This window comes from Micropterus salmoides, unplaced genomic scaffold, assembly GCF_014851395.1.
Source record: "Micropterus salmoides isolate LMB-PRFRI ecotype aquatic unplaced genomic scaffold, ASM1485139v1 Ms_hic_scaffold_3, whole genome shotgun sequence".
Classification (NCBI taxonomy): domain Eukaryota; kingdom Metazoa; phylum Chordata; class Actinopteri; order Centrarchiformes; family Centrarchidae; genus Micropterus; species Micropterus salmoides.
In genome coordinates, this window is record NW_024042261.1 from 29,389,537 (window position 1) to 29,675,956 (window position 286,420).

The 286,420-nt window shown below is 39.2% G+C and overlaps 18 protein-coding genes, 1 long non-coding RNA gene and 1 pseudogene across 26 annotated transcripts in view; 7 read left to right on the plus strand and 13 right to left on the minus strand.

Annotated features, from left to right (window-relative positions):
* The window catches only part of tada2a (transcriptional adaptor 2A), a 13,820-nt gene extending 7,107 nt beyond the window's left edge, over positions 1–6,713 (minus strand). Inside the window, exons 1-9 of the mRNA XM_038693778.1 lie at positions 6,575–6,713; positions 5,972–6,078; positions 5,811–5,870; positions 5,630–5,721; positions 3,642–3,799; positions 2,759–2,847; positions 2,419–2,491; positions 2,252–2,315; positions 147–190 (exon numbers count right to left, since the gene is read on the minus strand). Of these exons, the coding sequence (XP_038549706.1) occupies positions 147–190; positions 2,252–2,315; positions 2,419–2,491; positions 2,759–2,847; positions 3,642–3,799; positions 5,630–5,721; positions 5,811–5,870; positions 5,972–6,078; positions 6,575–6,599 (712 nt within the window). The 5' untranslated portion in view covers positions 6,600–6,713. The remainder of the gene's footprint in view (positions 1–146; positions 191–2,251; positions 2,316–2,418; positions 2,492–2,758; positions 2,848–3,641; positions 3,800–5,629; positions 5,722–5,810; positions 5,871–5,971; positions 6,079–6,574) is intronic.
* Positions 6,714–45,037: 38,324 nt separating this feature from the next.
* Positions 45,038–84,221, minus strand: traf4a (tnf receptor-associated factor 4a). The gene is made up of 7 exons (XM_038692675.1): positions 83,682–84,221; positions 57,117–57,168; positions 52,529–52,633; positions 52,145–52,306; positions 50,531–50,692; positions 49,785–49,940; positions 45,038–48,553 (listed from the first exon to the last, which is right to left on the minus strand). The coding sequence occupies exons 1-7, from the start codon at positions 83,822–83,824 to the stop codon at positions 47,921–47,923; spliced, it is 1,413 nt and encodes a 470-aa protein (XP_038548603.1). The 5' UTR covers positions 83,825–84,221; the 3' UTR covers positions 45,038–47,920.
* A 173-nt stretch (positions 84,222–84,394) lies between these two features.
* Positions 84,395–99,349, minus strand: nek8 (NIMA-related kinase 8). Its single transcript, XM_038692674.1, is given in 17 exon segments — positions 84,395–86,820; positions 88,333–88,491; positions 89,753–89,905; positions 90,182–90,345; positions 90,896–91,046; positions 91,199–91,316; positions 92,216–92,292; positions 92,795–92,942; positions 93,581–93,765; positions 93,868–93,947; positions 94,080–94,288; positions 94,686–94,699; positions 94,702–94,816; positions 94,934–94,968; positions 94,971–95,165; positions 96,176–96,381; positions 99,267–99,349. Coding segments are annotated over 17 exon segments (2,085 nt in total). The 5' UTR covers positions 99,314–99,349; the 3' UTR covers positions 84,395–86,791.
* A 946-nt stretch (positions 99,350–100,295) lies between these two features.
* LOC119883321 lies at positions 100,296–105,763 on the minus strand. The gene is made up of 2 exons (XR_005440618.1): positions 103,528–105,763; positions 100,296–103,212 (listed from the first exon to the last, which is right to left on the minus strand). It is a non-coding gene; the product is annotated as an uncharacterized LOC119883321 (long non-coding RNA).
* A 66-nt stretch (positions 105,764–105,829) lies between these two features.
* On the plus strand, positions 105,830–116,955 carry tlcd1 (TLC domain containing 1). Its single transcript, XM_038693910.1, has 4 exons — positions 105,830–106,381; positions 107,467–107,549; positions 109,160–109,242; positions 114,498–116,955. The coding sequence occupies exons 1-4, from the start codon at positions 106,176–106,178 to the stop codon at positions 114,897–114,899; spliced, it is 774 nt and encodes a 257-aa protein (XP_038549838.1). The 5' UTR covers positions 105,830–106,175; the 3' UTR covers positions 114,900–116,955.
* A 1,795-nt stretch (positions 116,956–118,750) lies between these two features.
* Positions 118,751–125,146, plus strand: rab34a (RAB34, member RAS oncogene family a). Of its 5 annotated transcripts, none has more exons than XM_038693932.1 (14): positions 118,751–118,948; positions 119,189–119,227; positions 119,369–119,398; positions 119,890–119,960; positions 120,770–120,848; positions 120,929–121,020; positions 121,111–121,179; positions 121,583–121,684; positions 121,774–121,838; positions 122,040–122,091; positions 122,181–122,262; positions 122,960–123,050; positions 124,084–124,191; positions 124,280–125,146. In XM_038693932.1, exons 4-14 carry the CDS (start codon positions 119,947–119,949, stop codon positions 124,345–124,347), a joined length of 822 nt encoding a protein of 273 aa, XP_038549860.1. In that variant the 5' UTR covers positions 118,751–118,948; positions 119,189–119,227; positions 119,369–119,398; positions 119,890–119,946; the 3' UTR covers positions 124,348–125,146. The 5 variants fall into 5 exon arrangements, with proteins under 5 accessions (XP_038549860.1, XP_038549862.1, XP_038549863.1 ...); XM_038693933.1 differs by having other exon boundaries at positions 118,752–118,948; positions 121,114–121,179; positions 124,280–124,794; XM_038693934.1 differs by lacking the exon at positions 119,890–119,960.
* A 95-nt stretch (positions 125,147–125,241) lies between these two features.
* zgc:174895 (uncharacterized protein LOC100126024 homolog) lies at positions 125,242–128,040 on the minus strand. The gene is made up of 5 exons (XM_038693938.1): positions 127,831–128,040; positions 127,553–127,646; positions 127,107–127,253; positions 125,671–125,766; positions 125,242–125,600 (listed from the first exon to the last, which is right to left on the minus strand). Exons 1-5 carry the CDS (start codon positions 128,023–128,025, stop codon positions 125,458–125,460), a joined length of 675 nt encoding a protein of 224 aa, XP_038549866.1. The 5' UTR covers positions 128,026–128,040; the 3' UTR covers positions 125,242–125,457.
* Positions 128,041–133,286: 5,246 nt separating this feature from the next.
* On the plus strand, positions 133,287–139,255 carry proca1 (protein interacting with cyclin A1). The gene is made up of 4 exons (XM_038692243.1): positions 133,287–133,968; positions 134,064–134,196; positions 135,161–135,295; positions 135,409–139,255. The coding sequence occupies exons 1-4, from the start codon at positions 133,443–133,445 to the stop codon at positions 137,156–137,158; spliced, it is 2,544 nt and encodes an 847-aa protein (XP_038548171.1). The 5' UTR covers positions 133,287–133,442; the 3' UTR covers positions 137,159–139,255.
* Positions 139,256–147,051: 7,796 nt separating this feature from the next.
* LOC119882883 (dehydrogenase/reductase SDR family member 11-like) lies at positions 147,052–152,317 on the minus strand. Its single transcript, XM_038693208.1, has 7 exons — positions 152,034–152,317; positions 150,630–150,839; positions 149,648–149,742; positions 147,747–147,876; positions 147,531–147,623; positions 147,360–147,425; positions 147,052–147,229 (listed from the first exon to the last, which is right to left on the minus strand). The coding sequence occupies exons 1-7, from the start codon at positions 152,163–152,165 to the stop codon at positions 147,188–147,190; spliced, it is 768 nt and encodes a 255-aa protein (XP_038549136.1). The 5' UTR covers positions 152,166–152,317; the 3' UTR covers positions 147,052–147,187.
* A 5,109-nt stretch (positions 152,318–157,426) lies between these two features.
* ca4b (carbonic anhydrase IV b) lies at positions 157,427–163,659 on the plus strand. Its single transcript, XM_038693207.1, has 9 exons — positions 157,427–158,309; positions 158,545–158,589; positions 158,709–158,873; positions 159,891–160,036; positions 160,148–160,240; positions 161,140–161,206; positions 161,468–161,631; positions 163,064–163,242; positions 163,417–163,659. The coding sequence occupies exons 1-9, from the start codon at positions 158,249–158,251 to the stop codon at positions 163,427–163,429; spliced, it is 933 nt and encodes a 310-aa protein (XP_038549135.1). The 5' UTR covers positions 157,427–158,248; the 3' UTR covers positions 163,430–163,659.
* Positions 163,660–167,688: 4,029 nt separating this feature from the next.
* si:ch211-105f12.2 (RIMS-binding protein 2-like) lies at positions 167,689–169,974 on the minus strand. The gene is made up of 5 exons (XM_038693209.1): positions 169,388–169,974; positions 168,858–169,014; positions 168,381–168,502; positions 168,165–168,236; positions 167,689–168,075 (listed from the first exon to the last, which is right to left on the minus strand). Exons 1-5 carry the CDS (start codon positions 169,607–169,609, stop codon positions 168,010–168,012), a joined length of 639 nt encoding a protein of 212 aa, XP_038549137.1. The 5' UTR covers positions 169,610–169,974; the 3' UTR covers positions 167,689–168,009.
* A 4,065-nt stretch (positions 169,975–174,039) lies between these two features.
* On the plus strand, positions 174,040–180,536 carry ywhag2 (3-monooxygenase/tryptophan 5-monooxygenase activation protein, gamma polypeptide 2). The gene is made up of 2 exons (XM_038693629.1): positions 174,040–174,290; positions 177,254–180,536. Exons 1-2 carry the CDS (start codon positions 174,204–174,206, stop codon positions 177,908–177,910), a joined length of 744 nt encoding a protein of 247 aa, XP_038549557.1. The 5' UTR covers positions 174,040–174,203; the 3' UTR covers positions 177,911–180,536.
* Positions 180,537–192,169: 11,633 nt separating this feature from the next.
* On the minus strand, positions 192,170–200,875 carry camkk1b (calcium/calmodulin-dependent protein kinase kinase 1, alpha b). Its single transcript, XM_038693647.1, has 16 exons — positions 200,564–200,875; positions 200,412–200,459; positions 200,270–200,323; positions 200,132–200,183; positions 199,883–200,016; positions 199,320–199,356; positions 199,201–199,222; positions 198,980–199,068; positions 198,510–198,709; positions 198,268–198,321; positions 198,112–198,185; positions 197,524–197,611; positions 197,285–197,413; positions 196,730–196,833; positions 192,985–193,035; positions 192,170–192,619 (listed from the first exon to the last, which is right to left on the minus strand). The coding sequence occupies exons 1-16, from the start codon at positions 200,798–200,800 to the stop codon at positions 192,538–192,540; spliced, it is 1,455 nt and encodes a 484-aa protein (XP_038549575.1). The 5' UTR covers positions 200,801–200,875; the 3' UTR covers positions 192,170–192,537.
* A 3,097-nt stretch (positions 200,876–203,972) lies between these two features.
* On the plus strand, positions 203,973–205,239 carry LOC119883158. 3 transcript variants are annotated; one of them, XR_005440596.1, is made up of 3 exons: positions 203,973–204,134; positions 204,232–204,305; positions 204,706–205,239. XR_005440596.1 is itself a non-coding variant. In XM_038693702.1 (3 exons), the coding sequence occupies exons 1-3, from the start codon at positions 204,014–204,016 to the stop codon at positions 205,179–205,181; spliced, it is 651 nt and encodes a 216-aa protein (XP_038549630.1). In that variant the 5' UTR covers positions 203,973–204,013; the 3' UTR covers positions 205,182–205,239. The 3 variants fall into 3 exon arrangements, 2 of the variants coding, with proteins under 2 accessions (XP_038549630.1, XP_038549631.1); XM_038693702.1 differs by having other exon boundaries at positions 204,726–205,239; XM_038693703.1 differs by having other exon boundaries at positions 204,235–204,305; positions 204,726–205,239.
* Positions 205,240–207,574: 2,335 nt separating this feature from the next.
* LOC119883513 lies at positions 207,575–212,752 on the minus strand (annotated as a pseudogene).
* A 3,422-nt stretch (positions 212,753–216,174) lies between these two features.
* Positions 216,175–237,126, minus strand: c2cd3 (C2 domain containing 3 centriole elongation regulator). Its single transcript, XM_038693362.1, is given in 35 exon segments — positions 216,175–216,443; positions 218,429–218,537; positions 220,105–220,849; positions 221,828–222,012; positions 222,110–222,256; positions 222,382–222,500; positions 222,600–222,805; positions 222,893–222,957; positions 223,065–223,203; positions 223,293–223,637; positions 223,717–224,322; positions 224,410–224,433; positions 224,436–224,489; positions 224,907–225,175; positions 225,847–225,982; positions 226,291–226,463; positions 226,834–227,017; positions 227,111–227,294; positions 227,735–227,978; positions 228,551–228,702; positions 228,806–229,092; positions 229,095–229,257; positions 229,352–229,483; positions 230,801–230,919; positions 231,026–231,141; positions 231,242–231,445; positions 233,144–233,253; positions 233,395–233,542; positions 233,630–233,779; positions 233,868–234,000; positions 234,089–234,252; positions 234,344–234,522; positions 235,158–235,315; positions 235,405–235,674; positions 236,912–237,126. Coding segments are annotated over 35 exon segments (6,609 nt in total). The 5' UTR covers positions 236,964–237,126; the 3' UTR covers positions 216,175–216,305.
* A 2,488-nt stretch (positions 237,127–239,614) lies between these two features.
* p4ha3 (prolyl 4-hydroxylase, alpha polypeptide III) lies at positions 239,615–253,008 on the minus strand. Of its 2 annotated transcripts, none has more exons than XM_038693558.1 (13): positions 252,779–253,008; positions 251,525–251,679; positions 251,204–251,427; positions 248,434–248,583; positions 248,305–248,356; positions 247,943–248,106; positions 245,105–245,281; positions 242,766–242,830; positions 242,428–242,587; positions 242,262–242,324; positions 241,620–241,688; positions 240,857–240,953; positions 239,615–240,292 (listed from the first exon to the last, which is right to left on the minus strand). In XM_038693558.1, the coding sequence occupies exons 1-13, from the start codon at positions 252,967–252,969 to the stop codon at positions 240,222–240,224; spliced, it is 1,638 nt and encodes a 545-aa protein (XP_038549486.1). In that variant the 5' UTR covers positions 252,970–253,008; the 3' UTR covers positions 239,615–240,221. The 2 variants fall into 2 exon arrangements, with proteins under 2 accessions (XP_038549486.1, XP_038549485.1); XM_038693557.1 differs by having other exon boundaries at positions 245,105–245,284.
* A 1,578-nt stretch (positions 253,009–254,586) lies between these two features.
* On the minus strand, positions 254,587–259,432 carry or129-1 (odorant receptor, family H, subfamily 129, member 1). Its single transcript, XM_038693559.1, has one exon. It carries the CDS (start codon positions 255,690–255,692, stop codon positions 254,727–254,729), a length of 966 nt encoding a protein of 321 aa, XP_038549487.1. The 5' UTR covers positions 255,693–259,432; the 3' UTR covers positions 254,587–254,726.
* A 1,186-nt stretch (positions 259,433–260,618) lies between these two features.
* On the plus strand, positions 260,619–263,222 carry LOC119883067 (diablo homolog, mitochondrial-like). The gene is made up of 6 exons (XM_038693562.1): positions 260,619–260,957; positions 261,318–261,447; positions 261,632–261,757; positions 261,970–262,080; positions 262,251–262,347; positions 262,585–263,222. Exons 1-6 carry the CDS (start codon positions 260,821–260,823, stop codon positions 262,788–262,790), a joined length of 807 nt encoding a protein of 268 aa, XP_038549490.1. The 5' UTR covers positions 260,619–260,820; the 3' UTR covers positions 262,791–263,222.
* Positions 263,223–269,253: 6,031 nt separating this feature from the next.
* LOC119883066 (odorant receptor 131-2-like) lies at positions 269,254–270,272 on the minus strand. Its single transcript, XM_038693561.1, has one exon. It carries the CDS (start codon positions 270,270–270,272, stop codon positions 269,337–269,339), a length of 936 nt encoding a protein of 311 aa, XP_038549489.1. The 3' UTR covers positions 269,254–269,336.
* Positions 270,273–286,420: the final 16,148 nt, after the last annotated feature.

Here is a 286,420-nt window from a genome sequence, read left to right on the forward strand (position 1 = left end):
TTAACGGTGGTTATTATATCGGAGTTGTTTGCATGCATCCATAGAAACCCTCAGCCGTGATTTGGCTGGTAGATATCAGATGCCTCCCTGAGTTGCTATGAATACTGTCACAGCCAAGCCCGTGTGAGTTTCACAAGAGGACTTACTCTGGAATTTCCGCAGGTTGATGAGTCCATGGTCTCGGATAACCCTGATAGAAATGGAAATGTAGATTTATTACTATGCAAATGATTAATGCTATCTCTCTGCAAAATTAAAACTGGCATTTACTCATATGCAATTATCTTAGCTGTTACAGTCTATAAAGTCTTTATGGCATTTGAAAACTCAATATATACATGCCTTGTACACACCAGCAAGGTGAAATTTGTTTAGTAATTGGGTTTCACACTAAAGTCAAATAGCTAGAAAGGTCCGTAATGAGCTCCCTCAAAAGGTGCACTGTGGGGTTCAGGGGTCAGAGCTCAGGGTTTCGGATGGTGTCAAGAGCCTGGAAGCCTCTCTTTACAAGCTACAGTTCACAGAGATAAAATAAGGGTCATGGAAAGAGCAGGGAACTACAAAACACACAGCCAGCCCAACATGCCATTCCAGCGTGCTCAGGGAGCACAAACTCATTTAAGTTGATTTAATGATGCATGCATTACAGCAAGGATTGACTGTATGTCCAAGAAGGTCAGCAGACAGACTGAAGGTGGAGGAGTTTCTCTGGAAAGCGTAACAACACCTTCAAAAAGAGGTACAGTTACTAAATGTAAAGTCTATTGTAGATAAAATATGGCTGCCACTAAGCATTATTATTTTGATCATCAATTAATTAATCTGACAATTATTTCTCAATCCATGGATTAATCATTCAGTTCATTAAAGGTCAGAAAATACTGAAAAATACCCATCACAAAAGCCCAAGGTGGCATGTTCAAATTGCTTGTATGTTTGACCAATAGTCCAAAACCTACGCTAATTAAGTATACTCAGTTGCTCTGATGAAAATTTTGGTGAGCAAGTCAACTCTTATTTGGAGAACAAGGTCTCAGGAAGCTCAGGATGTCTTACGCAGCATTGTTTGTTGAAGCCCGGCCTGGGAGACTGGCAACAGCAATACAGAGTGTGAACACAGTGTAGTATGAAACCAAATCTGAAGGATAGATCCTGGCGGGGAGTATTTATCTTTAGTAGACCTACAAAGATTCATCTTTGTAGATGAATCTCGACCTTGGGTTGCCTAGCAAATGGATCACAGAGTTCATCCTTATCGAGGCAACTGAGTCAGGCAGTCAACCCAACAGTCAGAGAGGAGAGACAGAGTCTGACCTACTGTTTTGGGGAGTCACAGACTGTCACTTTGGTTTACTTTTAGCTCTCCAAATGACCCTAACATGACCTGGGGAAACCTGAGTTTTATTACCCTTACTGAAGGCAAGATTCCTTCAAATTTGCCATTTACACCTAACTAAACCATAGCAGTCTAATACCACAGTCCTGCAATAAATCATCTAAAACTCTAAAATGTTGACTTTTTGTTCAAACTCTTTTAGAGAGGTGTTGATTCAACTTTACGGTTATTTTGGAAGCTGCAGTTTGTGGTGCTGCTGAATTGTTCCATTTCATACTTATACAGGTGAGAACCTAGAACCAGGAGATATTTGGCATTTTTCTTTGCAAAATACCAAACAATTACTTGGTTATCAATTGATTACTAAATGTTTAGTAAAAAAAAAAGTGTCTCTGCCAGCATTAAACTGGACAAAATGTCAAACAGTTTGGCAAGCACAATATCAGGAGACAGACACATTTCCCCCATTTCCAAATATTCAAAGTCTGAATAGAGGTTCTGCAGCTTGTAAGTTGCACCTGAATGATTCCCTGCGGATTGTAATGACAGCCTGAAAAAAGGCTTGAATATGCAATTATAATCACACCGCTGACTCTCCAGTCTCCCAGGACTTTTAAAGCGCTTTTCACAAAACAATAATTAAAGTTTAGATTAGAAATTATAAATATATTAGCATTATGAATGTATTAATATTAAGAAGATACAGACAAGGGGTTTCAAATTGTTTGCCTTGTACATTTTAATTCAGTATGAAATTAATTTATTCAACATGAAAGCATTAAGAAGGAAAAGGTGGGGCTCCAAAAGGTCAATGTGGATGCTTATAATGCCACCTACTGGCAGACAGGGGTCATTACATGATGCAGAATAAATAAATACTGTAACCATCTTTTAGTGAATTAAAAAAGCACTTACTTTTTCCTCCGCTGTCTCTCCTTTAATCTTGAATGATATATATCAACAACCGAAAGCTTGAGTGCTGAAACAGAACAATACACATGATAAAAATAAAAGTGTATTGTAAAATGTAGTAATTCACACCATTATCTTCTATTTGTCAAGTCTATTGAGAATCTACCCACCCCGTAGGATTTCTGAGTCATCATCCACAAAGTCGATGTCTTTCAAATCCCATTCAGCATAGTTGTCAAACTCCTAGCATGACAATAAAAAATTATTTGTTTGGTCTAAGTTCACACATAGCCGATCAATGATCCCAGAAGTGTTCCAATTCGAAAACAATTTGAGTGAAAGCAAACAACGGGATGAGTCACTCACTGTGAGACAACAATAAGGCCATGAGCCACTGTTTCAATAACATTTCATACTGACACATCTAGTGGCCATTTCAATTGTTTATTCATGTTCACAGGCCATGTTAGCACACAGATTATCAAGTACAGGGCACATGCATCCCCTTACCTCCATAAAGTCTGCTCTGGCAGGCATGTATCCAGCCATATCTCGAGACAAGACAGAATCAAATGTGGGCCGAGGGGGATCATCAGTGGCTGTAATATCAGAGAAATACAGTAAACAGACACTAAAATTTGTGCATACAACACATTTCATTTGTATTGTGAATGAAAACATGAAATGCACCACCTGCAAACGTTTCCCAAGATTTAGTTCTCCAATACTTAATAGTCCTGTATATAAATATCAGAAATGTTTCTCTGTCAAGTGCTCAAGAACTGCGACAGATGGAATTCCTTAAGGCCACTAGGAGCTGAGACACGTTCCTGACTCACCAACTGCTTTTGTCCAACTGGCCTGCGGCTTCAGACTTCAGGAGACATGTCATATTTTTTTAAAGCAAATCTTTCATCTTGCTTCTTTAGTAACTCCATTTTCACCGGCCTCCGCAAAGCATCCCTGAATTGTTAACAAGGGGTCCAAAATGCTGTTGCCAAGCTTTTGACCAGGTCCTCCAAAATATCTCATGTGACACAGATTTCGATTTGTCTTTACTGGCTCCCCATCAAATTCAGAATCCAATTCAAGGTTCTTGTGATCACTTACAGAGAGCTCTGCATGTTACATTAGAGATCTACTGCAGCTATTTAATTAATTCTCTTTTATGGTGTTGTATTCTTCAGGAGTCTGTACTGATGTCGGTTGCCTTACTTATTTTGTGACATTCTGCTCTTGAAAGGTGCTACATAAATAAAGTTGCTTATTTATTTACTGCTCTGGAGGCCCACAATCAATGCTACTAGCATTTTAAAGTTTTGTTTGTCTTATTCTTCCTGTGACGTTAGTGAAGAAAAAGAAAATTAAGAAGGGAGATAATGCGGATACTGACGTTTAAAAGGAATAGCGCCTTCTGCAAAGCAAGAGTCTTTTGTTTTCCGGAGGCTGAGCAAGGTGGAGGCGAAGAGCGGGTTATTGATGAAATTCTTCATATAGTGGCTCTCGCATTCCTCTTTGGTTTTAGTGCGCATCTGATATGCCACATCCTGCCTGCAGGAGAAAAACAGAACAAATAAAAATTGTTAGTGTGCAACAATAGCTTAAAGAAAGTTTGCCATGGTTTATGAATGAATCCACTGGTCTGTAATAACTGGAAAGGCTTTTTACCCAGTTACCAATTTCATGATAAAAATAGCACAGAATTCATCATAAGTCATGATATTGCTTCTTTTTGGTATATCTTGTAATTTTTTGATATTGTCCTATATTTAGGGATCCAAGCAGCGAAGCTGCTGGAGCCCTATTGTTTTTGTTCTCATTCTTCTTCTTCTTTCTTTCTTCTTTTTCTCTGCTGCACGAAAATTGGCAGGTGGGTTGCAAATTCCACCCACTACTCAGGCAAAAAAAATGTCACTCATAGACCTCATAGTGGCGCTATAATAATCAACTTTACGTTTTGCAATCATCTCAAAAACTGCTTTGTTTAGAGTCAAACTTCTTTCATCATTTTAATCTCTGGATTCATCTGCATCTTTGCTCCAATGGTCCTCTGCTCTAAAAATGTCAAATTGTGCGACTTTTTATCACTTTTCTCTAAAACCTATTTTTTTTTAACTCGTCCCAGACGGTTTTGCCAATTGACCTGAAACTTTGGCAGGATAATCTTTTTTCAGCACATCCACAAGTGACTGATGTTTGCCTCACTGCAACCTATGGTCAATTCAGAAGTGAGTCACTCTATATTTTTCAGAATATGCTAATTCAATTAACATCTATATCTCCACAAGTCTTTCTTCAAACGCTACCAGAATCAACACAGACATTCTCCAGATGGCCGATATCAAGTGTTTCAAAGGGTTTTTAGATTGGTCAAACGGTGAGTCTGCAGTGATATTCAGTATCTTGCTATAACTTGTGTGCAACAATTTCTTTTTGACAGTTTGACAAAAAGATTGACAGTACACCCAATACCAGCAGAATGTCTGCATTTTATCAGAATTTTCTCACCAACATCTTGACTGTTGTAAGTGTTTTAAGTTTAAAGTGACAAAACTATCCGGGTCTGGCACATGTGATGTCACTACCTCAACTTGGGAGATGGTGTGTGGAAACAGCCTCTCACCAGTAGCTCAGTCAGTAAGTCACCTACTCTGGAGATCTGAAGTTCCAGGGTTCACAACCCCAGGTGACCGAGTCAGACTTGCTGACAATGGGGGGTTCATATCACAGTGAGTATAACTTCTCTACTTTATTTGGATCCTTAGGACTTTCTTCTTATTTTTCCTCAGCTTAAAAGAGTTTATGCAGCTTAAACTTTAAACCTTGAAAACACAAAATGTTGCAGGTGGGTTGAACATTTCACCCAGTAGTCAGGAACATATAATGACAGTCTCTGATCTCAAGGTGATGCTGTAAAAATCAACTTTGCATTTCCCCAATTATCTCAAAGACTAAATTCTTTCATCACTTTAATCTCTTATGTCATCTGCAACTGTTCTTCTCCTCTGAAAATGTCAAATGTAGCATTTTTCACGTCTTGCTTGGATCCCGATCATTGCCGCTTGCGGCTATATTTATATATGTTTATGTAAGCACCAATATATCAAGGCAAATTCGTTGTATGTGAAAATGTACCTGGCAATAAACCTGATTCTGAAAAAATGCAACCAGTTAGGCTAGGATTTATTAAACTTTGTCCCAAAATCCTCACGTCCCAAGTCATCATTATTAATTATTTTTCATCCAAGAGCAGCACACTAGAAAAGTCACATTTTGGTCTATAAGCCAAATATTTTAGATTTTTCTTGTGCCCAAACCGAGGTAGTTCAGGAGCACAGTGGTGCAGAGCAGAGACGATTTTCATTGGGTCAAAGCACTCACCAGTTTCCAAAGCCACAGTCCATGACTGCTTCCAACAGGGCCATCTCTTCCTGTGCCGTCCATCCAGGCTCCAGGACGGGGAAGTCTGATGTCTGTATTAAAAGTGAGGATAAATGGTGAGTGTGTGGTGGATGACTGTGTTTGAGACAACATACATGCAGACAATTTTAATTTTACTCACCATGATTTCATATCTGTGATCACTCTCGTGCTTCTTATATTCAAATCCTCTGGTGAAGCACTGAAATAAAAACATTTGTTTCATTCATTTCAGTCGGACTGAATGGCCTGCCAATAAATAAGAGCTCTAATAACATTTGTGTGTACTTGTCATGCACTAACCTGGAGACAGAGTAGAAAAGGTGAAGGTCCACATTCTGCACACTTGATGTATGGCTCAGTTAGATAAGATGAGCAACCTCTGCATGGTGGTTTATCAAAAGGATCATCTGAAATGGACAAACTCATGATTGGCGTTTACTCACTAATGACTTATAAGACATGTTAACGCTAAGCTAGTTGATTCAGTATGTAAACTGATCGCTTAACCTTACAAACTAGACCAACCATTCAAAGCAGACCGAAGTTAAAGCCAGCAAATGTTAATGTTCGGCTGTAAACAAACCCTCGCACATGACGATAGCCTGAATGCTTGCTATGCTAACGCTGCTCATAAAAGCTAAAGTAACGGAAGATTTAATTATAATAGCAACCATCTTTATAGCAAAACATCTGAAATTTATCCAACAAGAAAACAATACGACAGGTTGTTTTAGCAACACATGTATTCAAAGGCTAGATGTAACTATAGTTAGCGTTAGCGTTAGCAATGCTAGCTGGAGTGAAGGTAATGTGGCTAACCAACGATAACTTCAGAAAGGAGCTGGGTGTTTAGTGTAAAGCTGCAGCAGTTACACTTTACTAACTGATATTATCGACACTTACTTCCAAAAGATGCTAGACGGTCCATATGACAATGATTTAACAAAACTAATAGCAGAATAGACCTTTTCTTCTTCTTCTTGGATGTTTAACGGCAGTTAGCATCCTTAGTGTTGCATTACTGCCATCTTCTGGAGATAATTATTTTGTCCTGTGACCCAACAGTAGTGTCTCGTTGGAGCCCCTGGTCTCGGGCGGCTTCATTAAAATGTTTTTAGTCCAAATAGGTAAAATTATCCAATATTTATCAAAAAGCAAAGATTAGAGTCCAAATAAATGAATTTCTGGTACCTGACCATGTTCACAAAGACCGGTTGGATGCTTCCATGTAATGTTTAGATTACTGAGTCATATTCTTAATCTATTATTATTACTACCTCTTTCCTATTCTTTGCCCTAATCCTCACAATACCCACTCTATTTTAAATGTAAATGTATTCCTGTTATTTATCCCAGTGCTGTTTTCCACTATTGGCCTTTCTCTATGCTTTGTAACGTTTAATACAGACATAGGGTATGTGTTTCCCTTTTGCCTACTCATTCTTTTCCCAGAGTGCCCATATGAGCGGAAAGCCAAATTAATGCAACCTCATTGCATTATTTCGAATAGTAGGCCTAACTCCTGCCGATTAAAGAAAGAACCTGACTTAAGCTTAAGCTTAATGCTTGTTATTCCAAATCTACCAAACAGATTGTCTAGTAATCACACAGCAATAATAATAATAATAATAATAATAATAGCCTAATAATAATAATAATAATAATCTTTATTTATAGAGCACTTTTCAAGGACAAGTTACTGTGCTTCATAGATAGTATACCACCAAATCTCTTGCTGCTGAATCTCCTGTCCTGATTTTGGTGTTGTCTCCCTTTCCCAACAGACCTGTAGCTTTTTGATTAGGTGACAAGCTCCATGACCTCTAGCATTCATCCAGTAGTTGACTAGGAGCTGTTTTTGTGTCATTTCTCCTGCCCGACTTAAGGTGTTACCAATGTTTATACTGTTTCTATATATAATCCAAGCCTGGATCATCTAATCTAAATAGATATGTCGATCCATAAACTATTTTACCATAATACAGCCTTGTTCTAATTAGAGTTACATATCTACATTTCAAGAATGAAATATTGGCTCCCCAGTCCAACCCTACTGAAAACTTAAATCCCAGTTTGTTCCCCCACATGTCAAATTTATTTACGCTTCTAATCGTTTTAGTAAATGACTCATGTTTCTCCCTCTTTTCCACAAAGCTTGTTTATCTGCAAATAACCGTCTTCCCATATCTAATGATACATTTTCATAATGCCATTTATTGTAGTTGAGAACAAGACTTTCGCCCCTGACATGTCCCATTGATGATCCAACTTTCCCCTGGATACTTCTGTTATTCAAAAGGCCTGTTCTCCAAAAGGTAATCCATTTCAGTAGGACAAAGCTAGATGAGGCCAAATTGATTCATAGCTACCTCTTGGGCACTAGGCTTTCCTAAATGAAAACCATTTTCAACATATACAGCTTTTTTTGTGCTGTACGTGTAAAATATCACAAATTGCATATTGTTATGTATTGTATGTATGCTTTTCCTCTTTTCCATCAGTTAGGAGAAAGAAGTCAGCTGACATCAACTGAGGCTCCTTTATTAAAATAGGATTCAATAAAATCTGGACATTCCCAAATAACATTATAAGAAATGATGAGTGATTTAAAAAAAAAAGTCCTGTCCTTTGTTTTTTTTTAGAAAAAAAATACAAAAATCACTTGAAAAATTCAGTGAATTGTGTGAACATTATTGTTTCCATCATCATATTCATCAGTCGTCATTCTCCAGTCAACCACAGGGTGTTGATCTTGCACCATTTCTGTTAAGAAAACAGTGATGCCTTGCCAGTCTCTTTGTCTTTTTCTGAACACACACCACCACCTGAGCCTTGTATAGGTCAGTATGTGCTAGCTTGGATAATGGACAGGCAGATGGTGGATATGAGACTTCACCACATTGCACCTCAATGCTGTTTCCCCTCCATAAAATTCTTCCCCAATACAGAATAACTTCCAGGAATGCTTCTTGTCCTCAAAGTGGCTTAAAACCCTTCACTCGAATGCAATAAATATCTATGATTCCTGATATTTTCCAGTTCCTGTGTCCAGCTTTGGCCCCTGAGTCAAATACAACTCCTATCACTTTACAACAAAAAGGTGCAGCTTATGACATTTAGGGATGAATTGTATCTGTCTGACATGTAAATTTATATTATATTTGATGCCAAAAAGGTGTAATGTACCCTTTATTTTAGTGGTTAAAATGTACACAGCGCTAAATGGGATATAGTGTGGTCGCACATTGGGTTAAATCTGAGTGTTCTCCTTTGTTCTTGTTACCCTGAGCTATTTTCGGGAGGACGATCCACGGTGACAAGTGCGTTCAGTTGCAGCGTACCCTGCTTCCCATCTCCTTACCCTCCGGGGTTGCCTTACCTCTGGGGAGAGACTCAGTCAGCATGAGAGCCCTGAACAGCGCAGATCCATGAGTAATGACAAAGCGGCCTCCTGACAAACTGTGCACAATAAAGGGACAGTTGTACTTTCCCTCTCAGTGGAATTTCCAGCTTGTTTAACAATGATGTGAGAGAGTTAGGCCATTTCTTTATGGCCACAAAATTGGATGTTGTTGTCTAAATTGTACCTGTATTCTGTCACATTAGGACTTCCCTGAATTAGAACTAATTGGTTTTGTCTAAGTCATGAAAAGCCCCAAACCAAAAGTATATACAAGCATGTGAACAGTGGTGTCCCTTAGTGGACATAAGCTAATAAAATGACTGGGAACATGGTGTCCTGGTGTTCCAGTGGTCTAAGATGTATACTATGTGATCTTTATGATCTTTTATTCCCATGTTTCCCGCCACTCCCTACAGTCAACAATATAATAAAGGCAAAAATTGCACAAAAAAGAATCTGAAAACAATTCCAAGGAAGACTATTTGTATGAGGACAGTACTGCAGCCTCCATATGACTTTAATAAAACACAATTCTTGTGCAAGCCAATTTGAAATGCCAGGGTCAGCATATGTGGAACCATACTGTATAAAATCACATCTTGGCAGTGAATGCAGGCCGAATATATTATCCACATGGAGACTAACAAAGAAAATAATGTCAGCCTCACAGAGTGACAGGTGTGCGTCCCTGCCACGGACCCTGCTGCAGCATCATTGCCTATGGGCAGACAACCTGCTGTCTCTCCAGCCGCATGCCACCCCCGCCTACCCACAGTGCCTCTCTCTCTCCTCTCCGCTGCCTATTCCTTCACACCCACAGTAAAAGGCCTAAAAGACCAGACAAACACCCAGCCCACAGTCCTCACACTGCTCATGTGTATCAAACACAGGGAACCCTGGGGTTTCTCTGTTCTAGACGTGTGCCAGATTATACACAAGCCAAACAAATGCACACCCCCACCCCCATTACATCTTTAAAAACTCCCCCAGTCTCTGCCCACTCCTTTGCCTCTTACCAAGGCACTTCCCAGCTGCTGTGATTTGAATATGAGGGCCCCTCTGAAGAATAGAGGGCATCTGGCACACGCCTTAGAGGCTAAGAAAAAAGAGTTAAACTGCTCCTGTCATGGAAATGTTCTGAAACAAGATTAAGCCTTTTTAAAAAGCAAAGAGGTAAAATAGACACAATCCCTTAAATAAATTCAGACAAAAGACAACACAAGGAGACACCTGGACAATGCCGATATCCTGACAATGAATGGTTGCTTGGAGTGGACATACACCTTGAGATTTGCTTGTATAAATTGTTCTGTCTTCTTATTGTTCTGTGTGGTTGTTCTGGTCTGATCTGTCCTATTGATATTTCGGTGCCTGCCTTAGTTCTTGTTCAGTTCTGTTCCTCTCTGAGGTAATAGTTTCTGTACCATCATGCTTGGGTTCTGTCTGTTTGCTAGGTGTCAATTTTAGTTCTCTGTCAGTTTCATTAATAAATCTGATTTTGATCATTCTGCTTTAGTCTATTCTGTCCTTATTATTAACCGTATTATTCGGTTTGCCTGTTTGTCCTGTTCTAGTTGGCCTCTGTGTTTTTGTTGTTTGATTCTTGGCCTTTTTGCAAACTGTTATTCTCAGTCTGTTGTCCCTGGGTTTGTTTGTAGCCTATCTGTATTGTTGGTTTTTCAGTCTGTGTTTCCTGTCATGTATCTTAGGTTTAGTTCTGCATTTTAGTTCTGTGTCTTAGTTAATGTCTGTATTTAGTGTTCAGTAACCTGTACTCTGTATGTTACTCCAGAAGCCCTCTGCCTGCCTGTCTCTCTGTTCTCCCCTGCTGTCTCTCTGCCTGCCTGTCTCGTTAGTCCTTATCCCTCTCACCTGGGTTGCTCCCGTCTGCTCGTTAGTCCCTGGTGTATATGTTTGGTGTTTCTATTCAGTCCCCGTCCGGTCATTGTTGTGCGTATACGCTCTGTTGTGTCTTGTGTAGAGTGTCCTGCCTGTTCCGTTGCTGCTTAGTCTGTTGGATTGTGGATTCCTCAACTGCCTGTATGTCTGATATCCTGCTTTTGTTTGTATTAAAGTCCCTGAACTGCATCTCCGCTCCTGTGTCTTGCATTTGGGCTCTCACCTGCTTTGCACTCACCCTAATTCGTGACAGAAAAGTATCTTTCTGTAGTTAAAGGACATATCAGCAGTAATTGCATAATAACTCTCTAAACGATACTTTCAGCTTAGATTTATTAAGCTACCTGTCCCTATCTGGGCACTACCACTAATTAACATACAGTTGCTGTGTTAGCAGGAAAAGGTCCAGTTTTTCAATCTTAATGCTAATGAATTCGCAAAAACAAGTCTGTTTTGTTGTTACAGTACGTGTCCAGGGAATACATTTTACTGGGCCTATTGATTATATTTTTTGCATTTAAGGGATTCATTTCCTTGCATAAGGGCACTTTGGTCAAGAGTTTCCCTCCGTTTATCCACTTAATAATACTAAAGTAAGGTGTAACTGAATCACCAATCTACAAAAGACACTTCTGAGTTGCATTATGGGAATCGTAGGATCCGGAATTTTCAGAGCTCAACCCAAACTAGGGACTAAAGGTCAGGATAAAAGGCCTCTTCTGCATTAATATGGACCATTCCTTCTTTAATCTTTCTCTTCACAATCCCCCAACCTTATGGAAGTGTAAGACTAAATCGCTGGAGTAGCTCTTTAATATGTGGCATGTACCCTGGCTTAGTTCAGAAATGAAATTGAACCCGTGACTTTTCACTTCCTTTGATAAGCCTCATATCCGCCATCTTAAGTTGCATTTTATTACCACTCATTCAACCAAATGCTGATTACACAGGGTCTACAATCAGTTGAGATTCTGCTGTTACTCATAAACTAAACTTTGCCGTGTGAGAAGATTTTTATGATACCAAAGAACAACACAGAAGTTAACTTACTATCAGTGAACCTTATCCTTATGGCCATTGCTCAAAGGAGAACCTCACATGGTGCAACGTGACTCAGAAATATATGCGTTCAAACAGAGAGCTCATGTCCTAACGAAACTCAAGATAAGATTCCTGTGTTTTGTTGCAGCTGTTAAACTAAATTTTCCTGTTGTATGCGTTTGCTTTCATCTAGGCTTTGTTATAAGCAAAGAGTTTTGAATGGGATTCAAATGGCGTTTGACATGCAACACTCTACACAGTTTATTTATACGCAAACACAGACTGTGAGGTGTTAAAGAGATTAAGATTACTCTGTATTAAATCCCATATAAATGTCAGTAACGATCCAGAATGACCTGACTTCCTTCAGTTTCTACAACATCCTCACGCAGTGTTAGATGTGAATAAATTAATGAAAGCAGATGACTCCCACACAAATGTGTCATCAGTTTATTTCTGCTGGGTTCCCCCTACACATATTCCTCCTCTCTGTGAGCTTCAGTGGACATCCTCTAACCCACGGCCAAGGTAACACAGAGGAATCAGCACAGTAAGAGTTCAGATAGGTCAACAAGTGGGTGTGGAATGCAAGTGTTTCCCACGCGGAGTACCTTGACACACAAGCCCTGAGAAAACATGTGTCATGCCTCAGCACAACAAACTGGAATTCCTTGAAGTCTGCTTGGGTATGTGGCTGTGGCCCTTGGGTTTTATCCAAGGGCCACAGTGTCTGAGGACCAGAGGTGGAAAGTATATTTACTCTTCAACAGAATTTGTCTGTTTTTTCCTTTCCTCTTAGTTGTAAGTTAAAAAAGTCCAGTGTGTGTGTGTGTGTGTGTGTGTGTGAGCAAGCTAGGAAGTAATTGTTACAATTGCATTACTGAAGCAAGTACTCTACTTACCTATAATTTTGAGGTACTTGTATTTAAGTATTTCCATTTTCTGCTACTTTACATATCAACTCCACCACAGTTCAGAGGGAAATATTGTAATTTTCACTCCACTACATTTACATACACATACAAAATCTAATTAATGAATAAATGACAATGTTTTATTATAGATTAAGATAAGGCATTATTGATCCTTATGGGAAATAACACAAGCTAACCAACTGCATTTAAAGTAATTAAAATTAGCCTGACCTTTAGCATCTGCAACATTAAAATAATATTATATATGTAATAATGCATCAACTATTATATATAATAAAATATAATATAGTTAACATTTTTCTGAAATGGGCCATTCTACAATAATGATGAGTACCGATGAGTACTGTTGACACTTGACGTTGACACAAGCATGTTTTGATGCTAATACTACTTTCTACTTTTCTTCCACCACTGCTGAGGAGCCATCAGGTTGAATCAATCACTCTTCAGGAGCCAGACAACAGTGGTGGAAAAGGTACTCAGATCCATTATTTAAGGAAAAGTACAAATACAACATTGTATAAAAATGACTCCATTACAAGTGAAATATCTTGCATTCAAAATCCCACTTAAGTAAAAGTACAAAAGTATTTTAAGCTAAATGTACTTTAAGGATCAAAAGTAAAATTAGGTAGAAAAATGTCCCCTGTGACAGATACATTGTTATGTAATATATTATTAGATAATGCTGATGCATCTGTGTGTCAGTAGTTTTTACTTACCATTGCGCTACATATTTCTGACAGCTTTAGTTACTAGTCGCCGTTCAGATACAATTATTCATACCCTCCCTGTCCAGTGAAGACCTTGCATCTCCAAATTTGGTGACTTGAATGTTTCTGATAAACTGATTTCTGTGCCCTTGACTCCAACCTTCATTGGATAAACTGAAGTATGTATTTATTTTATGGATTGAGTAAATTACTTCTTAAGCTGAATCAGCAATTTTAAACATCCCCTTGGATTAGCTGGAAAATGCCTCGTCATATAACAGCACTGCTTTTCTGAGCTCATGAAAATTGACTTTTTAGCCATACATGGTTTTAACATAACAGCGCTGCTACAAACATAAGATGATCTGATGAAATATGATGCATTGCTGTAGATGAAACAACCCAACAGTATATAAAGTAGTTAAAATTAGCTTAATTACTACTAATTACCACTACAGCAGTAAAATGCAATGCAATATACACAATGCAGCAGTAAAAGCGTCTAATCGCCGAAGACTTTTTACATTTCTCCAATTCATCGTACACATGTCACTATATTATTATTGTTCACTCAAATCTCTCCTGATTTAAGTACTTTTACTTAAGTAAACGATCTGAATACTTTCTACACCATTATATAAAATTTAAAAGTAAATCACACGTCACTCAACAATTAATTTAAGTACAGTACTTGTACTTGGTGTAACTGAGTAAATATACTCAGTTACTGTCCACCACTGCAGAAGAAATTACAACAAGGCCAGAGTGGGATAATGAGAGCTGAGAGAAGAGATTTCTGTGGCTGAAATGCGGAAATTTTGCCTTATACACACACACACACACACACACACACACACACACACACACACACGCACACGCACACACACTCAGCTGATGTACACCACTGAGGCCGAGCTGTAAATGGAAAAAGAGCTCCCCATGTGAACCACACCGTGTTTCCTATGTACCTCTTACGGCAGAGCGGATCTACCACAACACTGTCAGAACACATCAGCCGCCGGAGCCCGGATGGTTTCCACGCTCGGGCTCTCCCAGTGGCGCACTGGAGAGACACCACAGGCTTGTTGCTTTAGTCCTGCTCCCAGCAGCCCATTCAGCCTGGTCGGGTCTCAGTGCATTTGAGAGAGGGCTCCCTAACACAATATCCCCCTCTCGATTTAATCTGGGGGAAGAATGATGATGTGCATTATGCATTATCTATGGTGGCGTTTGGGAGAATGGACAGAAATAACAGTGAGGGGTCACGCGGGACAATGTAAAAAGACTTTTTTTTATAAAAGGCTGATCTGTTGTAGCTGGAGCATAAATGGCCTTGACCCCTCTAGCTACAGCTTCGATTAGAAGAAAAATATCCTAATAGCGTAACTGAATGAACTCATTGGATACTAAAGTGAGCCCTAATGTTAATATATAAAGTCTTCTTTCTACTAGGTGGCTAAATATGTGTCATAGCATCACTATATTCTGTTCTCACAGTGGCATGTGTCCTGTCAACAGAGTGAAAGTATTCCTGGTTGTCACCTGCTCTTCAGAAGTGAACGTGTGTTGAAGTGAGCAATGAATGGCTGTCAGGGTCAGACCAGGAATGCAATGGTAACAGCATGAGTTAGACACACAGATATAAAGATGTATGTGTGTTGCTCAGACATCACCAGTCTTCCCACACAGCCACCAGTTCAGGGTTACGACCTGTCTGCTTTGCCACTTTCTACCACACAGCAGAAACGTATATCCCTAACCTTAGGGTGACCACTGTGGGTTTTCTGTGGGACTGCAGAGGATTAGCCAGCTGTTGGGTGGGGGAATTTGAAGGTTTTTTCCCCAGTGGGCAGTTCACGAGAGTCCAAAGTGTGCTATTAAAACAATCTGCTCATGGTCACTGGATGCAGGGTGACACATATGACATGCTGTTGCCAACTTGCAGACAACACAGCTCAGACAGAGGCAAATGGAGTAGTTTTACTACCACATCCCAATGGTGGCAGTTAGTGAGATCATTTGATTAGTCAGGCCAGACAAGAGACTGAAATCTAATAGGGGTGTTTTGAAAAAAACCTTCAATTAATTTTAGTGCCAAATCATAACATTGTTTAAATAACTTAAATAAGAACCAGATTTTTTTTGTGCTGATTATTAAAGAAAATATCCCAAATGCTGTGTTGCTGAGTTTTAGGGCTTTTGGTATTGATTAATTATTTAGATCATCTTTGATCTTTGATCATCACAAGTTCTCAATGCCCAGAGTCTTATTTAAATGAAAGACAATAGCAGATCTAAAAGGAAAACAATCTTTTCTTGAAATTTGAGGAGCTTGAAACAGACAAACATTAACTGCAGGTTCAAACAATGGTTGGCTGCTCAGCATGAATTTGTAATTACAGGCTCTCAGGTTGGACAGTGAGATGCAAGAAGTTAAACAATTAATGGATTAAATGTGTTTGAATGTGGTGTTGACATGCAGAATGAAGGTACAGTAAATAGGTGAGCAGTGATTTCATCATGTTTGTTGCATGAGGAGCAGAAGGTTGCAGAGCCAGATCAGTCAGATTTGGAATTAACGTGTCTGATCTCGCATTTCCCGCGTGAAAATACGAACACAGACAAACATAGTAAAGGCTTTCAGGATCATCTTAATAGCTTAATTGATCAAAGGTGTGGTGATGTTTGAGAAACATCCTGAAACTATGGCAGACAAATTTGAAAATTCTTTCACACCTATTCAGCACATCAGCCAACATAATCCAGTTTCAAAATAAAACAATGTTTGGGAGTAGCTCCACAGTCTCACAACAGCTTGAAAAAGTTGAATGAATACAGAGCCATTGTTTGCAGGCTTGGGAACAGGGCTCCCACGGGACAAGACGTGCCTGAAAACAGGGACTGGGATCGGGGCATTTGGGTTTGAACTGGCATGTGGTTCTCATTGCTGCAGTATAGTGAGTGATGGTTGTGTACTGGTGCTTTAACAGGCCTTTGCTTTGCACGTGAGCCGATCAAAACCACATGTTCCAGTATGATTGTGTCTGTGGGCTCGTAAAGACAGAGCTCTGGCTGAAGAGCTGCTCCTGGCTCCCACAGCCCTCTTTGCATGTTAAATGTTTTTTTTCTCCGTTCTTTTGGCTGATGCAACATAGTACAACTTCCACATGGAGTGTATTTTTCCTGACTAAGGGGTTTAGGAGCTGATTTATAGTACAGTACTGTTGTTGAAATGAATCTGGAGGAGTGAGGCTTTGTTTTTCTAGAAGCCATCCTTTAGATGATAGTTTAACAGCAATCAGAGAAAAATAGAAGTTATTAACAGTAAATTCAGGTCTAAGCTACGAGAAAAGGTAACTGTTCAGAGGAGTTACAAGATGGTTTGCAGAGCTATTAAAGATAACACAAACCTCTTCCTCACCTCCTATTTCAGGTCAACTGTTTTAGTATTTGGAGTAACACACAGTCTGCATCTGGTTTATTTTTCCATAAAGTTTCGCTGTGTGTAGTGAATTTTTTTGTGTAATGATTTTTTGCTTACTGTGTTTCTAAAATGTAAACGTCATGTTGTACAACCTAGCTGGAAATTAACTGCCCTAAATAATAAGACAAAGCTTTATAAGGTTACACAAGTCTTTGTTTTCTTCCTGAGGCCGTCAGGTGATTGACAGGGAGCTCAGCGTAACATAATGTGTGCACTGACCTGAAAACGCTGAAATAGTGCTGACGCAGAAATGGACAAAATCAAATTGAGCTTTCATGTCTGCTGTGATGGATTGTCTACTGTAGGTTAGGCAATTTTTGAAATGTGTGAAAGGTGTTACTTTAAAAGACAAGAAATTAAGGGGAACAGGGTAAACAAATCTTGACAGCTCCAGGTTTTACTGACTGTGTGCAGACGCAAACAGGAATAATTAAAAGGAGCGACCTAGATCAGATTCCCAACCTTTTTGTTAGCCTTACCCCCACAGCCCTATCACAAGTATTAATCCTTGTAATACAGTAATTCATATAGTTGGACTGTCAAAGTCACTTTAGGTCAATTTGGTAAGTTTTGCATTTGTACAAGTGGCAGATAAGCTGGAAGTTTTAACCATTTCTTAATTAGGCTACTTTCTATTTGAACTGTTTCTATAACTTTTAGCAAACTTTGCTGACAAATCACTGACCTATATGACTGATTCAAAACAAGTTTGTTTTTTACTTACTATATACAGCAAAGGTGTTAGGGTGGTATAATTTGTGTTGGATAATAATGGTGGAGTAGCAAAATAGTGGCCACATTGGTGTTGCTACTGTGAATGCTTTGCCCCGAAGGCCTGGCAGCAAGTCAGCCTGCAGCCTCACACTGTGCCACTGTGCCTTATCTCCTACAGCCAGGAGGCTGATTACAGGGAGACTACACAGGCATGCATATACATCCTGCTCTGTGTCAGAGACAGCATGGCTGTGCATCTGCCTCTGCAGCACAAGCAGATATGCTTAAAGACATTATAATGCCACTCACTGTAGTAGGATAGTCGGCAGAATTGCTGCAGTATTGTTATATACTGCTTCCTTGCACACTGATGGCAACAGGTCATGTGAAGAAAATGTGGTGATACTGACTCTCTTTTGTTGTTTATATTATCAGCAGAATCATTGTTGCTTTAGAATTTGAAGTCATTAGATATGAAACATCTCTATTAGTCTCACACATCTGAGCAGCAATGAGTGCATGTCAGGAGCAGTTTGATATCTTAAAGCAGAGGGATTTGAAAGATCCAAAGTGTCAGTGAGACAGTGATTTTCACTGTGTCAGTTGTGAATGGGATTGCTATTTCTGAACCTCTGCAGCCGTGGCAGAAAAGTGTCAAGAAAGTAAGTCCATCTTTTGTGTCAGCTATATCTATTTCAGGGGAACGTGACACCAGACACAGGCAAGTGAAAAGATGGATCTGACCTATGAACTCTCTGGCTGAGGGTAAAGAGTCATGCACTGCTCAAAGAGTTCATCAGCAACATGGACAAAAAGCTCACACAGGTGTCTGTCTGTAGGCTTAGGAAAATGTCAAATGACTTTGCATTAAATTCCTCTCTCTTCCAGACAGATTATGAGTGCAAAAGTCTAAATTCAAATACAATGCATTGCATGCATTTAACATTAAACAGGATGAAAGCTCTGGGGTTATCAAGCGCCTCCAGCCACCTCCAGGCTTTCTGTTTGTCTCATCAGTGGGTTTGGCTCAGTTGTTGATCCTCGGAAACAGAGCTCATGAAGCTGCATTTTTATTCCCTGACAGTAAAAAGTCTGCATCAGCCTTCTATTCAGCTCCCTGCTCTCTTTTCATGCTCGCGGAAACCAAATTTAATTGGATCCTGAATTAATCACGAACAATCAACTCCTTGAAATTGAGTGGAAGCTGTTTGGCACAAGAATTACATTGTTTGGTGTTCAATCTAATGATGAAGGTTTTGTTTGTTTAAACAGAAAAAAGAGCGGGGATGGATGAGAAAGAAGAGGGGAGTAGTTCATTTTAACCTAGCTGATGGTACTGATAAAACGAGCTAACACAATACGAGTTTAACCTAGTTAGGTTTAGTATTCTTTATGCTTTAAGTGTAAACCAGTTTGAATTCAATACAACTGAGATACTGAGGGAAATACTTAAATTACACATCTGATAATAAATGAAAATGCCTTGGTAATATCAGCGGTTGCTTGTTTATTTTACAAAATGTTTTCTTTGGTGGTGATATGGTGGACAAACTTGTGGTTAAGTCCTTTGTTGCATATCACTTCCCCTTTCTCTCCCTTCATTTCCTCTCTGCTGTCAGCCTTGGAGTACAATTTCTGTTTTTTTCCCCCCAAGATTTTGGCATAAGTGTATCTACAGTGTGGACCAATATTTTAAAATCTTACTTACTTACCGGCAAGTTTCTTAGTTGGACTACAGTATATAAGTAACGTGATACAACAATACATACAAATAAAACACTCATCTAGAAAGTTTTAATTTTGAGGCGAGAATGTGTAGAAACTTTATGTCACAGAAAAAGGCGGTTGTTTTAATTTGACGACGACTGTCTGCAGCAGATGCAGCGGGATGAGAAGTATGTGGCAGCACCTGTCTCTGCTGCAGTACAGGGGGGCCACAACCCCTAGACCACCAAGAACTGCAAACACTACTGTTGTAGAAGTACAGGAGTATTTCCTACAGGTGCATCATTTAACAAATATTGAGTACCTTTATTTCCTTATTCCAACCAAATGAAGGCCTAAAATGTCTTGCTAATACAACGCTTGATGAGGGTTTTTAAAATAAATTTCATGATTCAAATAATGTAAGAAAAACACACTTAAAGCACAAAGTCTAATCAGTACAAAAATGCATGATCTGACCCTGTGACCCCCTGAATCAACCACAGAAACAACTTAACAGCTATCTAACAACTCGACCATGTGCTGGAGCGATTGAGGAACTCTCGAGCATTTCTCTCCGCTGCAACAAAACCTGAAATCCATCACTCACTTCCTGTTTGCACTCCAGCTCAGTGTGCATGCTTCCTGTATATCCCAAAGGACTTCCCTCACAACCCCCTGGAAGCACTAAATCTCTTAACAGTCTGCTTATCTGCTCTGCACACAGTGACACAAATATGGGCTTAAGATTCATTGGTGTACACATCACAACACATGCACGTTCCAACTGTGAAGCTTCTTGTAAATCATTAACAAAACAAAACAATAAATTAGTAACTTTAAGCAGTCATATTCACCACTACTGAACTACAAAAGAGTCATGAGATTTGGTTTTAAGAATGTAATTTCCACTGGCGATGGGGAGGACACTTTTCAAATTCCTTTTTTTGTCCTTGTCACTTTTATCGTTTCAGTTTTGATTAATTCAATAAAAGACCACAAAACCTCATCTGGTTACTGCCCAGCACAAAAATCCAGATGAGAAAAGGTCTGAGTTGATCAAAACCTTCAGTTATTACTGTACAGTGTAGCCTACTATGCAGCATTTAAGCTTTACAAGCAGTTTTTTTGGTCCTGGATTTCCCTCTTTTTTATTTTTATGTTATACTTGTGTTTAAAATTAGTTTTTACACTTGAGATTTCTGTCTAATTTATTGAGTTTAAAAGTTTATTGGATTCATTGGCTTAGTGCATTATAATGCAACTTTTTATGTGGCTTTTTTGTATGCAAACATTATCATGGAAAGCATGATACACAGTTTTATCCTAATTTATTATTTGTTAGATAATATAGATTTATGTAAAGAAAAGAAAATTACTTGTAGTTGTGAAACTAAACCTAGATCCTTCTGTATTTTCTGGATATTGAAATTTTCCTCTTTGTGCTTGTAGATCTTCCCCACCATCTGAGTGCCTGTTCCTGTATCAGGTGACACTGACACACACCACTGTGCTCTCCCGGTTTGTGCTGCTGGGTCGTCTCTTGTTTACTTCTCCTCTTCAGCCTCTCAGCGATCATTTGCTATTATTGGGGTGACGTGGTTTTGGGCCATCAGGAAAGGCTGCAGGCCTACCAGGACCACCAGCAGCACCTCCACCTCAGCAAACTCTGCAAGAACAAAGAGAGACAGAAAGTGTGTCAAAAGTTAGTGTGTGGTATAAAAGTGCTGATCTTGTGTGTTAATCAGGGGGAAGAAGTGCTGAGGCAGCTCATAAAGCCTAATGTTTCAAATCAGCCTTAGGATCCACTACAGCAGGTTATAAATACTAAAGTCAGTGAGATGATGCAACTTAAAGTTTTGAGACTCTTTCACAGACAGACCCAGCTGGTCTTCCTCTGCTGCGAGTAGCAAAGTAACACTCCCTCTGGGCTTTGATGGCACAATGTTTAATTCATGAAGAGGCCACAACTCCCGCAGATGCTTTAAAGCTCAAGTTAAATGTATCAGAGGATGAAAAAGCATGCCAAAATGTGTCCAACTCAATTATTTAACACTGGAGGTCAGTAACATAAGTGCACAGCAAAAAAGCATTTTGAGTAAAAAACAATGCACGCTGACAGCTGCAAACATGAAGGTGGTGTTTTTTTTTGTGAAAGCTTGTCTTTAATACTTGTCCCCACCTTCTGCTGTTGTCGACGACCGGTGATGTTATTCAGCAAAGCCGCTGCACTTTGCCAGAGTTCATGTGAAGTGGTGCTTCACAGAGAGAGGTAATCATGCAGCTTCAGGTCCTCCTAAACCTCACAAAGAGATTACCAAAATATACATTCAGGTGGGACATGGTCAGTCTGTAAGTCACTGGATTAGCTGTCATTTAACCATATTTTTATTGTGCAATGTCATGTCATTTGTCATGTTGCTTGGCCTAAATTTGAGCAAAAATCTGATTAGTTTTATAATACAACATACAGTGTGAAGGTCTGCCAGAGCTGAAATAAAATGACAGACTTTCTTCAGTCTGCTGTTTACAGAGTGGCACTACTTAGACCAGTTCTCCTGCACAGCCCCAGCATCAATCAGTGATGTTAATTTATAATATTCATGATGACTGATCAGAATGTTTTGCTATTTGTGTTTCATTATGTGTTTATAACAGTATAACAGAATAAGTTATCTTGTTAATACAAGTCACAGTGGTGACTTATTTGTTAGTTACATTATTACACACAGTCCGGTTTTCCATGACATGGGCATATTATTGTGTAATATGTTTATTAATCTGATAAATCAGATTCCGGACCAACAAAGTAAAAATCATTTGGTTTTGTGATCGTTTGTGAGGAATGCAAATAATGTTAATAACTTCAGAATCTGCATCATGAAGTTAAGGTAAGCATCAGCATCATTTTACTTTTTAGATAGTTTTGAATAATCATACTTATATATTAAGTACTTAACTGGATATATTTTTTTGCATATGCCAGTTGTCTGAGCCTGTTAATCTTGCTTATGTTTATTGTTGTAACAATGTTTTAATGGTGTCCTCAACCAGGCCTTTGTTGAAAAGGAAACTATTACATGGTTAAATAAAAGAACGTTGACAAACTCACATGTAAATAAAAAATAATAAAGTGGAGCTTTAAATTAGAAGTCTGTTTATGCAGCATGATGTGACTTTCTGTGCTGGGAGAAATAGCGTTACACTGATTAAATGTATTGCTGATAGCAATGTTTTGATGTGCTTACATGAACCTGCAACTCCACATTTGAGCCAGGATTACTCAGAATCGAGTGGATTTCAAAATTGCAGGTGGGGATTACGGTATTATCTCCTCTATCCCAATCATGCTGAATATTTCTCCTGCAGATTACAGGGACACACAGCCTATGCGAATCTTTCTGTCAAATGTATTCGTCAGCAGAAGTCCGTGGCCACTGGACTGCCATTACGTAAATCTTATTCACATCTGACACATGATGTAAATCTCTTCAGAGAGAATCAATACTGCCCTCACTGGAGCAGATGAAGACGTAAGGTGTTCCCCGTTATGGGTGGGGGTTTAGAAGACGTATGGCTGTTTCCCCTGATGAAAGACTTTTTTCCTTATGCTGTCAAAACAGTAGCACACCAGCAGCAGGGAGGACCACTCTTACAAGAATAGGCATCCAGCTGGGGTCAAAGGTCAGTGCCCTCCCTGCCAGTCAGGAGGAGAAGAGTGTTAACAGAGGGCTCTGTCCATCTGCAAGCTGAACTCAAACCAACATCTTAGGTTTTGACTCTTCATCCTGCTTTGCATTGCTGCGGTGTGTTCTCCTCTGTCTGTTTTGCAGACTGTGACAGAAGATGGATTGAATCATGGGCAGAAGAGTGAGTCACCTCTTCTACCTATCATCTATCTTTATTTAATTTGTCACCACAAAGCTTATAAAGACAGTTCATGACCTTCCAAGCTCAGCTCCTTCATCCTCAGCTGTCTTGAAAGGCTTAGCGAACTCAGATTTATATCCACTCAAGGCTATTATAATGTTTTCCCCCTAATTTCTGACCACCTTTTGACATATTGCCTACTTGCTTGATTAGTTAGTTACTGAGCATGTGAGGGCAGCCGTCTCTCACCCATCTTCCACCATAAGTTTAGAGAGACTTACAGTAAATTCCTTGTTTGAGTTGGAGACGATGTCCTTTTCCCTTGTGGCTTTAAGACGTGTAATAAATCTGTAAGAGGAGGTATTTTTTTTCATTCCCAGAGGACTGTGAATGCATTGTGAAACGTTTCAGTCTGTGGTTGTCACAAGAGATTGAAACTACAGCTACAGTTTATGTTGATGCTGAGTCTGAACTTTGGGTAATGTTTTGACTATTCTAAACATTCACTGAACAAATTTAAGACTAAAAACAGTTATTTATTTGTCATTTAATTTAATTAATCATTGTTAGAGGCGGCACGGTGGTGCGGTGGTTAGCACTGTCGCCTCACAGCAAGAAGGTTGTGGGTTCCCCGGCCTTTCTGTGTGGAGTTTGCATGCTCTCCCCGTGTCTGTGTGGGTTCTCCCCGTGTACTCCAGCTTCCTCCCACCGTCCAAAGACATGCAGTCTAGGTTAATTGGCGACCCTAAATTGTCCTTAGGCTTGAGTTTGTTCGTCTATGTGTGGCCCTGCGATGGACTGGCAACCTGTCCAGGGTGTACCCGCCGTGCTCCCGATGACAGCTGGGTTTGGCTCCAGCCCCCCCCGCAACCCTGTATGCAGGATAAGCAGTTGATGATGGATGGATTGTTAGAGGGGCAATAAACTCAGTGTGGCTACTTTATTAGGTACACCTGTACAATCTAATGCAATCCAAGTCTACTTTTATGATGCATATGATGTTCAGTTTTTGTTGCAACTGTCATAGAGGTGTTAATTAAATAAAAAAAAAACATTGCACTGAGGTCATAGTTGGTGGTGTTGTACTGGACAGCAATCCCCTATGAGCTCAATAATAAACATATAATTGGCCATACACATTTCTGACAATGTCACCAAAAACTAAACATTATGAATTTCATAAAGGTAGAATTTCTGACAGTGCTATTGTATTGAATTGCAAAAGAGTCCACACATACCTAATAAAGTGGCCACTGGCAGTGGATGAACTGATGCTGTCGTTCTTCTTGGAAGGACAGTCTCCAATTTAAGGTTGATTTGTTGCAAAGATTTTCAGATCCTGTAGTAGTTCACCTTCTTGCATAGACCTTCTGCCTTTACAGGATTCATTCTTTATGCACGGGTTGATTCAGTTCAATATAACTTTATTTATTCCTATATGGGCAATTATATGCAGCAGCTTGCTGCCCAGACTAACAGATAGAATTAATTAAATAATGTAGAAGAAGAAAGAAAAAACACTGTTAAATGCAAAACTAAAAGCTAATAATCAAAATGGATAAGCTTAAATAACTACATGTGGAACAGATAATTGGAATCTCATATAAATATCTACAAAAAACTGTTGATTTTGAGGTATTCAGCCTTGAAATCTCTGCTTTCAACCAGTTTGTGGTGCTCAAAGGATTAAAAAAAGGCATTTAAAATACATCTCTTTTCTGTGGAATTTCCAGAACAGTCAGGACACAGTTTCTGGAAAGACAAGTTGCAGTTGAATTATAATGTTATCAGCTTATTTTAGTGCCACAAGCTCCACAAATGACAGGCTGTTCACTTCCCTGTTAGTGAAGCAGAAATCTCAGACACATATCTCAAAACCTGTGTGAATAAATCCAAAACTATTTGCATGGCTAGATACATTTGGTTAAACTGACCCTTCTTTTAAAGCCACAAGAGTCGCTGTTGCAGAAGAAAGAATCTGACATGTGAATGACCTCATCTTCATGTTTACTTTCCAGACTAAAGATAACCATCTCTGAGTCACTCACATAAGCATGTGTCAAAGATCCTACGCCAGCCAGTATTAACTGTGCCCTTCTTCGTATGTACAACCTGTCAGTGTGACACTGTTACAGACATACTGTATATAAGACTTGAAGAGACAGTGCTAATATTACCAGAGCAGAGCATAGCTCCTTCTAAAGGAACATGATGGGAACGTGAGCCATCCTCTGACATCTTCATGGGACTGGCAGTGATAGTGTATGGTCTCAGTGACTGAGATAACACATCATTATCTAAATTCAGTTGGCTTTGCTGAGTCTAGCCTCTTATTATGTATGCAGTGTGGAGAGAGAGGGGTTATAGACAGGAAAGTGACAGGCGGCACAATGTCTTGTTTTTACACTTCGGTTATTATCTGGATTAAAAAAACAAAATATAAAGTATTTATTTGTGAGCTTTGTAGGTGGTGGTTGGTTGATTTTGTTACCATTGGCCAGAGTCCTGTTTCCAGTCTTTGAATTAATAGAAATTAATAGTGATATATTACATAAAAACAATGATCCTGTTTCTCTGGTGGCAGAAATCTAAGGAAAGACCTTGGCAAAGAAAACCAAACAAAAACTGTCTGCATTATTACAAGAGGTAACTGAGAAAACATTTTTTTATTTTGTAATGTGGGTGAGCTGACCCATTAAAATGTTTGGAAACCAGTTTGTGCTGTTTTCCTTTGTGCAACAGCTCACTGGTTTTAACCCAAGCAGGCAAAGAGTTCATTGTGTTAAATGGCAATCTGAATGCAGCTTGAAACTGGACTCCAGGCATTACATTGTTGTCTCTTGACACATTCACCAGCTCTCAGAGCTTCATCAGCTCCCCCTTTCTTCACAGGAGTTTTGCAGGCTGAACCCTTGTTTTATCTAAATTGACATTCAAAAAATTAGCGATAAAGAGTGGGACAGCACCTTGCGGTTTCAGCTCCAGTGTTTCCAGGCTCTGGGACTGTAGCCCATGCTATGAAAAGGGAGCAGTTCACTCATGTTGCGTTATCAAACGGTTCCAGTGGATTATCATTGGTGGCCCATGATTCAGGCTGAAAGTTTCTGACTTGTTCGACAGTTGAACATGGTTTAATGTTTTACTCTTCCCCCAGCTATAAAAGTCTGCGTCTATATAAATGGAATGTGTGAATCATGCCGGGCAGCTTTGACAATTACACAAAGGACGCTGGAGTCACTACAGTATATATAAAAAAGCAGGAATGTTGAGTGCAGTCTAAACCATGAAGTCTGTGTGCAATGTACACACAAGCTAAATGAAGTCATGCAGGATTTCTGAAGTGTCCTTGTGCAAAACACACACAGACCTAGGCTGCTGCACTGAAGCTGACCCTGCATTTTAATCCCTATGATGTAATTCCCTTCAGATGGTCAATAGTTTCACACCTCACATGTGTAGCCTGTGTTTAGGATTTTTTGGGGAAACTTTACTATTTGCTCTGAAGCAAATTCAAGAAGAGGAATGATACTGAATAATAGTATGAAAAACAGAAACACTGGTGTGGATGATGGTTTTACAAAATTAAAAATTATTGTGGCTTTGAAGCTGCACTTTTCAATATTTTTAACATTTTTAACATTTAATAAAATGACTACGTGAAAGGTGTCAAACCCACAGAGAATTATCACCCAACTTTGCAGTTCTGCTCAGCTCAACGGAGCGTTTTAATGTTTTTCAGCTCATTGTTGTGGTTTTTATGGCCTACTTTAACGTTTTGGTCCACTTTCAACACTGTCATCGACCCCTTTTAGACCTCCAACAAAGAAAGCAGCTTTAACAAAAAAAACTCTGATAAGACAGCTGTATGCTACCAGCTAAACACCAAATGGCAAAAAGACACAGTTAGCAACCAGTTGGTGAACATTAGCAGAGCATTTAGCTGACTAAAGAGACTATTACTTAGTAGAGAGGTTGGTGGAGTTACATAATGGAGTGGAGAGCAAAAAACAGAACTAAAGAGAGTGAAAATTGGCAAGAAACACAACTCAAAATAAAAGCTAATGTTGCTACATCTTTGCTGGATGAATAAATAGGCAATTGTTTGCTAACACATTTGTTAAATATCAACTTTACATGTTGATAATATGTCAGTAGTGTATTTTCAGCTTGTTCTGCTCTCACAGGTAGCCAAAAATATTAATTAATTCCATTTTACGCTACTTAGCTACATCCCTCTCTTAACAGTGCCCTTGGATTAGCTGTATCAAAAAGAAACAAAACTACATTCATTTGAGAGAAGAAGAAAATGAAAACTTCAACATAGAAGCTATGGTTTACTCCAAATGAAATTACTTTTCTCCTCTCCAATAGGTGCCAAATTCCAGCAACATTCCTCAGACTGCTTTACAACAGTGGCCTTGGCTGCAGTAAATGGGCACCATCCTGCAACAACAAGTCTTAAATGTACATTGTGTTTACAGAGAAAACAAAGCGGGACCACCTAACAAACCAGTCACTGCTTGGTCTGGGCAGTGTGGTGGACGTTACCCTGGTAAAGTGGCACATATAGTTAATTCACTCCATGTGCTTGAAACCCGACACAGTGACCGAGAGTGGAGGAACAACAGGATGGACGGCCTTGTCAGTGATGGATGGTTCCCCGGTGACCCATCAATATAGAACAGCACTGTGTAATGATCATATTCTTTATCTTCCATCACCCACCTCCCCAAGACTTGCAGCCTTGTCAGCTCCAGTTAGGGTCCATAAAGCAGGCGACCACAGGGGCCACAGTGCATACATCATATATACATTGAATATTTAAAGCCCTAAAATCTGTGTCTTACTATGAGTGATTGGTTTCTAAACAAATACACAATTTTCTGCCAAAGTTAGAACTGGTATGACCAATTCCACATGACTATTCTGTTTTTGTCCTTGCTTATCTTTCCTGGTTTGAGGTGGACGGGGTTCATTTGGTATTTTGTACCTCATGTCTGAAGAAACTTTGCCGAAACATGGTGGTATATTAATAAAAGTTCATGGGAGCATTAACTAGTGTGCAGACTCTATTTTTCACATGAACTTCAGCCACATGAACTTCAAGTATTTATCACGTTTGGAAATGAGTGCTATTATAATCTTTTTCCACGTATTTCTGTGCACCAGTCAGAGTTTCTCTACATTTGAATAAAAAACTGATGACAGCTACCTCAAACAAAACACACCCACACAGTCCTGATTAAGCATACTACCTGAGTATTACGAGATTTTAAATAATAAATGAGCATAATAAATGAGCAGCTGATTCTCATTAGTTATTGTTAAATAAAAGTTTTCAGGGCTTTAAGTTAAAAAGAGAGGTTTAGATAAACTTGATAGTTGTATATTAAGCAGAGGATGGAAGGACTTTAATGTTTGATGATGAGACTTTTTCGGCTCAAATGTTATGTCCTTTGTGTGACACAAAGATGTTAACCATGTTCAGAATCTCCTTTTAACATGTTTGCATAATAACAATTGGTAATTGGTAACACAATGTATAGCTGAGGATGGTGGGAACATCATTAGTTTTGCATGTATTTGGTCATAAATCAAAGCATTAGACACATAAAATTGTAAACCTACAGATGAAAGGCATCACCAAAGTTGCTGAAATTCATTCCAAGGTGGACATGGATGTCTGTACCAAAGTTGTTGAGATATTCAATATCCAGATAATCTGGATCAACAACAGTGGCACTCTAGTATGTATTAACCATCATGCCAGAGATTTTCTGCCCTTACTCTTTATAGTTTTACTCACAGAGTGACATACATTTAGACAGGCATTATCCCTGAACAATGGATTCCCATGAAAGTCTAGATGAAAGACTACAGTTTTTGGGTTTTAGGGTGGTGCAGGATAAAAATATTCTCCCCCAAAAAACGAGTAATCAACCAGTCCTAATCTGCATTCTCTGCTGCCTGAGTTTCCACAGATGTAATTACCCAGCTGTATTTGGTATGTATTTTTTTTCATTCAGCTCAGAAAATTAGCAATAATCACAACTCTGAGCATGACAGTGAAGTTTCAGTTGGCCAATCAAGACAATAGTTTTGGATCCCGCAAACCCGGAAAAATGTACCACGGATCCCTCTCTCAGCATCTCTCGTCCGACGTGTCTTAATCAGAAACAGGCAGACTGGATCAGGTCCTGCATGTGGAAGACTGGATTATAAAAGCTGTGAACAATTAACATGCATGAGGCTTTGCCCTGCCTCATTGAGAAAGGAATGGTATCTGCTTATGTTAATTTCTCAGGATTAATTTAAGAAGCTTTTAAGGGCTCTTCAGTGGGAGGAATTTTTAAAGTAGAGGGACTCTTGTCCTGCTTTGTCGAACCAAGTGAAAACTATTCCTTGCATTACTGAAACAACTATGTCTTGTACTTCAGAACTTCCGTATGCATAAATAATGATTGTGAGTAACAAAGTCTCTGGTGCCTCCACACACTTTGGGACACACAGGGATGAGAGTGTGTTTCTGTTTGTGTGTTTCTGTGGTGTTGGCTCAGAGCTGCGCTGGCGCCATGTTTGGCCCCATGGCTGCGGCTCCAGATGTGATCTGTCTCTCTCTGTGAAGGACTGCTCAACACACCCCAGAGGAGGAGGAGAAGGAGGAAAACACTGCAGCAGGATTGAGAGGGAGGAGGGGCCATTGAAAATGAAACGCGACCTCCTCCTCCACCCCGTCGCCCTCAACTCTCCCTGCACCACCCTATGTGACACATAACTCACTCTGAGAAGTCTGAGTTTTCAAGGGACGGAAGTTATTTGGGTAGGGTGGGTGGGTTTCACTTTTTAAAAAAGCAATGCCCTGCCAAGAGTTATTAATATTTTCTTCCCACCTTTCAGTTCTACCGGTTAGATTTGACAACCTTTGTGGTCATGTCATTGCTGGTAAACTTTGAAACCAGCTGTTGAAAAAGTCCTTTAACAATAATGAAAATATTTGTCAACAATCGTTTGACTTTTCGAAGTAGCCTTTGAAAATTTTATTTTACCTTTATTTTACCAGGAAAGAAATCCATTGAGATTTTTAATCTCTTTTACAAGGATGTCCTGGGTGATGCCTCGGAAAATGAGAACTACGGTGGAAGGAAACATTTTTTGACAAAGAATATAAACTAAACAGTAATTTCAAAGATAGACGATCTTACTGTTTTAATGCATGCACCTGCTGGATCACACATTACGTTCCCCTGATGTGAAACAATCTCCTCCTCCCCATCTTTTAACCAAAAGAAAATGTACCATACCCTCACCCTTTTCTGACACCCTTTCCCGCCCTTATAATTTTCATACAGTTCTAAAACAAAGCCAATGAAATCATCTCATCATTCTCTGATTAATACAATGATGTGTGCATGTGTGAACAGATCCCTGTGGTCTGTTTCAGCCTCCACCAGTGGACGCCTGCCAGTGCTGTAAATCAAAGGCAGTGGACGAATTCCTTTATCACATTAACTCTCCCCTCTTGTTAGGAGCCAAATATGACTGATTTACATATGCAATTAGCAGTGCTGAAGGGGCACATTTCAGCTTAACAATAGTTGTCATGGTCCAAAAGAGTAATGCAATTAGAGCCAATTGTTTAAGCATGCCCGCCCAATTCAATTACTCGTGTGCAGCTGACAATTACTGTCTGGCTGTTTGAGATGCACGCCTAATGAATGACATCAGGACATGCTTCCACCTTGCATTTCTGCACGCATGAGTTTCCACAGACACGATCGTTAAAATATCACTAGATTTCTTTTAAGTAAGTAAAATGTTTTCACATCAACAAAACATTTTTAGTGATTAATGATGAGTTAAATTAGAAGATTCACTCATTCTTTGATGTTTTTAAGAGGACTTTCCCCTCTTGAATGTGTAACATGATCTAGTAATGAGTTCAATTTAATTCAATGTTACACCCAGAGGACTTTTCATTAGCATTAGCTTTTTTTACATTGTAAGAAGGAAATAAAAATCTGCAAAAGAAGTTTTCTTGATCAGATAAAGTTATAAAAACTTTAAATACTAGTCAGAAGCCTCCATGGAGCACACTGAGCTCATTGTTTTTCAAGTTCAGAAAGTTCATGTCCCACAGCTTTAAACAGCCTGAAATCACAGAGGGATGTGATTTTATTAAAAGCAGGGAGGATCTGTTTGTATGATGTTCAAATTTAATAAAGTATGTAAATAATTCCTGTGTATTACTTATTACAAGCCCGAAGCGTACAGTATGCCTTGTTTGACCTATTCAGCTGACTTTCAAGGTAATCTGTCAGATACGAGAATAGACAAGATCAGCATCTTAAACCTGCAACAGTGCACACTTTATAATGATATTAATACTTCATGCAAGCATTAGCTGCTCATCTCAGGGGTTTTGATGCTACACATGCTCCATATACATGAACACCATGTAGCCTAGAAGTTAGATTTTTTTATTTGGCTGCCGGCCGTCAGTAATCAATACCCAGGGGAACCCCACCCATTTTACACATCAAAGTCTGTTTACAGGTCTTGAGGAGTACAACTGTATTATGTGAAAATGTTGTATGATGTCTGTGGCTCCAGTGGGAGCTGCACAAGTCTGATAAATTGCATCAAGTGATGTTACTTGAAACTTCATCGGATGGGGCTTAAGACTACACATTTGTGTAAGAAAAAAACGGTGTGGAGTTGGAAATAAGTGAGCTTACCAGACCTTCGCAACTCTACTTGAGTCTAGTGGCTCAATGCTACATTAGCTGTTACTAGCATAACTCACCTGAATCTCATACTCAACCGTCAGTGGTCAAGTTGCATTGTGGGTAATGTAGGCACCAATTTTCTTTACTTTTGCAAAACTGTCCATTATTAGATTAATGCAATGGTAAAATTGTTACTGTGCTGCACTAGAGTCTAGAGATGTAAATTACAGGTTATCCACACATGATAAATGTTGTTGTTGCCAAGACACAGTAGCTGAAATTTGCATGCTTCTCTTCACGTGGGGGGAAATATTAGATGGTAAGAGTTCATATTTACTGGGAATTATTTGAACATTTTATTTACATTGAATTATGTACAGCATATCTGTGAAACATCATAAAAACATTTGATGTAAAATGGGCTGGATTTGGTCCATGGGTCTTTATTATTCATCCCCCACTTATTAAAATGTTGTTTACACATTAAGCAAACAATAAAATAAAATAATAATATATCCTATATAATAATATATGAAATGGGACATTCTGAACAGGGGAGTAATAAGTCCCCGATGCAAGATCATAGGTCATAGTGGGCCATCACAATCAAAGTAGTACTCAAAGCGCTGTTACACTACATCCCATTCACACATTGAGCATTGTGCTCAAACAGAAACAAACATTCATACACCGATCAGGGGCAATTTGGGGTTTAGTATTTTGCTCAAGGACATTTCAACATGGAGGAGCTGGGGATTGATAGTGGGCAACCCACTCTATCTCTTGAGCCACAGCTTCCCTCCACCTTGTCCCTCATCCTTGCAGAGCTGCTCTGTTCCAGGTCGGACCACCAGGTGATATACATATGAAAACATGACTGGTGACAGCACACCATCACACATATGAAAACCTTTGAAAACATGACTGCTGAGAGCCCACCTTCACACATATGAAAACATGATCCTATTAGTGCAGCAATAGGGGCAGGTAGGGGTATTCTCAGTGTGTGACAGTGTGTCAAGTCCAGATTAATGGGTCTGTCCCAGTGAGCTCTTCAGGTAAGATTTGATAAGTTCTAGTTTGGAAAAAGATTGTTCTGCAGAGGCCAAACTCACTGGAAAAGCAGTAAAACGGTGCAGATTATGCCAAAGCTTGCATAGCTGCAGTTGTTGTCAACACCTTTGTAAGTTCTTAATTTTCGCTTTTCAGATGCTGTCTATTAAACACCCGCTGAATGACAGGAGTTGCGAATGTCGAGGTTAAGTCATATTTGTAAATATGGCATTACTCGCTTTCTCAAAAAAGTCCATCTGTTGCAGTGTTTAAGGCTGTAGAAGTTTGAATGTCTTTGTGGGCATGTGATGTTATACATCCTCATCATCACCACGGTGGATGGCGCAATGCTGTTGCTATAGCAGCAGGTGTTCCCTTTGGCTCTTCTTGCTCACAACTCATGTTTGCTGCTATCCCGTCTTTCTGTTTACGGAAAATTTATATCTTTGGTTGCATTTTCTTGTTCTTTCTCAGCTGCTTCTTTAAAGTTTTGCTTCTGAAACCCACTTTTGTGTTTGTATGTATTAATTTCCCAGTTGCTGTCACTTCACCAGCCAGCTACTCATCTGTGTGGTTTTGCTACACAGCAGTGCACAAGTCAATGAAAATGACCCAGAATTCTGTGCAGGCGCACAATATCTTTAACATAAAATCCCATGAATTGATCCTTATTTAAACTTCATTTAGATGTACTTACTGTAGAGTTATGTGGCAGTGAGTGTTTGTATGTCAAAGTAGTTCACGTTATTGTATTGTTATTTAATTTGATTCAATTGATCAAGTGGGAGAAAGAAAAGGCTTAACTCACTGACTACTATAAAAAAGGTCAAAAGGTTGAATACGATATCAGTGACATTGTCATTTTACTTCACTTAAATTAAAATTAAACTAACGAGGTAAGTTACTGGCCCTGCAACGAATGCGGGCCCCTATACAAAGTTACATTGCTGATTCTGAATAATATATATACATAGCTGTTATGAACTTTTACTTGGGAAAAATTCTGAATGCAAGAATTTTATCACTTTTACATTGTAGTATTTTTACTTTTTCTTAAGTAAAACATTTGAATAATTCTTCCACCAAAAAATGTCCCAACAGCAGCACAAATGGCTATATTTGTGAGCCCATTTTTTTAAGTGTCACCTTTTCAAACCTGAGGAGCAATCTTGTTGCCAATAAATGTCAGCTTTGTGTCAGGACAGCTTGGCCCGGCAACAAAACACCAATTGTTTCCAATTGGCAGAATTTCCTTCCCTCAGCTGTGGCTCTGGCCAATCAGAGGCCAGCTTGGTGGAACAGAGTGCGCTCACCGTGGCAACCACTCCACTCTACCTCTGCTAGCTGACACTCCTCACACCGTCCTCTCTGTCTTCGTCAGATGGCCAAAATAACACCCACCGGTGAACTGAAACTGGCCTTTCCTGCAGCTCAGGATGAAGTAAATCCAGAACTAGCAGAGGTGGGGGACTGTGAGTGTTTCACATACTATATCCTGCTTTGTGAAAGACCTTTTTCCCAATAAGCTGGTGCTTAGGAGTCAATATTTCACATTAGGAGGTGAGGTTATCTCAGGGTTGAGGGTGGTGACTACAAATGAGTAAGACATGAGACAATCTGAAAGCAGAGGCTTGTGCAAGGCGGTGTTCTCTGCCTATAGCAGATGCTTGTGGGGGAAGCAGTGATATTTGAGCCACAGCACAGATGTGGGAATACAGCTCAAGACAAGTGTGGGTGGTGCTGTGTGCTTCAATGCAGCTGGGTCAAAAGACAAACCACACTTATTTGAGTAACCCTTCCCTGACTGCACGTTAGCAAACACACATCTGTGCGCAGGAACAAATATACACAGAGATACTAAACATGCAGACCCCCAGTGGAGAGACTTGCTTGACACAGAGCTGAATGTGTTTACTCCCCTACTACTTTGAAACGACAGTGTTGCCACTGGGGGCTCATAGAGACTGGGAAGCCATGTTTATAGGATAATCTTGGCCGGACCATCTGGTCAAGATTTTCTCTCTTTTTTTCTGGATTTTCTCTTTTTCCCATGAAAAGATGAAAAAAAATATTTTTGTAGTCTGGAAATTTAACTGAAAAGTCACATGGATTTGTTTACTTCTTCAAATGGATAATTCAACAGCATTTGTTGCAGAAAGGGCAGCTTGTACAGCATCCCGAGCCAGCAGTGAACTATATAATCTATACTTACACTATTACTGATCACTTCCAGTTGCTTCTGCCCATCTGGATGCTTCAGCAATCCCATTTACCTCCCAGTATAATCGCTGTTGACATAGGAAATTTAATCTAGATATCTTGGTGATGATGAAAGTGGTTGTAATAGGATTAAACTGGGCTTGACAGGAGTGTGACATCGCTACTGCAGGGCATTACTCCATGAGTACAACACTGAATTATACTTTGGGTAGGATGCAATGTGTAGTGTATCCACCACAATGTCCAGGACTGAAGAAAAATATCTATTCAACTTAAATTAAAAAAGGAATGACATATTGTATATTTTCCCAAATAAAACCAAAAAAGCTGCCATTATAAAATAAGTACCAGAGTGTTGGCAGGTTTTAATTACTTAACTACAAATCATTGATCATTTTTAAGTGCAGGCTGTAGACTTTTTATCCTATTTTTCCTGGCAGCCATTGCTTTACATTCACCTCTGTACTGTTTAAAAATCAACTAGCACTCTTGAAACTTGCTGATCTACAGTGATTCAAGTTTGCATTACATTCTGTCATTGTTGTGTGATGATGCAGTTTAAGGACAGATGATTTGAGAAGTTTGCAACACATTACTATAATAATGTATTTTGTGTAATTTTGATGTAATTATCTCCTCTCTTGATTTGTGAGTATTTTTTGTCTCAATACGCTTAATAGTCGCTATTTATGTTTGAATATAATAAAAACATTAACACATGAGAATAGAGGCAAAACTATGGGTATATCGATAGGGATTTTGGGCCTTTTGGGTCATATTTGGAAAATGTTCAGGTTTGAGGACTTAGTCTGTATGCACCAATTTAATGTATAAATTGCATGGATTAAAAGAAAAAAACAAAATAAGAAACTTATTTACTGTTTTGGCAGTATATCATCAATGCCAAGTTATATCTAGTTCTTAAAATTCTCTATCTGTATATAAATTATATTGTATGACACATCAAGTCTTTCTCTCACAGCAAACATCACTGTTATTGATCAATTATTATTAAAAGTCAATGCACAGTACAAATACACATTTATAAAAAATCAACCACATGCAGAATACAGACTGAGAGTTATTCCATTATTATACATGAGTTTAAATGCTTAATCAGACTAATGCCTCATCTGTGGGGTAAGAGGTCAAGCATGAATTAACGTGTAAAACAACAGCTTCATCATGTGCAAAAATAACTTCATGTGCCACTTTTAGCTGCCAATACCTGCTGGTTATCTTACAAAAATGTCCAGTACAACTCCAGAAAATGGGAGATAAAAATAAGCCAAAAGACAATAAAATGTCTATTTCGTCTGGACTCGACAATCTTAAAGTTTTGTGGTCTGCTCATGTGTCTGCCATGTGGCCTTTTACCATACGGCAAGATTATGGGTTGCATGGTTGGAGCCACAGAAAGCCATTACTTAGGGGCTAAAGGCAGGAGTTAAGATTATCAGCAGGACTTCAAGTGAAAGAGATTTGTTTCCACAAGTACAACACAAACCTGTGTTTAGTAGTGAGAGGATTCTGGGGTGGCAATAGTTAAATCCAAGATTAAGCTAATTTAATTCTTGTTGTTGAACATTTTGGTTGAATTTCTGGGGAAACTGTACTGTTTTTCCTATCATCCCTGTTTGAGCGTGAATGTCATACGTCACTAACAATGGGAATGAAAACTGATACCTAAGTGAAGCCTTACTCAGTATCAGTTAGAAGAACAAGAAACCCATAGAAATATATGACTTGAAAATAAAGACATTAACACAGAAATTACCAATTATGGAGCTCCCCTCAGAAAAAAGGAAATAGAAACCCAACCCTATTCCGAGTAAGCTCAATGGCTCGTGCTTATGAGCAATGGCTATGCTATGTAAACCACATCAGTGCTGTATATTGGTGGCTGTCTAAACTAGTTAATATATTAACTTAATTATAATATATTAACTTTGTTTGACTTTGTCTGTTGTTTGGCACCAAAAAGGCAGTGTACAGCTGCTTGCTGCAGACAAAAACGAGGCTGAGAGCTTTGAGAGTGAACCAGAATAGTAAAGCTGTGGCTCTGTAAAGCTGAGTGGAGCTGCAGACTCAAGTGATAATTGTCGGTAGGTTTATCACTACTGACGACACCTTTCACAGTGCCATTTGTTACATTACGATTATAGCCTCTTTAAGAAAAACTCCACTGCTATCTTGACAAGACTGGCCACTTTCACTTTTAACAACTTAATCGGTTGATGGGTTGGTGGGGAGATAGCCACATGCCTAATCCTAAGTGAAGACATCAAACTTACGTACTCTAGTGGGATCTGTGCTCAAAGCCCAGCACCATGCACCTTTGTTGGCTACTGTTGGCGCCACATTCTTTCACTGATGAGAGCAGGTTCACAATGAGCACATGTGGCAGACATGAAAGAGCCTGTAGACGCCGTGGTGAACTTTATACTGCCTACAACATCATCCAGCATGACTGGTTTGGCAGTGGCTCAGGGATGGTCTGGGGAGTATCCTTGAATGGTTGCACAGACCTTCATGTGCTAGCCAATGGTACCCTGGCTGCTCTTAGGTACTGGGATGAAATCCTCAGTCACTGTCAGACCTTTGCTGGATCAGTGGCCCCTGGGTTTCTCCTGGTGCAGGACAATGCCCGGCCTTATGGCTGGAGTATGCAGGCAGTTCCTGGATGACAAAGGCATTGATGCTATTTACTGGCCCTCCCAGACCTGAATCCAATTGAGAATGTTATGTTTGTATATTCACTGCCGCCAAGTAGCGCCACAGACTGTCCAGGAGCTCAAGATGCCCTGATCCAAGTCTGGGAGGAGATTCCCCAGGACACCATCCGCCCTCTCATCAGGACATGCCCAGATGTTGTCAGGAGTGCATACAGACTACATACTACAGGGTCACATTATGAGTTGCTGTGATGAAAGTCACGAAAGTTGGATCAGCCTGTAATTTCAAGTTTTTCGCTTAGATTTTTTGTGTGATTTTGAATCCAACCCTCAGTCAGTTGATGATTTTGGTTTCCACTGACTGTTGTTAAGTCATTTTGTTCTCAATAAATTATAGGCTCAAGTGTACAGTAAGTTTCGAATTTGAATTTTTCTTAGATAAATTTCATTTATCTAGATCTGAAGTGTTCCCTTAACTTTTTGAGCATTATACAATACAAGAGTCACATCACTGTAACTGTGAAAAAGATAACTTAAACTTTTCACTTTGAATATAACTGAAATCGAAGATCCTCCTGGGTAGCAGGATAATTTGGAAGATAATGTAGGGGATACTAAGCCACAGTGACACACATTACAGTCAGATTGACATTCTTCAACAGAGCAGAGCAGAACAGAGCAGGTAGCCTCCAGACATTCGCACGCTGCTTGGATGATTTGTCAACATGAACGGTCACTGAAGAACCCACTGTACCCATGACCATGAAAGTTAAACATGCACTGTTTTATCTGGGAAGATGCTTAATAAAATGTTTAACCTTGAGAGTGAGTTTCATTATCATATGGACACAGAAAATAACTTGAAAAATAAGAAATTCACACATGCTTGAAGGCAATAGGTGACACTGAATATTTGAAGTAAATGTTTGACATCTGTCCTGCTTTTTTCTCACAAATAACAATTTCTGCACTATGCATGACTGTGCCATACTAAACATTTAGCTTTGTTTGATGTTATAGTATAGTGCTGTTATAGCCATTTTAGTTTTTACACAATGCAGTGATTAAAACATCAGGCTTATCAAAAGATGCAAAACGTTCTAATTCAAGATCAGTATTATTTTTAACAGCAGAGAATCAACTCTGCAGAATCTTTTGCTATTTTGGCCTACACCACTTTGCAAACGGTGCACATGTTTAGAAACGTACATTTAAAAAACATGAAACTTCACTCATTTCATAGGCAGCATAGTGCTGTGCACGCACACTGTCAAACACAAGTATGTTTGTGCAGTCAGCAAGATCATAATTATCTTGAATCATTACAGTTTATTGAGTCTATTGAGCTGTGTAGTGTTCAAGAAGTAATGAATTTCAAGACACCACATCTCAAAAACTCACTTTTCTCTCTCACAGTATACCAACAGCGGTTGACAGACTCTCACACCTCTCCGGATGTTTGCATCAGAGCTGTCGGAGAATCCTCACAGGTGTCAAATACTGACTCTTTTTATGGCGTCGCATTTGCTTAAAATATCAATGAGCAGATTTGAGTCTGAATTGCTTTTACAGGCCATTTTGTGCTTCTGTGCAATATGTCTTTCTTCAAAGGTGTTCCTGTTAAGGTGAGAACAAAGATAAGCCCAAATCTAATAGAAATTGAATATCATATAACATGAGAACCGCACACACTAGAACAGGCAACACTTGGAAGCAGTAGAAACAGTGACACTGACGTATCACCTTTTAAGTTTACAGTCATTTATTTACACATGTGGCAGGTATGGAGCAGCATTAACATTAGTGTTTCCTAGTCCAATATTAACTCTCTTTTAACTCTGTTTTTGCTCTTTACCAACTCCTGAGGAAAGTATCTGGCTCTTGAGCTGCTCAATGCTACACTATGTTCACCATTTAGTTGCTAACTGTCTGTTTGCTGCTTGGTGCTGAGCAGGTATAGTGGGCAGTAGGTTTTTAGAGCTTTTTCGCTAAAAGCAGCTGTCTGCTGCCACCAGACATTACACTATGAGAGCAGTGAGACTGAACCAAAAAAAACAGTAAAGTTGCAGCTGAAAAACTAAAACAATAAGCTAGAAGATGCTAAAATGCTCACAGAGTCAAGGGTGGGTTGCTGTGTTTCTATCTGTGTGTTTCTATCTAGCTGTGAAAACAATGCTCCCTCTGGAGCAATAAAGTCTAAATCTAATCTACAGTGTAATTTCTTTAATCAAAATCCTTTGGGTTACTGAAACTAGTGATATGTTAGATGACTAAAAATGTTGACATTTGGGAAAATAATAAAACAGCAGCTGGAGTTGTCTGTTTGCTTGCAACAATGGCTTTCAGCAAGTAATCTCAATACTAACAGAACCTCATTTCATATATGTTCTGTTATGTTTTTGGTTTTTACTTTTGATGCTGGATTTACTCTGCCCCTTCGAACTGTAATTATTATGATCAGTGATTTCATCAATGTGTATGGGTAAGTGTATGGCCTGTGAACACCTCCCCAGGGCTAGTGTGTTAGTGTGTAGTGTGTTATTCCAGTAATCCAGGCCAGTGATTGATCCGGGCCTGGCAGGATCGTGCTGCTGGCAGGTAGCCATGGTGGGTCTGACTGACCTTTGGCCTCAGTTGACTGCTTCTGGTCTTACTCGACTGGCTTTAAAAAGAGATGAAAACAATCAATCATTCGCTAGATGGATGCACATCAGAGGGAATGCATAAATCAATCAGTGGGAGAGGCTGTCTTTTTCTTTGCAAATAATATATCATCTGTGTTTTGTTGGTTGTTCTGGACTCTGCACAGTCCAGCTGTTGCCAGCTGGGTCGTTGAGGTGAGTGTGGTCAGACAAGCTTATCATAAATAGTTGTGGTCTACAACTCTCTGTCATCAAGTCTGTGATTCAAGAGAAAGATGCTAGGGAATACTTTGATGATAGAGAATTAAGACAAATCAGAGCTCCAGCATCTGTTATATCTGTAGTCTACAAGCTTTTAATTGATCCAAACATGGAAGACACAGACACATAGAAAAGAATAAAATGTTGCACAGTGAAAGCATCAAACAGGGCTCTAATTGAATTACAAGACTCATATGTGGTTAGGGTCTCAGCTGAGTATATCAGATATTTATTATGATTTATGTATTAGATGTGTGTTAGTTACATACTCAGTGCACATCACGATATACACAAATTATGTACAATAAATGTACACCTTTGTAGCTGTCCCAGTTTGTTGTAGAATTATATTAGTGACTCACAGTTAATGCCTTTTGGTTTGGAGGGAGAGGTGGGGTGGAGCTGGTGACTAATAGAAGATTAGATATTGTATAATCCAAGACAGAACGTGCAAGAAGGTCAGATTACTCAATGAGGTTATTCTGATCCTCAACACCTTTCAGGTAGACTCAATCAATGTTGAAAATTTGTTTAACATTTTACCCCACATTCACAGTGTACATACATATGTGGTATCAATAACATACTTAATACCAGGACAAACATATACTGTAAGTGCAAGGGAATAAGACAAGAGGTTAGGAAAAGATGGGGTAAAAGCTTTGTCTATGTTAAAAATAAATTGTACTTAAAGTATTAATAACTAAAGGGTACCTTGATATTGTTATCGGGTAACAATAGGTAACAGTTTCTATATTGCATTGTAACGAAATAAATGATTGTTTCATATATTTAAAACATGTATACTAATTTACAAAGTATTAATTTAGTTTTTATTTATTTCTAGGTCCCTCCTGAATGAAAATACCTTTACAAGCTTTTTCCAGAGCTTTCAACCAGATCTCACAGTCTGCCCGAGTGCATTTTATTGCTTTTGTCAAACTGATGTGTCCAAGGTCAAGAATGAACCTTTGTCCTCAACCAAAGAGTTTCTTGTCAGATGATTTGTCCAGCTTGTGAGTGAACTCCTGCTGTGCATCTCAGATATTTATCACTCCTGGGAGGTTTTTCTTTGCTGTAGGACACCAATTCACCAACTCACTCACACACACCCCCTGCTCAGTTCCTGCGCTGTGAGGCAGAATTGTTTAACTTCAGTATGAGGGACGACAGCATGGCACCACTTCATAAACCACAGCTACTCTTTGATGTGTTATTTTTTTATGGGCGAGGAAAGCCTCATGGGTTGGGCCTTTCTCCGCCTTCACAACCACCACCACCACGTCTCCTCCTCATCCTCTTTTAACCCAGCTGGCATCTAGCTTTCAGCATACATTGACCAAACATTGGGTGAGCTTACCAAGCAGGAATGACAATGACTGTGTGCACTGTGACTATGAGAACAGGACTGTACCTGAAAATCATTTACCAAGTGGGCGAGGGTGTGATTTGAAAGAGAGCAAAGCCAAAGGACAGCACTGTACACCGAGCTGCATATGACTCCCGCTCTGCATGGGAAACATGGAGCTTGCTAACATGTAATTAGCTGTTGCTATTTTCACTCTGCATTGCCCTGAAGCAGCACAGGGCTGTTGGTTGTACACCGTGTGCCAGGAAAGTTTGAGGCTGTCAGTATGGCTTTTGAGTCTCTTCACTTTAGCTATTAACTTTCTGTATTGGTCTAAGGAGAGACAGAGGGGACTGCCCTGACCAGAGGACCCCTCCCTGAAATTAATGAATGATCCCTCTCACTGTGGGGAAACTTAAAAACAGCTACCCTGAATGAAAAACAAGTTCACTCAAGAAGTTTTTTTTTCAAGCATATTGGCTATATTCTAAAAAGGAAGACATTGTAAAGAAGCAAATAAAAGTCATGCAGTATTCCTAAAGCAGATGTTGTTTTCATTTTAAAGGGGGAAAAAGTAGACTCAGAGAGTTGAGATTATATGTTCTAGGACGACTTTGGCCAGCTATTGCACAGTAAGTGGAAAAGAGGACTGTCCTCCTGAGGGACCTCTCAGTGACTTTGACGTTAAAGCTCATTTTCCTCTTTCCTAAATCCTGCTGCACTGAACATCATCCAAACTGCAAGCTAATGCAAACTCCTGGCTTCGCATCAAAGCAGGGCTGGTGTCTGCCTTACTTCCTCTGCCCCCTTTCCTCTGCTCCTTCGCTCCTTTCCATCTTGAGCAGTGTTGGTGCAAAGACTACAAAAAAAGGCAGGACAGAAACTTCTTTCACCTCTAACCTAGATCATTGAGTAGGTGAGGAAATGAAAATAAAACAAATTTTCTACTGTGGATAGTTCAGAATAGAAGTAGTGCCTCTCTTGGACTGGAGTACTATTATGGCTTGCTGTAATAAAAGTTTTATTTTGTTTTTTTTTTTAAGACAAACAACCACTTGGCTGCTCTTCGCCACTGAGCTAAATGTGAATGCTGAAACGAGCTTTATAGCCTTTCAGTATCATTAAGTATTAATATTCATAATACAATTCATTAATAATTCAATGGTGTCCATGTGTTTTAAATGCATTCAGTACTTAGTGATCAGAACTGTAGTTAATTCAGAGAATCAGTATCTAGCTTCTTCAGTCCAAATATATCAAACAAAACTGAGGATATACTGAGGAAGTAAATGTTTTAGTTGGTAAATCATCAGCAAATATTTCCTCATCAACACATTTTTCCATGAAAACCTTTTTTTTCCTTATTAAAGGAAAAATCCATAAATGATACTTTAGGTCTTCATAGGGTCCTAGTGACAAAGGGTAGGGTTAGGCTGAAAATTACATATAGTCTAACCAGGTTGGGAAAGGTCTTGTTTGTATTGATTCAAGTCTTTGTTGTTTGTGTGTCAATATATTTAATACCTGAGTGGATCCGAGTGGGCGCGCAATCTGCTTTGATGTGTTTTTTAAGGTAAGATAAGGAGTGTGGTACTGTGAAGTGCAGGAAAATGACATGGCTGTTCTTTCCGATTGCTGTTACTAGTTGCTTGGTAAGTGCTGCTGCTGCCAGTGTTGGCGTTCTCTCCACATTAAGGTCTAATTCACCACATTTTGGGTCTTGGCTATATTCAGATCCGGTCTGACTCCCTTTTGGAATTCAAAATGAATTTAACTACGTTTATGTTTTCTACGGGTGAATTTCAGAAGTCAATTTACTTGTCATGGACTACAGATGTTTAACGAAAAGCTGGTGTTACAAATTTGGGTTGTGGAATTTGAAAGACGATCAAAGAAAAGACTACCAAACTGAATTATGGGAAGTGTAGGATGCAGGTTTTTTGGAGCTTGACACATACTTGACTTAAAGCCAAGATGTCTTGGCCTGTGCCGCTTTGATTTTGACCACTTTCTAATATCTGACCTGAGTACCCCTTAAATACACACGTTTTTTCTGCAAAGGCGTTATTAAAACCAGTGAAACATAAAGTTATTGTCAAGTATTATTCTTGACTTTTTATGTTCACAAAGTGTTTATACAATATGTGCCATGGCATATGGTACATTATATATGGAAGTATGACGGGACATAAAAACATAAAGTCGTACCAGACATAACAATTACAAGGAAGTTCTTGTACACCATAAATTCTAGGTGTGTAGGATCAATTGTTTCACCTAGGATTCAAGTGCTCATTTCAGGAAAGTCACATTAAAAGCATCATCCAGTTGGAAGGATGCAGTAGCATAACTGTGAAACTGGCACTATGAGAGAACATTTACCTTTAGTATGATTTGTACTTATTTTATCCATCCTTGGATAATGATTTTTTTATTGGAGGTTGGTTTATTCTTTGAAATTGGAAAACATGTTTGCAAATATGTTTCAAGTTGGTAAGGATGCTGGCAAGTGCTGCTGGCATCCTGTGATTGGTATTTTTTTCCCAGGTCAGATTTACAAATATGGTGTGGGAGCTGTTTGACAATTTGAATTTTACCTGAAATAAAAAAAAACTGAGTATAAGTTATCAACAGTGTGCGAAGTCTGCACTGTTCAAAATACTAATAGGTAAAGCAACTATAATATATGGTATTTTATTTCAGTTAAGAAACTGACAAGCACTCACCAATCAACATTTTAAAACATTTGTGCCATCTGTGCAAACTCACATGACGGCTCCTTAAAATAAATACTTTTAAGAGGAAATAATACAGACAGAATATGTGAGGCTCAAACCACAAGTACAAACAAATTATCCAAATGTCCAAGAGACAAAAGGGTCTGAAAATTCCCAAAGTCAACCCCGACTCTCCAAAGGAAAAGTGTTTGTATAAAACAGCTAAGTATTTTTAAAAATACAGAATCTTACAAAAAAGTTTCATCTTCTCACTTCTTTAAATCACTGTAAAATATCAGCTGGTATTATGACAAGAAATCATGATTTTTTTCCCCATGTATAATAAAAGACAGAATGTGCTTCTGCATTTTTACATTAGTATTCACATACATCATGAGTGCAGTGTATCATTAAAGTCCTCCAGCCCTCTAATGGTGCCGTGATGGAGACAGGTGTATCGCACAGGGCTGCATCCCTCAAAGCGCTCCTCGTTGCCACATTGTGTGCCTAGCTGAAGATAGACACCAGTGACCATGGTAACAAAACAGGAGTAGTCAGTCCCACGACACATATTTGCAGAGATCAAGTCATTAACCATCTTTTCAGACAGCACACCATCCATGCCCAGGCTATTCACAGCCAAGTGTTCATTGTCTTTATAGGTTATATTTCCAAAAGTGTTCACATTTTCTGTATATAAAACAAAAACAAACAACATTAAAAACAAATATTTTTGACAATGTGTCAACTCTCAAACAGTCCAAAAAAAAGAGACAAGATAGCCATCAACGGGAGAGGATTTCAAGAATACAGGTTTCAGTACAAAAATGTGGTCCAGGTGGTAGCACATGAAGCATGCATGTGTTTATGTTGCCCTGCTCAACCCTAAAACCCTCATGCGAAGACATACTGTATAAAAAGGCCACATGGCTTTTCCTTCACTATTAAATGCGCATGTACTCCCCCGACAACTGGCCTCTTTGTCTGCTCTCCTCATCCGAAGACTGACGAAAGGTGCTTCCCCCCCACCCCCATTGGTGGAATCCACAAGACACAAAGTCACTATGAATCGTGTGTTTGGTTCATCTGCAGGCTCCTGAAGCTATTACGACTGGGTTAACTACTGACAAGTTACAGACAGATCTGTAATTTCAATGTTGTCGGGTAAAAAACTTGCAAACTTTTAAAATAAAAGAGGCCTGGTTGAGCTTGACAGAAATGCAACCTTTCTTTTTGGTGCAGTTTTGAAAGCCCAAAAGATGAATGATTATTAGTTTATAGTGATAGTTAAAAGGAATAGTTTGACATTTTCACATCACATATCTTTCCATTTAACACAAGGCTACAGCTAGTAGCCAAGTATCTTATCTTAGCATAAAAACTGTAAACAGCTGGCCTGGCTCTGTCTAAAGATCTTTGTATGTATTAAAAACAAGATATAAAATATAATGGATTAATTATTGAGCTTTAGAGGTGCTCGTAAGCAGATTTTGTTATCTTTGGAGAAGCAAGCTGTTTCCAGTCTTTATGCTAAGCTAATTTAACCACCTGCTGGTTGTAGCTTAAGGTTTACCATACAGACATGTGAGTGGTATTAATCTTCTCATCTAACTCATGGTAAGAAAGCGAAAAAAGTGTGTTTCCCAAAATATCAAACAATTATTTTAAATATGAAGTTATAGCCAGAAGAGAGTTAGCTTAGCTTAGCATTGAGACTGGATAAAGGGTGCTGGCTTTGTCCAAAGCCATCAAAATAACCTACCAGCACTTCTAAAGCTCCCTAATTTACACATTGTATTTTGTTTGTTTAATCTGTACAAAAAAAACAAAGGGCAAAATTACAATCTACCATTTGCTGGAAGGCTATTTCTCAGGAGCAGTTGCCAGGCACCCAGTGTGAGTTAACTGCGCCCAGTAGAAAACAATTGTTTTTTTTACTAGTATGCACATATTGAGTATGTAGTGCATAGTATGCGATTTCAGATGCAACCATTAGATATAACATTTTAATTAGTGCATGTCTGAGGTGGTGATTTTGTTTCCCCATTTTCTGAAGATTGCTAAGCTAACTGGCTGCTGGCTGTAACCTTGTATTGGACAGATATGATAGTGACGGTGATCTTGTCATTCAACTCAACCAAAGTGTCAGGCTATTCCCTTAAAACACAAAAATTGCCTACATTTAAGCTGCAAGTTTCTCACTTGAAAACATCCACTTGATGTTTGTGTGTACACAAACCTCATGAGTAGTCTCTTACCAAGGGCTCTGTGTTTGTTAAGGGATCATTGGAAGTATACTGTATGAGTGTGTAAACAAAAGGCAGTTGGGCTTGAGCTTGAGTCTGCTGAGCTTCCTCTTCTTTAGATCTCCCTAATGGGCGTCTCTAACCAGCTTCTAACGTTCTCTTTACTCTAAGTACAGAGGCTTAGTGAAGCCCTTCACACTTATTTTTATATCTTTTCCATAATCTTTAACATCTGTACTGCAGTAATAACAACAAAAATATAACTTAAGATAAACTCTCTAGGCACTGTTTGATTTCCAAGGCTTTTTGTTGTAGACTGTGATAAAAGGTCAGCAAACAGATAAAAAAATTAATAAAAAGAAACACCAGAGAGTGATGGTTCTGCAGACCAAACACTTTCTCCTCCGCGATATATCAAGGTCCTCCGAGTCAGCTCACACAGCCAAACAGACTCGCTTCAAGCTCTGTGGTGGAGAGGCTGTAAGGGCAGAAAGTATCTAAAGGGTAAGTGTGTAGAAGTTTTCAAGGTTAAGTGTCAGTTTTTGCCAGCCTTTAGTTCATCTTTCTCCTTCATAAAAAGAAAAGAAAAGATCAGATCTTAAGCCATTATCTTCTGGGGAATCTCTATAGAAGCCTTGATGAAGATGCAGTTGTCTCGGATGTAGTTCCTCTTCTTAATCTCCTCGTGAGAGATGAACTTGGGGTAGCCGAAGCCCAGGGTGCTCTCGTCCAGCGAGTTGCGGCTGCTGCTGGGCTTTTGGAAGTTCTTCCAGTTGGGGTCAGGGTTGAAGGTCTCGGTAATGTGCTGGGGTTTGGAAAGCGACGGGTCGCTCTGGTCCATAATGGAGAAAGTCACCTTGTAGGAGAAGGGCCACTCCAGCAGGCTATCGTACTCTCCGGGCAACACGCGGATGTAGACGGAGAGATGCGAGCCCTCGCCGCTGCCGTTACCATTCAGGAAGGCCGACACCTGCAGCTTGTAGCCATAGCGGTGAGTGTAGAAGGGTGGGCTGAAGAACTCGTGGTTGCTTCGGAGTTTGGCCTCCTGGAGTTTGCGAGTGTAGTCGTTGAGCTTCCAGATGAGAACACCGTCATGACTGACAGACAGCTCCTCCATCTCTCTTCGCAGCTCCAGAATCTCCTGCCGCTGACGCCCCACCAGGTTACACATCATAGTCAGGTGAGACTTAGTTGTGTCTTCCAGGTGACGCCCGATAGCCAGTTTTGGGCACTGCCAGAGAGACAGCAAAGCAAAGAGATTAATTATGTAGAAGCTGCTGCACAGTGAGTAAGTGAGGAGATGTGTAATACAAACAGATTCTATGCATACAAAGCTACATCATAATATAAATGTCCATATTTGGATCTAGATTGCTTGATTTGTTTTTGTTTTCTACGCCCATTTATATTTCTCACATGTTTAAGTCATAAGTTTAGCTGCCCACAAAATACAAAAAGCAACACAAAATGTTAACCGTGTACCTAAATTAATCTAATAATAAAGCTTGATTTGCATGTGAAACCCACCTTCAAAAAAAGAAAAAAAACTGTCTAAACTGGGTCTAAAAAACTATGTAACAGTTAATAGTCCGGATGGAAATGAATGAAAATAAATTAGGAATCGCATGAGGACATATTTCATGTTTTGATTTGAAAAACATGAGTTTTGTTTATAATGACCGTCACTAACTACATCTTGTCAACTACTACTAAGTCACGCATATTGCCAGGCTTCAATATCGGACAATGAGAGAAACATAACACCTGTGCAACATCACTTTCAGTTATTGAGGATGAACCTCGCCAAAGGTCTGAATATTGAACTTTAAAGTATCTATCTATCTAGTATCTGTAGCCCGTTACCTAAAAATAATGCGAAAATGTGTCTGTTTATCTGATGTTCTTGTATTTGTTTACATCCCCAATATACCATTTACAACTGAACACTACATCCATAGGTGTGGACACTTGGATTATTATATTTAATGATCCCTCTGCTGTTGTTGAGACGTGTTTTTGTGTTCCATAAGGCCATCTGTTAATGTTATACATCATGCTTTCCAGATGCTTTGTAATTCTTAACAGATCGAGGAGCCGACAACAAAGAGTATGATGCTCATCTGCCGCTCTTCCTCGAGCATGTCCACATTTTCTCAAATTGATAACAGTTTCAAAAATAGACTGAAATGCGCTGTCAGAAAACAGAAGCGTTGCTCTCATTAAAACAGACCCTACAGACACTGTGTTGTATGTCAAAAGGAGAAAAATCTTCATTTTGAACCCGATGAGCAAGGGCAGTGAAATAAAATTATAGTAAAAACAAGCTTATAAACAACAACAAACAAGCTTGGCAGTTAGATAAGAATATATCAACAGTAGTGTTGATATTAGCTTATAAATGTTCCTCCACAGGCAGAAATAATCTTTTATAATAATCGTTCAATGATGCAGGTCAGTCTTACCCGGTGTTTGCAGCCGGCATCTTTGAAGGGGCAGAGAACGAGTGCGCTGCCACAGTTGTCCTTCACATGGTTAGCCAGATCCTCTCGGGCAATGTTAGGAGTGCCACACTGGTTTGGGCACTGAACAGGAAACCGAGGGCAGTGGTACTGGTGGTTCTGTAGAGGAGTCAGGAACAGTGTTTAATATGCAAAAATATAACAGAAAATAAAGAAAACAACTCATCATTCAGCCTGAAGCCACAGAAAATACTGCGGTCACTCTGCCAATAGCATATGCAAATATGCAATTTACTCCATTTTATAGACTAAACTATCAATTGAATAATCAAGAAAAGATTAATCAATAATGACAGTCAGGGAAACAAAACATCATAAATGCATTATAAAACACTGAATCCAAGATTTTGGTAATAACATCTTGGGAGAGGAGAGTGACTGCTCAGCCTCTGGCCAGATGTGTACTGAGGCAGGTGCTTCCACATAAAAGCCCAAACAGCAAAACAGCCAGCTGCCACAGGACAGAGACACCATGAAAGGCAGCATCCTACAGCTGCAGCTGCTCTACTGAGGCTGGAAACCCTGTATGAAGCCACATGCAGGACAGATGACAGGTACTAATAATCTGGCAGGAGTCGCTTTTCACAGTTTTAGCACTTAACTGTCTTAAAGATCAAGTTATTTCACTAATATAAGCAGTCATTTGGGGAGAACTGACAGATTCTGATAGTAAACTTTGTGTGACAGACCTGGATTGTGTCGAAGACAAACTCCTTGCCGCAGTACTTGCAGGGCTGCGTGCGTTTGGGACACTCGGCCATGCCGTGTTGGGACAGCAGACGACGCATCATCCTCGCCCCACACTTGTTCTCACAGTAAACGCTCTCCTGAGGACACACACCCTGGTGGTTCTGGGATAGATAGGAAACACGTGATTACAATTAAGAACAAGTAGATACAGTAGGTGTTACTGTTTACTCAAATGCATTTTATACACTGCAGTTTGCACTGTTCAAAATCAGACCATACACGACCATCAGTAAAACCAAGTGTTCTAGTACAGACTATTAGAAGTTAACAATTAGCTGCTGGAAGGGTTAAAATAGGGAGTTTTTTTATTGTTTAATCAAATGTTGCCGATTTTTTGTTGCCGATTTGAATACAATTTTACTTTAGGCTATTTGTGGGGATAGCTGACAATCAAATTTAAGAAACGTTTATAAAGCTACATTTACTCTGCTGGCTTTTTAATACATGATATGCATTCCTTATAATCGGTCTAAAAGTTCAGAAAATGTCTGAATCAATCCAGACAAATGTAAAAAAGTAAGCCAGTGTGACAAAGTACATGACACATACCAATATTATAAAAATACTAATCATATCATATATTTATTGTTGTTAAAGATTATTTTAACATAGGTGTGTGCCTTCGTTTAATGCTATAATTTTGTTGTTAACAAACAGAGAAGTGTGTCTAATTTTCTTTAATTAAAAAATACTTTTGTAGAAGTTGTATTTATGTCAAGAGTAGGCTTTTTTCTTTAGTATTGGTATTGAAACTCAAGCAGTGGCGGAGAAAGTACTCAAATCTTTTATATGTAAAAGTAGCAATACCACAGTATATGATAGTATACAAAAGTAATACACATCAAAATATACATGTATAAAAGTACTCATTATACAGAATGGCACATTTCAGAATATTGATATTGATATAAGGTGGGGCTAATTCCAACTACTCTGTATACTAGTCGGCAGATTAATCCAAATTAATATGTTGTAATTTATTTGTTGATTTATATGCTGTATTAATATTATAAATCTATAAAGTATCTACTACCTAAAGTTATCACATAAATGTAGTGGAGTAAAAAGTATTGTAAAATTGTGACTGGAAGTGAGTTACTCGGGTATCATTTGTCAAAATGTTTTGAATGACATCTGGTGATAAACATGACATGCATAGTGTAATTTCTATGCCAGACCCAAAAGCTGGATGAAGGCCCCTGTAACTGTGTGCACATGGGGGACCATGTGGGCCAGAGTAAACAGATGATGGGGGGGCAGCGTAGTAGAAATGACAGAGGTGTTAGTGAAGTACAGACCGCTCATTGAGGAAAACACATTCAATATGAAAGACCCAGTCAAACCTTCTTTCCATCTGCCAACACACGTGTTATTTCAAAATAGTCCAAGACTCTCCAAAGGCAGTGACACACGTGCTTTAGTCTCTCCTGCTGCTTTTCACAAAGATGTCTTTCATATAGGGATGGAAATTATATGGCGTCACTTGGGGGTAGTTTATGAAAAGTTCCTGCTGTATTGTAACAGGGAAAGAAAGGTTATGAGTTGGTGTTTACCTCGTAGGCTTCACCCGTGAACTCGCTGCCACAGAACTCGCACTTGACCTTGCGTTTGGGGCAGTCGTGCTGCAGGTGGTCGGGCAAATCACGGCGCGTCAGCTTGACAGAGCAGCGATTGGGGCAGGGTATCACATTGAAGGCGCAGGTGGAGAAGTGGCCCTGAGGGAGACACAACGTCAGAGAAGCAATGTGTCATAAGACTCTCACACATACACCCGCATGTTGGGCATTCAGCCAGACCGTTGCCAGAAAACAACACAAGGTGAGGGCAGGGAGGGCGGATAACAGGTATCAGAATCCACAAGGCAGAGTGTTTGAAAAGGCAGCAGAGATAAAAGAAAAGATTGAGGGAATGTGAGAGAGGATATCGAAGCTTCTCACCTGCAGCTGCTTCATCTGGCCAGTCCAGCGGCATCCCTCCTCACTGTGGATGCAGCGGATGGGCAGCGCCAAGATCTGCTGCTCCAGTTCTGGATCAGGGTAGATCTGAAGAAGAAAAGCAGGACAAAGTCACAAGGCGTTACAGTTGGAGCTGGTCATGCTGGAAGTCTGTTATATACCACCCTCATACAACAAATGTGTGCATAACATTTTCTCCCCAGTCATCGCTGTCCAATGCAAACCATGTACCTCCCACTTTTCCTTCCTAAAGTTTTCCATCTTGTCAGTATTCATCAGTTCTTTCATATTCTTCACCGCTAAACAACAAAACATATAGTAAGCCTCTCTCGGAAGAATCACACTATATAAATACCAAATAAAGTCAAGTTTAAAGGATACGTTTTCCAATTAACTAGTTGACCTATTAGCAAGTGTTGTTTGTGAAGCTAAAGCCAAAACGTATTAAACTATTAAAAGCACATCAGTGAGCCACACTGTTGCAATGGGTGACATTTTCCTTCATTACCATGAACATTTGGACTGTTGTTTATTTTGTGTCAATCCTACATACAATGTCCTGCTGCTGGAAACACTCACTAGAGCACCAAATGTGTATTAGTCTGCAAGAGAAGATAGTCCCTTACAAATACACTATTTACTACTCATTGAGTAATGTTTGCTTACAGTGTCAAGTAGGAAATAAAATACTTACTTAAATAAAATTAAAGTCTGTATTCGTGATTTAAGATTCAGTCTTCAAAAGGAACAAATAGTCAGTGGGGAAGTCTGATCGACTAATGGATTGCTGTTTTTTGTATTTTCATGGGATTTGTTGACAATAACAAAAATATCTTATCAAGTGTTCAAATCTTTTAGGTTTTCTCTGCATGGTTGCTTTGTCACACTTATTGTCACAATATACTTGCTCTCTTGCTTTCTCTCCTGCCATCTTTTCTCACCTCTGTCTTTTTGGGGGAAGTGCTTTAATATTTTTGCTTGATGAAAGAAAATTAGTATAATAAAGTTATTTTTAAATTCAGTTCTGTCTCTTACCCTTCAGAGAGTTGATTAAAATATGTTTGAATGTCAATATCAATATATTAATATAAAAAAAGAGATAAAAATACTGGGTGCTCAGGGTTGTAAAGCAGTAAACTCTATGTGAATTCAAAGTGCTCTAGCTACCAGATTAGTAAACTACAGAAAAAGGAGGCCTCTTGGCTAGTTTCAGGTACACTTTCACTGAGCAAAGGATGTAGTTTATCTGTTGAGGGCATATCAGAGTAAAAAAAATCACAAAAGGAGACGCTGACTGGTTGCGACCCACACTGGGTCTTCATCAGGGAATGGCTGGAAAGAGAAGTAAATGTAGATTTATCTGGGTAATCTCCAACATGTAACTTCTGCTAGACCAGAAATTGACGATTTAATCTGTTTAATTAAACAAACGGGATATACTGTGTAAGCAAGTCAGCTTTAGTGACACTGATATCCCAGTCCCCCTCCAGTTTTTATGCATAGCTAGCCTAAACACGTCCTTCTTTACTGCAGCTCTGAGTTAAGATTGGTATGACCGGTGTCTCCCAGAAAGAAAGCAAAAAAGTGTTTTTTGCCAAAATGGTGCGATTTCCTTTAAATAATTTTTATTTTACATGTTCATTTCGATATCATATCAGTCAAGGTTGATGTTACATTACAGGAAGATTCTTTCATCCAGACACACATGTACACTGGAAAGTCACTATGTTGGAAACTGTAGAAATCGTGTTATAAAACTGCAGCAGTGAGTCAAGCCAGCCACTGCAGGGATAATGAGTTAGTTTGTGGGTTTATAGGACCTTTGAGAGTGAGAGAGAGAGATAGAGAGATTTTATTTTTTTATTTTAACACACACACACACACTTTTACTGTTTTATTTACTTTATTTATGAACTGTATGAAATTAATTGTTCTTTTGCATTATATTTTAAGCTTTGGCAATATTGTTTTTTAATAAAGCTGAACTGAATTGAAATTGAGAGAGAGAGAGAGAGAGGGAGGAAAGATTTATTTTTCCTTGGTCACTGAGCAATGGGGATGAGTCAGTTTTCTGCCCAAACACCCCAAATCCTCCCCTACAGTTTGCTGTCCTGCGGATTTACAGCTCTGCTCTGCATCTCCATCCCCCCATGTTGTCACACAAGCAGAGCACTGGTCAAACAAGAAAAGCCACTTCCTCAAAATGTCACAACAGCCCTCTAATCAAATAACAGCTCAGTAACAGCCCGACTGCGCTTATGTGTCTCTGTACTGAAAAACATGGGAGCCAATGGCGTTCAAATTGGAAGTTGATTTGGAAAATAATCTACAATCAAACATTTCTATTTATCTCACTCATTGTTTCTAACTGCTGTGTTTGGAGATGCCTCTGGCAGACTAAATAAGTGTATTGAAGTATGATATTAACCTGTTAAATATGCTCTAGAAATACACAGATACATCTAACATTAAAACACATGCTTGACTTGCTGCACTCTACTTATACAGCAGAAGCAGACAGGTTTTTTTGCTGCCATAATCACATTCTTTCAGGGGAGGAAAAGGGGGAAAAATCCTCTAAAGCAAACTGAAACACTCTCATTGTTCCAGACTTGGAATCTGTGGGGAGAAGGCAATAATGACCTTTTAATAACTTAGTCCCAGGCAGATCAGGGGGGTTAAGCTCTTTGGTGCTCCTACTTGAGGGTTTATTCTGTCTGCTTTAGCCATTGTTAGTCCCACACTACTACTATCACTTCAGCTACACAATCCTTTAATGACTGCAACACTCTTCTTCTGTTGGATCGAGGTTGTGTTTATGCATGTTTTCGAAGGATAGTGTGCAGAGAGCAGTACAATAACCCTGACAGCAGACCACCAGGACGGGGTAATTTGTAGGTGACTGGGAGCCTGTGAGGGTAAATAACAATGTCTGACAGGTGTGCCATGAGCACATCCTTCCTGTTGGGAGTCCCTGCTATTACAGGCGCCTGCATCGCTCTCAGCACAGCATGCAGACCTGCACTGCTGCCCCGCTGATCCCAATGCAGCTCCAGGCTAATTGCTCAATGGCTAATTCAGGCTAATGCTAACTAAGTGCATGGAAGAATTACATACAACAGTCTACTCTCAATTGATGGCAAAAACTGCTCAGAAACAGGGATGATAATGTACTGTTCATTTGTCTCTCGTGCATAGTTAAGCCCTTATCCTTGTGCTGCACTCTCTCACTTTACAACGGGGATATCACGTGGGAGATAGACATCCTCTGACTCTGAATACAGTTAGCCACTATCTGTTTCCCCCTCCGGGCACAATCTGATTAACCGCCTTTAAATAACAGAGAAAAGGACTTCAGTTGAAATGTAGATCAGTTTCCTTGTCTGAGCTGACACATAGTAGACTTAGTGGTTCAGATCAACTGAATGCTCTGCTTTCCCACTGTAATGAAATAAAATGCAACCTCTGACTCTGGGTTAAGGGTTATTGCTTACGTGTTACAGAGATTCACTAGTACAGTTTTTCACTTTTACATTTTAATGTCACCATTCTAAAATAGTTTACCTCTTAAAGGCTGACAATTTGCATCTCATGTGTCAAATACTGCATATTTAGATGTGATATAGAAGGATTATATTTATGTCCCTATCTGAGCTGCTCGTATCCTCTCTGATTTGCATTTGTTCCTGGTTGGTGCACACAAGCTTATTTACATTCTTGCAGTACCTGTATGTTAACATTTTCTCTGTTAACAAACCGGTGTTTCTTATTTCTGCTAAATCTGTAACACATTATAAATCACTTTTAACTTTTTAAATATTCCCAATGTTAATAACTTGTTTTTGTTTTATTTTTTGCACGTTCATCAATGTTTTAATATTTTATTTTGTGTTTTACTTTTAAATTGGCTTTAGCATTATAATTATTTTTAGCTATACTAGCAGCATAATGTCAGTCTGTTGGTCAGACTGAACATCTCTAAAACTAGCGGATAGATTACTTTTGAAGATATTCACAGTCACCAGAGGATGAGCCCTACTGATTTTTTCTCTAGCGAGGTTAACATTTTGAGTAAAATATCTGAAAAACTATTGCATGAATTGCCATGAAATTTTGTAACCTTACACATGTTAATTTCCCCTGCAAGATTAATTGAAATAAACTTGGTGATCCACTGACATTTTATTTCTTGCCATAATCAGGTCAACATTTCAATTTGACCAATACATTTGTTTATGACCAAATACCTGCAAAACTAATGACATTCCCATCAACCTCAGCTGTGTTTAGTACTAACTGACAGTACAGCTTCATCAAGTCGATAACACAGCTGTAGAGTCGTAGTCTTGTTATTGTTTACGCTTTTGTTTTACTGTTACACACTTTGTAACTCTTAAAAAAAAAAAAAGTAGATATAAATATAAAGTTTTATAAAGTTTTATTATCATATTTGAGAAGACACTGAGTGGGCTTTAGCGGCACTCTTAAGCTACATATTCTCAATTCATTTTAGCCACAATTTGGGATGAGGAGTCGGTGAATGTGTGATGTGTGTGAGTGTTAATTGTACCTTGGCATAGTCCAACGGCAGCTGATCCTCTGGACACTTGAAGACGCCCTCACTGCAACAAAACAACAGAAAAGTTTTGTTATTTTTGCAATCACTCAGAATAAAAGACGACTGCAGACAAAAACAGGTTACAAGCATCTCAACAAGGACAATCAGCCATTTTTAAAATCACATTCAGCATCCAGTGAGAGGACTAACTGTGACCCTGACTGAGAACAACCAGAGCTAAAAGGCACTTCTTTGACAGTCTGTAAGAGCAGCGCTGCAGTGTCCTTAGTTTTATTCTGTCTCTTCAAACACAGTTAAAATGAGATCTCTCTGACTCATCACACTATATGACGTACAAACACACACTCACACACATACTGCACTTTAAAGTCAGATCTTTGAGACACTGGCTTTAATGACTTTGACTCTTTCATCTTCTCCCCCTCAGAGGATACATCTGCACAGATTTTTATTACAGCAGGGAACAAAATTACAAGTCTGAGCCTGATCGGTTTATTTATAATACATAAAGGGATGATTGATGATTCATTTCCCAGCTACTTTTACCATTTCTCTCACAGCTTAGAGTGAGTGGTTAATTTTTGCCCTTGTTTTGCAGTCTAGATAACAATGTGCTAGTTTCGACAGGCTTCTGTTTCTCTAAACCTCTCCATCCTCCTCGAGGCTTTTCCTCAGGAAAAAACAATGATTTGATGGTTTGCTTATGCAAGAGTGAGAAGAGTTTTTGTTCTTTTCCCCTTGCAGCAGTTCAACACGTTTTACTGCAGGCCCGTGCACAGTTTTTGTGGCGCCACAGAGGAGCCCTCACTGGCCTGTATTAGGGCCAGATGAGCGAGTGCCACAACTCATTAAGGCATCCATACCCTGATGTCATCATGAAATATTCACACTTGTAAATAATGGAGGCAGCAGCCACTATGGGTGAGCTTCTACACAGTGTCTAAGCTTGCAGCTGGACAGCAAACTCATCCAGACACACGGAGGTTACTTAAAAAAACAGAAAAGGCAATCAGTGGCTGATGTCTTGAGATGTCAGTGGTGTCGCAACTATCTCGAGCTCCCCTGCTGTTTCTGGATCAGAGATGCTTTAGACTGTCTTCATTTCCAGGTCTTCTCTTTTGATCATTTAACCAACGGCAAACATTACTGTGGTTCCAGCATTTTCATTGACAATGAAAATAATATTTAGCTGCAGCTCTGACTTCTTATATTACTATTTTTTTTGTTTTTCACATGAAATCTACTGAAACTACAGACAAAAGATATGTGTAGAAATGTGTTTTTGTTCAAAAGTCACATGCCCTGAAGCTTGATCTGACCTCCTGTGCAAAGAGGCCTCTCATAACTCCGACCATGCCTAAATTATGTTTAAACTAATTAAGGACAACAGTGGGCAAACAGTAAGTAGATGTCCCTCGGTGCTTTAATTTGGTTGGCTGCAGTGTCACCTGACCGCGTCTCCCAGAGGCCCAGGGACATGTGACAGGATGGGATTGCATGTGCACTTCGCCCCGTCTACCCAGCTGCTATGAATCCAGGGAGTGTGCTGCGGGGGGGATGGAAGCAGAGGTTAGGCCTGAGAGGGTGGGAGGGCTGATGAAATGGGGGTGGAGGAGGGAGGTTAATGCATGACGAGACAGCAGTAATTCTCCTCCATTAGGGTCACTGTGTCAGCAGGGAGCTGGAGACCAATTAACAAGCCACAATAGGCAGTAAAAGAGGGTCAATCGATTAGAGGCTAAGAGAGCCCAGTCAGCATCTCATGTGTAGTGTGAAGTAATTTACAGTGCTCATCGCCATCACCAAGGAATCATCTCACATTGTGGAGGGAGAAGTAAAGAGAGCACTGCCTGTCCCACAACCACACAGCAAGAGGAGATGGGAAGCGACAGGCTCTCAGCTCTGGACAGGGGATAGCCAGAGGCCCCGTCCAGCTCGGGCCCCGTATCTGATGCACAGAGAGGCAGACAGGCGAAAAGAGCCTAGTCACAGACTGTCAGGATAATTCCTCCCCTTGTTGCAGAGAAGCTCCCGCAGCCTCACATTCATGTGTTCGGCCCCGCTGCTGATAATACCGCTCGACTCTCTTGGTCGCTTGTGAGTCGGAATTGCTGCCACTTTGTGACAGCACATTAGCAGTGAAAGGTGGGGCCTATGTGTAACACAGCGCCAGTTCAATTCCATCCAGCTTGTCTCTGGATATTGAGAGGAGAATGGCAATAAATAATTGAATATCACAAATAGGTCTGTTGAATAATCTATTGCGTTATTTTTCAAATAAATTGTTCATTATTTTGTCCAAAATATGACATATGAAATATGAAAATAGCAACAACTTCTATTACAGCTTCCCAACCCAAACCGCAAACCCAAAGTTTCGCAACCCAAACCCAAAGATACTCAGTTCACTGTGATAGCAAATACTCAGAGAAGCTGCATGGGTCAAGTTAATGTTTTGCATTTTTAGCCATATGCCTACTAGCGGTGTCGCTGTAAATTAGCTAATCGTCGCATGCTAACACGCTAAACTAGGATGGTGAACGTGGTAAACATAACACCTGCTAGCTACACATCAGCAAGCTAAAACTGTCATTGTAAGCAGGTAACATGCTAAACTACAATGTTGTATAATGGTAAACACTGCGACACATCAGCATTTAGCATTTTCATTGTGAACTGCTTATTCTACACCCTCACAGAGCTACTGGCATGGTTGTAGACTAGCCTTTTGCTTGTCAGTTACTTGGTGAAAGGAGTAATTTAGAGGCCAAATGCCAGGTTTGCTCCCCCAGCTTATCAAATGTGAGTATTTGCTCTTTTTTATGATTAAAAACCAAAATACTTGGGGGGTTTGGGGCCGTTGGTTAGACAAAACACTAGGGCACTAGACTAATTGTACAAATAATGCAGAGGTTAATCGTTAGTTGCAGCCCTAATGCAGTCATTGAAGGATAAACATTGTTACACAAAGCCCAAAGGGGAAAATCCTTTGCATTCATCCTTGCAAGTGGGAACTTGCACCTCACGAACCGCCAGTTTCACACAAATGTTTGTCTACCACAGTTCTCTGACCACAGTTCACGCCCTTGTCAATGAACATCCAGGGTGAGAGGCTGATAAACAAGTGTTTCAGTGCAGTGTTGGGATGTCACAGGGGAGCAGCTTAAGACTGGACAGCATACAGTATAATACAATCACCTCATTAAAATTTCATTGCCTCCTTCTGTCCGCTGGTACTAGGAGAGCAGTAGAGGCTCTACAGCTGCTCTGCTGCGAAGACAATCATGTTTAAATCACCTCAAATTCACTGTCAGACAGGCGTACACACATTATCACATTTTGATACCGTGTAGAAAACACATTCACTCCTCTGCAGGTGAAATGCACCCACTAGTCAAACCCATCATCGCCTCGGACCTTAAATCCCTCTCCCCTCTTATTGCCCTCTCTCTTCCCTGGCCTCAAATCTTCTTTTCAGGCACAGATTAAACAGCCATCCATTCATGCAGCTGATACCACGAGGACAGCCATCACAACATGCTTCGTCACTGTGCGCACGGCTTCTGACAGGCAGACGGTGAGAAGTACAAATCCCTCAGGTTTAATCTCACCGGTGCAGAGCAGAGGAATGTTTTTCAAGCGACAGCGACCAGCCTGCAGGCCACACAGAGAGAGCATGTTGGTGACAGGCCCTCGCCTCACAAACCAGGACCACAGAGTAACCTTGAAACCTGCTCTATATTAACCAACAGAAAGACTACTAAACAAACCTTCCTTTGTTTGCCAATCTAGTGGGTAGGACTGTCCAGACACACTAAACAAACTAAATCAAAAGCATGAGGCCTTTGGAGAGTACAAGTCTACAGCACATTAACACTTTAAACAGACCCCTGTCACACTGGGTATTTTCTCAGATAGCATCGGGAGCCTTGACTGAACTTCCTGCTTATCTCCTGCTGGAGCTCACCGTCAGCATCCATATTTATCCTCCCGCTAAAACCTTTTTGTCTTTTCAAGCTATAACCAGGATTAACTTTTATATACACAAACAAAACCTTAAATTCCACCAGTGCCCTCAGTGCAGGCATCTGGTCTCACAGCTGAAGCCTGCATCTCCTCTCAGGAAGTTGGGAGAAAACAGGAATTTTGTTTTATCTCAGATAGAGTTCCTATAATCTCCCAAATCCATCTGGTTTTGAATTTGTGTACATAAGACTGTGTGCAGTCAAGACTTCTTTCTTCTGAGCCTCGTATAGTAAACAATAATGACTGCTGACAGCATAGAGTGTGTGGTTTTCTTCCATGTATCATCAGTCTGCAATATCAAGTGTTTTCCAGGAGTTTTTCTGATATGTCTGAAAGCTGATTTTTTTTGTTGTTGACACAAATGGCTGCTTTTCTTACATTACATTAAAATTTTATATTTTAGGGTTTTGCACTGTTACTTGGACAAAACGACATGTGAAATACTATATTTGATGACATCACCTTGAACTCTAGAGGATTTTTCACTGGCATTCACAGGACTTTTTTCCCCCACTATTTCCTGAGGAGATTAATTGATTGAAAAATCATTGCAGCCTTACATTTTCTTCTTAGGAATATGAAAACATGATGCCAGATAAAATATTAGTGAGCTTTAGAGGTGCTTATAGGAGGACTTTGTTACCTTTACCTTTTGTTACAGAGCCAGTAGTAAGCTGTTTCCCCCCGTCATTGTGCTAAGCTATGCTAACTGGCTGCTCATTGTGTGTGTCATATTTAGCGTACATACATGACAGGTTGTATCAATTTTCTCCTCTAACTTGCAGCAAGAAAGAAAATAAGATTAATTTGCAAAATGTTGAACCATTTCCATAATAATCTTCTGTTGGTGCCTTAAATTACACAGAACTAAAATATCACTGTCCTGCGGAGATGAAGTAGGCTACTGTAGCTCTACTGCATTAACTAAATGAAATATGATTAAGAAGAAAAGCTGATAAACAATGTCCGCCCGAATTCAACTTGTAAAAAAACTAAAACAAAACAGATCTTTGAGGCCAGCATAACTGATTCCACATTATACTAATATTATATAAAGTACTGTATAAAAAGTACACTACTTAACAAACTGGCTTTTAGTATAGAAGAAATCAGTGTACTTAGCAGTTTTGTACTGACAAATTATGTGTTATTTTGGACAGCTATTGCACTTTAATTATGGAAACTTCACAAAGAGAAAGCAAAATGTTTTTCCAAATATTTAATAGTTTTTTTTATGTTTTCCCAGCTGTCTCTGGGACTGTCTTACCACAACCCACAATTTATTTTAATTTCTTCCAAATGAAAATTGAGGAACATTTCTGTGGCTCAAGCTATTTGGAATAATAGTGTACATCCACCCCTACAGGCGCTGGCACTTCTCAAAGCAACTGACAATCCATCCTTGAAACATCTTGTTCTCACTTCCTGGACTATAAAGCAAAAGGTGTTTGGCCTGCAGAAATTCTTCCTCACGACTAGCTGGATTAACGCCCTCATGTAAGCAGTCGGCACTGAGTAAAGTAGCCCCTAAATGAGGTCGAGTGACAGGGGCTGAGGCTGGTTGGTGTTTCCACCAGTGAAACCTTATACACCGTGAGCACAGAGCACTCTTCGCCCACGGCGGAGTTGGCTTTGAGCCGAGCTCTCTGCAGCCCTCTTGTTTGTCTGAAAAGGGAGGAGCAGCTCTTACTTTCACAGAGTGTGATGACACACCGGCCCACAGGTGGATCGACTGCTCCTTCACAGCCTTTATGTGTGGGACATCCACACAGAATGATGCTGTGACAGCCTCTTGTGTGGGATTTAATACCTACAAGATAAGCTGTCCATACCTGTGGTTTGCCAGAGATTATATTGTGCATAAGCCCTCTGACGTTTGTGGTGACGTTCTCTTCTGCCACTTCTAATAGGAAGGCAATGCTAATGTCACCTGCTAACGCACTAAAGCAACGTACCTGATCTAATTAAATGAGTCCACAAGAATTTGTCTGACACTGGTTGGTCATGTCTTCCAATATCTAACACTAAAACCAACCAACTATCATCCAATCATCATGTGAAGAGGAGCTGAAATGATTAGTCGATTGACAACCTGCAGTGATCAAGTAATCACTTATCCGTTTTATAAGTAAATAATCCAAAAGTTCCCTTTGTTTAAGCTTCTCAAATGTGAAAATGTCTGCTTTTCCTTGTCATGACAGAAAACTCAACATTTCTGAGTTTTGGACACTTGGTTGGACTCTTGGTTGGACCTTGGTTGGCAACTGTTATGATGTCATGCAAATGATTGATTGATCGATGTGGAAGATAATCTGTAGTTAGTTAGATGCTGCCCTATACTGAATATCTTTCAGTTTTTGACTGTTAGTCGGAACAAAACAAGTAATTTAGAAATGTTGTCTTGGGAAATTATAATGAGCATATTTCACACATAATAATCTATCAATAGGGAAAACAATCGGCAGAGTGATCGACAATGCAGAGATCTAAACCTTTTAACATGTTGGACCTGGTTGCTATTGCTATCATCTGTTGATTCACACTACCTTTGGCAAGTTTCCCTGTAAACAAAGCAAGTTAGATACAAAGTCTTACAGGATAACATCTTCTTTATGTATCTTAGTATTGTCCTTCCAGCACCTTGCAAAGCCTTTCAGCCAGTTAAGCAGTGGATACTTTAATCCTTAGGAAGAGAGTCTGAAAATGATCATCCACTTTTCTGTTTTATGGGATTGGTACAACCTGTCATCCTCCTATAATTTTATAGAATTTGTTAAATTCTTAATCAAATAATTATGTCTGGTGCAAACAGGCAATATTTCTCTTAAAGTATGTGATAACTTTTTGAAGGATTTCAGGAACCTGTTTGTTGAGTTTAGCAGAAGCCTGTCTACAATATGACACCTGTAAAATCCCATCTGACTTCCACTGCTCGCCACTAACAGCCACTGGCAGCTGTTTCATAGGAAGTAACAATGGCTGACAGTGTGCAGGTCATGGTCATCAACAAGACAGAAATAAATTATATCTGACTCTGTGTCAGACAACCCTAAAAAGACAGGCGGAAAATTAAACTGCTTCCAATTGCGATTACACATATTCCAATAAATCAAGCAGAGCTAAACTTTTTTTTCCGGCATGTTTAAAATCTCTATTTTATGCTTACTTATCCAGACGAATGCTATTTTTTTATTGTGTTGCTTTGCCAAAGCAGGAAAAATGATGCAAGTGGAAGAAAGGCACTACTACGAGAGCGTAGAGTGTATGTGTGTAGGTGGATGTCTGGCCTCTTTCCCTGGCTTCATCTCCAGCACCCCATGTAACACGTTCACTGGGACCAAATGTGGACCAAGATAGAAAAACCATTAAAAGGATATGAGCTACACTGGCACTACCTAAAAAAAATGTGAAGAAAAGAAAGCAGGTTTTTGATGCTGCTGGGATTTTGCTTCCTATCTTTTGTAATATTCCTACGCAGAGATAATTTGTACAACCACACAACAAACACAGTGGATCCTGACTGTCAGAACGCTTGAGGCCATCCCCGCTCATGCCATCATCATCGCTTATGTAATGATATTCGTTTCTCCTTGCAGTTCACCTCACCATGCTGACATTTATGAGCACAAGCCATATGTGAGCGGGTTCACACAGCTATAAAGCATCCAAAGGTTAACAAATTCTCCGCTTGTTTTTCTTAAATGTCAGCTTTGCAGTAGCACTGGCAGCAGATTAAGAGTTATATTACTGTGTACTGTGTGTTGTTTAAGGATTCTGATGGAGCTTATTAATATTTCAACCTAACAACCCAAAATATTTGGTCTTTTTCATAATAGCAAAAAATTGTTAAATAGAAAATGAGTGTGGAACAGAAGTTGATTGCTTATTTGTTACTTTATACCTGGACAGAATCGCAGATAATCTTTTGGCACAGGATAAATATCTATTTAAAACCATTCTGGCTGCAGGCAAACCCTTACAACAAAGAAAGACAGGACTACAATATGAACAATGTATCATGTATACGTGCCTATAAGATGTAACCCATGTCATAGAAAGACCATGTTCCTGTACAAATATAGTAGTACCTATGTCAACCCACTCCTGTTACTTATAAAAATTATAAAATATAAAAAATAAAGGACAAAAAAAATGACAGGCCAGAAAATCTATTGAGAAGAGGTCTTCTCTCTTTTTTCTGCATTAATAATTGCAGTTAATGGTGTAATAATCCTGTTAACATAATGAATTTCCCAATGATGATACGGTTACTTTTATACATAAGGGCTTAGTAGAACAGAGATTAGACTTATTGTTGTTGGTTTATTATATTCTTTCCTGAAAGCAGACCTACATTTCCTGGATGGAAATATTTGCTTGTGTAATTACAAAAGAAGCTCTGAGAAGCTGCTGCGGCAAAATCAGTCGGTTTGAATTTGTGAGCAATTAGACGATGACTCATCAGATTGCCAGAGGTGCATCTTAGACACAATGTCATGATAGCAAACCGTAAAGGAAAGAGCCACCTGCCAGAGGACAAGCTGGCTACAAAAACAGAGTAAAAAGGAGGAGATGATAGGGAGGAAGGAAGGATGGATGAATAGATGGAGGGAGGGTCAGCGGGAAGAGGAGCAGCCATCTGCAGGCTGAGCGCAAGCCTGCGAGATGCCATAATCCATCCTTAAGTGTGTGAGGAGGGGAGACAGCCTTTGCAAGTATTCATAATCCCCTCAAACTGTCTCCTTCCATCAGTTTGATCGGGCTTTGACATTGAGTCTTTATCACAAAGGGGAGCATTGACATGAAATGCTAAACCAGCTCTTCTTAGTTTGTTTATGTTGACTTTATGAATTTATAGTCCTCATAAACTCAAGTTGTTTACTTCCTCCTAACTCATGATATTATGAATTTGGAAGAATTTGACATTTGGGGAAATACGGTTATTTGCTGTTTTGCAGGGCATTAGATGAGAAGATTTATACCACTTTAATGTGTGTCTGTTAAATATGAAGGTAGCACCAGCAGCTAGTAAACTTAACTTAGCATAAAGACTGAAAACAGGTAGTCTGGCTTTATTTGAAGTTTTTTGTATAGATTAAACTAACCAGATGTAACATTAGTGAGCTTTAGAGGTGGTGTTACCTTTAAATAGAGACACGCTTGCCATTTCCCCCTAATTCAAGTGTGCTAAGCTAAGCTAACCAGCTTCTGCCTGTAACTTTATTAGGGCTGGGTATGTTAATGCGTTTACACATTAATTAATTAACGCCGACAATTATTTTATCGCACGCTAATGCAGTTTTTATTATTATTATTCTCCTCCCATTACTTTCTGCTGGTGTTTCTGGCTCGACACCTTCTGCTACAATTAATGTTACTAGTACTATTGTTATTAGTATTATTATCTTTAACATTTTGATTATTATCATTAACACTACTATAAATATCTGTACCATTGTTCATTCAGTCTGTACCTACATTACCTTTACTATGTGTATATTGTGTAGCCTGCCTCCTTCCCCCTCTCTCTCTCTCCCTCCTTCCCTCTCTCTCTGTCTCTCTCTCTCTCACCCCCAACCGGTCGAGGCAGATGGCCGCCCACCCTGAGCCATGGTTCTCCTCGAGGTTTCTGCCTCTTAAAAGGGAGTTTTTCCTTGCCTCTGTCGCCTAGTGTTTGCTCTTGGTGGGAATTGTTGGGCTTCTGTAAATAACATCACAGAGTATAGTCTAGACCTGCTCTTTTATGAAAAGCGCTCTGTGATAACGGTTGTTGTGATTTGGCGCTATATAAAAATTGAATTTAATTATTTTGAAAGTCGCTGCTTACTGGCTCTGAATACATGTACAGTTGTACTGGCTCTAGACTCTGATGGTAACTTGTTTTAACAAGCTAGATAAAAGGTAATGCCCTGGTAGTGGCAAATAGCTTTGGTTTAATATTTGATTTGATTGCATTAATGTTTAAGTTGAGATTTACAAGAAATATTTTATTGCTACTGTGTAAAGGGAATACTGCTGGTAAAAATCACCTTCTTTGTTTGAAGTGTTTGCAAACCAGGTTAATGCACTTAAAGCAGTACATTTAAATTAAAAGTGCGCAATACACTACTTTCATTATTCAATTGCGCGTAACTGTGCGATTAAAATTTCTAATTGTTGCCCAGCACTAATCTTTATATTTGGCAGACAGATAAGTAAAAAGTATTGATCTTCTAATCTTACTCTTGACAAGAAAACATAATTCACAAAATGTGCACATGTGATGTTACGAGTTTAGCTGAATAGTTTGACATTTAAGGAAATATCCTACATTTATTCATTTTCTTGCCAAGAGTTAGGTAAGATTGATACAACTCTGTCTGTCTGCTAAATATGAAGCTAGTGCTAGCAGCTAATTACCTTAGCTAGGCACAAAAGCTTAATTAACAAAACGCCTCAAACAAACAATTCAGGAATTAACATGATATTATATTTAAGGTTTAGTTTGTTTAAGGGTGTCATCTGCCAGGTTTTTTCTTGGGGGATGGTGGTAGGCGAATTCTGTTACCTTTGGGCAGAGCCAGGCTAGTTGTTTCCCCCTGTTTTTTCAGACTTTGCGCTAAGCTAAGCTAACCGTCTGTTAAAGACATGAAAGTGGTATTAATCTTCTCATCGACCTATTTCTTCATCACCCTGTGGAAAGAACTGCTGGACATGGATTTCAGTTATGCAGTTCCTTACAGATTTGTTTTCAAATGCGCTTGACAGGCAATAAAATAAACAAAACTGCAAATGTAATAGAATGCTGCAGGATCTTTTGTTTTCCTGGTCGATTTCATTCCCCTAGATTATACGCTCTATGCAGCAGGTACAGGAAAATCAATCCACTTTCATGAACTGCTGCTGATCTGGGTGCAAGGTGGGGGGTTGAGAGACAGAGAAGTCTGTTCCATCGGTTGTAGCGGGAGCTGAGCTCATGCATGCATGAGTGCAGTCACCCTCACACACGCAGTACACAGCAAAAAAAAGAGACCACCATAACAGAGGCGTACACACACACACACACACACACACACACACACACACACACACACACAAACACACACGGGCCTGCACTGCGCACATGAAAAGAAAGGAGGGCTTGAAAGGAGATGCTTTACGTTTGATCTGGTTGAAGGAGGACTGCGCCCAGAGATCAATGAAAGTCCTGAGCTTTAACATATCGCACATGTGAGAAGGACCTACTGGTCTGTAAAAGAGTGCTAAAAGCTCCTGTCAAGGTTGCAGTAGGTGTGAAATACCCCACCCTCCATTTTACTACCTTCTGTCACACATTTGTGAAAATTCAAATGCTGCGAAAGAACAAGAGAGTGATTTGCCAACTTAGAAGCCCAAATGGAAGAACTTAACAAGCTATAAATTTCCGCAGGCATGTGTAAATTTTATCTATTTTAATCACAGATGATTGATCTAATTTTAGCTCAGATTCAGAGGGCAGATTTCTGCTCAAAAGGCCGATCTGCAGCGACGGTGGCTGGCTTCGAGGAGCTGCGGCACTGCCACACTAATCCTGTGGAATGCTTGCACTGGACGGAGGGGCTCTAGTATGCCAAGGCATTGCCTGGCCTATTAAAAGGAGAGCTGCCTGCCAAATGTATCCATATGGCATTGGAAAAGCAGTACTAGATACAGTCACTTCATTTTGCCTTCAAACAAGCATTAATGAATCAGCTATTGGGAGTCACTATCATCAAGAAGAACAAGCTGCCTATCAAAATAGGAGTAAATGGATTATATAATAAAGGTGTGTCATCCAGAAGACAGGAACTTGCTAACGTGCAGGTGTTTAGTTTGAGGTCATTTCTGTTCCAAATTATTTGCCACTGGTTTTCATAACCATATCTGTCCATGATGATGTTTATTATAGCAATAGCTTGACATTTTGGGAAACATGCTTATTCTAAATTCTATATTTTAAAGTCTACCTACAAGCACCTCTAAAACTCACTAATTAACCACTTTATATGTTCTTTGTTTAATCTGTCCAAAAACCTGTTTCCAGTCTTCATACTAAACTAAGCTAAGCTATAAGCTAGTTGATAGATATGGAAATTGGATCAGTGTTATCTAACTCTCTCCAATGTCCCAAAAGGTCATACTATTCCTTTAAGTTTCAGGAAGTGTTTAAACCTCTTTATAAACTTCTGACTGAGTGAACGTATTGCTGATGGCCAGAATATCGGACAGATGGTTGATAGGGAGGTTAGGGTAATGCCCTGTAAATCCATATTCTGTATCATATAGCATTTTACTTTTAACACACTTTCTCTGATTAGTTGGGATAGTAGCAGATAAATCTGTCCTAAACAGGAGATTCACAAAATATTTAAATGACATTTAAGCATCCAAAGGACAGGTGCAATCTTGAAATATGAAACCTCCATCAGTCAAAGACAGGATCGAGCTTTAATGGAGTCTTTCTACTATCCTCCCTCACAGTAATAAAGATTAAAAGAAAATCAATCCTGACACAAATCCCACAAGGCGTTTGTGTTAAAAAGCCATTAAAATTTTTAAAAAAGATTTTACATCCAGAGGTTTCATGCTCCTTTAACCAATTAAGACACAGTGTATGAGGTCATTCCATAGTAGGATAATTCACAAGCCTTAAGCTGTGTGGATTTCAGCAAAGCGTCAAAATGCCTTTTTTTGTCAAGACAGTCTTAACTCCATTGAAAGAATGAATAGGGAATATGCCAATGGCTTGTTAGCTGTTCCTAACGGCTCATTATTCCTGTGTAACGACCTCAGTTTGCTCACTGTAGGGTTTGTTTTACGAGTTTCAAAACCACCATGATCTGTTTCCCCCAAGCCCAGAGGCCAAGAGGGACAGTTCGTCTTTAAAGAGAATTTACTCTGCTCTTGGTCACCAGAGGCAGGACATCAATCAGAGGCCACTTATAGTAGAGGTAAAGTTTCACGATTTAGCAGCACCTATTATTACACAAGCTCATAGCACCAGAAGAGGAGGAACGACGCTCTACTGCTTTGCATGCCCTCATCATGAATCACATTTTATAGCAATTCGTAAGCAGAGTACTTCAGTTCACTCATTTATGGAGTCTTCTCTCTATGCCAAAGCCAATAGCAGACAAAGAAGACAGTTGTTTTTACTGCATGCATAGTATACCCCGGGGAAAGAGCCTCAGAGAAATGACAGCTTTCATCACCCTTTAATTAAAGCTATTCTTTTATTGCACAGTGACTGTCACTCCTAAATATGTGGAGCAAAAGTGAGTTGTAAACAAGCTGAGAGGGAAAACAACATAATATCTGCAACCAGACTAAAAATTAACAAAAACAGCTACCACAATACCTTCTTATATCAGACCGACAAGCAGATTTCCTCCAATGCGACCAACAGCACCAGGTGGGCCTTGCAGATAATCCCTCCAACCAGTAACATCTTAAGGACAATGGATCTTTTAATTAACCCACACCTGTTAACCCCGTGTACCAGAAACAGAAATACCTTCAATTTCAATCGGTTTTAAAATGTTTGCTTGTAAGATGTTGAACATTTTGATTAAATGAGCCTGTATCAAAAGACACATAATGTGCTTTGAGTTTCCATCTATTTGTTTTAGGCGCTTTATGCATTTCCAATTTGCGCATTAAAAACAAATCGCGACAAAGTGCAATGGAAACAAACTTAGGGAATAAATCATGATAAACATGAAGCATTTGTCTTAAACGTCCACTGAAGAGACAGAAACATCAGACCTGAGTGGAGCGACGAGGAGACTGAAACATTCCTCAAATTAATACATTAATGATATGTCATATTTTCATCATGTTTTTTTTTTTAAATCTAAGGTCTGCTTGGCACTCATCTCATTGTGCCCTCTTCTTCTGCAGTGTGCACCCAGCAGGAGAATTAGCACCCCCCAGTTGTATATCTTGATGAACCAACTTCTTATATTCGCATAAAACCAGTGGATGGAAATTCATTTGCATTTTCTTTTGTTGATTCTCTAGAAATTATGTTCAAATTTATGCTACATTTGAATGAAAACTTGGCTTGTGTCGGCTCTGCATGTAACTCAGGAGAAAAAGGATCGTCCACCATTGTTTCTTGTCAGTAGTTCACTGCGGACATGATGCCCTGCTTTGGTGCTTTGAACACAAACTCATCAAACCGCCACTAACACCAGAAAGAAACACTCTGCAGTCATTAACCAGCTGTCTTTTCTTTCCTGTCCTTCATAGATAAGTACTCAATTACACACACACACACACACACACACACACACACACACACACACACACACACACAATTCTCAAGCTGACCTGCTATGTGCGTGCGAGATAGCAGGTGTGGGTAAACCATTATCAGCTTTGCTATGTGAGGGAGTATTTTAGTCCGATCGCACAAGAACACCTTTGAGAAAATGTGCAATTAGCTAGGGGTGGAGGAGTCCCATCCTACAGAATCAGAGTACAGATTGAAAATGTTGTTTTACCTGTAGAGACAATGACTTAACCTCATTGATTATTTGTTTTAAATGTTGTGAAACTGAGGTCAGCGCCTGAGGTCACACTGAAGTAAAGACAGTGCAGATATAGGAGATAGAATAATGATTTGGATCTTCCCTTGTCAAAGTCTGTGACCTGCATCGCAGTGATTCACCGTTATCACTGCAGAATGCGGGAAGTACAGACACGAGTCTGATGTGTCATGAGTCACTTGTGTTCCGCTCAGGCTGGAAAACTAAAAACTTTTTTCATCTCAGCCTTGTACTAACTTTCTTCCTAGATGCTGCTTACCTTCAAAAAGTTGTCAAATTGATGCCTCACTTTTCTTCCAGACATCCAAAAAGAAAACAGCGTTATATAATGTGAATTTGCGCTTCTGGCTCATTTGCATTTCCATTGAACTGCGAGCGGAAAAGCTCCTTTTCCTGATTTGTCAGTCTATGAGGTGTGCACATCACTGGCAGTGACAATTTTAGGTCCTGTGCTTTTGTGTCCATGGTAACTGGGAGGGAAGGTGAGGGCTTTTGAGGTGGGTGTGGGTGTGTGTGTGTGTGTGTGTGTGTGTGTGTGTGTGTGTGTGTGTGTGTCAGGGAGCAGTTGGCAGACAGTGAGCACACACAGACACATGCACTAATTTACAAAAAAACAAACAATCACTGCTCACTGCTCCTAAGACATGCTCTGGCTGCTGTTTTTCCTTATCGGTCTGAATCTGGGAAGAGTACATAAAGATAATGTCCAAAAAAATACAGAAAAGCGCCCCAGGCCTGGACATGCCCTCCTGTGACTGACTGTGAGCCAGCTCTGAGCTGCGCCTCCCGCAGTTGTCTACTTCTCTGCTTTGTGGATGCAATTTCTTTGTTCAGCTAGGCGAGGTGCTGACGTCAAATCGCCTCCTTTGTTTCAAAACGCTTCAGCTGCATTGTTCGTCTAGCATGAATTCTTCAACCTGCCCCTGTTGCTGGGAGCAACAATGAGATAAATGACAAGATTTTTTCAATCAGCGCATAAAAGAGCAGCGGAGGAGCAAAGAAGAAAATGAAAAGAAGAATTAGCAACAAATAGAGACGTCAACCATTCCCCCCAAAAATTGTTGTTTTTTTTGGCAGCTAAATTATATGCTTCAGCTGCAGCATGAGAACTACTCAGTTGTTTATTTTTTTTTACCGTTACATTCTGCAACAAGTTGGTTTAATAAGCAGAGGTGTTCCTTAAGTCCTGCAATTGACCAGATGTTTATGCATTGTATTGTGTTTTGAATAATTTCAATTACTGTCCCAACTGAGAATAGTTTCTGCCTTTCTTTGTTTTCTATGAAAGTAATCTCAATTTGTTTTGATTGCGGACTGTTGGTCCAACAAAAAAAGCGATTTCAAGATGTCACTTTGGGCTTTGGGCATTTTTTTTTAATACTATTTAATGATTAACTGATTGATCGAGAAAGTCATCTTAAGATTAATCTCTACAGAAAATAATTATTAGTTGCCAAGTGCAATGTCCCACTTGTTAATCTACCACCATAATCAGCCAACCATTTCCATGATGGGTGAGTTGAGAAAGTCTAGAAAACAAGCGCTTCTTCATCCTGAATGATCCATCTGGACATGCACCTGACAGTGACTTCCTGTACGACCCTTTCATGGGATCAATAGTTGATTTGTGCTGAGGGAGGAAGGAGGAGGTTCAGAGCAGTAACGCTGTGTTGACATATATGTGAAAATTAGCTGCGAGTGAAAGCCTGAGACACAACACAAGGGAGTTAGTGTACTTGACAGAGTCATTGAGCTGTTTGGTTAAAGGGCCGCCGCAGTAAACACACCAGCTGATGAGAGGAAGATGGAAGAGTCTTGGCAGGAAGGAAGCCCTCATCGCTGGGAGAAAAAAAAAAGGGCGGAAAGGCTGAGGGGCAACTGGACAATGACCTTAACATTGATAGGGCCCCTGTGGATAAATGACTATAATTCAGACTGTGTGCGCTTCAAGTGAAGGGCTTAACTGCTCTGCCGACACCTGTTCAGCTCTACAGAGGAGCCTTTCACCGAGGACAGGTGCCTCGGCAGCGAGCCGCCAACTTCCCTTCGCTCTCTGCTCCGCTCCCAGCTGCTCTCCTTTCAAACCTCAGACAGATTCCTCACATGCCTGCCTGTCAGCTCAGCAACCACTGCAGCGGTCACTCAGCTGCCTGCTACTATATGGACAACTCCACAAAACTAACGAGGCATCAACCAGAGCATCACAGGATTATCTCACATTATGTGGACATTGGTGATTAAGTGGAAAACTGCAGGGTCAGTGTGTTAATGATAAATGTGTACATGCTGCATATTTGTACACTTACAAAACAAAAAAGATGTATTAAAGCACTTTTCTCAATCTATTCTTGATGGGAGACAAGTTCCCTAGAGTATGTACAAGCTTCACTTCCAATATGAATAACAACATGACATCCGTTACAATCATCTGTTCTTGTCAAAACCAAGACAAGAACTTGCTGTGTCAATCATTTCTTGACTTCATTTCCTAACTGGGAAATTGCAAGAGGGAATGATACTTGTGGGAAGGGCTGCTGCAACTAATAATTATTTTCATTACTCGTTTAATTGGATTAATGAGCAAAGTACTATTTAGATTAACCTGTTAATCATTTGATCTATAAAATGTCAGAAAACAGTTTTTAAAAATGCCTGTTCCGATTTCATAAAGCTCAAGGTGACATCTTCAGAAAGAAAGAAGAAAGCCTCACAATTCAGAGGCTGAAACTAGGGAATATTTTGAATATTTAAAAAAAAGACTTAAACTGTTCATTGATTATCAATCAGTCCTAATTGCAGTCTCATGGATATCTGACTCTGCATTCAGAGATTATTTAACACCCTGTTTTGGAAATTCAGTTATGCAGAAACGCTTGATGCAAATATGACTTTTTCTTTTTTAAAGCATCCTGCTGGAATAATATTTGTGGGAGTTTGAACATGTGTGTTGCTGTATGCCCACTAGGTCTGTCAGTTCCCTGCGTTGCTCAGTGACCTGTGCAAAAGACCAACAGATTGGGGGCCTGAAAATGAACAGGCATGGAGAATGTATGATAAACATACCTTTATCTAAGCTGTTTCACATAGCATGCATACCCGGGCACGTGTAATCATTAGCCATGCTTTTCAGATGTGGGCCAAGTGGCTGCAGTCCAGCAGCAGCAGGGCTGGGTTTGGCGGCTTGGTCTCAGCATGCTCGCTGTGTGAGTGGCAAGGTGCTTCGCTGCATAGCTGGAATGTTTTCCATCTTTGTCTGCCCCAAAAGGGTGGGAGACTCATTTTAAAGGGTTTCTTATGGAAGAGGGCAAGTTGAGGCATGTCTATAACTGGCTGCATACACATTGCTGCTGCTGCTGCTCCACTCAAATCATATGAGCTGTCATTTTGTAGTCATTGGATTTAGGGATAGTAATATTTTAGTTATCCAGCAGAGTTTACACACATAACCCTGTTTGAGTATAAGATTGAGAATAAGAATATAGAGACGTAATCACCGACACACAAACCTCATATCTTTACAGAAGAATTCCATTTTTAAAATTTATATTAACAACTTTCAATCAGTATTGTTAATAATAAAGAAAAGAAGCTTTATGGGGCCAGAAACACGAGCGGTCAAACGACCAGACAGGTGTTGAACAAATCACCTGGACAGTTCACTATATTTGGAAGAGAAAACAAATTATTACCCAAAACTGTCGGTTGTAAAATTGCCTGTTTTGTTGCACCAGCTGTCCAAAATCTTTGAAGACTGAAAAGAACAGCAAATATTCATATTAGAGAAGTCAGAGACAGTGAAGTTTTGGCACTTCATTTTAGAGAAGTCAGAGACAGTGAAGTTTTGGCACTTAAAAGATGACTTTTGAGAGAGAACATTAAAATGCTTTAAAATGCAATTTAGCATTTACTCAGCAGTTTTGTCGATAAAACCTTGGTTGGTCTGGTATGAACCGTAACTTGTAGGGGCTAATGTTAGCAAACTTTACATAGATACTGTTTTAATAAAGGACATTAGTGAGTAATTTTGCTGTCTTGTTAGCTCTTCTCTTCTTGCGAATGTCACACTACTGTCAACGGCAAAAGTTACATAGTATCATAGTAACAACTCATGTTTTTTGATCCGTTAAATGTGTTTTTAGCGATGCCTTAGCATAGCCTTGTTCCCACATCAGAAACTAACTTGGTCAGTATTTTGTCACCATAAGCAGCAGAAATGACCATGAATTTCCCCTTCCCCTCTATTCAACAACAACCAAACCCCCTGTGACAATGAGTTCAGCTCAGCTTCATGTAACATGAAGGCAAACAGTAATTGCAGCAATTTGAAGTTGTTCTCCGTGAGTGATTCACGTGTATGAAGTTGAGTCACGGCTTTAGGACTTTTACTAAACCACAAATTGCCTTTGTCTAAACGTTCATATTGTTCTCAACCACATAGCAGATAAAAGACACTGTGTGTGGTCACTGATTTCGACAAGCAGTCACGTACAAGTCAACCAGAGTTGAGTTAAAGTACTCAGAAATGAGCAAGTCGGAGCATTTAGGATGTATCCTTGTCTAAAGCTGCAGTTGGCTGAAATCTCAAGGCTGTTTTGCTTGTGAATGAAGAATCAAGTCTTTCAAAGCAATGAATTATGCTTGAACTGTCCCTCGCAGCAGACAGATGATGTGACACGTGGAGAGTTGCCCCGTCACAACAAGAGGCTAAAACATCTCAATGACAAGTCCCCCTCCATCTTCCGAGAGTTTCATCCCGACACAAGTGCCTTCTCTGGTTCTTTACATTCAGCTGTCACAATACTGAGTCTCATTATATCATCTTCTTTGTGTTGGGGGACCTCTGCAGCTGTGTGAAATGGTCAGGGTACTTTCTCTCAGCGATGTCATCATCACAGCTGCATCTCTAAAGCCTCTCGGTTTCCTCCCGTGAGATTCGCCACAATTACCTTATCCTGAAACAGGCCATCTTACATCTATCTGTCCGTCCGTCTCTGTGGTGATGGAGCTTTGTGAAGAGCAAACGCTCCAGAGCAAATTCACAAATGTCTTCCTCTGCTAATGTCTTTTTGGCCGTCAAAACCACAACTAGTTACTGGATAAGAACAAGCAAAATTCTGCAATTTCTTTGTTTTCTTTACTTCAAACCATAGTGGGAAAGTGTGCTTTTAGCTTACAGGCGAATCCGGGCATGTAAACAAAAGTCAAATGGGCTCACATGTCATCTGTCATGGTGTTTGTTAGAGAAACTGAATTATTTGACTGTCTGTAAAAATCTACCTTCTCTGGTGTTAGTCATAGTGCACTCCTTTTTTAACTGCAGATTGATTCATTTTTTTCATTCTAGCCTTTCTAAACAAACAACTACTGGCTATCGAATGTCAACATCCATTTCCTTACACCCATTAAACACTGTGATTTAGGGTTGTTTCCTGTTGTTTGTTTAGATTAGATTTGTTTTCATATTCAGCTTGGTGCTAGTCTCTCACATGTGTGAATTTGTTGCTTTATAACTGTAAAGTAAAAGATTTGGGGGTTTTATGTTGTTTTTGGTTAAAACAAGCTATGGAATATGCCACCTTTGTCATTTTAAACTATTTTCTGAAATCTTGCAGACAAAATGATTCACCAATTCATAAAGAAAGCACCGTCAGATTAATCAGTAGTGAAAATAACCGTTTGCTGCAAATTGAACCAAACTCCATGAGTCATAAGTCTCCATAAGTCCATATTTTGAATTAAACGCTTCAGACATGCCTTTGCTGCAGGAACTCTTTTTCGAATTCAGAGAGTAATATGTAAGTAGCAGTAGAAGTAGTAGTAAAAGTAAACAACCGTGTTAAACTTTAAAGATCAACGACTTCTCATGCAGTCATTAGTGTCAAAGTCCATGAGTGTGATGACGTGCAAAGTTCAGTAGCATTCAGCAGCCCTGCTAGAATAAGGCTAAAAGAGTGGGCGGCACTACTTCACAATAGCTGGTGTTTGTCCCTTGACTTTACAGGTACGTCACATCATGGAAGTGTAGGTACATTAAAGTAGAGTACGAGCACTGACTGTTCTTCTCCCAGACAAATGCTTTAGTTTCTCACAGCATTTCTTTTCTCTGCACTTGTCTCTCTTCTCCGAGTGAGCGTCTCCTTCTATGCATTGATGTGTTAAAATTTACTGAGCTGTAAAAAAGGGCGGAAAGGCTGAGGGCTCCGTCACCCCGAATACATCAGCTGACAGCAGCCTCAGTGGCCTCCACAGACCCCAAAGTGCAGAACGGAGGCCTGAAGGCTTTTCACTCAGCAAAACACAACATCCCTCTGTGTGCAGCGCACTGACCAGCGTTGTCGTGAGAGAAGGATGAGACAGCAGAGTCCCCTCGAACTCTCCGGATCTGGACCCAGGATGTCTGTGCAGCCTTCGGACACCTGCGGGGGACTTTGAATGTCTCTGTGATGGGACTGAGAGATGGGGATGGTAATGAACACACAGTCATTCATCAGCCATCCATGGCATTTCTCCCATTCAGATACAGATACCCACTGAGACACAAAGCCACAGCTGCCTCAAGTGGCAGACTTACACACAACATTGAACACCAATGCAACACAGCTCCATTTAGCCCTTTAAAAAACACCCTGTCACAGTGGCCAAAGTGCCTCACTTTACATCCCTCTGCACGGTTGTCCGCACAATGGACAGAAGTGGATTCATCATGTGTTTAAAGGAGAGAAATAACCTAGATTACTACATGTTGACAGAGCCAAAGGCATTTCAGATCTTCTGTTTGATTTTAAATCACTTTCTACAGCTTTACAGTCAGTTATCAGCCATTAATCAAAATAACTTTTGGGTTATCACATTGTGAATGATTCCTCTGGCAGGTGTTTCTGTTTCTGCTCCACCAGGACATTGTCTTTTCAGCTTCAAGAAACAGTTTGACATTTTGGGAAATCCACCTACCAGCACCTCTAAAGCGCACTATGGGGTTTATGTGCCAGATATATTTTTGTCAGAGAACAATGACTTTTGCAAATTGTTGTTTTTCCATTTTGGTTTTTGTACAGATTAAACAAATAATTAATTAAATTAATCAATGAGCATTAGAGGAACCAGGCTAGCTGTTTCCCGGTTCCTTTTTTCTCTTTATGCTAAGCTAAGCTATGCTAAACTAAGCTAAGAGGTTGCTAGCTGTAGCGTTTATGGCTTAATAGAAAGCATTTCTTGATCTATTCCCAATGTTTATAACTGCATCATCACCAAAAAGAAAGGATACATAAATAAATACCAGTCAGAGGGATTCTACACAACCTGGTAACCCAAAAGCTGCCAAAAGTTAGTTGATTGGTCAATCATCAGAAAATAGCTCAAAACTATTTTGATAATACATTAATCATTTAAGTTGTTTATCTTGCAGCAAAACATGATCCTGCCTTTTGCATTTGCTGCTTTTCTCTGTTTCATTTAACTGCAAATTGATTTTGGACAAGACTACACATTTGAAGAGGCTTTATGTGATAGTGATGGCATTTTTTACTATTTTCTGTTATTTTATCTACTAAACAGTTAACTGAATAATTGAAAATTACCCTAAAGATTTATTGACACATTATATTCCCTTAACTTATAAGAAACTAGTATTGATTTATCTCTGCCCACATACTCAAATGAGACAGACAGTTGAAGGTGGAAGAAGAGTAAATTACGGAAGAGGTGTTGGGCTGTAGAACTTATAATGCTGGTGATTGTGCATCAGGGCATTCAGACTATAAAAGCGTGGGAGAGCGCAGCAGAAAAAGTGAGTATCACCTACTTCAATGAGAAGAGAAAAAACTGCACTACACACAGAGGATGTGTCAAAGTTAAAATGAATCACGGCCCATTCCAAAAAACACTCCCCTGGCTTTTGGAAAGTGAATAATCGAGCAGTGAAAAATTCTCATATTAGCCCACTTTGGAGTTCCTCGTGACTCTGGGTAAGTCAGCAGTTGCAGCACTACACGACTGCATGGAGGCCTGTAGGAATAGGCTCCCGAGCCGAACAAACCAATTACACCCCTGTCAAGGTCTTGGCACAACACTGCATCATCCCCATAGAGACACCACTGTCACATTGCATGGCATTACACTGGCTTAGTACTCCCAGGACTGATGAGCCATAAGACCTGGCATGTGTGGTACGGCCATAAGCCCTACAATTAAGTGTTGATTCTCCTTTATTAAGGAGGCAGTGTTGCTAAAACAAAGGCCTGCCCCGGTCACCACGCACTCATTGTTAAAGCATGTGACTCATGTTTGATTGCTGTGAGTGTTAAGGCCGCAGGGCTGGGCTGCTTTTTACCCCATGACTCTCCCTCGGAGCTGGGTTAGACTTCAGGACTGCTTTAGAGTATTTACACATTCCTCCCAGGGCGGAAACACAGCCCATTAGCATCACATGCTAACATGCCTGTGGACATGGAAAAGTAAGAACAATTTATGTGTTTCCTCGAATGCATCTCAGGAAAGTTTTTTTGAAATCCTTTGAAGTGAAAATACAAGATTAACCCTTTTTGAAGTAACCCAGTGTGACTGAAGTAACTCTGACTGAGAACTGGAGAACACGTTAGCATGTAGTAGATAAACATCTAATAATGGTTTATGACCATTTAAGGTGGCGTTTAAGCAAAGTGATAAGGGACTATTTCTTGAGATAGGATGATTACTACTGAAGCAATGCCATGCAGTAGCATTCTTGGGTGGCTTGTTGCAACAGAGTAGCACGCTCTAGAGAAGGCTCTAGAGAAGCTGTCAGTGTAAAGTGGGCAGACTCGGCTGGCAAGCCCGGACTGGATGTTACACAGCCTTCAATAATTACAGAAAAAGGATCAACCTAGTTGCACAATGGGCAAAGCATTACCTAACTACTATCTGTCAGCCTCAATAAACTTGACTTGTAGTCTCCTCACAAAAGATGCATGTGCTTGACAGAACTGGGCGAAATTGGCACACTTTGTTAATTGAAGAGGTGAATATGCAGCCGGTCGCCTCAGCTGTGGTTTTGTTGGAGTTAGTGAGAAGAAGAGCAGCTGAAATATCATCTGCTGTTGATGTAAATGTTTATTTAAGTTTTATTCTACTTAAGAAGTGAACCAGGGACTCTTACGTAAAGCAGCAGCTGAAATGAGTTGAGTTCTCAGTGAGAAACAATGTGATCTCTCACACCGAGATGCCAACACATTGATTATGTGAAAAATCTGAACGACTGAAACAATTCCTTTGGACTATCTGATGTCAAATCTGATATACGATCATAAGGTTCCGCTTTTTAATAAGGCACCCTTTATGAAAAGTTAGAAAATTATTTATTAACAATTAATGAAGCCATTATAAATCCTTTTTGAAGGGAGCCTTCAAGAAGTATTTTCCTGCAGATTTGTGCACGCATTGTATAAAAGTTGTACAGATCTCACAGATATGGCACCACATCTTTAGGCCAGGTCAGACAGGGAGGAATCATATTCATATCTACACTCACATCCAGACCAGTTACTCAACAAAAACTTTTAGAAGTTGGGAAACTTTTCTGAATTCAGTCTGTGGGAGTAAATTAAAAAAAGAGCGTAAACTGGAGGACGAAGGTGGAGGCGGGCAGGATGAGGCAGACAAAGTGGCGGGCCAAACTCATTGATCAGCAGCGAACGCTGTTCCTCCCTCGCTCTCTTTGTTCATCTGAGTTTCTGCTTTTCAACCAGATGCAATTTGCTGCTGTTTAGTAAGCCAGAGGAGGTTTCCTGATGACTCAAGGTGCAAAGTAGGAACTCACGACAGAACTACTCTGTATTCAGAGCATTTACATCTCAACCTCCCTCCTGTCAACTAGTAGACTGTTTTTCTGACATAGGAAGGTAATGAAAAGTTGATATAAAGATGATACTTTATAATTACATTAGATATTCTTCATTCCTAATAGGAAGTGTTGCTTTCAAACAAGTTGTATTTGCTTGTGAGCTTCCCTCAGCCTGTCTTCAAGTTTCATGAAGTAAAACTGAAGATATTTTAAGATCTTTTTCATTGCTGGTAGCAGTTAAATAACAGTAAGACCATTGTGTAACTGAATAAAACTGCAAATCGGTCAGACTGAGTTGATTTCTCATTAGAAATACAGCACGCAAAGAAACCAGTGTTAAAACTGACTTTAACATTAAAATGCTCTTTAAGTACATTTGAGAGCCTTAAGGCTTTAACTTCTCAACAGAGAGTGACTCAAACAAAAATGAGCAAACAGCAAGTTTCTGTTTTGTCTTCCTCTCTTTATTTTTCCATCACTGAAACTCTGGTTTCATCACGCAACATATCAACATCCCAGGTGAGCAGCACAAAGGCTGCTCATATTCATCTAGAAAACACAACATTGCACTGTGTGTGAATTATGAATATCTACTTTCATTCACAAAATACAAATTAATTCCGTTTTTAATTTTGTGCCATGCATGGCATTGACTGACGTATTAATTAATCAACTAATTGTTGCAGCCATATTAACAACCATTTCAGAGATTTGTGGGCCATTTCATAGGGACAAAAGAAGACATGTGAAGGCGTCACCTTGGGTTCTGGGAAACTGTGATGAACATTTTGTGTTATTTTCTGACATTTTAGAGATAAAATAACTAATCAGGAGGAAGGAAGGAAAATAATAATAATCATTAGCTGCAGCCCTAGTTTGTGCTGTACAAAAGAACACCCAAAACAAATAAACTCTCATTTTTGAATCTGCCAGAAGAATACACCTTTGAACTATTATTATAATAACTTAAGATCTTTGTCTTCTAGATAAACGAGACGTAACATACAATTAACTTTTCTTCAAACATCAACAAAGGCACAAATTATTCATGTCCAGAATATCATCCTACTATCATCCTATGTTATCCATAACATCCCCAAAGACTGAACATGGTTCTTCTGCACATGGAGAACTGTGTGATTTTCTCCTCATAAACACCACACACAGAGACAAATCTCCAGCCACTCTGTCTCCATCTAATAGAAGTTTACTTAATGACAAGGCCACACTTGCAGTGTATCAGCCTGGCAAAAAAGTTCATGATTTGCAGGTAAGTTGTGGTTGGTATTAAAGTTGAGTGCATCATGTGAGTTTCTTCCTTCTGGTGTGTGTGATAATTAGTGACTGTTTTAGGACAGTGCAGTCTACCTAAAGATAAAACAAAGGCTTTCTGTCTACAAGTCTTAACACAGACTTCAATGTTCAGCAGATTAGGAGGTGAGGGGGGCAAACTACCCACACACACACACACACACACACACACACACACACACACACACACACACACACACACACACACACACATCATCCTCCAGTGGAGACCCATGTAGACTCCCACCCCGGGGCAAAAACACAGACAGGATGGGGAGACAGGGGCCCTCTGCAGGACACACCACAGAATGAAAGATGAAGCCTATTAACACTAAATCACTTTACCCTAAAATTGTTTTTGTATTTAACGAATAAAATCTGCAAAATCACAAACTAAATAATAATTTGTAATAATAATTGCAAGTGTAATTTTTTCACTCATGGATGATGAAGCCAAAACAAAACCCCTCAGCTTTGTTTGAACAATGACAACATTATAAACCTGTCCTGTATAATACCCCCATGACTGATCCAACGAAAATGATCCTCAGTCATGTTTTTATGTTGAAACAGCTCATTAAATCTTTATGTGGAGCAGAGAAACACACCTGCGACTAAAAGGACGGGGGTTCAACCCAGGCGCTGTTTACCAGGCCCTGTGCACTTGTGCAGCGACATGAAAGACTAAAATAAATCTAAAATCCTGCTGAGAAAAGGTGAGGACACACCTACACACCCTTTTATTTACTGTCGCTCGACCGAAACTAGACAAGGCTGTACTGTCGCCTCCAGTATCGCCTACAGAGAGGCGGCTCTCTGTCTCAGATTTCTCCTCTGGACAAACACACAACGTACCTGAGGAATTCTTGCAGACAGGTGTCACAGAACCGATGTCCACAGGTAGACACTTGGACGGGCTCCCGCATAGCCTTGCTGCAGAGCGGACACTGGAACCGTCTCTTTGGCTTTTCCAGAAACTTGTAATCAAACCCGGGCATTTCTACAGGTTCCGCCGATATTTCTCGGCCTTCTACTGCAGGTTAAATGTATTTAAGTGTTCTCTCTGATCCTCAGTTAACCCCCCACACCCCCTGAAAACGGAGCTATTTAAGCTGCACGGCCGTTTAAGCGGATGAGGGGTTCATATCACGTCCCTTCCTTCCGCCACCGACCGATCGGGCTTCAAGGAGGCGAGTCCTCCCCAGCTTTTTCTTCCTGCAGCCCGGCGACTGATGGCAACAAAAGAGCAGGACTGCACCGTCCAGGAAAAGGCTGCAGCAGCGCTCTCAGATATGTCCTCTGTGCAGGTTTACAGCTCAGAGTTAATGTGGCCGTGAGTGGCCCTGTCTCCTCTCTCTCCTCAGTGGATGCAGCACTGACACACTGAGCACAATGCATTCATTACCCCACCGTCTGTTTAGGTGCACTGAGTCCCGCCTCCTCCTCCACGCAGGAGGAGTCAAGAAGCCGAAACACTCTGTTCACACCATTTTATCCCTCTGATCTCTCTTTATGGAGCTTTAATTGAGCTTTTGTGCGGCTGCAGCATCCTCTAATGAAATACACTGTTTTCCATGCACATGTTTAAGATTTATTATTTATTTGGCAGATGTAAACCAATATACTTTAATACGTACACAAGACATAGTCATTACTTAATTAAATATTAAACAAATATAGGTCTAATTAGTAAAAAAAAAAAACAGAGGTGAGGAAGGTTTTGTTGTTATGGTATAAGTGGAATTAATATAAAAAGTGACCTAATACAGAGGCCTACAGTAGAGCCAGACATGGCAGGTGCCCTCTGGTGGTAGAGCAGGCAGACAAAGTGAAGAAATATAATATTTTCTCCCTGTATTTCATGTTGAAATATTGCCTTTGTTCATAAAATAAAGCCTGACTAAAATTGTTACACTCACACACTAAACGAAACGTAAACTGGATATCATTTTTCTGACAGTGAAAAATAAAGAGTACATCCACATATTCAGATCATTTTTCACCTGCTGGATTGCCACCAGATTACATCATCATTGCATCATCACACAAGACAACAATGGTAAACGATCCATGTCCTCAGAAAAGGTGTGAACCCATCTTAAATACGAAATAATTACTCCAAAATTTCTTATTAGATTATTGATATATTGATGAAAAAAGCATATTAATCTACAGTATAACTGAAAAAAAAATATTAGACAATATTGATAACAGCTCTGTGAAAACTACAGATTAGTAACATTTCCTGGTCACGATATGGATGTTTAATATTTTATTTCCAGACATTTTATGTTTAGGTTTATTCATTTAGCTGACGCTTTTATCCAAAGCGACTTACAATTGCTATACATGTCAGAGGTCACATGCCTCTGGAGCAACGATCGGTTAAGTGTCTTGCTAGGGGCCACAATGGTGGATGGTTCACAGTGGGAATTGAACCTGGGTCTCTCACACCAAAGTCATGTGTCTTACCCACTGCTACATCACCCCCCCACATCCATTAGCAGCCATTTTTTTCTCTGAAAAAGATGTGTCTGATGACTTTTCACTGTGAAAACTCATACAACATATGGTTTATCACAGGAGTTGTACATCTTATTGCACATTTAAGTTCAGATTTCAATTTCAGATACTTGTGACAATAATTCTTGTCTTTTTTGCCTTGTCTTGTTTTTTCATCATGACAATAATCATGACAATCATAATCATAACATTTGATAACATTCAAGAAATGTAAATATAAAAATACATATGTACTACAAAGATTTCCCTCCACCAATGGTGGAGAGTAACTAAGTACATTTACTCAAAAATGTACCCAAGTACAGTATCTCCATGATACGATACTTCACTACATTTATTTGGCATCTTAAGTTAATAATTACTATGCAGATTCAGATTATTAATACAAATTATAATCAACTAATAATTGATAATGTATTATTATAGATTAACCTACCTGTAAGTATATACACTAATTCAATTTTATTAAGCAATTAGTACTTTTTTGACTTTTGCTTACACCGAGTATTTCTAAACTGTGGTATTGCTAGTACTTCTTCCTTCACTTTGGCAGTTTTCAATTCTCACTTCACTTTGGTAGACCAATGAATACAGTTTACACAATACACAATATACAATGATTAAGCAAACTGTAGATGATTCATACGTGTGAAATCTCAATTTACTGCTCGCTACAATGTAAACTACTGAGTGTCTACTGTGTAAGGAGCAGTGAACAAGTGAACGAGTGAACAACGGAGTGATTTCGGACACAGCCACATTCTCTAAGTCATAAAGACGTTGTTCAGTTGAACCCTACACAACACATCATTATCTGATTTGAACGCTTCTGTTGAGTTACAAATGTATTGGCGGGCTAATCCAATAAAGCACAATGTGGCCACTGACGACGTCATCAAGATTACTGTGTTTGGTTCATTTGACTGATGAGTTACTAAACACTCAAGTGGCATTTATTCTTTGCGTTTCTTTGAATTGTATCATCTCATTCAATAGTGGCTTAAGAGAGCTCAAACCAGTTTGGCTTTTACTGGTCTTTATCATGCTAACCCTGCACGTGAGAGAGGACAAAAGCTCACTGCGTGAAAGCTGCCTAATGACTTCCTGTAATCCAGCTAACAGTGTTGCAACATTCCTTTAACTCACCTGTTGTGAGATACACCTGCCGCAACACACAGGTTTTGACCTTTTATGTGCTTTGCTGCCTGATATCAAACCACCAAATGAAACAAACATTCATTCCAGGAGGAAGGGGTGAAAAAACTAGATGGAGAGGAAGACCAAGTGAAAGTCTGAGGCCACAGCTGCAGTATGAAAGGGAATCTTTCAACTGCAGCACAGATGGGCCTCTGGGAGGAGTTATTCCGAGGAAGCTGTCTTTCACCTCATGCCACCGCCGGGCTTCATGACGAACGCTGAGTGGGTAGGTTTTTAGAACAAAATCATCTCGGGACAGGTTCCTCAAGCAAAGCTGAAACAAGGGGAAGAAAGGGACATGGGTAACAAATCAGTACAGCTGAAAGCACAAGTCAATTAATCAATGACTTGCTGATTTTCTTCATCATGGATACTAGTTATCTCTTGTTGTACACACTGTTTTATGCTCCCTTTAAAATGCATGTTGTTTTAATTCAATTTGTTCTGTTTTCCTAGATAAAAAAGAAGTGGGCGTGTCTTGCACACAGATTGTACAGTTACACCTGAAATACCTGTACATTGCTTGTTTGTTGCAAACTCACTTACAACACATGACTTGTTAATTCTCTGGCTCTGAATAGGTGGGGTAAAGAGTTTTAGTGTCCGATACCAGTCCAAATTACATTTTAAATGCTCATGTCATAAAAAATTACTAAGAAATACCTGGTATAAAAGTAGTCCGATTTCAAGATATTAAATATCTGCAGAATATTTGGAGACTTAAAAAAACCCCATCAATATTGGTTTCATGTCTCATCATGACAAAAGTCAGCTGTTGTCACAAAACCTCTGTTCTGGAAAAAGACCTCACAGACACACTGGAGAAAGGTTTCTGACTCAAATCCACACCACCACCTAACTATGATTTTGTTGGTTTGTTAGTTTACTTTAAATAAGCCCCCCTAAAGACATGACTTTCGCTTCCTGTCCATTCATGATAGAATATGCATTTAATTTTTTTATAAAATCACAGTGTTTGTGTGTTTAAGATTAAGTGTTCAAATACTTATTTTTGATCCTGTAAAAAGTATATACTGTACACAAAAACATACATCATTACTGTTCAGCTTCCGGTACTGTCCGATCAGTATTATGTAGACCCTGCTAATGACATCTGTGAGTGTTAGTCCATGTTGGTCTCCATGTCCTTGTCACACCTTGCAGGTCAAAGAAACATTTAAACATCAGCCTTGTGGCCTGTAGCGAGGATTACCAACGTCTCTGTTACTTATGAAATTGTGATGCAGTTTAATCTTCTCTAAATCTGCAGCTATTTTTAATTTAGAGTGTAGAGGGATGATTTAATCCCACCTTCACTGTTTTTCAGTTTCTATTAGAATCTGTGGCTTTTGCACCGTCACTGTTGGGAAAAAGGTACAACTTGCTCTTGTGTGTTCCTCTAGGTAGGAGGTCTATGGCCATTTCATTCAGTTCAGTCTAAAATCTATCTAATGTAACATTGGACTGAATTATTACTTTTGGCATGCAGATGGAAAGATTCTGATCCAGTTTGCAAAGTATAGCTGAAAGTGAGTAGTTTGTTGAGACTGGAAATTCTTTATAGATGTATTAAAGCTAGTGTCATGTCTTTAGCCAGTGAGCTTTCAAACTTACAAATGACTCCTCCACAATTCTGCATGGTAAACCATGCGTCTGTGTTGACGTTATCAGAAAAAGTTTATCTCAAGTTCTTTCATCTGGGGATTAGCACTCTCTGAGATAGATTTCACCGCATCCCGACATCTCCCAGTGCTTGTTAACAAAGGAGTAATAAGCAAAATATTACGTTTCACTGCCAGCAGAGTGTTGCCATGACAACAGGCCACTGATGTCACTGCGAACGAGTGACTCTCGTCAAGCTGCACCGCCTTCGGTATCCCAGAATCCTCCTCTTTTCTTCCGAGGCGGCCTCGGGCGCCCTTTCCCCAGGTGTACACCTCCCCTTCTGTAGAAAGATGGGAGGAGAGCTGGTCACCGTTTCTCCAAATTCACAGCACAAACCACAGGATGCATTAATCCACACAAATCTTTAACTGACAGCTCTGTCTCTCCTGCAGTGGCAGCATAATGGCTCAATCTGAAGCAAGTGAAAGCTGAACAAAGACTTTCCTCAACAAAAAACCTACAGGCAAGGCTGGCACTGCTGGCTTTCTCCCCAGGGAGCCAATCGCTGGCACAATATGACATTTTACCCTCCGGTGTAAGAAAAAAAACATACACTTACAGACACGTAAGCACAAACACACACACATATGTTACCGATCTGTTAACCCACATGTTTAAAGAACCATACTAAGGGTTTTGTATGTTTAGCCCACTAGCTAAAAACCTCGTAGAGTCACATGACTGCTAACCATTTGCATGTACTACAACCATTAGTTTTAAACTTTCAATTTGTTTCAGTTTGACATGAAAATAAACTTCCAGATACTTAAAATCCCTCACAATGAACATTTAATCTGTTTTGTTTGAGTTACACTGCTGTTGCGTGGTCACATAGGGCCATTTGAAACAGGATGATTCTCATTAAAATGCAGACTCCTCCCCTTTTCTTCCAAACCTCAGATATCAGTGGTGTTGTCTCAACTCAGAGCTGAGATGAACCCTATTGTATTTACTCCTTCTCAAACATATCTCTAAACAACTTCTTTAAAGCGAGTGATTAACAGTAAGGTAAAATAAAGAGAGGCTTTTAAAATATCTTTGCTTTGTGCTCAAAAGCTTGTTGGAAAATCAGCAATCTCAAGTCAGCTGTAAAACCACCACCTTTTGCGAGACTCTTCAAAGTCCAGTTGGTTTGGATTGACCTCTCATTCATGAAATGTAGTTTGTTTATTTTCTTGTTTTATACCTGCACAGTGAAGTAATATAAGCCCCTGCTTTTGGCCACAGCATACAAGGAAATTTCACCTGGCTGGTCTGTCTGCAGCTTAAGGCCTACGTGTTTTGTGTGTGTGTGTGTGTGTGTGTGTGTGTGTGTGTGTGTGTGTGTGTGTGTGTGTATAGTGTGTTTTATCAATATCTCCATGACTCTCCTGTTAGCCTTGTTACACCTGTAACAATGGGACAAATTAATCACTCTTATTAGTTCACATATGCCCCAGCCCATCTTCAACATGAGCAGAGGTCTCATTAGCCAAAATAAGTGAAAACGCCTGTGAAGGTGTGCAGGGCCTTTAAAAACAGACACAGTCCTCTCTACTCACCAGATCCAATAGCTAGGGTGAAAGCATCTCCACAGGCAGCCATGGTGATGCCCTGCAGCCCAGGCACCGGGTAGGGCACACGGCTGTTTCGACGGGAACTGCAGCCCATCTGGCCATGCTGATTGCTGCCAAAGGTAAAACACTGACCCCTTTCTGTAGAAGGACAATGTGGACGAAAGTGGTGATGCTTAATTTAAAAATCAATATCAGTGTTAAGGCTTTTAACACAATAAATGAAACCATGCTTGATTATTAGGTGCTACAACTTTGCTGAAGAAGTTGAACAAGTTGGAAGTGATTTTCCCAAGCAGCCTTCATGTAATCTGGTTTTTAAAAAGATTATGGAGGCAATCACACAAAAATGCATATAAGCAAAACAAGTCTGCTGAAAAAATGTTATTTTACTGGTTAATAATTATAATATTTTACCTGTAACAGCCACAGAATGGGCAGTCCCAATGTCAATGTAAACAATCGTCTCACTGCTGAGTGGGGCTGACTGGACAGGAGTGTAAGAATGAACTTCTTCCACCTGATTCGAGGGATTTGGTTCTTCTCCAGCTGTTATTCTATCCAGCCCAAGCTTGTTGAACCTGACCACAACAACATCAATGTACTTATAATAGAGAAAAAGATATTCATTTTAAATCACTTCTTCAATATACAATGTATGTTTATCACAATAATATTGTATGTATGTTTCCTTGTCTACAGGTAGATACTGAGTTAAAGGTATTTGAACAATGCTGCTCCTACTCCAGAAATGAGTGAAATGTTATTTACTGTTGCTTCTCTGACTCATACACAGCTATACATCTAGTCCAAAACCTCTCTGAGAGAGAGAGAGGGATTAACAATTGACAAAACAAGAGTTTGTCATTTTAGGAGAATGCTGTCTCATACGTTGTGTATGAGGAAAGTACCTCTGTGCACCATAGGAACTCCTTTCATCTATCACCACCCCACGCACATGAGGTTTATAGCATACCTACACCTACAAATCGCTTACAGAAAATTTACAGTGGCAAATGGAAAACAGTGAAATTAGATGTTTCACTGCTGATCACTGGCTCAGGTCAGTCAGTGACATGTTTACAGAGACTACTGGCCATAGTTTTGGGTGGAAAAATATAGAGTAACTACCTGTTGCTTCCACAAGCCACAATGCTGTATTGGGTGCTGATAATCATGGAGCAGTCAACTCCACACACCACCTTCTGGGCCTCAAATTCCACAGGTAAACACACCTGCTGTGGAGAGTTATGTGTGTCCTGGGTGCCTAGCCCGAGGCGACCTACCAGAAAGAGGAACAGGGACAGAAACCCAACAATTCAGCTGTGTACTGAGTTGCTGCTGTCAAAAACCAGTCACATGCAAACAAACACCAAAAGATAAATACTAAGATAGATTGAGTGAGTTCAAAAATAACTGGATCGATTATTATACCATTGTCTCCTCTTCCCCAGGCAAATACTTCTCTTTCATTGGTCACAGCGAGTACGTGGGAAGCACCACATGACACCTGAACCAGCTCGTAGCCGAGGAGTGCCTCAACTATCTTGGGCTGAGTAGAAAAACAGAGAGAGAAAAAAGAAATGTGATCATTGTAATGTTTATATTACAGCTTTTTATCAAACATCTGAAGGGAAGCGGTGCCCTGGTAACCCAGTCATTAACAGATATACAATATAACTTTCACATCCCTGGTTCGATTCAAGACAGGGACCTTGTGTCACACCACTCTTTATCTCTTCCCTTGTTTCCTGTCTGCTCTCTACTATCAAATTTCCGCTAAAGGTTAAAAGACCAAAAGAAATTCTTTGGCAAGTTGCTATAATTATGGACATTTCCTAACATATAAAACACATGTAAAAGAACTTAGGACTGTGTGGAATTCACAGTATATGTTTCATAAGCACATACAGTATGAAGCAAAAATCTACAGTAAGTAAAAACAAAACTTTGGAAGACACATGGATGTATTAATGCACACTGTATTAGATTAATAAAGATGTTGCTGTTAAAATGAATGGGATCCAGATGGTGTTGTGACTTAAAATTGCATACTTTAAATCAAAAGTTAACAAAATCTGTTTACTGTACATAGTGGAGAAATACTAGAAATACTATAATAATAAAATGAAGTCTTGCAATAAATCTGGCGTCCATGAAAGTTCAAATTTTAGAAAGGTGTTGATGCAACTTTATGATCACTGTGGAATATAGAGTTGGTGGTTCTGTTTAACCATATTGTATTGTACTGAGAGTTGCATTTCTAATATTTAGCCACAATGATACAAATAATATGAACAAAATATTAGAAACACCAATAGACCTTATAACAGGACTGTTTTATTAGACTGCATCAGTTTTAGTTAGGTGTAGCTCACAAACTGCCAACTGAGTGTGCATTTAATATGAGTGCAACATTCAAATATTTGCCTTTAAATGGTGGATATGTACCTGTGTTACATCATTGAAGTTACCGTGTCCTAGACAGCCATTGCTCCCACTCCCAAACGTCATGATAATACCCCTGTCTGCAAATTGAAAATAAAAAGAAGGGATTAAAGACCCTATTAGTTGAGTGTTTAGTGTAGGTGTATTCTTACGTAGACCAACAGAATGCTTCTAATCCACATCTAGGAAACGCTAATCTGCGTCACTATAGTGAAAAGCGATGAAATAGAGGCCACTGAGCTGAGAGGAAGGGTCTTTAATCCTGTGTTATCTGCTTTGCAATGCTGGATGGACTGACAACAGCCTCCTAAAGCACACTGACTAACAGAGCACCAAGAGAAACTACTTCCAAACTGCTAGGTAAGCATGGTGAGGTTTATTTTATCCACACTATCTGTTAAAATCTGGAAAAGAGCTGACTGTATCCACACTTTCATATGTACGTTCAAATGCTGTCTCAGTGCTGCACAGCCATGTGGTGCAGTGTGAATAAACATTGATTTCTTTTAGCAGAGCTCCCTGCTAAGCTGACTAGGCACGGATGTGATGTCTTACTTATACAAAGCGTTGTGGCCCACCAACCTGTCATGCAGGTGGTAAAAAGATCGCCGCAGGACACAGACTTGATGGTGACTCCAGACTGACCCTCAAGGAAACGTGAAATGAACTGAGGCTGCATTTGCTCCACCACACCAGGCAGATTGGCCTCACCAGACCCCACTGATGGCGCCTGTGATAATAAATTATTATGAGTGTGATTAGCAGAGATTTGATTAGTCTTAATGGGGGCAAAAGAGTGATAATGTAATTCTTTCCTGGAAAACATAAGTAACTAAAAATGTTAAAGAAAAATCCACCATCTGATACACCATTAGGAACCATCAATCTGTGATGTTCAATGCCTTCCAGCAGATATTTTATTATTAAGTACCCATATTCCCCAGCCAGCCTCATTTAAGTCTACATATCCTAGAGTTTCCTAGAATCCAGGAAATCCAATGCAATACATGTTGCTTTTAGAAAATTGGTGGTGGCTGTTTGCACTGATGGTAACTGCTGGTGTAGAAGCCAGAAGGGGCTGATGCCAAAACCGGATTCTTATTGATATTTTTGATAGCTGAAAAAAATGAACTACATTATAGCTGCAGTAAAAATATATCAGCGTAACAATCGCTAAACTGTATTTGACTAGTTATCAGTGAGAATAGGAAAACATACATCCTCGTACATCAACAAGTTGACCCAGGAGTGCAGAGTAGATCACAGCTGTTCCGTCCTATAGGGAGGTTTTTTCCTTTATAATGCATCACTTTGTAAAGTCAAAACATGTAAAAACTAAAATAAAAATAATTAAGGGTTTACACAGACCTCCCATGTAATCAGCCGGCCTGACTTGGTCACCCCCATCTTCTGAGTGCGGCCCAGAGACACCTGAAGTACCTCTGTGTTGAGCATCGGCAGACGGAGAGGCGCTGATATACCACTTCCCCACGTATACACAGAGGACAGCGGCAGGGAATGTAGCTTCCCTGATCCCAAACTGACTGATCCATCTGTTTATGCCCAAGAAATAAAAAACAAATTGGTAATTAAAGTACTATGATCAACCTGGTCCAGCTACTTCTCTTGTCAGATAACGGTATATTGTTCCTAACCTCTCGACCTGTTGGTAGGAACTCTCCCTCCTGGTCTACCTTGACAACCAGTTTGCACAGCAGACAGTGGTTTCTCAATCCTAGAAAAAGCCACAGGAGGATTTGTTTCATAGAATAGAGAAGAAAGAACTCATTACACAAAATATAGGAAATCTTAATCTCAAATCATGTATTAAAACATCTATCTAGGAATTAGTCATGCATTCAGACACCTGCGCATTTTGACATTGCCTATGTCTGTGTAGAGGTTAAGCAGGGGCCTGATGCATATGGGCAGAGCCATTATTTCATTTAGTTGAGGCCGTTTGGATGGATCCAGATTGAGCATGTTGAGGATGAGCTGTCGAAGCTCAGGGCTGTACCGGTCTGAAATTGGAGCAAATGTTCCGCTCATGATCTTCAGAACGAGGGCGGGTAGATTCTGAGAGCAAAAATAAAGAGCATTATAGAGTAAAATTACAAAATGCATTATAAATATGATGAATCCCCTCCAAAAATCTCTACTAAAAGATTTTCACATGTTCAATTGTGAATTATCGATCTGTGTTAGAATCAAAAGCCCAGGCAATCTGCTTTAGAGTTAAACATGGGGACAACTTCATATTAAATATTATGAGCAATTGTAAGAATCCACTCCTATGGTGTACATTGAGTGTAGCTCTGATGGTTTCCTTGCCTTTTTTCACAGCAATATTTTATGCATTACACTTTAAATTAGATGGAAAATACTGCGAAAGTTAACACAAACATTGTTGCATTACTTGAATCACTACATCCAAGTAAGCGAGGGATTTTTGTAAAGAAAATGTTTTAAGTACAGCAGCCTCGAATGCCTCTTAAGGCTCGCTAGCTCATAGAGCACACAGCCCAAAGCCCAGATGTCACTCTTCTGGTTATATGGCTTTCCCTCACACAGCTCTGGGGAGATGTAGCATGGGGTCCCGACCACCTGCAGAGTGAAAAACAGAGGCATCGATTTGTGCTTGCACATGTTAGGATTCAACACATAGGGAAATGTATGTTACTGAAGTCATTACAATTTGAAAACAAAGGCAAATCAACTCACCGTGTAAGCTTTGCTCTTGCTGACAAGGATTTTGAGATGCCAAAATCACCAATTTTGACAATCATCTGGTGCTTGTCCAGAAGAATATTCTGTGTCTTAAGGTCTCTGTGTAAAATAAGTTTGTTGTGGACGTGGTACAGGGCAAGTAAGATCTGTACAAAGAAGTGAAGGATGGTGTCCTCGTCCAGCAGAGAGTTACAGCGCTTCTGTATGTAATCAGCCAAGGTTCCACCTGACAAAAACAAAACATTGTTTGTTAAACCCATAATAAGTTAGAAATCAATCAAGTTACTGGGCTGAGCAGTGAGATGATGATACCAAAGCCAATAAGAAAAGGATTTAACAGCTGTTCAGAACACAGCAGGGGCTCTTGTTGCTCAAGTGAAATGTTAATGTCAACAAAAAACAATAATCTAGTGTAAATATCTTTTTATCTGCTACAATGAAGCAGTGTGCTTTAGATTTTTTTTGTATACCAAGCTAATAAACAATTCTTGCTTCAAGAAATGTTTCAAAAAAACTAAACTTTACACCCTCCTTCAGTGATTTGCCTTGATGTCAGGAAACATGACCCAATCAACGATCAAACCATTTTGTAGCAAAGCAGGGCATTTAACACAAAATGTTATTTTGTACCATTTGTCATTTTCCTACTAAACTTTAATTTAGATTAGTTGAGAGTCTGAGGTAACAAAGAGGACATTAAATCACAGCCCTGAGCCAACTACAAAAATGTGAAGCATGACAAAATAAAACTTACCTAAACCAAACTGAACTACTAAAGCAATAGTAGGATAATGACAACAACATGGCATGATAATGACAAATAATTAAAACAATAAGAGAGAAGACTTAAAAAGACTGAACTATGTCAAGTTGCTATGGGAGTTTAAATATGGGATAGCTTTGAATTTCACTTTTATATCTAACAAATATAAATATATCAGTTTTAGTAATATATGGTGGTTCCACCTGCAAATCAAGAAACCCAGGCTGAATACTGGCACTGGGTCTTGCTGCAGAAATTTGGACTAACCTTTTTCACATTATGCTTTGTAATATAACAGAATGATACCTGTCCCTAAAAACAGCACCACACAGATTAGATGTTCTCGTTTGGCCTTTCCAGGCTGACATGGGAATGAGTTAAGGTATGGAGCCCTACAGCACTAAACCATGGGAAAAGTGAACCGCTAGACAATGAACAAAAGGCCATCATGTAATAAGATACAGTAAGCTTACCTGGTGCATATTCCATAGCTATCATGAGGGCCTTGTCTTCAAGGAAGTTCTCATAGTACTCTATGATGTTTGGATGGTTGAGCAGTTTCAGGACCTGACACTCGTTTTGAGCTGCCAGACGTTCATCTCGTGACATCTGCTCCACTGGGATCTCCTTCAGGATGACAAAAGCCCCGTCGTTGCGCCTGCGGCACAGGTGAACAATCCTGACAAGGTAGGAAAATGAAGAAAAATTAGATGTATATTTTATTCCATACACAATATAGTAGGATGATCTTTTGTAGTTTAGGTCTGGTGTTCCAGTGTTACTGAGCAATGGCAATCATCAATCTGAAAGCAATATATATATATATGTATATATGTATATATATATACACACACACAAAAGTGAGTACACCCCTCACATTTTGTAAATATTTGATTATATCTTTTCACATGACAACACTGAAGAGACACTTTGCTACAATGTAAAGTAGTACCCTCAAAATAACACATCACACACCCATTAACGTCTAAACCACTGGCAACAAAAGTGAGTACATCCCTAAGTGAAAATGTCCAAATTAAGCCCAAAGTGTCAATATTGTGTGTGGCCACCATTATTTTCTAGAACTGCCTTAATCATTTTGGCCATGAAGTTCTTCAGAGCTTCACATGTTGCCACAGGAGTCCTCTTCCACTTCTCCATGACAACATCACAGAGCTGGTGGATGTTAGAGGCCTTGCGCTCCTCCACCTTCCATTTGATTTGCCCCACAGATGCTCAATAAGGTTTAGGTCTGGAGACATGCATGGCCAGTCCATCGCCTTTACCCTCAGCTTCTTTAGCAAGGCAGTCGTCGTCTTGGAGGTGTGTTTCAATACTGCCCTGGGGCCCAGTCTCTGAAGGGACGCTCTGCTTCCGTATGTCACAATACATGGTGGCATTCATGGTTCCCTCAATGAACTGTAGCTCCCCAGTGCCGGCAGCACTCATCGAGCCCCAGACCGTGACACTCCAACCGCCATGCTTGACTGTATGCAAGACACACTTGTCTTTGTACTCCTCACCTGTTTGCTGCCACACACGCTTGACACTATCTGAATCAAAAAAGTTTATTTTGGTCTCATCAGACCACAGGACATGGTTCCAGTAGTCAGTTTCAGTGTTGTCACATGAAAAGATATCATCAAATATTTACAAAAATGTGAGGGGTTTACTCACTTTTGTGAGATACTGTAGGTGTATTTGCACTAAAATGCAATATAGTATCAAAAGACAAAAACACTCTTTGGATCACACAAGAATATTTCCTATCACACTGCTTAATTACAGTTGTTATTTTTTAAGAACTACTGTACTGTATATTTTAATGTTGTATGTAACCCAACAATTCCACACACTGCTGGTTATGTGTTAAAAAGGGTAAATAATGACAAAGAACCCACCAACATGGTCCTTCCAATTGCTTATTATGTGTGAAGAAGGGAAATGTGTGTTTCCTTCTGTAAAGTCCAAGGCCAGTCAGACAATGATTTCCAAAAACAATCACTACATATTTAACACAGATAAAGATGTAATGCACAAAAATACAGATTTACATTATTTTCTGCAATTGACAGTAAGTTAATAACGCTCTTATATAAAAAAATATTATTATAAATATATTATTATAAACACATTTCTGTCACTCTGGCTCATTAAAACTCATTAAATAATAATAATAATAATCATCTTTATTTATAGAGCACTTTTCAAAACCATGTAACGAAGTGCTTTCACAATAGCGAAGACAATAAAACACATCAAATAAAGGTAAAAACAGAAAGAAATTTAAGAAATTAAAATACAGTTAACAGAAAAATAGATACATAAATAAAATCAACTAAAATCAGAAAAGACTCTCCTTCAAACGTATGATTTAAGAAGGATTGAAAAGAGTTCACTGACTCAGCTGCCCTGCTTTTCTCGGACATGCTGTTCCAGAGCCTTGGGGCCCTGACTGCAAACGCTTTGTACACTTTATTTTTAGGTCGACACTCTGAAACAGACAAAATACCTCTGCCCAAGGATCTCAAGGTACATGCTGGTTCGTATGGGACTAAAAGGTCAGAGATATAACAGGGACTGAGACCATGAAGAGTTTAAAAGTAATCGATATAATTTTAAAGTATTTCTAAAATATGGCAGCCAGTGTACTGAAAATATAACAGGAGTGATGTGATCATATTTCTATGTTCTGGTCAAAAGCTTGGCAGCTGAGTTCTGGACAGTCTAGAGTCGATCAATGGATTTTTTTGGGGTCATGTATAAAGGCTGTTGCAGTAATCCAGGCATGATGATATAAGAACTTTGCATGTAAAAATAAACTTATGAGTGTACCTGGAGAGCATTTAGTTTCACATTTTAATCTATAAAAAGTAACTGGTACATAGTGTATAAAGTACACAAGTACCCTCTGAAATGTTGTAGTAATATTTAAATTTTTATTACAGTTGTACTGTACAGGTCCTGAGTGAACATGCCTCTGCTGAATATTTAATTTTTAAATAACGTTTCAATTTCACACAAAATGAGTAAGGTTACGGATAACTCCAGTTCTGGTATATTATTTGATGTAATCTCATGTCTCACTTTGGAGAGATATTCCAGCAACTTCTTACCTATCTTTAAATATCAACTTTGTCTTTCAGATGTGAAGTACCGTCAAAAGTAATTCAAAGTGATGTGAATACAACAGATCAGATGACTGGCTGAATGTGCGAGTGTGAATGATAACAGTAACTAATGTTACGTAATAACTAGCCTAGCTAAAACGTCAAAACAAAATCTGAAAAGAAAATCCACACAAACTGTAACTGACAAAGCCTACATAGTTTATTGTAGAAGCCCAGAGTGGCTTTGGCATTAAGATTTAACGTTAGCACAAAGATAGGCTCGACATGCTTTTCAAGTAAAGTTAACCTTTTTTTGTTAAACAATGCCCCGTTATTTCTAGGAAAATTGAGGACTTTCGGACTTCTAGCTTACTTAGTTAACACTTGACATATATTTGTAGATAAGACAGAATGACAGATGTGTCTAACACAAAGTAAAGTAAGTTTAGTTTACCCAAAAGCTCCTCTTCCGACAACTTTAATTTTCTCATACTTCTCCATCGATGCTTCCAAACGTTTCCGCCGTCTCCTGGCAACCTGTCCGCAGCACTACAGGACGCAACGAGGGACAAAAAGAAAAGCAAAGAAAAAAACTATCCTGCCAAACATAAAATGGAGGTTTACAGAAGTTTCAGTAATGATTAGTGACTCACATTTAATACATGTTTTCACAGAGGAAGAGTTTGTGAGCCTGCATTCAAGACCAGGACCCTGAAACTGAAGCAGCAAACATCAATATCTTTAATATATAACATCATTAATATGGTGTCTGCTTTGAAAAAGGCCTTGGAAAATATTGTCCTTAATTTCTGTCCCCGTCTTTTATTCACTAGGTTTTAATCACCTGACATTGCTGAATTATAAGGTTTTTAGCAAAAATGTTCTCTATATTGGGAAAGTTTTTGTAATTCTATCTTGTGATCTCATTCTTGTCTTACATTTAATAAATTAATCTAACATAAGATAATTTCTGAATCCCTTAAGATGTTGAGGAATGTCAAAGATGCTTTCTTTATGTGAAAAAAATTGATGATGATGATTGATGTTTTGACAAAGCATGATTCACCATTTTTTGTTGTAGTTGACACAAAATGCATTTTCACTGTTGTTCAATGTTTTGTAATTTGGGACACAGTTTTTTAGTGTATGCATTTGCTTTTAATGCCAGTGACATAGGCCTTTTCAAAAAGTAGGCTATTTTAAACAGGGTAGACTATTGATAATGCTGTTAAAATGATTAAAGACTTAGAAAATATATACATTTTATTTGTTATCTATTTCTTGGATGCCATTCTATTCTGCAACGGACCTTAAATTCATCATAGGTCTGAATAAAACCATAGATTAAACAAAGTGAGTAGACTAGATATTATATTAAAATCAAGCTGAAGCACATGTCATTTTTCTCAACTCCTGCTTTTTGGGATCAACTTCCTTGTTTGATGCAGACCAAGGAACACAGCAAATAATAAGAGGCAAAGAATAATAGTGAGTGATCTGGCTTTATTTTGCTATACTTAATTTCCACTTTTTCCACAAACAGCAATCTGGTTTGAAGTCTATCATCTGAAAAGTCTGAAAACTGAAACGGAGACAGTGAGGCAGCGAGAGAAACACAGAGACAGATATGATTAGTGTAGCTTCTTGAGCATGGACTTCAGATACTGTAGTCTTATACATCCAGACGCCTGGTGATTATAAAGCGCCTTCCCCTTGTCTGAGATAAGCAGGAAGGAGGCTGCATGAGCACTGTTTCCCCTCTCTGCCACGATGGGGATAATAAATGCTTTGTGCTGTGACAAAGCCTGCTCTGTGTTGTACTGAAGTACATACCTCCACTATTATCATCAATCTGAAATAATGATATATCACCACAAACAGTGATCTTCCTGTAATTGAACCTTTTCTCTACAATTTGCAGTTTTAGAATGAAGTTAGTTCGAGGGAAGATATGTGAGTAGGCGGTTTAACAAACAATAGTTAGTTCTCTTTCTCACTGATATAATATGTCAACAAAGGTGCACCTAAAGGCGCCCTGGAGTGTATACGTCATTGCTCAGACCAGCTTAGTGACATATTTGGCCTGTCTTCTGACAGCAGATCTGTCTCCAGATGCAACAGTCAATGTCCAGGAATGCAGTGTAGGATTGTGTAGCCTAAAATATTCAAAACCCCATGAACCTGTAAAGAGGAGCGTTTCATCTTTAGAGATGTATCAAGGCAAGACAGGAAGTTGTGGATGAAGTTGTTTCATCACAGCGATGCTTCATCTCTTTTTCTCAGCCTTTTCATACAATACATTACGACATTACACAAGAGTAAAAGCACATGTGTAAATAATACAGTTAATTAGGGCTGAATTGTTAATGTTATAATAACACCTGAGTTTATGACAAGTCAAAATGTCTAATGCGAAACAGGCCTATTGACATGCTTCTTCCACCTTCACCCTTCCTCTTTACATCCATTCATCCATTAAACCTTTAACTGACATATTGTTGTGGTGTGGTTCTTGTTAGTGAAAGCAACTGTTTAGTTAAAACATGATGAATGCAGTATGGGCAATCAATGTCAATAAATGATTATTTCCACAATTCTCTAGAACGGAAAAGTGCCATTTTACTGTCAGAGAATGAAACTGGATCTTCCTGACCAAGACAGACCTGTATTTTGTTTTGTTATTTATGATGCACTCAATGGAAATGATTAACCCCCAGTTTTTTTCTCTCTATTGGCTGCTTGCAGGGTCTCAACAGTAGCTGTTTCTCAACATCCCCCAGGGGGAAGAAAAATCACCCCAAAATCAATGTGGGTCAAAGCTGAGCCAGGCACAAAGAACCACCTCTCAAACACATCACATGATATTGGGAGACTTTCTCAGCAGACAGTTTGTTGTGGCCTGGCTGCAACAATAACAACTACAGCTGTATGGAACTTTTTGTGCGCTGTCAGAAATCCTGAGCTGTTTCTTTGGAAACCTGAAGCTGTGAGGAATTACATTCTTCTATGATCAAACTATGAAAGCCAGGCTCTCGTCCTCTCAATCTACAGCAAAACTACCCACAGTGAAACACAATAAATGGAATTAAATTACATTTCTCTCTCTAACCATAGGGGGTTGTGTTACAGATAGGCCTATACTACTTTGTTTCATGCTTGAAGTTTCATATTTTAGCATATTTTTAAGAAAATGGAACCTTGGACCTGTTACCAACACTGATAACACATATTTAGTCATCTCTTTCTATTTTGTTTGTCTCTTTCATACACATTTTATTTCAGTTAATTTAAATAATTACTGGAGAACAGTGTAACTTGACTGTTTTGAATTTTTAACGAAAGGAAGCACAGTTTTAAAAATCACAGGGAATTTTCTATCACATCTCAAAAATCACTACCCCAGAGAGGTGGGTGTTCCTGGAGGTTTTTGGAGAGAGACGCCCCCATGTGGTTTGATGAAGAACTGGGAGCCACTGAACTGAAAAATAGAGATGTCACACAAGGCTTTGCAGCCATCTAGTGGTGTCTTTTTATATTGTAGCCGAAGCCCCGTATGATGTCTTTCTGAATAAAGGGAGCAGACTCATTTTCTACAGTAGGCTATGACATCAATTTTCACTGCTTTGACACAAAATGCATGCAGTGACCACAGCTTTCAAAATTCATGAACTGTTTTCTCACTCAAACCAAACACAACAACAAAACTCAATTTTGCACATGTTTACATGCTATTGTAAATATACATATACAGAAAATATCACACATTACTGTAAATTTGTGAGCAATTTGCAACATTCTGCTAAAGAGAAACTAAAATAAATAAAAATATATAAACTCCTAATTGGGGCGGCACGGTGGTGTGGTGGTTAGCACTGTTGCCTCACAGCAAGAAGGGCGTGGGTTCAAACCCCAGTTGCCCCAGCCTTTCCGTGTGGAGTTTCTGTTTGCATGTTCTCCCCATGTCTGCGTGGGTTCTCTCCAGGTGCTCCAGCTTCCTCCCACCTTCCAAAGCCATGCAGGCTAGGTTGATTGGTTACCCTAAATTGTCCTTAGGTGTGTGAGTGGTTGTTCGTCTATGTGTGGCCCTGCGATGGACCTCCCTATGAAAGGGGGCAATTGAGGCAGAATCCAGAACATTTTGTAATTGTATGGGATGATGTGGTATTTCACTGTCCTCTTCAGTCACAGAGTTGTTTACAGCCCATCCCAGGATGGTGTCACTTTTACTTCCACCTTACTCTCCATTCCTCAACCCCACAGAGGAATCCTTGTCTTCATGGAGGTGAAACGTTTGACCACCAGCCACATGATCAGATGTTCCTCTTTGGAACAATGATTGCTGGCTGTCTGGACATATCTGCAGAAGATCTCCAGGGACTGATCAGACATGCAGAAAGAGTCTATCCCATGTATTGCAAGAGAAGAGATAAGGTGTGATGTGGATGAAAACTTCTTGCCAAATGCAAAAGGCATAGTTAGCACTATAACTCTTCTGTAACTGTATCTTTCCTGGACATGTCTGTATAGTAACTATGTATAATTTGTATAGCATTTCAGAGATTAGTTTCATTTTGTACACTTGGAATCACTCATCCATGTTACACATTACTAAGTCATGCAATAAAGATGTGACCTTATTTTTGTTGCAATGGAGTCTTGTTAAATAAATAAATAATACTTCAAATACAATAATGATACATATTGCAATGCTCTACCTGTTGTTGGTGCTTTTTGGGTCACTGTGTAGCGAGGAAGACAAATCTTTTTAGTGTTCTGGTACAAAAGTTGATCCTGAGTGTTTTAGTTGCGTTAGTGCATTTTAGGTGCTGTTGTGCTGAGCTGCATGTTGGTAAAGATAGCTGTTTTTAAAAAGGGTATAATGAAATGTGTGTTACCAATTATAAAAAACTAGACTATGTTGGACTTTAGATCATAGTAGAGGTTGAGAAAAGAGTTAAGAGGTAATAGGAAATAATGGTGACAGGCAACAAAGGTCCCTGGCCAGAAACACACTATTAATTACTTCTAAACCACAGGGATAAAAACACATTAGTATTTATATATAATTAATAAAAATACATAAATAATGAATAATAAATAAAAAATAAAACAAAAGTTGCTGCTAAAATAGATGAAGTATGTGACCTACACAAATGTACACATAGGATTAAAGAAGTTGTGAATAAACTTAAAAACTTTTAGCAGGTAAGAAAAGTAAACTCCTTGTGTGTGGGTTTATATTTCACGCAGACCGCTGTGGTGCAGGCGGTAATGTGTGTAAATGGAAGCCTCTTAGCTGTTCCTCGTGTGCTTTAGTCAGCTAGCTTCCTTTTCCCCCCCACCGGGCTGCAGAGAGGCCAGCTGTGGGGAATGAGGGCCCACTTTGTTTATGGAAAGAGTTATGGCCAGGGAAGGACACTGTTGGGCAGCCTGTTTAACATACCAGATTTACATTGTTAGGTTGCAAACATAACAAAGATGCATTTGGTTATATTATTAATCAAATCTATACTTACAGTAACAGCATTTACTGTTGACATTGCCACCAGTTTACCTAAATAATTCTGTATTTGATCATTAAATACATGCAATGTATTGAAGCTACTATCTTTATGCAAGTATGAACTTCTCTAAAATATTACAAGGCCCAAGAGAACTTTTAAGAATAAAGAAACAAAAAAGATTAGGCCTACAGAAATTTAGTTGTGTGAATAAGAAAATATCTACATTAAAGTAACCTATATACAGTAATGAATCATATTAATATGATAATTATCAGATTGATCCTGTATAGTTCAAATCCAAGTAATAGCAATTTGGGCAGAATGTTTATGATTTGCAGTAGTCCATGTCAGAGGATATAAAAGCATCAACTACTTTCTCAACATCTCAGCTATTAAAAATTATTGAATTTAGCTGTTGTTCTCAAGGTACCACACTGGGTGCTTGTCAAATAAAAAGATCAGAAAGTCAGCTGACTACACTGACAGAACTGGTTTAAGGGGAACAAACAGTGGTGTATCATCAGCATAAACACGTTTGTTAAATATTTGCCCCATTTGCAGCATGCAAATCTAAAAATGAAAGAGGACCTAAGATTCACCTTTGGTGTTCACCACTGGCCCTCACCTCTCAACATCAGCAATGAACCAAACCATTAGGCTATTTTTATCCCCAGTGTTGACAAAATTTATCCCCCCTCAGAGTGATCACTGCTACTTCAGTAATGCAACAGATCACAAAACTTTGGCGCTTATAGCTCTGATCCAGCTGCCTCTCTCTGTTTGTAGTCACTGCTCCCGCCCACGGAAATATCTGATTGGCTACAAGTCACAAATTTAACAGTTATGAGAGCAGAGGACTAAAGCTGATCTGACAATCTGATAATCTGTTTATATGGTGACAAGCAGCCCAGTGTTCCTGTTACACCAGTGAACATACCGGAACAAACAGCTACAGGGTTTCACTAAATGACACTCTTGAAAGTGACGGCTTTTTAATCAGTTACTTTAATTATAAGCAGCGGGAGAATTTGTTTTTGCTGCTTTTTTTTTTTACAGATCGCACCCTGCTAACAGGTCTCTAACTAAAAAAAATTAAATAAAATACTTTTATTTGTAATAACATTGTGGTACTGCTACTGTCAGCCTACTTTTAAGATAGATTATCCCCCTATGGCATATTTTCCTGCTCCAAACATCAAAACACAAAAATGTGGACAATGGCTTATAAATTAGGCTAGTAAAGGAAGCACAACCTGCGTTGGAGATCATTATTAAATCTTTAGTGTTGTTGTTGTTAATAGGCTAAATTAAATGCAGGCGGAGATTTCACAGCGGCCATAAAAAATATTACAATGCCGCTGAAAATACGTGCACAGCTCGGCTCTGTGTTTTCGTTTCTTGCGTAACATGATCGCAGGCTCTGCCCCTCCTTGTTTCTCTGGTTCAAGGGTGCAGCAAAAGCACCACCCACTCCGCTCCCTCTCCACCACTCCCATCTTCATTCTGCAACAGACAGGCGGGCAGAGAGGTGGCACATGACGTTACAGGGCGCTGCGTGAAGACAAACACCGTCGCACTGAAGCCTTCCTCTCCATGATCGGGACGCTGAAAACGTGAGAAAATAAAAGGCTGCGGCATCACTGGGATTTCAGCTCTGCGGAGAGAATACGTGGAAAAAAGGCCCGTCTCCTACAGAATAATCTCATAACATACCGTGCATATCTGTCCATCACCGGGCCGAGCAGACGCTGACAGGAGCACGAAAAAGCCAACAGGAGGAAAAGGACGAAGGGACGTCTAGCTGTAGAGAATAAGAGCACGCACCCAGAGGCAGGGAGAGCAGGGGTGGGGAGGAGAGGATGGACGCCCTGCTTCCTGTGCTGAAGAGTCATCCAGGCCAGTCAGTGCTAGTGTGCTCTCTGCTTTTCAGGGTGGCCCACCGGTTGCTGCAGAGGCTGCCTGTGCCTAAGGTGGTGAAGGAGAATGACTTCCGCTCCTGGAAGTGGAGGAACCTCTCTGTCTCAATGGTGCACTCCCTGCTGACTGGGCCATGGGCTCTGACCTGGTAAGTTTCCATCCAAACATCTATCTGTCCACCCATCCACACTGGGACACCATTGTCTATTCACAGTCCACATGATGTGTTATGTGTGGGACTGTGTGTGCAGCAGTGACAGTCTGTGGCAGCTAAGAGAAGAAGGGCATGTTCAGACAGGGTGAGGGATGGGGGAGACAATGGCATTTTTAAGTGGGGAGGGAAATGCCACTGTACAGTATGAACCACACAGAGCTCTTATTGCTGTTTGCTTGTACTGGTGAATTTGTGTCAGACTATGAGGTTTTGTAAGGAGGTGAATCTTTTCAACCCCACATTCAGCCAATAATCAGGGCTGCTCAGGCAACAGCTCACAAATATACAAACTTGAAAAACCTGCTAGCCAAACGAATCTTATGAAAGCATCACGAGAAACTATTTTTTGGGGCGGGTACCATCTTTGTGACTCATCTTTTAACATTTATCAGTAGAAGCAAGGTGACATTTTTGAAAGCTTTCAGCACCCTGCTACAGCTATTGCTGCATTTAACATGTGAAAGTATGAATTGGCAATACCCCAGATGAGGGCTTCTGTGGAGGTGAAAGAAAGAAGTTTTCATAAGTATTCAAAAGTAGGTTTTTGGGCACTGAAAGTACTGCCAAGGAAACACATGAAACAGTACAGTGCCTTATATGTCACACAAGGCCTATAGGTCATTTATTAGCAATAATTATGTCATGGTATGTTTATACAGGGAGGGAACACACATAGAAACTGTTGAGGTGTGTCCCTTTTGCCAAACAGTAGCAAGAAGCGACAAAGAATATTGCAAAATCAGCGACTTTAGTGATAAATACTTGTAGAAAAATATATTTTTAGATATATAGACACCGATATAAACTAGATAAAACATAGTATCAAAATGAAATAAAACATTATAAGCAGTATTTTTACAACTGCTAAAAAGATGGATTTTTATTGGTCAGGTGGTTGAACAAGCACCTGATGTTAATGTCTCTGCATAGTCAGGTTTTTTTCTCCAGGAGTGAGTCCTTGTACTGTATGTCTGAGTTAGGCGAATGCGCATTTATCCACAATATGTGTCCCTCTCCAGTGCGGTGGTTTGGCCAGAGACGTTGAGCAACCTCCACTCTTACAGCACCCCTCTGTCCTACATGCTCGTCTGTGTCTCAACAGGTCAGTGAAAAAACAAGTAACACAAATGTAAATTTAGGTTTTGGTATCTAAATGAAGATGGACATTTTTGTTTTTGGTACAGAGAAGTTTGGATGTGTTTGTGAACTTTTCTTCAAATAGGGTTATTACCTAGATTCATCCATTGATGTTTTTGTCCATAAAATATTGAAAAGTGTTACAATTTCCCACAGCCCAAGGTAGTGCCTTAATATGTTTCCTATGACTCAAAAATATATAATGTGTGACAGAAAACGATCAAATCTATACAATAGAGAACAGGAAAGCAACATATATTTGGCAGTTTTTGCTTAAAAAATTACTACAGTGATTATTTGATAATCAAAACAGTTGCAGACTAATTTCCTCATTGTAGCTCTAGTTTCATGCATGAGACGGGAATGTGGGAGAGGTGTTGATTGATGGCATTTTCTCATCTACCTTTCAATTGAACTGAACCCTCTGGGGACGTAAAACTTCCACCTTTCCAGTTGCTTTTCAGAGAAACAACCAAAATAACCGCCCCTCTCACATGATTCTCATAACAGACAAATGTCTCCTCTAAATCACCATGGACACCAAAGGTAATTCAGGTCAAGGCTTATGTGCATCTTTGTGTTACCATGAAGAGACAAATCTTTGGAGATCTGCCTTAACAACCACAAACAGCTATTTGATCCACTGAGGCAAATCACGCCAGATACTGAAGGTCATGTTCTTTGACACAGGGGCTGGTTGTGTGTCTCACTATCCACAGTGTGTCAGTCACAGACCTTCAGTTAAATGATGCCTTCATGGTTTAATTAACCTTGCTTATGTTGTGAATTGTTTAGTTGGCATCGTCTAAAGATAATGATGAAGATAGACAATTAACTATGCTGTCAGATTGGTTAAGCAAACTTTGACTCCTAACGTGTCTTGATGACCCCCTGTAACAAAAAGTAAATGTTTGCACGTCTGTAAGACATCTGTGAATTCAAAGCTGCTGTTATTTTGGACAAAACATGTTCTCACACTGGGAACATGTCAAACAACAAAACAAAACCCACATTTTTATTATTAATTACTTGTTACTGTATCCATTTTTATGAAGTAGTGAGGTGAACAACAACACACTCACTGTGAACAGAAATCCAAGATTTGTCTGGTTTATCGAGTTACACCTGTCTGGTTGACAGTGCCAGCGCCATCTAGCGTCATCATTTCAGTCAATGTTACATTTACACTACTGCACAAACAAAGAAGTAGCTTCTCTGATTATCTGAGCCTTCCTGGTTAAGCTGTAGTTTGAACAGACATAAAGTTATGTACATGCAGATTTAATGCGAAAGATCGAAAAATAGAAAAATCACACCAAACTCCTTGCATGTGTATATTTACTGTAATCAACTCCATTTGTCATGACAGTAAAATAAAAAATGTTTTTTTTCTTCCTGTCCTTATCTTGGACTAGAGAATAGATGATGTTTCCCACCATTGTATCACCTGAATTTGTACACATCTTAGCATTTGACACTAGCTTCACTATCAGTACTGGACTTTCCAATTTTATAAACTGACCAAACTGTTATTTAGCTGATTAACCCTGAAAGACATTTTCTCTTCTCTGTTAGGATACTTTGTACAAGACGCAGGTGATATTATCCTGACAGGACACGGAAGAGGATCGTGGGAATTCTTACTCCATCATGCACTGGTAAGACGTTACTGATCTATCTGTAAGTCTGCATTTCTGGTTTCTGCAGCAACTCAGTAAAAGGAAATTAATGTCAAGGTGACCTGCACTGGAGAGAATGTATACAGGGAAATAACTAGAGGTGGAAAGTAACGAATTACAATTACTCATGTTACTGTAAATGAGTAGTTTTTTTGTGTACTTGTACTTTTTAAAGTAGTTAAATCTGTAATTTTACTTTTACTTCAGTATGTTTTGTTTAAAGTATTGGACTCGCTATATTTTCAATCACATACATTACTGAGTAAAAACAAAAGTGCAATAAAAACTTGCGACCACGTTGGCTTCAAGTGCAAGAGAACAAGAGCTTTATCATGCTGTGTAAGCTGTAACAAAATGCTGTATTAAGTTACTGCTAATGCTAGCTGAACAGTTCCTCCTGCTACAGCTTCACATTAAAACCAAAAGCAACCGTAGTGATGAAACGCGCTCTGTAGCACTGTCCGTTTTCAGCTACTGTAGAAACATGACGATGCAACGTGGCAACATCCATGGAATTAGTGCCTGCGGTTATGTAGATATAAATGGCTCAATCTAAGGTAATAAAAACATAATGGTTTATTTGTAAGGTCTTTATCCACTACTGAAAACATAGTTATGGATCCTATATTGCATTTCTGTCGATAGATCCTCAGAAATATTACACACTGAACCTTTAGGTAGGCCTATGTGGTAGCTTATGTAAATTTATCATTATGGATTTAAGTCTACCGTGTTTTTTAGGAGTCTGTTTACAGTGATATAAGCTAATAAAATTGTTCATTTTGGGAAAGTTGGAACTATTAAACAGTAAAATGGCAATTATTTTTGAAATTCCAGTCCCCGAAGTGTCTGCTTTTGTGCCCTTAACAAATGTAGTTTAGGACCCCTGATGTAGAGGTCAGTTAAATAATAGCCTAGGCCTACTTCCATTTGTTTCTTGTTATACTTCCAAATAAGTTTTCAGAGTTTGTTAAGATGCTTTGCTCCAAATAGCCAAAAAGAAATGGGTGGAAGTTGGTTGGCATTACCAACCTGCTGGTAACTAGTTATTTATTATACTAACGCTTATGATATCCCATTAAACTTACCACCTGTTTATATCTAAATAGGGATATGACTTCATACTGTCCTGTGTTTCCCGCCACAGTTTCTTAATGAAGCGAAAACTTTCTCAAACTTCTCATTATAACATAAAATGTCATTGTTTTTTGCCATTGATTTGGCGAAGTGAAGTATCAGTCATACAAACTAAAATTGAAAGGGCCACATGGATTTGATCCCTTATCAAATTGCAAAAGACTGTAATTTAATTAATCAAACATATTAAATCAAGATAATTAAGTTCTTTTAGGAGGTTAAAAAAGTAGCTAAGTAACTTTTACTCTGAGTAAAATTTAAATGAGCTACTTTTTACTTTTACTTGAGTAGATTTTCATACCGGTAATTTTACTTGTACTTAAGTAAAAGTTCATCAGAGTAATCGTACTTTTACTTAAGTAGAATACTTTTGTACTCTTTCCACCTTGGAAATAACACAGACTGTTTTTGTAGCCTGAGTTCAGCTGAGCGTAACTCATGAGATCAACTGGAAGACTTGTGTTATCTTATTTGCATAATAGTATCTTTTTGTTGGGTGTTTATTCCTAAAACATCCAGTTTCCCTTTAAGTTTCCCTTTAAGTTTGTAATGCAGTGAACGACACAAATTAAACTTTGTAACACTGAAGGAATGTGCATGAGATATGTGACAGTTTAATGTAATGTTGACACATAAAGCTAAATTGTTTCTTTAAGTTTGATAAGTAGGCCTGCAATGGCATGTTTATTGGTTAATGTCAAATTGTCATAAGACATCCCACACAATGTCAACTTTGCATTAAAAATGATGGTAATACTTTCTATGAAGGTCATCCCTATAATGACTTAAATATATTTATAACACGATATAATGCATCCATAAGACATTATAACAATTGATATAATCACTTACAAACATGCATTAGGCGCTGTAGCAAAGTTCATAATGTATTATGAACCTTTGATTTAATGTTTTATAACTAATAGTAATACCAGTTTATATCAATGTGCGGCAAGAATCTCCGACCATGTTCCATAACACATTATAACGATGTGATATAAGTGATATAAAATGGAATAATAGCTTATAGTAATGTTTAAAGTTATATAGCATGTCTTTGTTTGCTTTAAGTAAACTGATAAAATGTCTATCACTGTATAATATATTACAGGTGGACATAAAACCATATGAACTAATTATAAGACCTTATAAGACACACATTTTGCGCAGGGAAACAACTTTTATTTATGTTTCTTCATTTTATGAACAATCATGCATTTTGAACATTTTGCAGTTTAGCACAAAAACACAACATAATTACATCAAGAAAAATCATTGTCAGGGTGGTGAGATCTCGCTCAAGAGTTGCCGACCAACATCATGAAAGAAGAGGCTCAGATGTTGTCACAGATGAATGGCGAGCCTATGGACAGACCCTAACAGATACAGTGGACAATTAAAGACAACCACTTCACCAAACGTAGCCTAACACTGCACATGTTCTGCCAGACTGACAACTTACGAAGTAACTTAAATATTTTCCTCCGCTAACTTTCACCGTCACGTTCTGCTGCTCGCTCTCTCTCATTCATAATCAATTCAGAATCTTCCACGTCCGCATCGCAAAGAAGTAAACTATACTGTACTATACTATACTATACTATACTATACTGTACTGTACTAAACTATACTGTACTATACTATACTGTACTATACTATAATGTTCACGGAACGCAAATGGCGGAACTGCGGAAGTGCAGCGCCCGGACAGTCGCAGGTGTGCACATAACAGAGACCCGTGATCTCTGTTACTGGTCTGAGACCAGTGTTGTGTTCGAGGCATTTCGCTGCTGCTGAACGAATGACCACGTTACTAAAATTTCACAAGGTCATCAATATGACTGCGACATTGATTTTCACCTGCAGCAACACTCATCGCTGTTTTGGTTCCTGTGTGCAAAGAGTGTGTGTGCGAGAGCGAGCAGCAGAACGTGACGGTGAAAGTTAGTGGAGGAAAAAATTAGTAACGGAGTAATGTTAATTAGTTGCGTGTCATTACTACCTAACTTGTTGAGGAATGAGAACAGCAGGTTGAAGCTAAACTGGTGTCCTGTACACAAACTGTACATCCTGATAGTTAAGTTAAATTATATTTCAGTGTCCAGAGGAGTCAGACAACTGGTTGTTAAAGGAAGGATGCTGGTGACCACGGAGGAGCTGAGGCTACTAAAGTAAATCAGGGATGTAAACTAGTCCTTTTAAGCAATTGAGGAGATATTTCTTTTGGATTTTAATGTGCAAATGAAATGCTTAGTAATGATCCAGAAATTACACAGAAAAAAAAAATCTGAACTGTAATCAAATCGAATCTTAAGGTGCCAAGAGATTCTCATCCCTACTGCCCAAACAGTATTCCCATTCAATAACTTTAAAATGTCTTTTCATATGCTACGTTTTGTGAAGTGGTTGTCTTTAATTGTCCACTGTCCACAGGCTCGCCATTCATCTGTGACAACATCTGAGCCTCTTCTTACATGATGTTATATGGTTCTCTTGAGTGATCTTTCACCACTCTGAGAATGAGTGTCCTTGATGTAATTAAGTTGTGTTTTTGTGCTAAACTGCAAAATGTTGAAAATTCATACAGATTGTTCATAAAGTGAAGAAAAATAAATAAAAGTTGTTTTCCTGCGCAAAATGTGTCATTTTACTTAAAGCAAACAATTACGTGTTATAAGGTCTTATAATTAGTTCATATGGTATTATGTCCACCTGTAATATATTATACAGGGATAGATATTTTAACACTTTACTTAAAGCAAAGAAAGACCTGCTATATAACTTTAAACATTACTATAAGCTATTATTCCATTTTATATCACTAATTCTAAGTGATGACTAAAGTGTATTTATAACAAGGCAGAGTCGTTGGTTACAATGTGTTATGGAACATGGTCGGAGATTCTTAACCCACATTGATATAAACTGGTATTACTATTAGTTATAAAACATTAAATCAGAAGTTCATAATACATCATGAACTTTGCTATAGCGCCTAATGCATGTTTGTAAGTGATTATAACAACTGTTATAATGTCTTATGGACGCATTATATCGTGTTATAAATATATGTATAAGTCATTATAGCGATGACCTTCATAGAAAGTGTGACCGAAATGATATAATTAACAATTTCACGTTCATGACAGGTGTCATGTCATGGTTATGAAGGTGGCATGTCTTATGCACATCCCTTCAAATCAAGTGTTAACCTGAAATTCTTTTCACCCCACATTGTCAAGACCCGGGCCCAGATCTTCATACATGGATAAGGGAGTTAGCTTGATTTGTTTGTAGATGATTTAACACAAGTCGGGCTTCTTCAGTTCTTCAAAGTTGATTTTAAATGTATCTGCAGCTCATGACGGAACAAAATGGGCAGGCATATTTATAGTTAGCTGGATCATGACCAAGACATTTTAGAGTGAGCTTCCATGTATAAACTCAATTTCAGAAACAAACGACTACAAATACCTAAACAAAAAAATACACAACAAAAAAAAGGTTACGCTCGAAGAACCAATCCAAATATAGTTTTAGATTATAGCAATAAGATATAAACAGAATGTTTCTAACTCGTAAAAGACCAGTGGAGCGAGAAAACACGGCATTAAATTTGACACAATGATAGGAATTTGTTATTAGAAGACTTAAATGCATGACATGTATTATAAGCACCTAACTTGGATTGAAGCAATCAAGTAATTTTAATTTTTAAACACTGTAGATCAAGTATTTTCAGATGAGTGCGGGACTTTTACATACAAATGAACATCTGTTACATTCAATTAATACTGATTAAGCCTCTCACTGCCAGGTAAATCTCTCTGTACTTGCAGTAGAGTTTTTAAATCTGGTGTCTGTGGTGACGTTCCCATGGTGGTACACTAATGATGGTACATTTAATGAACTGTCAAACCAAATTATATATATAATATAGCTTTTTTTTTTAACTATGTTACAAAGTGCTTTACAGGGAACAGAAAAAGTCAAACAATAAAAGCAAGAAAAAACAAATGAAAACAATGAGACCATCAAACACACTGTTGTGTAACTGTACAAACACCTCTGTCTCTTTGTGTCTGTCTCCTTATAAGGTGATCTGGTGTTTCCTGTACGCCCTCTACACTCAGCTGTATGTAGCCGGCGCTGTGGTAGCTCTCTTCGTAGAGGTCAACAGTGTCACTCTGCACCTGAGACTGATGCTGAAGCTGGCGGGCGTTCAGTCCTCCTCCTTGTACCACATCAACAAATACGCCAACCTGTTCACCTACGTCGTGTTTCGTTTGATCACCCAGTTCTACCTCACCTGGTACATTGTCCACAATTACTCCTGGCTGGACCACGGTGGTTGCTTTCTCATCTCCATAATGGTGATGAACATTATGATCCTGATCTATTTCTACCGCCTGCTCCGTGCTGACTTCTTCTCCTGGAATAAGAAGTCTGTGGGACAAAACGGGACACATAACAACTCCAGAAAATTTCTCAGTGATTAACTGCGGAACGGAATAATACTACGTTGGTATTGATGGTGGGAGTGTACACATTTTGTTTTATTCAAAATGTAACTAACCATTCCTCGTGACGACAGGTTCCCTTGTTGTGTCTCACTGCCAAAGATCAACCCCCACCCCACACCCGCCCCCCACAAAACAACTTTTGGTGGAACAAGGTGCAGCCTTGTTCAGGTGCTGGTACTTGTGTTGGAAAGTCAGAAATGTGGCTTTTTATGGGGAAAAATACAATGCAACACTACTTTTATTGAAGCCAAAATTCCAGGTTAAGTGAGAATTTTATTAAAGTTTTTTGCAAATATTATTTTCAATGTAAAAGTTATCATGTAACTTAGAATAGGGAAATTAGTTGCTAATTGTAAGAATTTGATGAGAAGATTGACACTCACATGTTTGTATGGCAAAGCCTACATGAAGCTACAGTTAAAAGCCAGTTAGCTTAGATTAGCATACAGACTGGAAACAGGGGGAAGCACCTAGCCTGGCTCTGTCCAACAGTAAAAAGTCCTCTCATAAAACTAAACTTCTTTTTATACACACATTTTTGTATAAATTAAACTAACAATATATAACATTTATGCTAGCTACGCTAACAGACTGCTGGCTGTAGCCTTATATTTAGCGCACAGACATGAGAGTGGTATCCATCTTTTCATCTAACTCTCAGAAGTGTATTTGCCAAAATATCAAACTATTATTTTTATTAGATGAAATTTCAACATTATGTAACTTTAAGAGAATCATTTTATATTTGGGTAAATAAGCTATTTCACTTTCTTGATTGATGCTACTCATATCTGTTCACTAAATATGAAGCTACAGCCAGCCTTATCTTAGCATAAAGAAAGGTTCTGTCTTATAGCTGTTTTCTCTTTTTTCCAGTCCTTCGGCTAAGCTAGCCGGCTGCTGGATACAGCTTTAGTGTACAGATACAAGAGAAGTATTAATCTTCTCATCTAAATCTCTGCAAGAAAGCTAAAAAGGTCTGTCAAAAACCTGTGTCTATAAATAGTTTAACATACATTTGAAATGTGAAATTGCTTTTTGCAGTTGCTAATACTGTAACTATTGACAACCTAGCTATATGTTATCTTTAACATTTGCATGGGAAGCAGTGTTTTTATATAGACCCCTCCCAGGGTGTGTGAACAACCTGCCAGCTGTGATTTTTTGACACTGACTCACATTTTAATAACATGTGTATACAGTACGATCTCTCTCTATGATGCCATTTGTGGCTGAAGAGACTGACCATGTGGGGCCGAAGCTGGATCTTCCTGCCTTCTAACAGTCTGATAATTGAGCTCATCAGGAAATGGGCACCATAAGAAATCCTTCATAATGAGCAGGTAGCAGCACAATCAGTACTGATATTGCACCACCTGTAGTTAGACTTGTAGATGTAGTGTAATAGAAGAGTTTGGCTAATGTGTGTCCCTCGTGATCCCATATTTAAAAAATTGAAAGACGCCCTTTGGGTGAAGATATGTTTTCTGTTCCTCCTCTCTACTCATAAATGGACATGTACATAGAATTGTGTAAATAATGTCCTTAAATGTGGATTCCTTTTTCATACATCTTAAATGGTAATACAAATAAACACCATTAGTGGACTTCAAATGGTTATTTCCTAGTCATGCCATAAATTGTAAGTTCTGACAGTGCCATTTACAAGCCTAATAATCAGCACATTTCATTTTCTATCTATGGCCAAGAATGGCCAATGCCAAGAAAGTCCAAACAGACATGGACCGATGTGTCTGACCTGTGTTACAGTGCCTTTACCACAGTGCGTTTTCCAAAAATATAGAACAAAGCACATAAAAATATAATCTCCGAATAAGAAAGTGTAGATATGGTGCAGAATGACGTCTGTATGCTTTGTAAATGCTGGGCCAAGTAGAGAGAAACATACAGTAAATACATTTGGCCACAACCACAATAATGTATCTTCTATTAAAGAGACAACTGTTTTTTATGAGCGCTGTGTTTTTGGATGGTTGAGTGATATCATGAATTAAAAGAGTATTTAAAATCACAGGGTTGTTGAAGTATGTTTTTGCAATATGTACTCGATTGATGAGGGAAGGTATTGATTTATTTTTTACCTTCATGTAGTCACATTCACACCTGAGAGACTTATGGTAAAGCTATAGTCAGACAAGAATATTCTTAGGTGTCTTAATTGATGTCACAGGGAAAGGTAAGACAGCTTAGAGTAATTTAACTGATCCCATAAGTGTTTTCAGTGTTCTCTTACAAGGTTGTGTCTTACAAGAACTCACTGGCTCCACAGATTACAGTACAACTTATACCTGAGGTGATGTGGAAAACTGTCCTGTGGTATGATGAGTCAAAATTTGAAATTCTGTTTGGAAATCATCTGGCTTGTTATAAGTGCACAGTGTAAAAGCTAGCATTTGTGATGGTATGTGGGTGCAGTTGTGCACATAGCATGAGTAACCTGCACATTTGTGAAGGCACTAGTAATGCTGAAAAATATAAACAGGTTTTGGGGCAACATATGCTGCCAAGGAGATGACATCTTTTTCAGGGAAGGCCCTGCTAATTTCAGCGAGACAATGCCAAACCACATTCTCCACGTATTACAAGAGCTCAGGTGCTAAACTGGCCTGCCTGCAGTCCCGACTGTTTGGCGCTTTATGAAACGTATGACAAAGGTGACCCCAAACTGTTGAGCACCTGAAATCAAGCAAGAAATGGGAAACATTCCACTTTAAAGATTGCAGTATTCATCAGTTCCCAGACGAGTGTTGTTAAATGCAACACTATGACCCTGTCCCAAATTTTTTAAATCATGTTTCTGGCATCAAATTCAAAATGGGCATATCATTTTCAAAAAACAAAAACATTTTCAGTTTCACATTTGATAAGTTTTCTTTGTGCTATTTTCAATTAAATATGGTTTTGCACACCATCACATTTTATTCTTATTTACATTTTACACAGCATGCCAACCTTTTTGGAAACAGGATTGTAGCATAAAATACTCAAAGTTTTACTTAAGTACACTACTTACTACTACTACTACTACTACTTACAGTAGTAATTTGCTTAGTTTCCACCATGCTCAAGAGTAACCTGGCAGTAAAACATGTGCAGTCTGTACAAAATCAACTATTTGTCACCTCAAATATTAAATAATATTAATACATGTAAGTAATTATTATATATTAATGTAATAATAACACTAAAGACATCAATGATATTGTGTTAGTGATATTGGTATTTAATGTTATGCATCTTTTGTTCGTATCTTTTTATAAATATTTAATTATTTTACAGTAGGCCTCCATTTATCATACAAAAGAGGCTTAGAGCTCTCTATACAGTCGACCTTTTTAATTGACGGTCTGGAAACAATAAAAGTTATCTGTTTTTCTCCGGTGTGAAATTATTACTAGCATTAAATTAAGTTATATAGAAGTTATATAGTATCTTTGCAGACTCTCTACTGATATTTTCCTTAACATGACCTTATTTTCTTAGTCTTACCTTTACTGTTTTGCTTTAAAAAAAAGGACGGTAAAAAACAAAGGATGTAATAGAGAAGTAGAAAGAGGTATGCATAAATAAATAAGAATAAAATCAAAATAATATAATATACAAGATAAATGTTGAATTTGTTTTACAATTTCAGATAGACAGACAGACAGACAGACAGAGATAGATAGATAGATAGATAGATAGATAGATAGATAGATAGATTTTTCTGTCTTTCCCAGTTTCCGCTTATTCCTCATGTCCTCCAGCAGGGGACCAAAGAGAGAAAATGGGGGAGGGAAGAAGAAAACCCTCTAGGGAACTGAGTCAGCAGCGCGTCCAGTTGGCTGCTCCAGCTCAACTTCCGTGGATCTGCTTCAGCTCTGTTCACCGCAAAACACTTTAATACTTTACTAAGACCTTGAATGGGTTGATATTAGATTAAGAAGCATCTGTGGACGGAAAAAACAAGCCGCAACGCAGAAGAGAGAAGTGGAAACCTGTGCAGACCATCCCGTCTCGCTGAGGTAACATCTTTAGACTACTGAGTTTTTGCAACTTGAATATGCTGTTTAAAAAAGAAGTTTGATTTAGCCGTGAATGTGTAACTCGCAATGGTCTTCTTCGTAACGTGTACTTCACATGGAGCTTGGATGTAAGATTGAGCTTTAAGGGTGCCTGCTTTCAACTTTATGGGTGACCAAACCAAATCCAGTCAATTAACGTTAGTTCTTCTTCTTCTTCTTCTTTTTCTTCTTCCTCGCCAGGAGATTTGATGAACAATAGGATTAAAACAGATCTACACTGTAAGTGGATCAACACTGATTACATCTTGTCTGGTCTGGCGCTGTATGTGATCATGTATCTACACAACAAATGTTTTCTCTCATTAGAGTACCGCCGAATGTTTGACTTGGGTCTCTGCCTGGCTCTCTCTTTATTTCCAGGCAGCTTCTAGGCACTGTGACTGACAGGAGGTAGGTTTGTGTATTTTGAGGGTACAGTCTGTGATCTGGTTGCCTTGGAAAATTACAACACATATAACTTGAGACAAAGATAACAGAGCTGATATATCCCTGATTTAATAAAAACAAATAGTTTGTTTCACTGAAAAGTGGTGAGTCAGTTTCTTTGTGCTGTTTGGGACTAACATTTTAATTACAAGGCAGTGATTATTAATCTCTTTTATGGTATTTCTTTCTAATTATCTTTTAATATAAACATAGCTTTTTATACATGTCATGAATGTCCAGAGATTTACATCCACTTTAGTTCAGATGAGATATTTATTGTCCCACAAGAGACAAAACAAAACGATGAAAACCGAAAAGAGCTGTAACTAATGATCATTTTCATTATTGAGGTTGATTGTATCTGTAAAATTTGAGAAAATAGTGAAAAATGCTGATTGCAGTTTCCTAGAATCCAAGGTAATGTCATCAGATGATCTTTTCTGTTCAACCAACAGTTGAAAACCCAAAGATATTCAGTTTACTATGAAAGGAGACCAAGAAAACCAGGAAACATGCTGTGGCTGGGGTGGGTACTGTCCTTTAGTATCCTTTGGGCTCTGCTCAGGCACCTCAACCTCACCGATATCACTGATGCTCGGGAGATGGGTACCAATGGGTACCAAATCAGTCATACATCTTCTGTGGATCAATAAATAAATGATGTTTCAGCTTTAGTACCAACATTTTAAATAAAATGTATATGTTAAGTAAATTAAAAGTTGTAATTTGTTAATTAAAAGTCTTTGGGGTTTTGGAATGTTGGTTGGCCAAAACAAGTAATTTGACAACATCTTAATCGATAAATGATTTACTTACTAATTGTTTCAGCTCTAACATTAAGTACTATAGAATCTAAACCAGATCCCCGACTGTAACAAGAAAAAAACAAAGCACCAGTTCTAATGGCGGCATGGTGGTCCAGTGGATAGCACTGTGGCCTCGCAGCAAGAAGGTCCCGGCATTTCTATGTGGAGTTAGCATGTTTTCCCTGTGTCTGCTTGGGTTTCCTCCGGGCGCTCCGGTTTCCTCCACCTTCAGAAACATGTTAGGTTCTTCAGTGCCATTGACCAGACCTGTTATAGGTTGGTCCTGGGCTATGTTCAGCGGCTGTCCAATGCTCCCTTGAGGGATTGGTTAATACAGAGAGTGAATTTTGCAACATGTATGTGTATGTGACAGTAAAGTACCTTTACCTTTAATGATTGGGCCTAAAAATCCTTCACTGCAGTGTGGATGTTATGAAGAAACCGTATTAACTAGTTCAGATATCAGGTTGTTGATGCTGCTCTCTTTCTCTCACCACATGTCCCTTTTTTATAAACATTTACCTCGAAGATTCATGTCTGTCCGTGTCTCAGCCATGAGTGTTCTTCCTCCTGTTCGAAAGGACCGCATCATCGCTAAGCTCCCTCAGGTAAAATCACAATAGCCTTGTTGTCCATCATCACTCTAATACAATGTACACCCTCACAAATTTTTCTTCCTACCTTGTAGTATTTCAGGAAAGAGGCAGCTCTGCACACTAAGGAGGATTTCAACAATAAAGTGAAGACCGCCTGCCAGGAGCAGCGCACCGGCACTGTGGGGTGAGCACAGGAACCAGAAGCTGGATGAGACTGGCTGTGGGGCTTTTGTTGCACTTATTAACTTGTTGTTTCATCTTTTATTCTTCTCAGCAGATTTAAAATCGCTAAGGTCATTGTTGTGGGTGACCTGGCTGTGGGCAAAACCTGTCTGATTAATAGGTAAGCAGGGTGAGGTGCAGCTCTGGGAAATAAATAACCTAAACAAGAAGAACTGAGAAAACATGTGCCTCCAAGCACAAGTTATTTTATTGTTAAAACGTGTAGAAATGTTAAATCTGCATCTGGATCCAGGTTTTGCATTAAATACACACAGAAAATACTGTACTTAAAGGGTAACTTAAGTATTTTGGACCCCATTTTTTAGTTTGTGTTATTGTGTTGAACGGTTAAAAACACCAAAGTCACACAATAACACAAACAAACCAACTGATCAATGCAGCGGTAGACCAGAGAGGTAAAATTACTGTTTTCCTTAATGGTGTCCATTGACGTTATTACTGTCGAGCAGTTAGAATCCTGGACCTGTCTATTTCCTGACTGAAGATGAGTTTTATGTTTTCAGATTTTGCAAAGATGCTTTTGATAAAAACTACAAGGCAACAATAGGAGTTGACTTTGAGATGGAGCGCTTTGAGGTGCTGGGCGTTCCTTTCAGCCTACAGCTGTAAGTCTTCAGTATTATGCATAAAACAAAGTCAGTAAACGGAGTCTGTCTGATGTGATGTCGCTCACCTGTCTCTCTCTATGTCTCAGGTGGGACACTGCAGGCCAGGAGAGGTTCAAGTGCATTGCTTCGACATATTACAGAGGAGCTCAAAGTGAGAGATTTGTGTGCTTTACTGTGGCAAACTAAAAATAAACTAAAGACTCTCCTCTTTCCATGTACACATTGTTTAACATAATGTCAGGCAAGAAGCTGTGTTTGTATTACTGGTGTGTCACAGCTGCATTCAGTTGCTGACATGTTGAAGCAACACTCTGAAGTGTTTTCGTTGATGAAATATCTTCTTTTCTTCCAGTTGTGATTATCGTATTTGATGTAAATGATGTTGCTTCTTTGGGCCATGTGAGGTGAGCTTATTTGTTACATGTAGATTATTTGTACTCTTACAGTTTTGGTTCCAGCTGGAGGATTTAAACTTGCCTTTTTCTGTCTGTAGGCAGTGGCTCGAAGACGCCTTGAAAGAGAATGACCCCACCAGTGTTCAGCTGTTCCTCGTTGGCACAAAGAAAGACCTGAGCGTACGTCTTTAAACTGTTTGATGTGGACATGCCTGTGGACATTTCTGTGTCTTTTACTGGAGTCAATTGTTTGGATCGCTGCCAGCAGCACAAAGCGTTTGTGTGCTGGCTCAAGCCTCAGGAATGTAGTTTCTCCATCCTTCACTAGACTCCCAAAACATTTCTGATAGAGGTGGAAATAATAGGCATACCTTTCTATTTCATGAAGTTTGTTATGCTTCTTGAATTATCTGAAATGAATATCTCTTTTTTTACTTTGTTGTGCTTTTTCAATTTCATAATTTCCCAGAGCCCAAAGTGACATCATCATATGTCTTGTTTTGTCTGATCAGCAGTCCAAAGCCTAAAGATATTACATTTCCAGAGATATAAAACAGAGAAAAGCAGCAAATCCTCACATTGGAGAAGTTGGAACCAGGACATGTTTGGCATTTTTGCTTTAAAATGACTAAAAGATTAGCTTAGTTATCAAATTGATTAGTTGACTAATTATTCCAGTTTTAGTTACAATAGTCTGGTTACAGTCCTAGCTGCTGTGTTATACACTATTCTACCCTTTTATCGATTTATCAAATAAGCAAGAAAATAATTGTCAGATAATCGATAATGAAAACAATAGTTGCAGATTTAGTATAAAGATTCCTTTTGTGTTTAACTGAATTATATCTAACTTGGTCTCTCCTGGTTTCTCGGACAGTCTCCAGCTCAGTATTCTCTGATCGAACAAGATGCCCTCAAACTAGCACAAGAGATCAGAGCAGAGTATTGGGCTGTGTCGTCACTGACAGGTGAGTGTCTGGATTTAAATACAGTGAAATTAACAGTGGTGATAACCTCACCACAGACTTAGGGACTGTTTGCAAACTATTGGGGGAGGTAAATTCTTTTTGCTGAAGGGAGGGTAGTCTGATTTTTTTTTTTGTTGTTGTGAGATTTACTGTAAAAAAAACAAAACAACTGAATAGTTACATCAAAAAGATTCCTTTTATGTGCACCATTGATCATAAAGGTGCATTTTCCATATGCAGATGGTAACAATCCTGTCTCTGTAATAAGGCTTTATTTTTTATTTACTAGTAGAATCAATGTGTCAGTTATGGAGAACATGGATCTATATACTTAGTAGAGATTGAAAATTTTCCCTCAAAAGAGCATGCTATTTGTTTCACTAGCCAACAATTGCCCTCACTTTATTTTGCAGAAGAGAAACAGAACTATGTAAAGTTACATGTATCATACAGAGGTCCCCAGGTTCCTGAAAGTCCCGTTCGTTTGTACCACAGTTTGTACCACTCACAGTTGGAGATCAGCATGAAACTCTCCTGTTTAGATCATCGACCCAAAATAATAATAGTAACAACTGCGTTAAAAATATTTGGTTCTTTGATTAAAAGGTAGAAGGTTCGAGCTTGTGTACATCAAAACTTTGGGGGGAGAAGTTAACTAGCTGGGGTCGGAGCTAAAAATTGCAGTGTTTTCTTAACTGCAACAACAAAGCATCTGATGTACAGCTCGGACTAGATTCTTCTCCGCGGCTAAAATGATGGATAAAACATGTTTTCTCAGAAACGGTGGAAATCATTGAACGTAATATGTTCTGTTCTATGTTAAGCAACATTGAGGATTTTCAAAAAATTTAAGTGGGAATACAGAATGTAGAAAAAACACTTCTGCTCTTCATCCTTCGCAATCAGTTGAGACATTATGGAGGAGGGTTTGGCAGTAAAGGAGGTTCAAAACAAATCCAAGTTTCAGCCCTCCTCCCAATTCCAGTAATTTTCACACAGTTCCTTACTGGTCTACATCTTTTCCATGCTGTAGGGGAAAACGTGAACAACTTTTTCTTTCGAGTTGCATCATTGGCATTTGAGACCAACGTTCTCGCAGAGTTGGAGAAAAGTGGATCGAGGCAAATTGGGGACGTTGTCAGTGAGTATCCAAACCAAAGTCTCGCTGTAATCACGAAAACCATCACATTTGTCCCATAGTTTAACACCCAGCTGATCATTTGTTTCAGGAATTAACAGCACTTCAAACAATCTGTACGCTGCTTCAAAGAAGAAACAGCCGAACTGCTGTCAGTAAGAATGGAGGGAGGATTTTAAAGTCAAAGGAGCAGAATGAATGAAATGAGGAATTTTTTTTTCTCAGTGGAAAGACTGTGGCTGCTCTCCAGCTCATGGGAGGGATTTCTATGGTTGAAGTAGGAGGAGGGACGCTGGAGTTTTACTTCCTGACATATTTGAGTTCAGTTTTTCCTTTCCTCTGTGGGATGTGGATTCTTGTGGTGTTGCTCAGTTTAACTTGTCTGGAGTGAGAGTGACACAGCAATTACAAAAATAAACTGGTACTGCAGAGATGCCAAAGAATGGATGTTTTTAACATGGTGCATGGTGAATGCTTACTTTACTTAAGTCTTGAAATTAATATTCATTTTCTCTGCTGTAGTTTGTTTAACAATTAAGATTTTTCTTCACAATAATACTTGGGTTTATCTTTTAAGTCTGTATTAAAATTTTACTTGGTACTTGATCTCTTTTCATAATTTTGTAGATCAGAGGTTCCTAAACTTTCTGTAAGAAGTAAGATTATAAGAAAAAAAGCAAAGATTTGAGGAAAGTCTGAAAAAAATAAACAGAGTTTTGTGTAGCAGGAATGTTTATTTTTTTTCTGCTTTCCTATCTAGTTAATCTTCTCAAAACCCCTCAGATATACCTTGTGACCCCTTGTGGGGGTCCTGACCTCCATGTTGGGAACCATTGTTTTAGATGCAGTCTTGGATGTTTTTTATCTGCAGCGTATGCTTCATACTTTACATACATGCTTTTTGCTTTTTGTTTACAGTATAATGACTGAATTTGGATTAAACTGAAATTGTGAGTGTGAATATTTTATCATTTATTTTCTTGAGAATTTCTCATGGTATGTTTTTAAATATAATAAAATAAACATTAAAAAAGAGGACAAAAGACCTTTCAGTGATTTGAAAATAAGAAACATTTATTTTAAGAAAATTATTTAGTTGAACTCACAGTACAGCTTGTGTTAGTTGAAAAGATGTCATATTAAACAGAGATTTCACTCTCTTAAAAAATACAATGTCTATGCAGATCAGATTTCCTCACCATCTCCGTCTTAGAAAATATCACTATTCCCCTTTTCTTCTTTACAGAGGTAATAAAAATGTTTTGTTGTTCAGTTGATGAAGTTTTTGAAGGATTCAAGACACTTTCGATCAATTTGGCTCTGGAGCTCTTCGTGGATGCAGTGAGAGTATTTGTAATTTTCTTTAATCCACTTTCCTCCCTCAGTGTTCTCGATGGCCATGGCTGCCACACCTGCAGGAAACAAAGTGTGATATTTGCATTAAAATGATTAGGATCAATTACTCTGACCATCTTGACTGACCTACAACAGTGCCACCCAGCCTCTCCACCAGTTGGATTGCTGCCTTCATGGTGCCACCAGTCTCTATCCATTGGTCCACTAACAGCACCCTCACACCTGCAGGAAGGAGTCAAGTTACTTAGATCCACAGAATCTTAAAAACAATTCTTTATTGAAGTGTTCACATTGTAAACAAAGTCAAAAGACAATGAATACACTACATATTTTTTATAAAGAGGACACAAAGAGAGGGAGAATAGCAAAAATTCTTTCTCTCAGAATTAAGAAAAATATAATTACAATCTTTCTGAAAAGGAAAGTGTAATTTATTATACTCCATCTAGTACAATACAAAGCAAACAACACAAAAAATGTAGTGTTACATAACATAATATGGTGTATACATGTATAAATGTAAATATGCACAAAAAACCTGTAAATCTAAATTAAATCAACATCTGTTTCTGCTCCAAAAACAAAATATCAAATCCTGAAATCTGACCCGGTCATGAAAAATGAATAAATAAATCTCTAACAATAGTCTTTCGAAGTCCTAGCCAGTATTTTTTGGCAGGAAAAAAAAGACAGCAATGGAATATTTTTGTGTTTGTACAAGAGATGATCTTTGGTGTATTAAAGATGATTAAAAGAGAATCTAACTCCAAATTCCAAATGATGTCAAAGATATGTATCATAATCATAGAGCAAAATGTTCTGTATCTTTAATTCACACGTTAACACTAGAGGGTGCCACAGGAATGGACATGAAGTACATAAAGAAACCTGTGGTTTAAACTGTTTTATTGTGTTCAAGATTAGGACAATTTTAGAGCTGCAACAATTAGTCTATTAGTTGATTGTCAGAACTGGCAATAATTTCCATGGTTTCAGGTAGTAATCTTTGGGTTTTGGACTGTTGGTTGAATAAAATAGCAATTTGAATTGATCACTTTGGTGTGTGGAAAATTATTAAAGACGTTGTGAATTGACTTTTTTAGGCTATACGATTAATCGACCAAATAATGAACAGATTAATTAATTATGAAAAAACATTGATTAATTGTTATTTATGAATACATAAGAAATGAGTATGCTATAGTCTGGTCAAAGTCATCCTCAAATCTTCAATTTATGTTTAAATTATTTGAATTTTACATATAAAAACAGCTGTGCATTGAAGCTTTCAATATAGTGGTTTGGTGCCAGATGATGATCTAAATAATCACACAACCCATGTATAGCATTTTGCATTGAAATTATCCCAATAAAAGACTAAATACTTACAAAAACATAAATCTAAACCTATTGATATCATTGTCAGCACTCACAAAATGTGTTCTTTTTCATATTTGAGGCTGTAGCTCTCAAAACTCTGAGGTTGCCAGCTGGGAAAACATTCATCTTCTCAACAGAGATAAGTGACATGGTTAAAGGTTAAAAAACAAAGGAAGATTAACCTGGGTTTAGCACATCCAGCCTTACTTCCAAAGTCTTGTCTCTTCCCGTATAGTCAGTGTAGTTTTGGGTTTGGGTTGCGACACACAGGTGTCCTGCTTTGCGGACAGCCAGAAAACCTTTTCCGAGGGTGGTGGCAACAGAAGCCCCTGAAAAAACACATCATAAACATGCATCCACGCTGACAGAATCAAAAATGATTCCCTTTTGAGGCTAACCCTTAGTTTGAATCAGATGAAGTATGCTTCCACACGCTGTCATGCTATGAGGCAGGATTCAGAAGTGCCAAAATATCTAAATTTAGAATCTGTGCCTGGGGGGTCCTCCTGACTGTACGTAAGAGCACACAACTGTTTCTTAAAATAAAATGAGTGTGAGACACCAAGTGTGATTGCTCTTAACCTACCATTTACTTCACTTCATAAATTGATTTGGTTTGTTTTCTTACCAAGAATGAATCCCATTGCATCTATCCCGGCTACCAGGTCAATGGTGTCGTTGTGAAATGGAATGAGAAGGTCTTTGACACAATCTGCAAGAGCCTTAATTCAAGTGCAAAGACAGTAAATGCACAAAATGCAAAGTGTGCATGTAAAATACACACACAGCTTTATAGCTTTACAGTTTTAAATGAGTTTTTTTCAGTGATAGGGAAGACAGTAGACAGTATCAACAGCTCAACAAACTGCTGGGTAACTAGAAATCATTCCTTCTTTACCGTCATACCTTGGAGTTGCAGTAGAGTCTGGACGGGTCCAGCCAGGCAAACTTCGGTCCTTTTGTGTTGGGTGCCATCAGAGAAAGGTACCATCCTTTATGCCTGTCTGCAGGAATGGCCAACACATCCATTTGAAAAACACCACTTGTCTGCGCTGAGAAACTGGGGTGACTGGACTGTGAATGAGACAGAGAGTCGCCCATATCAGGTTCCAGTGGGGCGAATGGTGGGTGGGAGCGGGCTATTTACAACACTAAAGTTAGTTACTTATGTCCCTGCAGTCAGTGCAGTGTTTTTTCTTATTCAAAATCAAGTCGACTAATGATTTGATGACCAATCTCTGTCTCGCCAACTGTGCTCAATGACCTTTGTGACTGATAGCTCAGATAATAAATTTGCTGCAAATGAGATAAGTTTACAGATGTTTTATCGTTTTTTTCATTGCTGTTTCTTGCATCGACCTCCTTGCTTTGAGGTAGTTTTGCCATTAATTAATCATACCAATGTGTTGTTTGATCTTCTACAAATCCTGCACAATTTACATCACTGCAGACTATTGTCTAAGGCACACCAAAGTGTTTTAATTGCTTTAATGCATGTTTCTTGCATTTCAGGCAGCCATTACTTTCCGTTCATTTAACTACAGTGTACGAATATAATTTTACAGAGACTTAAAGAGTAGATAATTATCAAAACTGACATTATTGTTTTATGATAATACATGTCAAAGAGAACACTCAATGAAAAACTGTGTAATGGCCTAACTTGTTTTTGAACGTGGTTTTAACAGATAACATTGATTAGCAAGCTAAATGAGGATATATTTTTAGGCTATTACATTAAGACACAGCTACAGCTCATATGTGGAATGTCTTTTTACTGAAATCACAATTACCCTTTTAAACTAGTCCTCACATAGGAATCTGTTAGTTGTCAACATCTTGACCCTGATGTTCTGTTTGGGGTCACAAAGACCCTTTAGCATCTTAAAAAACACACACAGCATTGTTCTTACAGAAAGTTTGGGAACCTATGATCTACAATATTATGAAATATGCATAGAATGTGCCATTTCTATCTACATACACCGTGGGTCCTCTTACATGGAAGTCTCCATGGTACGCTGCCATGTTTCTACAGTAGCCCAAATGGACAAACTGCTCTACAGAGCACGTTTCCTCACTACATTGAATCAGAAGAGATTATTTGGACAAATGGAGGCCCACGCATATTATTTAGCACAAGAGCCGACAGAGTCAGCCACCGTAGCTTCTTCTGCACGCTTGAAATGGGAGGGGTGAGCAGTGACTGATATAATGAATAATCAGAATTAGGGCTGAACGATTAATTACATTTATAAGAGATTTTGTAATTGCAAAGGCTGCCATAACACTCTGGTCACATGACACCCAAGAGTCAACCAATCTGCAGATGAAGCATCAATTTAGCACATGACGCTGTAATTTTTGTACCTTGACTTGTTGTACAATGGGCTTAAGCTTGACAGAAGCTGACGACACTACAAAAACTTTAGTGTCACACAGAGAACGAAAATAGCACCCGTGGTTAACGTGGTGATGGTGGATGAAATCGTCTGGCCATCCGCCGCTTTTGGGGTCTGGAAAAATGCACAACAGAAAGACCCGTGAAGCCTATTGTGGCGATCGGCGCATGCGCCACACACACACACAATGTGTAATATGGTTGTAATGGTTAATTTGCTGCCCATGTAGAGTGAACTACATGTCTGCATGTTATTTATATGCTCTGATAATGCTAATGTAACACATCTTTGTAGTAGCATCCATGTTGATTCTACATTCCGACTTAAGAGTGCATGAACACATGAACTCAGGAAATGGGACCATCCGAGGAGCACATGAATGCACAGTAAGCTGCTGGTTGCAATTCGCAACACTCACCACTAGATGCCACTAAAACTTACACACTGAACCGTCATGACTTTTACTAATTTTATGAAAATTGGTTATAAAAATGAGACGAATAAAATAATAAAATAAAATAATAATAATAATAAATAAAATACGATTGATTTTCGTTGAAAGTATACTTTACATATTACTACCCTCCTAAAAAACTCTCAAGTGATGAAACACAGATATTAAAGAATTTGTTATTTTTTGTAGGTGGTCACTGGACTGGAGAAACTGTGGCTGATGATCCTTTAAAAATTATATTGCCTCAGGTTGTTATTCTAAATCCTGCTCAGAGCGGCGGTCTTCAGGTGTTTAGAATCGCCAGAGGACCTGTGTCTAAATAAGCTCAGGTGGAGATCTTGTTCCCTGTTCTCAGACTGGAAATGTTATTACAGTTATTAAATCAACAGATCTGAAATATCATCCTAGTTTTGTTCAACAGAGTTCAAGCTGAGTGTTCACCTTTCTGCTAACATAACTGTACTTTCCCACAGTTTTGTCTTAGGTGTATCTCAAACCAAATGAACTTACAGTGAATGTAACTGCTCAAATGCTTTTGTTTCCACGTTTGCATGTTTTTTGCACACTTACAAGATTCACAAGGTTATAAATCTGAGCAGATAGTGCTGTATTATCTCATGGTGATTTGAAGGTTTTAATGTGTATAGTCGTGGAAAATCTTATAGAGAAATGCTTAAACCTAAAATAACAAATGTTTTGGCCACTTGGGGGCAGGCTGTAAACACAACACTGACATAGATAATCATCACCTTTCAAGTGATATTGTTAACTTATTAGTAAACAGTTGCTCATTTACACATCCAGCAGATATAGAGCAACATTAGCATTCACTGGGAGTCATTTTTGTCCACCTGGGCAAACGCAAGTCCAATATTCATTCTCCTTTATCTCTGATTTAGGTGCTAAATGCTCCAGAATGTCCACACCAGCTAGCTGCTAACATTGTCTGTCTGCCGTTCGGTGCTGGGAAGGTTGGGTTCAAGTGGGTTTTTAGGAGCTTTTTTTTTGCCTACAAGCCACCCACTGATGCCAAAAAACAAACAGATAAGAGCAAAGAGATTAAATCAATTAAGTAAAGTTGTGGGACGTTAAACCAAAATAATGAGCTGAAGGATGCTATTAAGCTCTGAGTTGAACTGAAGAGTAAGGTAACAATTCTCTGTGGTTTCTTCACTAACTTACATGTCACACATTCATTCACCCAAAACACAAAAAAGATGAAGAAAGAGAGTTTTAAGATGCAGTTTTAGCAACAACATGCCGATTATGGCACTGGGACACTGTAGACGGATCACTGTTGAGTTTTTCAAAAGTTTAATGCAGTGATCACCACAAACGAAACCCCTTTCTTACCACCCCTATTATATTGGGTGGTTGCCAAAAGATGCAACCAACTATCTGCAGAAGTAGATCCAACTAAAGTGAGAGGAGAAGGAAAATATCCCTATAATGTGAGTAGACAGAACCTTTAACACACTCATTGGACTTCAATGAATTTGGGCGTGTTTCAATAAAGGAATGCATTTTAGTTCTTCATGCATGTTCAGTATACGTACTTGTAGCACTTTTCATACATATTACCATCATTTATACCGATGAGGTAACTGCACTCCCTATTAACGTTGCAAGAATCATCCTGCATCTGTAAACTCTGCAGGCTCATCAGCATGATGCACCGAACTCACAGAAAGGTGTCCTTGAGTCAGACACTGACTCCTCAAGTCATTCGGGGGACGCTGTTCTGCAGCTGGCCTCTCTGTGGATGAAATGCACAATGGAGCAAATGAAAGGAGCCTTACTCAGCAGGAATAAATACAATACATATTTCATTAAGTGTCACCTATCTGTTTCACTGTGCGGTGTTAGTCGACTCCAACTCTTTCCTGGTGAACAGCAGGATTATTTTCCTCATTTCGCCCTAAATCCTTCCTGCAGAGACCACTTTAATTCATGAGAAACTTTTCTTTTTTTTCTTTGCCCTCCCTCAAGATTTGGTCGGATGTTGCCTCTGGTGATTTTACATCATTTCTCTCCGCCTTCCAACAATCCGATTTCAGTGCCTTGAGTAGGCTGGATCTCCACCTCTAGAGCTCCCTGTAAGACCAACCATGTGACAAAACACTGGGCTGATTAGAGAACCCAACCTGACAAGAGGTTTTTCTTTTCTTTGGGAATGGCCACTTGTTCACAGATGCAGAGGACAATGCATTGCAATTGATCAGCAGCAACTCTGCAGTTTTGTAAACATTGAATTAATTAGTCAGCAAATAAAAAGAATAATTTCATGTCTACAAGTCACTAACGAAACAAGTGCTATATAAAGTGGAGACATCAGAAAAAATAATAATTAGTGAGTCTTAGTCTTAGTGAGTCACATATATACACACTATGAACAAAAACAGGCAGATTAAGACAATAGTGCAATGAGCAGAGTGAAAAGAATGTGGGAGAAAAATTATTATTACCATTATTGTTATTATTATGTACATATTGGAGGTAGATGTGATATACAGGTGCACATACACATACAAGCATACATGTACACAGTGTGATGAGTGCAAAGAGCGCTGGAATAAATAAGGACTATGTGTGGTGTTATGTACATGAGGAAGGTGGATTGGTTTCCAGTATATACAATATAGAATATGAACAGTATGAGCAGCTCTGAAATAGAGAATGATGAATATATAGTGGTAGGCAGTAAAAAGGTGGCAGAGTTACTGGGTGATTCAGTGTCATTTTTATTTAATATGAATAAATGTTTCTTCCCATTATAAGGTCAACATAATCATATTTGGAGATATTTGACTGACAGAGAATTTGGTTTTGACCACTTTGATAACAGAAGCAAATATTTAATGGCCAACACATTTTAACATGATGTAATCCAATAAAGAAATCGTAGTTTTGGAGGCAATATGAAGCACTAATTTTGGACTAATTCTGCTGATAGGTAGCCCTCCATGCCACACAGTCAATTGATCACTCCATTATTTTAAGGAGTTTTGTCTGAATACAACCATCAGTTCAGCCTCAGTCTTGTGGTCTGTCCTTCAGTCAGTGGGGTTTGCCTGTGACAGCACCAACCTTTCTCCACATTCCACAATGAAAGAGTTTTGTCCCTACATTGTGATTTAGGTCATCGCCAATTCAGTGCTTGTTTTGTAGCATTTGAAAGATGTCCAATCTCCTGGGTTGGCACAATCACCCCATGCTTGTTACCATGGGGAGTGGGGTGAGCTAGAACCTCCTCCTTGCGTGTTCCCAAAGTAAATCTCCACTTTTGGGGGGCTGGGCTGAGGGGGGTTGAGAGGTAACCTGCGGTCATCTCTCTCTGCAGCGAAAGATGCTGGAGGTTCGCGCTCCACACACCCACAGATTAACCCTCTCTCTCCGTCTACATGTTTTAATTCAGTGAAGTACTGGTGGGTAGCCTAATATCTACTCTCTGGTCTGTGATTATGTAGGACAAAGATACCCTACCCGGGCTGGAAATCTAAAGAGGTTAATTCGGCTGACTCCTCCCAGCGTTGCCATTTATCGTATTAATAATCACACCACTTGAGCTTCTCCTTAAAAGTGGGAGGGCTGCTCGAGAGCGCCTAAAAACGCTAGGAGCTGTCTCCGTTACGCGAGGTGCTGAAAGTGCCACTCGCCGCATCATGTGGTCGGTCTTCTTTGTCTTTCTGTCTTATCTGGACAGAAACTTCGTCAAGGGCGACTTCCTGAGCCGCGCTTTGGACGCAGAGAAGGAGAGCAAAGAAATGTTCTCCATGCTCAATGGCACCTTTTGCGCAAAAATGTCAACCGTCAGGGAGAATTTCCTCTACCAGGTGTCAGACGGAGCCGAGGCGGTGCGCTCCGTTGTCAGTCCCGCCGGGAAGCTTGTGACCTGCTCTGTCGTTGTGAACCAGATGCTGGTGAAATCGTTCATGCACGAGTGCAGGTTGGGACTGACAAGGCAGAGAGCCGGGCGGCAACTGGAGACGCGTTTTGCACGCATGGATGAAGCTAAACTGATGTGCCGGGATTTTAAAGAACGGTCGGAACGCAGAGGCAGGGTGAAGCGTCGCAGCGATGACCCCGCGATGAAAGAAAAGGTTTTAAAAAGATCCAAGAGAGGCTTTACTTATCCTGGGACCCTGTGGTGTGGAGCTGGAAACATGGCTGATCATTATGACCAGCTCGGTAGGTTAGATTCCAGTAAGCAAATTAAGTTAAATGTGCGCCTTGTGTGAGTGTGTGTCAAAGATCCACCGGTTTAATAATTCTGATTGTTGCAGGAGAGTTTGCACAGACCGACAGCTGCTGCCGTATTCATGACCACTGCCCTCATGTCATCCACGCCTTCTCCTCAAAGTATGGCCACACTAATTTCAAGTGGCACTCCATCTGCCATTGTGACTGTGATACTGCGTGAGTACCAAAAATACTTTTGTTGATTGTTGATGCATTTTCACTACAAGTCTTACGACAAAAATGGTTTCTGCTTGCATACAGTTTAATTAACTGTAAATTGGACCAGTTTTTCAAGCATATGCCCAATTACATCTGTGTTAAGGATACTGGTTGGTAATGCAAATGATGCATGAATGTGACAGCATGTGGAACAATGAAACTATATATGACATATTTTCATAAAAATTATGCATCTATTTGTGCATCTATCTTTTAAAGAATCATCCAATATGGTGTGTTAAAAGCACAATCAACACAAATAACTGTATGGGAATGAATTTCAGATATCAAAAGTTGTAAAAACTAATACATTAAACTTCAGACTTTAAGTTCAGTAAACCGCTGTTAAGTTCTGACAAACTTCCTGGAACTCTTAAAAGTTAGGTCATATTTTGCATCAACTTTTAAATTTTAAAACTATAATAAATGTATTACAATTAAAAAATGCATACAAAGACTACATAACTTGTTACAATAAATTTAGTGATTTGCAGCTGTTACAGCTTATTAGGTTTTAGCTTTTAAGTCATTTTGACAAATGTTACCAGTCACATTTGTTTTAATCTACAGGTTCTATGGCAGGAAACTTTAGCTTTTGAGAAAATTGAAGGCAGGTGGCTTTAGAGACAAAATAATGTCAGAAAGTTTCAGGAGGACCAACAAACAAATGAATTGCTGTTGATTAGACCGTGACACCAAAGAACACTAATAAAGTAAGAAGTGTACATGACACCTAAAAATTTAGTTTGTTGGTTAATGCAAACTTTTTTGATAACTTTACACAAAGTTTTGGAATTTAGAAAGCGGGGAATATCTGCAGGAGTTGAATCGAAGAAAAGAGTCAAATATGTATGTCCTTTTTGCATTTAAATAATTTCTGAAAGAGACGACTTGAAACAAATCTATTTGTCACTCTCTGCAGGTTGAAAGATTGTCTGAGGAAAGTCAATGACACATCTTCCAGGGTAGTTGGTCAGGCTTTCTTCAATGTCATCGGTGTGCCTTGCTTTGAGTTTGCCTATGAAGAACAATGTGCAGAGCGGCACTGGTATGGCATGTAAGTATCAGTGGATTCCGGTGTTAAGCTTTTAAGTAGATTTGCAACATACTGAGTTGTATTACTTTGTGAAATCACCTCACACAACACCTCCTTCGTTCACTCTCTCGTAGGTGTAAACGATATGAGAAGCTGCCCGTTGCTGTGCTGAAAGAGGCGGTCCCGTATGACTTTGGCGGTATTGATGTCATTGATGAGCTGACAGTGGCTCCTCCCAAGAAGGAGTCCAAGAAAAGCGAGGAAGAAAAAACAGAGAGTACAGCACAGTCTCCAATGTCAGGCCCTGAAGAGCCTTCCCTCAGAAACGTTGTCACTGCTGCTGAGGACTTCATCAAGGTCCTTGCTACTGTCTCCACCTCTCAAAGCTCCACCACCGACTCTGATAAAGGGGAGTCGCAAAGCTCAGAGAAGAAGAAGAGGAAGAACACAGGGAAGAAGAAGAAAACCACCAAAAAGCAGAAAGGAAAAGGAAAGGGAAAGGGGAGGAAGAGAAAGCAGAAAGCAGAGGCTGTTAAAATAGAGGAAGGAGCAGTTGTTTCAACATCTGGCTGCAAAGCAGAAGAAGCCATTGCTTTAAGTAACTTCATCTGTGAGGCACGCACACATGACCAGTCAAGTAGAAACGCAAACAGAGTCAGTGACAGTGAACATGTGCTCCGGGTAAAAGAAGAGTCCTCCAATGAAGTCATGAAAGATGAACCAGCGATGGATAAGGAGACTGTTTCCATTACATCATCTACGATAATCCAGAAGATACCGGCAGAGTCGGACAGAGATAAGATGACCACAGAAGAAATCACCCTTTCTACGCCATCAACAGTGGCAACTGTTCCACAGAAAGCAAACACCAGAAGGCTAAGAAAAGGGAGAAAGAAGAGCAAGAAAATTCCTCTTCCTTCTTCTGAAGGACTTTTAATGAGTACAACAGACAACTTAAGTGCCATTTCTGTCCCCACCATCATTACCACAACCCCAGTGGCAAAGCCAGAGCAACAAAGCTTTGGGAGCAACACTGAAAAGCGACCTGTCTTCATCTCTGCCAGGACCCCCATTGTAATCACCAAAGTCAAAAGGAACAGGTCAAAGGAGAGAGGAGACAGAAAGGAGAGGAAAAAAAGGAGGAAAGTCAGCTCAGATTCTCCCATTGTGACTGCTGCCCATGAAAATTCCTCAGTGGACAATCTGAAAGTGATCCCTCTCACTGGGGCTCCCACCGTACCATCGGTGCCCACCACACAGCAGCAGGTTTCACACAGGCTGGACATTTATGGAGGGAAGATGGCCGTCCAAGTTAAGGCTCAAAACTCCTCCTTTAGCGTTTTGAAAAGGCAAAAGTCAAAAGAGAGAGGACTGAGAAGCAGGAGGAGGAAGACAGTCTCGCCTCTTTCAAACGAAAATCCTCTTTTTCATTACAGCTCTGAAAATGTGCTTCCTGTTCTTCCAACTCCAGAGACGATTGATGCTTTAAGCAGCCCTGCATCCACGGCTGCAATTAGCAGGCCTACAGAAGAAACAGATACCCACAGTGAATGGAGGCTTTTGACCACTATCACAGCAGCCCCTTCTATCATTACGAAACAATACAGGCAGACAATCAGAAAACCAAGAAAGGAAGCCTTGCCTGCGGCTCTCAGTGTTGGAGTTTCTATCCCTAAGACCAAACAATCACCAATGACATTTATAACCACGCCATCCATAGTTGCCTCTACTGAAGAGCTCAATCTACAGAGGTCTGAGAAGCCCCGCATGACCACCTCAGCAATTGTCACCATGAGTCCAATTCAGTTATCTATTGAGAGAGCAAAAGCACAATACACCAGGAAGAAGAGAAGGAAAGCAGCACTGTCTATTAGACATAAGTGAGTCATGTGGTGCAAGCATGGCAGGATTGGCTAAAGCTGATGATACACGGTGCAATTTGAGCAGTGTTGCTGGGCAATGTTGCTGGTGGCAAGTCCGACTATGTTTTGAACAGATAGCGGCAGGGCGGGTGGCGGAGCGGGGGGGAAGGGGATTACAGTAGTAATCTTTACTCATTACCACTGACGCTAACATTGCCCAGCACCATTGCTCTAAAAGTTGCTCTGTGTATCATCAGCTAAGAACTTTAGCAACTTAGCTGGCTAGGCTAGCTCCTGTCAATCAGATACACTTGCTACACAATGTGTTAAATGCTATCAAAAGCATTTACAGTATAATCTTTTCTGGTTCAGCATTTAAATCAGATTGACAAAAATCATATTTGATTGTAATGTGAGAATCGTGTTTTGTAATACTCTATTGCATGCATATTAAAATTTCTGAATGATTATGAAAGTTTCTGACAGTGCCTATGTTTCTATCTAGTTATGAAATAAATATATTTTTTAAAATAATTTGACATTGGGAATTAAGATTTTTTTTTCTTGCTGAGAGTTAGATGAGAAGATTGGTACAACTCCTGTCTCAGTACGCTAAATATGAAGCTACTGCCAACTTTTGCATGTTGGTTTAACACTTTAACACATTTAAATTAAAGAAATTATATCTGACATGTTAATTACTTTAGAGATGCTGGTAGGTGGCTTTTGCTACTTTTGGACAGAGCCAGGCCAGCTGTTTCCCCCTGTTTCTAGTTTTTAAGCTTTATATTTACCTTCAGACATGAGTGGTAAAAATATTTTAATCTAAGTCGAAAGAAGAAAGTGAATTTGTGCACAATATCAAACATTCCTTTAAACTTTGTAGATAATCTGAAAACCCAAAAATTCTGCTAAATATGATAATATAATAAGCAGAGAGAAAGCTAGCTAGTTGTAGATAGACAAAACTCTAAAGGATCTTTTAAAAATAATTTTGTGCGTACATTTCCGTGTTATCTCAGCTGGAAATATTTAATCAACAGGAGAAAATTGAAAAATCTAAAGCTCAGAGGCTTAACACTGACCTGCTCAACCTGATATTAATCTTAAGTGAACTGTTCTTTCCATACAGTGTGCACAGAAACCACGCCAAGAATATTCTGCAAGTTTAGGCACATACTGTGTCCTTTTGTTCTGAGGGACTGGGGACATCGGCCTTATAGTTGCCACGCCCCTTAACACAAGGTCACATTCTCCACACAGATTAGGTGCTCACTTTACGCATTACTTTCACCTCTTCACCTCTCATGAGGGTTGAAATATCCAATGCGGAGGCTGAAATCCTCCAGGTCAGCTGATTCTCATATGCTTGCATACTAGGAATTCATCTGGATGAGTCTGAAAGGGTGTCCAAATAAGATCTGAATCACATCTGACACATTTAAAATCGTACAGCATCAGATTATCTTGTGTAAATCTTGCAAACCGTGGAAATTATGTAACAATGCTGACTTTCATGCTACAGCTCAGCATTTTTGGAAGACACCCAAGCATTCAAAGGAGCTTGGCATTCAGACACAAGCATAAGCTGAAATGGCAGAGCGACTAACACAGTTGGATCTGTGATAAGACCATTTCTCACATCGAGGGAAGAAAGAGTGGCTGGAATTTTCCATTTCATGTGCAAGTTTGTGACCTCTGGGAATATCTTTTGGGTTCATGTTCATGCTTTCATGTATGTTTAAGTTTATAAGCACAACATCTGCAAATGGATTTAAACTCTAGGTTGGGATTTTAAAACTCATATAATTGCAGAAATACACAGAATGCTCACACAACTTTCATTTACATAAGAAATTAAACACAGAAAACTTTAGTGTCTGTCCAAATGAGAATTATAAGGGGATAAAGAATGATTAACACAGAGGTCAACACACACACATAGACATACAGTATTCTCTCTCTCTCTCTCTCTCACACACACACACACACACACACACACACACACACACACACACAAAGGCTAATAGTTGTGGAAAACTTCTGAATGTCTACAGCATTTTTATGTCCATATGATGTTTCATTAAATGTATAATTGTAAAAATTAAAGAAAGTTTAATCTGACACATTAATTCTCTTGTGTATGTGTGTGTGAATAAATCTAGAGGACACTTAAGAGGTTAAAACCTGCAACAAATTATTATTGTCACTTAAGGGCAGTGAAAACAACATTGATATTGGGAACTTGTTAGCAAACATTTGCTAATTTACACATCCAGCAATTATTGAGCAACTTTATCATTCTTTAGAGTTGTTTTTCTGGCTACTTGGCAAATGTACTGTAAAACTTAGCCCGGGCATTTATTTGCTAAAATCACTGAATTGACCCTGCCTATATTTGGACAGGTGTCCATATGGGACAGACCTTTAATTCCTTTTGCACAAAACTGAAATAGGCTACTATGAAACAGTTTATTTATTTTGAACAGTATGAATATTACTCGTATAAAAATCATCAAATAATATCAAATACACGTCATTCATTTGATCTACCACTGACAGACGGCTAATGTACTTTTATTTTGTAGGCAGCAATGTAACGAAAACATGGTGCAGGATAAGAAAAGCATGGCAGAAGTTAGCAGACAGAGAGCAATGGACTTCACATGACAGGATTCACAACTTGGATTCATTTTTATGAAAAGCTGTTTTGATTCTTTTGATCGGTGAGTAAAGGAATTTAATAATCAAGGAACTATGCAATTGGACTTAACAAGTGCTTCAAAGGTAAATGTAACCGGCTACCATGCTGGTTACATAGGTAAATCCATATGAAGCTTGTTGTTTATGTTTAATGAACTGAACAATTGAACTGTGGAGAATCTAATGTTAACGATTTAAGATAGTCATGTCCATATTAACATATGTTCATATCATATGTTTTTATTTGTATTATTGATCTAAGCAACTTATAAGCAGCTAAAGCGGGCGGCGAGGTTTAGGAGGTTTTATACATCCAAAGAACTTCTATAGACACCAGACCAGGCGTTTAATCGAGTCGTTTATTTGTCAAAATCATCTGGCTCTGATCGTTGCTAAACGGTCCACTGTGTTCACCTATATACAGTCTATGGTGTTCACCAGCTAGATTTTAACTGGTGCTGATAGCAGGTAGCATACAGAGGGTTTTTAGAAGTTTTTCACTGGAAACAGCTGCCTGCTTCAGCATTAACGACGCTATGAGAGCGGTGAGAGTGAACCAAAACCATAAAGTTGTGGGCCAGACAGCTCAACAATGAGTTGAAACTGGCTATAAAGCCCCTTAAAGAAGACTATAGCTGCGTTAAAGATCTGAGATATATAAAGAGGCCAGCTTGTGTAGTGCCTTAATAATAGCCATTAAGATCTGAGGCACTAAAAGGCAGTGAAAAGATGCCAACACCAGGTGATGTGGACTTTTTGTCCTTGCAGCAGCATTTTGACAAGCAAGTTGCAAAGGGAGGTAGAGGCTGGCTATACAGAACTAAAAGCAGCAGGAAATGAATGTGTGAATAACTTCCTCCAGATCATGGAGTTAAAGGAAGGAGCGGATTTTGATATTGTCCTCACTGGAATCATTTAGGTACTATGACACATTTCCCTCGGTAATGATAGGGTCAATTGCTAGATAAAGTAAGCCAAAGTTGACAGCCAGGGACTCTCCAAATCTCTAGGTCAGATGCTGTGCCTTCTCTCTCCCTGCTTGTTGACTGACGCAGCTGACTTGATAATGATGCATGTTTATACATTTGTTATGTAACCAATGATCTAGATAATCTGTGTTTTGTTTCATTGCAGACAGACAGACTATCACAAAGTAGAAAGTGTTGCTAATGTTGCTTGAAGGACACACAACATATCTTGAAATGAACCAATAACCAAAAGACTCTTCGCACACGAAGGGGTGAACAATAACCTTATTTAGTCAGTGAATCTCTGTCAATCTAGGAAGGATAAATATCCCCAGACAGGAACTCCCATCTCGTCACATATGGACGAATGGTTAAGACCATAGACTGTATATGGTGACAAGACCCGTCAGCATCAGTTTTTAACTCACTGGGGATCCCCATAGCGTCATACTTCAACGCAGTCTCTGAGGGGTATTTCATATTTAACAGAAAATCATAGACTGTATAAAAAAAGCAGAAAAGACAGAGTAAGGAGGTGGATGGGGGCCAGAAACCAGACTTCCAACCAGGAGACCGTTGGTTGTTTCCCGCATGAAACAAAATTCGACTTCATTAAATGTTTTTATTTACGTTACGTAGTTTTAACCCATGATCTTTTCCTAACTCTAACCACTGTTGGTGCCTAAATCAGCATTTTATCGACAACCGTTTTATTTTGAAAGTCTAACAATACGCTGCATATTTATCGTTTCTATTTTTGCCGGATGTTGCATATTTATTGTTGCTATCCTTTGCTCACTTGACCGCAGAGGACTAAACGTTGAATAACAAAAAGCGAGTGGTCTTGACCAAGCATCAATATGTGAGGAGCAGGGAGTGAGAATGTGCTTGTCCTCGGCCAAGTCCCATTAAACCATGCTATGTTAAAACTTCATCTCGAAAACTTCTTCAGCTCACCTCAACCTCGCTCACAATAATTCTTCAACACTCTGCAGAAGGGAATCTTGCTTTAAAATGACAATAACAGCAGTTATTTATGTGCAGTACATACTTTCTGGAAGCTATGAAGTAAGCAGCAGGGCCTGCAGCAGTGGGGTTTTGAAGCTAAACATTATCTGAACCTGCAGCTGATGCCTCCTCCCCAGTGGATTGGCTGGAAGCCCATTGGGCAGGGGTTGTGTTAGGGGTTTGACCCCAGCCCATTACTGAAACATACCAGAGGTTGTGTTGGGGGGCAGGAAAAAAAACAAAAAAACACACAAAAGGACATACAATCTATGCAATAATGAGAGGACATCATGGTCTGTGGCATCCTATTAGGCGAAGAATCCAATAATCCATGTATTCAACAACACAGGAGAGAATTTATTGATTGAGAGAAACTAACCTAGTGGTTGAATTGGTGTCACACTGATAGATGAGCGAGAGGAATCATCTGAATGAGAGGCAAGACACCAAATACAGACAATCCTGGTACTCCAATTTGACTATGTAGGTTGTGTGGAACAGTGTCATTCTAGTAATTCAAATAAGTATGTGGTTCTTTTTTTTTTTTTTTTTTAAAGGCATACCAAGTAAAAAGCATTCGAATAAAGATTTTAGTCAAAATGATTAAGAACAAATCAGGACAAGTAAGCATAAATAAAATCCAAAACAGTTTCCTGATAATTGTAATGGCAGAAACTTGTTTCCTCTGACATTTAATCTTTTATACATGTTCGTTTCCCTTATTACTATTACTATTGTTTAAAGTTGTGTGTATAAATATATATATTGTTTCTCTCGTGGTTAACTTTTTATTTATTATACTCATATTAGTCTGTTCACACATGTACAGTTTATGTCAGAGCTGTGAGATTATTTAGTGTTTTCCTTTCTTGCTGTTCCTCTCTTCTCCTTGAATGTTCATTCAAGGCTGGGAGTGGATCTCTGTTCCCCAAAACATAGAACCCTAGACTGTGTAAATGATGATGCATTCCTTTTCTCTGGGCCACACGCCTGAAGCTGCCCTAGGCAGCAGGTCTCTGGACCAGCTTTATATGTCTTATAGTACTTCTCTGTTTATTCTCTTTTATTAATAAATTCTTCAAAGACAACGGTTTGTTGTAACTCAATTATTTGCTTAATTCCTCACCAGCAATATAAATTTCCATGACAGTATTTATCCTTAAAATAACTAAACCTCTCTTTTGACTTTGGGAAAAATCTCATCTCCTTATCTGAATACGTCACATGATGGTTAAAAATCCAAACCTGTCAAGCAATATTTGCCACTCCAGAGGTTTGCAGGGTATTTGAAAATTGATTTTTTTCTTAATCTAATTTTCTTTTATTGATGCAAAACAGTTCAACATTTCTGTGATGATTTTCAATAAAACTGCGGGAAACAATAATCCCTGTTGTTTTACATTGACTGGATCAGGTATGGTACACTAGTCAGCATATAATATTAGCTTAAAGTGTAAAATATTACATTGTGTCTATTGATGTGCTGCGTTGACAAAACATGTCCAATACAATACAGCAACATGCCCTTTTCTGCTTCTATACAAGCTCAGTAATCATGTTTTATTTCTGGCAGCAAGTGATGATGGCAAAGACTACCTACGTTTCTTTGACACACATTTTCTGTTTGGGTGCGAGGAGCTGTCACAGTGTGTTTGGCCAAAAACACTGAGCCAAGTGCTTTGCCAACATTTGTGTAGAAAAGTAGGCTCCGTATAAACGGATGTTCATTAACATCAGAAAGACGGTGGGTGGTGGTTGGCAGTCCCCAGCTGACTTTTCTCTGGACTGGAAACTGAGCAGCTCTCCAAAGGAAGAAACACATGAAGGGTTTCTCTTTCAGCAGGACCTCCTCCATGTTCTGTTAAACAGCAGCTGGTGAGTTTAAGGGAACAGTATGTTAATGTTATGTTAATGAACTCTACAGTCTTTGCACTCACCACCACCAATAAGTAGATCAAATTTTTCAAACCACATAAAAAGTATTGTTTTCATGCTGTTGCAAATAACCCATATTGTCAATATATTACTCCCTGTCTGTCACAGCCATTGCATTTTTGAAAATACTTGATGAGATAACATGAAATGCGATGAGAAACAACAGCCATGCTAGCAGACAGGTGCCTTGAGCTAAATGCTAACAGTGTTTTCAGCATGTTAACACAATATTGTTAACATGCTGATGTTTTTTAAGGTAACATGTTTAGCATCTTACTTTTTTGTGTTAGCATGTTAACATTTGCTATTTAGCACAAAACACAAGTACAGCTGGGGCTGATGTAATTGGTATGAACTGATGGTGGGACTAGATGAAAAGTCAGAGGATCACCACAGTTATTACAATTCATCCTGAGGGGGACATGAAAATCTGAATCAAATTTCATGGCAATCCATCGTCCTGAGATATTTACGCAACTAGCGTGGCAAATAACCTAAACAAAACACAAAAAAACATCCTGATTCTCTTTAAACAATTTCTTGCATCCTCTCCTCTCATCATCTGATACTTTTCTCTTTTGCTTCTTTGCCTCCTCCTAAGTGTGGTAACATTTGGTAACTGTGCCTGGAATACGGAAGACGGATATTACCAGTGTGTGTTCTTCATATCAGGCAAAAGAGAATGACCAGAGGATGTTTTTTTAATAGAGTCTCTTTATGAAACTGTCAGTTGTTTGTTTGTCTGAAGTCTGAAACCCAACAAGCTTCTCTATGTGAATCTTCCACATTTTGCTTGGCACCAAAAACTATGAGCACCCTCCGTGATAGCACGTGATTTAAATAACTCAATATATACTCTCTAGCTGTTATCTGGATTTTTATCATTTAGGTTAAACCAGCCCAGGTGGTTTCAGAAAAGTCAGATGGACTAACAGGTACAGCAAAAGATTTACCTCATCATTTATCATTTTGTCGTTCTGTAAAGGCAGAGATTTTAGCCCTGGAAATCTGTGTTTGATTAATTAGATAGTGATTAAATAACTAGTAGCTTTAAGATATCAACATCTGCCTCCTGTCTCCCATAATTGTATCATATCCTCACTCCTAACAAATGACTTCAGGAGTATCTTCAGGCTATTTTCTCATCCTCTCTGTTCCCCTCCAGCTCCTTTATCCAGTTCCAGGTCTTTGTGTCAATCCAACGTTTACAAGGTGGCTTTTTCCACTGGCTCCTCACACTTGGAACTAATGGACCATCCAGAGCCTCTGCGTAGGAGCCAGTGCTGTAATTTCAGACACACCACATACAGGCAATGACGCAAATAAATGAGATTTTGTTAAATCACACTAAAGGTGAGTTGTATCACAGTTAAAATGTGTGATATGATGTGTGAGTTAAGTGTGCTCTTGCTTTCATTCATTTGCAAATAAATAAAGATTCTGAAACAGCCGAATGCACGTCTCATACTAGGATTTATCAATGAGCTTTTTCAGTGACATCTAGTGGACATTAAAAGGACAGCCTCTTCATGATTTGACTTTTTCTCGTTACTTTCAGGGGTGGATTAAGTATTCAGTTCCTTTACTTAAAGTAAAAGTACTAATATCATATTGTAAAAAATCTGTTACAAGTAAAAGTCCTGGATTGAAAATGTTAGGCTACTTACGTAAAACTATGTGAGTAATATCTGGAAAATGTACTTAATTCTTTTAAGTACATGAAGTCCTCCTTCACAGTGCTTGTTTTGTCAACCAATAGTTCAAACTTGAAAATTAAAAACATTCATTGTTTCATCTGTATTTGCATATTTTGAAATGTTTTGTGTGCACAAATCTTAAATTTTAAAGTAACTAAAGCTATCAAATACTTGTAGTGGAGTAAAACGTACATGATTTTCCTCTAAAATATAGTGGAGTAGAGGTAGAAAGTGTTATAAGAAGAAAATACTCAAGTACTACATCTTTGTTAAAATATTGCTAATGATAGTTAAAACCGGTGTCTGTTCCTCACCTCACAAAAGTGAGTTTGTGTGGCCGCTGTCTACTTGTGCGTGTCCCAGGACAGGACGTGTTTCAGCATCTCCCCTCGTCCTCCACATCTTTGCTGGCCACATCATCTAAAGTCACGATGTCCAATATCTCCTGCAAAGCTCTGTGAGGAATGTGTGGATGTCTCTCACTGACATCTGTTACACTAAAAAAGATGACAATTTTTGAAATGAACGAAAACAGTCAGTCAGCTGAAAACCACCTGTATCTTTATCTCAAATGTCCTTTACCATCGACATCAGTGGACACATTATTAAAATCTCAGACTATATTCAGCCTCACATCAAGGTGTATTTATGTATTTATTTATGACCACCCAAACATATTTATCAACATCCTTATTCTGCACTGAAGCAAGTTTGAACTGTATAACTATTATTTTATATTCAGTCATTTGATTTATTGCATTATTTGTGAAGCCTTCTTAATTATGATGTTTAGTAGGTTACGTTTCCTGTTATGGACTTTTTTGTGACAATTTTCCCATGCTGTAAAAAGAACTGTAAAAAAGGCCGTCGGTCAAATTGGACAAAGTCTTGTAGACTTGTTTTTCATCCAGACAAGCTCCAGTATTTCTGCAAAAAGTTAATAAAAAAGATAAAAGATAAAAAACACTGTGGTAACACCCAACTAGATGCCTTTACTACTGGATGGAATACTAAAGGCATCAGGTTGGTTGTTACCACAGTGTTTTATCTTATCACTATCCATATAAATGGATCTGATAAACATTTATAGAGCTGTTACACGAGCATGACAGAGCTGCCGTTTGTGCATAAAAACTTTATTCAACTAAAATATTTAATTTTAACAGCTTCATTCTGAACACGAGAAATGTCTGAATTTTCCTGATATTTTTTCAGACATAAAAAAGAATTTACAAATACTTTACAAATTCTTTTCAGATTTTTTGGCCTTAAATTTTGGTAGTATTTTTCAGTTATTTTACAAATGTTGTTGGATATTTCATTATTTTCAGATATTAAAATTGTCCAAACATTTTAGTAATTGTGTTTCCAGATATTTTACATTAAATATTTTTCCAGGTATGACTGATTTTCTTCTTCAGTTTTTTATTTTAATACTTTTTCTGATGCCTTATTCATATTTTGGCGGTATTTTACAGATTTTCTTTGCAGAAGAATTTATTTTATTTAACTATAAGAAATTAGACTGACACAGAAAATATATATATAAAATATAGATATAAAATCAAATTTCCTTCTGTATCATAAAGTTTAAGTGCAACAAATTTCATCTTCAAATCAGACATTTTAATTCTGAAAGTGCAAAATTACAATACAATGATCAGATAATGTAATTTATTTCACACATGTAGTAAATCAATCCGATGAAGAAGGTGCAAAGACACGTCAGGTGGTGCAATACTAAGACACCTGCTCCACAGGTCGCATTTGAATGTCTCCAATCTGGAAGAAAATATATGTGAACGTTATGTCAATATGGTTAAACCACTGATCTGTCAACAGTCAAAGAGCAAAGTTTGAAAACAAGTGTGATAAGTCACTAAACATGTACATGACAAAAGTAACAACATACCTGCACATGGGGAGGAGCACTCAGGACGTATGTCACTGAATTTGCAACATCTATTGCATCCAAAGGCTGCAGGAGAAGTGAAAAGTGAAATTATTTGAATTTCTGGTTCAGATACTTTTTTATTCTAGTATTGAAATCAGCATTATAGGAATGTAGGAATACTATTTTTACTTTAAATTGAGTGTATGAAGCAGATGCTTTATCAGCATCGTCTCTGTAGAGACGTGGAGCAAATTCTGTCTCCACTACACCAGGAGAAATGCTCTGCAAAAAGAAGGGATACACTTAATGAAATACTGTGCATTTGTCGTATAACTAATAACAGTGTTAATGGTCCTCGTGGTTAAGGGTTGTGGTAGACTAGGTCCAGCAGTGACAAAGTTTTACTGTGGCTCTGATGTGGGAGTTTGCCTCACGCAGCTCCTGTCTTAGGCCCTCTGTCAGGGCCGTCACAGCGTACTTGCTGGCGCTGTAGAAATGTACGTCAGCCTTGTGAACGACACGATGTCCGCTCATGCTGCAACAGAAGAAGATGCAGGATTGTAGAACAGTTAACCAGTGGCCTGTACCACGATACGAGGTAACTGGCTTATCCAGGTAACTTCAGGAGTAACTTCCCGATTAACCCGTACTACAAAACGGTGGATAGGTGTTACCCGAGGTCTGTTGCCATGGTAATTTATGCTGCATCTCTAAACTGCTCCGAGCAGGTTTTGTTCATGGTTAACTCGAGGTTACCCTGTATACGTGGACTAGACACCACATCTGTACTCAGTGTTAATGATGAGAAGTAGGCTATTATTACACATCGGTTGATAAAATACCGTGGTTGCAGCTGAAATTAAGTTATTTACGTTCATACAGCGAGCCCTGCATCCTCTGTGATTTTAGAGAGGAGATCTTTAATTAATTAACGGGACAGTTTCTTAGATGTAGCCCATGTGTAGGCTATAACTGAATTCTCCTAAAGTGTTAAAACAAAGTGTTCACATATTTAGATTGAATATTTTAAGTGTCCAAAAAATATGGAGCCAGGATGAGAGTTAATAAACTGAGAAAAAAAAAATCTAAACTCTAGATGAAAGTGTCAAATTTACAAGAACAAAAATCGGAAATTCCCCGAAATTAAAGTCACAAAAAAGCACTCTGGTGTTTTCTTCTGAATACACCCAATCCACAGAAAAGTCTAAGGTGTATGATAGTTATTGTGGGCTAAACTCACGAGCATTTCCTCACCGCTAAATCCGATTGCAAAGTCTAATATAAAACTTTCCACTGCATGCCTAATACACGGCAGACGTGTGTGTGAGTGATGTTGCAGCCTTGCAAAGTTAAGTTTCTCTCATAAATGTGTGACTATAATGTCAGAGAATATTCAAGTTGTTTACTTGTAGATTAATCTTGGAAAATAACTTTTGTCTCGGATTATTACCCCTCTCCGCTGGCTCCTTTTTCCCCTATTAGAATGGACCTTCTGTGCAGTTGTACCTTTACACCTTAAATCATATTACACATAAAAGAAGAGCCCATAACACATAATACAGATTTAAACTACAACAAGAACACTTTGAAGATAATTACAAATTTACTCAATGCGATGCAAACAAGCCTCCCTGGCTTTGTCGGCCGCCACGATATTCGATTTAGCCGTTAACTTGTCTTCACATTCGTCATCTCCTGACACAATCAACGTGCATTCTTCTGGAGAAAAAGCTCTGCCTGCAGGGATGAACACACCCCTTTTACGCAAATATGCACCAACTCCAATTAAGTTAACACCGACTCAACTAACCAACATCTTATTCACCGTCGTAGTACCGTTTTACTCCAGTGTAGGCGGTCAGAGTTTGTCAACCTTGAGTTTGCCTGATAACCCCAAGTTAACTCTGAATAGGTTGAACTCCCTTCGTAGTACAGGCCACAGGTCAGCACCAGTATTTATCAATGTGTACTGATATGATCTCAGTCCAAACATTTTTGATTGTCAGTTGTTCTTTGAAAGACAAATTTGACTATGTGATGCAAAATTTGTGTCCCACAAAACACTATTAGGTCTAGGGCTGCAACAATGGTTAGTTGCAGCCCTAGTTAGCTCAATAAATGTGATGTATTATTTTGCTTCCCACATGTTGTAATCACAATTTGATCAAATCCCCAGCTGGTGAGGATGGACCAATGGACCAACATAGTTGACATTTGAGCGGTGATTATATTTGTAGACCAGCCCCTGAAATATTACATCAACAGAACTGTCCATCATTGTACGTCGCCAGTAAATAATACTGTACCTGTTAATGTTTATGATGTGCCCGTCATCAACATTTCTTTCTTTCATTGACTGATAAGCTTCACGTGTGCATATAGATAATGCAAGAACGTTCACCTGCAAGACACCGAGCAGAAAATTCAAAAGTTGAGAAACACTGACATTAATGATTTCCAGATAACGGCAGTTAGTTTGATGGTGGAAAACTGGCAACAGTGTTAACAGAATCTCTCTGATATTTTACTAATCATTGTTAATAATATGCTAATCATTTAATATATTTTTTTAATATTTTCAAGATTTTTCCTGATTTTTTTTTAAGTCTGATATTTAAGAATTATTTGGAACTATTTTTCTATTATTTCTCTGATCTTTTATTAATGTTTCTGAAATTTTAATATTTTCTGATACTATATTTCCCTATACATAAATATGATTATCTTTGAAACAAAATTCACACCTTTCACCCAGGAGCCCGGTGTCTGTTTCCTTTGTGAAACAAACAGTCAAAACTGATTCCTTTTAGTGATGTTATGCAAGTTACGTAATTTAAGTCACATAAGTAACATAGTAATTTAAACCCAAACCATGATCTTTTCCTAAAACTCCCGAAGTAGTTTTGTTGCCTTAAACTAACCAAACTGCACGTTTCACAACATTAACCAGTAGTTTTATTTTGAAAGTATAACCAGATGTTACATAATTCTTCTTGCTAACTTGACCGTGGAGCCCTATAGTACAAAAACTACGCTAAAGGAAACCCAGGGCATTAAAAACGACGCCAAGGGGTCTTGACAAAGCGTCCATATGTGTTACTCTGGTATGACAACAGGTTGTACCAGGACCCTGAAACTAAAGAAACTAAATGGAATTCAGCCATCATAAATCTTATGTTACTGATAATGTTTAACAAGACCACTGCCAAACTTGCAACCAAAGTATTGCAGTTTAAAAGATATATTTAATTATATTTAATGTCTAAAATAAAAACACTACGCTCTTACATCCAGCATGTTTTTCCAGCCACTGGTTTTGCCATTTAACAGTGACTCAGGATGAGCCAGGCCAGCGTTGTTGATGCACACATCCACACCTCTGTGCTGCGCTTTGATGGCAGAGAACATGGACAGAATCTCCTCCTCGTTACTCAGGTCACACTTGAAAGGCACCAAAACACCACTGTAACCTGCACTTTGACACTCAGCTGCCAGTTTCTGAAATCAAAACAGAAAAGATGTCAGCATTATCATCAACTTTCTGAAGCGGGTCTCATTTTCAATACGTTATAGAAGGGAATATAGAAGAGATCTTTTCTCAGTTGTTCACACAATCCACCCGACCTGCCATTCAGAGGTTTTATTTTGACATCGACAAAAATACTTTTACAGTAGAAAAATCTTGCACAACATCTAATGCAACTCCCAGAAAAGCCTGTGAATACAGTATTTAGTATTTACATTTGGTGAGGTGAGGGAGCCTACTTTGGGATACACACTTTTTCAAAATGAACATTTTAAGACAAATCTCCTGAAGCAACTTCAGGAGAACTTGAGTTAACTCTGGGTTTTTCCTGGTACATCTCTTGATTGACTCAGAAGAAGACAGCTTAAACAATAGCCACGCTGATTCAGTTTCATGGAAATTTCTGTGTGGGCAGAACATTATTTTTTTCCTTTTAAGAGTTAATGTTTTATTTCATAAAAGTGTTTTAACTTTTGCAATGTTAGTGGAGGTGCTCTTTGTTTCAGGCAAGGTGACCGCCTCCACAAAAAAAAACACAGCAGGAAAGCTTTTATTACTTGCCTATATTGATTGATGGATGATCTTATTAAGGTTTCTTACTAAAAAAACCAACATACAATCATTTTGAGCCAATAACAGCAAGGTTTGAGACAGAAAAGAGTTTACAGTTTGTTTTTCAGGAAACAGAAGGAGACAATTTCTTGTGTTTTGTGCCGTGTGACTTGGCCAGTGATCAGGAGAATCCCTGCAACAAAAAAAAAAATCAGTTGCACCTGGTTTACATAAGGCTTACACAACTGATTTATTATTGGTTTAACACAGCAACTTCAGAGATCAATAAATAACCTACGGTGTGTTTTTTGCAGCCTAAAAAGGTTTTATATGCTTTTAATGCAAGATATATGCTTTGTTAATGTAAGAAAGATATCTAAAACAAAGTGACTTTCCATTTATCTACGACCTGCCAAAACAGTTAACTTTAACAGTTACACTTTCACCTCAGCACGTTTGAAATGTTAGCTAACGTCAGCTCAGTAAAGGCTAGCTTCTGCTATAAGTTACTAACGTTATAGTGTCACAATGGTTTGTACTTCTTGCCTTAGGCTAACTCTTACTCATTAAATCCTCCTTAAAGTGCAGACATTAAGTTTTAATTCTGAGCAGACCTGTATTTTTTCGACGTTCCTGGCACAACCCATCACTTTCATACCGGACCGGACTAGCTCCTTAGCTATGGCCGCCCCAATCCCGACCGAGGCTCCGGTCACCAGAGCCACTCTGCCCTTCCAGCGGTCCATCACAACCGGTACACCTGTAACCTTATGGAAATTATAAACCCTCACAACAATGAGAGCGATACTGGAATCGAGCCCTAGTTCCTACAGTCAGCTACTCGTGAACGCAGCACGGTGAAAGTGATTCACAGCGCCGTCAACTCTGCTTACGTCGAAAACGTCACTGTGCTGCATTCACGACAGCGAACTGGAGAATTTCGAACAAGCTTGAGTGATCGAGGGCTAAACCACTCAGTTCTGTGTTAAACAGATTGTTGCAATGATGGAACCAAACATTGAGTTCACCATACACTAAAATACTATTCAGTGTCCATAATAAAACAAGCACTGTCTTTTTCTCTTAAACCTGCATAACAGATTTTTTGAGGCCAGCGGAACCAAGTTGTGAATACAACATTAACATATAATCACCTTTTAAAAACTGTTATTATGATGGTGCCTGGCCATTAAGGGTTTTGTGGGTCAGAGGAGAAGGATTTTAAATTATATGCTAGATTTTACAGGGAACCAATGCAGTGAAGCCAATATGGGAGAAATATGATCGCTTTTCCTAGTTCTTGACAGTACATTTGCAGCAGCATTCTGAATCAAGTGGAAAGTCTAAAAAGATACTTATTTGGGGAACTTGATAATAAGGAATTGCAATAATCCTGCCTAGAGGTCACAAACACATAGACTAGTATCTTGCATCATTTTGAGATAGGATGTTCCTGATTTTTGCAATATAAAATAGCAGGCCTTGAAGTTTGTTTTATGTGGGGTTTAAGGACATATCTCAAACAAAGATAACTTTGTGATTCTTTATGGTGGTGCTGGAAGCCAGGACAATGGAATCTAGAGTAAAGCCTTGGACATACTTAATTATAATTATGTAACTACGCGTTCACATATGCAAGATGCCACACCACGTGTATCCTGCGTTCCTTTGGAGCGTAGGTTGTGCATGTCTCCAGAAATGAACGCTACGTGTCTGCAAGATGCAATTCAGCACATGAACGTGGGGGCAGTATGTCGATCTGATAGGCAGGTCAGCAGCAAACTCCTGTTCCACACAGACTTAAAAAAAAGGAAATTTATGGCTGGATGTTTACAATAAAACTCCTGGAGCTAGTCCTCAATTACCAAGATCGTTAGGATGTCCCATTAAAATCATAACCTCCTCGAGGTTTCGCTATGTTTTGTTTGTTTACGTTGTGCAAATTCGCAGGTTGTCAAAGAAGATAATCCGGTGTCATCGAGGGAGGATTTGGCCCTGATCTGCCCCCTAGTGGATTCACATTTAATCCTCCAGGTTCACGCAAAGAACGCAGACAAGTATGTGAACAATGCCGTTTGCGTCGCAGCTGCCGGTCTACACCTACACATTGTTAAAAAGCAAGTATGTCGGGGGCTTTACGATATCTTTAGATAATGTGTTACGGAGGTGCAATAACTTTTTGTCTTGAGTTTAACCCCAGAAAATTACAAGGTACAAGGTACATTTGTCATTTTACAACACAGGGTTGTATAATGACATCAAGTGTGTCGTTCCTTTTATGCTACTTACTAGAGCTAGAGCAAACGTTTTATAGTAATGTGCAGTTTTAGGCAGGTGTGGAAAAAATGCTGTAAATAAAGAATGCTTTCAACGATAGTCATGTTAATGGATTATTTTTTTAGCAATTAACAAAATGCAAAGTGAGTAAAAACAGAAGAAAATATTTGATTTGACCACCCTTTGCCTTCACAGCAATTGTTCTAGGTACATTTTTGGCTCCGGTGTTGTGCACTAGCTGCCAATCCTAAGTATCCGAGGTCTGTTTGGAGGAAGTCCAATACACAGATGCAGAGGGCAATACTAAAGCCCAGAGTGCTAAGTTTGCCAATCAGTTTAATGGGGGAGGATGGTGTTGAATGCGGAGTTTAAAATCATTCTGATGTAGGGGTTGTTTTTCCTCAATGTGTGATGGCAGAGTGGAGGGCAGTGGAGAAGGCATCCTCTGTGGATCTGTTTGTTCTGAAAGCAAACTACTGAGGCTCCAGACTGACTGGGATGTTGTTCTTTATGTGCTGGCGAACCAGTTCAGAATGGGAGTGAGTGCCACAGGGCGGTAGTCGTTCATACTACGCTGCAGACTTTTTAGGTACAGGGATGATGGTGGCTGTCTTAAAAGTAGATGGGAACCCTCTCCTCTGACAGTGATATGTTTGAAATGTCAGTAATAACATCAACTAGCTGAATGGTACATGTTTTAGTACACGGCCAGGGATGTTATCAGGCCCAGCTGATTTGCTCATTACTACGACTCTTCTCACATCTGCAGTGGATCTCGACAGTAGCCTGTCCTCTGGAGGAGGAGTAGACTTTCCAGTTCTTTGATGAGGAATTTCATGGGAGCATAAAATGTGTTTAGCTCATCTGGTAAGGTGGCATCATGCTTTTGTAGCCTGTGATGTTTTTGATCGCATGCCACAAATCTGTGGTGATGTTGGTGTTGAGGTCTCTCTCCAATCTCTGCTGATGTCTCCACTTCGCCTTCTTGATGACAGCTTTCAGTTACGCTCTCGCGAGGTTTCTGATTGCAGGTCATCCAGGTTTTTATGTCCTTAAGGCATGCTTGAAGTTTCATCGGTTTCATCTGGTTGATCAATAATAATTGGGTATCATCGGCATAACAATGATAGTTTATGGAGTGTTTCTTAATAATATTGCCTAAAGGAGGTATTAGGTGAATAGAATAGGTCAGACGGTCCGTGACCAACTTTGGCGTGCAGTGAGGACTCATTGTTAACATGTACAAACTGAGAGCGATCTGATTAATAGAACTTAAACCAGCTTAGTGCGGTTCCTTTATGCCAATTAAATGTTCTCTATATTGGGATGTGATGGTCAATGGTATCAAATGCAGCACTAAGATCTAACAAGACCAGTACAGAGGCAAGTCTTTTTCAGATGTAATTAGAAGGTTAGTTGTAATTTGACCCATGATGATTATTGGCCAATACATCGATTTAGATTCCCTAGAGCCGTGCACTCTTGGATCTGTATGCAGAGTCCAGCATTAGACAGCCGTAATCCAACAGAACTGTACCATCCCAGAACAAATACTAGCCTACTATGGAGTTTCTGGCAGCTGGCTGTTAGTAGTGGGAATTTGCCGACAAGTGTATGTTTAATAGGTTTATTATGATCAACAATATGTGTTTACCTTTCTAAAATCGCTGCATTTTATTTTGTTTTCGAACACGCTGCATCAACAAAATACGTGCTCATAAGCGCCTCGATTTTCTGTTGTTGGTGCTGCCAGACACCAGACACCATCTGGCCCACACAGTGTGTCACCATCCTGCCTGAAAATCTGTGCAGACCACCTGGCCCCATCTTCACACAGATCTTCAACAGATCACTGGAGCTGTGTGAAGTTCCCTCCTGCTTTAAACGCTCCACAATCATCCTGGTCCCCAATAAACCCTCCATCTCTGGATTAAATGATTACAGGACTGTCGCCCTGAAATCTGTAGTCATGAAGTCCTTTGAAAGATTGATGTTGGCACACCTGAAAGACATTACAGGCCCCTTTGCTGGACCCCCTACAGTTTGCCTACAGGGCTAACAGGTCAGTGGATGATGCTGTCAACTTGGGACTGCATTACATCCTGCAATACCTCGACTATCCAGGGAGATATGCAAGGATCCTGTTTGTGAACAGCTCGGCGTTCAACACCATCATCCTGGACATCCTCAGCACCAAACTCACCCAGATCACTGTGCCAGCCTCCACCTGTCAGTGGATCTCAAACTTCCTGACTGACAGGAGTCAGCAGGTGAGGCTGGGGAACATCACATCCATCACCCGGACTATTAGCACTGGCTCCCCTCAGGGGTGTGTGCTCTCCCCACTGCTCTTCTCCCTCTACACAAACACTGCATCTCAGGAGACCCTTATGTCAAACTCCTGAAGTTTGCTGACAATACAACGGTCATCGGCCTCATCAGCCTACAGATGGGAGGTTGATCAGCTGGCTCTCTGGTGCGGCCAGAACAACCTGGAGCTTAACACGCTCAAAACTGTGGAGATGATCATGGATAGGACCCCACTCTGCCCCCCATCACCATTCTAAACAGCGAGTAACTCTTGTCTCTAATCAGCCACCTGTTTACTGGCTACCACTTATTATTTATTCATCATTCTCTATTTCAGTGCTGTTCATACGGTTCATATTGTTATATTGTCATACTGTATATACTGTATTCCAAATCCACCTATCTCAAGTACATAACACTTGCACATTATAACTTATTTATTCCAGCATCCTTTGCACTATGCTCCATCGCAATGTATAACTGTGTATGTATGTATGTGTACCTGTATAACATCCACCTCTGACATGTACATAATAATTATAATAATAATTTATTCCTGCATCCTTTGTACTCTGCTCATTGTACTATTTGTCAATCTGTATAGTTCTCTATACTGTAGCCTGTGTCTGATTGTATTATTGTATGAATAAGCACATCCTGAGCAATGTACAATCCCGAGTGAAATTCCTCATATGTAGGGCCACATACCTGGCAAATAAAGCTGATTCTGAGAATCACGGTAAGCAGACTCATTCACGTCAATATCGATGAGGTGCTTTGCATGACCATTTATGGCTGAATGTGGGCATGTAGAGGGCTGGATATGAAGCTGATCCACGTGCGCACATTTCCAGACGGAGTATGATTTATAAAGGGAAGGTTACCTGCGCCTACACCTTTAGTATGGGTTCTACCGCACTGTTTTATAAATGAGGTCACTGGTCTTCTTAACCAGCTCCCCTGGCAGAACCAAGATTTTGTTTTTCTCAGAGCATGTTGGACCCTAACGTTACTTGCCAGTGCCTGATTATTGTAGCTATTAACGTTAGCAAAGTCCTTCTGTGACGTCAGTCATGCATACCAGCAAACAACAGGTAACGTTAGCCTAGGCTAGTCTCTAATGCCTCTTACCTGCTGCACTGTGCGCTGCTTTGCCGCTGTCAGACCGATTGCACTCCTTTACTGGTACTTTTTGTGTGAGGCCAACTGGACAGAAATGTTCCAAAACTTTAATCTTGTTGAAGCCATCTAAAAAAAGTGATCTGGCTTTAAACTCTGCCTGCAAACGTTAGGCCACGCCCCCTCTTTTACTTACAATTTAAAAAGCGAAATGCATGCATCCCTGCTGACACTCCCATTTTCCCGGGTTTCTTCCATACTTACAATCCTTCGGCGTCCTCCCGTTTTGTTGGCTCTCCTGGGAAACTCCCATGATTTGTACAGCCCTCAAACTTTATTATAAGTGCCATACATTAATCCAGGTTTTGAACGTTAGTGACCAAAATTGCCAGATTGTCTAGGAAACCAACCGGTCACTGCAACCTGGCAACCCGATCCAATGGGCATGGGCGCAGCTGCTCTATGCGCAAGAAGACGGGACAGCGTTTTGCATTAAAAAAATCCATGTACACCTGCACATTTAAGTAGTTTGAGTAAAAGGAGTCAGAGGAATTATAGCTAAAAATGTGGCACACCGAACAAGAGAGAGAGGGAAAGCGAGAAGCCATCGCTAGCTCCAAAGCTAAAGCGACCGTGTAAACACCTGTAGGATTTAGCAAGAGTCGTTAAACGAGTCATAAAGCTGTGGGTGGTGAAGCAGAACTAATTAAGTTTAAATTAATAGCGGATAACTTGCAGTTGTACTAAAGAATCTTCACAAAATTTACTGTATTAAGATAGAGCATGCACTGAGCAGGAACACGCTCCGGGGTCCAGCAATGAGACAACACGTTTATAAAAGAGGGGGCCATGCTAATCTTCTCTTTACACGCTTACCACAGCACGCCTGGTCAAGAGTCCGCTCATTACCTTTTGAATATATCAGTCTTCAGGTATAAGTGTTGGCTATGTGTCAGTGGTAACAGAATTAAGACTCATAAAACCAATGCATGCGGCGTGGGAGGGATTGATTGATTGATTGATGGGTCTACCTGTCTTATAACTGGGTGTTTGAATTCTGTTTGTGGCATCATCTCCTGAAAAGTTCAGTGCAGGCAGATTGGGACTAGACTTACAATTTACAATGCTGCTTGCAGCTGTGTTATTTTTGTTTGCGTCTTCCGTGAAGGTTGTCTCAGGGGCAGGTAAGAAAGAAACTTATTGATTAAAATTCTGTCAAATTAGACACACTTGAAAAATCTACACAGGCATTTTTTTTTGCATTTGTGGTGTTTTGTTTGTCAATAAGTTGCATCACATTGAATGTTATTTAACTAATTCCCAAACTATTTGGGAATTGTTTCTCACCCGTGGGCTTGTATTTCTTCTTGTTGTTATTTATTTTCTGTTAAATTACTTATTTAAAACCTGTTCTTGTAGATTGGTGCTATCAGTCCCAAGTTACATGCAATGAAACCTGCAAAGGTAAACATCAAGACAAGTCACTGACATTAACAGTTTCAACAAAAATAAAAATATGTAGTAGTGCAGTTTTGTTTTGTTTTTTGGGGTTTTTTTTTTGTCCTATCCTCTTGTCTTCACAGGTCCAGACCTATGGGGAGTGGTTTCAAAACAGTGCAGCGGCAGAGCTCAGTCTCCAGTTAACATTGTTACAGGGAGAGTGCTACCAGATGAACGTCTCACTCCTTTTCAATTCATTGGCTATCAAGACACTTTTAATGGTCACCTCATAAACAATGGTCAAAGTGGTATGTGTTTGTGATTATTGCAGATTTATTTTGTAAAAAGACAATGTGCTTCTGAAAGACTTAAGTCAAAATTATGTAGTAATTTTATCTTAAAATAACAGTTTTAAAATAATTTTGATGGTACACTGACTTGAATGGCATCTGTCACTGTCCCACACTCCCTGCCATTGAAATCCCAGCCAGGAAATGTTTGACAACAATGGAGTAATGTTTTACGGCACCAACACAACTCTTCAGTAAAGATGCGGTGATTGCAATTTTCCTGGCTGATTCTGATTTACAGAGTTTTGTTAAAGGTCTAACCTGCCAATTCCAATTTTTGGCTGATTCCGATTTTCTTGCTTTCCAAGAACTATGATGTACAACATGCACAAACATTTGTGCAACATCTCTTTATTGGAAAACTTTTACTTAATTAGGATCCCCATTGTCATTTCTGACTGGGGTCCATTCAACTGTATGTTCAAAATAAAACACTGAATATTAAATAACTTTAACTACAAAACTGCAATATAACACAGCTGAGTGTCAACCACTGAATGACAATCTAACTATGCCGGGAGGGAATTATTTTTTTTTCATTTGAAAGAATGCATTAGCCTATTTCTAGTAGGTTAATTTTTTTTAGTTCTACCTAATTATCCATTTAACTTTAGAGTTTTAGTGTCGACTGAACTGGCTGTAATATTCTGATAAGGCACTTGCCTCCAGTTGTAATCCACTGAAATAATGATCACATGGTGTAAGATGTGGCAAAATGGCTATTTGCAAAGAAAAAAAATCTGCAGCCCTCATGTCCTCAGGTTTAATAAAAAAAACACACAAAAAAAACCACTCCCAAAATATTAAATGCGCAAAAGCTGAGATACTTAAACATGAAGAGGCTGCAGAACATTAATGTTTTAAAATGTCCACTGCATAAAAATTCCCAAATCCTTTTTTCAGTCATTCAGGCAAACATCATCTGGTGATGGTGTTTGCCAGAATTCTTAAATTATGACTTGACTGTTTTTCTAGTTCAACTGGATTTGCCCTCCAGTATGAGGCTCATGGGAGGAAATCTGGCTGTACCATACAAGGCATACCAACTTCACCTGCATTGGGGCCAAGATGCAGGGCCAGGGTCTGAACACACTGTTGATGGAGAACAATTTCCAATGGAGGTAAGAAATATGGAGATGGAGGTGTGTCAGAATCTGGACTACATGTGATGTAGCCATTTGTGCACACTATTCAGATAAATTATATAATGAATTATTTTATGCCATCCACAGATGCATATTGTCCACATAAAAGAAGAATATGTCTCTTTGTCCCAGGCTGTAAGAGACCGCACAGGCGTGGCTGTTCTTGGATTTTTCTTTCAGGTGATTTTATTTGTTCATTTGGCAATTTTAAAAAAAGTGGAGATCAGCTTAAAGTTGAAGCTAAAATATTAGTAAGATGAAAATGGGTATGGGGTAATATGAAAGGTCAAAAATTAACAGTATGCACGGAATCTGGACAACTGGCAATTTGTTGTTCTGGACTAGCATTCATCTTATGAAAATGTAGTCACGGTTAAATAATTGCAAAGATGTCTCAAATTCTGGGTTTGATCCCAAAGTATTCACGCAATCAGGGATTTTCAATGAGATCTGATCAACTGGCATCAGAATTTTGCACATTTTAAAGTAAACACATACTACAGTGATCTCCATTTAGCTAATATTTAAAAACATAAACAAATAAATGGCCAAGAATTGCGCATTAGGGTACATCCAACTAGTTAAACAAATTTGGTAAAACTAAGTATTCACCAGAATGTGCAATTAGTTAACGAGTAACTATACAAAGGGCAGTTTTAATGTGGTGATAACTGAGATTAAATTTTTTTTTTTTTGGAAATGGCATTGTCCGCAGCTTTGTAGATCAAAAGTAACAGAGAGCAATAAACCTTTTAACAAGGTTAGAGTTTAAAACTCTATTCTCTTCTATTGCGTAAAAGGTACAAAAGGTTCAGAATTGGAAATATAAATCCCTCCGTTAACTTTATGGTTCCAGTGCGTTTCAGAGAACTGCCTCTGTCATCAGGAAACCAATGCTTCAATCCACCATCTAGAGCCTTCTGTGCATCGTCATTTTCCAGGAAGTGATTGAATGCCCTTTTAAATTTAAGCACCCTCATCTATTTGAATCAAAAAATCTAATGTCTGTTGTCCCAACTTTGACAAAAATGTGATTTCAGCTTGCTAAGTAACTTGAACATTTTATTCTTTCATTTCAGGAGTCAGAGTCTGCAAATAAGAAATTTGATCCCTTTATTAATGCTCTAAAATATACCATACAACCCAGTAAGTCATATCTGCTTGCAAAATAAGATAAGTGTGCTTCATTATCTTCCAGCCACACTGTGTAAGGTCCTAAATGTGTTGATTGTTCCAGTGTTAAGATATGCTAGTAATGCGATAACACAATGTCATGAAAGACCTTTTCTTACACCACCATGAAGTATATCGATTAGAGCAGCATCACAATATTTTATATTACAATTTTATTGTTTAATGATATATTTCTTGCTAACTTTATTGTCTTTTTAATATTTTTAAAACCAGCAAACAGCACAACATTGAAGGGTGTCTCTCTGGAAATGTTAATTCCTCCTCAGAAGAATATGACCAAGTACTTTCGCTATGATGGCTCTCTCACTACACCTAGCTGTGCTGAAGTTGTTGTTTGGAGCCTGTTTGAGAACACCATTCCTCTCAGCAGGAAACAGGTAACTATTGTCATAATACTGCAAGGAGGTAGAATTTAGAAGGGATGGTAATAGGACATACCCCTACCAATTTCCAGCACTACTGAATTGTCCCTAGCAATAACCTTGATCAAAACATTTAAATATAACCACTGTTGTCTATCTGTCTACTCAATGTGTTTCCTACACTGAAAAGGCTGTTAGCTGTACTTTATTTGAGGTGAAGTTAACATTTGTGTGGAATTGTGGTGGGATTTCTGCCTGCTTTGATTAAGAGCAGCACACTTCTAGTTCATTCCCAAACAGGGTTCGGTGTCTGTCAGATGGTCTGAAGTGGATACTTCCGTATCAGCAGTGCAATAATGCCGGCTAATACACAGCAGAGTATAGGGCAGGTAGATTTAAAAAAAAAAAAAAAAAAAGTATTATGACTTTATTCTCCTTATATCACAACTTTATTCTCAATATGTCAGAACACAGATGTGGGATAGATTTTGAATGTGCACAAAGTTTTGAACATGAGCAGAAAACTTGATTAAATACAAAAGCTATTAAAGTTCTGGGCTTTATAAATAATTCAAAATGAATTCATGTATCATTGACGTAAATGGGTGCCACATTTAAAGAGATTACTTCCTTAAATAAAAGGCACACAAGACAAATCATGCCTGCATGTGTGTTGACTTGGCAGGGATGGTATTTAATGAGAAATGTTGATCTACAGGACAATACATATCTGAAAGCAATACAGAATAGACCTAAGAGCATTATATTCTGTTATCTTAAATTGTCACCTAAATTTTTCCACCTTTACATAAATAGGTTTCCAACATAAATTGGTACAAAATGTGTGGAGCACTAAATGTGTCCCCTTCAATGCTGAAACGAAACCTACACTGTTGTACTGTATCATCTACCCAGAGGAGGAAAGGAATTCCATTTACTTAAGTATCTACACTTAAGTATAACAGAGGCAGCAGTAGTACTTTATTATTTTCCTCTGCTAACAAAAGTATCAGACAGCTATACTTTACGATGCAGATTCAGATTTCACATTTAACGTGACAGAAACTGACTATATCCCAGACAGGTTTCTAAAATTCCGTGTGTGGGATTATTTATTTTTTATTTTTTTCCCCCCGAATGCATGACTTATGTGATGTGCTTTTGATTACTAAGGTAATTAATGTGATATTTATTCATTTCTATTCACTGAGCCTCCATTGAAAGTTGAGACCCACCTCCCACTTTGAAAACCTCTGCTCTGCGGGGTTGTAAATGTAGTAATATGGTCTATTGTTAATATAAAGATATTGAATAGGAAAGCTCATATGCAATATGAGCAGCCCACCCTTTTACCACTGCATCTACCTTGTGTATTTATCAGCTTTTCCATTTTATCATCCTGCTAAATCTTTTTCACCTGTCTGTTGGGATCTCATCTTTGTTATAGCTCGCCGCATTCTCCCAACTTCAGTTTGCAAGTGGGACGCAGATGGTCAAAAGCTACAGGCCAGTGCAGCCCTTGAATGGACGGCAGGTGTATTACTCAGGAGGCCATGTTGCTGTGCTTAGCAGTGGGTTACTCATGTCAGTGCTGGTATCCAGTGCCTTGTCCCTGCACACTACAGGGTGAAAGCTCTGTTTATTTACTAAACCTTTTTAATGAAGAATTATTGCTGTCTATGTCCATTGATTGTTAAATACATGAAATATAATGTACTTGATATTTAAAAGTAATCTACTGTATGCACTGTTTGCAAGTTTCTGTGCAGATTCAAAGAAAACCTCATGTATATTTTACAGCTCCCCTCCATAGCTTGGAATTTTCTACAAACTGCACTGAAGATGAAAGTTGCCATGTATGATGACCCAGAGTAATTTACAGACTAGGGTGCTAATAGTTGCTATTACACTCTTGTGCGATACTGAAGTGTTTCCTTCCTGTCCTGCAGATATAAGAACTCTGAACTTTCCCACAGTGCATACTGTATTGTCTCATCTGTTTGAAAAATATTGTGCAATTAATAAAGTATGTTTTATTCCTGCTTTGTAAAACTATTTTATTTCACCAGGGGCAGGGGGTTTGTGAGACTATAAATTTGTACATGCTGTTTTTGTCTTTTGTACTACTTGGTTTACTGTAATGTACTTGACACAGGTGTCAGAGCTCCTTCCATTGGCTCCAATTGCACAGGAAAAAATTTGTATTCTTCAGCATAAATAACAATTATTGGTAATGTGTGTCTTGTATCCACTAAAGGAAGTTCTGCTAACTTCATTTAAAAAAAAAAAAAAAAAAAGTTCTTTAGTAATGGGTAGCTTATTTGCATTCATCCAGTGCATTTGGGTTAAAATGTTCCAGAAATCCTTATTTTGATGGCTTTTTTGGGTCTCTCTGATCAAAATTAAAACCGTTCAAACCATTAAGAAGATGAACTTCAGACACATCGGGTGCCCCCAATTTGCAAGGCACTTGATATCATGGGGTGCTTTGTTTCTTGGTTTGTTGTGACTGCAGTACAGGAAAAGTAGTAATCAAGGATAAGCTTAAGGCTTAAAACAAATGGAATCTATGATTAGTTGAAAGCTAAGAATTTCTCATGATTACATCACATATTTGGGTTAATTTAAGTAAAATGTAACTATTCTGAGTTGGCTTGACTTGGAGTCCCTTTAATAGCATTTTCATTTTCTAATAAACTAAAATTCTATTGTCCACCTTTTCATATTTAGATATTTCACTTCTTCTCTGATCTTTATATTTGCCTCATTTCGCCTTTTCTTTTATTATTGATCAGTGTGATTTTAAATTGTTAAATGTAGATCCCAAGAAAACTAGTGACCTCTTTGTGAAAGCAAAAGGGGATCCAAATAAAGAACATTCACCTTTAAAATGACATCACTCCAGATTGTTATCTCCACTAACATCCACTGTGTGGCAGCACAGAGCAAATCTGAATGGCTGTTGGGATTCTGCTTGGATTCAACTCTGGGTAGCACATTTGCAAACTATATAACATACAGGATTTTTAAAAGGTGCATGAATATCCTTTTATCTTTAGGAGTCATGGGGAAGTTTCATTCCTCATTTGGTGACTTGCTAATGAACCCACTGCCATGATGTAATGAGAAAGTTAAGTTAGACTGAACAGAAACAGGAACCGTGGCTTTTAGTGTGTTGTGTTATTTTGATATATGCCTTTTCCAGCTGCTGTCCACAATTAGACCTGTTCAAACATGGTTCAGTCTAATACTCTGACATCTGACATGTTATGATTGACTTAACAATTGCAATACCCATTCTAATGAAAAGTTACATTCTCAGCCACTATTACACAGCACAAGTTAACTTCCCTCTCTGAGATCAATCACCATAGGTTAAGCATAATTCAATTTGTCCTAAGCATAATACTGGTGTCATTAGATGCTGCGCTTGTTTTTGGCACCCTGGTGCTATCTATATCACCCTAAGTACTCAAGGAGATCACTTTGGATATAATCCCAAATTGCACCGGAATAGATGTCTGAGGCAAACACATCCTCTAGCGCAACAGTGTTGAGATAATCTGCAGGATGCACAGTCATGTTTGCCTGCTGCAGAGTTACATTCTTTGTTTTCTTGGGACACATGTGGACTCAGTATTACAAACAATTACAACCTTTGTGTGTGTGTGTGTGTGTGTGTGTGTGTGTGGGGGGGTTTGGCTTGCAGTATCTGATTCCTTGCAGCAGATTCAACTTTTTGTTAGTTGCTGCATTTGCAACCAGTGTTTTGTCTACTACACAACACATTACTGTCTGCTAGTCTTTTTTTTCTCAAGGACATCTTTTCTCGGTTTGTGTGCGCCACCCATCCCCCACTTCCTCTTATTTTGCTTGGTGTGACTCTGAGGTTTGGGTTGTCGTGACAACAGAGGACACAAGCCCGTCTCTTTTCTATTTGCGAAGTTTCTGTTGTTGCAAGCATATTGCACATTTGCTGCTGGGACAGGGAAGAGCCTTGCACCACCAACCACCACCTACGCATTGTCACAAACATGCAAGCGTGAATGAGTTCTCAGAAATAAAAACGAGATATGAATCTCTTCCTGTCATCTACACAGAAGATTTCGGACTTGCACTTGCTGTGTGTATATGACATATTTGAGGATAGTGCTGAAGAGCGCAATAGTTCTTTGCAAACTAACATTTAACAGTTCCAACATCTCCAAAATGAGCTCACTCAGTGTAAAAGTCTGCTAAAAACCTTTCATTTAATTTGATCTTTCATCATTATGTTGTTATTTCAGTCAAAGCATAGGCCTATTCTCACACAACAGTTACTGAAATTTGAGTTAAGAGTATTTTGTCCTGAGATAACTGGTACACATCCATATTATGCTAAATATCGCTAGGATCAATATGTATCTTCTTTAGTGTCTGACTTCTTTTGTAAAGCGATGTCGCCTCATAGTCTATGTCCTTAAAAGGGATGAGCTCACACTTGGCAGCGACGGAGTCTGCCAGAAGTTTGTGGGTGTAGGCTTTGAATTTGCATGGGTGTGTGTGTGTACTTTTATTAAACATTTTTCCACTGTACTATATTTATCTGATGGCTACAGTTATTTTACTAAGATTGTACATAAAAAATAAAAAATACTGTTATAATAGACTAAACAAAACTATATGAAGTAGTTGGACCTATAATCACCTGCTCCAGATGATAGGTCATACATACAATGAATTAAAACATCTCCCGAAAGAGAGATGACTCAGAAACATGGACACATTTTAAACATGTAACAACAAATAATCCTTTACATATGTTGACATACTTACAAGTACATGTTTCAAGCAATATTCCCACCACTGTTGTGTGTGTGTGTGTGTGTGTGTGTGTGCACGCATGAGCATGTGCACATCTGCATACACTTCCATGCATGTATAGTGTGTGTGTGTGTGTGTGTGTGTGTGTGTGTGACTGTTAGAGCTTTTCCTGTGTTAACCACGTGGCTCAGACAGGGTTAATAAAAAGGTCACATTCACTTCTGGGTTTCCTTTCTTCTTCGGAGTCCAAACGCTGGTAAGACCCTGACAGCAAGTGACTGTATTTAAAAATCTCATTGTCGCGGCTTTTTATTTGTTGTACTTTTTCAAATAAATTGTACTTAAGTACACAGAAGTTGCTGCTTTATGTCTTATTTATGTCCTGTATCAGCATTATTTTTAGAAACATTACTGTCAAACAATGTGGATGTGACTGATAAGCTGTTTTCATATGTCTCAGATATAAAATAATGTTAGAGAATGTTCTTTGTGTCAAATTTAATTTGTGAAGACCTGCCTTTACTCAACCCGCCATGTCTTCAGTGTTTGCGGTGGAGCGACCAGAAGCTACTGATGTACAGTGTTGTCACCCATAAAGTAGAAAGCACTACTAAACTTAACTACACAGTGTAGTGTTTCCTACTTTATGGATGAGTATACTGTTGGCTGCAGAGAAATGTAAAGAAGAAACCAACGGATTGTGTGAAAGATTTTAAAACTAGTAGGCCTGTCATGAAAACCTGCTGAATTTCTCTGTTGTGTTTGTCGTTTAATCTTGTATTGTGTTCATTTAATGCAAATTGATAGAATAATGGTGAATGGAAAGCCTGTCAGAATAGATAAGAATTGAAATCAACATAGTAAAATCATAAACCAGTAGTTGAGATCTTTAGACAAAAGCACGCAGTTAAGCATTGTACAAATTCAAGTTTATTTTAAGTTTCTTGCATTTCCATTTCCATAAGAATTGCTGAAATTCTCAAAAACAAAAAAATATAATTTCTTATACTTTCTCCATATGAAAAAACTATGAATATATAAAGAGGATATAAGGCAAATATGGACATACTATGTAAATACACTGGTCTGCAAAAAACTGAGACTAGAAGCATATTATTAAGGCTAAAATAATGTATCCATTGCCATCAGGAATGATTGAAATGATTACAATTTGTTCATATTGTAATGCATTTATGTATCATTTTGGCTTGAGTTAAAGATCTTCCGTGCTGAGTTGTTTACGTTTTTTAAAATATACATGCTTTGTAATTTTTTTTCACCAAATGATTTGTCATTTTTGTTAATATTTTTCAATAAAGAATTATCTGAATTGAATGATGAGAACTCTTCACTTTGCTGCATCTTGATCAATACTGGTGAATTAGTTGCTTACAGTATTTGCATAGACAATCATTGTTTTGCAATCAAAAGCAAGTGCAGCGCAGTGCTTGTCTATAACATAAAAAATAAAAAAGATGTATTTTGACACATAAAAATGTCCATTTAAAAAAAATAAAAACTGCTAATTTCTCACTGTGTCTGAGACTTGGCATTTGTAGCAAACATCCTACTGGAGCGGGGACTTTTCTTCTAATCCCAGGGCAGTGGCTGCAGGAAGTTTGATGGAACCAAACCTCGTCGTCCACACAGATCCCCCTTAAAATTGAGATGACAGTTAAACTTCTGTGCAAAAGTCAGTGTAAGAACTAAGCACCGATCATTGTAATTGTAGAGATGAAACTCACATAGTAAAATCCGTCTTGATCCATCTCACCTAACACATATATAATGTCTCCTGAACGAAAACCAAGTTCAACCTTTGAGAGACAAAAATAGAATAAAAATATTGTTTTGAAAATATTACCACAAACCACATTGTTGTATTTGAAACAATAGATAAGAATGGACTTGTACAAAGTGGTTAAAACATAAAGTGGTTCATGTGTCATTATAGTGCGTACTTCACTGTCCATGTTGGGTGAACTCTCCCACGGATCATAGTCAAATAAGGCCACCATTCGTCGAACAATCACATCATCAGGGATGCTGGCTACGTCGCTCAAACTTGGCGTTAGAGACATATCTGTGGGCCAAAATAAAAAAATTTGAAATCAAACAACTTTAATGCTAGAAATCAATGTGCACAAACCTCAAAGAAATAACTGCTTAAAAGCTTACATACATGTGTAAACTACTGCATTGAATTGTATTCACTTTATTTAAAAGATAAATTTTTCTGGCAATGAACTCAAGATTTCTGTATTACTTTTACTTCCTCTTATTTGTTGTAGTATCTTTTTTTATCTTCAGTAACTTCCTACGGTTACAAACATTCTCCCCAGGGAGCAGCTCAGTGCAAAGAAGCCTTCCTGTAACCCCTACGTTACTGTTCTGCCAGCTTGTTAAAACACAATATCCTGCAGAGTCAGAGGTTATACCTGTGTGGTCCACAGGCAGGAATCCCTGCTGCATGAGTAGATGCTTCAGGTACTCGTCGTCCACTGGGATTTCAGCCACCATGTTACTTGGTACATAACCGGAGAGACCACCAGACTCACCATGAAAGAAACCATCATTGTCTTTGTCTCCAAACACCTAATGCATGGAGAGAGTTAGTTTTATGACTTTATTTTAAGTTTTGGAAGAAGAAGAAAATATGCATGTGTATATATGCATGTTGCAGCAGTTACAGAATAAGTAAAAAGGCAGCAAATTGCATCAATCAGATGGAAATGGTGACAGGAAATATAGAAGAAAAGCTCATATCTTTGTACACACAAACAGGAAACACCATGTTCTTTCAAAGAAGTTTTTCAACTGATGATGTGAGGAAATACAACTCAAGCATACAGTATGAGTCGTCCATGCCAATGCACTTGAAGAGAACAATAAAAAAAGTTGTACAGGATTTTTCATCCACAATTTTTACATTAAGTTGCTAAAGTAGAAGACAGCACAACATTTTTACCTTGATTATCTGGCCTGGTACAAAAGGCAGCTCCTCTGCAGCCGTGTCATGGTTGGGAGACATTGCAGCAGGATTATATGGGTAAAGTGCCACAAAGAGTCGGACGGTGGGTATGGACACCTGGCTCGCAGTCTCAAGTTCCCATTCTATGAGTTCCTCCGGAGTAACAATCCTTACTTCATCTGGGTATATCAAAACATCCAACTCCAGACTTGTCTCCATTTACAGCAGCGTGAGCGCTTGACTGTCCACAGACAGATGGCTGCTGTAGACTGCTCTCCTTACCCTTATCCTAATTTGAAGTAACTAAGCTAAGCAGAAGGCACAGTAATCCTCTTTGAAGCAAGTAGAGATACATTGGTTGAGCACTGCCTGTTGCACTGTAAGACTGTGCAATGCAAATAAATTTTCTTTAAAAAGAAACCACTAATATGTTATCTGTCTCGTTATTTTAGGCTGCTTCTAAATTGTGGCAGCTGAGAGATCTCCTAGTGTCTGTCATATGCTACTAAATTGTATATAATAAATACATATCTGAGAAAAGGTGTCATGGAAATAGAGGTTTTCCAAAAGTGCACTGAAAAATCATTAGTTTTTAAAGGTAGATTTTTGCGGTTTATTTTTCAGGAGAAATAAATTTATCCTCTTAGAAAACAATTAAGTTGAAGGATAAATGAGAGAATAAATAAAAATCTGACTTTTTTTGGATAGGCTCTGATCTTATGGGCCTGACCTCTGCATTTACTTGGCACAAGATAAGGTGGTGAAACTACACAATACAAAAAAAATAAACGTCTCAATGTCCTTCTACACTTCAAGCCATATCAGTGCAATATTCATGTCTTTGAAACATTAAGCTATGGTTAAGTGTGAAGAGACAGTGTTATTTTTTTGGCCTGACTCCTCCTCCTATCCTCTTGACCCAGTTTACACGTTACTGAAAGTCAAGAGTTCCTCTCTTGACCTCTGGTCAGGTCAGCAGGTGATAATCTCTTCCTGCAGAGGAAGAAAGGGTTCAACACCATGTGTTTGTGTGTGGGAGAGAGAAAGAGAGAGAGAAAGTATTGAGAGATGGACGGGAGAAAAACAAAGAAAGGTGGAAATTGGTGACCTCTCATAACACTACTACTAAAAAGAATGTAGGTGGTTTTATTCCCTCTCAAATGTATCAATTTATGTATTATTTTAATTTACACACACCCACCTCTTGGCCTTCACAATTTTTAGATTAACTATGTTATGGGAAATGTTCTGAGAAGCTCAAAATTTAGAATTATTCATGCTCCTCGTTCACTGTTACATTCATGTGTGCTCTCCCAAACAGGGCATCACACTACAACACATCTCCACAGTCTCATCTTTGACAAATAAGCTAATGGAATTTTATAAATTGTGAGCTGTTGATAAAAATTAACCATTTAATATTTGTTTTAACTTGCATGTGTTCCTCCATTAGTTGTTAATTAGATTTTAGTTAGTTTTTATTTAGGTTCAGTCATTTGCCTCATTTCCTAATGCTTTGGCACAACCTCATTACTTTGTGTACCTTTTATTTATATATTCAATAATGTATTTTGCATACATTCCACATATAGTTTTTAAGCCTAATAGCCTTTGCCTGTTTTTAGTTTTGTGATTAACAGTTTTTGTTCGTTCTTCTCCTATCTATTGTATTAGGATATATAGTACTATACATAAAAAAAATATATTGCTACTGAATATACAATTGTCCTTATAGGAATAAATAAAGTTGATGCCGATGAATGGTTGTTCTCGGTCAGTGTTCCTTTATAAACTGCTGACCAGAGAACAGTTTAATTCATGAATGTTTTAAAAGACAGTCCTGTGGTTTCAGATGCTTTTTCACAACAACAACAAAATCTTCAACTTTTAGAATCCCACTGCAGAACATGATGTCTTATCCTCAGACACGTTCATTTCCATTTTGACCAGAAGAGGGCTGTGTGACAGTAGTCTCTTCATCTGCTTGAGTAGCTCACATTGCTAGTTTGGTCAAATTAAATAGTGACTCTAAGTGTGGTGCTGAATATCAAGAAGCTGTGATATAAAACTGCTACCTTTGATAAGCATGTGCTGCACTCCCTATGCTTATAAAATAGCTGCACAAATCTAACCTCACCAGCAGAGTTTCCCCTTTGCTCACTAGCATTTTGGCCTTGAGGAGGGGAAATGCTGTGATCTCAGATTACAGTCCAGTGAAGCCCTGCCACCATGCAAAAATGATTATGTCATGATTCAATATGTCAAATCAAAATGTGGGATGTTGATAGAAATGCTGACAACAGTCTATTCAGGATATCAGAATCTGTGAGGCATTATGCTTACAGTAAACAATCATCCAGTCTTTAAACTCAATCTAGCCTTCTGACCAAATATTACTTTCCCTTAAAAAATATTATGAGAATGGAAGGAAAAAGTAAAACAATCTTAACCTTGTTGATCTGATTTATCACTACTCTACCCGTGATGAAAAGGACAAAACCCCTGCCAGGTATAGGCAGCATTTGAGAAAATAATGCAATACAAGGAACAGCACACGTTACCATCCAATCCCTCTGATAATCTAGAAGCTCCCAAAATACTAAAAAGTATCCCAAGGTTCCCCAGATACAATAAGTGCCCATTAGAACCTCTCCCACAAGGCAGCAGCTTCTTACAATGTATGCTCTTGAGGACTGAAGTTCACTCTAGTTATAAGCATGTACAGTGAAAAAACCCTGCACAGTACTGGCCCAAGGGTGTAATTTACACTTGTGTTAGGGGGACATGTCCCCCTCACTTTGATTGTTTCTGGTTGATTTTCTTACTTAATTATCTTTTAACTAATTCATCTTACTGTCCAGGCGCCATAGGCCAGATGAGAGTAGATCAGAGTTGCTAATAATTTTGTTAGTTGCCTTCAGTTATTACAGCGCGCTCAAAGCAATTATCTTAACGAGCAGCATCAAGTGCTTTTCAAATTTTATTTGTCCTGGGTTTGCCTCTCATGCTACATACAGGCTGCCCTACCTTAACAATAAAGGTTGTTGGGGGAGAGGAAGACTAGCAGACAGTACTCACGGCTCAACAGGCACTGCCAGCTTCATATATATATATATATATATATATATAAAAGTTCCCCCTCTCACCCCTGGGGGGGCGGTTTGAAGGTTCTGCTCCTTGGACATTCCTCTCGACAGAGACCTCTGATGTTTTACCTGGAATCTGCTGTAGCCACTCTCCCAGTTTGGGGGTCACAGTCCCCACTGCTCCGATTACCACTGGCACCACTGTTCCTCTTACTTTCCACATCTTTTCTAGCTCCTCTTTCAGCCCTTGGTATTTCCCAAGCTTCTCGTGTTCCTTCTGCTTGATGTTGCTGTCGCTTGGGATTGCAACATCTATCACTGCAGCCTTCTTCTGCTGTTTGTCGATCAACACGATGTTTGGTTGGTTAGCTATTACCAGTTTGTCAGTCTGGGTCTTGAAGTCCCACAGGATCTTAGCTCGGTCATTCTCAACTGTCTTAGGAGGTGTCTTCCATTTTGACCTTGGGACTTCCAGCCCATACTCATGGCAGATGTTCCTGTATACTATACCAGCTACCTGGTTATGGCGTTCCAAGTACGCCCTTCCTGCCTGCATCTTTACACCCTGCTGTTGTGTGCTGTACTGTCTCAGGGGCATCCTTGCACAGTCTGCACCTGGGGTCCTGTCTGGTGTGGTAGACCCCAGCCTCTATTGATCTTGTACTGAGTGCCTGTTCTATTGCCGCCATGATTAGTGCTTCTGTGCTGTCCTTCAGTCCGGCCTTTTCCAGCCACTGTTAGGATTTCTTGATATCAGCCATTTCTTCTATTTGTCTGTGGTATATGCCGTGCAGCGGCTTGTAAACTGCATACATATTAACACATCAATAATAATGATCCAATAACATATATATATATATATATTATAATATTATATATAATAATAATACAACACTGAAAGTAGTAAATCTGCATTACAAGTAGCCTACGTTGGGTACTTGAAGTACATTTTGTTGCTAATATTTTGTTCTTTTACTTAAGTGAAATTTTGAATGCAGAACTTTTACAGTGGTATGGTATTGCTACTAAAGTAAATTACCTGAATACTTCCTTTGCTACTGGATCTGGGTTGCATTGAAATTATGTCCATTGTCCAAATTTAATTGTGTATTCGGTCCAGATTGACTGAGATATGTGGACTTTAGACTATGTCAAACAGTGATTTTATGCCAACTCTGTTTAGGACTCGCTCACCTCAATATGGGCCCAGGGGCTATCAAAAAAGTTTCATTATGAGGTTGAAATCAAATGGTGACCATTGTGCTTTAACCCCCTGCTCCACCAGCAGCCTTCATAGTAAGATGCTGTGTCACACCTACACCCACTCATCATCATTCAGTTGGTAAAGGCCTCTGCCTCCAGTGGACTCCATTTCCCACAAGGCCTTTAGCCCAGCTGCTCCCATCTATCCGTTCCTATGGTGGCCCTCTGGTTCCCATGTATGGAGTGTTACATCACTGGCACAGACACCCACCTTTCTGAGTGATGACGCAGCCGAGGGAGAGAGAGTGTGTGAGGAGGAGGAGGAGGAGGAGGAGGAAGGGTAAGGGAGGGAGGGAGAGTGGAGAGGGTGTCCCGTCTGCACGGAGCACAGACAGACAGCAGGGAACAGCTGCAGCATTAGGTTCGCGTAGGATTTCACTGCATTGCGATTTAAAATATCAATCATTTCATCCCCAAAACCCAAGTAGAGCAGCTCGACACAGCAACCAAATATCATTTAAAACATGGTTGATCGCGAGCAGCTGGTGCAGAAAGCCAGGCTGGCTGAACAGGCGGAGAGGTATGATGATATGGCAGCTGCTATGAAATCGGTAAGTCCATTCAAAAAAAGAAAGATAATAATTATGACTATATGAATAGTGTGTTACCACTGCTCTGTTTGCGTAAAGGCGCGCCCCGCAATCTCGACTGTGTTGGCTGTAAATCTGTGGTTACACCGGCTTGATATTACAATTAAACACCATAGAAAAGTAATGCTTAATATCTGTATTGTCTTGTCGCCAGTTCATCGACAGCTCAGTGCCTTTTTTCCCCTTCTGAGTCGAGTCCAAATCGCCTGCTCCTTGGGCGGTGCCTTTCTGTCGGCCGTGCTCGTTCAATGAAGGGATATTGCAATGAAATGCACACAGGCCTGAGCTAAGTGAGAGGCTCGGATCATATAATGGCTCTGCTTTACTACATTTGCTACTTTTTCTCCCTTTTTACCTTCCCACCTCTCCTCCCTACATTATACCGAATGCATTAAAGCTACTGCTGCTGGGAACCATGTGTGGTTGGTTGCTCGGGAAAAAAGCCCATCGACTGCTCCTGCTGCTCCCTCCCCCCTCCTCCACTTCTTTTTCCTCTCTTTGTCACATTAATTAAAATAACATACATCCTCAAAATCTGCTCATTTTTCATACCTGTTTGTATGGCTTACATGCGTTTTTTGAGAATGCTTGCTTCATAGAAATGCTCCAAAAAGAGCCATTAAACTGCTCTTTTCTCTAAACAAACGTAGGAGGCAGCAGAATCTCTCTAGAATATTCTTTGTCATATTGCAGAGAGTCAATATGATGAGATTTGATTGGGCTTCGTTTTCTCCTGTCCTGTTCGCTGTAGTCCTCATACACACATACATGTGCTGTATGTGATTCCTCCCAACATCCAGCAGCAATTTGAAGTCATTTTGAGTTAATGACCTTGATTATATGGTGTAATATTTAATGCAAAGAGGATTACATGAGTGGCCTGCCTCACTGGATCTTTCTCAGCTCTTATTGGCCAGTGTTCAGGACAGAACCTTTGTCTGCTTTTCTATTTTTTTTTCTCTGCCCCCCTTAAGAAATTCTGAGAACTGGATTCATCAGTGGGTTAAAAAAAACTGCTGTGTCACACCAGCTCACACTGGAACCAATAGCATCCTGGCGTCCTGGGAGTTTTAGCAGGGCCTGTATGAGCTCACTTATAGATTAAAATCGCCATACCTGCTTTATAGTAGGGGAACATTTTGTCTAATGTTCCTCAGGGTAGATGGAGTGAACCCCCGTGGATCGTTTGTCATCAAGGGTTTCTGGTTACAGGAGGTGGGATGATGTGTGTTCAGGGAGGGCTTCCTTTCCCTTTAAACAATCTGCCATGTCAGTGCGGTTCAAACTGGGCCCTTTTGCAGGGGTGTGTACTCTCTAATCAAAGGGAATCCCTTGCCATTGCAGCCAGAAATGACATATGATAGCTGATCTTTGTCTCGTCTTCATGCTATTATTTTCATTACTGATCGATCTAGCGATTATTTTCTAATCGGTAGATCATAACATGTCTTGATTTCTTTGACCAATAGTTCAAAAACTAGATATATTTATAGCTTTCACAGAAGACTAAGAAAACAAGAAAATATTAACATTTGTGAAGCTCAAATGAGTGAAGTTTTTCGATTTTTGCCTAAAAAAAATATTCCGAACAGTTGGAGATAAATTGACTTAATCAACTAATTAATTAATCGACTAATTGATTCAGCTCTAGATATGCGTGTTTTTAGCTCTAAATGGGGATTTTGGTAGTTGTTATGTATTATAATTAATGTCAGGGAGCCCTTAAAAGTCAGTCTGATGCATTTTCAGCTAATTTTTATCAACATAACTGTAATCCAAGTGACACAGTAGTGAGCTTCCCAAACATCAGTGCATTATATTTAGAGTGTTGACCATTGTTTCTGTAAAAAAGCAACAGTTGAGTCACTTGATTAATAGAAATCTGCTTCATTTGATTGTAAATTGCACACGTTTGTTGTTTGCATGCAGTAGGTTTGTGTTACAGACAGAATGAAGGTGCCTCCATCTCTATAGGTTCAGCCTTGCTTTCCATCCACTCAGTGTGTGTGACGTAGGCAATCCTGCGCCATCTTTGTGCTCTTCTGGCTGAGCAGTGAATGTCAAAACTGAGGAATGATAAGTGTTAGTACATCAAGGAGGAGCTTTTCAGAAAAATAAGCTATATATATAATATTATGAGTCCCTGTGCACTTATGTCTCTGACACTCTGACAGAAATCATATTCCAACACAAGGTAGCTCTTCCAATCAAATAACCCTGAGAAATACGGTCTTTTTATAGTAACATAGCCTATTTGACAAGCACCCAACTATCAAACTGATCTGTCAAAATCTAAATTTAACAATCTAACTCAGAGTGATGTCACACGTGGTGATTTAGACAGGTAAAAAGGTCAGTATGAGCTGAAGAGAAGGTCACTGGGACACGTGAACTGCCTGTGCAGTGATGGTTTTCACTTACAGTGCAGCGGAGTGCTTGTGGGAACATTTTAGCCATCTCCAGCCTTCCTTTCACCTTGCTCCCCTTTCCTTTCCCAACCCCCCCACTGCCGCTGACTATCAAGAATATTTTTCTCAGTAACTGGCATTAGCTGTCCATGGGGCTGCGGTAGCTACTGGTGCACTAAATTAATGGATTGAAATGGAAACTGGAACTTGCACATGACATGAAATATTACTCCTTTTCTGTGCTGTGAACTGTACTGTTGGTCCAAATTCTTGTGGTTGGTGTATTAAGCTGATGCCACAGGGGTGCCCCTCCAATGTAGCATCTTAAAGTGCTTCTTTGTTTCCTATCAATAATGAATTTACAGTGAGATAAATCAAAGACAAGCAGAAAATCCTGAGCAGCTGGAACCATAAAATGATTGGCATTTTTGCCAAACTAGTATGTTAGTTTTTCTTGGATGATATTTTCTCATTCTTTTTTTGTATAATCAAGGATGGTGCTCTTCCTTCTTTTAGGTAACAGAGCTGAACGAGGCCCTGTCCAACGAGGAGAGGAACCTCCTGTCTGTGGCCTACAAGAACGTGGTTGGGGCCCGTCGCTCCTCCTGGAGGGTGATCTCCAGCATCGAGCAGAAGACCTCGGCTGATGGCAATGAAAAGAAGATTGAGATGGTCAGGGCCTACCGGGAGAAGATTGAGAAAGAGCTGGAGGCCGTGTGCCAGGATGTGCTGAACCTTCTGGACAACTTCCTGATCAAGAACTGCAGCGAGACGCAGCACGAGAGCAAGGTGTTCTACCTGAAGATGAAGGGCGACTACTACCGGTACCTGGCCGAGGTGGCCACAGGCGAAAAGAGGGCCACCGTGGTGGAATCGTCGGAAAAGGCCTACAACGAGGCCCACGAGATCAGCAAGGAGCACATGCAGCCCACCCACCCCATTCGCTTGGGCTTAGCTCTCAACTACTCAGTGTTTTACTACGAGATCCAGAACGCCCCGGAGCAGGCCTGTCATCTGGCCAAGACCGCCTTCGACGACGCCATCGCCGAGCTCGACACCCTCAACGAGGACTCCTACAAAGACTCCACTCTCATCATGCAGCTGCTCCGAGACAACTTGACACTGTGGACAAGTGACCAGCAGGATGACGAGGGAGGGGAGGGCAACAATTAAAGAGAAACCACACTTACCACAAAAAATATATGAAGGGCCGGTGGACTTTGGCAGCCGCTTTTGCCGATGATACTACCGCAGCAGCAGTTCTTTATTTTTCCATGTGTTAAAAGAAAAGAATCAAAAGAGAGGTGAGAGTGGAGGTTAAATCTTAGTTTAAATATATATAGAAATATATATACAGTTGAAAGGGGCCTCCGTCTTCTTGATTTTCTCTTTGACATTTGCCAAAACCACTGATATGTCAATCAGCCTGAAGTGGTTGTTGTTGGATTGAAATGGCAGCCTCACACTGGCATTGGAACTGATCTTGTTCTGTCAAGATAAGCTGCTTAGTTAGGGTTTTGCGTGATAGGGATGCATTTGAGTCACTTGAGAGAGAAAATGCTTGAATGGGAATGCCTCACAAAACTAGTTTGCATTGGTTCCAGTAGTAGTCTATATGAGAAAGGGCCCCGAAAGCCGTTGACATTAAACTGACACTAATATTGAGAAAAGAGAATAATTTTAACCAATTCATTCCCCCCAATTTTGAAAGGTTAAATTACATGGCAGTGAAAATGAGGTCTGGATAGGAAAAATTGATTCCCCTCTTTCTGCCCAAAGTGTATTTGGCATCTCACAGATTAGTCTGTTATGTCACGGGAACCATAGATTCTTTTGGAGGTGAAGATTAACTAAAGCAGAGACTTAACAATATAAAACCAAAAAAATGACAAAAAAAAAACAAATAAAAGCAGCTTCAGAGTTTGTGGTTTACTTCTGTGTTTGTTTTATTAAATGCACTTGCCTACTATACTGTTTCTTCAGTGTAAGATGATGACAACAATAATATCAATTATTCAATATTGTGCATGCTGGTGATGTATTTATATACAGTAGCTTGACTTTATTAACTTATACTGTGGGTGTTAAGTATTCATATGATTGAGAAAAACAGGCTTTGTCTGATGTTAATTTCTAATTTATTTTGTTATGTTATGGTTTTTGATTTGCTATACCAAAATGGTGATCGTAAAAATTGACCTGTAATGGGCGTTGCTATAGTGACATGCAATATGTGTATTTAATTTGTTAATGAAAGAAAAAAAAGGAAGATAAAAAAACTCACCAGTGATCGCTTAATCTTACCAGCTGGTGTTTGTCACAATTGAAGTATGGTTATGATATATTTTGTTCTTTGAACAATATTTAAGTACTTTTTTCTGTCATGCTATCCAGTTTAATAATGGTGAAGTTTTCAGACTCAGTGTTTTTGTTATGAATTCACAAACATGGACCATATTTTATTTCTGACAGTATACACTTTTTTTTGGTTTGTTTGTTTTTATACATTTTAGCTGTTCCTGAGTGACAAAATATCTTGAATGTGAGTCATTATGTAGCAGTTGCACAAGAACCGAAATAATAGCTATGATAATAAAAAAGAATATGACTAAATTATACATGCACCATTTCTGTGGTGGTCGAGTGTATTGCTGTATCGTCACCCATGAGAACACTTTTGTTTTTAAGGAAAACCATTTAATAGAAATGCTTTGTTTTGTGCCCTGAGTACAGTATGTGCTTTCTTTTTGTGCCTGTATCATTATTTAATATGCCTCATTTGCAAGTTAACCTTTACGGGAAAAAAGGATTTATCTGCCAGTATTTGAAGTTCCTGCAAGCATGTGTGCAAGATGTAATATTTTCCCTTCAACGGTTCCTCACTTTTACATGTGTCGAATGGTTCTGCTCTCTGTACAGCACATAGATATGAATATTAAACACCAATGCACCAGTAGTGTCACAGGGAAAGCATAGGCAATTCAATAGAATTGGTTATTGATCAGCAAATGTGAGAATTCATGTCTTCAGAACAAACTTAGACAGTAGGGAGATGCTTAAGAGCACAGAAAGCTGCTGAACAGATTTATCTTCATAATGCTGCTAGTTCTATAGATTATTACATTAATATATTCATACAGATGGCAGTTTTGGGGACTTTATTTTTTATCTCAGATGTGATGGCTTAAGAGAGAAACCAAAAGCCTTAAGGTCAGTAACACAACCTCGTTCATGTATGCCAATTATGTCACCATCATGAGTCAACCTCCATGAGCTCACACTGTATGTCACAGCTGCTTTGATTTATTTTTAACGTAGTATAAAGTTGATTGTTTTGAAAGCTCGCCAGACAAATAGCATGAAATCCTAATACCAATCTGCACAACTGCTTATACAGCTTATGAATTTTAGAAGGGAGTTGAGTCCTACACCAGTTTTGTCTGTTAAAACAAGTGAAAACTTGGAATTTTTCTCACACTTTTTTTGAAAAAATATGCCAGGAGACTTTCACTCATTGCCAAGAACACACGTTTGTGTTTTTTTCTCTTGTGGTTTGTGTTTTTATTTTTACGTTTTCATTATTTTGGATGTAGATCCTTGTTTCTGTGACATGAAAACATACAAATACAAGAATGAGGAGAAAAGTATTATATTTTAATCACAAATTAGTTTAAAGAAAAGCTGACCTACTGGAAATTATCAAGAGGAGGGGCGATAGTTGAAAATGGATACAAACTGTATGATCTGAGGAATTTTTGGTTGCCATCTGTTGCCCATTAAAGTTATTTGTTTATCAGTATTATTCTATATTTTCATTTTTCTCTGTAGCCATTTACAGTCATGCCAGAAACACCACAGCTCATCTACTTTTCATTCTGTAAGTTCATTACTGAACTGAGTTTTATAGCCAGTATGACATTATGTAACCCTTTGTGGGTCACATAACGGGTGTGTGTGGTTTGTGTGTATGCATACATATCTGGATTGGTATGTGTGTACTGTATGTGCCTGCACTACTGCATGTGTTGAGAGTCTGTGGGAGAACATATGAGATGGAGTCTATATCATCTTCAGTGCAGAGACGCTGCCAGCTCACACAACAGCTACAGTATGTCTTATATGAGGCTGTTTTTAAGGCCGCTTTGCTAATCATTAACTAAATAAGAGCATAGATCAAAGAATACTGCTTCACAAGACAACAGGTTTTATGATCACAGAGGAGCACTGCTATAAAATAAAATCCTGCATCTCATGGTGGACAATGGAAGGAGCTTCTGCTTTTCTGAGGCTTTTAAATTGACATGCAAGAAGCACTTTTACACCCAAAGCTCGAGTTTATCTGCGTAATTATACATATCTGTGTGTTTCAAACTGAGCCAAGCCCTCACACTGATTGATAAGCTGAAGTGGCAAACCGCTGGATCGCCCACCCTCAGACTGCAGCCTCTTGCTGCAGCCTGCTGCACTGAACCTTTCATGAGATGAAATTCTCTGCTTTGAGCGGTCCTCCTCGCCAGCCAATAGCTGACAAACTCACTCTCCGCAGCCACCAATCCCGTTCCTGTTGCTAGGGCTATAATAAGTATCCCACTATTAGCCCGGCTCCTTGCTGCACTGCTCAGACACCTATTGCATCCTGTAAAAAATGAAAGCTCAAAGCATACAGGAGGCATTAGGATTCAGCACCAACCTGTGTTTTAATGCACTGCTACATTTTCAGGGACATTGGTGTCTTCATTATTGGTAAATGTTAGTGATTATACATCCTAAAACACACTGGGGCCTGCTGATGGACATAGAGCCTAATTGAATCTCCAGCAGTGTAAATGTAATTTAGTAATTTTAACGACAAATTTAAACGAAATAAATATCCCTCATAGAATAACATATAATTCATGCTGTATATTCTAAGCATACATATGTATTCAAACTAGTTTATTTCATTTATTTTAATCTAAAACCCTGGAGAAGATTATGATTTAATGGTTACATCTACAGGATACTTACAAAACAATTGTTCTGCCGTGATTCATTTCCACTTGTACAATAACTGCTCTGTTGGATCACTTCCATTATGAAGCATTATGTCCCTGAGGTGAGGATGACAAGGCCCAAGTGATCTTCGAGCCATAATTATGTCACACAAAGGCGAACGTCCTCTAAATCACGGGATCAAATTCCTCGTTAGCATCAGCGGATGCTCACTATGATGCCACTTTCAACAGCGTCTTATTGAAAAGGTTCTGATGATATAAAAGAATCTACTGTATATCTAAGGGATAGTGGAGAGTATGTGCACAGAAATAGCTTATTTGATTTCTTAGATGAGAGGATAACACTCTTATGTCTATCCTGGTTAATAAGAAGCCAGCTCTAGTGATGTTCGAATCGATACTAAAGTATCGATATTTCTGATACCAACGTTTCCTTTTCTAGGATCGATACTCGTATAAAAGGATCAATATCTAAACTCAGTAATTTGGAGTGAGTGTGTGTTTTATCATAAGTATCTTACTGTCACCAGGATGGTCATATTATACTCGGCTGATAGGAACTACTTCTCCTTCCACCTGTCAAAGTCATGCTTGTGCTACAGCACTGTGACGGAGCTTCTTTGTCAGCCCTTGCAGCCCTTTACACTTCCCGCGATTGAATACTGACTATGGCTGACTGTGAAAGCAGTCACGTTTGGTGGTATTTTAGCTGTGAAGGTAATGACACCGTGTGTGATGTGTGTGCAAAGACAGTGAAATACTTTTCATTTAGCTAGTAATAAATGTGTAAAAAGTATTGGTATCGGCATCGGCATCGGCAATGCCAGCCTGAGTATTACATGGTATTGGATCGTATAGGAATTAAGTGGTATCGCGCATCACTAGCCACCACCAGCAGCCAGTTAGCTTAGTTTAGCTTAGCATAAAGACTGGAAATGGGGAAACAGCTAGCCTGGCTCTGTCCAACAGTAACAAAACCCGCCCACCAGAGCCTCTATTTTTGGCCATTTGCCTGATGAGGAATCAAAAGGGGTTTTTTTTGGACATCAGCATGTTTTTAGCCATGGGTCAGTCACCACTGGATCATCACTCCACCGTTTTTTTCAACACTGAAATATCTTGACAAATTTTGAATACTGAATTGAAAATTGGCCCTGAAATTCCATGCAGACATTCATAATCTTCAGATGACGAAACCTACTGACTTTCCTCTTGCGCCACCAGCTTGTAGTGGATATATTTGGTTTGGAGTAAAATACTATAGCAATAATTGGATGCATTGTGTTTAGCGCTAATTAGCTAATGTTAGCATGCTAATATGCAAAACTAAGATGGTGAACGTGGTAAACATTATAACTGCTTAACATGAGCATGTTAGTTATCACTGCTGTAAGCAGCCTCAGAGTTGCTAGCTTGGCTGTAAACATTCCAGTTAAGGCCATTAAAATTCCTTCTTTCCTCACACTCATTTATTTTAGATGTCTAAACATCAGATAACCTGTTTTGTTGTCTTTGGTTTGCTGATCTTTATTCAGAAGACATGAGGTCAGTGATTTTTGTCAAAAGGTCATTACAAGGTCTGAGCTTTGTTGCAGTATATTGATTTCATTTGGTGAGCCATTCATTATCAACCAAACCACATGGCTGTCATGGCATATTTTGGGGCTCTGGGGCAAACATGACAGCTCTATGGATTAGACACTTGTTGGCCGCAGAAGGGACCCGAATTCTGACTCACAAGAAAACTTGCGACATTCCCATAAAGAATACTTTTTCAAAACAGGATGGATAAAGATCGATGGCTTGAGGCCTGGAGGTGAAACAGCTAATGACCAATCAGATGTTAGAAATTAAAAGCCTTGGATTAATGCTTAATTCAATCACTATTCTTCAGCAAACACGAGAAGATTACATTTCTGAGCAGTACACCACACAGATACTGATAAGAACAGACAGACATGTCGGATTTTGAAAAGTTTATGATCTCACTCAACGTGATCTGCACCTCAAAGATGCACAGAAGATAATAGCTGTACAGTTCCAGAAATATCAACCCATTAAAGAGGGGTGGAGGAGGGAGAAAGGAGAGATGGCAAGAAAGAGGGGACTGATGTAGAAGCAGAGAACAGAGACAGATCTATAAATAGGCCTCCCTCCAGCCTGTGAGTAGACAGTGAGTAGACCAGAGACATCAATGTGACAGCCTCTCCTCTATAGAGACTATGTGCCTCTGTATGGATGGTGAGAGTTCATATCTTCGGTTAAGAGAGTCTGAATCATCAGTTTTACCCCGAGCTGTGCTAACACATGACATGACATGAAATTACACAGATAATACAAATAATCAACACCAATATCCACTATTTTCTTAAGTTCATTCCGCTGTGTTTTGTTTTTTCCCCCCACAGCATTAAGTTATGATAGGACAAAGAGCACTCTTCAGACTCTTTCAGGCTCAAAGACAGCTGTTATGCATGACTGCTGCAAGATGAATTATTCAAGCTAAAATTTAGACTTTGTATTATTTATCAAAAAAGTGCCATTATGTTCAGCTGAAGGTTTTAAGAGACTATTTTAGGGAGCACTTGTCCAAAAACATTGCAGAATACATTGCATCTGATAGGGAAGTTTAATCACATGATTAACCCCAATTACATTTTCTCCATCTGGCTGCAACATGCAACAATAATGCTATCATTTAAATAGCTTATTTAAATAGCTTATTTGCTGTTTGTCATTTTTGATAATCAAAACTGATTCCACTGGAGGTGATTATTCATAACTACAGAGGCTTGTGTGATGAAGAGAAGTTTGCAAAAGGTAAGTCTAAAATTAAGTGCTCCCCCCTCCTTCCCCTGTCTCAGTTACGTCACTCTGCATGTTCTTTCAAGGCCTCCCATTGCAGGAGAGTCACAGTCACACCACATTCCCTGACAAAATAACATCATCTAAATAAATAATACAAGTATTCTCACACTTCTTCATTTAAACTCTGACTTGACATGTGTATTTCATATTTTGGAATATACTAGCCAATTGTAAGTAATACTCTATTCTCAAATATACACATCAATTTCCTCTAAAACAGTTTAAGATTTCCTTTAAATGCCTGTAAGGTCCGTGCATGAAGTATAATTCATCTGCAGTTGTTCACATTGTATGATGAAAAATGCCAGTTTAGGGGGTATTTCCTAATTTCATTGTCCTACTTGCACTAATGCAAATATATGTTGACCCATGTGAGTCCATTTTTCCAGAGCCAATGCTGCCTAAACGATGTTAGCACTATGTTGTATTATTGTCGCAATGAACGAAGACGCGCAATGTAATCACCAAAGCGTCAGCTTGTTCTATATTATAATTGAACAAGGTCTAAAAACGTAAACAGAGACCACTTGCCTTCAAAATAAAATGTCTGCGTTTTTAACTGTCATTTTAAGGATAGCTAAACTTAATAAATAAACAATTAGCCTAGCCTAAAATTTGAACATAATTCATTATTCTCGTATTAGTTATAATTATTAGGCTATACCACAATAATTTAATTAAATTGTCAATTGGTTTGAAGACTGGAAATTAGGCTATTATAGAGTGCAGTGATTCATGCCAATGTAATCATTCATTTTTATTGCCTATTCATCAGTTTATTTATTTGATTAAGGCTACTTAATTTGTTACTTTGGGTGAACGTTAAAGGCTATAACATAGTATATAAATAGTAACTTGTGATGAGTCTGACTGGTAAAAAGAGTTCCAACTTTGACTTCATTGCTGTGGATCTATATCATGGCAATAACACTACTACTCTATCCTAGTAATTCAGGAACAACTGGTGTTGAAAACGCTACTTAAATTAAGGCTAGTCACATTAAATATAAATATAAACATATAGTTATTATATATATATATATTATGTTAAATATATAAGCATATAAGGTGTTAGGTCTGAGTGACCACTTCTGTAAATCTTGTTCCTGCATTATGAGGATAGAGTAGTAGTGTTATTGCCGAGTTGGAGATAAATCAACTCTTTTTACAAGTCAGACTCATCACAAGACGTAACGCTATGCAGGCCTATAGCCTTTAACGTTCACCCATAGCAACAATTTAAGTAGCCTTAATCAATTAAATAAATTGATAAATCATTAACGTTACATGGCACTCTATAATTCCAGTAGGCCTACCAATGACAATTTACTGAAAATAATGTAGACCTATGGTTAAGTGGCAGGAATACGACAATTATGAATTTTGTTCAATATTAAGGCTAAGCTATTTGTTTATTTATTAAGTTAAGCTATCCTTAAATTGACCTTTAAAAAAGATGGCCTTTTACTTTGAAGGCGGGTGGTCTCTGTTTCCGGTTTTAGAATTTCTTGTTCAATTTTCATTGTACAAGTTGGATAATGGAACAAGCCAACAAATGTCATGGCACATCTTCATTCAATGCGACAATAACACATCATAGTGCTAACATCGTTTAGGCAGCATCGGCTCAGGAAAAATTAACTCACATGGGTCAACATACATTTACATTAGCGCAAGTAGGACAATGAAATTAGGAAATACCCCCTAAACTGGCATTTTCATCATACAATGTTAACAACTGCAGATGAATTATACTTAAGTTATACTAACAGTGCTTTACTTATTTGCCTTTTAGGAATTTGATTTTAGATTATTTTCAAATTTTGCAAGCTCTTCCTAAAAGTCCATGGGGTTTGAGATATAGAGACATGACAATGACGACAACCTTTTTATTTAACATTCATGTCAATAATGATGTTCTTGGTGCACAAAATTAGATGAGCTTGTTGTGTTGTTCTATCATTAACACGAGTCATAGATGGCGGGTAAGTGACTTCCTGAAACCCTAAAGCATCCAAAGTCATACAGCGCTGACCATGGGTGGTAGAGGGGTCTGCAGCGGCCACAAACAGTTAATGCCTAATGTTCTAAATTAAGCTGCATCCGTATTTTAAAAAATTGGGTTTTCTTCTCAGGTTTTTGTTCATGGTCATGCTTGTCATAGATATTTCTACAGAGGGAAAATAATGAAAGTGAGAATGAAATGACATAATTGGTCTAGCAGGTTGTGGTGTGAACCTGCACATTATATCTGTTTTGGAAGTCTTAACTCTGACTCCAGACAGGCACGCTGCCAATGTGATAATTAACTGTTAATGACTAAAATGTAATGTGAAGACTTTTGGTTACATGGATTTGTGTGTTTTGCATTTTATAAAAGACATGCAGTCTGTTGCCTCCTGCATATGATTATGAAGCAGTGTTGAATATTTTTTTGCTGTGTATTTCCAGTGCATTCACTCCAGAAAGAGTCCTGTTTGTGCTGCTGTTCCTCAGTGCAAAGCGTCTGTGTACTCTTTTACCTTAACAGGATCTAGCCAGTCATGCTTTGTTTTACAATTAGCTCCACAGGTGCCAACTGGTTGACAAATTATACCTTCCAGGGTTTGTGGTTCTGCCTGCTGTCTGAGCTGGTGACTCATCGTGTATGTGGGCACAGGGTATTCCCAACAGTTCAGGGAAAAAGAAGAGAAGAAGAAAAAAGACAAACCTTCCCCCACTTTGCAGCCTTGAGGAGATGTACAGTTCAGCTGACAGTGGGCCAGAGGGGTCAGTGGTGGTGAATAACAGGCAGTGAGAGAAAGGGAAGGGGGGAGTGGGGGGGGGGGTGAAACACAGTGTGATGACAGCAATACAGGGTGACCAGTGAGAACCAAGGGTCAGTGTTAAGCTAAATATCTGAGGCTGAACTGCAGCTGGCTCTGGATGTGGAAACTGAAAGGAGACTGGGTGGGGGACCAGATGCTGAGGCAAAGTTTCCCCTGCGCACCCACGAAACAATGACACCACAGTTACAGCCCAAAATATAAAGACCTTATTATTTATTTACCAAACCAAATACAGTAGAATAGAATGGATTGTTGCATTACTACTAATGCAGTGAGCTCAGGAAAAAGAGCAGTCATACAGTGAAGTTACTACTCTGTATGAGCGCCGTATTGTGCTGTTGCATGGCAACTGTTTCTACAGAAATCTTTGCTCAGAAACGTCCTCTTTGGTCTTCACATGACTGCAACGGCAGAAAAATGGGCCGACTGCAGGAATACAAATGGTCTCATGAAGCATTTCAGTCTGCAGAGGCTTAATTGTTTTTTTAAATTTTATTTCAACATATTTCCAGAGCAGCAGACGCCAAAAATGTAACATGAGAGTTGATGTAGTTTATTCTATTCAATTTCATATTCTTTTTAGACTGTTTTGTCCTCTAGGCCACTCAAGGAAATAGGATGTTTATCTGTGATAGAAGTGGAAGTAGTAGTAGCACCCTACTACTTCCACACAATATGTCTCCAAATGATCAGATATTAGTAATAATTTAATGCCAATCCTGAATGATATATCAAACTTTGCACAATCTATAATGCACTTTGATAAAAATATATGATATGAAGCATTCATAAAGCGGGTTTGGCTTTTTGGCTTTGAAATTTTGGGAAATACATTTATTCGCTACTCACAGAGAGTGACAAGAGAAGATCAATACCCCTATGACTGTACAGTAAATATGAGACAGGAGCATGGAGACTGTTAGGGGGGAAACAGCTAGCCTCGCTCTGTTGAAATGTAACAAAATCTGCCTTCCACTCACCTCTAAAGTTTCATAATGATCTTATTTGTTTCACTTGTACAAAAACAGTTGTGAAAAAACAAAACGTGGTCTTAAGGAGGGAATTTTGTTTTACCTTCAGACAGAGCAAGGCTAGCTGCTTTCCCCTGATTCCAGTCCTTATGCTAAGCTAAGCTAACTGTAGCTTCATGTTAATCGTACAAACTTGAGAGTGGTATTACACTTCTCATCTAACTCCCTGCAAGAATGTAAAAATGTGAAAATTTTCCTTTAAAGTTGATTTTATGATCATTTTCCCATGTGATGGTCCATCTTTATGGAAATGTTGTTGCCAGTTAATTTTTTTTAGGAAGTAAACATTGGCCTGGATTGAATGTACACCTGTTTATATTATTTATTAGAGGGTTTTTTCCAGAGGTAGCCTAGTTATAAGTAAATTTAATTGTGTTTGATTTTTGGTATTCTCTTATTAGCAAAACCAATTTTGCTCTTCCTTTGTTCAACAACAAACATGTTCTTTACATGTTAATCTGTTTTCTCTTCATCTGCATCACACAGATTCACTCAGCCGTACCAGCTAAAAAAAAGATTTATTTATACATCTAAAGCTTCTTGTCTTTACTCAGTGTTTGTTGCCATTGTCTCTTTTCCACATTGCATTGTTCTGTCTCATATCATCAGAGATATTGCTCCACCTACTAAACACACCTCCAGAGAAACCTTCAGGCCCACTCTGCAGCATGCTGTCCTCTGTTTGGACCTGTAGGTTTACATTAATAAAGCCTGCCTCTACAAAATCAATAGTGTAGGCCTATCCACAGCTCTCTTTGATAAACCTGAAATTTGTGCTCATCAGTGGGACGGTGACTAGAAGTGGCACTAATTTCTTAGAGACTTTTGCCTCACAGCTGTTTTGGTATACAGTTTGTAAGGTCTGAATGCGGGAAAGTTTCATGGTTTTGGCCACCATCCTTCCATCCATCCATCCACCCATCGTCAACTGCTTATCCTGCATACAGGGTCGCGGGAGGCTGGAGCCAATCCCAGCTGACATCGGGCGAAAGGCGGGGTACACCCTGGACAGGTCGTGTGTTGGCCACCATACCCTGATAAATCTTAAAGCTTGTTGTTGGCCTGGTAGTTGCAAATTGTTTCAATCTATTATAAAGCTTAGAATATCAGGAAAATATAACACATTAAATATTATCCTTGTGAAAAAACAACATGAATAAATTAATCTTTCATATTCTCCTCGTATTTTCCAGGAGACATGAGAAATGGGAAGATGTTTGCATATATATATATACAGCACAGTATGTAGTTACATAATGTTATCATTATTCTGCCACCAGCAGTTGGTTTCAGTTTAACATGGTGCTGCTAGTAGCAACCAGTACAGGTATAGTTTATTACAGCTGTTTTGTTATTGTTGATTTGTGATTTAGCAGCTAGAATTGAGTTTTTCTTACTGCTAATCAAGCTAGCCACAATACTAGCTGCCTGCTAATGTGTTGCTGAAGCAACATTGGTAAGTGATCTGTATTGGTATTGGGCCTTTTTAGTCTTTTCAACCACTCAAAGTGCTTTACACTGCATCACATTACATTTGTCATCAGAAACATAAATTAACTCACACACTTTCACACACCGACAGCACAGCCACTGGGAGCAATTTGGGGTTCAGTGTCTTGGCCAAGGACATGTTGACATGCAGACCGGAACCAGCGAACCTCCGGTTAGTGGACGACCACAGCTGCCCCTTACATTTTAAGTAGAGTCATATTGAACCAAGTCATACTGAACCAAGAGTGTGAAAATAAGCTGCAAGATGATGTTTGACTGAAGTTTAATCAAATTTAATGGTGTAAAATGTTTTTGAACATAGTTTAATTGTTGTGAAGAAGAAATTTGTCAGAGCAGTGTGCCTGAAGCTGGAAATGGCCAAGTTTCTTGCTCAAGGGCACTTCAGAAGGGTAGGTTAACACCTTTAGTGTGAGATACCTCACACTAAAGGGTTTAATTCCTCATTGTGACACATCCACCAATGTGTCCCTAAGCAAGACACTTAACCCCCTAGTTGCTTCAGAAGCATGCAAACTCTGATGTATACAGTATAGCAATTGTAAGTGGCTTTATATAAAAGCCTCAGGTAATTTGTGATTATAACAAGGGCTCAAACTCCACCTGGTTTATGGTTTATCGCTTTACTTGCAAAACAATGCTGCCCTCTAATGGTCTGGAAAACAAAGTGCACTTGATACTGAAAGGGGTTTTAAAAATAAAAACAGGCTGATAGTTTGAGAGTGAGTTAAGGGATTTCAGATTGTCTGTGTGGCTGCAGAACATCTTTAAATATCTGACTACAATACATGGCAATGTGGAGTGTATTTATGCATGAATTAAAATATCAATAAAGACATTTCTTAAATGTTATTATGGCTAAACATTTAAAGGTTCAGTGTGTGATATTTCTGAGGATCTATCAACAGAAATGCAATATAAGATCCATAATTATGTTTTCAGTGGTGTATGAAGACCTTATATAATAAACCATTATGTTTTTATTACCTTAGAATGAGCCATTTATATCTACATAACGGCGGGTCTCCCCTTCCATGGACCCACGTTGCATCACCATGTTTCTACAGTAGCTGCGTTTCTATATACAGTCTATGGTTTCGTCACTAAGTTCTTCTTATTCTACTTCTGGTAGAATTCAGGCAGTGCAGACACTCATCACTACGTTGAATATACATTAGAAAAAGAAGAAGTAGTAATAATATACTGCAGGGGTCTGCAAATAGGTTTTTAATCAGAGCAATATGGATGAGAATATAAGCCATAATTTTACATCGCTGAGGTATGTTGTTTGGTTAGCTCAGTTGTTAAGGTGCAGGACTCTTTCAGAGGTGTATCAAGCGGACTCTTTTAATGTAGTTCAGAGTTTTTCACAGTAAAAGCTCAGTACAATTTAAAATAGATTGCAATAAACAAGCTTTCTCTTTTTCTTTTATTTTGTAGTCAAAACCACTAAAGAGGAAGTGATTATATGAGTAACTGTTGCTGTCATGACTGAGATCTATTTTTAAGCAGAGCTATCAAAGTATTTATTTATTTATATTTTTTTGCCGCTATTCAAGCAACATAATCTGGCAGTGGGCCAGATATTATTGTTGGCGGGCAGTTTTGGCGAGGGTCCATAATCACAGAGAGAATTAATGTTTCCCTTGTCAGTGTTTGTATAAACTTTATTTAATATGTGGTTTATAATGGACTGTGGTGCAGAAACAGTGACAGTGTTTCACACTATTGGCTTACATTTTCCATGTTGTCTGTCAGTGGCAAAGTCGCAATAATATCTGGTTTTACTGAATAATTAAGTAAATATAATTTCTTAATAAATATACCTAAAGAAACCTAACTTCTTGACTGGCCACCCTCTGCTGTCTCAGAAGAGACCCCTTTTGTGCTGTGTTAAACACTGTAGTTGTCCTACCTTCTTTGAAAGGTTAGGTGGCAGTGGTAGAGTGGACAGAATGTTGCAATTCACAACCCTCACCACTAGATGCCACTAAATCTTACACACTGAAGCTTTAAAGGCATACAAAAAAGAAAAGCATAAAGACTTTGTTGAATGTGGAATTAACACAGACGCAAACAAAGGATAGAACAAAGAGAAAACAAGTCACAAGGTTTCCATCTTATGTTTTACATTCACCACAACAAAACTGCTATGGTGGTTGGTATAATATTCACTCAAAGTCTTTGTTTAAAATTAGACCTTTTATTATCTTCAACAGCTGTAGGAAAATGTAAAAATATCTTCTTCATGGAGCATATTTACATTTACAACAATCCAAAGTTACATTCATGAACGAAGTATTAGTCATTAGTCATGTCATCTGTAATTTAAACATGAACAAAACAGAAAACAATCAAGTATTTAATGCACTATCCATAAGTTTATAATATTCAATATATCAGAGAATTATCAGTGTTATGGACTTGAGTGAGAAACATTTTTAAGCATGTAAGCCTGCAAGCAGGAAGCAAAAGCAAAAATTAGGAGAGAAATAGGAAAGAGACAAACAAAAGGTAGAAAAAAAAATTTCTTCACGCTCTTTGTTTTTAATCTTTATGCAGGTGTCAATTTAATCTGTACTCTCGGTAAATGTATCGTCTTCATACAAGTCCTCCAATTCTCCATCTCTGCTCCCCTCGTTGCTGACTTTCCTGCAGGTGACAAACACTCGATCATGTTGTTGAAGGTACTAAGTGAGATTGCATATGATGTGGAGGAAAAGTGATGGAGGGAGAGGGGTTGACACTAGACTAAAAATGTCAATGTAAGAGTACAAGTCCTCCACAGCACAGCTCATCACCTTTTACCCGCATCAACCTCAAGAGGACACAAGAGAAGGACACATACCAGCCAACAACAACTGGGTGTGTCCATTTATTTTAAGGTACAGCTTGTTGCTGAGAGCTTTGTGTTGTCTTGCCTCTCTTAAATCCTCTTAAAGGTTGAACAAACAACTGATGAGCTATGCTGTGAATGAAGCGCATGAGCTCAACCAAAATGCTTTTATAAAATTTACCTCAAGGAAGGATGAGGCTGAGGTGTTGACCCCAATGAGCCCCAACAACCACTGAAAGAAGGAGATGTAATGTAAGAGGCCAGAATTTATAATCTTATTAGTTTGCAACACAGTTAATGATAAACACAGATTTTATTGTAGCAGTACTGTAGCAGTTTAAAGGTCAGACATTTAGGGGAAAAAAGTATATTTGCTTTTTTTTGCAGAGAGCTAGATAAATATGAAGCCAGTAGCCGATTAGCTTAGCTTAGCATAAAAACCGTAAACAGGCTAGCCGTCCTCAATCAAAGCATAGCCACCAACCAGCACCTCTAAAGCTCACTATTAACACATTATAGTTCATGTGAGTGTAGAAGTTTTACGGGGGTTAAAAACTAAAAAACACATTATTGTTTTGACACTTTTACACTAACATGTTAGTGAGCTTTAGAGGTGCCAACAGGTAGGCTGACTTACCTTTGGACAGAGTCAGGCTAACGTTAGCTGTTTCCCTCAAGTATATCCAGCTGCAGCCGGCAGACCTGAAGTTGAACTTCCAAATATGGTTTGTCCCAGAAGACACCGCACACAAAACGTGATGACGTGTAAGGGTTAATCTCGGCTCACGTACAGTATAGATCCTAATGTTAACCGTTTTATTCTTTAGAGGCCAACAACAAACTTTAAATACACTTCTGAGAAGTTTTGAGGCGAGAAATCAACTGTGAAGATGTCGAATATCGGCAGTCTGACGAAAATTGACGGCGAATCGAAAATGTGTTCAAACGTTTTCGGAGTTGACAAGTGCCGACCATGGTGCCGGCGGGTGTCAATTTTTATATACAGTCTATGCTGTCAATATAGCTGCAGTAACATTGGCGGAGGCTGCACAGCAACACAATGGAGGTTAGCTCTATGTGCTGGCGGCCGATGTGCGCCACTGTAGGGTTAACGTTAACCAGTTGATGCATACAATCAATAACTTTGGGCACACACCCTGTGATGGTTAGGGTTAGAGTAAGAGACTTCGGGGGGCTGTCAGGAATAGTTAGCCAGCTAGCTCCGGTTAGCTCCCCCAGGTCCAGTCCGGTCCAGTCACACAGACCACTGCAGCCAACACAGCAGACATGTACAGCAACCGCTGAACGAGTGTCAATGTTCGTAACGCTATTCTATCATTGAATTCTCAGTAATGTTGTAAAGTTTTAACCTATATCAAGATACATCTGACTCGTGATGTACAGAATATTCTTGGTTTGTGAAACTCATCATTATGCTATTATAAATACATATTTACAGTATTAATATATTATAATAATATTTTATAATTATAGCATAATGTACACTGATTGGTACGTTGACACTTATTTATCGGCTCTTTTTTTTTAACGGCTCTGCGTGGGCCGAACGGCCGAGATAAACGTCATCACGTTTTGTGCGCGGTGGCTTGTGGGACGAACCATATATGGAAGTTCAACTTTGTTTGTGTGGTTTGTCTGCGGGCTGCAGCTGGACCCTTCTCGTTTATGCTAAACTAAGCTAAAAAAAAAATCTTCTTATCTAGCTCTCAGCAAGAAAGTGAATAAGGCAATTTCCCAATGTGTCAATTAGTTTAAGCTTCCATCAGGAAATATGTAATTTTTCCTGTAATCATTTTTATTATTGTGGCCCCATATGATGATGTTTATTGTGTTGCAACATGTAGACCCAAAGTGTTCAACATTAAATATAAATATATTATGAAATAAATAGACAAAATATTTAATATTTAAGTGTCCAATGAGAATATGCAATGAGTTTTTGAAATTTAAAACATTTCATCCATCTTGTTTTAAATTATGCCAGATTTTCTTTCCAATCCTCATTTTTACAACAAATATTTTTGATTTCACAATATTTTCAATTTTCCCAACGAAATGTTTTAAGTCATCAAACTTTGTTTTGTTACAAAGTTTGTGTCTGTTAATTAAGACAAACAGAGCAGAGCAAGTTATGTGATTAGCTGCTCTAAACCAATCACATTACTAAATCTGCTCTGCACCTGCTGTAATGGGAAAACAAATCAATCAAGTTTATTTAAAGTGCAAAATCACCAAAAGACATGGTCCCAATATACTTTAAAAAATGCATTGAAATTAAATAAAATGAAAATAAAATAAAATACAGAATGCATGTAAAAAAACACATGATAAAATACAATGAGAATAAAATCAGCAAAATAAAATGCTTTAAAAAACTTTAAAATCATTTAAAGTTTGTTCAATCCTGCCCTAACTAAAAGCTTTATTAAACAGAAAAGTCTTAAGTCTAGCCTTAAAAGTGGTGATGTTGTCCGATTCCCCAACCCAAATTGGGGCCTGGCTCCATAGTAGAGGCGCTTGATAACTAAATGCTCTGGCTCCCCCTCTAACCTTAGTTACATAAGGCACCATAAGCAGCCCTGTATTTTGAAAGCGGAGTGCTCTGTTGGGGCAGTAAGCTATAAGGAGTTCTTTAAGGTATGATGGTGCCAGGCCATTTAAGGCTTGGTAGATAAGTAGAAGAATTTTAAAATCTATTCTATATTTCACAGGGAGCCAGTGCAGGAAGCTACAACTGGAGAAATATGCTCTCTGATATTGACTCTTGACAAAAAACATGCTGCTGCATTCTGGATCAGCTGGAGAGGCTTAAGAAACTTAATTGTGCTGCCTGCTAGTAAAGAATTGCAATAGTCAAGCCTGGAAGTAATAAATGCGTGGACCAGTTTTTCTGCAGTGTTTTGGGACAGGATGTTCCTGCAATAAACTCTGTTACTGTATATAGAAGCTAGATGAATAATAATAATAATGAGCTTAGTTTTAAAAATGTATTAGATTATTTAGCCATTTCATGGTTATATCACATATTTTGTCTGTGTTCATTCATGATTAAGTATTTCATTCTTGTTTATTTAATATTGAACACTTTGGGTCTCCACACAGGACAGCCTCATAAAAATCAGATCAGAGATCAGATTTAAATATAAATTCTATCCCTAAATTGAACTGTCCTTATTACTGCAGGCAGAAAAGTGTAATATTTAATCTCTGGAACACAATGCCACATCATCCCTCCAAGAAGATCAAATTAAAACATTTTGATCTTCTTCTTTAAGACAACTATAGAGCCAAACTACACCTTTCAAATTGGGAAATATTTACTTTTAATTACAGCCGCTCTCTTTAAGCCACTCTTTAATATTTAAGTGTTTTTTAAGAATTCAACGTTTACATATCATATGTGTCATTTCACTGTTTGGGAGGGTGCAGCGCTGTAGTACTGACGGTGGTGCCTGGGCATGTGAGGAGGAGGATATAGCTGCAGCTCCACATCTCTTCACATGAAGGTGTATTTAGCTGTGCCAGAGGCCCCCAACTGACAGGACTGGCTTGTTAATGGAAAACAAAAGACGTGCAGCCATTACTGCTGCCACAGGGGCTTCCATTTAGTTTATCAGGAGAGGATAAATGCATTTATCGCCCAGAGTGTGCTGCTAATTTAAGGACCAAAACTAAACAAATACAGTTTAGAAGAGCTAGCCAGTATTCAAAGATTAATGGTCTAGATATGGTATATGGTATAGATATTCAAATGTGTGAGACACACTGCACATATAAAGTATGTAAGTGACTGATCTATTTTTATTCAAGCATCTGCTCGCTGCTTTGTTTTGTTAGAGGCCTAATCGCAGAGCTGGCAGTTCGGCAGAGCGGAGCATGAAGGATTTGCTGAGCAGGCTACTTACGTAAGAAGACCTCCAGGGGCAGACATGGACCTCTCCGCCCGTCGGCCCTGACACTCAAAGGGATTACTGAAAGACCGCTTCCTCAGCATAGACTTCACCAGAATCTGAAGTGGACATCAGAGAGAGTCTGAATGAAAATACAAACCTTTTCCATATTGCCATTAACACTAAAATATACACTTGTATTTTTCTATATGATATGCCATTAAAAATTCCATTAATGTCTCTTCCTGGTAAGTTGTAAACTGTTTACTCTTCATAGTGTCAAATACTATAATACTAGGATAGGTTGTTTAATCATCTCCCCTTCACCCATCCATCCTGTCAAAACTATGCTGATACATTGCATACCTTGAGATTTGTAGATACACTGCAAATTACATTGCACTTTACATCTTTAAGACTACAGCAGGAAATGAGATTTTAAGAAAATGCCTACAAGCAACCAGCTGAAGCAGGTAAATGTGTGAAATGCAAAAACAGCAGTAGGTATTGTAATTGTGAATGGTGGGTAGTGTAAAATAGTAACCAGAGAGGGAGCGATGTGCGTCTCACCACAGTGGAAAGGCTGGGGATGAGTTTGACGCTGTTCTGCACCTCCTCCTCAGTGACCTCGACTGCCGTGCAGTGCTCCTCCTCCAGAGGAAGAGGATTAGAGCCGTTCTCTGTCACCCACGGATGGAGCTGTAATAACACACATACATATAAAAACACCACAATTGTAGGTAACACAATGTGGTAGTAAAGACATGGTCTTTTATATATTAATTAGATGTAGTCACGTTTCCAGTCACCTTCATTTCAGGGACGGTGATTCTTGTTTCAGGGTTTTTATCCAGCATACTTTCAATAAGCTCCTTCAGTTCATTGCTTATCAGTGGCCTGTGAAAAAAGTCACAGTTTAACAGATCGACATTTTTCCAGATCAACATTGTTGTGACAAGTCGAAAATGTCTGCAGTGAAAAAAGGTATGTGAGTCTGATTCATTTGGGAACAATAATGAAACAAGACTCCTCTGATGCTCATATCGACAGGCATGATATTACAGTATAACTGTCTTCCACTAACATATGATCTTATTTAATCACTCTTTTCTCTCTGATGAAAAAAAAATTAGCTAGAAGCTAATCTTTTAAGAATACTGTAATATTCACATCTACTGTAACACCTTTACTTAATCCGATTGCTACTGTTCATTTGTATCAAAAGCAAAGTCACTTGCTGTCATCTGGAGAAATTCTTTCATTACCGAAATCTTCGAAGTGTAAGGCTTGAACTGATACTGATGTTATGTTGTAGCTGTATCCAGTTATATAAAAAGCCAGAATAAATAAATGTCATTGTTTTTATCAGCTATCTGCTTATCTAAATGTTTGCTCACGTCTCTGGAAACTCCACAGGTTTGCTCTTGATCTTGCTGTGCAGAGAGACGATGTAGTCGTCATAAAAAGGGCACTGGAACAGAACAGACAAAATTAATTCATTAAAATGTTGCTGGCTTATTATTCTACATGCATTTTGCTGTGAACTTTCTTACCTTCCCAAAGACAAAACAGTACAGTGTGACTCCCATCGCCCACACGTCTAACGCCTGGGAAACAAATTGAATTCCAATAGTTTTCAGGGCCAGTCATTACTGAGAAGCTCACAGCAGATGGTTGGAAAACATTTCTTACAATTAAGCACAGACATATAAGATAAGTCACACCTAAAACATAAGTACTTCAGTGATTACATTGTCTGTTTACCAGTTTACCACCAGAACATGTTTTGTCTCACCTTTCCGCTGAAGCTCTGCTCATGTTCAGTCATCATTTCGGGGGCCATGAAGGCCGGCGTCCCCGCCGTGCTCGACAGGAGGGCGTCTGTCCCCTCGAACTCGTTGCTCACACCAAAGTCTGCGATCTTGACGTGACCGTCCTCCCCAAGTAGCAGGTTGGAGGGTTTGATGTCCCTGTGGATGATCTTGTGGTAGTGCACTGGACAATGCAGAAAATGCAAAGAAGTCATGCTGATTGTCTGCTGACAGAAATACCAGCTACCATTGCAATGTAAAGGACAAACACAATTTTCTTTTTAAACAAATTAGGAGTCCTTACTTACTACTAAGTCATTACTTTCTGTATGTTTAAGGCACCAAAGTTGCACAGAAAAAGCCTCAATGTGTAATGGGAACTTTAAAAATCAAAGGTTATAAGTATATTAAATGCTATGATTCTCCATTAAATATTTATTAAATCCTAACATACAGTACTCTATCCCCAGGACGACGTCTCTGAAGTAAAAGCGAGCCTGCTCCTCTGTGAGAGGGTCGTCTGTAGGCACCTCCATCACCGGACTGACCGACACGAGAAGAGGAGAAAGGTAGGAAAAGGTAAAGTATATTATAATTACCTAATGGGCCAATTTAAATGTGCAAACTACCACAGTTTGGGAATGTGACACATTACATAAATTAACAAAAACATACCCTTTTTCCATCAATTCGAAGGCTTGAGGACAAATTTTGATTTTAATGACTCCTCCATTTTATAATGACACATAAGTAGCTAAATTCAGTCACTGCAAAAGGGATGAATGAATCCATACCCATATGAAGGCCATCTTCAGCAGGATCATCAAGCACCTGCAAGAGGCATTAAATTCAGTCTCATATTGTGCACTGTTTCACACAAATATAAAATAAGTCCAGTTATTTAATCTACAGGAATTATCATTATAGTACTTTGATGGGTTTTTAATAACTCTACATCACCCACACAGGTGACTTCACTTATTTTGGCTGATTAGCCCTCCCCTCATGACAGTTTGGGCATGTTCAGATTATGCTTGATTGGCGTCTGTCTCCTGTTGTCCACCTGTACCCTTCATTATTCTTATTGATATAATTTGGTGACAACTTGTAATTCCCAGTAAAGCTTCACCACCAGCAATCTGAGCAGAGGCATAATTAGCTACGCTAATAATAAAAAACAGCTGTGGGGGTGTGCAAGAGCTTTAATTCATTTTCTTTTAACATCTCTTTGGTTGTATTCTTTTGCTTTTGTGCTGCATACAGACTGACACTAAACTATCACAACAATCCCATCCCCACATCCTTACACAAACATGCCAAACTCCAGCTTTCACAGCAGGTGAGTCATCTGACTGACCTCCACCAGTTTAACAACATTTGGATGGTCCAGCTTCTTCAGGATGGCAATCTCCTTGTACACTCTCTCCAGAGGCAACATGGCTTTAGGGAACGCATCCTGCTGTGAGTTTGACCCTTGAGGAGGCAGGCGGCCTGGAATAATAACACACACAGACAAAAACATATCAGCACCAGCCCCAGATGAACATTGGAAAATGTGAAAACACTAGATATTTAGATGTTGTTTGAGATGGAGATCTTCACTCACGCGGGAATCCACACAGCCTCATCAGCCTCTTCTTGGAAACAACTTTCATTGCCTAAATGAATGAGATAAAGCAGTATACAGTAAACTGACATGTAAACACTTTAATAATAAATGCGCAATTTAGGAGCTTAAACTTACATAGTACTGTTCAGAATCTTCATTATAAGCTAGTTTTACCACTCCATAAGAACCCTAGGGTGTAAAAATAAAAAAGCTTTATAGATGCATCACTTCTGTTTCACCTTGCTCATTGGATGTAGGCTACTGTAATGGTAATCACCTTTCCAATCTCTTTATTCAATTTATACTGGTTGAGCTGGACACAGTCCTGTAGAAAATAAAAATAAAATGCAATCAGTAAAGGATCTCATTAATAACATGTTGAATTAAGTCAAAATATTCAACTAATTTCTGTAGCACAAGTCTCCTCACATCGGCGCCTGTAATGGACACACGTTTGGTTTCGATGGTGGGCTGTCGGGAAATGCGGCTCCCCCTCTCCTGCAGCGACATCTTCCTGTGAGAGTTTGTGGTCCTCGGAGTAACGGACCTGTAGCCATTAGGAGGGGTCATGCGGTTTGCGGCCACGTTCATGGCTGCCACCAAGTCTGCCAGCTCGCCGTTGTCCCCCGAGTCCGGCTCTGCCCTGCAGACCGTGTCGGAGCTCATGGTGGTTAGTTCTGGTTCACGCACAGCTGAGGAGGCTCGGCAGAAGCACCAGAGGATGCATCACTGCGCTGAAAGGTGTAGAGGTGCAGAAGTGGACAGACGTGAAATCACACACACTGCCAAATTACCAAGGGCATCACAGTATGGGTTTGCAAAGACTTGAAACGCCCTTGACTGAGCTGACTGTTTTTGGGTCAAACACACGTTATTGTCGTGTGGTAATGCAAGCACTTGACATGCTTGTGGGGAAACTCCAAAATACACACTCTCAAAACTGGGACTCACCCTGAGTATCAGGTTTATTGCCAAGTCACATACAAGTAATTTGGTATTTTGATGCACAACATTAGACATAGTAAATGAAAATAGCTGTACTGTGTTTAAAATACCTTTAAAATGCAGCTAACCACATTCAAATGTTCCTTTTCGGAAAGTCAGCTTATTGCATCATGTTGATGCAGAGCTTTTTAACAGCCTCTCAACATTGTAGATGTCTAGCTCCACTGAATGCATCCACACTGAACAGTTTTCGAAAACACTGCCTTCAATTGTATTACAGAAATGTAACAGACAAATCCAGTATTTTAAAGGAGTGTGGAAATTATTTAACTTAACATTCTCAGTTCGATGGGTTAAGTTTTAACTCTCTGCAAGTGATCTTCACAACATACTGGCATGAATGGAAAGAAATTATGCTTTGTAGAGAGTCGTTTGCAGAGCAGAGTATAATGAGTTTGTAGATAATTGGTAGAAACATATTAACCACAGCTGGTAAGGCAAACGTTCTCTTAAATTCTAGTATTGACTTTCTCCTTTTGAACTTAATACTTTAATTACAGTGCAATAAATGTGCCAGCAATATAGTATAAGCTTACTCACAGATGCATTTCAGAAGTGCTTTAATCGCTTTGCCTTGAATGAATATAATAATAATAATAATAATAATAATAATAAGCTTAAGCTCCAGTCTTAATTAGAACTGCTATGTAACCTTTCTTTTTAAATAGTGGTATTAGAAGTAGTCACTTGTTGCACCCTACACAATGATATTTGTGTGAATTGTTGTGTTTTCATCAACATGTGAGACTCTTAGTGCCCAAACTGCAGCTTGAAATCTAAAAAACAGGCTGCTGTCAAGCCAGACTACAGTTTTCTTGAATTTCAGCAGATGGCACAAACTGCAGAAAAGACTTAAAGGGGCAACATTAAAAATAAAAACACAGGAAATGAGAACTCTCAGTCTCTGACAACAGTGCAGCAGCAGATAAGAGTCAACTCCTTATTAGGGCGACTCATTGTTGCCTAAAATACAGTACGGAGAACTGAAAAGCTTCTTATGTAAGAAGGTAGAGGGCTTTAACAGGCATGTCAAATCACAATACTTACACACTTAACACACAAGACTGCTACAGTAGGTGCTCACATTTAAAAACAAATATATGCCTTTGCAACATGTAAAGTTAAATATGTTTATAAGAAATGATAAACAAAAGTTACTGTGTGTAGCAAATGGCTTATACACATCTAAATCCCATTTAACATATGACACAAATAAAATACTGTGTAAGATAGAAAATGAGGTAAATGGTTTACTTTACTCACACAGAGGAGGTGTCCTGTGTTGACGGCTGTTGTGCTTAATCTGCATGTCCTCCTGCTGCTCTCAGAAGGGAGAAGTCCTCTGTGTCTAAGTGCAGGCCTTTCACTGACTCTGAGCAGGGTGTGAGCTCTGTAGCGCTCGTCTTAAGGATTAACTGAGTTATTCTGAGGCAGTGGTCACCTGAAGAGTACGCCGTGGTGACATCAGGAGACACACATGGCGATACACATGGCCAGTATTCTTTCTTTTTAATTTAATGACTGTATTTCATGTATTATTCTGATATGATTAACCATATCCCATACCCAAAGTCTGGGTTAGTTTCAATGGGGTGAAATGTAACATTATGTAATAAGGAATATGAGAAAGAAAGAAAAAAGATATATATATAAGTTATTGAAAATTCAAAGAAACATAGCCTATAAATGCAACTAAACATTTTCTTGGAGTAGGTTGTAAGGTTCATTGCTGTTACACCTTACAGCTTACAGCTAATACATACATACACACTTGCATGAAAGATATCTTCATAGACACACACAAAGTAACAGTCTGTCTTACAGTCCCTGTTAGATTTTGGGGACTTCTGGAGGCCTAAGTTCTCCTCTGTCCTCAGTTGACTCAAATGTGTAAAAATGGCGCCTGTTGTTCTGACTTTATCTGAGAATGACACTTAAAATTAACCTGAGGGAATCAAAATCAAATAAAAAAATGAGTTTGTAGGTCAATATATTGACATTCATTGATCAATTCAAGAAGGAATTACACTCTGTTATAATTTATTTCTAGACTGTGCAGGTCCTCTTGTAGGCTACAGCAGACACTATTGTTCCCACAATCCTACCATTAAATGAGGGTTTCAATTTGCCTGGGATTTCTGAACATTTAAGTCTAGGTAACATGTGACCAAACTGTCATGGTCGTACGACTGCAGGCAATGGCACTGTGGTAATGCCATTAATTGATAGCCTACCTACTAATTAGCCCGTTAGGTATATTAGGCTATAAAAGCAAAAAACGTTCATATGAATTCATTTATCAATATAGCTGCAGAATATCGTCATCTTAATTTTCTTACCAGAAATACACTATAAACATGAAACCTAACAGTAGCCCAGTATTGCCATGCATAGCCTATAGTCGTGTAACTTTCCCGACAGTCCCTGAATGCAGCATTAACAGCTCACATTGCGCCCCAGCAGGAAGCACCGGGAACAAACAGGTACCAAACTTTTTTGTGAATGGCCGTCATGTCTCTGTCGGTGCAGTTTGGTGCTCTGAGAACCAGGGGAGCTGCGAAACCTGCTGCAAGATGAAGACAAAATAAATCATATCATCAGGTGTAGTGAGAAGGTGAGTATCTGACAGTGGGAATTAAAAAATAAATAGCCTATATAAGCTAAGTCAGATTGCTCACTAAGTGATGGTCCATTTAAATTCATTTTTGAAAGAGAAAAACAATGTTTGCATATATTACGTTGATGACATTACTTATTCTTCTTCTAGCAAACAAAACTCTCTATGGATTCACTGCTTCTTGAATGATATGTGGTAATTTGCAGTTCCAGGGGCTGCAAAGGGCTGCAGAGAAGAGGCTGCTTTCAAATCAAAAAATGGCAAAAGTCAGTCTTTCTCAAAAAACTCAATTTAGAGACGCTAAGTTGCTACTTGCAATGAAGTACAAGGAACTGGAAAAACTTAGAAGCATCATCCAGGCCAAACAAGAACAACTTGGTAAGTTTTGAAATGTATTCTGTATTTAATCTGGCTACCTTATGTATCTGCATTGCCATTTCCTACATTTGCTGATTTTTATTGTTATGTTTTGTAGTAGGAAAGCACAGTGTCCATTATTATCAGCAGTGCCTCCTGAAGAAGATAAATCGTGCAGAGGAGGAGTGTGAGGTAAGTATTCATTTCTTTTAGTTTGATTTCATATATCATATATCAGCCTTTGACATATTTCCTTTATAAAGAGTGTTAAAATAAAACACTATATTGTTAATAATTTGCTTTAATAAACATTAGATAATGAGATAGTGCTTAACAACTGATCTGGTTGTAATACATCTAAAAGATCTGAAGCAAATAACCCTGCAACTATTTTTTTTTCATACAGCCTTTGGCAAAACAGTATTTAAGTGGTGAACAAGAACAAATATCTGGAGAAAAGCAGATAGATAATACTTGTATTTGTAGTTTTTGAACATTTAAGAAAGCCAATTAAAATGCATGCTGTTGTAGAACAAAGGGGATGTCTAATCTGGTGTAACACAACATCCATTGTGTGTGTGTTTGCAAATAGTGGGATATTTCTCCCAACAGCTGCTGTTTCAGAGGTTTGCGGAGGGGAAAACACCGGTGGCAGATTTCTTGGATTCCTTTCTCTCCCTGCAAAAACTCCAACACATCAGGTTAGTCCTGGTGAAGAAACTCCAGGAAATTACAGAACTCAGATCAACACAAAGGATCAGTGAGATAAACCCCGAAACTCAGCATTTCTCAGCAGGTTTTCCTGAGCAGATCCGTAACATATGCCTCCCAGTCTGCGGCCTAACCACAGCTGTCATCTTACCTACCTGCTGCCACCCTACGTTCCTGCTGCCCTTTGGCACCCATGCCAACACTGTCCATTGTCTACAGCATTTGCCATTTCGTCATGATTACAATGAGTCCCTGCTTGCAAGAGTGCATGGACGAAGCCCCAAATGGCCAGGAAGACCCGTCCGTCTTCAGCCACTGAAGGTGCAACACAGCAGGCATCAACAAGCACCACAATGAAGTCTACTCCAGTCTCAGATACATGTTTTTCATTTAATGAAGGTTAACCCAGTGGGGGGGGGGGGGGGGGGGGGGAGTTTCCACTGCTTTAAATATTGAAAGCCTTAAGCTATGAGAAAGAACACACTGAGAGCTTTAGACATACACGTAATGATTTATATTAGATTTACATAAACCTGCCAACCTTTTTAGAATGTTTTGGCAAGTCAGGTAATATAGTCCTGAGGAGCAAGAACTCTGCAAAACCCCTGAAAAGACAAAAGTTTCAGAACACCCTTTAACTTTCATAATGTAATAATAATTTGAAGTTCAAACCACTCCAGCACCAATTCTGATGAAATACACAGAAAATCTATGGCCTATTTGCTTGTCTTGCCGACTTGGCATTGGTGATTTCCTTCATTTCCCAAATGAGACAGGTTCTGAATAAAGTAACATTTAGTATATTAAAGAAATATCTGTCATTTACTGTAACACTGAGAGTAGGACTGAACAATGTACATTTGGTCACTTAGCTGTAGTAGTATACTAGATAACATGGAATCAGCAATGCAAAGTGTATCATCAAGAGCTGCTAACAGAGATTTAGTTTTTTAAAAGGTCACAAACTTTGATCAGTTATTGCATACTCAATTAAACCCCACTTACTGGATATTCAAGAAACATACGCAAGTGGGAAAACTGCACCAATTTTAAACAGCTGAAAAGTGTCATCATGTCTGGTGAGAACATATTTGTGTTTCCTTGAGTCATAAAACAAATCAACAGAAGCAGTTCAGTGAACTTGAACTGCTCACCGACACTTGATATCGTCGATTGTTTCTGTGCAGAGACTCCTGCCAAGGTCAGCAAAGGACCACAAACAACACTTTATTTACTTTCAGCTCACAGTTACCCCTGTTCATCCTAATATTTACATCTTTTCATAAAAGGCATAAAAGGCAAGGGCTAATGTTGTAATCAACTTGCTTAAACACTCATGAGGGTTAGCCAGAGTATGATATGGCCCAGCAGAGCACGCCATACTAATTCAACCATGGGGAAACCTCACTGGCACTACAGGAGATGAGTAGCAAGGTGGAGCACGTTCAAAGGCTTTTGTTACACCACAGACTTCAGTTACATCTTTGTCAGCAGCCTCTTTTGTCCCACAAGACTCAAATTGGGCAATTTTCTTGTCTGTCAGCTGATTGTTTTGTGCTTTTCACCTCTGTGTCTCTGCATTGTTTGATGGAGAACCTAGTTATTTTGGCAAAGAAACATATGGAGACCATGAGCTTGTGGACATTATTTGGATTTCAAATGGCTTCCAAATGATAGTAATTATTAAAAATGCCACAATAAAGCCACTGTAGTATCTGATATGCTATGAGAAGCCACACTGGATCATATTCCAAAAATATGGAAGACATATTAAAACAATACTCTTATTGTAAACACAGCTGAGTCACGTCCAAACAGCATTTCATTGGCTTTCAGTATTGAGTTGTATCTCACAGCTAGGGGGTGTTATTTATCTTCACAATGTTCCTCTGAATGGTCTCATGTAAAGATGATTATATGGTATATATAACTGCATCTGGTAGTAGAGCAGGTATGGAGTGACTCTTGTGTTCGTTGTAATAAATGTGGGTTAATGTTGGTTGAACTTGTTTTTTGTTGTTTTGTTTTTAATTATGTCCTTTTAAACAGGCTTTAGACGAAAAAAATATTATTAGCGCATTCATACTGCAGTACTTTATGGATTATGTTTTGTGGATGTGGTTCCAGTTTCCTGCTTTTATTATCACAAATACACTTCTTATTACTATTATATAGACTTTCCAATATCTTAAAACTTTGGCAGCATAGTGTATATGACTTTGGTTCATTACTAGCTGAAAAGATAAGACCATAGACAGTATATTACTGGACGAAGCCACCCCGCTGATTTGAATGGAGAGCATTGAAGCCAGTTTTGGACCAATAAAATACTACTAGAGGGCCACTTCCTCTTGGCACCAGTGTCTACTGCGCATGATCGTGCAGCATAACCGTGGTTTAATGACGTAGAACAACTGCAGAAACACTGTAATTCTGGTAGCTGTATAAAAGCGCCAACAAAAAGTGTGTTTGTCTGACTCGGATCGTCACTGATTAATCAGCCCACCTACGAATATTATTTTTAGGTTGCCAAGAGTTTATAATCCAAGCAATATGGTTACATCTCTCATGTGCAACAGGGTGTCACAGGGTTTTGATGTCATTTTTGGGCCTACATGGATCCCTCCATGCAGGCTTTGGTTGGCTTCACTGTCCGATCTCTGGCTTACCCCCTTGGATAAGACTGACAGAAAGAAATAGTTCCCCAGTCATAGGAGTGTTAGTCAGACCAAACAAGAGATCTGATGAAATGGGGATAGACATTTTTCACAATTTATTCTGACATTTGAAAGTGACAGTTAATTGCAACCTAAAAATTCATGTGAAGGACTGCATTTTTTCACGATCAAAAAAGAGGAGATTCACCTGAAACCTGACATGAAATATAAAACCCAACCAAGACACTAAAAAATCTACAAAGCCAATAAGTTACTGTGCTTTACAACGGCCCTGTAAATAACTCACATCCCCATCCACACAAGATTTTACTTGGTAAATAGGCCTTTTTGAGACAGATATTTTGACATGTCATAGTAAGAAAAGCAATAATAAAATTAACAATGGCCCTGTTCAATACCAGGAGCCTGAAACTGCAGCAGCCAAATGGAATTCAGCCACCAATTTTACTGTTTACACCTGTGATTTTCTTACTGTGACATGTCAAAATGTCCTGAAAAAGGCCTTCTGTGCGTACATCAGCAAAAATTCTACATTAATCATCCCTACTGTTTTTCTTTTGAGTGACGCCTCTTTAATAAGATGCACATGCAGTTTAATCCCTGAGGAAGAAAAATCTGGCCCAGCAGCAGGTATAACCACACAGTTGACAGACAGTTGGCTTTGCCACACCAGTAACACCACTCCGGGACCAAACCAGCTGTTAAACAGGTCAGAGCGGAGACTCCCAGAACTGCTGACAACCTATCACAGCTCTCTTAATCTGCTCGTAGCTCACAAACATCACAATGTTCCAGGAAACCAGACGAAGAAACGAGGGGATAAATCTGTAGAAAGAATCAGAAATGTGATTTTCGTTTTAGTGATTCTGACATGCTTACTTATAAGCTAACTAGACTACATACCCTTTATAGAAAGATGTGGACCCCTCTTTAATCAGCATGGTTAAGGCACAGTTAGTAGCACCGCTGTACTGTCCAGGCACTGAATTCATGAAGCGCGTTTTTACCACATCCACTGGAGACGCTACGATGGTGGTGCAGAAACCTGCTGCGAAGGCTGCTGTGAAGTGACACGGCATGTTGTCTGTTGGAAATAAAACATTTGCTTTGGTTATTATACTGAACAAAATTATAAATGCAACACTTATTTTTGCCTCCATTCATCATGAGCTGAACTCAAAGATCTAAGACTTTCTCTATGTACACATAAGGCCTATTTCTGTCAGATACATCTGTGGCATTGTGTTGTGTGATGGAACTGCACATTTTAGGAGAAGTGCTCACTAACACAGATTTTGAAAGATTTGTGAACAATATTTTAGAGAAATAGGCCTTTTGTGTACATAGAGAAAGTCTTAGATCTTTGAGTTCAGCTCGTGATGAATGGAAGCAAGTGTTGTGTTTATAATTTTGTTCAGTGTATAAAGACCACAAAGAAGACAATGTTGACTTATATGTGAGGTGTTTGCACTTGCCTGTCATCAGGTCGTACTTCAGGATGAACTCTTTGATGATGTCATAGGTCACCAGCTCGGAGCAGTTTACGACGGCATTACGAGTTATATTTGGCAGTACACCTGAAAAGACAACAATAAAATTCAACCTGAAGAACTCCACTGATTTGGCACTGCACTCCTGAAACATAAGATAGACCATTGTGAGTCAATCAAAATTGATGCAGCAAAATCAGAGATATCATTTTTTTTATTCTATGTACTGATTTATGTACTTCTCTATTGTCAAAATCTAGTGCCTAAATTACCCACAATGCAGCTCTAACTACCCACAGTTAAAGCTAAGTTAAGCAATTGGAGAAACTAGTAAGAGACAGCTAGATTTTGAAAGCATCCAACTGAAAAATAATCCCGTCACCTCCAGTCAGGCCTCCCTCCTGTGTGGTAGAGATAGACAGGTAGGTAGACAGACAGGTAGGCTATGCTTATTAGGCTACAGTTCTGTGACAGCCAGAGTTACCAGATTTTTGTTCATTTTAGTGTCAGAGGATTTGATTTATTGAATGCTGTAGGGATATAAAGGGAATTTCAACTAATATGACAAAACATGCTTCTGAGACAAACTGCCTACTGCTTTAGGTCGGAGATTCAGCTGTTATGATAGTAGCAGCTAATGTACCCTCGAACCTCAGTCAGAAATGAGGAGCGGGATACTGAAATCTTGTAACCTCACTTCTCTCTGACTCCACACTCCTACTTGTAGTCTTCAGCCCCAACCATTGCTGATTCAAGTGACATCACTTGAGGCAATTTATCGCTTTTTAACAATTTAGTCACATAAAGAAGTAGTACTCTGCAAGACCGGCGATCAGACTTTGATGTGTAAGTTCCCCTTTAAGAATGGGTATTATTAACATATTTAAATTGTACATTTAATAAAAATAAGTAAAGCCAAGTAAGTCATGGCTTAATTTCTAAAATGTACTTACTTAAAAATCACTACACAGCTGCTTACCATTTAGAGATTATTACTGACTTTGGAATAGTAGCACCTGTCGTACAGTAAAATTAGATATGTCAGTATTTATTTTTCCATTTTTATTTACCTTTCCAGAGCCCTTTAACACCCTCATTCCTGGCAATGGTCTTGTAGGCATCAATTGTGCTGCTGTACCTCATCACAGAGCCGCTCTCAGGGAGGCGGACCTGAGCCTGGAACCTGACTTTTACCACATCAGTGGGCTGAGCGAGGGACACCGCCATCGCCCCTGTGGTGCAGCCTGCCAGCAGACGAGTCCCGATTCCTGCACCTGTGACACGCAATAACAGACACTTCTTTTCCTCTGATGCCACAGGCAAGTCAACACAGTAATTAGCAACTGAACAGGGGTCCAGTTTCATTGATAATGACAGTGATTAACAATTGGAATTAGGTAGACATAACAGTAGAAAAATGGCTGTGGAGTTGCCCAAATATCTGCCTGTCAATAAAATATTTTACTGTCAAGCAATTAACAAGCAATAACAACATGCTGCATCAGAGATTTCCCTCAAATCTGAAGCTTAGTTTTAAGCATTTTTTGCATTATATATCATATATATATATATATACACACACACACACACACACACACACACACACACACACACACAAACAGTGTGGATATACTGTGTAATGTTTTAATTTTTGCCATGTTAAACAACTCCAGCGTGAAAGGTGTAAGACTGCAGCAGGACGCAAGCACATTGTTATCTTTGTAGACACAAACCGCACTCAAAAGCAAACCAGTCTACTTGGTAAACTGGTTACACTAGCTAACTGCACTGGATGAAAACTGGTCTGCCGAAAGTCTCATGTGCTAAAATGTGTTCCCGGAAAGAGGAATCTGCCCTGTGCCAAACATCCTGGGGCTAGTTTTCTGTTAACCTTGACATTTGTATTTTGAGCACAAACGTCTGGGCACTGAAATTGTTTTGCAGTTTTATGATCCGGATTCTTTTATTTATCCAACGATATAAATATTTTCTGACAACAGTCTCATAACTCTCCCTCATTAACCTCACTATAATTAGACTTAAACTGGTTTATCTATTTTATGATTTATTCTTATTCAAATAGGTTTTACAATATTCAAGATATTATGATGACCCAGTGTGCCACAGACTATCCAGGCACTCAAACATTATTGTTTTATGTTTTCCACTGCAGGTCACAATAGCTAATGACTGGAGCTGCAACAATTACTTGATTAATCAACAGAAAATTAATCAACAACTATTATGATAATCAGTTAATTGTTAAAGTCACCTTTTCAAGCAAAAATGCCAAACATTCTCTGATTCCAGCTTCTCAAATGGGAAAATTAGCTTTAACTCCTTGTCTTACATCATAGAATTGAATATATTTATATGTTTTACAAAAAAATGTATTGATTTATTGAGAAAATAATCTGCAGATTCATCAATAATAAAAGAACTGTTATTTGAAGCCCTAGTAATTAAATATAATAGTAATATTTTTAAAAAATAATTTAAAATGTTCAATGACTTGCACAATATCTGCTGTTGGAAAAAAAGCTAGAATATGAACTGTACGGGAAGATGAATAAATTAAAGGTTTCAGTCCCTGCAGTGCTCAACTGTCTGCAGAAACACTTTGACACATACTGTCTGACCCGCTGGAGTAGAGCTGCTTCATGGTGTCATACAAGCCAATGCGGATTGAGGCAAAGCTCATCTGTCTCTGCAGCCCTGCCACCAGCCCACTGTACAGACTCCTTGGGCCCTCAGTCTTCACCATGGTAAAGAGGGTGCCAAACACACCACTGTATTTCATCCTCTGGCCTTCCAGTGAGGACTTGGATTCCCCTTGAATCTAAGAAACACAAAAAACAACAGGTCACTGATGATGTTGTGGCCATGAACTAAGATTCTCAATAGTCTAGTGGGAGAACATTGCTATAATAACCAAATCAGTCTCTTATAAAAAACATTACATGACTATGGTTTCATTTTCATTTGTTACAAGTGCTACATTTCTGGTTTGACATGTAGAAACATGCACTCGTCCAAGTTCAAGCAGGGGTGTGGGCTATATGATTGAGGACATTTAGGACATGGAATTTGGACCCGAGGAGACATTTACATTGTACAAAAATTACACATGGTGAGTTTTTAAAGGCTGATTCTGATCATTATTTTAACATTTGGTTGTTTTTAGGCCAAAAGTCGCTGTAAAATGTAATTATTAAATTATATTAAAATCTAAGCTGTCTACCAAAATTATATTGTGTAAAGTCCTTTCAACACCATTTAGACCAAAAGGAAATTACATCAGTGACATCAGCATCCTCACTGACTTTATGTACAGTAGATGATCCTCACCTGCAGTCTGACTTTGGCTGTGTCCAGGGGGAAAGTGACAGGTCGGCCACACAGCCAGCTGCTCCAGCTGAAAAGATCTTGACAGCGACTGTTGGGACAAGATCTGCAGGTTTATCACCAACCATGATCAATGATGGTCACAGGGTCCAACAAAGTCAAAACCCATAAATCAGAAACAGAAAAGGCAGCTGGTTCAGTATCCAAATTAAAGGATTATACCCTCGAATGTAAATATTTAAGCAGGCAACTCATTATGTCCCTTCATGCCAGAATCAGATCGAGGTGAGCGCCACTGCAGTCAATGTCAAGTTTCAAATTTTTTTCTTTTGAAAGGCAAGTCCTCTTGTTGTGCCATTAGCCACAAAAAAACTACTAAATATCATGCCACAAAAAATAGAAGAAGAAGAAAAACACTGACACTATAACAGCCGGGTTCCTCAAATAACCGCACAGCAACACAAACACCAGACCGGAATACAAAGCCACGTTGCTGCTAGACTGAAGCCGCGGTGCTCATTGAGTCCGGCCTCTCCTGCACAACTATTGGCTAATGAAACGGAACTGCAGCTGCACCGCCCTGCATGAAAACGAGACACAATAAGTTGCTCAACAGGAGTCTGTTTTGGTTCATGATTCACCTGCTTTTGTACCACTGGGTGTTTTTTGTCTCAGGTGCAGTGATGAGCCCCGGGTCGACACTTTGTGTTGAAAAGAGGTGGGGACATAAGGGCTCAGATTAGGGGTGTGATGATACACTTGAGTCACGAGATATGATGATGGATGAGAACAACACGGGGAGATTTTTAATACTATTTTGAAGAAACGGGAAATGCACAAATATATGAGAGGGGGTCTGGGGGTCCTCCTGCAGAAAAGTGGAGCATTCATTTGCTGCAACATAGAGACATTTTCTGCGCCAATTTACGGTCTGAAAGAAATGTCTTTATTTATATAAAGGGGAAAAAATCAGCTGGCAGGCAACCACTCATAACTATAAATATATAAGTAATCTGTAGCTTGTTTTTTCTTAAAGTTACTTTTTTGGACAATGCACATTTGTTTCTTCTATATTTAAATTGCATTTCATGTTTTCTTGTTGTGCTAATTAGCCTAACCTATGTCAAAGCATTTTAATTTAATTTCTTTGTGCAATCTTTTTTTCAGATTTTTGTTTTTCAGAAATGCTTACAAATTCATTAATTTCATCATCATTTCAAAATGTAGTGGGACATGTGTAAATAACACTATGAATGAGCCCACTAAAAAGAGACTGACCTGGACAATCCCCCCTAACTTTATGGAAGTCGTCTCTCAAAAATTATGTGCATATTGTAACAGCCGAAATTGTGCCTTTAAGATTTTAAGATACTGTGCTGCCTACATAAGAATGGCCTCCTGTGAATGGATGCTTGCTGCTGAGCTCCTGTTATTGTGGGACTTCTGTTTTACTCATGCATGATAAGACAGTAGCCGTACAGCCAGCTTGATAATGTTGATGTGTTCGTAGTACTATTGTGGAAATACCATTTCCAGCGTGGCTGTTTAAGTCGTCATTTCTCCACCTTCTCCAAGCTAACATAAGCTCAGCCAAGTCACAGTGGCCCCTAAACTTTGACTGATGTAATCATCATAACTTCCCTTATATTTGATCATGCTCAATCCTGTACAATGTAGCCGCTGACTAAATCAACCTTGGACCGGTTAATTATGGCATTGGTGCCCAGTTTGCTTTTGAATGAGCTCTTTGACTTGAGATCAAAGGAGTGTAAGATAACCAGAGGTGGAGGACCAGCCAAGGTCTAAAGAGAGAGAACAGCTTCCCATCGGTGTACATATTACAAACTAAGTTTGTCTTGTTGTGTACCTTGATTTGAACATTTAGGAGTGTGACACTACTGATTTTTCTCTCATTCCTTGGTGTCAAAATGGGATTACAAAATCGCCACGGCACATATCACAAGACACACAAAAACACAGCACACCATCCATGCAGACCTTTTGTTCTCTTCTATTAACCAAATTCATTTACATACAGTCAATGTATTTACATGTGCACAAATATCCTGGTTATGATTGGGTTTTTGGAGTATGCCTGTACACCACATCCTGGCTTCAGAAACCTGCATAAGGCCATATCCTGGATTTAGAAAATTAGATGACTCTGACAGAAACCAGGATACTGTTGAATGTAAACACCTTATCCTGGTTTCTGAGCATTCTCTGCAGGTACAGAATATATTGGCTGAGATTATGAGAATAATTCATAACTCAACTGCACACAGATAAGAAACCTGGAAAATGTTAGTTATGTAAACAGGGACATGTATAACCAGGTTTTTGATGTCCCATGTAAACATTGTATCTGGAATTTGATCCAAATCAGGATAGTAGAGCATGCAAACTCACACATAACCAGACAAACATAGAAAAGGATTAACATGCACTGATGTACAGTAGGCCTATCATTCTGCAGTGAGCCTGCAACACTCTAAATAGGCTATACTTACAAATTACTACATTAAAGTCAGCATTTTGAAACCTAATACATGTGCATCTGATAAAATTTGTAAAAATGATTCTCTAAATCATTTTATTCAAAAAGTAAAACTTTCATATTATTCCAGATTAATTAATTAATTAATTTTTTTAAATCTTGATTATTATAGCTTACAGCTCATGGAAACCTCTTTGTTGGGTTAAGTACACACAACAACAATCATCATGGGGAAGACTTCTGACTTGACAGTTATCTAGAAGACACTCACTGACACCCTCCACAAGGAGGGTAAGCCACAGATGGTCATTGCTGAAAGGGTTGGCTGTTTGCAGAGTACTGTATCAATTCATCAAAAGTTGACTGGAAGGTTTGTGTGGTAGGAAAAGGTGCACAAGCAACTGGGATGACTGCAGCCTTGAGCGATTGTCAAGAAAAGCCGATGCATGAACTTGCATCAACAGCCACCAGGCAAAGACATGTCCAGGAAATGAGCTACAAGTGTCACACTCCTAGCGTTATGCCACTCCTGAACCTGAGACGTCAGAAGCGTCTTACCTGGGCTAAGGAGAAAAATAATGCACCGTTGCGCAGTGGTCCAAGCTCTATGGAGATGCTGATTTCCTTTTCCAGCTCGACTTGGCACCTGCCCACACTGCCAAAATGACGAGACTGGTTTGCTGAACATGACATTGTGTGTGACCAGCCAACTTGCCTGACCTGAACCCCATAGATAATCTGTGGGGTATAAGAGGAAAATGAGACACCAGACCAACAATATAGACGAGCTGAAGGCCGCTATCAAAGCAACCTGGGCTTCCATAACACCTCAGCAGCGCTACAGGCTCCATGCCACTCCACACTGATGCGGCAATTCATGCAAAAGTAGCCCCGACCACGTGTCCCTCCAGAGGGATCTACTTCAATAATGATGCAACTTCTCACAAAACACACGGTTCGGATCGATCCGTAGTTTTGTGGGTTAAATTCATTTTAAAATGCGCTACTTTGGCTCTGATCCAGCTGCCCTCTCTGTCTGTAATCACCAGGCTGGAGTCGCTTAATGTCCCGCCCGCGGCACTGTATGATTAGTTACAAGTCGCGAAAAACAGCCTATGAAACATTTGCTCCGGTGAACGGCGGTTGTTGTTGTTGTTTAACACGTGTTGACTTCAGAAGCAAGTTTTCATGTATTTTTGAGTTATCTTGCAGACAGAAGTGTGCAGCACAGGTTCAAACAGTCAGGACATAAATCTTAACGCAGTCTGAGGCCTGTTCCAAGAAGCAGGTTCTGGTGTAACAAACAAAATCACATACATACACAAAATACAAAAAACACATCCAGTTAATATTTATTTATAAAAATACAAATGTTACATTTAATTTACATGATCTTTCCATGGTCTGAAAACATTGACTATTATAAATGTGATAATAACTGTTTAACACACAAAACCACCACGTAGGCTAACTACTGCTTGTCGTCAAAGTGAGCTGCAAATATTTTTGCTATTCTTTCAGTTTCTTTCTTCATGGATAATGGCGACATGTTGGGACGCTGTCGAGGACCTCTGAGATGTTGACTGCCGTGAACTGGAGAGCTTCTGCCCTGGAAAGATCAAAACAAAAACACACTTGCAGTGTGAGTCCTATAAAACTATGACCATAGGAATACTATTTTCTATTGAACTTAATAATTGGGACACACAAGGAGTGACTCATAACAAAAAACTAATTAGTCAGAAGACATTTTGTGTGTTTGAGGTGTGTGAACACACTCACCAATCAAACATAGCAAGCCTTTCTTTAACCTTCATGTTAATGCACAGACAGTTGTCTGTAGTACACAGTACAATCTGGAGATGAGCAACAAGTGACTAGTTTGAACCGGTTCTTTAACAGGTTCTTGCTGCAAACACAGACACATTACCTCCCACCTCAAAGTCCAGCACCTACATGTATGTGTGTTTTATCCACACCCTACTTGAAACTGGATCCATTAACACTGGTGTGACGCAGAAATACCTTTCCATCTCTACAGCTGACTGGGAGTCACGCTGCTCAGCTGATACCTATACCTACCAATGATACCTACTAATATATTATGACGTATAGGATCAACATGCGTAGATCCCAAAATTTTCTATGATGCAGCAACTTGACTAGAGCAGAGTGATGAGTGTTTCCAATGATGGCAACTACAAACCAAGACTAGTTGATAAAACAAATATTGAGGCACTCTGTACACACATGCTGCACACACACACATACTGCACGCACGCCTTACTAAATTATGGCCAATCGGACAAACAAAATATAACAAATACTTATGTTAATGAGGGATTTCAGTTTTTGATTTTTAATATAAATTGTTTTCGCTTTGTTATTATTTTTTATTGGGAGTAGAATGATTGACAAAAATATTATAAATAAATATAATCCTTTTGAATAAAATGTAACACGTGAAGGGGTCTGAATACTTTCCAAAGCCACTGTACGTTACATGAACATCCATGCTCATGTGGCGTACTGTATATTCGCTATACAGAATCAAAGGCGTGTACTATGACTTCCTCACTCACAAGAGCAGAGTCAAACTTGAGCATTTCTTAGATAATCTTAAGTACTTTTTATAGGAACAGAAAATAATCTTATTTACAGTATGTTGCATACTTGAAAATGTTGCTTTGCAATTTTATTTTTGAGTTGACAGAATGTTCTTTGGACCTAGTGTTTTTATTTGATCATGTCAAGTTATTTCATGTCTGTATTGTGTTATTTAATTCGACAAACTAACAAACCGACTTCCTTATACAATTTTTGGTCATCACAGATGCCTGAGCCCTTACTTATTAATGCTCAAGGCCGATTGTGATCTTGCAAAAAAAAAGCCACCGCAGACAGCAGTGTCCCTTAACAGAGTGTCCTGGAGGTGACAGATGAGATACAAACACACATTGTTCTTTTAATCTTAAGACTGTTCAAACTACTTTGTCAGCTCCTTTCCCAAAGCTAAACACTGCAGACACAATGTACTAAGAAAAAATGACAGAAGGAAAAAATAAGTTGCTACATTATCATTTCAAAAGAGACTGAATGAAGGCAGACAGATAACACGTTTTATATTACAGTGTAAAGAATGGAAGGAACAAAGAACACCAGATGTCCTCATGATGAACAGTATGTACAGCATCTACTTGAATTATGTGAACATACAACGTGTCAGATTACATAATAGTGGGTGGACATGTTAATGCTGCACAAATGAGTTAAATTACACTGAACTTAAGTTGGTACACAATGTTCCTGTCCTTGGCCGGACTTTGTTCAGCATTCATAAAGTGAAGCGTAAAGTGACCTTTTTATAACGCCCGGGTCCTGATGTTAACCGACTATAAATTCTACTTTGCTGTCTTATTTGTCAAAAAAATATATACATTCTTTCAAGAGGACTGTAGGTAATTAAAAAATGCTAAAACTAAGAGGTTATAATTAAGATATTGAGGAAGTCAGTGCGAGGGGAGTGAAAAGTAAAGGGGGAGAAAGGGCGTGTGAGTGTGAATGCCAGAAGCAGAGTTGGTAACAAATACTCACTGGGTCACTGGTTGACTTGGAGAATGAAGGAGCTAATCGTATGACTCTCATAGATGCCTCCAGTTGGTGAGAGGGGAGGAAGAAATTAGGGACCTCCACATGTACCGAGCTTAATGTAAAATGTTAAAAAAAACAAACAACAAAACAGTATGATAGTACAGTACTATAGTTCCTACAGGCCAGCTGAGACCAAAGATTCATGAGATGAAACTAGTAAATGCTGAAAAGGAAAATTTAAAACTCATCTAATAACATCGATGTGACAAACTGATAAATAGCAATAGATTAGAACAGAATTTGAATCCTGGGCCATTCGTGCAGTGTGTTTATATGCGCCAAACATCCTGTGAGGACGTTATCTGTAAATGGACTGCATGTAATGTTATGCAAGTGTGTATGTGTGTGGTTGTTCGCTAGAAACTTTCTTTCCGTCTTTTCCCTACAGTCTCTCTCTTTTTTCCTACAGTCTCTGATGCGACTTTCACGTCACTCTAGAGCAGCTGTTGTGACAGTTCTGCTGTAGACAGAGCTGCAGTGAAGGAAAAAGTTCCACAAAAAGCCATTATTAAACATGTGGCTCTCTTCCTCCTCAACCTCGCTTTCATCTGCTCACAAAATTCCTTTTTTTCCACCTGAAATCCAACAGACCACAAGCTCTCTATTGAATTATGTGCATACCACTTGCTTACTACTTACAGTGGGGGGACAGAGAGAGAGACTAACGTTAGTCAGTTGGGCATTTGCGTTGTCCAGCGTCAGAAACCGTAATGAAAAGGACACAAAGTTGTGAACACTTGTCATAATTTGGGAGGAATGTGACTCGTGAGAGGACAATGAAATACGGGAGTCTCCCGTGAAAATTGGGAGGGTTAGCAAGTAGGAGGTAAACTCTGTGGCTCCTTGATTACTTCTTTACGACAGAGTGCTGCTGCATGTGACATTGTGTTGTTCTTCTGCGCACGCGGGTCACTTTCAGGCCGTGGACAATTCACATCAGAGTCTGATATGGGCCATATTTAGGCAATAATGTGAACTGTCAAACAAAAAAATCGGATATGGGAAAAAAATCGGAATTGAGCATTAAGGCCTGCAGTCTGAAAATAGCCTAAGAATACATCATCATTTCACCTTGAACCTGACTTTCGCTCACTGAAGACGACAAAAGCCACCAGCTAAAAGTAAGCCAAGTAGATTTTTAAGGTTGATTCATATTTTACTTAAATACTGACATTAAAACACATATCTCACATACACTCACTTTATTAGGTCCACCTAGATAAAACTAATCCAGTCTTCAATAAATCCTCCCTTCACGAAGGTTGTAATGTTGAGGTTGTGTTGAAACTGTTTTAGAGGTGCTGATTCAAATGTAGTCTCCTTTTGGAGGATGTAGTTTGTGGTGCGGTTGAACTATATTGCGTAGAGAAAGGTGTTTGTGTTATTTTGATTTCATTTGGGTAGACAGAATATAAGAAACACCTGTCAGCATAAGGTAAAACAAACTACATTTTAAGTGACCCCACTTAGCATCATGGAACCAAGGGACACTCTTAAAGGATTATTCACTCACAGAACTAGTTTCGTCATTAATCTTTTATCTAAGTGGCCGTTTAAAGGAGATAATAGCAAAAACTAAAATGACAGCCAGAAAAACAACAAATACAGATCAAGGATACGGTTGCAGTGGAGTGTCTTGATTGTCCAGGGAGCATGAAGCATCATGGGTATCTGTGGGTGATGAAGCTGACCTCTCATTGGATTCTTTTGCTTGTCTCTCATCTGAAGCTTGTAGTGTCCTTTCATCCTCTCTGTCTGTGTCTGACGCGTCTCCTGCTGATCCATTAGAACTGTCCCTTTCCTCTCGTCTGGCACATCTGTGTTTCACACTACAGTAATAAGTTTGGAGATTTGTCATCTGCGGCTTCCCGTCCTCGTTCTGGCTCTGGTCCGGCTCCTCTGATGCCTCGAAGCTCTCCAGAGAAATCATGTCAGGGTCTGACAGAATGCTGGTCCAGGGACTGGTTTTGTCTGTTAAAGAAGTCACCTCATTCAGATGTCTCGGCTTCACCACGACCTCTTCGTAATCTTCTTCCTCTTCGTCGTCATCAGGTTCCTTGTCCTGTCTGCAACCTTTCCCATCTTCATCTTCACACGCACCTTCTTCGTTTTCATCCTCCGATGCAGCAACGTTGTAGTTTTGTCTGTGTTGTTCTTCCTCAGGCTCAGACTCTATATGGTCTTCAGACATCTTTACCAATGGAGAGAGCAGATGAGACACATCATCTTGGGAAGAATTTGAAGATCTGCGTCGACTGGAGATACTCTCAGGGATAGTTTGAGGATCGATGTCTGCAACAGGGGAAGTTGTTGAGCTGCTCTGTGTGTTTGAGGGAATTGTGTCTAGGTGTTGTCCTCGTAGACCTGGTTGGAGAGGACAGTGAAGGTTTTAGCAACTATACTGATTTGAATGTCAGTTATCATATAAGTGTTTTTTCTTCTTTTAGCGATCAAGGTAATACTTCTAAAGAACTGCTTTTTCCTGTTTTTAGTGTTGGTTATGGCTAAAACCACAACTTGACATTGTTTGTTGCTTGTGTTCTCATAAACCAATGATGTCTGTGTACAAAATTGACAGCAAAGATCTACTATACTAGTACAGTATGGCTGCAACAATTTGTTGATTAATTGATTGTCAATCAACAGAAAATAATCAGAAGCCATTTTGATAATAAATTAATCATATTAGTAATTTTCTGTTTGCAGCTTTTCAAATGTGAGTATTGGCTGCTGGTCAGATGACACAAGCAATTTGAATACATCACCTTGGAATATCATTAATAATTATTAATTATATAATAATAATAATATATATTATACTGGGCTTTTTTTATTTATTTACAATTTTACATTTTATAGACACAGCAATAAAATGATTAAGACAATAATCTGCATATTAACTGATAATAAAAAGAATTGTTAGTTGCAGCCCTGTAGTACAATATATAAACTGGATATAAATAGCATGGGCATTTGTAGAGTGACAGCAATGCAGTGTTGACATTATTCCATTAGTTGGTATTTCAGCACTGGTCCTTCTTTAGAGGAAGAAGTCAGACAGAAAAAGACAGTGATGCCTCCACTGATGGTTAAAGTGTGCAAGCTACACAGTGTACTGTGTCTGCAATGAACGCTGGGTCAACCGCCAGCGTGATCTTTAAATGGTAACTATGACTATTGACTATTGGGCTATATGACTATTGGGCATGTTCCATCAATTGTACCATTTTTAAATACTAAAATAATGTATTCATCAACCATATTATTTTTAAATGATATATTCACTAAAAACTACTGATGGAAAAGTACTGGAAGTAGAACCCCTTCTGCATGGAAGCTCACCACTGATGATATTGTTGACTTCTCCAACTAATTGGTTGGACTTGAGAAAAAGCTGACATGTATCTGTGTTCCTCTGTTCCTCAGGCTTGGTGTGACAGTCTTGCTTGGTCATGGACGGGAATATGGGAGTTGAAAGCTTGCGACTGAAGTATCTCTGGATGTTGTCGAGTTCACTTAGTTTATTCCTGTAAAAACAAAACAAAGATTTATAGTCAAAGCTCAGGTTTAAACCCCCCCCGCCCCAAAATAATGATGCCGGACTGTTTATCAGAGGAATTATACCTGAGTGCTGAAAACAGGAATGAGCTGGAGGGATCGATGTCGCCAACACTGCCACCGACAGAATTAGCTGCTGTTTGCTCCTGCAGACTCTGATGGTAAAGACGTACTTTGTCCATGTGTTCAAAATGGCGGTCACTCTCACTAGACCTGAACAGTTGTAACGATTTATAAATACAATGGTAGACAGACTTTGGAAGCTTTTCTTTTCAGCATGTGGAAATACATTGTACATAATGTGTATATAAAAATGTGTGAGTAATTGTTCGACAAACCTTTCAGAGAACAGCCTGTCTGTGTGGTCAGGTGACGAGATCTTCTGCTCAGGGTATCGGCTGATGTGAGAGGGGAAGCTGCTGTATGTGGCTGTGGTGTGGTAGCTGAGAGGGAGTGCCTTGAATAAAGACAGTTAATAAAACAAATCCACCATCAACTTTTATTTTGTTTTATAAATTATAAAAAACATAATCTATGTATGAATACTTTCTCTCACCGACGTGTTTTTGGAAGGTTCTTCATTCACAATTTTTCTCTGTCCTCGGAGGTCTTGGATCCCCTTTAGTGGAGTGATGGACACTTTGAGTTGACCGTGACACTGACCGCTGAAATCTGTGATGTTGTACCAACCACACACTGACTGGAACCCACAGAGTAAGGGAGACAGGTCTACAGAAGCAAATCCAATCACCCTCTCCATTTCTATGGAAGTAAAACAAACCAAGAGTGAATGAATATGTCAAACAGATCAATGCAATATACATCATGGAGTGAAACTGCTTCCTGTACCCCCTTTGTGCCAGACTTTGAACACCAGAGATTGTTGTGGATCAACCAGTAGCTGCTTTGAAAGCCTGTAAATTTGAAACAAATCATCAGCCTGATATTTGATAAGTGGTTTTATTAATGTGCTTTTGATATCCTCAAATACTTAAGTTAATGTCTTTGATATAACTCAGACCTGCACTCATGATGATGGTCCCACACAGGGCTGTCAGTGTTGGCTATGACAGCTGTGGACGCTGGTTCAGCTGAGTCGGCAGTGACGTATGAAACACAGCAGCATGGTGACCCTTCACTGCGCTCTGCTAGAGGACAGCCTGCCAGAAAAACACAACACACACATCAATATTTATGTACTGTGTCACAAAAGGAAGAAAGAAAACAACATTTCAGGTAACAAGCTCACCTTTCAGATTCAGGTGCATCGCCCGGTCAACTGCAACAGTCACAGGGAAAGATTCATCTGTGCTCATTGCTGTGTGCTGCACAGATGTAATGTCTGGTGTTGTTCTGGAGGATTTATTCTTGTGTCTGCTTTCCCTGTGTGATTGTTTGGGTGTAGTAGGCGAGGGGGATCTATCTGCTGCTTCTTCCTCTTCTGGTAAGAGTTCCCCCTGGCTGTCCGAGTCCACTTGTGTGTCAACTCCAGCAGAGGCCTCCAAAGGGACAAAACCTGCTGTCAGGGTGATGTGCACTCTGAGAGCAGCCCCTTGTAGATCCACTGCTGAGCGTCTGAACAGTGGATAGACTCCTGTAAAACCAAAAATCTGTGATTACACTCAAATACAAACAATAATAATCAGTGAAATTATAACACAATCATTTCTTACCACTGAGAGTAAGCTTCTGCTTGGGCGTCTTTGCAAGAGAGGATAGGTCGATAAACGCTGAACCCACCAGTCGGTCTGTGTCTCGGGGTCTTTGGGTTTTGTCTTTTTTAAAGGCAATCCACACCTGAACCTCTAGCCTCTCCTCTCGAAGATACCACATCAAGGGCTGAGTGCTCCTTAGCTCCACAGTTCTACTTCCCTGGAAAGTGGCAGTGGCCTCTCCTCCCTCCCCACCCTCAACAGTGGGGTGTTTCATCTGGGAGCAGAAGGCATCCTGGTCGTAGAACTTATACCTAAAGTAGCAGTAAGTCGAGCGCAAAATCGCCCTGTGTCCTGGCAGAAGCAAGCAGTGGACAGGTATCCACGCTCTAGGCATTGAAAAAGTCAAAGACATTTTTCTCATGCTGTCTTCCCAGGCTTCTTCATCATCTTGCATTTCATTCTGGGCTATTCCCCAGCCCACACCCTGAGCAGCTTTAATGACCCTTTCCCTGTCTGAGTGGTGGGCGAAGTTGACAGAGATCTCGAGGCCCCCGACCAAGATGTGGTGATGCTGAGAAGAACTTGTTTCCTGAGGTACATACACTCCAAACCAGCCGGAAATACCTTTATATTTGGGAAAATAAACACAATGGCTGTGTTCATCATTAAATATCTACTTGACCCAGAAGTCACTTATAGACTGCAGCATACCTGTTCTTTTATGGATGAGATCGCCAGTGGTATTTTCACTGTGCCCAACATCACATCCTTTGGCTTATGAGTGAGCACTGCTGCAACAAATAGCACAAAACAATATGTAACTTACAGGCAGATATTATGGACTAACATTAAAACTAAACGCTTATATATAAGAATGTTTTGAACAAACAAAAATATAAATTGTGGAACAACATGATGTCCAGCTGCCAGAAAGGTAAAACATATTCAGCATTGTTATGGACTACTTGGCCAAGCATCATTAACAAACTAATTATGTGGATTAAGTTAATGTTAATTTGAATGTATCCTGTACTTCATTTTATTAAAGGATGAGGTGGTTGGAACACTGCCTGTTAAAAATAAAAATATCACTTGCATTTTAAATGTTACTGTGAAACAAAATTACATACATTATATATGTATACATTTGTAAAATTATTATTAATATGTAATTGTGGTAAATAAAACAAATCAAGCTTTCTAAAAACCTTTGCGATTGTCTCTGTTCCATACAGTGAAGACAGCAGTCGCTTCCTCCAGCTGCTCAGCCAGGCTGCAGGTTTCTCCACTGCTCCTCTGAATCAGCAGGTCACAGGACACCTCCATGTGGTGGTCGAACTCCGGGCAGAAGGTCCTCGCGGCTATGCGGGTGCTCCTCCGCACACTCTCAGGCAGGAAGGAGAGCTGCACTGTGATGTATGTGTTCACTCCCACACTGGCAAAGTAGCTGAATCTTTCATCCTGTTCAGATACAACCCTGAAACAGAGAGGAAGAAGCACAATAGCAAACTGAAGCCATTTGGGCAGTATCTTAAATAAGTATTAGGAAGAAATTAGCAAATACTTTCAGTCTGAAAGATCTCTGCTGCTGAAACTCTTGCCATCAGAACAATTAATAGAGTTGAATGCCATTGTATATGTTGATCACAAAACACACAGTTGAAAAACTCAACAGAAATGTCTATGTCAATGTAAATAGGCTGGTGGCAGAAGTGTCAGCAGTAGAGCTCTAACTCTACATATTAAAACGGAAACTACATTGATGGCTAGATGGCATGACCTGATACCACTATCTCAAAGAGTGAGTGAATGCTGTATTTATATATTTAGCCTGGTCAACTCCCCATCACATATGAAAAAGATGCATTCAAACACAGTACCTCCCCACGTGCCATCCTGCAATTAGGAACAGTAAGTTTCACACATTTACCCAAAAGCAAAAACAGTTTCAAGACAAAGACAAAGTGCTGATATGCTTGACAACAACGACAAAGAGGAAATACTAAATCATCTATCTACATATCTAATATTCCAACAACCTTACAGTTTCATTTACATATATGTGAATTCCACTTTGATCACCTGATGGTGTAAAGTCTTTTTATGATCACATGAACAAAATAAAAACACAAAGGTTTAGTGGTGTACCTTGCTGCGGCCTGCAGACCTGATGCTCTGTGCACTTGAACCACGAGTGTCACAACGCGAGAGGCAGATCCTTTACCAGTCTGCCCTTCAGGTCTCACTGGTCGGTGCTTGTACCGAATGCACACATCCAGCAGGCCTGAAAAACACAACAGATCAGTCACAACATTTAAGGGTTGAAACAAACACTGGAGCGTTTATCCACTTACTTTACTGGTTCACTTTGTATGGCAAATGCAAACAAGTTGTGGTTTCATCTGTGATAAGACCGTCTGACATTCTGCATTATTAAATTATTAAATACCCGCCGTCTTACGAGACATTCATATGTGCGGCCATCTAAAGTAAAGCTGATATGCACTCCAAACCAACATGAACCTGATGGTGCACCATGATGTCTGATATCCAGGTAGATATTTAGAGGGGTTTGTTTGTGTGTCTGCGTACCTGAGGGTTGAGGCTGGTGTCCTGTGGGACTGTCTGTCCTGGGAATCAGGGGCAGGGAGAACATTTGAGCCTCGTTGGGATGCTGTCTCTGCATGGTGACCATGGCACACAGTTTGGACAATGGAAGCATTCCTTTGGCCACAAGCTGGTCTCGAACATTTGGATAATAATATCTGCAAAAACATAAAGATCCGTAATATGGAACCACAAAGTTTTATGTTAAGATTCTAAACTATGCAGCTGCAAAATAAAAACCACATCAAGCAGTTACATCATAGGCCTTGAGGTATATTCAGACACAAAATATTGGTGTTTTTATTCTTTCATTTACAGGAAGCAACCATTTCTGAGAAGAGAATGTTTGGTTCTCTTCTCAGAAATAGTCACAGTGGTCTTACGTAAGAAATGCAACACTTAGTTTTTAGATTTAGGCAGAAGAAGTCAAGCTTCAGAGTAATGACAGGGTGATGACAACGTTTTTGCTTTATTGAGTGTAGGTCAATTTCCATTTCTTCCCTCTTATTCGAAAAGACGACCACAAACCTGCACCACACTTCAAACTGGACACCCCCTCCACTGCTTAGGCCTTGACTTGAAAGAGAGCTGAGCAGCAGCCTCTGAACAGGCACTCCTTCAGGAGCCAGAAGCACATGAGTCTCAGTGTGGCCAAACATCGGGTCAGGGACACACAGAGTTGTGGTCGTACGAAACAGCTTCAGGTTCACGCCTGTTGTAGATGAGATACAGATCAGAGTGACGTAGAGGGAAGAAAAGCTTCATGAGAAATTCTAAAGGGTTTTACACACTGAAATGGCCTTACTGCTCTCTATGAGGTCTTGGTCCACTTTTGTAGCAGGGTCATCCTCCTGAGAGGGGAAACTGTACTGGATGTAGCAGTCAGCCTCACCCCACACTGTGGACTGCAGAGGTGTCAGCCCATTTAACTTCTCCACTCTTATCACAAACAGGTGCTCTCTCATAGTTTCTGCTTGCGCTGCAATCACCTGATGGACAAACACAATTGTGAAAGAAGGTTAAACGGACTTGACATCTTGTCAGCACAGTAAAACATGCTTCACACATACTCAAGTCCTTTCTAAATATCTAAATGAAAGCAGTGTCACACCTAGTTAATGCATTAGTGATATTTCTAATTGTTTTGAATGTTCTTCCTCAGATTTGTTGAGTGATCCACTGTTTGGCAAGTGTTTGTCATGTTCTGACCATAAAGAAAAGTTTAAAACCACAATTAAAAATCTGGTTTCTTCAAAAAGCAAAGGTCAGCCTTAAAACTTGAATGAAATAACGATTCGACATTTCTCGTAATAATTATCAATATTGAATGGTATGAAATTCTTTATGGTGACACAATTTTTGGCTGTATCGCCCAGCCCTACAAACACACAAATGCTTCAAGGTTTCTGTAGCCAACATTAACACTGACCTTTGTTTGTGAATGTGGCTGGTGTTCAAGTAGATGAAGTGGTCTCACATGATGAGATAAATTGTCATATTCTTCATTCCTCGTGCGCTGGAGGGCAACTATCTGCTCTGATCGGCCAAGAGCCAAAACAACCCTTAGGTTCCCTTTAGAGCTACCTGAGAACACATCAATGACTGGCATGTAGCAGTCCACACCTAAAACAGGGTACTGCGCCTGCAGAAGAAGGTGGGCAATCTTTGGATCCCTGGAGGGGAGGTGGAAAAAAAAGTTACAGAGTTACTCACAAGCAGCCTCACTATGATAGGTATATTTCAGTCCACATTACGAGTTGTGTGTGGTGAAAATTGTGTTTTAAAAAATCCTAGTATCATTCTGAGAATTCAAGGAGTTTATAGCACGTGGGATAAAATACCTTTACAACATATTCTCTTTGGAGAACAGGATAGCGCCTTCTAGAGGGCAGGTTAAATAAAAGAGATCTAAAAGCTCCCCATTAAGCTTCTTAGCCTTTTGCCAGCTCTCAACTCAAGATATCACAGTTGTGTTTAGTTTAATTTATCTTTTGATATTTTATGGAATTAATTCATTAATCATTTGGTCTATAAAAGTCAGAAAATTACGAAAAAAGTTACAATTTTCCAGAAGCCGAAGTCTACAACCCAAAAATATTAAATTTACTGTCACAGATGACTTAGAAAACCAACATATATTCACATTTGAGAGGTTGGTATCAGTGAAGTTTCTGTACTTTTGCATAAAAAACAACTTCAATGATGAATTGATTATTAAAAAATGTGTCATTCTTCCACGACTTGCCTAAATGACATGTAGAACTGGTGGAGAGGTAATTTAACCAGGCCAAGGAGTTGATCCTGTCGTGAGCCTCCTGTCCTCTGCCACACCTCGATTACCATCATATTATTCTTCATCCGCTCCAGCAGCTTAGCTGTCAAGGCCACAGGAGTCACCTGAGACAAAGGATTAAGAAAAAATCATGTAGGATTTTGCATTTATAACGTAGTGAAGGAGTATGTTGCAATGTTATAATTAGACTTGATCTCCTGGGCTAACCTGAACAAAGTTGAAAGTAGGATTTGCCTGACCCCAGCTGATGACAGATCGTGCTGTCTCATCGCACCAAAAAAGTTTACAATTCAAGTACACGTTTGGAGCCTGCATGGGCCCGCAGTTGAAGTTCTTTCCATCTGGCACCATGAGTAAAGTGTGCAGCAGGACCTCAGGGTACTCCTCCACCTGATGCTGTGATTTATGAGGGGACGTGTGGAGGCCAGGATGGGGAGAGGGTTCTTTCGAGGGTTTCTGAGGACTCCAAACGTTCAGTCTGGAGTCTTCAAAGAGCTAGCTAGTAGCTCCTTCCTGCCAAGGTCAACATGTTGAGATGTGAAGCTGGTCTCTCTCTGTGGACTTGGTGCAGTTTTTGAAGGGGATTTGCCTCTCCTAGCTAGTTTGCTTATACTCCTTTCAGAGAAATCTTTGTTGTCTGTAGCAAGTTCTAGCGACACCTGAAAAAAAGATTGACAGTCACTTGGGTTGTTAACATTATTCCTGGTTAAAATAAAATATACATAAAAAAAAAAATTATATTATATGTATTACCTTGAGAGGTCCAATTTCTTGTGTTTCATTATTTACTTCCACGCTCTGTACATGTAAGACGACAGACTGACTCAGCTGCTTGCTCTGCAGCAGAGAGCGCAGTGGGTGAACCGCCTTACCAATGGGAACAGGCTGCAACAAGAGAAGCCAAGGTCATCACCAGCACTTCATTATGGTGATTAATGCAACAGCCTCTTCACTTGCCTTAATCAAAAAACCCTAAATAGGTTACAGACTGTACAGAACTCAGATGCTCGGCTCCTAACTAAAATATGATCATATCACCCCTGTTTTAGCATCATTGCACTGGCTCCCTGTTTGTTTTAGGATTGATTTTAAGATTTTACTCATTACTTTTAAGGCTATTCATGGCTTGGCTCCTGATTATATTTTAGATATTTTAACTCCTTATGAGCTCTCCCGTGGTCTAAGATATTCTGGCAAGGGCCTCTTGTCTGTTCCTGGAGCCAGTCGTTATACTCTATTGTGATCCTTGTTCTTATATTCTGTATTTTATCCCCCTGTATCTTTTACCCACGTGGTTCATTAGGGGTCCAAGCCCGAGTGGGCTGGGAACCTGCGAATGCAAGGCATCGCGGTTCCCAGTACCAGCGAAGCGGCTGGGAACCCTATTGCTTTTGCTCAGATTTATATTATTTTTTAATTCTTCTATGCATATAACTGATACTGCGGCCTACACCGTAACTGCTGGGGACGTGAAACTCACAAGGTAGGTTCACAGCCCCAAGAGGCGCCAAAATCCGTACACTTCTATCTCTAGGGGGCGCTATAAGCAACGTCAACGTGTTTGGGCTTGGAACTCACGCCTACGAAGGCGCATATCAAAAACCTTATATCCACACGTTTGGGGGATCCAGCTGAATCTCGTGGTATAGGCCACGCCCATTTCCGCCTAAACTTTTTTCCCCTACATCGTGAAAACTGAAAAACCTATTCTAATTAACTCCTCCGAAGCCACAAGTCCGATCGACACCAAACTTGGCACGGATAATCTCTGGACAAAGCCGAAGAAAGTTTGTAGAAGGAATCTTGATGCGCCAAAAAATGTCCCAATTACTAGCTAACAAATGTTTACGCAAATGCTAAAAACAGGATGTCGTGATCTTACGTTTGCAATGTCTACACCAAACTTGGGGACCTTATCTGGCACGGCCTCCTGAGGGCCTGTGTGAAATTTGCCGTCAATCGGCCTCTAGGTAGCGCTATTAATTGGAAATCAAATAACACTCCCATAGACATACATTCATTCCAGATCTCCATAACCACAAGCCCCTTTCATTTATAACTCTGCTCACTACGGGTTAAGTATCTTGCTCTGGGACACATTGGTGGGTAGGTCGATACCCAGTCAGTCACTCACTCTTAAACCAACAAATATTACAAATGTTAACCAATCTAATGAGCAATGTTTAGTCCAAAGCTACTTACTTTCTTTTGGTCATTCTTTCGTGAGTAAATTGTGAAAATCAGATCGGTTTCCCACCATTGTTTAACTGCTGCTGTACTGAAGTGGACAGGAAACACAGAGTGCTGATGGAATTTCACCGCTAAAAAACACAGAAGAGTGTTCGTCAGATACACTGACAAACCTGACCAAAGACTGGCAGAGACACTCACTCAGGTGGGTTTAATATAAGCAAATATATATCATACCTCCTCCTGTTACTTTACTGGCTACAGCTCTGGTCACCTCCCCATCTCCTCCCTTACTGCGATCATGTCGACTGGAAGAGGAAGGGATCGGGAACACGTACTCGATAAAATAAGTGCTAATGAAGAAGAGAGTAGATGTCAATAAACGCCTTTCTTACTCATAATGACAATGTTATTTTAAAATGAGATTCAAATGGTGATACATATTTTGCCTACCACTTCTTGCTGGTTAGTGGTCGAGGAGGCCTCCCTTTTGTTGAAGTCTTTCTGGGTGTGGTGTTTGTACTGCCTGGTGGTACGACCAGGGAGTCGACAGTCACTCTTGCCAGCCGGATCAAACTCAGCGAAGTCAACCGCTCTGCACTCAGGCCAGGAGCAATGCCACAAGCATCTGTAGACCGCTGAGGCCCTGAATTTAGACTGGACACAATCAAAATAAGGTGAATTATAGTCTCACAAAAAAAGTGGTATGGTTACTATGAGTCTACTTTCATCATAGCGGCTAAATCTAAACTTGAAGCCACTGAGGACAGCATAGACAGGTATCTTATTGACACGCTCGCTGAACTGCCATAGCCAACTAGTGTCTAGTGAAATAACGAAGTCTACTCTTGTCTTTTTTGTTCAGAGATATTGTTCACCATTAATGGTCTTCAGGTAAATGTGAGAATCCAAATGACAGTCCATAAAGCTCCATTTAGTCAAACATTTCAACACAACATATAGTACAGGTTGCCCAGCATAGTGTGCCTGGCGAAGCGGTCAAAAAAATATTTGTGCTCCCCTTCTGACTAGGAACACCCATCACCTTAGTGAGGGTTCCTAACTAAATTGCGTTTTACGCAAAGCAGAAAGGTGACACCTACTGGACCCACTAGTGTTCTGCACACAAAAACATTGATGATTCTTGTCTATGAAGATTCTCAGTCATCCAGGTCATAGTTATCCAACGAAGGTTAAAATCAAGGGCAACTGGACTTGGTTGAAGATACTGGAAGACGTTTCGTCCCTCATCCAAAGGACTTCTTCAGTTCTGACTGACTGGCAGGGAAACTCAGCTATTTAACCTCAGTGGGGTCGTTGGCCTGGGTCATCGATACCGCTGGTTCGTTAGTGTTCCTTGTTGCTGTGACGAAAGTTGTTACAGTCGTTAGGACTACCTGTGGCCAAGACTGAACGACCATCGTTGGTATCTTCACCTGAGGCCAATAGGTTACGTTTGTTGAGTTTCCTGGGAAGTGATGAAAGGACAGCATTGTAAGTGGGGGATAAGTGGTGGCGTAGACCCCCTCCCCTGTTCAATGACGGCTTCTCAACCCTGGTGTAGATGGCTTCCTTGACACCTCTTTCAAACCATCCATCTTCTCTGTCTAAAATGTGCACCTGGTGGTCCTCAAACGAGTGTCCTCTGTCCTTCAGATGTAAGTAGACTGCAGAGTCTTGACCTGAGGAGTTGGCCCTTCTGTGTTGAGCCATGCGTTTGTGTAGTGGTTGTTTAGTCTCCCCAGGTCTCCCCACAGACCTGTACATTGGGGAGACTAAACAACGACTAACGACTGTAACGACTGTCGTCACAGCAACAAGGAACACTAACGAACCAGCGGTATCGATGACCCAAGGCCAACGACCCCACTGAGGTTAAATAGCTGAGTTTCCCTGCCAGTCAGTCAGAACTGAAGAAGTCCTTTGGATGAGGGACGAAACGTCTTCCAGTATCTTCAACCAAGTCCAGTTGCCCTTGATTTTAACCTTCGTTGGATACTGATGATTCTTACACTCATGCTGTATGTTTTGTCTGTGCTATATGCTCTCCTGGTACCTTGTCTGTATCCCATGTAATATGTGTAAGTGGTTTATTAATCTGGTCAATTTTCTTTTGCATTTGATTTAACTTGCTTATTTATAGACTTTCATCAATTAGAGTACCCCAAGGTGAAGATAACCTTAAGGATTAAGGTCACCTTACTTTTTTAGATTGGCAATCTTTGAAGGTGGAAGAATTAAAAAAATTGAATGACACCCAGTCACCTTCAACTCGATCCTCTAAAAGTAGTATATTTTTACTCTTTACTGTCCGAGCAGCATGGCTTAAAGAGCATGTAAAGTAAAGGCCCTTACCCTCCACTAGTCTTAGGTCCAGACTGTGTCAGCTGTTTAGGCTGATCTTTACATGAGGACACTGTTCCTTGACCCTCTGCCTCAGTATCATTTGGTCTGATATCGGACATCTGAAAGACAAGAAAGACTTATAAATAACCCTTTGCTAGAAAATCAAGTAAGCTGACACTGATATTGTCCATAAAACAAATTTTCCCTGACAATAACCAGTGCTGGTAATAAATGTGCTGTAAATAAATCTGTCTACTTACAGGAGGTTTGTAGAACAAATTTTCCAGTAGGCTCTGATCATATTGTGGATCACTGAGTTCACTATCGCCACACACACTGCTATGGCCAGACAGAGATTCAGGGTAGGAACCCTCTCCATCCCAGAGAGGCAAAGGAGATGTGTTTAAGCTAAAATAAAAATAAAAAATAAAAATATTGGGGAAAAAACTTCTTACATTTTCTGTCAACTTTGAAAGCAAATGTGCACACAGGTACCTGCCAAGGAGCAGATCCACAGCTCTGTTATCTATGTCAGCAGGACAGTCTAAGCTGCAGTCTGAGACCACTGCAACATCCTCAGAGTGCTTCAGAGTTGAATCAGCATGAAGAATATTTTGAAGAAATATCCCAGATGGAGAAGGGAACCTGCAGACACAGGAATAAAGTTTTATAGACGTGGTATCACAAGGTGATAGAGAAAACTGTGCTTTTTACAAACTTTTGAAGCACCAACTTGGACGGTGGGAGGATGTTATCCTTTGGAAGAGGCAGAGGGGTGTCTTTCAGAGCTGGGGCAGAATCCATGTCACATTTCAAAGCTGAAACCACCATAGCATTTCTTAGCTTATTTCCACGCTCTAGAATAACTGAGATGAAAGAAAATGTTTTAAGACACAGTCAAATTTGCGCTTTTGTGGTTAAGTACATCTAATGTGTAGTCATGCTGTAACCAACCTGAGAGGATATCATTGGTTGCTTGGCCACATGGCTCCCGGCTTGAATGGTTCACAGGTGTTTGACTGTTCTGAGATATGTTTGTTCTTGGCATCTGATTCTCCAGTGACTCTTCTTTGCCTTTGTCTTTCTGGGCATATTGGAAATACAAGTGGTCTTTCCCCCTGAAAATAGTACATCAATATTTACAGTAAGATTAGTACGTTTGTATATAAACTTATTATGAAAAGCAACAACATAACAACAACATCAAACCTTGGTGTGTTTCCACTGCTGCTCCCAGCTGATTCTTTCCCGCTGCCAGCTGAGAGAGATCTTTGCTGCGAGGGCACAGTCAGTGTGGTGACCTGTGGTCCTTCAATGCTGATATCGGTGATGGGGCCTGAGCTGCTGCTGTCATAGGCTTCTGTGAGAGGCTCCAAATTAAGGGAAACCTGAGGAGGTCAAAGAAAAATCTAAGATGTCGACTTAAAACACAACTGGTGGAGGCAAGTGTCTGTGTTATTTGCAACTGCAGGTACAAAATAATCCCACCTTGAACATTTTAAAGGGTGTTCAATTAAGATCAACCTAACTACCTACGGGGGTTTTCAAAGGTTTGTTTGTCAATGTCAATGTCACAATTTCAAATGATTATAAGGGCCAGAAGCGGTGGATGACAGATGTTGGCAAGTCCTAACGATTTAACACCCCTTTAACACAAATATAGACATATTGCAGATATAATCATGGATACAAAAATGTTAATAGCCTTAAGAGGTTCTGAAGGTGTAATAAATCCAATCCTTTAGGTTCTCGTGCCTTTAAATATTATGTGTGATACTCTTTTGCCCCTACACAGTAAGGTCAGAGTCAGACCCTGCAGTTTGTAGAGATTCATCGTCCTGCCAAAAAACACTTCAGCGGGTCACATACTTGCAATAAGGGCAAATGCAACGGTTTATGTGGAGTCTCCCTATTCACTACAGAGCTGGTATGCAGTGCTAAACTTCAGCATACCAAACATCACTTGCAGTGTTACTGCACAAATGCATTTGCCAGGTAAATGTGAATTCATGTTTCCACGCACCTGTAACTCTCCCAGCTTCTCAGATGTAGGAGATACAAGGGTGTAAAATCCACTGATGGGGTGTGACAGAGAGAGACGTGAGATGCCGGCAACCTGAGCCCGTGCGATCGGCAAATGATCCGGTTTTGTCAGGACTTCCAGTACCAGAGAGCCCATATCTGTTCGTCAATGACAGGTTAGTCAGGTTGATTTTAAATATATGTTTACAGCATAGCAAACACAAACATATCAAACACTTCTTAGTTACCTGTAAGATATGAGGTGAATTGCTTTGGCCCACAGCGGATGGGGAAGCGAGCTGTGGTCTTGAGGGTCATCTGTGATGCCTGAGATCCATCTCTCGGAAAGAAGTGTGTCCCATTGGATGACTCTCCCCACCAGCGCAGCCTGATGAATGTTGCAGACGGAGGCTTGTGAACTGTCCATAATACCCGGCTTATTGTCACCCGCAGGAAGCATCTTAGTTGGCCCTCGACCAGAGGAGGGAGGCTGGTGGATGGGGACACGTCGCTGGGGGCTGCAAAGAGATATTTTTGATTACAGCAAGGCCGAGACACAAAGAACGCAAACACTGTAAATACTAACGTCAAAGGTCACCATATAATGGGACAGGTAAGAGTGGTATCTGCTGCAGGTGTTAGCTCAATGTTGGCTGGTATAATATACCAAACTGCCAAAAACAATTTTTAACAATTATCAAAATAGTTGGTGATTTAATAGTTGACAACTAACCGATTAATCGTTGCAGCTCTTGTTGTTTTACACATATAAAGAGTTTTATGTAATGTAATGTATTAATGAAACAGTTTACTGGTTTGAAAATAAACTTGCTTGTGATTTTGCATGACATTTGCTAAACTGTTATATAACCCACTAATATCTCAAAATATTCTTATTAATAGAAAAGTATTGTAATAATTATTTCAGCCGTATGACCCAGTCCGACTGTCCAGAGCTGCAGGTGTACAGAAAGCTTACAAATGTATCACACTGTTTACTTAAAACATCCACAATAAATCTCTCTAAGCTACTGTACTTATCCCTGTTGGAATTTTTTATTTCAAAATCCATTAGTACAACATGTATGAAATTATTGACAATAATGTATTAACCCAGGAGTGTTTGAAACTCTGTGAAAGCTGCACTTATTGCTGTAAATGAACCAAAACAACTAAAACTCCAGCGGTTATAGTCGGGGTCTAAACACCCCAACGTATTAAATAGTTTGATACGTGTCTCAGAAGTTATTAATGTGAATCTTGCGGTGCAACAAGTCAACCAGCAAAATCATCTTATCTAGCAAACGTACATAGCAGCCCTTATCAACAACAAACACCGAGTAGTTTTAGACTTACTTAACGTTAACGTTACACAAATGCAAATAACGTTACAGGAAGACAACATTGTAAGAGACGCATTTCTACAAACTAACGAGTAAACTGTAAATTAATATAGATTCCAGGATTTTCTTTTAATCAAAACAAAATGTTAACGTAACGTTATACGTTACCTTTGTCAAACCCACTAACATTAACTCCTCCGTGAACTTAACGTTACAAGTTATTACACAAATGCTTAACCTATTGAGGCACATTAACAACACTGACAAGACATACAACACAAACCGAGAGAAAGCGAAAGAATATTAACTTAACATAATATATTAGCTAGTAAGCTAATAATACAGAGGCTACTGTAAGACTGACAGCTGACGCTAACAGCTACTTGGCTTTATTGCTAAGCTAAGAGTTCACCTTTTCTTTTACTGCTTCCTGCTTTGACGGACCTCTGTTTTCTGCTCTTCATCCCTCAGCTCAGTAAATACAGATGGTCAGCCTGGCCGAAGCAATGGCTGAACCACAAGCAGGCATGATTTTTTATTAAACTCCAGCTAACTCTTTTATAATCCGTTTAACAGAACTCCGTGAACTGCGCACACACCCACACAACGCCACACACAAGCGGCGGCGCGCAAAACTGTTTCCGAGCAACAAAGTCAAAACGTCCCGCTTCCGCTGCCGCTGCTTGGTACTGAGGCATTCTGGGAAATTGAGTTTAATTCGTTAAGGCGCTCAAAAATAATCTTTTTGCTCTTCTGCACATAATGTAATGAACTAGTTTCTCCACGTAATGAATGGCCGCTGGGATGGAAAGTAGACAGGTACTTAACTCAAGTAATGTTTGTAATTTTGAGGTACTTTAGCTTTACTTGAGTATTTATATTTTATGCAACTTTATAGCCTACTTCTACTCCACTTCAGAGCATGTAAGTATAGCAAACAAGTAAAACATCTGAGTACTTGTTTTATCACGAAGAACCACTATGTGCTGATAACAGTGTCACATTTAGACAGGTTTCTCTCAGATATAAATGATCAAATGTCCATATAAAGTATTATATTCTACTCTTAATTACTGAATGAGTGAATTGTATTCACTCTAATAATAATTAATTTACCTAAATCCTGTGAATCCTCGTCGATATGATACGGTAGGCCTTGTACTATATGTACATTTTACTTTTCAGTGAAACACAGGCACTTGTTTGCTCTTATTTTAATCCAAAAGTGCATTTAGCTCATAATTTAGACCATGTCTTTGTTCAGTGTATTTGTGTGGCACATTTGTTGGCAACGGGAAGAAATGAGTGATAAAAAGAAACAATACAGTAAAATACAGTTTATAAAAAGAAATTACTTTTTAATGGAGTGAAAAAAAAATCTTTTAATTCCATGCAGCCATCTCTTACATCACCAGCAGAGGGAAGCACTGATCTTTCCATCACTTACAAAACTGCTTTCTAACAGGCGTGTGCAGTGATTTTCTTTCTTTCCTGGAATTTTAAAAGGCCTGCTTAATTTATACTGTGCTTTTTTTCTGCTGTTGTTGGGCAGCTTCTCTGTCAGTCAGAATTGTTTTCAAGTCTATTTTCTATCAGCTATTCAAACTCGTTGACTCTGTAACAAGTAGCCTAGTAAGCTAACTGGGGAAGTGTTAACAGTGCTTTTTAGTGTCCAGAATTACTCTATGTACTTGACTACCCATGTTAAGGGTGACTGCTGGTCTAGTCATGTGTGCCGTAGGTAGTTTGGACTATGCTTTAGCATAGCAGCAAGTCCGTCTACATCCATGCTTGTTGTGGTGCTCACAGAAACAGTGTGTGAGGGTGTAGAATAAAGCCCTTTGAATTCTGGGAAAAGTTAGGCTTCAAGTTGTAAGATGAACCTGTGAAAAGATGACTTTAAACCTTTCTGCTTTCCTCGAATTCCTGGTTTGTAAAACTAAACTTGATGGGTATAGATCTCTGCTGTCTCAAGTAAAACTTGGATAATTAATTAAAACATAGACTTAAGATGTATCCTTGTAATTTATTTGAGGAGTAGCTACAATGTGTGTTTCTGTAAATATGGGCAAAATAGTTGCAAAACTATTAACAATATTGTGTCTATAGAATTAAAAATCCTTATGGACTCAGACAATGTAGCTATAACCATGTTTTTAACAGAATGAATCTCTAATACTAATATTTGCAAAGAAACAGAGAGCTTTAGAAAAGTGGGGTCTTCCTATCCATCAACTCCAAGGGAAAATAATCAAATCCTGCTGTTGGTGTGCACCCAGGAATGTGCAATATACATTCAGTATGACTGGCTCTTATATTTTCTTTGTGTTAGTGTGCGCTTGGAGCTCCAAGCGTGTCTGTGTACACTGTGGTGAGCTGAAAGGAGACAGAGGTATTATTCCTCTGTCACCCCCTTAATTTCATTTCTTATTTTCATATTTTCATTTAATCTGCCGGATGGCCCCCAGAAATGTCACATATATAGGCCCCTTAGTGCCCAAGCTCGTACAGTGAATTTTAATGTGGTGTTTGTCGCACCTCACTCTGTTTTAAGATGGGTTATGACCTGCTTAGACACACATACCCGAGATAAGTAAGTAGTATGTAGACAGCATTGGTTGCATGAGTTCAGACACAAAGTCTGCAGCAGACGGGTTCCCTATTATTTGGTCTGCAGAGTGTGATTAATGATGACCAGCCTCTGAAGTTCAGTAAAAGGCTGACAGATCTGGTTCATTTGTTCCATTAGACAGCCAATTACACCAAACTGAAAGAGTGTCCCACAGGCAGCGATGACCACATCGTTCATTCAGCTGGGGATAAACAGGCACATCACAATGACTGGTTCCTCTGACTCATAGCACCCGTCTGAACTGGAGTCCTGAGGTCTGAGATGACCCATTACAGAAGAATTTCAACCAAAATCTCTGTTAATAATCTGCATCTAGAGAAAGAAAACAGCACCTTTAATGTTTTGTCTTTTGTAATGATATTGCCCTTAAAGTCTAAAACAAGCCTAAAACATTTTTTCCACTGTACTAAAATGTCACACGCTCTGTAGCTGCTTGTTCGATCACTTCATAGAAGTGTTATCACACGTAAATTCACTTGAATATTCAAATCTAAAAACAACATTTATTTTTGGCAGCAACATAACATTAAACAGACATTTTAAGATACATTGTGCACCATTTCACAGTGATTCAGCCAGGCACATTAGGTATTTTTTGTAAACTTCTGCATCCACACATTAGAAATAAAGCTTGGAAGGTATGTACCAAGTTCAGCTGTGTTGATTTGCAATGGCAGTCCCTAGAGTTTGCCCAGTGTCGGAAGAGCGTTACATAAGAAGTCCGTTTTTAAGGAAGCACGAGGCAAACCGCCTTGAAACCAGCACAGTGTGCGAAGGCAGAGGCCTCTCTCCATCTGCAGCAGAAGACCATTTGGGCTCTGGGGAGTGATTGTCGACTGCCCCACTCCTCTTTTACCTCTCTTACTCTCAGCCTTCTGCTATCCATGTCCACTGCAGCACTGTACTGTGCTTAGGCTCCCTGGGGCCCGGAGGTCCAATCATAGAAGCAGGCTGCCCCATAACAGCTCTCACCTCCCCTGCCTGTATGTTCATTTTCTGGCTCCCTCCTTCTATCTGCCTGCAAGTGTGCCTCTCAATTGTAGAGGTTGGCTCTTGTACTCCAAGGGGCCCAGCTAGCGCTCCACCCCTCTCACTCTTCAGGGTTCAGGCTGCAGCGATGTTGGAACTCCTGGCCATGCTCATGGATCCATTTATTTGCCACTGACACATACAGAAAGATGCAAACTATGTTTTAGTTTCTTCGAGGGAGAATAGAAAAAAAACATGAATGAAAGTTTTCTTGCCCTTGCATCTTTTGTATAAGAAAAATACAGCCTTAATATTAATTCCTAAAGATGTATATGGTTGCTAAAAACAACACAGCCACCAAATACTTCTGCAGCTGCTTTGTGATGATTAATATCCGTCTGTTACTCTAACTGGGTCCCTAACACACGTTTCAGCATTAGGAGTTTGATGGTCTGGGCCAACCGGCAGCAGATGTTTAGCTTCCAATATGAGGGCTCAGTGTCTGAACTGCACTCTGTAACATCTCAAAATATGTAATGCAGCACAGATGTGGCCTAGCGTTTGTACATCAGCTCCTGTATAATATGAAAGCTGAAATGGATAACTGTTGAGAGAAACAAGACCATGATAATGATCCAAAGCCAAATCTGTTCAAAAGAGGTGTCTGATAAAGTGCTTAGTATTTTCCATATTCACATATCTTTTTGCTTCCTGTTGACGGCACCATCACATCATACTCAATCTACTGACTCTTACCCCATTTGTCCCCAATAAGCACAGGGCAGCCAGCATGTAGCGTGTCTACGTCTCCTTGACCGTTTTTATGAAGATTCCACCAGAAGATGGCTGCTTTCTGTGAAATGAAAAACAGCATAAATCACTTTCAATAAGTCAGAAAAGCTATTTGGTCTAAGATAAGTCTGCAACTAACAATTATGTTCATTATAGATTAATAAGTATTTTCTTAATTAATTGATTCATCTTCTGGTCTATAAAATGTCAGAAAATGCCAATCACATTTTCCTAAAGCCATCAAATCTTTTGTTTTGTTTGACCAACCCTTCAAAAGATAGTTTACTATAATATAGGACACAGAAAAGCTGCAAATCCTCAACACTGTCGGTCGACTAATTCAGCTTTAATCTAAATATCTAGCTGAATTTCAAGCACAAGGCCTCCAAGTTACAATATTGAATTAGTTACTTGAGCCAGGAAGTCAGATCTCAATAAAGTGAAAGGGGGAAAGGTTAAACCCCGGGGGTGCCTGGTAAACTTTACACTGCAGCTCACTGATCAACCGAAAAACAGCTTCAACCTCCACTCAGGCTAAACCATACAATAGCAGTATCTATTGTTGTTGTGATCTGACCTTTTAGAATTTTGACAGCTGCCCCAGAGAATGTGAGTGAGGCGCTGACAGAAGTGAAAATAACCTAGCTAGAGGCAAAAAATGGCACAGACATAGACAAAAGAAAGAGGTTGCTTTAAGCTCATCTTAAAACATTCTCAGGGTGTTTACCTCCACGACGGGAACACTGAAGTTGGCATAGATGAAGGCTGTGGACCCACCTGCCTCGACAGAGCTGAGCTGTGGAAAAGGACATTCCTTCAGAGTTGTGTCTTGTGTTTATGTGCTCATGTTATGAAAAGCCTGTCTGTCTGCTGCACTGTTTTCAAAGCCTCACACTAAGCCATTCTTTTCTTTTATTTTATTTTATTTTATCAGTATTCACTTTTACTCAGATTTTCACATTGGATAATAATGATAATAACAATAATAACAACAATAATAATACTTTATATTAATAAAGGCTTCCTCAACTCTGTTAGTTAAACAATACAAATTGATAAAATGAACAGAACAAAAAGACAAATAGGATGTTTAAAGCAAAAATATCGATGTTTGCTCTAAAATGGAGGTCAGAGACAAAAATTATAGGTTGATCTAAGTTTGCTGTATGACATCATCTATAAAAGTGTAGTTTAGGTAGTGAGGTCAGGCCTAGTCTGAGTTTCTCAGGCAGGTTGTTCCAAAGTCTTGCAGCACTTGTGGCAAAGACCTGACCTCTGTGTTTTTAATTAAGGCTTTGGAAAACCAGGGACAGGGCTGCTATGTGGGTCATACAGAGTCATAAGATGGTTAGAGCAAGGCTTCACTCACATATATCATAAAGGTTGCCACTCGATTCCCAGTTTTCAGCTTGAACACAGGACTTGAAGGTGACTGGAACATTAGAAAGTTGATATATCATTATTCATATCATGTAAACACAGACAACATGCAAAGTCTTTAGTGATAAAATCAACTCGTCTCACAATCGACTTACTGTAGCATGGTCAAAGTGAGGCTCATAATGGCCACCAATACCATAATTCACCACTTGGAGGTACTCGCCATATGGATGCTTCACATTGAGACCAGTGAGCATGGAGATCTTTTGTTCCAGCTTCCCAACAGTGGACTGTGCTGAGCCCTTCAGCCATGCACTAGAAAAAAGACATATTGATACATGACACATTACAGTTGAAAAAGTAGATCTAACATCATTTGCCTGCTCTATTTTTGCAGCCATGGAAGATTAGGTGGCTCCAACAACTAGTTTGACTTAATTAATGATGATAAACGAAAGAATATACATAAACAAGCGTTATAAGTAATTTGCACCTCTTGCTGATGCGATAATCTGCTGTTGCTTGTTTCTCTCCAGCTGCCACCACAGACCGTCTCAACTTGACAGCAAAGACAGAAAACAGCATTTTATGTTTGTGATTGTTGGAGAAGAAAATCTTTGATGTCTAGCTGCAAAGCGCTGACAAAATGCATAAAAACAGGCACTAATCATATGTCCAAAATAAAAACTGTAGGCAGATAAAAATCAAGTATGTGAATTCCAAAAGATGACACAATGACTCACTGCAATTATTCATCTAATCTTGCATGACCAATCTTAGGGAGCAGGGGAGCGGGTAAAATGAAATCATAATTCTTGACTACAAAATAACACAAATCAAACAAAAATGTGCATATGAGCCTTTATCAGGTTTAGATACCCTACTTCTTTTACAGGTATTAGTTTTAAGTTTTATCTTATCTCCACTTGTCAGTGTGCTAACCCTCCACGGAGTCTGGAAGTGAGTCCTGGGAAGTCCAGATGTTTTGGACTTTGAGCCTCTGTGATTTATTTGGACTGCAGAATCGTCACACTGCATTCTGCTTATTTCAGACATGTTTTCCAGTTTTCAACAGGCACAATGTTCTAAGCAGAAAACTGGTAACACAATATTTCTTGCAGATTAAACCCTTGACGACTTCCTTACAGCCACGAGAGACATTACTTTATTCAACTCTTAAGGGCTTAAACAAACCATTTCAAAAGAGGAAAAATGGTCAAAAAACGTTTTATTTCAAACGTCAATTCATCACCATGACACCAATACGATGAAATACCTGTTAACTCCAAACAACAGAACTGTGTTATTGCTTCATGTTTAAATAAGGCTCTGGGATCCAGCATGAACAAAGCCATGTAAACCATTCTCATCGTTACCGAATGCCGCTCACTGCTCAATACTAATACCATACCCTGAGCCTGTTTTCAATAAACCCACAAGCTGACATAATGATGAAATAAATACTGGGGTTTCCATCTCAGCAAAGGATGGAAAACTCATTCAACAATGCCAAAACCTCACAGAAACTATAGGGCACGAATTTAGTTAGCCCACCAAATATTCCCTAAAGAAACAGAGTCAGCAGACTATGAGCAGATCTGGGAACAATGTGCTTTAGCTTTCCATTAAATGAGCAGAAAATTGTATGTTGCTTTCAGATAGATACTGAGGCAGTATGACAGTGGACTTCATATAACCAGTCCAGCAGGGTAATTTGGACAGTTTGAGGTACTCAGCTAAGTTTTCATAGTAATATATCCTTCATTTCTTTAAGGCTTGCTAAATATTTGGACACAGACCAACTCTTCCTCCATATTTCCAGGATTTCTGCAGTAGGAAAATGTACACAGTTTGGAATGGACAGATATTCAGACTTTATGACTGCTTCAAAGGTAGAGAGTCACCACTTCTTGTTCGTCACTCTTGTTTACCATATCGTACCGGTAAATCTGAATGAATTATACTTTGGTGCTCATGGTTCCCATAAAATAAACTGAACGACTGAATTGTAGAGAATCTATTCAATCTAACGATGTGTGGCATGTCCATATTGACAAAATTTTAACATTTATATTTGTATGCGCAATCTATAATTGAGACGTGCTGCGTTTAATTGTCAAAACGTGTAGCCACACCTTGCTAGTAACAGGGATAAGGGTCTAATTGGGACTCTGCTATGCTAATGAATGCATACTTACAATTTTTGTTTTGACAGGCACCTTTACTCTTAATACATTAAAAATAATTTGATTCAAGGCCTTGTAGCACAATGTTACCCCTTGCTAAAGGTAATTTTCCTTTTCAGTGCACTCAATGCAAGGACAAAAGTATAATATATGTTAGATATAAGTGATACCAGCAAAGCCAACATCAACAGAGGGTAGCTTTTTTAGTGGAAAGTCACAAAAACACAATTAGCCCTAAATAAAAACAATACCTCTGATATTGGTTAATTGTAGAATAAAATCAGTTTGAAAAGCCTTGATTCTTCAATGTACAAGGTGTTCACCTGGCCATAGCAAAATTATTTATTTTCTACCATGGTTTGTCTATTTGCAAACTTCGACAGAATCTCTTGAACTCTTGGTGTTACCAAAAAAAGACTTTGCAGCTTCCCTTTTTTGTGAGTCCCATGTGGAAGAAACAGCACCGCTCCTCTTATTGTTGAGAAAACTCTACAAAACATGGCTACCATTTGAAGACCTCATTGGATAAACAAAAAATAGTTTAGATTGTAAAACTGTGGCTCTTATTCTTAATTCCAAAAAAACTGACATATTGGAGACACGTTTTTATTACCATTATTGAGGAAAATAAGAAAACGGCACTTACTCCTGACTCGGCGAGCCCCTTGATGTCCTCAGCCTCTGTGTCAGTGATGAAGTTGTGGTACAGGACCACATACGGCTGCAAGCTCAGCACTTCACGTCTTGCTGGCAGCAGTATCAGTCCAGGATTGCCGTTAGTGAAGTAGTCGCAGAATAGTCTGGGGTTTTCAAATTGCGTTGGCTGCTAGGACAAACAAGCATGTGAAGGCCATTAACATGACCAAAACAAGAATTGCTTTTTTTTTTTATCTGCAAACATTTAGTCTGCATTACATTGTTATCTCCCCACAAACAACCAAATATGACTCTTATGGCCTATGAATCTTCAGTTAGAAACTCTCTTGATAGTTTTAAGAAGCAGCTCAAGACCTATTTTTATGCCTTTGCTTTTATCTGATTATATTTATTCTTTACCTTTTATCCATTTTATACTTTTATATTGTATTTATTTCATACTGTAGCCCTGGCTGCTTCCCTTTCCCAGTTTTTGTGTTTGTGGATTATGTACATGTTTTTTTTTTTACCTTTTAATGTCTGCTGATGAAGGCATGTGCTCAGTCCTAGTACTCCTGGACCTTAGCGCTGCTTTTGACACCACTGATCACAACATCATGTTAGACAGACTGAGGCGCTGGGTGGGAATCTCTGGTACTGCCCTAGAATGGTTTTCATCCTACCTGTCAAATAGGAAGTTTTGCGTGTCCGTAAACAACTATGTCTCTTTGTTCTGTCCAGTTAAATATGGTGTGCCTCAGGGGTCGGTCTTAGGACCCATTTTGTATTCCTTGGATCTGCTTCCCCTTGGACATATTATCCATAAACATGGCATTTCTTTTCATATTTATGCTGATGACACACAAATATACTTGCCCGTCAGATCCACAGACCCTGGAATGCTGAGTTCACTTAACAACTGCCTTTGTGAAGTTAAAAAATGGATGTCAAATAATTTCCTCCAGCTGAACTCAGACAGAACAGAAATCCTGGTCATCGGGTCCCAGCAGATGGCAAATCAAATACTGCCATCTGCTGGTTCCCTAGTAAATCACATTAAGCCTGTGGCAAAGAACCTTGGTGTTTGGTTTGATAGTAATTTAAATTTCGAGCAGCACACCACAAAGCTTGTTCAATCATGTTTTTATCAACTTAGAAATATAGCAAAAATTTGATCTATGTTAACTTTTAAGGACACCGAGACCATTTTACACGCCTTCATCTCATCACGCCTGGATTATTGCAACAGCCTTTTCACCTGTTTAACCCAAAAATCTATTGATCGACTCCAGACTGTCCAAAACTCAGCTGCCAGGCTTTTAACCAGAACAAAGAAATATGACCACATTACTCCTATTTAGCTTCATTACACTGGCTCCCAGTATGTTTTAGAATTGACTTTAAAATTCTATTGATCACTTTTAAAGCTCTTCATGGCCTCTCGCCTTGTTATATTTATGACCTTTTAGTCCCATACGCACCAGCGCGTACCTTGAGATCCTCGGGCAGAGGTCTGTTGTCTGTTCCAGAGTCTCGACTGAAAACTAAAGGGGACAGAGCGTTTGCTGTCAGGGCCCCGAGGCTCTGGAACAGCCTGCCCGAGGAAATCAGGTCGGCTGAGTCAGTGAACTCTTTTAAGTCTCTTCTTAAAACATATTTTTATAGGAGAGCCTTTCCTGATCTTATTTGACTTTATTTTATCCCTTTTATTTTATTGTATTTTACTAATTTTATATTTATCTTAAACATGTATTTTAGTCTTTTCAATGTTTTTCATGCTTTTAGCTTGTATTGTTTTTGTATTATTGTCTTTACACTTGTTAAAGCACTTTGTAACTTGTTTTTGAAAAGTGCTCTACAAATAAAGATTATTATTATTATTATTATTATTATTATGTTGCTGTATTATATGTTTTATTTATTTATTTATGTACTTATTTTTTACTTAAGTGCTCATGATGTAAAGCACTTTGAACTGCATTTTATGTATGAAAGGTGCTATGCAAATAAAGTATTTTTAGAAGAAAATATATTATTATTATCTTTATTAAATTTCGGATAAATGATGGAACCTGATTGGAAAATGATTTTCTCAAATCTGTGACAAACCACTTTGAGATTTATAAATGACAATGAAAAAGAGCCATTTTTTAGCTTTATTTTAGCCAAGGTAGCGGTGTGACTGTAGGAACGGCAATGTCGGTCAGCCCACAACTTTGGTTCAGACCTAAATATCTCAACATCTATTGCATAAATCAGTGATGAGATTTTGTACAGACATTCATGGTCCCCAGAGGATGAAGCCTACTGACTCTTAACTCTACTACTGACCCCCTTGTTTTGATGACATTCCCATCGGTTTCAGCTGTACATTGGTGCTAATTCTAAAATACTAGCATGCTGTCCTCTTCAACAGAGATGCTCACCAAAATAATAAATATTACACCTGTTAAACATCAGTCATTGTAAGCATGTTAGCATGCTGACTTTAGCATTTAGCCCAAATAACTGTTGTGCCTAAGAGCCACAAGCATGAATGTAGTCTCAAACTTCTGGAAATGCAGCAAATGCAACCACATACAAGATAAATAATGATTTTCTCAAAGCATTGTTGTACCCTATAACATTATACATCCAATGGCAGGACATAACTTACTGTAAATGACTAATGACTAACATACTCAAATGGACAATGACAATATTTGAAAGATTAATTTATGGGTATGTAATTTTTGTAATAGATGTGTTATTGTATACAGTTAAAAATACTCTGGTTGTTCTATTAACTTATCAGTGATATTTTCCTAATACACAGTATGTGTTCAGAATGATTCATTGTGATGTATACCTGAGAGCCTTGGGTCTGGCAGAGTCTCTCATAAGTGTCCCTGGTGCCTAAATATTTGGAGGTGGGTCTCCTCAGCCCATTGCCCCTCATTGATTTGTGTGGACTTGTAACCAGCAGCTTCTCGTATTTCTCAACATTCTGCAAAACTCTTCCATTCATTGGATCTGAGAAGAAACAAGTAAATAGAGCAGTCATACAATGATTCATACATCATAGGGAATGTTTCTGAATTACAGTACAGGCTTCAGTTTAGAAAATCAAGTCATGTTGTTCACTGAAGTAAAGAGGGGAAGTAAACTGGGACTGTTTATGCACCACAGACTGAATTAAAGGAAAGGGACAAGTGAAATGAAAAGAATTACCGTGATGCAGTAACTCCTGAGATAGACTGAGAGCATATGAGACGTTTCCTGTCTGAAACAATGAGAGGAATTTAGGGCAGTGCAATCCATGAGTCATCTTACAAATTTCCTAAACGTCATTCTACCAACTTTAAAGTGAGAAAAGGCCAGGTGATCCAGAGCATCTTCTAAAGTCCCTTCATTCTCAGGGCTCCACTCGCCTCCTGTTCCCCGGAAGAGACGCACCGACTCCTCCAACCACTGCACTGAGTGGTAGTAGTCGTCTTGCTCGTAGGCCACCTGTGTAAAATAACACTTTTAATTCCAACTATTTGGCAATTTAAATAGAATTTGTCTCTGATAACCAGCCAGTCATTCCAAAGATGGCTAAGTGTTGGCTCGGCTGTCGTGGCACTGGACTGAATGACCGAAAGTCAGCCGACTCTGAGCCGTATACATGCATGGCTGCCAGATTTGGCTTAGTTTTAGGGTTGTGGACTGAGTCAGGTTAGCTTTAAGCCACTGGCAGCAGCCAGAATCAGACCAGTTTCTTCAGCCAGTTCTATCACGTCATTCAACTGGCATAACTGTGTCACCATGGCATGCTGGATTTATGCTGCATTTGGGCCAAACCATTTTGGCTGCATCAACTTAATTTGAATGGAAATACAAAAATATAGCCTTGATGGCAGGTAAGAGAGATGCAGAAATGTGAAATACAGCAGATAATCAAGACAGAAAATATGTGACTTTAAAACCAGACAGTATCGTTCTGGATAAATCTTTTTTAACCTTGTTTGGACCTTTTTTATAAATATCTGTGATTGCTTCTGATGCTTTTTCTATGCGCTTGTGTGCAGCTGGCTGTCTGTTATACCCAGGTCTCTTTTGCAGAAGAGATATTGAGCTTAATGAGATTACCCGATCAAATAAACATTATAATGAACCAGCAAATATTTTGAACCTTTTACTTTAAACAAAGATGGAAATGATTCATCGATAATAAAAATAGTTGGATATTAATTTCCTTTCAATAAACTAGTCGATTGAGCCGACCTACATCTCATTTTTAGATTTTGGACATGTGAAACATATAATACCTTCTCAACCTGCTCCACTGTCATGCATTTTCTCTGCAGCATATAAATTTAAGAGATTATACCTGTCTGACATCTCAAGCAAGTACATTGTGGATAGAGCTAGTGCACACTGGTTACAGTCTCTGTCATTACTTAGTCTCAAACCCCTTTTTTAGTTGACTTGACTTGATTAAGTAGGTGCTGACTACAGGCCTGACAGCACCCACATCTAAACAGGGTGACATGAGGCTCCTCCGATTACAGATTTTATCCACAACCCCGCCAGAAAGCTCAGCAACAAAAATCCCAGTGTACCATTTAACCCCACAAACACACACACAATGTCACTACTTAACTCAACTAATCACACACACACACACACACACACACACACACACACACACACACACACACACACACACACACACACACACACACACACCATCTTATCAACCCTACCAGGGGTTTACACCCAGTTCACAACATTCGACCCCATAATTTGGGAGCTGTTACTCTTTAATGACCCAATGAATTCTTAAAGTTTATTTTCAGCATATCTAAGTGCTTTAAAATTCCTCCAAATGAAACTGACACGCTACAACCTTCTGTTAAACAACCCTGCAGCTTCTGAGGAGCGGTTTAACAGCCATATAAAAGCACATGCAGGCAACTCTTTTAATGACAACACCCTAAGCTAAGCATCTCTGTTTACACATTGTATAATGTACTCAACCTCAGTACAAGTGAAGGCAAGCTCTGCTATTTGTGCTGCGTGAGATAATGTCTTTTCCACACACAAGGATGTCTCTCCCACACAGTGCCCTGCCCTTATACATCACCACTGTACATAAACAGTGGAATTTATTGTGGGGAAACTCTATCATACTTGTATACCAGTATTTTCATCTTCACATTAAACAGATTCCCAGGCACGCTATGGGAAGAATTCCACTTTTTTCAGGCTGGCTGTTTAATTCCCACCTCACAATGACCTACAGGTTTGGAATAAAACTATTTTGCAGACCTTTGGAGTGGGATGTTAATCAGGGAGGGGCATTTTCACAGAAACATCTTCCAAATTTCTCTCCATTTCATTACTTTACAGTAGCACTTAGAGCTTATTTAACTCAGAAAGTTAAGCAGCAAGGATGACCAATTTGTTTCAACTCACACTCATGATGTTTCCCTGCTATATTTTAGGAAATACAGAGGTGAAAAATGAGCAGTGGTGTAAAGAAATATTTACTCAAGTGCTGTACAATTTTACTTGGAATGTACTATTTCCATGTTATGTTACTTTATACATCTACGTCACCACATTTCAGAGGGAAACATTTTCGTTTCTTTAGTTTAGTTACTTTAGTTCTAGTACTTGAAGATCAAACCTGTGCTTCCCAACCTTTTGACCCCTTATGAAACAGCACATGTCTGTGAGTTGTTAGTAGTTTCCCCTTTAAGCTTCTCAGATGGTTTCATTTAAATAACTGTTTGAGGCCAAAAGAGATAAAACTCTCCAATATTTCACAAAAAAAGCAAAAATAAGAGAAGACTCAAAGACTCATTAATCCTCATATTACCACTCAGATTTATCTTTTGATTCTTTGGAGTGGCACAACATCAAGGTATTCTCCAAACTTAACTTTATATAAAGTAGTTAAAACTAGCTCCACCTCAACCAGCTGCAACAGTAAAATACTATTTACAAATTGATGCATCAGTAAAAATCTTATAATGCAGTATATAATGGCATGTCAGTCACTGGGGAGTACTTTAAATTTTGACACTTTAAGTACACGTTGCTGATAATACTACAGTATTGGGGGGGCAGTAAAAAAAAGTACCTTTCCAACCAGAAAGCAGTCATCACCAGACAGTGGGACAGATACTGCAGGCAGATAGATATCAATAGGCTTGCCATTCGTGACTCTCTGGAAACGACCCCTTACGAGGCTTGCAACTTGGAGAGCATACACATCCTGCAGTCTCATCAGCCCCTTAGCGGCCCCCTGGAGGTCTTCTAGTTTGGGCAGACCGGCCTCTTCCTTCTCGTAACTGGACCTGAGGGCTGGACATAAGAGGGCCAAAAGGTGAACTGGGGCGGGGGGTTGGGTGTGTTTAGTTATCACCACCAGATGTGTCTGTAAAGAAAGCAATGAGCCAACCTTGTGTGTTCTCCAGGGCTTCGTTGCTGTAGACTACATTCAGCCACTCTGAATGCAGCCGCTTGATCAGGGTGAATGCCACCAGCGGGTTTGCCATTGCAGTCCCCGAGCCTTTGTACAGTTCAGTGTGCAGTTCTGATACTTTGGCATAAAAGCTGAGGGAAAGAACTGTTGTTACAAAAAGAAAGAACAGGCCAAGTGCTTAGACAGTTTCACATGTAGCAAGTGAGTCCTGGTATCCTTAAGCTGCTCTTGAAGAAGAAGAAAAAACAGTAGGCTAATAAAAACTAAAATGTTCTTCAGACCCTCTCAGGCAGAGCAAGGCTTTATTAAGTAGGGATTTTTGGACCAATTTCCTGCCCAAAACTGGGTTGTCATTGTGGTGGAAATAGTAAAAACAGATTGATTAAACCTGGTATAGACAGACAATACACTGGAAATAAACATTATTGCGTTACATGACAGCTATCTCAATGATATACTGTGTATACAACAATACAACATTACTCACTTTCCAACCTCACGCCACAAACAAAGCCACCACAGATAAGATACTGTTTTAAATGTCCAATGTTCCAAAGGGCAAATTCTTTTCATTTAGACACAGAAACTGTAAATTGTACACTTCTGGGAAATGACTTGACCAGTCTCCTTCCCCATCTGGCATCCTATTCCCAACATAATGAACATTTGTGACTGGAAGAAAGGGCACGTTATTTATGTAATTGTTCTTTTGTAAAGAAACGCCCTAAAGCAGAACTTTCCCTGTGCATTTCGCACAAGTTTGGAGAGTGAAGTCAAGTATCTTGACACCACGACGTCAACTAATAATAATGTCAGCAGTTTCATTCCATTCATGTATTAATTTCATCCAAATTAGGTGCATTTAACTGCAGGATTTCCTGGTGTGGCACTGAAAATGTGACCATAATTGAACTTCATCATGTGCTCTCATAATCAAGTCCAAAAACTTCCATTATTATTTACTCTCTGTGGAGGAGCTACAGGATTGGTCACTGGATGATATCAGCACAACATTCTTAATTTCTCTGCTTAAACTAAGACAGAGCTGTGACTTACAGCGCATTTTCCCTTTAACTCTCAGTTCAGAGGTGCAGTGTAGTTTTCAGGCTTTTGGAACAAAAAGCTGAGGAATATGCTAATTTAATTTCTAACATGCAGATGAGGGGGAAAAAAGCTTATCTCTTTTATCAGATCGTCCATCTCCACTGTTTCATCATGCATGTCACTCACCGTTGGATGTCCTCCAGTCTCTCTAACTCACGGTCAATGTAAGTTTTCAAGTAATCGATCAGCTTCCGTTCAACACTGATCGCCTGCTTTACGTTCAGCAGCGACGTGTACATTTCACCCAAAGACAGGGGAATCACAGCTACTGTCAGGAGACCCACTAAACTTAAGAAAACACATGTAGGATACTTCATCTCCAGGGCAGAAAATACACCTCTTCCCTTTCTGCAGATGAGCTCCTCTCTTACTGAACTTTGCTGAGGATCTTTAGAATTTGCAAACGTGCCTCTGAAGTCCACACGGGGGACTCTCCCTCATCTGCTCTGAGATCAGCCGTCAGGACAATTAGTTTCTCAGTACAGCGCGCACCCGGTACGTTTATTTGCACTATAATAACAAGAATACATAAAACTTTATGAGATTTGATTCTTGTAAATACATTATAGAAATTGATCATCATAGTATCATTTATTCACCACTTCCCTTTAACTTTGTTTTTCTGTCATTTGTATTACTTTAAACTGGGTGACTGAGGCAAATCATTTGCTCCCTGGAGTAACTGCGACACCTGCAGGTGAGTGCGTTGTACAATAACCAAACTGCAATTTTAAAACAGTAAATATAAAATATATTTGAGCATTGGAGGGATTGGTGTGGTGAATCTTAAAAAAATGAATTTAAGAGTGCATTTGGATTCTGAGCAAACACTTTGTGCAGTGTTTTGAATAATATATGTGATATCCAAACACAAGTGGTTTTGAGATGTTATGTGCTGTAAAGTAACAAAACAAACCAGTATGCAAGAAATTTACATGTGGCCACTTTAATATCCACCCCTAAATAAACACTTAATTATTTTATAATTAACTTAATAATAGGAATGCACAAAAAATGCAAATGAAAGTATGTAAATGATGTGGTCTCTCAATATCTGGTCAGTATACTGTTGCTTCCTTATGATGGGAAGGGTAAAATCTGATCAAAAATTAAATTGCTATCCTTATTTAGTTTAGGCTTAAATATCAGTAATATAGTCTAATCACAGTGGATTACAGAAGGCCAAAAGCATTAGTGTGCCTGCAGCCCTGCCACACAGGATACCTTAAATTCACCAGCACAATTGTGTAATCATTATTGATGCTGCTGGCACAGAAATAGGGTCACTGTCTGGTTTATGTAACAGCATTAGATCTATAACGCTAAATGATGCCAGTGTGTTCACAAAATTAAAGGGTCATAATTGCTTTCACCGGGCAGCAGTGGGTACCAGGGTTTAATCAATTCATAGTTAATTCTTGTTCAGATATTAGATTTAGTTGTTCTCTTATTTACACAATGTTGTGATATGTAGTGATGTAACATTATTGTACACTCCATTTATGAAGATAGTAAATCTTTTAACAGGGTTAAAGACTTTTTAAGACCTTTTTAATACCAAATAGAATGCAATTCAAGACATGTCTATCATTGCCCACTTTTGGGCAGATAGATTAACCAATTAAAAATGATTAATCCATTTAAGTTTTTGCAAAAATCACTCCCCACACTTACCCATTATGAGACAATGAGCTTCCTATCTACTGTATGTACCAGTATTGACAGTGTTTGCTTGAAGTCTGATGGTGCTGACTGAAACATCTAAAAGCTTCCTTTGTGCACAATCCACTGTCAAAATAATAATAAAAAAATAAAAAAAATGTGTAACATCTCCCAACATCCTGTAAAGTGATACAAAAACATTTCATACCAACATTACAACAAGCAGGCAAGAAAATATATTGTTAAATAAACTTAAGACTTTTTAATACCTTCTAAGGCCTTTTTTGTTGAGGAAACTGAACTCTCACTTTTCAAGACCTGCAGATACCCTGTTTAAACATCTCAAATAAACATTTTGACAGGACATTTGTGCATTACGTTGAAGAGCTCTGTCAAAACTATATCAACCACTTCAAGAAGTAGACACATTGTCCTGCAGCTTGCCTCTGACACGGGGTTTGACTTTATTTGAGCAGCAGAGGAATATTCTCCCGATGTAGCCCCTGAGACTCTGATCTCTAAAGCCGTAGATAAGTGGGCTGAGAAAGCGTGGAATTAGCATGAAACAGAAGTAATTAAAAAAGGCAACATCTTGTTGTAGCCAGTTGGCATGCAGCACTATGAGATTTTCAGTGATGGGGCTGGTGAAGGCCAACATGCACAGCAGCAGCTGAAAGCCGTGTAGCAGCACAGTGTGCATGGCTTTGCTCACAGACACTCTGTCTTGTCCCAGCTTCCTGGTTTCCAGCAGGATTCTCACATATGTAAAGAGGATGATAAAAGCCACTACTACAAAGAAGAGAACACTCACAGTAACTTTGAACAATGTCTGGATTGGAGATGAGCTGACAACAATAGTTTTGCAAAGCACAGGAGTAGAGAGAACATCCACAGCAGGATTATGTGCCCCGATGGAGTAGTCAATGATAGGGTAGATACAGCTGATGAGCCACAGGGACAGAATAATGATCCAGATGCGGTCTGAGCGCCAGGCAGCTGGGCGCTGCAGAGGATAGAAGATGGCAACATAACGCTCCAGTGACATGGTGGCCAGGATTAAGGGTGTGTTCTGGAAAGTGGCAGTGGAAATGAACAGCAGAGGAACACAGTAGATAATAGCAAATTTCACCTGGCCCATGGCAAAGAGGAAGAGCAGTACAGAGGACAAGAGCTGGAGGGTATCATTGATCAGCATGTAGGCAAACAGGATGTAACGTGAGGTGTCCAGGAACTGCCTGTGAGATGCAAAGATGTGCAGCATGACAATAATGCAGCAGAGGAAGACGCAGAAAAAGGGGATAACCACACACACCTTGATTATCATAGACAGGTTTTTGAGGGAAGTTGCATTTCCTGGAAATTCAGTCTGATTCTGCATTTTGCAACTGAGGACCGGAGCCAATCTTTTGGAGAAATATGGAGAAATCCACACTGAAATACATCCTCAAAAATACACACCGACAATTTAAGTAGGATTACAATAAGAACAGAATTTAGCTGAATGTGTATTTAATTTAATTATTATTTATATATTAATATTAAAGAACAATATATAAATGATTGAGAGAAAAAACTCATCCACACTTTAAACAGACTATAGATACAGAGCCAACATTCAGAATAAAAGAGCCATTCACTCACCTATGACTGTCTTCATCAACCAGAAGAGTCGACTGAGCTTTAGATTTTCGTTCTTCTTATAATAAAATGTGTCTTCAATGAACAACATGTCTGGGAGGTTCTTTGTTTTATCCAAAGAGTTCGGCCTCATTCAGATCTGTTTGACTCAAATCTCCAGAGATGCATTATTGTCATTCTACGTCATAAAGCATTCTGGGTCTCATTAAGAACAGATTTCAGTGGGAAGATGGGCTCGTGGGTAGATAATCCTTTTGGAAGGGAGCTATTGAACTATAGAAATTGTATTTATAAGTGTTTCACAACTGTCACAACGTATGGCATATAAATAACTTATTGAAAAGTTAAAATAACTTTTTGATCAAAGTGGGTTCTACAAAAAGATATTCAACTGACCTTTGGAAATTCAGCATTTGCAAACACTGAAGACTATATAAATAAAATAAAATTGAATTGAATTGATGTACATACATGTACGTACAGAGGACACTGTATATTATTTTAGATAAATTAAATTAAATTCAAAGAGTATTTGTCAGAACCATTACTGTATATGATCAGAACCCACAACAGAGGTAACGCAACAGAGAGGTATATAATTAATTTGGGGAGGTTTATTTATATAATGGTAGCTTGCTAACAAAGCAAATAAGGGTCAGTTATTGGTCAGTTATCTTAAGTTGGATGGATAGAATGTGGCCAATGTGAAGTTGGTAAGTTATGTGCAGATTTAAGAGTTTAAAACATTATAAAATGAACTACATCAGAATATAAAAAGTAAAAGCTCCTATGTTTTGTCAAAGATATCTATATTGTGTTGCAGAGATATCTACTGATGTTAGCATGCTAACCAGCTAGCCCTGGTCCATCAAGAGGCGAGTCCAAGTCCAAGTCAAGCTCAAGATATGTCTTAGTGTTTTTTGGTCTAATCATAAACTATTTTAGTCCAATCAAAATAAACTCACAAAATGTCAACATTTACTGGTGTAAATAGTCTAGGTTCTGTATTCCTGTCAAACTGGCCTCTGTTGGTCTTAGAGGCTGTGTTCGGTCCTGTTTCAGCTGTGTTCACTGGGCTGCTGAATCCGGTTCTGTTGCCCACTTGCACGGCTCCAGTTCTGGTGCCAATTCATAATTTTTACATCCCCCATGATCAAAAGTGGGCTTGTTTGGTGGAAAACTTTTTAAGTCACTTAACTGAGCTTTTGCCAGATGGAAAAGGGGGAGCTTTACTATTGATTTTTGGCACTGTGGTGATTCTGCTGAGTGTGCGCTTTCAAGTGAGCTGGGTCACTTGTTCCAGCTGTGTCTTGTTCATTGCAGTTTGTGAACCATTGAGCAAACTGTTTTGGCAGCATCCATCAATGCTTTTTACTTTAGTGTGACTGTGAAAATTGCAGTGGCTAAGGAGCTGCAGATGTTACTGTCAGTCTAAAGTCTACTTCAAGATGCGTCGACGACTGTAGGATTACCAAAAGAGGTCCTGGGCCCAATTAATGAAATGTGAAAAGTTTTCTATCTTATATTAGTAATAGGAATCACTATTGCTGTACTATAATACACAATGACTTTTAAGAAGGCATCCGGCTAAGCTACTATCCAGCTGAACACCCTACAATAAGAAGCCACAGCATCGCAGCTCTGCTACAAGTCTGCGCTGCACTGAGATTTTATGCTACTGTTTTTTTGTGTTGTTACTCTTGATGCTGAATTTTACCAGTAAAAGGTCCTTATAATTACTGAAATCTTGCAGAATGCAAATGTTTTTTTGGTGGAGTGAAGGGAGCTGAGCAGTTTGACACTGTTGCTTGGTCATCCATGTTTTTAATTTGAAAAACATCTTAATTTACCCACAATTCATTGCATTAATCCTACTTAAAGGGTTACTTTGTTATCCTGGACCTTATTTTCCCATGTTTGTGTGTGTATGTGACTAATTGGGACAACATTTATTGAAATTGGTCCAGTATTGAGTGAGATTGAGACAGGGCTGCAACATAATCCTTGCAAGCAATTGCCCCCCGTCAAAATACGCCCACTAAAGTGCTTGTTTTTGCCACTGACACAAAAAGTAGGACATTGTAGAAAAGATCCCTGCAGAGATAGACTTTTAGAAGAGTAAGATCCTTTGTTTAACCAGAAAAAATCTAATTCTTGTCAAGCCACCAGACTCCATTGATAAAAACAACAATTTTACCTCACAGCTTTAAGTTGCAGCCCTATCTTGCTGCTACCGAATGCAGAGATCTCATTCAATACATGGTTTCAAAAAATGTTCTCCCAGTTAGTCACATGACAAAAAATCATAGGTAAATAGGGTACAGGCTGAAAAATACCAAAGTTACCTTTTAAAATAGTTTAGAACTAGAAAGAATTTAGATGTCTATCTGAAGTCTGATTATTAGTTTCATTTAAGCCATAGTCACAGTCTATCTTTATAAAACTTGCCTCAGGAGATAATAAAGACTATATCATGTCAACTATCTGCATGTGCTCAAATTACTGTCAATAGACTGTTGATATATGGACTCAGCAATGTTGGTTAAGATAAAGTCCAGACACATAAACAACATAGGTTACTGTCAGATTCAAGAGGATCATGGTTTGAGTCAGGGTTAAAGGACATTGCTCTTAAGATGACTGTAAAAGTCTGTTTGGTTGGACATATGTTTCCAGAGAGAGGGGGGTACATTTTGTTGACAGTCGAAGCAAAGATCAGTACTGTATATTTGTGTTTGCTTGTTATCCTGGAATTATGCTTATTATTAAAACTTGTAAATTGCTCTGGATTAGAGAATCAAGAAAATGTGGAAAATAAAAAACTTTGGGGTGAAATTAAAATGACAAAAAAGAAAAACAGTTGAGTGGGATGCCAAATATTTGAAGCTTTATATCTCAAAACTCTACCAGAATGAACCTGAATCAATCATAAACAAAAACAATCATATACATTTCTATGTCAGTAACAATGGAGTACTGCAACCATAGGTTTGTATGTACTGTACAGTATGTGTAAGGCTGCTCAGATTGATGTCAGTAAAGAGTAGAGAGGTAACTTGCAAGTGTTTTTGAAGAAGATGATGAAACCTACAAAGAGATGTTTCTGTAGTTTAAACAATTAGTTTGAATGTGCAGCACTGGCATGTGGTAGACTACTGTGCGATATCTCCGGAGCACAGTTAGAAAGCAGGTCTCAAATCCCCTGTTCAGTAATTAACAGACTGGCTGATTATTAACGTAAAGCTCCTAAGTCTAATTGTGCAATCTTTTTCATTTATTTGGCAAACAAGTTGACTCTGTTGAGCAGCTCTCTGGGGCTCACCGGCTCTTTACGTAAATTCTGCGTCAGTAATCGGGACTGCAGGGGACTGGACCAAAATCTGTGTCCAAAACAAACGTTCTGCCCCAGCAGAACCACCTCAGCAACTTTACTATATCAACAACAAATTTAATAAGCAGGTGAAGGTATAGACCTAACAGTGTACCTAATATAAATAATATTTTTTCATCAATCAACATTTTTTTCTGACAAAGAAATCACAAATTACTCAGAAATACATTTATTTTGATCAATGACACAGTAAGGGGTATTTAAATAAAAGAGGAACAAAAAATATAAATGAATGAACTGTAATAAATAGAATAATAATAATAATAATAATTAATAGCAATTATTAATTAACAGCAGCAAATGAAAAATAAAATTTTAATTTTTCAAATAAATTAATCATAATCAGGTTGCAAACTTAATTTTACTAAGCTACCTACCTACATTTTCTTCTTGTTGTGTGCCAGGAAGAGGAGTTAAGTATTTTCAGTTTAAAGGGAACTTCAGGTCTTGTTCAGGATTTAGCTAGCCTTTGAGAATCAGACTTCACACATTCATTCTCAGTCATTTCTTTTACCCAAGCCAAAGAAGGCTTTTCATCTCAAGAAAAAAACCCTGAGGCCTTACATGAGAGGACTCAGACATCCTGGAGCAAGATTAAACATTATAGTTAAAAGTATCTGACTTGAATAAACAGAATAAAATCAGTCTGGGAGATGAGAAGAGTGGTTTACAGAAAACATGAGATAAGGAAAAGGCTGGTCAATAGCCAAGACAAAGCAAAAGATCCCTGACCAAATTAATATGTCATCTCACTTGTCCCCTCAGGATTGACTCCTGCCAAAGTCTTTGTATGATTAGGCTGCGACATTCTGAACACAAGTGCTAATTGCTCAATTGGCTACAGAAGTGCTAGCCAAGCCCCCTATTAATTAATAACGCCCATTGAGTATAAGCTCATGGCCATCTGCAAGGTCCACGTCTTGGTGTCAAGCATCAACAAAGCTTGTAATATAAACCCTCCCTGGGACTTGATTTAATATTGTGATACAGTTCGAACCCACACCAACAAACATTAAAGGTCCTTAATTTTTCAAAAAAAAAAAATTTTGTCCTCAAATCAAACTGGTCCTCTTTTTTATGCGTACACAAATAACAGCAAGGCAGAGAGAAAGAGAGACAAAGAGAGAGGGGAAAGAGGGAAAGCTGCACGTAGTTGCTTTATCAGTGGGCTTTTTTTCAGATAAAGCCAAATACGCACATTTGCTGGCACAGTCAACAGATCAATACCTTTTACGTAATAATATGTTGCCGGGGCCTTACAAATACCCACAGGACACGCCAGTTGGTCATCGTCCAGCAGACTGAAAGATTGCATGCAGCGAACAAGATTATTTCTCAGAATTTACAAAGACGGGGTAACAGTGAATGGACAGCAGATTAGTTTCAGTTGTTGAAAACAGAGAACCTACATTCAGCTCCTCATTTTAGATGTATCATATCAAATAGGATTCTTCAAGGGCAGAAGTTAATCTGCAAAATGCAAGCCGTTCGCCAGTGTTCAGTATGTACCAGCCGTGTTGCTGGAGGACTTCTGCGAAATCAGACGGACATTTCCCTGCTGCACACCAACAAGAGTGTGCTTAGGAGAGGAGCAGCCTGTATCCGTTTCCTAAGGTAGGTTATATGCAATGGCATATACTAAGCAGTTGGAACATAGCCTATAGAGCTGTTCCTCTTGACATTTTGGGACTGCCAGAATGTAGCCTGAGTTTCTAGAAAATGTATTATGTCAAATGCTATGCAATAGAAATGTAAGTTACAGTCAACATGTGTGTAAATGGCAATTAACGTAAGTTTCAGCAGCTTGTGTTTAAACATTTTCAACATTTCCATGCAGTTAGATTAATTCAGGTTTGACTTCTCATATCACCTGTAGATTTGGCTGGCAATGTTATAACTCACAATACTACAACTAAAATACCATCTATCACTGTAATAACGTGAGTATATTCTGTTCTATTTTTTCTAACGCAGGTCTGAGAGTGTCCTACTCAGCAGGAGGAAGCCTGGAGTTCAGAAGTTGGGAGAATGGACAGATACTTTGCACATGAGCATAGCATCTCTAAGTGTTGGCCATGGGCTTTCTGGTATACATTTTACACAGGTGGGTCTCCTACCAGAGACAGTATTACATACATTTATAACTAAGTACGCGCACCAGCCCAATGAACTGAAACTGCACAAATTGTTTGTCTCTTCGGATAAAGTTTGCTCTTGTTCTTCATATTTTGTACTTGGAAAAACTGAGGGAAGGAGTTAAAATACTGAATTTCCCTCTTTGTTTGCAGCAAGTGGAAAACCTCTCTCATGACTCCCTGATCAAAAGAGCAGCCTCAGTGGTTACAGACAGCTCAAGTACTTTCCTCTCCCAGACCACCTTGGCTGTCATAGATGCCATTACAGACTATTCGAAGGTAGTTTTTCATCTTATGCGAAAGAGTCACAGGAGTAAATCACAAAATCTGTTCTAGGCATTTATGGAGAACAGTAACATTGTGAAATTAACTGTCATCAATCATGTGTTATTAACATTATGTAAGGCAGATAAAAACTACTGTAACGTTATTATTTTAAAAATGACCCTGCACTGTCTCTGACTGTCTGTCCTCCCTCTGTTTACAAAAAGGCTGTGCACACACGCATCGCTGTCCAAAGGCGGTATTTAGCCTCACTGGGAAAGCTGACCCCAGCAGAGCGGGATTCATTCCTGGAAGTGATCAATAGCCAGCGTGCAGAGGTTAGTTTGTATTGTCCTCTCTGGACACAAATTGTTGAAATCAAACCTAAATGTACTCTAGCATTCAGTTTCCTGTTAAAATCAGCTTTTACTCTTTGCAAAACAGTAAAAAAAAATTTATTAAATTTATTATTTATTATATTGTTTGTCTTTTGTCTTTGTCCTAACAGATTAGTGACAGACTAGCTCAATGCAAACGCTTTGAATCAAGCTGGATCAACGCTGTCAACTTGTGTAAAATGGCAGCTGAGGTAGCATACACTTCAGGTTAGTAAAATGGGTACCCGAGTGCAGCTGTATTTCTAATGATTGAATAATGAATAGATTAAAATCCTATTTTCCTTCGGTCTGTGTTACATTTTGTTAAATGTACAGATCACATGCTCAATAGATCTTAATTTAAAACAAAATGGATTTAGTGGACAGGAGTGCCTTCTTTAGGTCCACATCTAATGTTGCAACTGAAATTTGACAGAATGCATGTTTGTGTCTGTGTGTTTCCAGGAGCCGAGCAGGCATCCATCGCAATGAGAACGAACATTCAGGTGGCCCAGTCACAGGTGGAGGAGGCACGGAAACTATCAATGGATGCAGATAAGAAGTTGGCGGAGACTAAAGTAGAAGAGATCCAAAGGATGGCAGAATATGCTTCCTTCCGAGCTGATAGTGAGGAGCATGAGGTGCATGAGGCTTATCTACGAGAAGACTAAGACAAATAGAAAGAGATATTGGAAAACAGTAAAAAACGAACAAAACAAAGAAAGCTTTCACCTTTGAAAGCTTTGACCTTTCTGTTTTATTCCCCTTTTTGAGCCTGTAAGATGTTTACATGTTTGCTTTACACAAAGAAAATTTAATTTGAAAAGGACTGAAATAAATTACCAATAATTGGTAATTCTTTACAATTGCATAATTTATTATTTAAGACTATTTTTCTATTAGTGAATGTCAACTGCTTTTGGAGCTTCTGGAAAGTGATTATCAAATCTCCAGTGTAGGGCAGTGGGGTTTATCTAACATCGGATCACAATGTTTATTGTATGTTTGGTTGTAACAAAGACACTTTTTATGAAACTGTTTGCTTCATTGTTTTTTCACTGTTCACATAATAGAAAAAATAAAACTCACTATTTGATTTAAGATCCAGTATGTGCTGATGTATGCTTTGAAAGGTAGCCTAAAGATAATGACGTATGATTGCAGCATTATCAGCTGCCTTTTATGTACATAAAGTGTAATCTATGACAAGCCGTGAACTATTAACCTTCAGATGAGGCAGGCCTTAAAAGGTGAAGGCAACTGAATGTTTCTTCAACTTCATTGATTTTGACATTCTCCACCAGAGAAAACGCAAACAGCCTCAGCTGACTAATCACAGTTCTTGCTGTCTCCTCGCTGTATCTCCATAGTTGGAGTATCCACACCCACTGCTCTACCTTATTGCTCTTATTGTTTTTAATCAAGGGTCAGCATTTAAATTCCCCTGCTTCTGCCTGCTCCCGCTTGGCACTGAACTAGAGCTCTATACTTAGCCTTGATAGTTCACTGAGCTGCTTCTTTTCCAGAGTTGCCCAGTGAAGATGCAGATCCACAGAAGCCTTTGAATCACTCTTAGTGTGACCGTTCACTTAGGACCAGGGCCGGTATTTATCAAGCTTCTCAAAGTGCAATTTTTGTCTTAAGAGCTGAGAATTCATGAAATTTACTCCTACTTTTAAACTTAAGAATAAAAGCAAGTTATCAAATTTCTCAAAGCTAAGAATCACTCTTACTCTCCCAGTTATTTAAGACAGCTCAAGAGGTCTCTCAAAGTGGTTAGGAGCTGTGATGGCGCTGTGGAGACATAGACGCATCTTTCAGGAGAGGAAGAATGTATGTGAATTATATTTAATGACGCGCAGTTAATAAGACTGGGTCGGTCAGGGAATGGGTGAGAGACGTCATCTCACCACTGACTTTACACAGTAATGCGTTTTCAGTTAAACGACAGCTCCACACAACAACACCCCCATAATCCGACAGAAGCAAACACAGTTCATGCAAATAGCCGGCAATACAGGAGCAGTAGGCGCATTTGATGGCGCTCATATAAAGATAAACTTTTTTATCTTTCATTTATTAATGTATTATCTCGAAAATTCTTTATTGTTAAACGTGTGTTGAATATAAACTCCACTTAGGAATTTCACCGTTCGATGTGAATTTATCTGAGAATATTCTTAAATAAGGAAATCTATTCAGTGATTGGTCCTTGGCGACATCGTCATCCAAAATCCTGTTTGCGGCACAGCAAAGTGTTGTAAATCAGCACTAAGACTGACACTTAAGATTTAGTCCTACACTTCACTCAAATTAGGACTACGATGTTTGATAACTAACTTTTAAGCACAGCTTTGAGCCAAGATTTTTTTTTACTCTAAGTCAGTTTTTAGCAGTGTTCTCATGAGTAATTCTGAGAAGCTTGATAAATACGGGCCCAGGGCTGGTATTTATCAAGCTTCTCAAAGTGCCCTTTTTGTCTTGAGTGCTAAGAATTCATGAAATTTACCCCTTACTTTCAAACGTAAGAATAAAAGCAAATTATCAAATTTCTTAAAGCTAAGAATTGCTCTTACTCTCCCAGTTATTTAAGAAAGCTCAAGAGGTCTCTCAATCAGAAGAATCAGAATCAGAAGGAGCTTTATTGCCAACTAGTGTTTTACACATATGAGGAATTTGCTGTGGTGATAAGGTGCTACATGTAGACAAACATACAGTCAACATAATAAATGTAGAAATTGTAGTGAACAACGGTGTGGAATTGTGGAAATATAATATAGCAAAATATTTTGTATAAAATTTGAGCAAATAAACAGGAGTCCCAAATTAATGTCTTGTCTTTTTTATTATTTTGTGCTGTCTTATATTTTAGGTAGCAGAATTTGCTATCTAATAAATAATGAATTTAATGGGTTCCAATCTTGGAATGAGTCATTATTTTAAAATAGGACATGTGATTGACATGTTTAAGACGTAAAACTGATTTATGGCTAACCAAACATGACTAAATTATAACAACATTTTTGTCTCCTAAACACTCAATATGTTGGCTATTTTTAATGTGACAGCAGGTGTCATTCACTGTAGTGCACATGTACACTTTCTGTATGTTTTGCAAAGTGTTAAAAGGGGTATGGTGGTGTGAGTGGATGAATGTTTGTGAAGGGTTTTTCCTCTGTATACATTTTCTTTAATTTTTGCAGTCACTGCAAAGGATACTATTACCATATTATATATATATTACTATTTTATATTAACAGCATAGATAACAAATGTATGGCATAAACCAAACATTTGCCACGTCTGTTGCTAGATATGAATACATTCTAAAATCTATATAACATATAACTTGAAGGGCAGGGTAACGCATGGTTGTGCAGTAGAAGTCCTTAGCATGTGTGGCCTGTGTAATGTTAACTCTTAGTTTTTATGTAAGTTAGAGTTATGTTGTAAATTCACTCCGTGGTGCAACTGTTTTTTTTTCAGTAATGCATGAATTACATAGTAATAATTTACACTAGGCTTATAACTAGGCTACGTTTGAACACACAGCTGCTGTAACAGCTGCTCAGCACCTTGTCTGTAAGTTACTGAAGTTACTAACCATTTCACAAAGAGGACCAGTGACATAACAAACCAGGATTCACTTTGGGACTGAAGGACAGGGATGGGTTGAAGCCGACTTTAAACTTGGAACATGTAAGTTGTAGACTTTATATGCAGTTTTACTGTTATAATTCAATTCAATTCAGTTCAAATTAGCTTTATTGGCATGAATGTGTAACAACAATATTGCCAAATCATCATACAAACTACATAAGAACAATCAACAACAATTTATAAATGAGCTTTTGGTACGTCACAACCTTTTTATATACAGTCTATGATCACAACACCATTTACAGCCAGAGTCTCTGTGTAATTAATTTTCCATCTATACTTAATAAATCCGAGGACTTTATCCACACCCCTGCTCCTCAACGTAAATTATTTCTTTATATAACTGTTTTTAAAAACGGGCCAACGACCGGCCCATAAAGCATGGACAGCGGCCCATTGGGTAATTTTCCATACTGACGCTGGGCTGGCCCAATCACATCTCTTACTAGCCCCCACCCCCTCTGCTCTCTGTTTCTTGCGTTGCGGGCCAAAAAAAAAATCTTCAGGCGGCTGCTGCCGTACACATGTAAAATGCGCGAAAATAACCTATATTTATGCTGCCGGGGCTGCAGTAGCTTCAGCATCAGCTGCAGTACCCTGCGTAGTGCAGGCACAGGCACTTGAAGGAGTAAAGGAGAGCTGTAGCCGCTGCCAGGCAGAGGAGGAGGTGTGATAGCGAAACAGAGTGACAAAGTGACAGGGCCGAGTGAGAGAGAGCAGGAGGAGAGTGGAGGTGAAGCGGTAAGCATGGAGTAGCTCAGTCTGTGGGCAGGGAGCAGAGAGGGAGGGTCGTTTACAGTGGGGACACTGGGGACATGTAGCCACCACTTTTTGAAAGCATTTATTAAAAATGTTCTGAAAAATAGCTTGCACCAAGAAGCGTTAATTAACAAATAAAAATGCAATGAAAAACGTTTATTTGCACAATAAGCCTGCAATGCAATCTAATGTCTGCCACCTGAAATTTGGGCTTCCTTTTATAAAAATAAAGACATTTCAACAATAAATTGGTGCAGAAAATGCCCGCACAATGCAGGGAATTAAGTGTTTAATACTAAAAAACTTCTGGGGAGGACCCCCTGACCCCCTATCAAATATTTCTTCTTTAAATATTTTTTCTAAATTGTACATCTATTACAATATAGTCTTGTAGTCATGGACACCAATCTTGTGCAATGTCACATCTCAGTGTTTCATCACACCCCTAATCTGACACCCTAAATGGAACAATTGTGTATTGGTGAAGGGTGTCCGAGTGATTTTGGTGGGCCGCCTCGGCCAGAAATGCCAGGGACGATTTTTTGTCCCAGTCCAGCCCTGTCTGTGGCCTGCTAGCACCCGGCCTGCTAGCCACCAGCCAGCCAGCATCATCCTGCCTGGTCCCCGGACTACTAGCTCTCGGCCTGCTAGCTGTATGCTAGCCAGCATTCTCCTGTCCTGCCCGGCTAGTGCTGCTAGTCCTCCGCCTGTCCTGCCTTCCTGCCTGTCAGCTAGCTGGAACAGGCAAATGACAAGCCACCGGGGCACTAGCACACAGGCAGGCAGGCTGGACAGACAGGTAGCGCCCCGGCGGCTATCCATTTGCATGGATTAGCTACCGGCCTGTCCTGGCTGATCCCCGGCCTGCTAGCGCTGCTAGCCGCCTGCCCGGTCCCCAGCCAACTCTTGCCCCCAGGTTACACTCTGTGGTCCAACTGACACCTTTTACTGATCCCTTTTCAGTGGTCAAACTGACACCACCGCCAAGGTCTCCGTTGGAGGTCCAGCCAACTCCTGCTCTACGTCGCCTGTTGGTGGTCAGACCGACTCCAGCTCCACGTGTCCAGTCCCCGGACCTCAGCTCTGCTGTCCAGTCGCCGGACCTCAGCCCTGCTGTCCAGTTGCCGGCCTTCAGTCCAGCTCTGCCTCCTGAGGGCCTGGCGTGTTGGGTCAAGCTCCGGGACGACCTCCCGAAGCTGCCCTGTTCCCTGGCCCTGATTTGCCTGTTTGGTCGTCCCCCTGGACTTTATGACCCCCCTGCACTGCCCTCAGGCCACCCGCCCGAGAATCCCTTTCTGCTCCCTGGCCTGTCTGTTTTGTTTGGGGTTTTTTTGTTTTTCTGTCCCTCCTCCTGTCCTCCCTCCGCCCACCGTGGTCGGCCTGGACTTTGTTTTTGAACTGTCCTTTCTTCCATGTTCATGGTTGAACTTATGGAGATGTTCGGTGGTGGTGGGGTAATGGGTTTGGTTTTTGATTCTGAGATTTTGGTTTTGTATCTGCATTTATAGTCCTGTCTTCTGTTCTGTTTAGTTTTCTGTGAGTTTATTTATTGATCAGTTCGGTATCTGTTATTTAGTCTTGGTTATTAGTTCGGCCCCTGTTTGGGGGCACCTTGCTGTTCTGTTAGTTTAGACTTAGTTTATAGTTTGCTCAGTGAGCTTCCTCTACATAATGTTATTGTTTATATGGTTATGATCTGTCTGTTGGTATTTAGTGGTGTTTTGGTATTTTCCTTATTTCCATGTTTACTGTTGTCCTCTTTCCTGGTTGGTCCTGTGTCTGTTCCCTACCCCGTCTGTGTAACAGTCGGTCCATGTTTTCTGTTTTTGGGTTTTGTTCCTTGTCTTGTGTTCTCTGTTTAGCCTTGTTGATTCCATTGTTCATTTGCATGTTCTGTTTGTTTTGGTTTTGTCAGATCTTGATTCTTTTTAATCCTAGCTTCAGTCCATTTTCCCTGCCGGTTGTAGTTTATTTGTGATCTGTCTGCTTGTGTCTGGATTAATTTGTCATTTATATTATTCTGATCTGTTACATCTTAGTTTGATATGGCCTGCGTTTAGTATTAAGTATATGTAACAGTTATGTCTGTTCCCCCAGTAATTCCTCTGCATGCCTGTCTCTGTTTTCCCTTATTGTCCTCTGCCTGCCTGTCTCGTTAGTCCTGATCCCTCTCACCTGTGTTGCTCCCGCCTGGTTGTTAGTCCCTGGTGTATATATGTTTGGTTTTTCTGTTCTGTCCCCGTCTGGTCATTGTCATGTGATGAGTGTTCTGCCTGTTACTGTACTACCAGTTCTGTACTTCGGATTTTGGGTTAGGGTTATCCTTTCAGTAGTTGTTGAGACATTCTACTATTAAATTCTTATATTATAAATTGATCATACTGAGTAACAGCAAACTGTATTCAACACAGTGCCAAAAGGTCAGTGAAATGTACAACAACTGGCTAAACAATAGGCAGAGTGAAGAATGTTAGGAAACAAAGGCTGCTATTAATGATGCAGACAATGAGAACATCTATTTTCAAGAGACATTATTGTAACAAGTAAAAACAATGAGGAGATGAAAAGAGGAAGATTGTGTTTGTCACTTTATTGTATTATTAGCATGTACAGGGAATGGGATGGGATATTCATCAGTGCAATATAATTACATACATGCTCATGAATAACTAATGCCAACTTACAAACTTATCTATGATCATTCATTTCAGTTAAAATTTTCTGTAATAGAAATAATGCTTTAGATACACATAAAACATGTTATTATAATGGCACAACATCATGATTTAATTTATTAATCAAAATAAATCTGATGGTTGTTTCTTATACAAGCCACAGAGAACAATGTATTTCAGTGCATGAAAAAACATTTCATCCCTGAGGCCATAAATGAATGGACTCAGACATCTTGGAGCAAGAATAAAAGTAATGTAGTTAAAGTACCTGACATTAACATATAACATGACATTATTCTGAAGGACAGCATTTTCTATTAATGGGCACCACAGCTGGATGAGACAGAGCAGCAGCTGGAAAGCATGAAGAAGTACTGTTCTGAGCCCTTTCCTTGTTGACTTTTTATTCTCTCCTGATGCAGCTTTGGCCACTTTCGTTATTTTACCATAGGAGAATACAATAGTAATACACATAATCAAGAAGTAGAATTGACTTATAGCTGACCTAACATGACTCTGCCAACTGTACAAAATGAAGGTCTCCACAGAACATATTATGTCTTGGGTATAGAAGCGGTGGGTCGCAGATGCAAAGAAGATGGAGAGAACTATAATACAGGGTACAGAGCTGAGGCTGTGAATGATGAGGATACAGCGCAGAGAGCTGCGTGTGGAGCACAGTTCTCCATGCCGCAGGGGCATGCAAATGGCCACAAAGCGCTCCAGGGTCATTGCTGTCAGAGTAACTGGTGTGACAAAAGTGTACAGAGACAAAACAATATATATAACAAGACACAACCACAGTTGTATGGAAAAACGAAAATAGCTCAAGATGAGCAGGATATCAGTCATGAATAAAAACAAACAATCAGATAGTAATGTATTTGCAAATAAGATGTAGCGCATGGTTGTGTAGAAGAAAGCCTTCATAAAAAAAGTTGTGATTAGCAAAAAGTTGATGCAAAGAAAAGCTGCTACCAAAATCTGAACCAGAATCACTTGGTCATTGATTTTTCGCATTAAGGATTCACCACCGATCACTGAGTTATTATTAGCCATATATTTCAATGTTATTACTAAATACAGAAATACAGTGCCACGATTAGAAATCATGCATCATTATCCAAACTGTGTCCCCTCTGAAAATATTCTGAACATTTGCTACAGTAAGATAATGAAGCAAGATGCTGTACAGATTCTGCTAAATTCAGAAACAGTAACTGGTAGAATTTGCTGTCCCCTCAACAAACACACATCTATCGTGTTTTGCACACAAAAACGCAACAGGTAAAAGGCCATAAGATCCTTCAGTTTCCCAACTCTTCACAGCCTCCTCGTTCACATCATGGCTCACAGTTACAGAGACAAATGTTTTCTGCTGAGCTCTGTGCGGACTTCTAAGAGGAACTTTATAGCTGTGAGTAAACACAAGGAGATCAAAACTGATCACTAATCATGCACATTCAGGTCAGTGAGCTATTGGCTGCCATATACAGTATTTCTCTGTGATAACCAAATGCACTAGGGTTTTAGACACTGCTACAGTTCATTTAGCTCTTAAGACTGATCCAAAATTCAACAAGTCATCCATGATTAAACTGTCCGTCAATATAATCTAAAATATTTGTACAAAGCCGATGTCCAGATTTTTTGAGGCAAAAGTTAAAATAATTTCAATCTTAACAACTTCACAGCCGAAACACACCACAAATCAGTATACACATAAAGTACCTATAAAAAATCCGATAGAAATACATCAACAGGTCAAATGAAAAACCCTTACATTACCAAACCATCCATGCAGTAATGTGGCACTATGACACACAGCAAAAATGAATGTAACCTGCTGAGCTCTGTGCGGCATTCTGAGAGAGGACGATGTATTAACACTTTTTAAGGACAACTACAGCACATAAGGAACGCTAAATCAGACTTTGCTCACCCCAATGTCATCCTCACCAATTATTGCTCACACCTCATAGGCTGTAGTAACTACACTTTGTGTGTTAGAGAGAGTGTGTTTCCCTGCAGGAATGCAAACTACTCATAACACACACACTCTGTACACATCAGGTTTGAAGATTAAAGTACGAGGGCAAATTTTAGGGTTGGGTTTTGCTAGATGTGTTGTCCAGCCATGTTAGAAGGCAGATAATAATAGATTTTCCGAACTGCCACACACAAACCTGTGGTGAAAATCCACCTCTGACAAGACCCTCATATTCTCTCAGACATGTATACAACATACTGTATGGATATAAGTCATACATAAACATAGTGATGCTTGGTGATGTGGCTCTGCAGTATAGAACTGATCACCACTTCATGAACAGTATTCATTTTTGAGAAATTAAACAGCAAAGCATTCTCTATAAATGGACAACACATATGGATGTTCAGGAGTGGCTGGAAAAGCCCTTTTCATGTTGTCATGTTATTCTCTCCTGATACAGTTTTATTAGTTTTGGGTTTGAAGAAGCATAACAGAATGTATATTGTCAGAAGTCTTGATGGATTTTTTGCCCACAGATTTGACTATTTTATCCTGAACAAATGTTATTAGGTGTAATATTTATAATAATATAACAGGGGACATAAAACCATAAGTCACGGATAGGCTGTGACATGTTCATTTTAAACATGGTCAAAGCTTCAAATAATGAGGTAAACATCAAAGAAATTCTTGTTAGCCACAACCTCAGATTTCCCATTGTTCTGAAAGCTCCAGTGTCAACATTTTTTTCCTACTCTCAGCTCTGTCTAACATCATACGGAGCCAATATTTTATATGTGGTCATTTGAACACAACCTCATCCTCCTGGCAACCACTACTTTTCATTCTGTCTATATCGCTTAGTGCAGGATGACATGGCTTGGCATGGTCTTTTACAGTTGAAGTGGAAGTGTTCAATATGTCACCAAGAAAGTGCTTTTTCAGTTGCTAAGGAAATTTAAGATTGTTTGATCTTGATCTTTGATCAAACAAGGTTGGAAACGGTTTCTTTTTTTGGGCCAACAAGAGCCTGGTAAACACGTATATATTTGCCACTTCTCAGAGGACAATTACATCAACAAGGCCCAGTATAACACTAGATTTTCTGTCAAGCTGAAGCTAAAAGATGAGGCAGTTCCATCTATAAATGTCATGGTTGTAGTTTTCAGTTTTGTTATTTCCTGTTCTGAGTTGTTTTCTTTGTCTGTTCTGTGTTCTTGACCCGTATCTTAGTATGTTTCCCTGTTTATTGAGGTCTGTTTATCGGCTTGTTGGTTTCCATGTACCTGTTTTATTAAGTTTGGTCTGTGGGTTTGTTGTTCAGTTAGTGTTTTTGTATTTTGGTCTGGTCTTATCTATTCTCGGCCCCGGTTTTTTCACCTTGATTACCCCTTATGTGTCTCACCTGTTTGCTCCCTCCCTGCTCATTAGCCCAGTTTATATTGCTTGCCATTTCTGTCAGTCTTTGCTGGATCATTGTAGCTTGTTGTGCTCTGTCTTGTGCTTAGTCATATCTCCCTTGTCATGTGTTCTGTCCTGTTCACCACGTCAAAACCATGACAATAAAGGGCTGTTGATGATTCAAAAGTGCAAGCTGTAAGTAGCATATCACTTAAAGTTTGTTTTATATTGATAATCAAACCTAATGGCTTGTGTATCCAGTTTCAGAGGACACAATGTAGCAAGTTATTTAGGGGCTTAGAAAGACAGGAACATTTATGTCAGAGAGAGGCTGAAATTGGGGGCCTGTCGCATGAAGGGACAAGATGGCAAATTATTTTTTAATTTTGAATCAAGCAAAGCTACCATACAGGGCAGGAAATTCAGTACAATACCAGACCTCTACGCTAACATTTTTCCCAAGGAGCACACGTGCTCCTAAATGAAAAAGTTCAGAATCACACAAACAAATTGAAGAGCACAGTAAAAAATGTTCAAGTAACACAGAGTTTCACAAAGTATTTATTATATACATATTTATACTACGTGTGTGCTCCTTCTCTTTGTTTTCAACGATGGTGTGAAACCATTAGAGGCCTTAAACATTTGTTGAAGCTTTTGAAAACATTGAAACAGATGTTTTGAAAAAATTTACTGAGCTTTTAAAACACTGATCACACATCACAAAAAACATTACTGTGATTGGTGCATAGTTAGTTTTTGAACCAGGGACGGATTCACAATACACCAACAGCACCCAAATAACCCACACCTAATGTAAACAAGACTACTGAACAGTATTAATGCATAGGCTACGCCGTCGATTTGATGCAGAAGTTTAAATCACTTTCCAATCACTTTAGTAAAACAGAACAAGGGGAACGTGTTGCTCTCAGGAGGAGGCTAGGAACACATACTGGCACACTGTGCAGTGGAAATCTGCATCTTTCCACAACAGTGTATTAGTATTATATTATTATAACATTAGATAAAAAGTAATCTAATAGTATACTGTTAGTATGTTAATATATTAATGATTGAATTTTACTATATGCATTGTCATTTTATGTAATAATATACTATATAGCTCACCACAGCTATAATATTTATTCCAGTCGGACAGGAGTTTCATATTTGTGAGTTGTTTTCATTCATTAAATCCTTGTGCAAGAAAAATGGCTTACATTGGTCTCTTAATTTGTTAATGCTACTAACGTTATCTCATCAATAACCAGAACCATTCATACAGGAGGAGTTCAACATTTTAAAAGTTTACTGTACCACGTCAAACTTTTTTTAATGTCCCGCCCCATGCAGGCTGTGATTGGTCAGTTGACGAAAAGTGAAAATGACAAGCACATCAATATGTTTCAAGAAAAGGCACCTGATATAGCTAAATAGCCAGCTAGCTAAACCCACAAGTTCCTTATCTTCTCCCTGTTGTCTTCTGTGTCACCGCTCCAGCGGCTGACATCTCGGTCTTTGTTTTGAAACGAGTTGCTTAAGTCGCGGCGGACGGTTAGCCTATGTTAGGTTGTAGTTACTCGCACATTGTGCTCGTAAATCATTTTTCCGGTTTGCACGTATTGATTTTTAGGGGCATATGCGAGCAAAATGGTCGCACTGTAGAGCCCTGAATAGGTGACCTTTAAATCTGCAATAACTGATTTTTTGGCCAGCCTGCAATAGCCAAATACAATGTAGTGGTGATGGAACAGTGGATAAGATGCATGCCTTTAGTGCTTTTTGGTGAGAGACCCGGGTTCAACTACTCACTGTGAAACATCCACCAATGTGTCTCTGAGCAAGACACTTAACCCCTCGTTGCTCCAGAGGCGTGCGACCTCTGACATATATAGCAATTGTAAGTCACTTTGGATAAAAGCGTCAACTAAATGAATAAATGTAAGTGAACGTACCAAAACAGTTAAATAGTTGGCTGGACAGCTGAACAGCTGTCAGTTGAAACTTGCTTTGAGCTTTCAGGTAATAATTCTCTGTGGGTTCATCAAGACTTGCAACCCCTTTCACATGGTGAAAACAATGTGACAATGTCAAAGTGTGTATGGAATCTAAAAGTAAACTGCTATTCCTTAACACTGCTGAAATCCCAATGCACTGTGATTACATGGTCCATTGGGCCACCAGAACATCATATTGAGTAATGATTTTAACATTTGCCTTTGTACTCTGCTCTAAATTATGTATGACATAACTGGAGATTTGTTTACAACATTTTGATCTAAAAATGCATTGACTGCGTTTTGAATTGTTGTTCATTTCTGGCATATGCACTTAGCAACCAGCAGCAGTTAACACAGACCACTATATAGTATAACTTTTTGTGCGCGGTTTGTTTACTTAATAGGACATCAACAGGAGGAAATTCGCATGTCAGAGCATCCCCTTAAAACTAGAGCATTGCAATTCACAAGTCAAGTCATATGAAATTCTTGGGAATTCAATTTGTTTAAACAGTTTAAGAGTGGTGGCAATTCAACTGTATGATCATTTTGGAAGATGTAGTGAGTGTTTCTGTTCTAACTATATTGAACTATACTCAAAGGTGTTTCTATTATTTACTATATTTTTGGTTTCACTGCTTGTCAAACGGGGTAGAAAAATAGAGTAATAGAAACATGTGTCAGTAACGTTAAGCTCTTACCATTCCTGTAAAATTTGTTTTAAATGCTTATTTAAGGCATATCCAAAGTAAATTGAATGCAGTTCTTGAACCATTTGGAGTAAGTGTATGGTTTTGGTGCTTCTCTGAATGATAACACGCTGAAGTGTCTAACCCAAAAGTCAGAATCACTGTAAGTGCTGCTGGAATTGATTAATATAAGTTTAAATAAGTAAATAATAAATAATATAAGTCACACTAAATAATACATTTTTCGTTTCCATGCAGACAACTACAGCTGGAACTTATTAGCTGGAAAACACTGGGGCCACAGCATAAAGCTTTACCTAGTCCAATTTTAAATTTTATACCAATACCATGAAAAATTTATATTTTACACAGGTTTTTCTAAGGGTATTGTCTTAGCTTTTTTTTTAAATCAAAAAATGCACCTCCCCTTGGTGGCAAGGGGCTGCTGTTGCATCACTTTGCAGTTTGACGCAGATGTGTTATTTTGCTGGTAGATCATGAACTTCCTACTTAAAGCTTGATGTCGTTATTTTCAAAATTTTATTGGCTACAAGAAGTGCCAGTCATCGGCACAATTGGTTGCAATTGGCTCGGCCTACCCATGAAATAATAGGGGCTAAACCTTCCTGACAGTATGGGCTCTCATTGGCTGCTGTAACCTGTGTACGGGACATGTGAGCTCCTGCTGGTTCAAATTTACAGTCGAAAGGTCAGAGTTCAGCAGCTAATTTGAATACAAGATATCACATTTGTTTACATCCAAATTGGAGTTATTATGGTTATAATGACATATTAGCCACGTTTGCCGGCAAATATGAAACTATGCAGCAGCAGTCCCTGGGTATTTATTGATGGAATAATGTGTTTTGGACTAAATATTTTTACTGGACTGGATCATCTGGACCTTTGACAACGTAAAAAGACCATTTTTGTAGGAATATAATTGATCAATGGACTTCAAAGGTGAGTCGCGTCAATTATGATTGTACTGGTTGATCTGACAGAGGCGCTGATTGTACCCGCTGTTGTGATTGTATCTTGAAATGGTTTACATTGGTTGAATCACAAGGATTTTGGCTTTCAAACGGTGTATCATATAGCAGTTGTGGGCACATAACGAGAGCTGTCATCAGGACCTGTTACCATAAGGAATGTTAAGAGGTTCAGAGTTTCACATAGAGGTAATGTTACAACAGCACCAAAATGCAGCCAAACAGCTTTCTATGTGTTCAACCAGCCTATAAGTTAGCTAAAAAGCCACAGTCACGTAACATACTTTTCTTTATAGGGTCTATATTGACGGATGAATTTGGTTGTTGTGGGTGTCGTGTCACCTTGCACACTGCTGTTCTTTTCTTCCTACCGTCATCAACAACATAATCCTTGTGTTGTACTACACGTAACGGTCTTTTTCTATGCTGCTGTTACGGAGATCCAGACTGCTCAGACTGGTGCAAAAGTTTATCTTCCAACAGGACAATGGCCCTAAGCACACAGATAACAAAGGAGTGGCTACAGGACAACTCTGTGACTGTCCATGAGTGGCCCAGCCACAGCCCAGACTGGAACATGATTGAACATCTCCTGCTCCCCATCCAACCTGATGGATTGAGAAGTCCTGCAAATAAGAATGGGAGAAACTGCCCAAAAATAGGTGCACCATGCTTGTAGCATCATACTCAAAAAGACTGAGGCTCTAACATAACAAAAATGTGGAAAAAGTGAAGCGCTGTAAATACTTTCCAGATGCACTGTACCTGAGTATTGTTGCTGACCATGTCCATCCCTTTATGACCACAGTGTACCCATCTTCTGATGGCTACTTTCAGGAGGATAATGCATGTGACACAGCTCAAATAATCTGAAACTGGTTTCTCGAACATGACAGTGACATGACACTTAAAAATACAGTGTAACCCAATGGCCTCCAGAGTCTCGAGATCTCAATCTCTGGGATGTAGTGGAATGGGAGATTCGCATCAAGGATGTGCGGCTGAAAAATCTGCAGCAACTGTGTGATGCTATTATGTCAATATGGACCGAAGTCTCTGAGGAATGTTTCCAACACCTTGTTGAAAGTATTCCATTAAGAATTAAGACAGGTCTAAAGGCAAAAGGAGTTCCAACCCGGTACAAGCAAGGTGTACCTTTATAAAGTGTGAGTGTAAACACTGATCAACCGTAACATTTTCACCACCTGCCTAATATTGTGCAGCTCCCCCTTTTGCTGGAAAAACAGCCCTGACCCCTCAAGGCATGGCTGCCTCTAATAGACGTCTGAAGGTGTGCTGTGGTATGTGGCACCATGATGTTGGCAACAGATCCTTTACGTTCTGTAAGTTGCGATGTTGGGCCTCCATGGATCAGACTTGTTTGTCCCATATATGCTCGATTAGATTGAGATCCAGGAGGCCAAATTAAGAACTCATTTCTGTGTTCCTCAAACCACATGCTTTGTGTCAGAGTGTATTATCCTGCTAAAAGAAGCCACTGCCTGTAGGGAATACTATTTCCATGAAAGGGTGTACATGGTCTGCAACAATGCTTAGGTAGGTGTTATGTGTCAAAGTAACATCCACATGAATGGCAGGACTCAAGTTTCCCAGCAGAATGTTGCCCAAAGCATCACACTGCCTCCGCTGGCTTGCCTTCTTCCCATTGTTTATCCCCCAGGTAAGCGATGCACATGCACCAGTCATCCACATGATGTAAAAGTAGTAGAGAGGGGTCAGCATGGGCACCCTGACTTGTCTGCGGCTACACAGCCCCATATGCAACAAATTACAATGCACTTTTCTATCAAAACCAGGATTCAACTTTTTCAGCAATTTGACCTACAGCAGGTTGTCTGGTGGATCAAATCTTTTGAGGACAAAATGTTCACTTGCTGCCCAATGTATCCCACCCAATCACAGGTGCCGTGATATCGAGATAAACAGTGTTATTCACTATACCTGTCAGTGGTGGCCAGAGACTGACTAAATGGTTGTGGCATGAAAGAATGGCTAACATACACATCTCCCCATCTCTATGAAGAATTATTGAAATCATTGCACTTAAAGCAACCTGGGTCAATTATAGTAACTTTGGTGATTCCCGACTTATTATCAAGTGCTACCGGCAGGTCAAAATCTCAATGTGTCTAATACTTTGGTTCATGACTAAATACTTAGAAAAACAATTGTACTACAATCATGCTCAACTTTATTTTCTAAAATAACCTAACCCTTGTTGTAATTATAGCCATCACTCTCAAGAGCTCATCAGGTATCAGGGTTACATATTGATCATTTGTGAGCACAAACTAGTATTTGCACCCTAAAATCAATTCGTCTTACACACCACTTAATAATTCATACCCTTGAATTACTGTATATGTGCCTACAAATTACTTAATTAGGGTACAGCTACTGTATGTGTTACTGTAGATGTGCTCAGCACTCTCTTTCTCATATAGTTGTGTTGCTGCATTGATTGTGTTTCAGAACTATATACTTTGATGTTAAATATGTGCACAAAATAGAAGGTGGACGATCTAAATGAGCCACATCTAATTAATACTGTTTTATTTTGGAAAAGATGTGGATATACTTTTAAATGACATTTGGCTGTTAAACTCAAAATATTATCTTTATGTTTTATAGTGTAGACTGTTTCTTAATTCGTTCCAACAGTGTTTAACAGGACAAATACCACAAGCAGTTGTAAACAAGCTCCCAGTTTGGCCACATTATCTAAACCACCTATCCGGGCATTAAAGTAAAAGTCAGTGCACCTGAAGTGCTGGTTTGATGAAACTTAGTACTTAGTACTTCTTAGTACTTAGAACTGTACTGGACTATTTCTGTATGTGACAGTTTATTTTGCAATAAAATAATGGATGGTTGTCATGGTCTGGTCTGTGCACACAATTACTAACAGCAGCTAACACAGAAGGATCATAAGGGAATATGATGGTGATGGTAGCACTATGCAGTCATGGTTTGTTTTTCTCCATGTGGATTTAAACTCCAAACAGAACAGTGATGCTAATGAGATGATCATTACTATTCTCTTAAGGCAAATAAACTCCTGTGAAACTCATTAAAGGTGACAGTTAATTGGTTCATTCATTATTTAAACTGTCCTCTGTTTATTTTTACTCTGAGTGAAGATGGATAAAAAAGTTTTTAATAGTTGAAAAGCTACTGATTATTAGTGCAGTTTTTGTAAGAATTCAGTGTTATCAAAACTATGACCAAGATGGTTGGATTAGATTCTATATTTTTACTGTAAGATTACGTGGCTAAAAACCCTGACTATCTTGGATCTGTGTGACCTTGGATCTAAGTGGAGGCCATTAGTCTAAACTTGGAATGGCCAATTGTACAGGAGGCCCAGTGGCACTAAGAAAAAGGCTGTTCTTCCGAAAGTGGAGAAGCTGGAGTATGGGGCCAGTGCTGCCCGCATGCACCTCATGAATACCCGTAGTGCCAGGGAAAGACCTTGGACTGATAGGCCTTGCCTGCAAATGCAAAGCAAAGTCCTTTAAAAATAATGACGTGAACCAACTTTGCCGTGTCACAGCTTGGATCTGCTGTACTTAGCATGTGGAAGGGCAACATTTTCAGAAATGTGTTCAGTCAAGTATTTATATCACACACACCCTCGCTGGAATCTTCCTCGCGTCTCACACTGCCAGCTCAGAGTACAGTTACTCCGCCTACAGCCCCCTGCTGGCCTCATCTGCCATTACACCACTCCAGTTCACCTCTACAGGCTCTTCTATTATACCTGTCATCATCACAAAAAGGAGGTACGTCAGACGTTACCATGGTACAAACTTTTATAACCTCAGATCCTGTACACACAGGAATCACCATATGCTCCTCCAGTGACTCTAAATATGGCACTTTTAAATCTCAGATCTCTTTTAAATAAGACCTTTCTTGTTAATGATTTGATCTTAGATAATAATATTGATTTTATGTTTTTAACCGAGACATGGCTTAACAGCCACACTTATTGAGGCCTCACCACCAAACTACCACTTTTCATACTCCACTAGGAAAGACAAGAAGGGTGGGGGTACAGCAACCATCCTGTCAACCTCATTTGTTTTTAAGGATACTGCTTTTGGTGAATACACATCCTTTGAATATCATGCACTTAATCTTAGCAACCCTCCAATACTGTGTATGGTAGTTTATAGGTCTCCCAAACGATGTCCATCTTTAATCTCAGATTTTTCAGATTTACTCTCAATCATCCACACAAATTTCAACAGAGTAATTATTTTAGGCAATTTTAACTTGCACATTGACAATACTTCAGACTTTTATGCTGGGGAATTTTTAAACTTGTTGAACTGTATAAATTTTATCCAGCATGTTACAGAACCTACGCACAACAGAGGCCACTTTTTGGACCTAGTAATAACCTATGTCTTGTCGGCTCACGTTTCCTCTGTAGTGGATGTAGTCTGTCTGATCACTCCTGTGTATTTTTTACCATAAATGATTTTATAAAACAAGATATTCAAGATTGAACTGTGAGGAAATGCTATCTACTTCTGAAGTGACAACTAATTTTATTAATTTAGTATGTGATAATCCTGCGATATATTACCTTCCTCCTGTGATTTTATTGGAGATAGTTTTAACAGTAAACTTAGGTCATCCCTTGACTTAGTGGCACCTCTGAAACTGAAAAAGATAAAGACTATCTACACCTTCCTGGAGAACTGAGAAAACAAAACAATTAAGAAGAAAATGCAGAATAGCAGAAAGACGATGGAGAAAGAACAAAGTAACAGTAAATTACCAAATTTTTCATGAACAGTTGAAAGCATATAATAAGGCAGTTAGAGACACAAGACACGCACACTTTTCCAAAGTCATTGCAGACAACCAGAACAACCCTAAAGTCCTCTTCTCAACAATTGATCGCTTAATTAACCCTGTTTTAACAAAACCTAGCAGCATGTCAACAAACTCCAAATGTGAAGACTTTGCACTCCACTTCAGAAGTAAAATAGACTCTATTAGGTCAAATATATCACTACATCAGCAGGTACATTTTAATAAAGTGGATCCTATATCTACATCCGGGGATACACTGCATAGTTTTGACCTGGTTGACGCTAGCATGCTTTGTAAAATTGTTACTCTACTGAAACCAACAACTTGCCTGTTAGATCCCATCCCCACTTCTCTTTTTAAAACACATTATGCCTTTTTTAGTGAGTATCTACTGACCATCGTGAACTATTCTCTACAGATGGGTGTTATCCCTACTGCTTTTAAAACTGCTATGGTGAAGCCCCTTCTGAAGAAGAATAATTTAGATGTTACAGTACTCTAACTACAGACCGGTATCCAATCTGCCATTCCAAAGTAAAATTTTAGAGAAAGTTGTTTTTCCCCAGCTGAACGATTTTATTAACTCCCAAAATATTATGATAAATACCAGTCTGGTTTTCGAACCAATCACAGTCGTGAGACAGCATTGGTAAAAATTGTTAATGATCTTAGATGGAACATGGATATGAAAAAACATCAATATTAATGCTACTTGATCTAAGTGCAGCTTTTGATACAGTAGATCACTCAGTTCTTCTAAACAGACTGCACAAGCTGATTGGCCTCTCAGGTACTGTTCAGAAGACATAAAATGAATTGTGGTGTTCCACAGGGCTCAATTTTAGGCCCGACCCTTTTTAATTTGTACATGCTGCCGCTTGGAGACATCATCAGGAGTCACGGCATCAATTTTCACAGTTATGCTGATGACACCCAGCTATACATTGCCGTGTCCCCTGATGACCCAGGACCAGTAGACGCTCTTTTTAATTGTTTCCTAAACATACAGTCATGGATGGCAGAACATTTTCTGCAGCTCAATCAGGACAAAACAGAAGAATTGGTCATTGGTTCTGAATCTCAGATGGAGAAACTTAAAATGAAATTGCGAATGCTGGCACTAAGTCCATGTGACAGGGGTGGAAAACCTGGGAGTTATCTTTCACTCAGATCTCAGTTTTGAGTCACATATTAGAAATATTTCTAAGACTGCTTTTTATCATCTCAAGAACATTGCTAGAGTATGACCCTTTCTCTCTCAAGCAAATACCGAGACACTTATCCATGCTTTTATTACCTCCAGGATTGATTACTGTAACGCTCTGCTTTCTGGTCTGCCAAAAAACAAAATCTCTAAACTTCAGCTGCTTCAAAACGCTGCTGCACGTCTTTTGACTAAGACCAGAAAGAGAACACACATTACCCCTATCCTAAAAATCTCTGCATTGGCTTCCAGTTAATTTTAGAATTGATTTTAAGATCCTTTTACTACTTTATAAGTCACTTAATGGTATTGGTCCATAATACTTATCAGATTTGCTTTTACCTTATGAACCTACTAGAACCCTCAAGTCCTCTGGTAGTGGCTTATTCCTAAACCGTTAACCAAAACCTGTGGTGAGGCATCCTTTCAATGTTATGGCCCGCGTTTGTGGAACACCCTTCCTGTTGAGCTGAGAGCAGCAGGAAATCTGGACATGTTTAAAGGCAAACTAAAGACATACCTATTTAACCAAGCTTTTAACTGAGCTGTATTTTTAGTGTGGCGGGGATTGATCTTTGGGCTTGACCTGCTTTTTATTTTATTTTATTTTTAGGATTTTAACTATTTTTAAATGGTTCTATAGTGTGAAGCACTTTGTGTTACATGTATTTGTATGAAAAGTGCTATATTAAATAAAGATTGTTTGATTGATTGATTGAGTAAGGGGATAACCCACACTCTGTTTTTGCACTGAACAATGGGTGGTTTCTACCTTGCTGTGTTAGAGTGCCTGAAGTGTCTGACCCCCTGGCTCAACAGGGCAACACCGATAATATATATTTCCTGCTCAAAAGAAATTTGGGTAATTTTTAATCATCACAGTATAAAACCATGTCAGGGCATAGGTGTTTACACTGGGGACGCTGGGGACATGTCTCCACCACTTTCTGAAAACATTTGTGAAAAAAAATTCTGAAAATACCATGCACCAAAAACTAACAAATACAAATGCTTTAAGAAGACAGAGTAGAGTACTTGCTCTGGCCCTTGCTCTGTATGAAGAGAAGGCTGAAGCAAGTAGAGAGAGAGGACGGACTCGCCATGTGGGTTCGGCGAGTACCACCATTTAATCCAAGAGCTGAGGTTGGACGAAGCCCGGTTTCAGGATATTAACCGTTGCTACGGTGTTGTATTTGTCCCGCCCCTCCTCTACTGTGATTGGGCGGCTGGGTAAAAAGTGAAGTGAAGTTGAACATTTTTCAACTCTCGGCGAGAAAACGCTCAGCGCCTCATCACGCTGCTGGTGTTTTAAAAACGCGGCGCTCCCACCATTGGAATGAATTGAAAAAAGATGCTGGTGTCAGAAAAAAACGCTTTGGTGGACACGGGCCCTAAGACAGACATCTTCCCCAATACTAATCAGCATGCAGTGTGTAGCTATCCACTTCGCTATGGCATTTGATTGTTCGCTTGTCTCGCTTTTGTTTATCTAACCTATTTCTCCCACACGCTGTATCCAATGTAGTCTGCCAAAGCCTCCCTGCACTGTTTGTTTGTGTTGGTGATTTGCAGGCTGATCAACATCCCACTCCTCCTGTGACCCATGGTTTGATTGTATGTGTATTCAGAGCCAGTGAGCAACTGACTTTCAAAATAATAATAACAATAATAAAAACTGCGTTAATGTGAGATAAAATAATTAATAATAAAAACATAGGCCTACACAGAACAAAACACTTTTTTAGTGTATCTACATGCATGACACATTGCATAGGCTACTGATCTATGTGTACTGGCATGAGTATATAGTCATACACACATATCAGGGAAAGTAAAACAAATCATTGTAATGTAAATGCATAACTTTGCCGCACAACTGCTGACAATGTGTGGCCTGTACAGTCATCAACTTCTGATAGTTAACTTTGACACGTCATGAGGGGATATTACACTTATGATCTCAAGTCTTGACTTGTTTTTCAACATCAGATAATGTTTTCTTTCATGTAATGATGTTGATAATTAGCCAGTAATCTGTATTCCTATGTGTAGTGTAATAATAAGCTCCAGTGAAACTAATTACTGTAAAAGTGATGGTTAATGACATCATTAATTATTTAAAGGCTGCCTTGTTGATGTTGGATAAGTTTGTTTGTTAACAGTGGGCTACACTGTATTCCACATGAAGTCAAACAACCAGGTGAGACAGTTGTTTGGGGAAACTAACCTGGAGGCAGCCAGCTGGGGTCACTGTACTATAGATTACATGCAAATCAATTATCTTTATGACTCAAAGCCACTTTACTCAAGGACAGTCAAAAGGTCTCAAAGATGATGTTACAGTTCCCAAAAATTGCTTAAGATCTATTATGCTTTCCCTTATTTTCTGTCATACATTTTATGTTACAATGTCCGATGTTCATAGTTCGCCAAAGGTTTGGCCAAAGTTTCAAATAATGAGATAAACGTATGTAAAACTAATCTCTGTGAACAAAAAGCTCAGGCATTTGCGTGCTCTGAATACCAATTTTCCAATGTTTTTCCTTCTTTCGTGCTGAACTGATGTCAGATCTAAATAGCTAACAGCAGTTACAATTAGCATCAATTAGTGGTTACTCTAAAGCCCTGGACATACTTGCTTTTAACTACGCGTTGGCGAATGCAAGATGGCTGCCATGCGTATCCTGAATTCCTTTGGAGAGTAGGTTGTGCACATCTCAGAAATTAACGCTATGCGTCTGCGAGATGCAATTCAGCACATGAACGTGGGGGGTATGTCGATCAAGTCAGCACCACTGTTCCACACACCAGCCCAGGTGGTGGGAGTATGCAGTTGGTTTTCAAACCACCATTAAACGCAAAAGAAGAAGAAGGTCAGCAGCAGACTTAAAAAAGGAGATTTATGGCGGGATGTTTTCAATAAAACTCCTGGAGTTAATCAGCAATTACCAGGATTGTTGATATCTCATAAATCATGACCTCTTCGAGTGTCGCTATGTGTGGTTTTTTTACAGTGTGCGAATTCGGAGGTTATTAAGGAAGATAATTCGACCCTTATCTGCCCCCTAGTGGATTGACGTTGTCCTCCAGGTACACGGAAAGTACATAAGCAAGTATGTGAACAATGCCGTTTGCGTCGCCGACGCCTGTCTATGCCTATGCATTGTTAAAAAGCAAGTATGTCGGGAAAATGGGCTTTTAGAGACAGAGGCTAAAATGGTTTGCTTATACCAAGCGGAAACCTCTGGGACTGAAAAGTGAAGCCAATGCGAAGTGTCATAAACCGCATTCTTTCTAATGGCTAACAGCAAAAGAAGATCGATTGCATTAAAGTCAATGAAAAAATGATTTAACCTCTTACTTGATTTATTTCCTCAGTAAACACTTTCCTAATCAGTTTATGGTCTCAGTCACTAGTTTTAAGTCTAGTTCAATGATGTTAGCATGATCATGTTCATTTTGTAAATTATAGTCCCATTTATAGTAAAATAGACAATAAAGCATGGTATGCTTTAGGGTGTGGCTACATCGTTAAGTCGCTACCACGGTGTGCAGTCAATCAGGAGACAGGCAAATCATATCCAACGCACTGTAAACATTTAAAGCAGCAGTTGGTAACAATTGAACATACAATGCAAAAACCATCCGCGGGACGTGATAACGCAGTTTTGTAAAGGAGGGATGGGCAGTACTTTTATTGCTGGTGGTTGTTCTCAACCATTGTGTTTGCAAAACTGAAGCCATAAGCTGGAAATAGTGACCTTGACTGAGTGAGAGGATGTGTAGGCTACATTTTTGTGGGTGGGATTAAAGGCGCCCACAAAAACAAAATATGGACCCAAATTACGACTTCTGCACTACATATACCTACAAATCAAATGCTTTAGTAAAGTCACACAAACATTGAAGTCCATGTTGCACAAAAAATAAATACTGAAGTTTATAATTACTATGTTTTATTTGTTTGTTTTTGTTTTTTTTACAGTAGGTCATAATATATCATATATTTTAGTTTGTCAGTGCGTTTTGTGGTGTTTTTCTGCGCATTTCCGCACTAACTCAAAACTTGCTTACATG

Bases quoted from the DNA above. Each gene is read 5' to 3' on its own strand.
- traf4a (XM_038692675.1), bottom strand. From the start codon at position 83,824: ATGCCCGGGTTTGATTACAAGTTTCTGGAAAAGCCAAAGAGACGGTTC. The intron at 50,693-52,144 runs GTAAACACCAAC...TATCTATCCCAG, and splicing joins TCACGGGTGAAGCCTACGAG to AACCACCAGGGTGTGTGTCC. The intron at 48,554-49,784 runs GTAAGACTGACC...TCTCTCTGGCAG, and splicing joins ATGCCGGCTGCAAACACCGG to TGCCCAAAACTGGCTATCGG.
- tlcd1 (XM_038693910.1), top strand. From the start codon at position 106,176: ATGGACGCCCTGCTTCCTGTGCTGAAGAGTCATCCAGGCCAGTCAGTG. The intron at 107,550-109,159 runs GTCAGTGAAAAA...CTTCTCTGTTAG, and splicing joins GCTCGTCTGTGTCTCAACAG to GATACTTTGTACAAGACGCA. The intron at 109,243-114,497 runs GTAAGACGTTAC...TCTCCTTATAAG, and splicing joins TCTTACTCCATCATGCACTG to GTGATCTGGTGTTTCCTGTA.
- rab34a (XM_038693932.1), top strand. The intron at 120,849-120,928 runs GTAAAATCACAA...CCTACCTTGTAG, and splicing joins TCATCGCTAAGCTCCCTCAG to TATTTCAGGAAAGAGGCAGC. The intron at 122,092-122,180 runs GTGAGCTTATTT...TTCTGTCTGTAG, and splicing joins GCTTCTTTGGGCCATGTGAG to GCAGTGGCTCGAAGACGCCT.
- zgc:174895 (XM_038693938.1), bottom strand. From the start codon at position 128,025: ATGGGCGACTCTCTGTCTCATTCACAGTCCAGTCACCCCAGTTTCTCA. The intron at 127,254-127,552 runs GTAAGAAAACAA...GTGTTTTTTCAG, and splicing joins TGCAATGGGATTCATTCTTG to GGGCTTCTGTTGCCACCACC. The intron at 125,601-125,670 runs GTCAGTCAAGAT...TGTTTCCTGCAG, and splicing joins GCTGGGTGGCACTGTTGTAG to GTGTGGCAGCCATGGCCATC.
- proca1 (XM_038692243.1), top strand. From the start codon at position 133,443: ATGTGGTCGGTCTTCTTTGTCTTTCTGTCTTATCTGGACAGAAACTTC. The intron at 133,969-134,063 runs GTAGGTTAGATT...TGATTGTTGCAG, and splicing joins TGATCATTATGACCAGCTCG to GAGAGTTTGCACAGACCGAC. The intron at 134,197-135,160 runs GTGAGTACCAAA...CACTCTCTGCAG, and splicing joins CATTGTGACTGTGATACTGC to GTTGAAAGATTGTCTGAGGA.
- LOC119882883 (XM_038693208.1), bottom strand. From the start codon at position 152,165: ATGGACCGCTGGAAGGGCAGAGTGGCTCTGGTGACCGGAGCCTCGGTC. The intron at 150,840-152,033 runs GTCTGCTCAGAA...TTTTGATTTCAG, and splicing joins GGAACGTCGAAAAAATACAG to AAACTGGCAGCTGAGTGTCA. The intron at 147,426-147,530 runs GTAAAAATAGTA...CTTCTCCTGCAG, and splicing joins CTTCATACACTCAATTTAAA to CCTTTGGATGCAATAGATGT.
- ca4b (XM_038693207.1), top strand. From the start codon at position 158,249: ATGCTGCTTGCAGCTGTGTTATTTTTGTTTGCGTCTTCCGTGAAGGTT. The intron at 158,310-158,544 runs GTAAGAAAGAAA...CTGTTCTTGTAG, and splicing joins GAAGGTTGTCTCAGGGGCAG to ATTGGTGCTATCAGTCCCAA. The intron at 161,207-161,467 runs GTAAGTCATATC...TTTTAAAACCAG, and splicing joins AAAATATACCATACAACCCA to CAAACAGCACAACATTGAAG.
- si:ch211-105f12.2 (XM_038693209.1), bottom strand. From the start codon at position 169,609: ATGGAGACAAGTCTGGAGTTGGATGTTTTGATATACCCAGATGAAGTA. The intron at 169,015-169,387 runs GTAAAAATGTTG...TCCATGCATTAG, and splicing joins TACCAGGCCAGATAATCAAG to GTGTTTGGAGACAAAGACAA. The intron at 168,237-168,380 runs GTACGCACTATA...TGTCTCTCAAAG, and splicing joins CACCCAACATGGACAGTGAA to GTTGAACTTGGTTTTCGTTC.
- ywhag2 (XM_038693629.1), top strand. From the start codon at position 174,204: ATGGTTGATCGCGAGCAGCTGGTGCAGAAAGCCAGGCTGGCTGAACAG. The intron at 174,291-177,253 runs GTAAGTCCATTC...TCCTTCTTTTAG, and splicing joins TGGCAGCTGCTATGAAATCG to GTAACAGAGCTGAACGAGGC.
- camkk1b (XM_038693647.1), bottom strand. From the start codon at position 200,800: ATGAGCTCCGACACGGTCTGCAGGGCAGAGCCGGACTCGGGGGACAAC. The intron at 199,069-199,200 runs GTATGTTTTTGT...CGTGTCGGTCAG, and splicing joins TTCGAATTGATGGAAAAAGG to TCCGGTGATGGAGGTGCCTA. The intron at 198,710-198,979 runs GTATGTTAGGAT...TGCATTGTCCAG, and splicing joins CGTCCTGGGGATAGAGTACT to TGCACTACCACAAGATCATC.
- LOC119883158 (XM_038693702.1), top strand. From the start codon at position 204,014: ATGGCAAAAGTCAGTCTTTCTCAAAAAACTCAATTTAGAGACGCTAAG. The intron at 204,135-204,231 runs GTAAGTTTTGAA...TATGTTTTGTAG, and splicing joins GGCCAAACAAGAACAACTTG to TAGGAAAGCACAGTGTCCAT. The intron at 204,306-204,725 runs GTAAGTATTCAT...TTCTCCCAACAG, and splicing joins GTGCAGAGGAGGAGTGTGAG to CTGCTGTTTCAGAGGTTTGC.
- p4ha3 (XM_038693557.1), bottom strand. From the start codon at position 252,969: ATGAAGTATCCTACATGTGTTTTCTTAAGTTTAGTGGGTCTCCTGACA. The intron at 248,107-248,304 runs GTAATTCTTTTC...GTTTCTTCTCAG, and splicing joins TCAGGAGTTACTGCATCACG to ATCCAATGAATGGAAGAGTT. The intron at 242,325-242,427 runs GTAAGTCGATTG...CTAATGTTCCAG, and splicing joins CTCACTTTGACCATGCTACA to TCACCTTCAAGTCCTGTGTT.
- or129-1 (XM_038693559.1), bottom strand. From the start codon at position 255,692: ATGCAGAATCAGACTGAATTTCCAGGAAATGCAACTTCCCTCAAAAAC.
- LOC119883067 (XM_038693562.1), top strand. From the start codon at position 260,821: ATGCAAGCCGTTCGCCAGTGTTCAGTATGTACCAGCCGTGTTGCTGGA. The intron at 261,448-261,631 runs GTGGGTCTCCTA...CTTTGTTTGCAG, and splicing joins CTGGTATACATTTTACACAG to CAAGTGGAAAACCTCTCTCA. The intron at 262,348-262,584 runs GTTAGTAAAATG...GTGTGTTTCCAG, and splicing joins TGAGGTAGCATACACTTCAG to GAGCCGAGCAGGCATCCATC.
- LOC119883066 (XM_038693561.1), bottom strand. From the start codon at position 270,272: ATGGCTAATAATAACTCAGTGATCGGTGGTGAATCCTTAATGCGAAAA.